This window comes from Andrographis paniculata, unplaced genomic scaffold (genome assembly GCF_009805555.1).
Source record: "Andrographis paniculata isolate CXL003 unplaced genomic scaffold, ASM980555v1 Contig10END, whole genome shotgun sequence".
Classification (NCBI taxonomy): domain Eukaryota; kingdom Viridiplantae; phylum Streptophyta; class Magnoliopsida; order Lamiales; family Acanthaceae; genus Andrographis; species Andrographis paniculata.
This window is the reverse complement of record NW_026137380.1, coordinates 603,396-879,101: the sequence shown is the minus strand read 5'-3', so window position 1 is coordinate 879,101 and position 275,706 is coordinate 603,396. Positions and strand designations below refer to the sequence as shown.

The 275,706-nt window shown below is 33.1% G+C and overlaps 45 protein-coding genes across 90 annotated transcripts in view; 23 read left to right on the top strand and 22 right to left on the bottom strand.

Moving 5' to 3' along the window:
* LOC127246011 (uncharacterized) overlaps window positions 1-686 on the top strand; it is a 1,999-nt gene extending 1,313 nt beyond the window's left edge. For both annotated transcript variants that reach the window (XM_051267173.1, XM_051267181.1), the window contains exon 3: window positions 1-686. This exon is cut by the window's left edge and continues 818 nt beyond it. In XM_051267173.1, the coding sequence (XP_051123130.1) occupies window positions 1-567 (567 nt within the window). In that variant the 3' untranslated portion in view covers window positions 568-686.
* Window positions 687-1,733: 1,047 nt separating this feature from the next.
* On the top strand, window positions 1,734-3,471 carry LOC127246019 (uncharacterized). The gene has a single exon (XM_051267192.1). The coding sequence runs from the start codon at window positions 2,250-2,252 to the stop codon at window positions 3,276-3,278; it is 1,029 nt and encodes a 342-aa protein (XP_051123149.1). The 5' UTR covers window positions 1,734-2,249; the 3' UTR covers window positions 3,279-3,471.
* A 188-nt stretch (window positions 3,472-3,659) lies between these two features.
* LOC127246003 (glycosyltransferase-like KOBITO 1) lies at window positions 3,660-9,180 on the bottom strand. The gene is made up of 11 exons (XM_051267160.1): window positions 8,780-9,180; window positions 7,880-8,029; window positions 7,328-7,380; window positions 6,973-7,081; window positions 6,762-6,896; window positions 6,565-6,609; window positions 6,056-6,243; window positions 5,735-5,876; window positions 4,683-4,729; window positions 4,478-4,565; window positions 3,660-4,394 (listed from the first exon to the last, which is right to left on the bottom strand). The coding sequence occupies exons 1-11, from the start codon at window positions 9,125-9,127 to the stop codon at window positions 4,092-4,094; spliced, it is 1,608 nt and encodes a 535-aa protein (XP_051123117.1). The 5' UTR covers window positions 9,128-9,180; the 3' UTR covers window positions 3,660-4,091.
* A 6,416-nt stretch (window positions 9,181-15,596) lies between these two features.
* LOC127245161 (protein JINGUBANG) lies at window positions 15,597-17,310 on the bottom strand. The gene has a single exon (XM_051265908.1). The coding sequence runs from the start codon at window positions 17,111-17,113 to the stop codon at window positions 15,782-15,784; it is 1,332 nt and encodes a 443-aa protein (XP_051121865.1). The 5' UTR covers window positions 17,114-17,310; the 3' UTR covers window positions 15,597-15,781.
* Window positions 17,311-20,891: 3,581 nt separating this feature from the next.
* On the top strand, window positions 20,892-22,331 carry LOC127246662 (ubiquinol oxidase 2, mitochondrial-like). Its single transcript, XM_051268165.1, has 4 exons — window positions 20,892-20,992; window positions 21,129-21,387; window positions 21,488-21,668; window positions 21,835-22,331. The coding sequence occupies exons 1-4, from the start codon at window positions 20,892-20,894 to the stop codon at window positions 22,329-22,331; spliced, it is 1,038 nt and encodes a 345-aa protein (XP_051124122.1).
* A 7,390-nt stretch (window positions 22,332-29,721) lies between these two features.
* On the top strand, window positions 29,722-33,209 carry LOC127240418 (protein kinase STUNTED-like). The gene is made up of 9 exons (XM_051259137.1): window positions 29,722-30,116; window positions 30,330-30,409; window positions 30,627-31,377; window positions 31,453-31,701; window positions 31,776-31,936; window positions 32,018-32,097; window positions 32,167-32,314; window positions 32,395-32,544; window positions 32,635-33,209. The coding sequence occupies exons 1-9, from the start codon at window positions 29,927-29,929 to the stop codon at window positions 32,872-32,874; spliced, it is 2,049 nt and encodes a 682-aa protein (XP_051115094.1). The 5' UTR covers window positions 29,722-29,926; the 3' UTR covers window positions 32,875-33,209.
* Window positions 33,210-34,684: 1,475 nt separating this feature from the next.
* On the top strand, window positions 34,685-35,044 carry LOC127246654 (uncharacterized). The gene has a single exon (XM_051268152.1). The coding sequence runs from the start codon at window positions 34,685-34,687 to the stop codon at window positions 35,042-35,044; it is 360 nt and encodes a 119-aa protein (XP_051124109.1).
* A 129-nt stretch (window positions 35,045-35,173) lies between these two features.
* Window positions 35,174-36,072, bottom strand: LOC127240498 (dirigent protein 22-like). Its single transcript, XM_051259248.1, has one exon. The coding sequence runs from the start codon at window positions 35,903-35,905 to the stop codon at window positions 35,366-35,368; it is 540 nt and encodes a 179-aa protein (XP_051115205.1). The 5' UTR covers window positions 35,906-36,072; the 3' UTR covers window positions 35,174-35,365.
* A 917-nt stretch (window positions 36,073-36,989) lies between these two features.
* LOC127259054 (uncharacterized) lies at window positions 36,990-39,913 on the top strand. 3 transcript variants are annotated; one of them, XM_051286286.1, is made up of 6 exons: window positions 36,990-37,097; window positions 37,792-37,897; window positions 38,306-38,403; window positions 38,663-38,784; window positions 38,887-39,146; window positions 39,793-39,913. In XM_051286286.1, exons 2-6 carry the CDS (start codon window positions 37,792-37,794, stop codon window positions 39,804-39,806), a joined length of 600 nt encoding a protein of 199 aa, XP_051142243.1. In that variant the 5' UTR covers window positions 36,990-37,097; the 3' UTR covers window positions 39,807-39,913. The 3 variants fall into 3 exon arrangements, with proteins under 3 accessions (XP_051142243.1, XP_051142320.1, XP_051142186.1); XM_051286363.1 differs by lacking the exon at window positions 39,793-39,913 and adding an exon at window positions 39,569-39,714; XM_051286229.1 differs by lacking the exon at window positions 39,793-39,913 and having other exon boundaries at window positions 38,887-39,495.
* LOC127258776 (uncharacterized) lies at window positions 39,205-42,322 on the bottom strand. The gene is made up of 7 exons (XM_051285802.1): window positions 41,846-42,322; window positions 41,003-41,337; window positions 40,488-40,640; window positions 40,248-40,340; window positions 39,848-39,906; window positions 39,588-39,681; window positions 39,205-39,492 (listed from the first exon to the last, which is right to left on the bottom strand). Exons 1-7 carry the CDS (start codon window positions 42,285-42,287, stop codon window positions 39,277-39,279), a joined length of 1,392 nt encoding a protein of 463 aa, XP_051141759.1. The 5' UTR covers window positions 42,288-42,322; the 3' UTR covers window positions 39,205-39,276.
* Window positions 42,323-42,799: 477 nt separating this feature from the next.
* Window positions 42,800-44,447, top strand: LOC127246646 (mitochondrial intermembrane space import and assembly protein 40 homolog). The gene is made up of 2 exons (XM_051268140.1): window positions 42,800-42,867; window positions 44,027-44,447. Exons 1-2 carry the CDS (start codon window positions 42,800-42,802, stop codon window positions 44,445-44,447), a joined length of 489 nt encoding a protein of 162 aa, XP_051124097.1.
* Window positions 44,448-45,511: 1,064 nt separating this feature from the next.
* Window positions 45,512-49,418, bottom strand: LOC127258852 (annexin D3-like). Of its 2 annotated transcripts, none has more exons than XM_051285926.1 (6): window positions 48,919-49,416; window positions 48,600-48,745; window positions 47,591-47,818; window positions 46,616-46,828; window positions 46,259-46,348; window positions 45,512-45,881 (listed from the first exon to the last, which is right to left on the bottom strand). In XM_051285926.1, exons 1-6 carry the CDS (start codon window positions 48,992-48,994, stop codon window positions 45,678-45,680), a joined length of 957 nt encoding a protein of 318 aa, XP_051141883.1. In that variant the 5' UTR covers window positions 48,995-49,416; the 3' UTR covers window positions 45,512-45,677. The 2 variants fall into 2 exon arrangements, with proteins under 2 accessions (XP_051141883.1, XP_051141956.1); XM_051285999.1 differs by having other exon boundaries at window positions 45,686-45,859; window positions 48,919-49,418.
* A 2,051-nt stretch (window positions 49,419-51,469) lies between these two features.
* Window positions 51,470-53,194, bottom strand: LOC127258975 (annexin-like protein RJ4). The gene is made up of 6 exons (XM_051286119.1): window positions 53,052-53,194; window positions 52,809-52,954; window positions 52,477-52,695; window positions 52,169-52,384; window positions 51,946-52,035; window positions 51,470-51,855 (listed from the first exon to the last, which is right to left on the bottom strand). Exons 1-6 carry the CDS (start codon window positions 53,122-53,124, stop codon window positions 51,652-51,654), a joined length of 948 nt encoding a protein of 315 aa, XP_051142076.1. The 5' UTR covers window positions 53,125-53,194; the 3' UTR covers window positions 51,470-51,651.
* A 5,326-nt stretch (window positions 53,195-58,520) lies between these two features.
* On the top strand, window positions 58,521-66,803 carry LOC127266134 (protein LNK2). Of its 4 annotated transcripts, none has more exons than XM_051296321.1 (9): window positions 58,521-58,877; window positions 61,798-62,161; window positions 62,251-62,380; window positions 63,176-63,437; window positions 63,644-63,763; window positions 64,856-65,578; window positions 65,661-65,812; window positions 65,980-66,325; window positions 66,424-66,803. In XM_051296321.1, the coding sequence occupies exons 1-8, from the start codon at window positions 58,854-58,856 to the stop codon at window positions 66,317-66,319; spliced, it is 2,115 nt and encodes a 704-aa protein (XP_051152278.1). In that variant the 5' UTR covers window positions 58,521-58,853; the 3' UTR covers window positions 66,320-66,325; window positions 66,424-66,803. The 4 variants fall into 4 exon arrangements, with proteins under 4 accessions (XP_051152278.1, XP_051152413.1, XP_051152345.1 ...); XM_051296456.1 differs by having other exon boundaries at window positions 58,522-58,877; window positions 63,644-63,730; window positions 64,874-65,578; XM_051296388.1 differs by having other exon boundaries at window positions 58,522-58,877; window positions 63,644-63,730.
* A 1,231-nt stretch (window positions 66,804-68,034) lies between these two features.
* On the top strand, window positions 68,035-76,184 carry LOC127242953 (kinesin-like protein KIN-1). 8 transcript variants are annotated; one of them, XR_007836914.1, is made up of 16 exons: window positions 68,035-68,480; window positions 69,176-69,284; window positions 69,395-69,438; window positions 70,070-70,099; window positions 70,197-70,319; window positions 70,402-70,427; window positions 70,537-70,618; window positions 70,736-70,777; window positions 70,855-70,888; window positions 71,018-71,093; window positions 71,171-71,384; window positions 71,465-71,556; window positions 71,621-71,735; window positions 71,827-72,006; window positions 72,119-72,220; window positions 76,054-76,184. XR_007836914.1 is itself a non-coding variant. In XM_051263006.1 (16 exons), the coding sequence occupies exons 2-16, from the start codon at window positions 68,367-68,369 to the stop codon at window positions 72,164-72,166; spliced, it is 1,329 nt and encodes a 442-aa protein (XP_051118963.1). In that variant the 5' UTR covers window positions 68,035-68,234; window positions 68,325-68,366; the 3' UTR covers window positions 72,167-72,498. The 8 variants fall into 8 exon arrangements, 6 of the variants coding, with proteins under 6 accessions (XP_051118963.1, XP_051118889.1, XP_051119112.1 ...); XR_007836918.1 differs by having other exon boundaries at window positions 76,048-76,184; XM_051263006.1 differs by lacking the exon at window positions 76,054-76,184 and having other exon boundaries at window positions 68,035-68,234; window positions 68,325-68,480; window positions 72,119-72,498.
* On the bottom strand, window positions 72,898-77,535 carry LOC127243346 (uncharacterized). The gene is made up of 10 exons (XM_051263351.1): window positions 77,327-77,535; window positions 77,070-77,224; window positions 76,208-76,492; window positions 75,833-75,962; window positions 74,564-74,671; window positions 74,365-74,467; window positions 74,165-74,290; window positions 73,891-74,084; window positions 73,523-73,655; window positions 72,898-73,229 (listed from the first exon to the last, which is right to left on the bottom strand). Exons 1-9 carry the CDS (start codon window positions 77,377-77,379, stop codon window positions 73,565-73,567), a joined length of 1,245 nt encoding a protein of 414 aa, XP_051119308.1. The 5' UTR covers window positions 77,380-77,535; the 3' UTR covers window positions 72,898-73,229; window positions 73,523-73,564.
* Window positions 77,536-80,293: 2,758 nt separating this feature from the next.
* On the top strand, window positions 80,294-84,218 carry LOC127245934 (E3 ubiquitin-protein ligase DIS1-like). Of its 4 annotated transcripts, XM_051267106.1 has the most exons (5): window positions 80,315-80,452; window positions 80,693-80,907; window positions 82,162-82,393; window positions 83,150-83,536; window positions 83,640-84,218. In XM_051267106.1, the coding sequence occupies exons 3-5, from the start codon at window positions 82,184-82,186 to the stop codon at window positions 83,958-83,960; spliced, it is 918 nt and encodes a 305-aa protein (XP_051123063.1). In that variant the 5' UTR covers window positions 80,315-80,452; window positions 80,693-80,907; window positions 82,162-82,183; the 3' UTR covers window positions 83,961-84,218. The 4 variants fall into 4 exon arrangements, with proteins under 4 accessions (XP_051123068.1, XP_051123063.1, XP_051123055.1 ...); XM_051267111.1 differs by lacking the exon at window positions 80,693-80,907 and having other exon boundaries at window positions 80,294-80,452; XM_051267098.1 differs by lacking the exon at window positions 80,315-80,452 and having other exon boundaries at window positions 80,485-80,907.
* A 1,092-nt stretch (window positions 84,219-85,310) lies between these two features.
* LOC127245919 (probable ADP-ribosylation factor GTPase-activating protein AGD11) lies at window positions 85,311-98,563 on the top strand. 2 transcript variants are annotated; one of them, XM_051267085.1, is made up of 10 exons: window positions 85,311-85,769; window positions 85,929-86,029; window positions 86,562-86,636; window positions 87,240-87,324; window positions 87,625-87,700; window positions 88,279-88,442; window positions 88,532-88,751; window positions 97,393-97,509; window positions 97,594-97,689; window positions 98,141-98,563. In XM_051267085.1, the coding sequence occupies exons 2-10, from the start codon at window positions 85,981-85,983 to the stop codon at window positions 98,423-98,425; spliced, it is 1,167 nt and encodes a 388-aa protein (XP_051123042.1). In that variant the 5' UTR covers window positions 85,311-85,769; window positions 85,929-85,980; the 3' UTR covers window positions 98,426-98,563. The 2 variants fall into 2 exon arrangements, with proteins under 2 accessions (XP_051123042.1, XP_051123035.1); XM_051267078.1 differs by having other exon boundaries at window positions 85,312-85,837.
* Window positions 98,152-100,501, bottom strand: LOC127245951 (uncharacterized protein At3g28850). Of its 3 annotated transcripts, none has more exons than XM_051267139.1 (2): window positions 99,314-100,501; window positions 98,152-98,267 (listed from the first exon to the last, which is right to left on the bottom strand). In XM_051267139.1, exon 1 carries the CDS (start codon window positions 100,204-100,206, stop codon window positions 99,325-99,327), a length of 882 nt encoding a protein of 293 aa, XP_051123096.1. In that variant the 5' UTR covers window positions 100,207-100,501; the 3' UTR covers window positions 98,152-98,267; window positions 99,314-99,324. The 3 variants fall into 3 exon arrangements, with proteins under 3 accessions (XP_051123096.1, XP_051123087.1, XP_051123078.1); XM_051267130.1 differs by lacking the exon at window positions 98,152-98,267 and adding an exon at window positions 98,850-99,232 and having other exon boundaries at window positions 99,314-100,500; XM_051267121.1 differs by lacking the exon at window positions 98,152-98,267 and adding an exon at window positions 98,850-99,222 and having other exon boundaries at window positions 99,314-100,500.
* A 1,374-nt stretch (window positions 100,502-101,875) lies between these two features.
* LOC127245905 (protein SENSITIVITY TO RED LIGHT REDUCED 1) lies at window positions 101,876-104,374 on the bottom strand. 2 transcript variants are annotated; one of them, XM_051267058.1, is made up of 3 exons: window positions 103,958-104,374; window positions 102,665-103,530; window positions 101,876-102,126 (listed from the first exon to the last, which is right to left on the bottom strand). In XM_051267058.1, exons 2-3 carry the CDS (start codon window positions 103,498-103,500, stop codon window positions 101,886-101,888), a joined length of 1,077 nt encoding a protein of 358 aa, XP_051123015.1. In that variant the 5' UTR covers window positions 103,501-103,530; window positions 103,958-104,374; the 3' UTR covers window positions 101,876-101,885. The 2 variants fall into 2 exon arrangements, with proteins under 2 accessions (XP_051123015.1, XP_051123022.1); XM_051267065.1 differs by having other exon boundaries at window positions 102,028-102,164.
* Window positions 104,375-106,238: 1,864 nt separating this feature from the next.
* On the bottom strand, window positions 106,239-113,107 carry LOC127245895 (F-box protein At3g54460). 2 transcript variants are annotated; one of them, XM_051267037.1, is made up of 9 exons: window positions 112,570-113,107; window positions 108,960-111,575; window positions 108,662-108,875; window positions 107,809-108,090; window positions 107,653-107,712; window positions 107,448-107,578; window positions 107,056-107,170; window positions 106,667-106,816; window positions 106,239-106,491 (listed from the first exon to the last, which is right to left on the bottom strand). In XM_051267037.1, exons 1-9 carry the CDS (start codon window positions 113,043-113,045, stop codon window positions 106,459-106,461), a joined length of 4,077 nt encoding a protein of 1,358 aa, XP_051122994.1. In that variant the 5' UTR covers window positions 113,046-113,107; the 3' UTR covers window positions 106,239-106,458. The 2 variants fall into 2 exon arrangements, with proteins under 2 accessions (XP_051122994.1, XP_051123001.1); XM_051267044.1 differs by having other exon boundaries at window positions 108,960-111,595; window positions 112,570-112,762.
* A 2,658-nt stretch (window positions 113,108-115,765) lies between these two features.
* LOC127245887 (protein NRT1/ PTR FAMILY 5.4) lies at window positions 115,766-118,741 on the bottom strand. The gene is made up of 4 exons (XM_051267034.1): window positions 118,570-118,741; window positions 118,253-118,470; window positions 117,314-118,069; window positions 115,766-116,504 (listed from the first exon to the last, which is right to left on the bottom strand). The coding sequence occupies exons 1-4, from the start codon at window positions 118,631-118,633 to the stop codon at window positions 115,884-115,886; spliced, it is 1,659 nt and encodes a 552-aa protein (XP_051122991.1). The 5' UTR covers window positions 118,634-118,741; the 3' UTR covers window positions 115,766-115,883.
* A 2,435-nt stretch (window positions 118,742-121,176) lies between these two features.
* On the top strand, window positions 121,177-129,840 carry LOC127245866 (uncharacterized). Of its 2 annotated transcripts, none has more exons than XM_051266967.1 (18): window positions 121,177-121,344; window positions 122,044-122,173; window positions 122,372-122,611; window positions 123,204-123,350; window positions 123,704-123,782; window positions 123,884-124,067; window positions 124,516-124,581; window positions 125,154-125,435; window positions 126,088-126,294; window positions 126,388-126,691; window positions 126,818-126,977; window positions 127,068-127,176; window positions 127,479-127,614; window positions 127,692-127,747; window positions 127,838-128,137; window positions 128,208-128,330; window positions 128,438-129,100; window positions 129,513-129,840. In XM_051266967.1, the coding sequence occupies exons 2-18, from the start codon at window positions 122,044-122,046 to the stop codon at window positions 129,684-129,686; spliced, it is 3,360 nt and encodes a 1,119-aa protein (XP_051122924.1). In that variant the 5' UTR covers window positions 121,177-121,344; the 3' UTR covers window positions 129,687-129,840. The 2 variants fall into 2 exon arrangements, with proteins under 2 accessions (XP_051122924.1, XP_051122934.1); XM_051266977.1 differs by lacking the exon at window positions 121,177-121,344 and adding an exon at window positions 121,405-121,547.
* Window positions 129,841-130,141: 301 nt separating this feature from the next.
* LOC127245874 (U-box domain-containing protein 11) lies at window positions 130,142-131,259 on the top strand. The gene has a single exon (XM_051266993.1). The coding sequence runs from the start codon at window positions 130,314-130,316 to the stop codon at window positions 131,241-131,243; it is 930 nt and encodes a 309-aa protein (XP_051122950.1). The 5' UTR covers window positions 130,142-130,313; the 3' UTR covers window positions 131,244-131,259.
* An 843-nt stretch (window positions 131,260-132,102) lies between these two features.
* Window positions 132,103-135,019, bottom strand: LOC127245875 (uncharacterized). Of its 4 annotated transcripts, none has more exons than XM_051267021.1 (7): window positions 134,885-135,019; window positions 134,275-134,347; window positions 134,043-134,161; window positions 133,809-133,957; window positions 133,608-133,689; window positions 133,367-133,522; window positions 132,103-132,529 (listed from the first exon to the last, which is right to left on the bottom strand). In XM_051267021.1, exons 2-6 carry the CDS (start codon window positions 134,309-134,311, stop codon window positions 133,409-133,411), a joined length of 501 nt encoding a protein of 166 aa, XP_051122978.1. In that variant the 5' UTR covers window positions 134,312-134,347; window positions 134,885-135,019; the 3' UTR covers window positions 132,103-132,529; window positions 133,367-133,408. The 4 variants fall into 4 exon arrangements, with proteins under 4 accessions (XP_051122978.1, XP_051122976.1, XP_051122966.1 ...); XM_051267019.1 differs by having other exon boundaries at window positions 132,103-132,448; XM_051267009.1 differs by having other exon boundaries at window positions 132,103-133,522.
* A 185-nt stretch (window positions 135,020-135,204) lies between these two features.
* LOC127251337 (thioredoxin-like protein CITRX2, chloroplastic) lies at window positions 135,205-136,916 on the top strand. The gene is made up of 4 exons (XM_051275034.1): window positions 135,205-135,544; window positions 135,739-135,861; window positions 136,533-136,610; window positions 136,706-136,916. Exons 1-4 carry the CDS (start codon window positions 135,335-135,337, stop codon window positions 136,820-136,822), a joined length of 528 nt encoding a protein of 175 aa, XP_051130991.1. The 5' UTR covers window positions 135,205-135,334; the 3' UTR covers window positions 136,823-136,916.
* Window positions 136,833-137,343, bottom strand: LOC127251429 (uncharacterized). Its single transcript, XM_051275151.1, has one exon. The coding sequence runs from the start codon at window positions 137,325-137,327 to the stop codon at window positions 136,911-136,913; it is 417 nt and encodes a 138-aa protein (XP_051131108.1). The 5' UTR covers window positions 137,328-137,343; the 3' UTR covers window positions 136,833-136,910.
* A 3,639-nt stretch (window positions 137,344-140,982) lies between these two features.
* Window positions 140,983-142,476, bottom strand: LOC127246641 (stemmadenine O-acetyltransferase-like). The gene has a single exon (XM_051268128.1). It carries the CDS (start codon window positions 142,436-142,438, stop codon window positions 141,122-141,124), a length of 1,317 nt encoding a protein of 438 aa, XP_051124085.1. The 5' UTR covers window positions 142,439-142,476; the 3' UTR covers window positions 140,983-141,121.
* A 5,112-nt stretch (window positions 142,477-147,588) lies between these two features.
* On the top strand, window positions 147,589-150,574 carry LOC127263487 (peptidyl-prolyl cis-trans isomerase CYP22). The gene is made up of 7 exons (XM_051292572.1): window positions 147,589-147,796; window positions 148,391-148,414; window positions 149,249-149,336; window positions 149,655-149,747; window positions 149,946-149,978; window positions 150,119-150,175; window positions 150,278-150,574. Exons 1-7 carry the CDS (start codon window positions 147,633-147,635, stop codon window positions 150,386-150,388), a joined length of 570 nt encoding a protein of 189 aa, XP_051148529.1. The 5' UTR covers window positions 147,589-147,632; the 3' UTR covers window positions 150,389-150,574.
* A 198-nt stretch (window positions 150,575-150,772) lies between these two features.
* LOC127263406 (protein unc-13 homolog) lies at window positions 150,773-163,769 on the bottom strand. Its single transcript, XM_051292452.1, has 26 exons — window positions 163,406-163,769; window positions 162,946-163,121; window positions 162,777-162,841; window positions 162,221-162,560; window positions 161,881-161,947; window positions 161,632-161,785; window positions 160,934-161,101; window positions 160,520-160,630; window positions 159,871-160,080; window positions 159,504-159,605; window positions 158,412-158,642; window positions 157,643-157,714; window positions 157,304-157,384; window positions 156,957-157,142; window positions 156,730-156,885; window positions 156,067-156,159; window positions 155,596-155,667; window positions 154,614-154,731; window positions 153,953-154,131; window positions 152,423-152,501; window positions 152,006-152,110; window positions 151,821-151,927; window positions 151,510-151,587; window positions 151,333-151,428; window positions 151,146-151,241; window positions 150,773-150,962 (listed from the first exon to the last, which is right to left on the bottom strand). The coding sequence occupies exons 1-26, from the start codon at window positions 163,411-163,413 to the stop codon at window positions 150,789-150,791; spliced, it is 3,324 nt and encodes a 1,107-aa protein (XP_051148409.1). The 5' UTR covers window positions 163,414-163,769; the 3' UTR covers window positions 150,773-150,788.
* A 3,752-nt stretch (window positions 163,770-167,521) lies between these two features.
* On the top strand, window positions 167,522-172,904 carry LOC127263692 (uncharacterized). 2 transcript variants are annotated; one of them, XM_051292975.1, is made up of 8 exons: window positions 167,522-167,618; window positions 168,090-169,740; window positions 169,944-170,170; window positions 170,241-170,573; window positions 170,742-170,988; window positions 171,757-171,885; window positions 171,973-172,312; window positions 172,415-172,904. In XM_051292975.1, the coding sequence occupies exons 2-8, from the start codon at window positions 168,193-168,195 to the stop codon at window positions 172,645-172,647; spliced, it is 3,057 nt and encodes a 1,018-aa protein (XP_051148932.1). In that variant the 5' UTR covers window positions 167,522-167,618; window positions 168,090-168,192; the 3' UTR covers window positions 172,648-172,904. The 2 variants fall into 2 exon arrangements, with proteins under 2 accessions (XP_051148932.1, XP_051148848.1); XM_051292891.1 differs by having other exon boundaries at window positions 167,592-167,738.
* A 1,004-nt stretch (window positions 172,905-173,908) lies between these two features.
* Window positions 173,909-179,494, top strand: LOC127245129 (uncharacterized). 2 transcript variants are annotated; one of them, XM_051265845.1, is made up of 5 exons: window positions 173,909-174,059; window positions 174,256-174,342; window positions 177,152-177,744; window positions 178,371-178,546; window positions 178,659-179,494. In XM_051265845.1, the coding sequence occupies exons 2-5, from the start codon at window positions 174,318-174,320 to the stop codon at window positions 179,104-179,106; spliced, it is 1,242 nt and encodes a 413-aa protein (XP_051121802.1). In that variant the 5' UTR covers window positions 173,909-174,059; window positions 174,256-174,317; the 3' UTR covers window positions 179,107-179,494. The 2 variants fall into 2 exon arrangements, with proteins under 2 accessions (XP_051121802.1, XP_051121810.1); XM_051265853.1 differs by having other exon boundaries at window positions 174,004-174,115.
* Window positions 179,495-181,210: 1,716 nt separating this feature from the next.
* On the top strand, window positions 181,211-184,572 carry LOC127246212 (protein LNK3). Its single transcript, XM_051267465.1, has 6 exons — window positions 181,211-181,560; window positions 182,496-182,842; window positions 183,308-183,473; window positions 183,713-183,835; window positions 183,937-184,076; window positions 184,166-184,572. The coding sequence occupies exons 2-6, from the start codon at window positions 182,496-182,498 to the stop codon at window positions 184,413-184,415; spliced, it is 1,026 nt and encodes a 341-aa protein (XP_051123422.1). The 5' UTR covers window positions 181,211-181,560; the 3' UTR covers window positions 184,416-184,572.
* A 2,964-nt stretch (window positions 184,573-187,536) lies between these two features.
* Window positions 187,537-201,730, top strand: LOC127244923 (DNA-directed RNA polymerase III subunit 2). Of its 2 annotated transcripts, none has more exons than XM_051265523.1 (38): window positions 187,537-187,641; window positions 187,726-187,807; window positions 188,098-188,219; window positions 188,364-188,456; window positions 188,932-188,998; window positions 189,119-189,209; window positions 189,332-189,384; window positions 189,531-189,595; window positions 190,695-190,800; window positions 190,893-191,003; window positions 191,151-191,210; window positions 191,809-191,844; window positions 191,983-192,033; window positions 192,118-192,216; window positions 192,549-192,608; window positions 192,693-192,785; window positions 193,576-193,677; window positions 193,765-193,875; window positions 194,016-194,132; window positions 195,082-195,198; window positions 195,291-195,371; window positions 196,262-196,366; window positions 196,441-196,521; window positions 196,610-196,741; window positions 196,839-196,883; window positions 197,122-197,199; window positions 197,270-197,409; window positions 197,495-197,585; window positions 198,018-198,139; window positions 198,211-198,346; window positions 198,429-198,559; window positions 199,435-199,560; window positions 199,665-199,720; window positions 200,106-200,176; window positions 200,273-200,357; window positions 200,439-200,542; window positions 200,949-201,077; window positions 201,529-201,730. In XM_051265523.1, exons 1-38 carry the CDS (start codon window positions 187,586-187,588, stop codon window positions 201,580-201,582), a joined length of 3,459 nt encoding a protein of 1,152 aa, XP_051121480.1. In that variant the 5' UTR covers window positions 187,537-187,585; the 3' UTR covers window positions 201,583-201,730. The 2 variants fall into 2 exon arrangements, with proteins under 2 accessions (XP_051121480.1, XP_051121489.1); XM_051265532.1 differs by having other exon boundaries at window positions 187,623-187,641; window positions 188,041-188,219.
* A 693-nt stretch (window positions 201,731-202,423) lies between these two features.
* LOC127246222 (probable carboxylesterase 17) lies at window positions 202,424-203,736 on the bottom strand. The gene has a single exon (XM_051267476.1). The coding sequence runs from the start codon at window positions 203,578-203,580 to the stop codon at window positions 202,570-202,572; it is 1,011 nt and encodes a 336-aa protein (XP_051123433.1). The 5' UTR covers window positions 203,581-203,736; the 3' UTR covers window positions 202,424-202,569.
* An 11,378-nt stretch (window positions 203,737-215,114) lies between these two features.
* LOC127246268 (WAT1-related protein At5g07050-like) lies at window positions 215,115-217,735 on the top strand. Its single transcript, XM_051267533.1, has 6 exons — window positions 215,115-215,457; window positions 215,578-215,640; window positions 216,253-216,369; window positions 216,452-216,875; window positions 217,073-217,224; window positions 217,334-217,735. Exons 1-6 carry the CDS (start codon window positions 215,252-215,254, stop codon window positions 217,536-217,538), a joined length of 1,167 nt encoding a protein of 388 aa, XP_051123490.1. The 5' UTR covers window positions 215,115-215,251; the 3' UTR covers window positions 217,539-217,735.
* Window positions 217,736-220,938: 3,203 nt separating this feature from the next.
* LOC127246276 (WAT1-related protein At5g07050-like) lies at window positions 220,939-222,511 on the top strand. Its single transcript, XM_051267545.1, has 5 exons — window positions 220,939-221,323; window positions 221,398-221,514; window positions 221,593-222,007; window positions 222,092-222,243; window positions 222,348-222,511. The coding sequence occupies exons 1-5, from the start codon at window positions 221,046-221,048 to the stop codon at window positions 222,484-222,486; spliced, it is 1,101 nt and encodes a 366-aa protein (XP_051123502.1). The 5' UTR covers window positions 220,939-221,045; the 3' UTR covers window positions 222,487-222,511.
* An 81-nt stretch (window positions 222,512-222,592) lies between these two features.
* Window positions 222,593-227,212, bottom strand: LOC127246259 (65-kDa microtubule-associated protein 5). Its single transcript, XM_051267522.1, has 11 exons — window positions 226,902-227,212; window positions 226,357-226,560; window positions 225,857-226,111; window positions 225,561-225,776; window positions 225,097-225,252; window positions 224,838-224,997; window positions 223,948-224,099; window positions 223,573-223,660; window positions 223,406-223,479; window positions 223,240-223,314; window positions 222,593-223,118 (listed from the first exon to the last, which is right to left on the bottom strand). The coding sequence occupies exons 1-11, from the start codon at window positions 226,989-226,991 to the stop codon at window positions 222,870-222,872; spliced, it is 1,719 nt and encodes a 572-aa protein (XP_051123479.1). The 5' UTR covers window positions 226,992-227,212; the 3' UTR covers window positions 222,593-222,869.
* A 205-nt stretch (window positions 227,213-227,417) lies between these two features.
* Window positions 227,418-230,851, bottom strand: LOC127246414 (uncharacterized). Its single transcript, XM_051267798.1, has 6 exons — window positions 230,502-230,851; window positions 228,967-229,039; window positions 228,786-228,879; window positions 228,419-228,523; window positions 228,290-228,347; window positions 227,418-228,201 (listed from the first exon to the last, which is right to left on the bottom strand). Exons 1-6 carry the CDS (start codon window positions 230,532-230,534, stop codon window positions 227,761-227,763), a joined length of 804 nt encoding a protein of 267 aa, XP_051123755.1. The 5' UTR covers window positions 230,535-230,851; the 3' UTR covers window positions 227,418-227,760.
* A 2,095-nt stretch (window positions 230,852-232,946) lies between these two features.
* LOC127246151 (DNA-directed RNA polymerase II subunit RPB7) lies at window positions 232,947-235,723 on the top strand. Of its 5 annotated transcripts, none has more exons than XM_051267407.1 (7): window positions 232,947-233,503; window positions 234,183-234,351; window positions 234,449-234,614; window positions 234,694-234,744; window positions 234,893-234,958; window positions 235,063-235,131; window positions 235,408-235,723. In XM_051267407.1, the coding sequence occupies exons 2-7, from the start codon at window positions 234,236-234,238 to the stop codon at window positions 235,471-235,473; spliced, it is 534 nt and encodes a 177-aa protein (XP_051123364.1). In that variant the 5' UTR covers window positions 232,947-233,503; window positions 234,183-234,235; the 3' UTR covers window positions 235,474-235,723. The 5 variants fall into 5 exon arrangements, with proteins under 5 accessions (XP_051123364.1, XP_051123358.1, XP_051123385.1 ...); XM_051267401.1 differs by lacking the exon at window positions 232,947-233,503 and adding an exon at window positions 233,542-233,709; XM_051267428.1 differs by lacking the exon at window positions 232,947-233,503 and adding an exon at window positions 233,550-233,709 and having other exon boundaries at window positions 234,224-234,351.
* Window positions 235,724-237,312: 1,589 nt separating this feature from the next.
* Window positions 237,313-238,103, bottom strand: LOC127239392 (zinc finger protein JAGGED-like). Its single transcript, XM_051257550.1, has 2 exons — window positions 237,448-238,103; window positions 237,313-237,385 (listed from the first exon to the last, which is right to left on the bottom strand). The coding sequence occupies exons 1-2, from the start codon at window positions 238,053-238,055 to the stop codon at window positions 237,352-237,354; spliced, it is 642 nt and encodes a 213-aa protein (XP_051113507.1). The 5' UTR covers window positions 238,056-238,103; the 3' UTR covers window positions 237,313-237,351.
* A 2,679-nt stretch (window positions 238,104-240,782) lies between these two features.
* On the bottom strand, window positions 240,783-243,027 carry LOC127239464 (uncharacterized). 3 transcript variants are annotated; one of them, XM_051257801.1, is made up of 8 exons: window positions 242,812-243,027; window positions 242,509-242,557; window positions 242,352-242,394; window positions 242,113-242,208; window positions 241,896-241,949; window positions 241,753-241,818; window positions 241,216-241,297; window positions 240,783-241,095 (listed from the first exon to the last, which is right to left on the bottom strand). In XM_051257801.1, exons 1-8 carry the CDS (start codon window positions 242,965-242,967, stop codon window positions 241,018-241,020), a joined length of 624 nt encoding a protein of 207 aa, XP_051113758.1. In that variant the 5' UTR covers window positions 242,968-243,027; the 3' UTR covers window positions 240,783-241,017. The 3 variants fall into 3 exon arrangements, with proteins under 3 accessions (XP_051113758.1, XP_051113629.1, XP_051113703.1); XM_051257672.1 differs by having other exon boundaries at window positions 240,785-241,095; window positions 242,352-242,400; window positions 242,812-243,020; XM_051257746.1 differs by having other exon boundaries at window positions 240,786-241,095; window positions 241,216-241,294; window positions 242,352-242,400; window positions 242,812-243,017.
* Window positions 243,028-243,637: 610 nt separating this feature from the next.
* On the bottom strand, window positions 243,638-248,033 carry LOC127239254 (transcription factor MYB33). Of its 2 annotated transcripts, none has more exons than XM_051257434.1 (4): window positions 247,938-248,033; window positions 246,524-247,003; window positions 245,180-246,137; window positions 243,638-244,225 (listed from the first exon to the last, which is right to left on the bottom strand). In XM_051257434.1, exons 2-4 carry the CDS (start codon window positions 246,881-246,883, stop codon window positions 243,906-243,908), a joined length of 1,638 nt encoding a protein of 545 aa, XP_051113391.1. In that variant the 5' UTR covers window positions 246,884-247,003; window positions 247,938-248,033; the 3' UTR covers window positions 243,638-243,905. The 2 variants fall into 2 exon arrangements, with proteins under 2 accessions (XP_051113391.1, XP_051113315.1); XM_051257358.1 differs by having other exon boundaries at window positions 247,784-248,018.
* A 7,354-nt stretch (window positions 248,034-255,387) lies between these two features.
* Window positions 255,388-267,890, bottom strand: LOC127242236 (uncharacterized). 10 transcript variants are annotated; one of them, XM_051261738.1, is made up of 30 exons: window positions 267,642-267,890; window positions 267,088-267,462; window positions 266,606-266,922; window positions 266,190-266,350; window positions 265,186-265,251; window positions 264,816-264,933; window positions 264,606-264,715; window positions 264,321-264,416; window positions 263,174-263,297; window positions 262,739-262,806; window positions 262,433-262,519; window positions 262,105-262,257; window positions 261,928-262,023; window positions 261,772-261,831; window positions 261,550-261,668; window positions 261,374-261,461; window positions 260,800-260,904; window positions 260,608-260,712; window positions 260,481-260,533; window positions 260,332-260,395; window positions 260,109-260,243; window positions 259,208-259,320; window positions 259,019-259,112; window positions 258,219-258,438; window positions 257,566-257,696; window positions 257,241-257,387; window positions 256,701-256,829; window positions 256,347-256,445; window positions 256,007-256,045; window positions 255,388-255,715 (listed from the first exon to the last, which is right to left on the bottom strand). In XM_051261738.1, the coding sequence occupies exons 3-30, from the start codon at window positions 266,844-266,846 to the stop codon at window positions 255,578-255,580; spliced, it is 3,159 nt and encodes a 1,052-aa protein (XP_051117695.1). In that variant the 5' UTR covers window positions 266,847-266,922; window positions 267,088-267,462; window positions 267,642-267,890; the 3' UTR covers window positions 255,388-255,577. The 10 variants fall into 10 exon arrangements, with proteins under 10 accessions (XP_051117695.1, XP_051118324.1, XP_051117902.1 ...); XM_051262367.1 differs by having other exon boundaries at window positions 260,608-260,709; XM_051261945.1 differs by having other exon boundaries at window positions 267,412-267,462.
* A 3,167-nt stretch (window positions 267,891-271,057) lies between these two features.
* On the top strand, window positions 271,058-274,587 carry LOC127245520 (SUN domain-containing protein 1-like). The gene is made up of 2 exons (XM_051266459.1): window positions 271,058-272,320; window positions 274,121-274,587. Exons 1-2 carry the CDS (start codon window positions 271,301-271,303, stop codon window positions 274,406-274,408), a joined length of 1,308 nt encoding a protein of 435 aa, XP_051122416.1. The 5' UTR covers window positions 271,058-271,300; the 3' UTR covers window positions 274,409-274,587.
* The last annotated feature ends 1,119 nt before the right edge of the window (window positions 274,588-275,706 follow it).

Below are 275,706 nucleotides of genomic sequence, written 5' to 3'. Positions count from 1 at the left end.
ATCCGAATCCGCGCCGGATTCAAAATCGCCGGCGGCGAAACCGTCAAGGTCGAGGCTCATCCGATCCCGGAGCACCCCCGGCGGCGGCGAGTCCGCGGCCGGGTGGCTCTGGTCGGCGACGCCGCCGGCTACGTCACGAAATGCTCCGGCGAGGGGATATATTTCGCGGCGAAGAGCGGGAGGATGTGCGGCGAGGCTATCGTGCGCGCGTCGGAGGGAGGGAAGAAGACGGTCGGCGAGGAGGATCTCCGGCGGGAGTATCTCCGGCGGTGGGACGACGAGTACTTGTGCACGTTCAAATTTCTGGACGTTCTGCAGCGTGTCTTCTACCGGAGCAACGCCGCGAAGGAGTCGCTGGTGGAGCTCTGCGGCGAGGAGTACGTGCAGAGGATGACGTTCGATAGCTATCTGTACAAGCGGCTGGCGAAGGGGAAGCCGTGGGAGGATCTGAAGATGGCGATGAAGACTGTAGGAAGCTTGATTAGGTGCAATATTCTGGGGAAGGAAATATTGGCCGCCATTGACGAATCCGCCATTGATGATCACAGAAACCTTCTTAGACTGTAGAGTGTTGACTAGAAGAATCCCTAATTCTCCCAAAATAAGAATGGGTAATTTTTATTAGAAGGGCGTGAATGGTTTCTTTTTTTTATTTTTTTCATGAAGGTTTGAATTTTTTATTTAAATAAATTTAAATATTTTATAAAAAGTATATATATATATATATTATAAATATAGGATGAAAATAGAAAAAAAAAAAAAGAAAAAAAGAAAAAGAAAAAAGAAGTAAGTTTGTAGAAACTAGAAAATACAAATCACTCATTTAAAAATGCTTTGGAGTTTTGATTGTAAATATGTCTAATTATGCAAGTGCAAATAAAATAGTGAAATGTTTTAAATAATTTTTTTGTAAATATATCTTTAATAGTAATTTTTATTTATTTGTTTTATTAAATATATTTAATATATTTCAATTTTTATTTGCATAACTGGGAGAATATAACACACAGAACCTATAGTCAATTTTTATCTGGTTGAATTTCTTAAATGGGTGAAATCAAGTAACTTTAATTCTATTATCTGTATTGGTTGATCTGTATACAAAATTAAATCAAAAAATTTTCTGTATCAAATTATCTTGTCATATTATATTAAATTTATTTTATATATAATAAATTAATATTAATATGTTATAATTGAATTTATTTTCGTATTTGATTTGTATTGATCATTATATAATTAGATCGAGATCCTTCATCCACACTTAATTATTTGGTTGTCGGATTTTAAAATCGGGTTACATTTTGCCAATTCTACATATAATCAATTATTATGCAGTTTACCTATAAAAAAAATTTATATTATTGAAATGTTCGGAGAACTAATATGAAATATTACCAAACTATAAGGGTGCAGTTGCAATTTCTCTATACTCAAATTGGGGGTATATATGTAATTTACTAGCACAAGAAGCATTGAAAGTTGTACTCTACTGTACAAGTGTCTGCGTATCTATATATAGGTCTTTCGAGTCTGAACTCTTCGAAGTGCGATCTGTTCGTGTTCGAGACTCACACATCTGCTCTGAGGTTTTCCCTCGTGTAATTGTGTTTGGATGGGGAGGTGGAATCGGAGATATTTTCCAAGAAGGAAGTGGAGGAACTACAATTACGCAGATCCTCCGCCCTCGCCGCCGGAAATATATGAGACACAGACGTATGTTTCGAGTACGTATTGGATTTCTTCCTTGCTTTTGAATTGATTTTAATTGCCATTGTTGTCCTTGATCATCTGAAATTATATAGATAGATAGATAGATAGATTTTCTGTATATCTGTGTGGAATCCATAAATCGGAATGGGGACGAAAATCCGATGACGAAATGAATGAATTGCAATCCTTTTTATCGGTTGCTTTGATATGTTAATTGCTTGTCCGTAGGTGGAAAGGAAAAAAAAAAAAAATTAAAATGTAAAATTAGAGTTTGTGTGGTTTTGGGTGAGGATGAAAGTCTGTGTTGTGTTTTCTCCGCCCAATCAATGGCTGTTGCTTTTGAATGAAATCTAAACAAAGTATAAATGTAATATAAGATGATATGTTGCAATTGTTGGATTGAGACACATCCTATTGTTGTTCAGTACAAAGCTAATGATTCCGAAACTAGGATAATTATTTTTTGTTAGAACCCTAATTTGTAGCTCATGGTGGAAGGCAATAGAAGTTTATTATTAGCTAATAACTTATAGAATATGAGTTTTGTTCCTTATGTTACATATTCTAATATCTTTTCTGTGCGAGTTTGTTTCAAAGAAGGCGAGACGAATGGGGTGCCGCCATGGGAATTAGATTACTGCCATTCCGTAAGAGTTTCATGGCGCAAGGTTTTGGCGTCGAAGAAGTCTTTTCACTGCCATCCCAATGTGCTCAGTTGGGATGATTCTGCCGGTAAAGAAGCATTACAGAACGCCAAGCAACAGTACTGGGCGACGATCAATGGCCTTTACTGCAACAACCCTTTATCCAATCCCGACACATACATAGATGAGATTGATTGGAACTCATACGTGGATCCGGAACTGATGGAAGATCTGGACCTCCAAGCATTTAACCTGGACGACGTCCAAGAATCTGACAAGTTGGAAACTATAAATGAAGAGGATGGCGATAACTCATGTGAAAGGCCTCTAATGCAACACACTGATGAACATTCGAAAAATGACGGGCAGCAAGGATGGGGTAAGTGGGAAGACTCTGCAAACACAACAAACGAGAACCCGTGGGAGCAAAGATACAGCAGCAATGCTCGGCAAAGTGGGAAAGAATCTTGGGGTAACACCTCGTGGGAAAAATGTCGAAGCCAAGCTGATGATCCCTGGAAGGGCGACGCTTGGAGAAGTGAGAACAGGTCGTCTGGTTGGCCTCAGGGGTTTTCTACTAGAGGAGAGGGGTGGGGGGGAGAGCTGCGAAATAGTAATAATAATTCAAATAATGATTCTTGGGGTTGGAATGGTGGTGGTGGGGAATATTCCGGTGGAATGAGAGGATGGAGGGACAACAGGGATAGTTATCGGGGCAGAAATGACTGCGCGATTCAATCTTCTTACGGGTGGAGGGGGAGGGCTTTGGGGGAGTATGTTGGGGATACTCAAGGATTTGAAAGAGGCGGGAGATCCTCATCTCGAGGGTATGGGTATAGGAAGAGGGAAAGTTCTATACAACACACTTCTAGATTTAAGAGCTCTAGGCACCAAGGCAGAAATAGTGGCAACTGGTTGTAAAGTGATTGGTTACATTATGCATTATTCATCGTGATTTAAGCTGCTTACAAATGCCTTTGGTTTGATTGTTTGCTTGTTTCTTGATCATTTTGATGAATATAGTGTAGTGTAGGTTAAAGGAAGTTGTGTGAGGCAGGCAGCTTTTGGTATGTGTATCTGAATACCAACGACAAGAGAGGTTTAAGTTTGTTAATTTTGCAATGCGATACATGTATTTCCTGGTAATTGTGGAAAAATGGCTCTTTCCAGCAATATTTGTTATTCTTCTACTTTGGGTTGTTCTTTGCACGGAAAGCAACTACTTCACAACATATTCTTGAATTAAATTCGTTAATATGTATTATGCAGGATAGAGTTCTTCCTTAAAAATAGACAATTCAATAATCTGAAAAATAGGACATAGCTGACATTAAGGTAAAGTGAAAGTAGTGTCTAAAATCACAAGGAAGCACCAAGAAAATGGTGGATTGAAGAAATAGTTATGCTCTACAAAAAACAAATTGGGGTGCCGGTTAGAGGTTGGTTTTCTATACACATTTTAATGTCAATGTCGAATTTATCTCTAATAAGATCTCACAAAAGTCATGGAGCTGCAGAAAAATCTCCCCAGCCCACACCCTCTCTCTCGGCTATACGATGCTATTATAATATACACCTGACCTCACGCTTGGGTAATTGATCGGGAATAGCCCGCCCTTGCTTGCTCAAATCTTCCCTATGCCTAAAGAGGAGGACACCTCTAGAATGTCCTCTTCTTCCATCCATTTATACGACAGAAAAGAAAAAAGCAGCAAATAATGCAGGTAAGGAGAATCACTCATTGACCTTAGAGGGGGGGTTACCTTCCATGTCCATGGCTGGAGGAGATAATGGCGGTACAGCAGCAGCTTCTTCTTGCAGTACAAGGTATGAAGTTGTTTCCAGAGTTTTTCTGGCTGTTGCCTGGGACTCTCGGTTTCTACCCATTTTTCTCGATTTGAGTACTGCAGATGCGCCATTCCTGGAGGAGTTGCTGCTCTCGATGGATGCTAAGAATTTGTCTTTGGATAGTGTTGCGTTGGCTGAAGAAATGATTGATTCGAATATGCCGGATTCCCTTAAAGCTTGGACGATTGTCTAGACAAACAAGGGTGAGGAAACAATTATGTATTGTGATTATCAAATGGATGTTTGTTCTTCAGAAACCGGTGATGGCTTACCATAGGAGCGTATATGCGTGCTAAAATTCCCTTCCTCAGCAATTTCAAGTTGAGGGCTCTGTCATTCCAGACGACATGCTCGTTATACCTGTTGCAGCAAAAAATAGATTGTCAACACAACCTGAAGTTGTTGCAAAAGCTATTAGATTGGAATTGGTGCGGATAGGTAAACAAATTGATTGTAATATAGGCTTCAAGATTATACCAGGACAGCATCTCCTCCTCTGTTGCAGTTGAAGCGATAATAAACGCCTGCAAATGAATAAGAAATATTTGTTCATGAATTAATTTCCTCTTAACTCCTATAAACATTAATTTCAAAACCTGAACTCCAAAGAAACATCACATCCAAACATATTTTCCTCTTAAAAAATTTCACATCCAAAACAATCAAAACACACCCTAAGGATACAATGGAAGGGAAAAATAATTTGAGAAGCATCATAAGGAACAAAACAATAATTAGAAAATGATAAACTTGATCACTCTTTGCAAATACTTGTTTCTCGGAAGTAAATAAACAACTTAATCGACACACCAGCACACTGAGCCTATCCTTTCATCTGTAAGGGAGCTCTTAAAATCTTCTAAAGATTAAAGAAAGTGATGAATGAGCACCACATTTAATATCCTATTACATGACACTACCAAATATTTCATTTTTTCCTAGCACTTGGCATATCAATGTTTAGTGAATCTCAACACATCCATATATGGGTAGCTGTATGATTAAACTGGAGCCCTCTTAAAATCATATTGAATTAGTTCATTAAAAAAACTCAAATATTAGAGTAAATATTGAGGCTTCAAATACATAGGCATAGAAAGGATAAACCTATTCAAGTAAACAATATTTATTCGATGAATGGACATTATTAGCAACAGGTGCCAGTTGTGAAAGGACAATTGACAATTTTTAGACTCTGAACTCAGCACTTTACCCCGTTGTAATATGCACTATAATAATGTAATCAGCCACAAATGCCAATATATAGCTGATTAGATGCTCAATCATTTGGTAAAACAGACATGAATATTAGGCAGATCTTTCCTAGACCTATACAGAATGAAGAAGTAGATAGGGTTTCCTTCATTAAGATCCTCTAACCATAAATAAAAACGTTTAAACATCCCTTAAAGTCCTAAAATATTCGTAAGACAGTTCTCACTGCATATCATATGGTACACATAAATAAATTATCAACCATATAGATGAATGAAATAATAAGTGAATATGCGCAAGAAAAAAGCACTCACAGATCTATCAAATTCCAACATAAAGCATCGCTTCACATCCTCCTTTGTAGGCTTACAACCACATCGATCCCTCCTAGATGTCAAATCAGAGAACTTGGCATATGTATAATGTAAGACTGCTGCCTCTTCTAATTTTATCTCACTGTCATCATTGAGCAAAATTCTACGTCAAGAACTTGCAAAGAGAATAGCTGTGTGGTTCCATAACCAAATAAGAGATGTGATAACAGAAGGATGAACACGTGGGTAGATAAATAATCAATGAATACCATCACAGTAAAAAAGTGTAAAGTAATAGTGAAGCTAAAAACAAAAACATACTTTGGAGTTTTCATGTAGTTGTGCCATCTGTGTGCTCCATTAGGGCGAAGATGATCTTGAATTCGAGCCATTGATTTCCCATTTCCATAGGTCAGGAAGTAGTTTGGATTGCCACGGGTTGATTCCTTATACATACCAAAATATGTGTCTTTTGTCAAGTGGTCATAATTTTTCTTGAACATAGAGACCTAGACAAGATAAAAATGAATCACATCAGCCAATTTCAACAAACCAAGGACTATAAAATGTCATGAAAGAGGTTGTTGGCTGACTTTCATCTGTAAAGGCAATTGTAGACAGAGGCTGAAACTGTGGAGAATATCTTGTAATTTTGGTGTAACTCTTATATGATAAAAAGAATAAAACCATATTGGAGTCCTAATTACAACTTTGGTATGATGTCTTTCCAGTACGAATTCACGTGGAACATCTCTTGTCCAAACAGATCAACAAGTGGATCATAGAAACTTAATACCATGACCAGTATATAAAAGATGCTTTTTTAATACCTCTATGAAAGGATCCTTGATGTCATCTCGTTCAACACTGCTCTCCTGAAAGGAAATATAGTTGTAAGATTAGGGAAGATAAATTCCGGACTGTGATCATTTCCCAGAAAAATAAAAAGAGAATGCTTAACCAACTATACTTATTCAACAGTAATAAAATCACAGAAAAGATGGTGATGTGGCATTGAACTACTTACATAGTTGGGGAATACGACCATGTCTACATTCCGAGGCACATCCAACAACAACTGCCTCAAAGAATACTCCCTAGCACCAGCCGGATGTATTAATTCATCAGTATCCAAATGAAGTATCCAGTCCACACCAGCATCCTGAAATCATACAACCAAATATAGAGCTTCTCTTGATTTTAAAAAATATGGTTTATGTACTAGTAATGATTCATACCCTTGCCATAACTATCGCCATCTCCATATTTAGGGATTGCTTCACAAAAAGTTCATAATTGCAAGGTTTGTAAAAGAAACTTGACAACCAAGTTTCATTCCAGATCCGGCTGAAGCATCAATTGAAAAGGTAAGTAAGAGAATTATCAAAGCAAGTACATGAGATCAAAACCCTACAAGAAAGAGACTAATGTAGAGGGTAGATCATTATCTATCTATAGGGTGAACAACGAAAATGTATCTACAGATTTATTATTTCGCTTTATTAGGTCCTAGTATCTACTTCATCTTCATTGCATTGATAAAATAAAATTAAGAAGTAATGTCACCACATACTCATAGTTGATGCACTTTACCTTTTAGCTTGTTGCTCCTCCAGCTCTTTGGTTCTGTATATTACTTTCACTCCCTGCAGAGTCAAAATGAGTACACAATTCTAACATTTGAAAAATATATTCAGACTAACATGGACTGGAAGCTAGCAAAGTAGATTTCAAAAGACGCTCATTAATATTACTATCCCTACATTCACATGGGGAATACTGCAATAGTGTAAGATAAATGCAGTGAGTGTAGGCAGAGAAACATCTAATAGAAGATGAAGAATGATCAAGCCTGCATATGTAGTGAAAATTCCCAATTTGATGCTAAGAAACAGTAGAAAAATAATCTCAGCTCCTAGTGAGACAGACCAAAAACCACCCAAGCATCTAAGACTAGGCAACAATTTATTAAGCTTCTCCTCTCATACGGTAGCATGCGTGATCAATCAAAATCATTTTTAGTTAAGCACTAAAACATTAAAGTCTTGGTGGTATTATTATATATCAGATCTATTTTAAAGTAAGGAGGCAACATTTTACATCACTACAAAAGTAAAAGAAAACAGTTAGCAATATAAAACTCACTGGAATGGATTCCAAAACTTTGGATACTGCAGGAGATGCAGCCTTCCCTTCAACAAAGAGGAAAAATGTTGAAACCCCAATAACTTTATGATAAAACATCCATGGGAGGATCTGCTCCAAGCCAGCAGATGTACTTGTTGTAATACAAATCTGCACGTAATAAGCAAAAATGATTGCACACGTCTTATTAAAAACCAAAAACGCTATAAAGAAATAACAAATGATAAACATATAAATCATGACATTTGTCAAAAAGTAGCTATTTAAATTCAAATCAATACATAAGTCTTGAATGTTAGATCCCAACATGAAATATCAATTAGTTCCACTAGGAAAAGAGCATTTTAACGTATGGGCACATACAAGTGATCAACATTGTAAAACCTGCATCCAACCTGCAATAAATCATGGATAATCACTATCAATTTGGTATTGCAAACTTCAAATATACCTCCAGCCCAAGCAATTTGTTATCTATTTATAGAAGCTCAAAGTCATGATACTGTGATGCTTAAGCCATCAGCACAAGATTAGTAAAGTAATCTTCTCAAATCTGCAAAATTTTCAGTCACGCATATCACGCCCTTTGTGCTCTTAAACTAAAGTTGAATCCAAAAGCAGTGGGTATTAAAGGAGAAACTATGAAGATTTCTACGATGAATTCCATCAACCGCCGCGTTTAAACATCTATGAGCCCTAACAATAGGAAAGCCAAACAAACAATACAATATACAATTTCGTTTTGAAATGAATGTTCGAAGATCAAAATATTAAAAGATCAACCGCATAAAACACAATTCCACACACAATACAAACGAAAATCCCTTCCGCATCGGTCCAAACGAGCTCCAGAAGCAGATCAACGCCAAAAAGTAAAAAAAAGCAGAGGAGAAGAAAAACCTTGGGTTTAAGATCGGCATCGAACTTGTACTTCCAGTCTCTGAAATAAGGAAACGCCGCCTTGTTGGAGTTTCCTACAAGCGAGGAGCAATCGGAAGAGTGCGAAGAATGGTGACCGACGGTGGCGAGAGGTGACGGATCCATGCCTGGGAACTTGTGCGATTCATCGGGAGACCAGCGCGCGATTGGATCATCGACGCCTCCGCCGCGCCACTGGAGGAGGAAAGCGAAAAGTGCGAGAGAGAGGGGCAGGACGGTGAGGAGCAGGAGAAGCTTGGCGGTGAAGGTATGGTGGTTGGAGGCGGAGGAGGGCGGTTGGGGGCGGAGGGAGGTATGCAGACCCGCCATTGGTGGAAAGGAAAGGAAAGAGACTGGTCCCCGACTGGAATCTTTGTAGTGGATTGTGCTGCTGCTGGGAATGCATATATACATTATACATACACACATATGCTAATTACGGTTCCTTTTTTTCTTTTCTTTTCTTTTCTTTTTTTTTTTTTAATTAATTATGAACCTAATTAACATTAATGTAAATTACATTAGTCTCATCAACTTTTATTTACTGCACCAAATTGATTGGATTGAAGAATTTATATATATATATATATATATAATATAAAAATTGATGTCTGATAACATAAAAAGTAAAATTTTTTATTGAATATTAATTTTTATAAAAAATAAAAAATATATATTAAAAATTGTAAAGAATAAAAAAATTCGAGCAAAAAAATAACAAAACCCCTATGTATTACCTCCTTAATAGTACTATAAAAGAGTAAAAATATATTTTTATCTTTAAATTTGTTTACTTTTTTAAGAGTGTTTGCTGTAATGATGCATAAAATGTAAGACTGTGGCCAGATGATTATTTAAAAAATAAAATAAAAAATTATTTTTAAATTTGTCTACACGATGATGATATGTCAACTGCGTTAGCGTGTTAGCAACAGTGAGCTAACATAGCTAATTCGATACCGAAAAATCATTTTAGTTAAAAAAATAATTTACTTACGATACTACTTTCATATATAATGTTCATTTAAAGTTCACATATTAGATTAAAAAAACAATAGTTTATCTTTTTTAAAAAAATATAAAGAGTAACTATTAAAAAGCAAAACGTATTAAAGTAGGCACCCAATGAGCTTGTCCATATATATAAATAAATTGTATTTGTTTATTTGCATAACACTTTAATTAATAGCATATTTATGTCATAGATAAAGTATTTTATACATGCTTTGATAAAATATAATTAAATTTTGAGGAATAAATAAAATATACATAATTTATTCTTTTATTATTTGTATTTCAAATTAATATTATTCACCATACATATTTACAGTAAAAATAAGTTATTTTATCTCGTAAAACATCATTTCAATATACTCTTACCCTCCCGTGTTAACGTATATATCTTTCTATTTTTGTCCGTCTTACATTATTATGTACATCTTTTTAGCTACTATTGACTCAATTTTTTATACAAATATTTTTATTTTACCATTATATTATTACTTTAATAGAAAAAAAAAAAACAAGACAAAAATTATTTTTACATTACTTCTAACGGCCTACTGCAATTAAAATACTAATCTCTCAGTTCCGACTACGGTGTTTTCTTTAATGTAGACAACAAAATTTATGAATGGTATAATTAGTAAGGCATGAAATCACTTGTTCAACATCCACTCTCTGTCCTTCCTGTCCATCCAATGAAGAGACCATACTTGGTTTATTATGTTTCTTTTTATTCTTTTTTAAAATTGAAATTTGAAGTCGAAGAGAAATTGCAAATCGGTCCGTGGAGCCCTCCCCAACATCATTTTCATCTTCCCCTGAAGCAGCAAAGCCCACATTCATCATCTTTCTTCATCGGCTTCAACTTTCGTCGGCCACCTTCTAGAACTGCAGCCATTTACCAAGAAACAATTTTGTCTCATCATTGTCTTCGCCGGTATCAGTCGATTTAGGGCTAAATGCTAGTTGTGTTTCTATGGGTGAAGCAACAGAAGAAGCTCGAGCACACAAATGCCACAACAAATAAGCAAATAAATCCGATTCTATAAAATACTACTATGTTGGTTACAAAAATTACAGAATAAAATTAATAATAGCTTCAAAATTATGCCCCACCACCTCCATCATTTTCAGGCACTGCAGCAACTTCGCATTTGGAATCATGACACCGCCTCTATTGTAAATCTTACACAATTCTAATTACTAAACTCAAGTCCAAAATTCAATCATACAAAATTTACAAAATAAAAATTCAAATTAGAATTTTTATTACACTCAATTCAACGTTTATTTTGCTTCTTGGTTGGCGGCGGCAGCTCAATTCAAATTTACTAAATTTACAAAATAAAAATTCAAATTTACTAAATTTTTGGCAAAGTCAACAAATCTAACATTTAATTATTACACTCAATTGAACGTTTATTTACAACAAATATCACTAACTTTATTATATTATCTCTCTTCGTTTACTTTATTTTTTATTTAAATTTTCAAAAATACCTTCAACTATCTATCACGTTTTCAATAAAATATTCATTTTTTTAATTCTCGTGCCGAGCCTAAATGGGCTAATTTTAATGGACGGATAGAGTAATTAAGAATGTATTAGTAAAAATAATTACCGTATAAAAAATAATCTTAAATTAAAATTAATATAACTATTTAGTATAATTAAATTTAAAATATTATAAATAAAAAAAATAAATGAGATTAAAGTGTATAGTTCTTTTATTAAAACAAACAAACAAATTAAATAGAACAAATCTAAATGAAAGATTAACACAGTGGAACGAAATAAATATTATTTTTTAAATTTTATATACAAAGTAAATTTATACCTTAACTTGGAATAGATGAAATATTATTTATACAAAAAAATCAAATAAACATATAGTTCCAAATCAAATTGAAACCACAATTAAACAAAGCCATAGTATTTCATGAATTTATAACAAAATAAGTAGCTATCATGCAATTTACAGTAATATTGATTACAAGCCAAAATTGGAAACGTATTGTTTGTTATTCTATTATTGGGAATTTTATTTTCATCAGCAACAAATTGAATTTAGGCTTGCAACTACAAAAAGTCTAGAGTTACTGGCTGTGTTTGCCTTTAATTTGAAATTAAAATTACAAATGTTCATCAGCATTTTTATTTATTTATTTTTATAAAATATCACGTGAAAATAATATTTCAAACCAAAATTAAATAAAACTTACAAATGTATTTGATTATAGTGTTTTTGGAGGGTTACTATTATTTAAAAAACAAAAAAATCTAAACAAATATTAATTTAAACATATTTTTATTATATTATATTCCTTCCGTCCCAAAAGTACAGCCTTATTGGGTTGAGTACGAAATTTAAGAAATATTGATATTATATAGATAGTTGGTAATTTTTTGCCTAGTATAAAAAGTAAGGGTAATTTTACAGAGATATGATTATTTATGAAAATTAAACTATTATTTTGGAACGAACAAAAATAGTAAATAAGACTATTGTATTGGGACGGAGGAAGTATTAAAATTTAATTTTTTTTATATTCAAAATATTATATCAAATTAATTATTACAATTCAAAATCTCATAATTCAAACACAAAATCAAAACCCAAACCTACCGTAACAAACACACCTGTAATTTTTTAAATAGAAAACAATTTCATTTATCTGATAATTTTATTCTCTCAATTATCAATATATTTATATCACCTTTTTATATATAAGAAACTATTTTACAAAAAATTAATAGTAAATAGGATTAATTTTTTTAGCATTTCAAAAATAAATAAATATTATTCATCGTCTACAATTTTTAATAAAAATATATTATTTCAATTTACAAAACGTCTTTAATATATAATTCAAATAAAAATTTAAATCAATTTCAAATTGAAAATATTTCCTTGATTTATTTATATATTTTACTTTTGAATATTCAAATTAATATAAAGTAATATAAAAATATTGAATTTATTCCGTCCGTACAATTTTATTTTAAACGCTGCCGCGGTGGTGTTTGTTTTGGCACATGCATTCGGTTGTGGCAAAATAAAAATATTATAGATGTCCTTTTCAACTGAGTTTCATTATTAGAGAAAGTATTAAAATGGTAGGGTTTGATTTTGTCAAATTGGGTTACAATACAATATACATTTAATTAAAATAATTTATTATACTATATAGTTATGAAAGCGTTTGTTTTTTTTATACATTATGTTATTTTTAATAAAAAATTATTCATATTTTCAAATACAAATATATGATTTTATTTGATAAAATATTTCAAAAAAAATTAATAAAAATTATTTCAGTCGAATAATATAACAATTTATAGACACATTTACAACTAATAACAGAAAAAAGTCTATTCCAAAGAAGGTATTTTTATCTACTTAATAGTAGATTTTTATGTTTTGAATGGGATATAGGGATTGTTTAATTTATATATATATATATATATATATAAATCTTCAATTATTTATTTTATTTACTTTATATATATATATATGTTATATCGGCATTAAATTTGCATCATTTTTATAATGGACCATTTGGGCCTGACGACTCAACGATAGGAGTAATATATTGTGCTGGACTTCGTCCTGACCCAAGATTTGTAGCCACTATTTATTTAACTAATAAGAACAATAATTAATTCATATTCAAAATTATTTAACACATGAATATTAAGAAAAACATTATTTTAATTTATATATATATTAAAAAATAGTAATGATATAATTGCAACTTATGTGATTAATTAAAATACTTCATCCGTCCAATTGAAAGGTTGTTATTTTCTATTTTTGTCCGTCCAAAATAAGGTTATCATTTCCAGTAATTGTACTACCTGCCTAAAATAATAAATACCCTTCAAACTTACAACTATATTACACAAATGTCATTACTTTTATATTACACAATAGTAATAGGGGTATTTTCGTCATTTTCACTACAATCCATTATAATACTAATATTCAAAAATTTATAATAATATGAGATTAACTTAATTAATATAATTAACTATATATGTTATTTATTTATTTTTTACAAATAAGGTAAAATAAAAAATAAAATCTTTTTTTCTTCTAAACTTTTTCTCACCAAAATTTTCATCCAAAAATTTTCTTACTCTTTTTTTTTTTTTTGTGTTTTAATAATATATTAAATTAGAAAATTATTTAAATCAAATACTCCATCCGTCCCGTTGGAAGGGTGACGTTTGCTTTTTGCACGTAAATTTTTTAATATTAGTATTATATTTTATTGTAGTAAAAAAGACAAAAATACCCATATTAGTATGGTGTAATATAAAAGTAATGACATTTGTGTAATATTTTGTAAGTTGAAAGGGTATTTATTATATTAAGTAGGAGTACAATTACTAAATTAAAAAATAGTAACCTTGTTTTGAGACAGACGAAAATAAAAAATAATAATTTTTCAATACGACAGAGAAAGTATCAAATTAAAATAAAAAATATATTTAATTTATTTTTTTTATTACGTGAAAACACGCGGCAGCTTAAAAAAAATAAAAAATAAAAAAAAAATAATGCAGCTTAATTTTATTTATTTTTTTTATTTATATTTAAAGAAGGTCAAAAAAGTTGCTCCAACAGCTGTTTTGTTGGTCTCTGGTGGAGGAGTAAATGTGAGTGCCCACATTGTACAGGAATTCCTGCACACAAAACAATAACCCTTGTTTTCAGGCTTCGCCTAGATTCTAATGATTTTTTGTCTTTTCCAGACAAGAGTACTTTAAATAACTGATTTTCATGAGAGATTAATAGCTAGATTCTATTCGTACATAAAAATAAATACTCCATGCCTCCTAAATAAGATGAATGTATTATTGTAAATACGGGAATATAAATAAAATATAATTAGTAAATAATATTAAAATAATTAAATTATTTAATTAAAATTAACAAAATTAAATTTTAAAATATGATTAAAATGTATAATTAATTTTTTGAAAAAAAAATGACAAATAATGTGAAATTTACGAAAATAAAAAATAAAAATAAATTATGTAGTACGGAAAGAGTAATTTTTCCGTGCACTCATAATATGTTTATTTATTTTTGGAATGTAAATTTGAGTAAATTAATATTTTATTAAAATAAATATAAAGAATATATATAAAAATAATTTTATTTTTGTTCTTTAATATAAAAATAATAAATGTGATGATAAGTTCAAGTTGAATTGAAAAATTATTAAGTATATCTATTTAGTATTTTTAAGTTTAATTATTTTTATATCAATATAAAGAAGTTACTTGATAATTTTTTAACAAATATTATTTTTAATTAAAATTTTGATTCTTTTTTACCTTTGAAATATATTATTTCGTCATATCTTATTTGTTCACTATTTTTATTTGTATTCATTCCATTTTATTTGTAATTTTATTTTTTTAAGAAAAATAATACTCTATTTGTCCTTTGTTTTTTTAAGGAGTGTTATGAATATTAGTATTATATTGGAGTATGGTATGAATAAAATAAAATAAAAATACTAAAATAATCTTAGTATTGTATGATATAAAAGTAATAGAAATTTGTGTAATATATTGTAAAATTTAGAAAATAGATAATTTATTAAAGACAGACCAAAATAGAAAAATGAATCAATTAAGTGATAGAACGAAGTAATAAAATTTAATTCTATTTCAAATTTTATAATTAATAATTTTTTTAAAAATTAATTAGTTATTTTCATCACTTCATTTACAAGGATTCGACATTCGATTAATCACAAAAAATATATACTCCAAAAATTCTCAAGAAAACATAAAATAAAATCGACTTCTCTGTGAAACACAACAACAATCCTTTCCTTTCCATCCTCTATAAAGACACAAAAACACATACACACCAAATCGAATTTATTTTTTCCAAATTCTAAAAAGAATGAATCCATCTATATATATATAACCAAAAAAAAAGCCTAAAAACACAATCACTATAGAGCCAGCAAAGAATCATTCTTTTTATCATTATCAAACAACAATTTGCCATTTTTGGCTTCCGCCGGCGATCCTTCTCCGGCGCCGTGACACGAATTCGGAACCCACCATACTCTAAGGCTCCGATCCAAACTCCCACTGTACAACATGAATCCGCCGCCCACCCTCACCGGCGACGCCTGCAGACACTTCACCGGCCCGCCGTGCCCTTTGATAATCACATGCTTGTACAGTCCATTCTTCCCCGGCGGCGCCGCCCCTCGCCGCCACACGCGGATGGTCTTGTCGGCGGAGCCGGTGCACAAAAACTCCCCCATCAAACACATACACAGCACCGCCATCGGATGGGCCCGGAACTCGCAAACGGCGCTCCAACGGTCGAATTCTTTATTGACGGACCAGCCCTTCACGTAGCCGTCGGAGCCGCCTGCGTAGACGCTCCGGCCGTCGTCGGAGACGACGACGGAATTTAATGAAATGTCTTTGTGACCTTCCAAAACGCCGCGGAGCAAATGTGATTTCCCCTTTTTGCCCCCGCCGGAGAGACTGTCCTTCGCCCAGGCCTTGACGGTGCCATCGGCGGAGGCGGTGTAGACGATGCCTCCCACGGCGGCGACGGCGTTGATGGCGTCGTCGTGGGCTTTGATCGATTCGAGGCACTTGAAATCGGAGGCGCGCCAGATTTTGAGGGTTTTGTCCCAGGAGGCGGAGTAGATGAGGCCGCCGGCGACGGCGAGGGCGGAGATGGCGTCGGCGTGCTCGATCCAGAGGCGGCGATGGTGGCGGCGCGTCTGGACGTAATTGCTCTGGTTAATGAAGCGTCCGAGGTAATCTTTTGTGGTGGGGAGAGTGTCGACGAGGCGGAAGACATTCTCGGAGCTTCTAGAAAGTTTCCAGGCGCGGACGCGGCTGTCCTGGTGGCCGGTGAACACGTGGTTGCCGGCGGTGGCGATCGCCTTGACGGCGCCGCCGCCGTTTCCGAATTTCGCGAACTGCCGGAGATCCGGCTGCTGCCATACGATGATGTCCTTACCTTGGGAGGCGCTGAGGATGAACTCGCCGCAGAGGGCGAGGGAGGAGACGGAGCCGACGTGGCCGGAGAGGACAGCCAGGGCTTTGCACGGCGGCGACGGCGACGGGGAGGGGGAAATCGGCGGCGGCGCGTGGGAGATTTTTATACAGAGATCTTGGAAATCGTATCGGAAGGAGCTATCAGAACTTTCGTCGGTATCGTCGCTGCTACTTCCGGCGCCTCCGCCGCCGCCGCCTCGGCTCTCCGGCGAGAATGGCGGCGGTTCTTGAGCAGGATGGACGGCAAAATCGAGCATTTTTATTTTTTATTTTTAATTTCGATCAAATGAAGAAAAGTATAAACTGGATTAAAGAAGAAGATCAAGAATCAAGAGAAATCGATCCAAATGGTAAGGGACGACCTCTGGCTCTGATATATATATATATGTATGTATGTATGTATATTTTGGAGGAGCGGGGGAGTTGGAGGAGGGAAGAATTTTGGGTTAGGAATAAAGTGGGGAGTGAATGAATGAATATTGAAGAAATAAAAATAAGTAAAAAAATAAATAAATAAAATTAAAAATAAAGAAAGTAAGAGGTGCAATGCAACGGCTACTTTGACGAAGCGGAACAAACCCACTCACCAAACTAACGAAAAATAAAAGCTAAAGCCAAAAGGTGGGTTTGTGGGGACTACACGCCTGTTCTTTTAAATAATAAATAATAATAATAATAATAAAATTGTGTATGTTTGTAAAATATGTTGTTTTTTTTTTTATATATTTTTACTGAGTTTGAAAAATTTTAGTTTGAATTTTATATTAAAATACTTTGTAAGAAAAAAAATTGTAACTTTAAAAAAATAAAATAAAATTCAAATAGTAAAAACCTAAAATTTGGAGTTAAAAGAAGCAAATTCATATTTTTTATTTATTATTTCATTAGTCAAATAAATTTATACAAATTTCTTTTGTTTATATGTTAAAAAAAAAAAATTACATCCTTAGATTACTTGTACTATATTATTTAAAATATTCAAAATTTATAATATAATCAATTAATATGATATTATATTAATTAAAATTCATATCAAATCTAAATTAACATGTATTTGGTGTAAGAAAAAGTATATTAAACTAAAATTTATCTTTACATTTTAAATACTTACAAAGTTACATTTCTCGTAATATTATTAAGCAAATATTATTTTCTTCATCTACTTATAATGTATCGTAGCATATAGTACTGTTTATTTTTTTACATGAATATTAAAAAATAATACTAATATTTAAATAATAGGTAGATAGTATTTTCTATATATCATATTTTTTGTCCTAGTTTTGTAAAATTATTAATCCAAATAATTGTAATTTTGAAGGTGTTAGAACGATGAAAATAATAAAATATACACGGAGGAGTATTATTTAAATTTTATAAAACAATTCAACTATTCAAATACTGGTAATATTATATGCAATAATATTGTCACAAATTTTCATATTTAAAAATAAACACAATTAAAATTATACATATTAAATAAACAAATAAACCCTTTTAAATTAGGGTTCTTTAATTAATTATTTATTTATTTATTTATTCGTCCATATTAAATAAACAAATAAACCCTTTTAAATTAGGGTTCTTTAATTATTTATTTATTTATTTATTTATTCGTCATACTTTAGTTCCCTCCTTGCTGGAAAGCATTGATGAATAATTCTGCTCCGTTTTTAATGGTATGCTTATTTGCTTTGATTTAATATTTTTAAGTAAAGAGTATTGATTGTGACGTTTAATAAAATAAAAAAGGGTATTTTTATATAAAATATTTTAAAAGTTCAAAGTAAACATAGGGTGGTGTTTTTTTATTTTATTTTATTTTTTAATCTGTCCAACTTCAACTATTCTCAATATAAATATAATTTTATTTATGAAAAAATAAGTTAAATATTAAATTTTAATCCAAAAAAATCCAAAATAAATGTAAGATAAATATTTGATATAATATAAGTGTATATTGAATGTGTTATTCTGCATAAAAATGTATTGTCAATACTATTAAAACTATTGTATTTAATTACTGAAAAAATTATTACAGCAAAATCCATTCTTTCATTCAAATTTCATGTTCAATGATGTCTATATGTGTGTGTGTTTTTTTAAAATTATTTAATTTGAATATTTTTTTGAGTGAAAAATCATAATTTGACACAAATGTTTTTTATAAAAAAAATTCATATGATTTTTTTTGAAATGGTAAATTAAACAATAGCAAATAAGTAACAAAATGAAAGTAAACAAACTATTTGGATTTGTTTGTTTAATTTTTTTATTTGAATTTTTTAATTTAGGGTATAAAATATCATCATCAATCATGTCAATAATATAAAATTAATATTTTATATTAAATATTTATTTTATAAAATGATAATATATATATATATATATGGTGAATTATGCCTAAAAATATTGTAGACAAACAAAACCCTTCATCTCAAGCATATACATATATATATATATATATATAAACTAATGTCTACTCCTGTCAAATACAATACAAATGTTTAAAAATTATTTAAGTTATTACACAGATTTGAAAGTTAATCAATTTTGAATTCAAACACTAAATGGAATTGTAACGAAATTAATGTGAAAAGTCCTCTTATTAATAATTAATATACCACAAAGCACATAGAAACAAATGAAACTGCAAATCTTCTAGGGCTTCACTGCTTAATTGAAAAATAAAAATAAAATAAAAAAATCCAAGTTTATTAATTTATTTATTATTTAAAATGTGACAAATAAACATGATTAATGTATTCCAGTATTTATATTTTTTCCGGTGAAATTACAAAACAATAATATTTGAATTAAAAAAAAAAGACCAATACATAACTTGAAGTTTGGTTCATGGACCACTGGTCCAGACTCACTTTCAGAACTGAAAGGAGTAACGTACAATGTACAGTAATGTCAATTTTATTTATTTATTATTATTATTTTTATATTAGTATTTGTTTGTATTTTTATTTATAGACTATTATTATTATTATTATTATTATTATTATTATTATTATTATTATTATTATATAATAGTATTTGTTGATTTGACTATTGTAGGCCAATTTCACCGACCTTTCAATAAATTATAGCGCTTTTTGGTATGGAATTGTTAAATAGTATCTTATTTGTTAAACTTATTTAACAATAAACTCTTGCAATCTTAAAACAATTAGTTGTTACAATGAATTTAGCCCAACATGTCTCACTCAGACAATACTTTTTATGTCACTCAAACTTGTATTCACATACGTAGGTATATATTTTTTTTAATGAAAATAAATAAGTATTTCCATAATTTTATATCATTCACGAATCTCAAATACACAACTTTGTCTGGTGTATTTTAACAACGTCACTATGTGTGTGTTTATTTTGTGTTTTTATTTGAATTTTTTTATATATGAATAATAGAGAATTATATAAATAATATAAATGTACGTAATATATTAATTTTTTTTAAAAAAAATATATATAATTTTTTATAACAGAGCAAAGCTTTTGTCATAAAAAATCACATTAGATGTATCATTCAGTATAATTACATCCAAATTTTATTAATAATTTGCAATATAATATTCCGTCCATTATCCTGCATAATTCTTATAGTAAATAATTTCATCTATTTTTATTTTAACAATAATAAATAATTTATTATTTTTAATAAATTTATCATATTACTCTTATTTTATCCTTTTACATATATACTCTATTTTTATATTAAAATATTATATTCAAATAAAATAATAAAGTATTATTTTTATCATTTTCATAGTTTAATTAAAAAATAATCACATATTAATATCAAAATATTTTAAATTTTTATATAAATTAAAAATATAGTACATAGCTATTTTCGCCCAAGAAGGGAGGGAGTATAAATATTCCAGAAATGAAGAGAGCACCAAATAGGCATTTTGCATATTCATCTTGTATTAAATAATTATTTAAATTTAAATTTTTTATTCCTCTAGCGCACTACTAATTCCAATTTCCACGTAAATATTCTCATGCAATAAATTGGGTTGCATGCGTAAGACATTCACGGCCGAAGATGGCTCTGCACTACTCAACTCATTCTACGCCTACGTCTACGACTACGCCTATGCCAACACAACACAACACCACCCGTACGGCATATCCCTACTCTCCAATTCGATTCAAATTCCTAATTTCAATCTGATCTCTTATTGCTTTAACTTAATGATCTGAATCGAAGAAGAAGGTTATGGTGTTAATGATGAATCGACTTACTCGTGCTGTTAGGCCGCCGGCGTATCAGTTTTTCACAGGCGGCGCCACCACCGCTTCCAATTGGTCGGCGGCGTGGATGACAATCTCCGGTGGTGCTGCAATGAATCGTCGGAACAACAGCACATTAGGTTCGGATAATAATAAGAACGAGGAAAACAAAAAGGACGACAGTAATGGCGCCGGCAAGGACGCCATAGTCAGTTATTGGGGAGTTCAGTCCTCTAAGTTCGTCAAAGACGACGGTTCCGAATGGAAGTGGTCCTGCTTCAGGGTAACAATATTCATACGAGCAATTACTCTCTGATGTTACAGTGATTTTGATTTGATTTGTAATTTTGGGGGGTGATTATATATATGAACGAACACGGCAGCCATGGGAGACTTACAGGGCGGATCTCTCAATAGATCTGAAAAAGCACCACTCGCCGGAGACGTTCCTCGACAAACTCGCCTTCTGGACGGTGAAGGCCATGCGATTACCGACCGACCTCTTCTTCCGCCGCCGCTACGGCTGCCGCGCAGTCATGCTCGAAACGGTCGCCGCCGTGCCAGGTATCACATTTTTTTCGCTGATTTTCAAATTTCAAATTGCATATCATTAACAATACAATCTCATATGATAGACTCAAATGATAATTTAATCTAGTAAATCTTACCAAATTATCTAACGAAATCTAGATAATATAAATTTAATCTAATATAAATTACCTCACCACAGGCATGGTCGGCGGAATGCTGCTCCACTGCAAATCGCTCCGCCGCTTCGAGCGCAGCGGCGGATGGATCAAATCTCTGCTGGAAGAGGCGGAGAACGAGCGGATGCACCTCATGACCTTCATGGAAGTCTCTCAGCCGCAATGGTACGAGCGCGCGCTCGTAATCGCCGTCCAGGGGATCTTCTTCAACGCCTATTTCATGGCGTACCTGATGTCGCCCAAACTTGCGCACAGAATCGTCGGCTATTTGGAGGAGGAGGCGATTTATTCGTACACGTCGTTTCTGGAGGAATTGGACAAGGGGAACATCGAGAACGTTCCGGCGCCGGCGATTGCCGTCGATTACTGGCGGCTGCCGCCGGGCGCGACGCTCCGGGACGTAGTGACGGCGGTTAGGGCTGACGAGGCGCACCACCGCGACGTCAATCATTTGGCGTCGGACATTCATGGCCAGGGACGGAACCTCAAGGACTACCCCGCGCCGATTGGGTATCACTGATGTATTGGGCTTTTATATTGCGAGTTTCTCGGCCCGCCCATTTTGGGTAGTTCTTATTTGTGGGATGGATTTCTCGGCCCGGAATAAATTGGGCCCTACTGGCAGTAATTTACTGGACTATATTTTTCTGTTTAGCCCACGCTTGGTGTATGTAAAGTTTCATTAACATATTTTTTTATTTACTTTTTGCATATATTTTTGATAATATGCAAGTTATAATTAAAAATAATAATTTCTTTACAAAAACATTTCAACATCTTTTCCAAAAAAAATTAACATACTACATATATTCATTATTTTTATACTCCATTTATCATTCAAATTTACTTTTTTTTTTTTCTTTAAGATGTCACAAATTTATTCATGTTTCTGTTTTTAAGTAAAAAATACCACTTTTTCTAATTTTTTCTTAGGTGTCATTCAAATTTATTTTTACTTATTTTTTCTTAAATCCGTGTCCGGTTAAATGAGCACACAATTGAATAATGGCATGAGTATTGTTTACACAATTCTCTTTCCTTTACATATATTTTTTTTTTTTTCAAAACAAAATAGTACTAAACAAACAATGTGAGGCTGAATATATATATATTTTTTCTTTCATTTATTTAAAAAATGTGTTGACTTGTTTTTATTTTTTTTATTCATTTTGTAGTGAATCTTGCTTTAATTAGTAATATTATTCCATTTGGGTCCTTTTTTTATGTCCTTTTAATTCCCAACACCAAACAATGTGAGGATGCACTACATACTGCACATGCAGTGGAGCGAATTCAATCGCACAAAAACGCAGCCAACAAAACGACATGCCTCACATGATTAAACGACATAGCACACATGCATTCTAATAAAATAAAAATAAATAAATTATATATATATATATATATGAATATGTAATAATGGACCATCATTTTCATCAACACTTACTGCACGGCAACATGTCCTCTCTGTTCAATAAAATATCTCTTTCCATTGATTATTAATATTTTTAATTAAATATAATGACGAATCCAATTGCATTTGGCTCATAATGTTTTTTCTTTTTCTTTTGTTTAATTTTGTTCTATTTGTTTGGTCTCTTTATGATTTTATAAATGATAGATATTTTAAAGTTAACTGTTCAATTTATTTTGTAATGAATACAACCTATTTTATAATATAAATTGTTTAATTTTGAAAATTAGTATTAAAAAAATGAAGAGTAGCAGTTGAAAAGAGTGCCACTTATCAGTTGTATGAAAAGGAGAGTGGGCCCCACTGAGCAGTAAAGGCATGTGGCGGGTCGATGGTTCGTTAAACCGACCCGCGTGGATGTATGGGACCCACTGTCCACATGCACCACCACCGCACAATCTCACCGTATACGTACTTATCTACAATATTTAAGGTATGTACCTTTAGAAATATTTTTTCAAATTTTACTATTTTGACTTTGCGTTTTTCGAAAAAATTATTTTTTTTTTTCACAAAATATTTTATCAAACATTATTTTCATATCAAACTCAAACCAAATTTTTTGCAAAAGAAACACACCTTTACTCTTTTGGAGTTTTATACTATTCCATCCCAATAGGTCGTCTTATTGTGTTGGATACAAGATTTAAAAAATATTAATATTATATTAATAGTTGGTAAAAAATATAAATAAATAACATTTTTGTTCTTGTGTGTATATTAGTGTAAAAAATAGTGACAATTGTGTAATAATAATGAAAAAGTAGAGATAGTTTTACGGTGATATGATTATTTATGGAAATGAAACTATTGTTTTGGGACGGACAAAAATGGTAAACAAGACTATTATATTCGGACGGAGGAAGTATTAGATTAAAAAATAATACTTCATCCGTCTCATTAAAATGTTGTCATTTTTCATTTCCTAAAACAAGGTTATCATTTCTTAATTTAGTAATTGTACTGCCTACCTAAAATAATAAATAACCTTTCAACTTACACTATATCACACAAATGTCATTACTTTTACATTACACAATACTAATAGGGGTATTTTCGTCTTTTTCACTACAACCCATTATAAGACTAATATTAAAAAATCTACGTGCAAAAAGTAAACGACAACCTTGCACCGGGACAGAGGGAGTACTATATTCGTCCGATTCTGAGGGTCTTATTTACTTTTTGCATGTTGATATTTGAATATTAATTATTATATCAAAACGTAATACAAGTTAAAAAAATGTAAAAATACTTCTATTAGTGTCTTATAATACTAATAGAATAACATTTGTACAAAATATTATACAAATATAATAATATTTTTAATATTAAGTACAATGACGCAAAAAGTAAATGTGATCATTAAAGACGGACGAAGTTAATAGTATATTATTAGTTAGTGGAAGTGCGTAAGAGGTTTTAATGTTTTTGCCCTTTAAGTTTATGTAAAAAATAATTGTATGTGTAATGATATATTTATAATTTAGGTAAAAGTTAACTGTATTTTGGTATTGCGTATGATTACTTTTACTAAAATATAAAATTGATAATTTGGAGTAGGATGAATGAAGTGTATGATAATATACTACTGCTTCTTTCTATCCCACTTAATTTGTCTACTTTGATTTAGGCACAGAGTGTTTTGTGTATTGCGTAATTATTAAATAATTAAAAAGTATATTAATAAAAACTATTATAATTTAATAAAATTAATTATAAATTAAGATTTATATGACTAAATAGTATAATTAAAATAAAAGAAAATTATAAATTATAAAATTTAAAATATTATTGAAGTGTATAATTATATTTCTAAATAAAGAAATAATGAATGATGTTTAAAATGTGTTGCTTTTGATTGGTTTAAAACAAATTTGATTTGAATTTGATATTAAAATAATTAATGATGTAATGTTTTATGAAATAAAAAAAATATATATTTTTTTTATTTTTTTAGTTCTAAGTTAAACTTATGTTTAACTCATTTATAATAAATAATTTTAGTTGTGTTCAAAATATATTTTTGAATGAATATAATTTTTATTTTTATTTTTAATATTAGATATGTGAAATTGTATAAAAAATATTAAACATGTTACCTTAAGCTTGTCGGTTTGTAATTATTTATTTATTTATTTATATTGTTTGGAACCTATTTACCGGGTGTGTTTCTTTTTGGCTAGTGTGAGGAATTTTAGTTTGAATTATGTATTAAATAATACTCTCTATGTCTCAGTTACTGTGCTTATTTTTCTCGCATGTTCTACTTATTTTGTCAATTTTATATTTTTTGGAAAAAAAATTTATACACTTTAATTTAAAATTTTAATGTATATTTTTTTATTATAATTAAATTAATTAGTTATCTTAATTGTGATATAAAATTATTTGTAGTATATGATAATTATTTTCACTAACACATTCTTAATTATTATTAATTATTTTACTTATAATAAGATCTTTTGTGAAATAAAAAATTATTTATATATATATTTGAAAAAAAAATATAATCCAAATAATAAAAATATTAAGAAAAACGACAAGAACACAGTAAAATTTTATTAGTATCATGATAAAAGCCTTTATAAATAGTGTTTTTGCTACACTAATTACCATAAAGTGAGATGGGATTTGATTGAACAAATCAGTATCCAATTAGATGAAAAATTAATAATAAGTAATACTTTTATTGATTAGAAATTTTTTTACCAGCTAATAAATTTATTACAAAAATAAAAACCATACAACGTTGAAAAATTTTATTTATTAATTTGATAAATTGATCATAATGATGACAGTATCATCATTTTTGTCTTAAAATATGGAGAAAGATGCCTTGCTTTGATTTTACTTATACCTTTATTGGGACTTTTGTATACTTCTTTCCATCCATTCACTGAAAGCATAAAGTCACACAAATTGAGTGCAAATACTGAATTATTTTATTTGATTTTTTATTCTTAAAATAGGCAAAAAGTGGAGAATGAGAATCACTTTAACTCTATGAACAAACATCCTCTAAAATAATAATAATAATAATAATAATAATACTCCTCCTGCCCGCCACGAAGGTGGCGTTTGCTTTTTGCACGTAGATTTTTTAATATTAATATTATATTGAATTGCAGTAAAAAGATAAAAATACCCCTATTAGTATACCGTAATATAAAAGTAATGATATTTGTATAATATATTGTAAGTTGAAAGAGTATTTATTATGTGAAGTAGGTAGTACAATTACTAAATTAAGAAATGGTAACATTGTTTTAGGATGAACAAAAATGGAAAATGGTAACCTTTCAATTGGACGAAGGGAGTAATAATTTGTTATTATTTTACCAAACAAATCATTGCAATTCCCTTTAGTTCGTTATTTTAGTAAGACTGTTGCTTTATTTATTTATATTTCTTGATTAAATATACATTGGATTTTTTTTAAAAAGAAAAACAATTTGAATATTATTAATTTAATATTATATATATTCTCCTTCCGTTCATGAACTAATATTCTATTTTTTTATTTAAAATGTCAAAAAATGATTGTCATTCTTTATATTTTTGTATATAGAATTTACCTTTTTATCTTTACTTTATTTATCTTTTTTTATATCTGTACACAAAATAAAGGATTATTTTGCCAATTTATAATCAAAAAATTAATTACCTAAAAAAACGTGTAAATATCACTTATGACGTTGGAAAATGGACGGAGAGAGTATAAAATAGTGCAAATTAAATAGTAAAAAGTTTAGAGAATTATGCAAACCAAACAAACAAGTACTAAGGGGTTTGTTTGGTTATCATGTGAAATAAATTTGATTTAAATTTTTGTTCAATTAATATTTTGATACAATATTTTATAAGAGTATTGATTTTGGTTGAAAATGATAAAATAACAAACTTCGTATTCGTTTGATGTATTTATTTTTATTATTTTATTTTATTATACTTTTTAAAAATCTCAAATTCATATTTTTTTTAATACAATATTACATCATTACTGCCTTTTTTTAAACAAAATTGATAGTAGTTCAATACTGTTTAAAATACATTTTACTATATATATATATATATATTTTATATGAATTAATAATTACATTTAACTTGTTTGTATATTAGAAACTAATTGTACAATATATATATATATTTTTTCTTAAATTACATCAGAATTCTTTGTGTTTTTCAAAATATTGTATCCCATCCTATATGTCATACTATTTTATAAAATTCTATGAAGCTTGTGAAATTTCTAAATCATGATAAATAATAATTTAAATTTTCAAACACCATATATCTTATATTTTATTTTTATTTTTATTTTTATTTAAGCTTTGATTTCTATGTATATTCCTCTATGCAATGTAACCTTAAAGAGGAACTCAATTAAATGCATTAATTTCAAGTTTGAAATATTTGAATTTTGAATTTTTAAACTAACAAAATTTCTTCACTATTTTTCTACTCATTTAATTTTATTCACGGATTCAGATTCAGATAATACTTGTATATTAAGAAAATAATAATAAAGTAGTGTGTGTGTTTTTTTTAGTTCAATTAATTATTGAATATAGTATTTTATATAAAAATCCAATATATATTTTAAATAATAATACAGTTATATACTGTATAAAAAAAATAAAATAAAATAAAATTGATAAAAGAAGATACACTAATTTAGAGATAAATATATAAGCGGTGAGAAGAATAAGTGTAAGGCTCTCTGTTTATATATTTTTCTTACATTTTTTTACATTATTTATTAGTATGTAATTTTTTTTCTTTAAAATATCATACTAAATATATATTTTTTATTTGAATTATTATATTTTTTTTTTTTTTTTTGTCTCTGAAGAAAATTATTGTTTGTATTTTGCAAGTAAATTTTTAAATATTAATTTTATTGGTATGTATACAAATTAATAGAAAAATAATAATAATAATCATATTAATAATGTATAATATAAAAATAATAATATTTGTATAATAAATTATAAATTGTAAATATATTTATTATGTTATATAGATAACACAATTACTAAATCAAAAATAATATTTTTGTTTTAGGATAAATAAAAAATAAAAAATAAAAAAATAACACTTTTTTTTATAGAGAGAGAAGGGTATTAATTTTTTGTCCATTCAAACTCACTTATTCACATCATCTATACTATATTATAATGGTAAATAATACTCCCTCCTTCCCATAAATACAAGAGTTAAGTAACATTGATATTACATGGATAGTGGATAAAAAGTATGAATAAAAGATTTTTTTGCCCTTATGAGTGTATCAGTGTAAAAAATAAGAATAATTGTGTAATAAAAATAAAAAAGTATAAATAATTTTTACGGTGATACGAGTTATTTATGGAAATAAGACTACTATTTTAGAATAGTAAAAAATGTTAAATCATGGAACGGAGAAAGTATTATTTACTTTTGTTCTCACAAATGACATGTCAAATATAGATAGATGTCACATAAAATGTAATTTAATTGTACAGAACTTATATTAATATAATATAAATATAATATATAAACTGAGTACATATAATATTATAATAGTCAATAGAATATATACTATAATTAATCTGTAGATAAATTTTAATAAAATTTGATTTTATGACTGAGAATTCAATGCAGTCAAAGAAATCGATCATCCAAGTTAGTGCCTGTGTTTTAAAGCAATATATTTACTCACTCAATTAATAGTAGCACTTCAATTACTCATTAAATATGCATTTCTTGAATTTAATCATATTTAACATTGAAAATATATAATGTTTAATTATATTTATATTCTATATATTTTGATATAGTTTTATAAAATACTTTTCACAATATTATTATTTATTATTATTATTATTTTTTTTTTAAAGTTTGACCAGTCTCTCATTTATTCTATTACTATAATATTTTATGTTCCTTTTATTATTATATACTATATATTTTATTTAATATGAATGATTTTAAATAAAAATATATTCAAAGAAAATCACATTATTTACATAAATATTTTTGAAATTTTTTATACTATTTGTCAATATTAATTTTTTTTTAAAAAAATCTTACATCAAATAATTTTATATCTTATAAAATACTTATTATATTACATATCAGTTCACTCATTATTTTTCAATAAAAATATTATTAAAAAATATAATGTATAATATAAACATTATTATATCTAAAAAGGCAAAGCATTAATTTTCTTACGGTCTAATTTTCGTAAAAATATCCACAAATTATATCTAAAAACGAGATACAAAACAAACAAGCCTATTATACCTCATACTGAATAATTGGGTACAAAGGTGGGGTCCACGTAGTCCGCGCCACACTGAATGACTACCGCGGCAGCGTAACTTAATTATCTATGAACGAATCTCTTTTATTAATCACCAGAAATTGCGATATGGATTTTATACAATAATTATATATTCGCTAAAAAAGGGAAGAAAGAAAAGAAGGAAGGAAACCGAGAGAGAGAGAGAGAGACGTTGAAGAGAGAGAATATAACGTCTGGTCTACGAACGCCGGAGGCAGACAATCCGCGACGAGTCGGGGACACAAGACGTAGTGGGGTTTTGCAGCGTGTGTGGCTGTTGCTTGTTGATTGATTTCTCTTCTACGCGACAATGACGGGCGGAGGCGAGAATTCTGCTGTTATTGACGGCGAGGGGTTGCCGGACGCCGGAGGAGGCGCAGTCGTGGTGGTCGGAATTACGCTCGATACGCGGAGTAAGGAATTGCTGACTTGGGCGCTAGTGAAGGTTGCGCAGAGCGGCGACCGCGTGATTGCTCTGCACATCATAGATCCCAAGGCTGGTGAGGAATTTTTTGGTGTTCATGTTCTTAATTTTGTTTATTTGTTTGGTGTTGTTGGAGTTTTGAAGGCGTGGTTTGCTGTGTTGAGTTAGTGTTTTGCTATTTAGGGGTTATGCGCGCTGTGGTTTGAGTTTGTAGATTATAATTCGCTAAATTTGTATGTTATTGTGGAAATTCAATTGAGATAAATTTTCTTCTGATTTTGTTGAGTAGATACATCGAATCTGCTTGAGTTGATGAAGACTTTCAATTCAATGTTGTCTGCATATGAAGGTTTCTGTAGCCTGAAACAGGTATTTTCTGCCATTCATAATTTCTGTACTGCATTATCCGATCTTCACTGTTTTCAATTGGATCGATTTGAACTGCAGACAATTTTGAGACATATTTGGTTTCAATCCTTGCATTTAATTTGTTTTTTAGCCTTGATTTGGTATCCTTTTTTTCCTGGTTTTTGAAGGCAATGTGGCTAATAATTTGAGTACCTACATTGTCCATCTCCTTCTGCAGATTGATTTAAAGCTTAAGGTCTGTAAAGGATCTCCGATTCGGAAACTCCTATCGCAGGAGGCAAAATCATGTGCTGCGACGAGCTTAATCCTCGGTACTTCAGAAATCCATCACAGAATTAAATCAAGGATCTCTGTGGCAAAGTATTGTGCCAAGAGTCTTCCAAAGAATGTATCTGTTCTATGTGTAGAAAATGGGAAGATCATATTCCACAGAGAATCAAATGATTCCAGTGGCTCATTACTCGGACATCACGGCAAGTTGGAATCGAGATTCGAGAGGAAGGCATTACCTAAAAGCCCATTGAGTCTGCCACCAAAGGATGATTTGTTAGCAGGGAATGAGAATCTTCCAATGGCTCTGGTGCCCATTAGAACACATTCGCCCCAATGTAAATCAGGATGGCCATTGTTGCGGAGGATGCTTCTACACAGCCGACGATCAGCTGAAGCTTCTTCACCAAAGACACCGTCTCTGGTTCAACGAATGTTAAAATGGCCTAGTCGACAATCCGTTGCAGCCATATACCCTGATCGAAAAAATATTCCTCCCCCTGAAAAGGATGAATGTCATTCAGATAAGGAACCAGATAAGGATGCTGCTATACTCCACTCTGCCGATTCGGATTCTCATCCGTGTTCGTCCAATGCTTTCTCAGAAGAACTCAAGGCTCTAGGACAGAAGTATTCGACAATATGCCGAGTTTTCAGCTACCAGGAACTCTCGTCGGCGACAAATAAGTTTATATCTGGTTTGTTCTCTTACATATATTAGTTCTGTATTATTTCGTGAGGTCTCGTTAGCTAATCTTCAGTTATAATCTCAGAAAATTTGATCGGAAGCGGAGGCAGCAGCTGTGTTTATAGAGGATCTTTACCGCGAGACAATCTTATAGCAGTGAAAGTTCTAAAGCCATCCGAAGATGTTCTGAAGCATTTTACCTCTGAAATTGAAATTATTACATCTTTGTGTCACAAGAACATTATATCGTTACTCGGATTCTGTTTCGAGGAAGATAAATTGCTTCTAGTTTACAATCTTTTCGCCAAAGGGAGCTTGGAAGAGAATCTCCATGGTACGCATTCTTCTTACTTCTGTGGAATGTCGAACATCGCTCATCACTCTTAGCAACGGCGCCTTTTGATGTAGGTACTGCGAATAACGAAATTTTGCTCGGCTGGGAGCATCGGTATAAAGTTGCTTTAGGAGTTGCGGCGGCACTCGACCATTTACACAAACAAGACAAACCAATTATGCACGGAGATGTAAAATCTTCGAATATCCTCCTTTCCGATGATTTTGAACCTCAGGTGTGTAATTTCAGCCATTCTCTTTCCAGTTTCGTTCATGTGCTGTATTTATACGAGCAAATTCTTGTTTTGGTAATTCAGTTGTGTGATTTTGGTCTCGCTACACGGGCTTCAAACTATTCGAGTCACGTTTGTGGCGCTGATGTTGCTGGCACATTCGGGTGAGTTTTATATCCTCATTTAAATTCGTAGTCATCGACGAATTTCTAATGAGAGTTCTTCCACGGCAGATACTTGGCTCCCGAGTATTTCATGCACGGAAAAGTAAACGAAAAAGTCGATTCCTTTGCCTTCGGCGTCGTGCTACTCGAGCTGTTGTCCGGAAGAAAGCCAATCGATAACGGGTTACCAAAGGGCCAACAAAGCTTGGTGATGTGGGTAAGTGTATATCCCTTCCCGACGACTAATCGTAAATCGTATTCGTTTCTTCGTCTAATATCCGAGAAAACGTATTTCAGGCGAAGAATATTTTCAAGGATAGCGCAGTTTCAGAGCTTCGCGATCCGAACTTGTCTGATTCTTACGACTGCAATCAGTTCGAGACGATGCTCCTCGCCGCAATGTTGTGTATCCGGAGCATACCCCTGTCTCGTCCCGAAATGAGCGTCGTAAGCCAATTATAATTTCATTTATTTTAACGAGCGACATCGACATGTAATGGACTGATGACGACGCGACTATCGTTTTTGCTCAAACAGGTTCTGAAACTCCTCGAGGGCGATCCGGAATTGATCGAATGGGCGAGACGGGAAACCAAGAATTACGACGACTTAAGCGTCGTCAGCGGTAAACAATCCGCGACAAATATCCAATCGTTCATCAATCTCGCACTCCTCGACCTGGAAGACGACTCAGCGTCGATTAGCAGCACTGAACAGAGCATCTCGGTCGAGGATTACTTGGGAGGCAGATGGAGCAGGTCATCGAGCTTCGACTGAAAAAACTTTGCTTCCGTGCATGCAATCTCGGTTAGAATCTGTACATGATAAAAATGAACCCCTTACAATACACGACACTTATTTCCACCGCGAATTGCGACAAATAAGGTTGCCTGGCGATTCTTGGAATGTCGCTCGTAGAAGTTATGTAAGAATGACGAGCTGCGAGCTGAAGTATCGTAAGAATGACGAGCTGCGAGCTGAAGTATCGATTTTAGTCGTAGTCGTTGTCTCGTCCTAGGCTGAGGTACATTAAGTTAGTCAAAAAACTGGAATGATGGATCGATTGATCGATCTTGTTAGAAATTTGAAGTTGTTTGATGGTCTTTTCTTCCTTCTATTTTGTTAAAAACTTGTCGCATGGCTTCGAGTGTACATAAGTATCGTGGTAACATCAATACAACAAATATAAGAGACTAATAAAAATATCTTTACAGTTACAGAGGGAGTATATTTTTTATAAGTTGGGAACTACCGGTACAAAATACTTTAAAAAGTGCATTTGATTGCAACCGTTCCCCTAAGCCGAGGTATCATATTTTAACTTCTGTTCAAATCAATAACAAAATAAAATCAAATTTTATTAGGGAATAAACTGAAATTTTAAAATATTTAATTAGAAAAATTGTGTGTATTTTAAATGAATTTGTAGCATGTTATTTTAAATATTTTATGTATTAATTTTTCGAAGTTTAAACTCAGATAAACAATTCTTTTTTCGGCCGGTTAAAAGAGTCTATAGCCAGTTAAGATTACAGTCAAATTTGGTTCATAAACCCGAGTTCGTCGATATGGGTTATAAATATCTAGCCCATTAGATAGTTGGTTTAAACGAAACTCACCCATAAGGGTTTTGGGTCGGGTGGGGCAGAAACCGGGCCAAGCTCATTTCCTATTTTTCTTAGCCCTAGCTTCGTCGTCGCTGTCTTCTTCTTCGGCACATCTGCGATCAGGACCGGCTTCTTCGTTATTATTGTCTTCTTCTTATTCAGCTTCGTCGGAGGATTTCTACAGGTACAATCCTTGCACTTACCTTGAATTGTTTGCTGTTATGAGCATCAGGATATGGCTGATTGTCTGTGTGTATTTTGTTGTGCTATTTCAATTTGGATTTACAGGCAATTGCTAGTATTTCTTTGTCGTGTTAATTCAATTATATTGTTCGAGTGTTTTCTGTTATGAAATTACCATATAAAGTGACGGAAATTTTGTGTGAGTGTTTGTTCACCGTATTTAATCATTTCAATGGATTTCAACAAGCGCTTGTCTTAAAAGCCTCGAATATTGCTGCATTATGTGTTGATTGATACATGGAGGTGCTATGGACTTGAGTTTTTATCATTGAGGAGATTATTATTTGTTACATAGAATCAAAAGAACACGAATGATCATATTGGAACCAAACAAGAATATCTTAAATTTATGGCAAGAATGGTAGGGAAATGATATGATAATGTAATTGGGGAATTAAATTTGGTGCAGTGTTGCCTTTGCCTGGTCCGATGTCGATCCAATGATCTCGATAACCAAAAGTGATATGACAATATTCTTCCCATCTTCTTTTCAAATCCAAAATTGAAGAAATTGCTCAGTTTTGATAGAAGTTTTGAAAACTTAGTATTGAATATGAGAGTCTGTTAAAAGGAAAAAAGTATTCCACTTGAATCTTTTTTTTTTAAAAGAAAAAGTTACTACGGATGAATGGTGACAAAAATTTTAAAATGTGCAAACAGGCTATGTGATACATTAATTTGAATTGCGTGTAATGTGATGATTTTATCAATTTATCAGGTAGACGGCTCAGTGAAGAATGGCGACTGAGCCAAAAGCAGAAGACAGCCCGCAAACTGCCGAAAACCCTCAGGAAAGAAGCTCTGCAACTGCTGGATGGGGAGGGAAAATAGACGAGCATTATCGCAGAATCAAAGAACACGCCGAAACTTATCCCTACGTGTGGGGTTCTTACATCCTAGTATATGGAGGGTTCGGGTTGTGGCTGACCTATAGATGGAGAAAGCTCCGCAGAACTGAAGACAGTGTACGAACTCTTCAAGCAAGACTGCACCAACTTATCGAAGAGGAAAATGCAACGAGCTCTGCTGCACTTCCGGAGAAGTCTGCAAAGTCTTCTTTGTCGACAGATAAGCCTCTTGCAGATAAAGCTACTTAATAAGTTTTGGTTATGCTGAAGCTTCTTGAGATTTATGTTTTACTTAAAATCTTATGCATATTCTGGAGGTTCGAATCGAAGCAATCGTAGTTATAAATTGAAAATATTTATATATACGAGTGACTTTTAGTTGTAGCGTAATTGTTTTGTTCGGTGCCAAATATCGTTGGAATTTGAATGATCAGTAAGTTTCGCGATTTGGTGTCTCTTGATTGTTGCATTTGATTTTGTTGTTGCAGTGGAATTATTGTTTAAATTTGAGCAGGTCGAAGAAAATCGAGGAACATCAAGAAACGGAACGACAAAACACGGGCTTGGAACTCAGACGTCGAAATGTTCCACAGTAACATTGTACTCGACGCAGGCGTTCCCGGTCTCGGGATCGAACCAAGCCGTGCTTGCCAGTGCATAGCCCCGGGCCATCCGGAACGCTCCGCTCCCGCCGACGATCGGCATCTCCCGGACGCGGTCAAACACGCGGTTTCTTCCGAGCATGCTGACGCTGCTCCCGTCGTACTTCCCCGACGTGAACACAAACGTGACAGCCATCAGCAGCGCCGAGTCGTTCCGAGCTGTGTTTGAATACATCCCCTGTGCTCGTCCGACGATGTCGGAATTGAGTTCCGGTCGTTCCGTCAGCGCATTGTCGACCGCGAACGTTGCGCCGAATCCGAGCCCCTTTCCGGTGATCTGCACTGCGGTGGCGTTCTTCCCCGACACCTCGTCCTGGAAGTAGAAGTGGAGTCGCGTGGTTTTTTCCGGTCGGCCGGCGGCGGCGGAATAAGGGATTGAGTTTGAGAGGAGGAGGAGGAAGATGGAGATGGAAGTTTGGGTGAAAGGAAGAGTGTAATGAGAAGACATTGTTGAAGGTTGAAGCTTTTGGGAGTGTCTGAAGTTAGGCACTTTAATTTGTAGGGATGGGATGAAATTATTGATCCCACACACAACACAAATGCAGGGCAGGTGTAATAAAATATACTTCCAACTTTGGTTTCTTTTACAGCATTATGATTGTTTATAAATGATAGTGGGGGTGCTTTTTGGGTTGCTTGGATTAAAATAAATACAAGTATCTATTACGATGTTCTTAAAAAAACAAGAAAAAAAAAGGGGTTTTGCGAGGATGGGTTAATATATATATTTTTAATTATTTTATGTTTTAATTATTTTTTATTTTAAATATCTCATTTTTTATTATTTAAAAAAAATTGAATGTATTTATAGGTTGTGTTTGTTTGAAGGATTTTGGTGGATTTTCATTATTCATCCAATTTTTTCCCCCAAAAATATCAAATCAAACACCTATTTTTTATTTTTTATATTATACTAAAAATCAATTTTACATTCAAAACATCACATCAAACCCTATTTATATCACATCATACAACTATTCAAATTCAAAACTTTTACTATTCAAATCCCAACTCAAAATCCAAATCCCCAAACAAACACACCCATAATAAACTGTGAGATTTATATATATTTACTAAAAAAAAATAAATATTTTCTATTTGAATAATAAAAAATAACAAAGAATTATCTTTTACCGAACTAATATCAAAATTTTGTTTTTATTTTATATTATTTATACTCCATCCGTCTACAAACTAAGTCCTGTTATGGTTTTTTTTTTTTAAATACAAATTTTATATTTTTACCCTTCATTAATATATTATTTTTAATTTCTACAATACAATTAAGGGTAAAATTGTCTGTTTATGACAAAAAGACAATCATCTTAAAAAAATCGGTACAAAATATACTTTTTAGAAATTGGACAGAGAGAGTATATTTTATTCATAAAAAATTAAATTTAAATATAATATATATGGGCTTCCCAACTAGTTGTTAACTGAAGCCCAAATTTTCTATTTTTGGGCCTAAACTTTTGGGGCTGCATATATATATACTAGTTGTTAACTGATGCCCAAAATTTTCTATGAAGCCCAAATAAAATACTCAATAAAACACACTCCCACCCACTCAATCGTTGCTCCTTTCCTTCTCTCCCGCAGAGGCACAAATCAATTTGATCGTGTTGCCTTGCTACAAGGTAAGCTACAGATGTGGTTTTATAATCCTCTGCTGGTGTATGTTATTTGAATATAAGATTTCTACTTTAGAACGCTGGAAATAGTTTGATTCATGGCTTTCACTTGCAAAACCCCAATCATTTAATCAGTAATGGAAGGAATACTATGGTAATTTTGTGTTAGGCGAGGTTTATGGGTAGCTTCGCGAAACAGGTCACCATCTGTTCGATGAAATGCTTATGAGTTTAGAATAACTTTCTTGATATATATATATTTTAATTTTATTTTTATCCAATGGCGTGTTTGGATGTGCTTTGTATGTTTGATGTTTTGGAATAGAAAATTTTCAGTAGAAATTGGTGGCTTTTTATTTGATGTTTCGAATGGAAGAAGTTTTTGTACCTGATGTGTGCTCGGAAACTAAGAATTGGATATAATACTTTTTATACTGAAAAAAATAAATTATAAGTAGTAGAGTATGTGTAAATTTCTTTTTGGACTTGTTCACATACTTCCATTTGTTCCTGGATAAAGTTTCAGGTTAATTGTGGCATTTCATTTTCTGCTGTTAGTAAATCAAACTGGCATTTCATTTGTGATATGTTGTCCATTTGTGTTTGTTCTTTCCAATTGTTATTATAGGTTGTCTGAACATTGTTACAGAATGTCAATTAGTTGTTCAATTCCATGAATGATTTTTCAAGTGATACACAGATGATTGGGAGCATTGGTAATGAGCTCTATTCAGAAATTATTCAGTCGGCGGCTGCAGAGATGAATAGAGAATCACATGAAGCCCAAGCAAATCACAATTTAGTGGGCAAGTTGTTCTATGCCATTTTTTTTTTTCTGCTTATACGATTGTCTTCTTTTCTGTGTTTCTGGTTCCGGTTTTATCCATTTATTAATATTACTATGAATTATGATGATCTACACCGAGCATTTTTTGAATAGTATAGTTGATGAGACATTTAGTAAATAGTGTTCCTAAGTTAGCCTGGTTCTATATCGTGTTATAGTGCCTTTGATTTCTATGCATTTTTTTCCCATACAAGGATGTATGTGAGGCCTCTCTTTTATCACAAACTTCCATATAGATAGAAAATTTGAAAGTCTTGAAAAAATATTAGGAATTGTAAAAAATTGGGTATTTGATGTATTAATATTTTTTTGAAAAAATTATTGGTGATTAAAAAACACCTAAATTTATTGATTTTCTTGTTCTCAGAAACTGATACAGACGATGCATGGTACGATGATGGAGATTCTATTGACAAAGCGAATGTCGATAGGGAGTGGGAGAAAAGGCGAAATCAATTCCATACGGTATCTTAAAATTGCATCTGGCTTTGCTGTTGCAATTCATCACTTTTTTAACCATAAAATCAAACGGCTATTTTTTCATTAATATATTACACTAAATATCATTTTTTTAATTCAAGATATCATATAAAATGCTATTTTAATTCAAATCTTATGTTCTCAAACCCCAAAACCAATTCACAATATAAAAGAAACACACCCTAATGCATCATTTCCTATATTCATTCTCATGCTATATATCCTGTCATTTCTGGTGAGCCAGATAGGATATCGCGACGGCCTCATTGCTGGACAAGAAGCTGCTGCTCAAGAGGGGTTCAACGTCGGCTTTAAGGAATTAGTTTTTTCCGGGTACAACTGGGGTCTTGTCAGAGGGATTACTAGGTAAATAAATTTCAATTCAATTAATTTTTTTAGATATCATCATTTCTTTCTGTTTTGATGTTTCCCACTCGTTACCTACATTGTTTTTGTTTTCGTTTCAAGTGCATTGGCATGCCTCCCGACTAGTTTAAAGGAAAAGTTGATCGAAACAGAGGAAACAAGGACCAAGTTCCAGTTTTTGCACGAATCTGTACAATCTGTTTCAACAACCGATGCATTGAAATATTCTTACGAAGAACATAAGAGGAAATTCGAAACCCCAGATGGGAGCGCCGATCCAAGTTCGACTACAACAGACAACATCCTCGGAAACTACCACAACCAACTTCAGTTACTTCTCGACGAATCTCCTCTACTCGAAGGTAATTTGAAATTAAACTAGTTAAATATTTTCCTTTGGGAGGGGCTGTTGTAAAAAAGTAAAAAATCCGGTATCATATTTCGACCTTATTTAAATGTAAGTATAAGCATTCGACACGAGGTTTAAATACTTTATTGGAACTTAGAAGCAACAATTAGCAACACCATAAGAATAGGTGAAGCCAGGAAAAGAACATATGGGAGGGCTTGGTTCAATCCATCTTCATCCACTTGAGCCTCTTTTAATAGATAATTCGGTTTCTCCTCGACAAATGCTTCGAAATAGTTTTGATAGCCAGTGCCGAGAGATGAACCGGTTGAGCTAGAAACCTTCATCATTTCCATTGCCTGTCAAAATATATGTACAATATGATACGCTAGATTGAAAATAAATATTTGATGTGATATTTTGAATGTACAATAGCTTATTGGGCGTGATGTACCTGAAAACCAAAGAAAAATTGCCTTGCCTTCTTGCTCACGCGAGGGCTTGGGTGTGATTGAAGTTTTTCGTACATCACACGTGCCTCGTCAGGTCTGTTGAATAAGTAGTAGTTATTCGTCACAATTGTTGTATCAAAATTCAATAAAGTTCAACTAGATTGTCCGAAAGGAACTATTCTATGACTGGTTTTGATCGGCACACAGGTTTTGAAGAATAAGAATGTCGAAAATAGTATATAATTGGCAAAGAAAGGATGACCTGCTGAGTGAGTCTTGGCATATAGACCATTGCAAGGCTGCTAATCCATGGAGCTCAGTCTGCAATAAGGTATGTAATACTGATTGATTACAAGTTGAATAAAATTTTGCATATTTGGGGATCGTTATATTGTGTGCATTTACATAGAATTACTAAACGAGCTGAACAAATTCGAGTATTATTGTTCGAGCTAGACTCAAATATGTTATACTCGACCCGTTTAGGATTCGAGCTAAAACAGTGGTTCGAGCTCGGCTCATTTATAAAAATAGTAATTGTAGTCCATCTCTATAAATGAGTCGAATTGTGTAGTTAACAAGTCAGGTTCAATTTGGCTCGCGAGCCATCCAGTTCGTTTAACAACTATTATTCATTCTACGGTAAAATATTTTCACGTTACCTGGAATGCTAATTTTCCCATGACTTGTTCGTAAATCGGCATCGCCTCCTTCAATCTTCCAAGATCCATTAATGTGTCGCCATCGCTCAATGCCTAAGTACGATATCGCTATAACTAAGAAGAGAATCTTGATCATAAATCTAACTATCGATGCAAATCGAGGCTGCATTCGCACTTTCATCGAACAATCTAGAGATAACATGTTCGTTACGAAAAAAAACAAAATTTGTTCAATAATACCTTCTCACATTCGAGTTTCAGCTTCCGGTCGATGTTTAGACCAATTTTGCTTTTGTAGGCAGCCACCAACTTCTTTGTTCGATCTTCTTTGATGACCTTCTCCTCAGCCGACTCAAGTGCTTCACCGGGGCGTATAGTTCTCCCGCCTCCGTACTTTCCACAAACAAAAACGATGAATTAGCCTTTAGACATTAACTACAACCAATACAAACTAAGAAAATGGAAAAATTGCAAAAAATATCTTTCATGTATACCTCAATATCACTTTTATCGTGTATTTATCTCGCTGACAAAATATATTTTACATGTTTGCAAAAGTCGCTATTTATATCCTTTGGCCGTGCGTAGTGTGAACATCACGCGTAGCTAAAAGATATAAATAACAAATTTTGTAAATATTTTACGAGCGAGATAAACACAGAACAAAAATGATAATGAGGTATACATAGGGATATGCTTTGCAATTTTCTCCAAAGAAAATCATAAGTTGGAGCATATTAAAGCGAATGCCTAACTGTTTTTGAAATGTCACTCGGTCTTGGAAAAACACCCCAAGTCGAAACCTTAGGCTTATAAAGATCAACATCCTCTTGTTTTGCCGGGATTGAATTCGATGCATCATCACCAAACTTACTTGCATCGCCGACGAGTATTTCCACTTCAGGCAACTTCCCTCTCGAAAAAGGGTCCGATTGTGGAACCAAACCCGGGGGCAAACCTCGGCCGGTCTTCTTGTCCGAGAAGCCGAGCCCCACAAAATCAATACTTGAAACGGAAAGTTCGCCCTTTTTACTGTTACTTTTTATAGATAGCTTATTAGCAAGATTTTCTTCGATCTTTTCTTCAAGTCCTTGAAGCAATATAAAGATCCAAATGATTATATGTAACAAACAATAGAAAATTAACCACAAAATATATTCAAAATCATACGAATGCAAGATGCATTGTTGTTCATAAGGGCAACAGCCCATTTTCAGTCATTTAATACTATTTATTTTTCAAAAAATATTACATCAAATACATTTTTTTTTTTCACAAAACATCAAATTAAATATTAATTTTTTATTTTTTCTAAACTTTCAAATTTCCAAAAATCTCCAAAAACTCCGATCTAAACAACTACTAAATAAAAATTAAAGTAAACGAATAATTTTATAACATAACGTTAGTAAATATTTACACAAAAAAAAGAATGCATTATATTGAAATATTCAATAATAACATAGTTGTATTATAAAAACAACGAGATATTTTTTTAAAAAAATTTATTTTGATTATATAAAATTTTATATAAGAAATTGTTTTTTATCCTGAAATATGATTGCACAAGCAAAGAGTATATTGAGGAAGAACAATACCTGAAGCTGAATCAAATGTTTGAGCTCCGACGCCATTGGCATCCTCCTCTTTGTTCTTCTTATACTCCTTTGCCTTTTCCATCGCAAGTTTAACAGCCAAAGGAACATCCTTCTTCCCTTCACCATCACCATCATCATCGTTTCCACCGGTAGTTTTCTTCTTCTTCTTCTCCTCAATAATCTCCAGGGGCGCGGATTGTGTCGAATCCTTGTATGCCTTTGCTCTCGCAAATGCAACTTTAATCGCCTCCTCCCCTTCCTCCTCCTTCGAAGATGAAATTTTCGAGTAGGAGCTCTTCTTCAAATTGAAATTGTTGTGCTGTGGTGTGTAGAAAACGCGAAACGTAAACCTAAAGCTTCTGTGATTGCGATTGTGATTTTTTACGGGAAGAACGGAAGAGAAGAAGGGAGGAGGAGCAATCTGTCTCTGTGCCATAACCATTTCACTGAACAAGAATGAATGGACGGACACAATAAATAACGACTCTGTTTTAATTTTTATTTTTATATTTTAATTTCAATACTATTATTTATTTTAATAATAATAATAATAAACTAAATTAAAAATAAAAAAATCATCGCAACCGTGTATAGAAAGCTCGAATCCATGGCCTGACCTGCTGCATACAGTTTACAATAATCTCTTCTACTCTCAAATTCTTAGTGAAATTTTGACATCGTGAAGTAAATTGATCGCGTTGCCGCAGGGTAAGCCGTAAGCCATATGTATGTAGTATTGATTATCTCTTTTGCTGGTATATTTGATTTGAATTTAGGGTTTATATTTCGAACGGTGAAAATAGTTTGATTCATGACTTCAACTGATGAAATCTCCGTAATCTAATTCATTTCTGAAATGCTGTTTGGTCGTTGTTGCTTTTGTTCGAAAGAGGCTAGTTTTATTAAACCACCATGGGTGCTATGTACGAAACAAGCTAGTTTGATTAAACCACCATGGCTGCTATGTACGAAACAGGCCACCACCTGTTCGATGAAATGCCTATAACAAGTTCTGGGAAGAAGTATATGTCAATACATATAGAAATGGCATTGATGATTTACATGGAATGAATTTGTTGCTTCCTGGATTAGGATTGAGTTTAGATATATTTTGCAATTGTGTGTTTTTGTAGTTTTGAAGAATTTTGTGTATGATAAAAAGTTACATAGGTAATTGATGCGATCGAAATCGGTGTTGCATGTGACATCTTAGATCCTAAATATGTTTTTGATGTAAGTTTTGTTGAGAAAATTCATGTTAATTGAATAGTGTTAAAAGTGATTTGAAAACATACGCCTTAAACAGAGTCTAGATTTCTCTTATGCTCCCCACACAAGATTGCCCTACATTTTGTTTTTAGTGTGAGAATACTACCTGAAGGCATGTCAAAGATTAAATAATACATCTGTTCATTATTCGATGATAATTTAGTAGTATATCAATAGAGAAAACAAAGAAAGTAAGTGTTCATATGGTTCATGTAGAGTAGCCTTGTGGTCACGAAAACAGGGAATCTTTATATATACAATCGATAGCTGTGGCTTCTGCATCAGTTTCTGCAGTTCTTGCATATAAAATTCTTCAGGAAGCTCTTAATTAGTTGGAAAATCCTACTGAATAATACATTCGACAAAGGAAGAAATTAATTCATCAGATATTTCCAAAGCTCGAGCTGCTACCTACAAGGTGTTTTATGGTAGCTTGCTTCGTCTTCGCTTGCTTTTCCTGGTTTTCTTTCAGTAACGACTTTATTTTTATGGCAGTTCATAGTAATTGCGTCTAAATTACAGCGTGAAGACTAATTGCGTCTTAATTTCTATGGAAGTTCACTTTGATATATTTTATTTTGAGTTTTTAATTTGTATTTTTGTTTAAATACTTTTTTGATGTGATGTTTTGTGAAAATTTGTTCACTTGTCAAATTCCAGCATTTAGTTCATTTTGGTGGAGATAAGCTACCGAAACTAGGGTAAGCAGTGAATCAAATTTGTAACATCAGGTGGAAAACTCATCTATATGTAGACGAATATTCTATCACGTACAATTGAGTATATGTTTTACACCAAAATTTTGCGATGATCTTTCTTTCTTCCTAGAATATGATTTGAGCCTTTTACCGAGTAGTGTAGCTTCAATGTGTATTTGCTCTTAAGCTGATTAATTAAGAAATTTTGTTTCAGGTTGGTTATGGGGCAAGCAGAGAGTGCTGAGGATCAGAGTGTCCGAGCGACCTCGAATTCCACTTCAACGGGAAATGCAGCCGAACCCTCGCTAGATTCTCTAATTGCTGAAGCTGCTGCATATGGAAATGAGGCTAATGACGAATCTCTCGAAGCAAAGGCTCAAAAGGCATTAGAATGTCCCTGCATTGATCACTTGCGAAGTGGTCCGTGTGGTTCCCAGTTTTCTAATGCTTTTGTCTGCTTTTTCAAGAGCACGGCTGAAGAAAAAGGGTCCGACTGTGTACACCCATTCGTCGCTCTACAGAATTGCATCAAAGCAAATCCTGGTGCATTTTCGGATGATGTTTTGGATGATAACGATGCCAAAGAGGAAAAACCGAGCCCACAAAAGAAAATCCGGCCTCCCCTTTGGTCATAAATCGGGAAGTTCATAAAAACTAGCATTCGAGTTGGGGAAATGCAAATGTCTTGTTGATTTGGCGCACGTTTACTACTTGCTGGATTTGTCGCGAGTTCTTTCGATCAAACTGCTACCAGGTAATCTAAATCTTCCCCCATTCATCCTTACTTGGTGATAGATTATTTGGGAAAATTGCAAAAAATATATTTTATGTATATCCCATTATCACATTTTGTCATGTATTTATTTTGGTTGCAAAATATATTTCATATATTTGCAAAAGTCGTTATTTCTATTATTTGGCCATTTGGCCGTGCGTAGCATGGTGTAAACATCATGCGCGGTCAAAGGACAAAAATAGCTACTTTTGCAAACATGTAGGATATATTTTGGGGTATATTGGGAGATATTTTTTGCAATTTTCTCTAGATTATTTGAAACCAAATATATTTTGCAGTCAATGGTTTTGAATATTTGCAGGATATTATGGAAGATATAGCTCCTGGCATATGGAAATAATGCAGATTTTATGACAATTTTATGCTTAAGATTTGTTGTTAGTTATAAGATCTGTCTTGGAAAATACAATGATAAAAGCTGCTGAAACCTTTTACCTTAGACACAAAATATAATTGGAAATTCTGTCATTTAAAATACGGAGTAAATCCTTTGCTAAATTTGTTTATAAATTGTGTTGCTAAACCCTAATCCCTCTATCTTGAATAATTATATATAATTTTTAATTTGCTATAAAAATATGCACAATCCATTTATAGTAAAAAAATTATCCACTAACAATTTGATTAACTCTACTTTAACAAATACTCCTTCTGTCCGAAAAAAATTATGTAACTTTGTTGAATATTTTGACAAAAATTTGTTGAATACTGACATGATTTTAGCGGACAGAGGAAGTTGAATACTTAAGTGTTAAATGATAGAAAATTGTTGGATTGCACCCAAGAAAATCGATAAATTTTGATATAAATTTGTTGCACCACGAGAAAATAATATGTTGAAAACTACGTACAAAGTATGTTGAACACTAGTATTTAGTATTACTGAATATTGTAGTTCAGAGAATCAAATTCAGATACAAAAACTCAGAACTTGATTATGTTTACCTAATAGTAAAAGCATTGTAAAGACTTATTAGAAGTTTGTATGAAGCAATTTCATCCTACTTGCCAAAGTGTACGTAAACTCGAGAAACTTACAAGGATGTGTATATATGTATATGCATCAGAGTCAGATATTTGCTCCAAGCAAAGTAATCAGAAAGTCCTTATAATCACCAGATGTGTCGCCAGCGACATCATCATCAAGATTTGAACCGTAAGCATTCGCATATTCTTCTCTGATATTCATCAGATCGATTTCAGCTCTAGAAATGATGACCCTAGTCAGTGAATATTCATCTGTCCCCATCCCTGCAATCGAATTTCTTAGAACCTACATGATAATAGCCAAAAATGGTTAATTCTATATGTGTGTCGATAGTTGAAGATGAAATGTGCCGGAAATTGTGACACTTAGAAAGGCTAAGAACATACTATAGTTGAGAACTTTTTTACGGCACATTTTCTAAAATCTGGTTTAGCAGTTCTTGGATATAAATATAGTATCCCGATCCAGAGGAACTGTAGAATTAATTCTGCACTAGGTCCCAAGATTAAATATAATGTCGTATATGTTGTTTAGAGCTTCTATAGCATTCATTAATCTTTCAGTACATTCAAATTTTGGCGATTAATTGAATGTTAGCTAATAGTATTCATTCTCACTAATTGCTATGAAAGTGAAGAAAAAAAAATCGAAATCTCAATTACCTCAGAAAAGTGTTTGAGTGGGGAGTCGATGCACAAAACTACCGCTCTTAGCAGAGACTCAAGAACGCCGTGTCCACAATCTGCGATATCCTGTGAAGTAAAATTTTAATTCGGTAAAATACCATATCAGAACTCGGAAATAGGGAATTTCTTAGGGTATGTTTCTTTAGCATAATTTTTCCAAATGTTACTATTTGGACTTTGCGTTTTAAAAAAAATATACATTTTTTTCTCACAAAACATCCCATCAAACATTATTTTCATATCAAACTCAAACTAATTTTTTTTCAAACTCATCAAAAGAAACACATCCGACCTGATCAAACATTAGTTCTTATGCAGATAAAATAACCTAACCTGATCTAGGGATCTTCCATAACTATCCCTGTAGAACTTGAAAGTTTCCCTGAGCTGAAACACATTTCTTGTGCTGAGCACCATTATGAGCTCATCATCGTCTAACTTCTTGGCTTCGATGGACTCATGCAGTTTAATAGCCTCTTCACTTGCTACGGTGGAATTCACCACTTCTTTGTCATGTCTGAAGGAACTCACCAAACTAACCAAGACCTGTTTGATACTCGTTAATTAGCAGGGTTGAATTGATATTTGTGATTGTTTGAGGGATTGGATTTTAAATAAACTATTCATCCCATTTTTTGTCCCTTAAAAACATCAAATCAAACACCTATATATATATATTTTTTATATTATACTAAAAATCAATTTTACATTCAAAATATCACATCAATATCTATTTATATCACATCATACAACTACTGTTCAAATTTAAAATTTTTACTAATCCAAACCTCCAAACAGACACACCCAAAATAAAAACTCATTTATCTTAATGTTGTTTAAGATCTATTGCTTTGAAATATATATATATATATATATACACATAATTTTTTTGAGTCTCTAGTTCATCATAAAGTATATAATATCATGCTAATGTAGAGTTACATCAATCCGAACAAATTGGTATCAGAAGTATAAGTTAACATCTAACTCCGCTAGAATTTGACCCAAATCGGACAATATTACACTACCATAGAGTTACACCAATCCCAACAAGTATGTTGTCCACCAAAAAAATAAAAACATTTAAGCCGAAAGGCTACTTTCATTCCCGACTAATTAAGCTATTTCAAAGAAACTCCTATTATCTTCCCGTCACTAGTGAATATAACTCTACTCATTCCGGGTAAATTCTTGTCATATTTCTAACAAATTAAAGCTGAAAGAAAATCTCCAAAACTGTAACTCAACAAAGGGAGTATTCGAGATTTTATATAATTTGGTAAAGAGTAAAAATATATATATATATACCTTTCGAACTGGAAGAGGAACTTCTGAAACAATGTCTTCTTCCAATGAACAATCGAAGAGAAAACAATAACATTGCCTTACAGCAAGCAGATACTGAGGTGATGCAACACAGGCTATCTCTACAATCACTTGTAACTCGGCTACGCCTTTCCTCATCGACTTTAGTGATGAATTTGCAAGCCTTGCATCTCTTTCAGGGGCATCGTATATCCACAAGACCACTGCTTTCTACATGAATAATATATCCCTATTAGGCGAGCGGACAAGAACATAGGGAGAAAAATTATACTACATTACAATTTATTCAGAATGAAACAACTCCTCACATAGATATATATATTTTTTTCCATCTGAAATTTTCTAGGAGTGTGTTTGATTGGGCTTTCGATCGTGTTTCTATAGAGTTTGTTTCGTGTTTATAGTTTTAAATGTTTTTGTTGTTATATATATGAAGAATTGTGATGGTGTTATAGGGAATAATAGTTTTGTATGTTTAAATTGATGCCTTTTATTGAATGATATTTATTCATTGGATAATATTTTAGATAATAGTGTTTACTTGTTTTATGCTTGGAAGAACACAATCATAATAGCCAAAAAGCTAGTAGGATTTGTTTGTGTGTATTCATCAAAATACTTTCCCTAAGAAATCTTTATTGGACACTAATACAAAATATTATATTCTACTATTATTTTTTGATCTATTTTTTTTTAAAAAAAAAAGAAGAAGAAGCTACATTGTATAAGACCTACAAAGAAAAAGCAATTGCTTAGGAAATATAAAAAAGAAAATGTGCTTGATAAATTAATATTTTTAGAAAAATATGTAAAATATAAAATAAAAAAATATTATCACAATGATTGTTAAATAAGAGTTATAATCTTTGAGAGGAAAAAGGCTTTGATCAACTCCTCAATCAAATGCTTAAACACAACTAAATATGTAAAAATGGAAAACAGGAAACATAAAATTCTAAACGAAAAATAGATTCTGGAAATGAAATTGTACCCCGAAATCACCAGATAGCTCAGAATGAAGATGATCGGCGAGGTACTTATCGTAAAGCAGCTCGTAAGTGTCTCGGATCTGCTTCCTCTGGTTCGCATTTCTGTGCCCCAAAGTCCGAATTATTGCCTTCTCATCTGTTCCCAACCCTATGCACCAACAAAAAACACCTCAACCACCGCCAGAAATTCCTTTCTACACCTCAATTATCACGAATCCATGGACAACATTGTACGATTTGGAATGAACTCATCGATTCCCCTCCGTGAGATCGAATGATAGCAAACATAGGCGCTTTAGAAAAAACAAAAAAAAGGCGTACCGGTGAAAGCAGCGTTGAGAGTTTCACAGTCGTCGACCGGCGACGGAACCGCTTCCGGAAATGTGAGTGTTGCCATTCCTCTAATCTTCAAATCTCGCCCTCTCCTATTTATAATTTTTCTTCCTCAGCAATATATTCATTTATTATTATTATTATTATTATTGGAAAAATAAAATAAAATAAACTTTTGATCTTGTTAAAAATCAAATGAATCAATTTTAGTGGCAATTAGAAAGGCAAGGATCACGACGAATTTTGCCACGTCTCTCTATAATCCTTTGCACAGGTGAGGATCGGATATCCATGGCCGCCGCATACATGCATTGTCGGAGACGATAATATATATATATATATACATATATATTTTGTCAAGGTCGAGAATGAGGGTTTGGATTTGGGAATGAGTGGCGAAGAATATATTAGGGTCTGCAGAAAGATGAAGATTAGGAATGGAAATGACGTGCGTGTTAGAGTTACCAACATGGCCGTGTTTAGATAACCACACGGCCATGTTTGTCCGGGTAAGATAACAGAGTAAGTTTTCCTTATATTCACGTCATTTACTGTTGTTCTCTTAGATTTTTTAACTTGTAGATCAAAATTAATTAAAAGTTTTTTAATTGAGATTTAAACTATTATTATTATTATTATTATTATTATTATTTAATGAAATGATAGTTGATTTTTCTTCCATTATTATTATTTTTAAACGAAGATTTTATTTATTTCATTGGCAAGACCTATTTATTATTATTTTTATTTTTTTCTGTTGCCTGTGTGTCAAGCAAAATCTAATAGCGTCCACTTTATCACGCCAGGCCGCCCCTTCCGCGTAAGTCTATTTATAAGACTCTCCGTCCCACACGTAATTTGTTCATATTTTTTATTTTTATCAGTCCCACGTAACTTGTCTTTTTATTTTTGAAAATATAATTATACATTTTAATCGCATTTTAAATTTTAAATTTTATAATTTTTTTAATTTTAATTAAACTATTTACTTATGTTAATTTTAATCTATAATTATTTTTACTAATACACTTTTTAATTATTTACTAATTATATTTTACCTAAATTTCCGTGTCTACGGTAATACGCCCATATTATATAGGACGGAGGGAGTATTATTTATTGTATTATACTGTTATTATGTATTATTCTATTGTTTTTTTAAATTTTTTTGTATTAGTATTATTGTATTATTTGAATTCATAAACTATGGTCCAAATCAAAGTAATATTTGAAAGTGTAATATTCCCTTCAAAAGAAAAGTACTTCATTTTTCTATTTACGTCAAAATATTTATTTTTTTATAATTGTATTATTCATTTAAAATTAAAAATATCTTTATAAATTATAATATTTTACACAAATATTATTATTTTTATATTATATAATACTAATGAGTATTTTTTAATTTTTTTTCTTAATTAGTATTATATATAAATATAATACTAATATAAAAAAAAAATCAACATATAAAAAAATAATCGAATACAGGTATTTGGGAAGGAGGGAGGATGAATTAATGTCACAAATTACAAAGTTTGGATAAACTTTGACCTAATTTCTTGTATGTATTTATTTAGTAGAGCAAATCAAGTCAAGTGTTATTAATTGAAAAGTAAAGCTATTTAAAAAAAAAAAAAAAAAAAGAAGTAAAGCTATTAAACTATATCATAAAACAATTTTGTAGTATTAGTGAAATTTTGGACATAAAAAATTTCAGTCAAAACCAAATAAAAGAAACTTTACGTACGTTAAAAAATTATGTACAATTAGCTCATACGAGAATCGATCATAAAACATTAGTATAAGAGCAATTATTTGGCTCAGTGAGCAGTATTAAATTGCATCGTAAAAAACTTATTTGAATTACAAACTAAAATAAAATAAATAAATTTTTATTTTTGTAATGCAATATAATAGGATAATGAGTGTTTAATTTTATTTTTTTTTAGTTTGTATTGAATTGTTGAATAAATAAAATATATTTATATAGTATTTTATTAAGATTGTATCGTTCAATTTATTTTTATTATATACAATTTATTTGTTAAATATGCTTAATACTACTACCTCCCTCCGTCCCACATACTCCGTCCCACATACATAACAGACGAGTGTAATTAGTAAAAAATTAAGAATATATTAGTGAAAATAATTATCTTATAATATGAATAATTATAAATTAAGATTACGATAACTAATTAGTTTAATTAAAATAAAAATAATAAATTAAAAAATTTTAAATGAAATTAAAGTGTGTAATCATTTTTATTTAAAAAAAAAGTGACATGGTAAGTGGGACGGACAGAAACGGGACATAATATGTAGGACGGAGGGAGGGAGTATTATTTTTTATACCTATTTTTTTAGGGTGTAAGAAATAAATTTTTTTTCAAATATTTTTATTATATACAATTTATTTGTTAAAAAAAAAATTATTCAAATATTAAATATAGCATATAATTTTATTTAAAATATAATTATGATAAGACATAATTAACTTGTGTTTAATTTATCCTTAATTAAAATATAAATAAGTCAATGGAAACAAGCATTACTAGTAATTCATAGAATCTCAGCAAAAACCGCATCAAATGACAAGCAGATAGAGAGCAGTCGACAGAGAGAAAGAGTTCTTCAGTATCATGACACTGACCGACTCGATTGGACACAAATTAAACTTCAAATTCTAAGACAGCAAATCATTCAGAAAGACATACTTGATTAATGTTGACCGCCGAGGAGGGTGAGGAGGAATGCCTTGTAGTCTCCAGAAGTTTCCTTAGCCACCGCCTGCTCCAATGCCACACTGTTCCTCTTGTAGTACAGATCCTTTATCTCCCTCAGGTCCTTCTCCGCCCGCGTCACCACCACGCGCGTCAGTGCATCCTCGTCCGTCCCCGCACGCTTCAGAGCATGACGGATCGTCTGCAAATCAGCATCATCAATTAGGTTAGATACGTAATTAGTGTAATTTGTAAGAACAGAGACAATGTTCATATATATATGCTTTATTACCTTTTCGAAGTACTTTTTGGGGTCGTCGATGCATTTTATAGCAGTGCGGAGGGCAGACAGGAACTCGCTGGAGAGATCCTCGCGCAAATGCTGCAGATATCAGTCGATCAGACAGAGAGACAATTAATGATTGTATCAAACTGGATCTGATTTGAGTAAGATTCTGCTGTAAGAAAGAGATCGATACAAATATATTATTAGTGTGTGATGATTCTATTACAACCTTAGTGATGGAAATGCCTTGCTCATCCTTGTAGCGGTTCAGCGTTGCGACAACCTGAGCTTTGCTCCTTGTGGTTACGATCCTAACAACTTCCTCGTGATTAAATGCCTTGTCCTTGATTATCGCGTTGTGCAGAACATCCGCCTCTTTGTCCGCAAGCTTCGCGTTCTTCTCCTCGGTATGGTACCTGTAAACACTCACCAATCCGACCAGGAGCTGTCCGAAGAAAAGAGGAAAACGAGTTTTACGCTAAATGATCCAACGGCCACGATTAAAAACTGATTTAAAGAGAAAAGCGCTATACTCGCCTGGCGTAGATCCCCTACAGTGTGCTCAGCTACGTCTTCCTCCAGTGAGTGCTTAAATCGCGCTTGGTAAGCACGCTTTATCCCTAAAAACTCCTCCGGTGACGTCACGCACGACAGCTCCACCACCACGCGGTGGTCCACCGGCTTCTTCTTAACCGCCACGTTCAGCAGCACGGCGTCGCGATCCTCCGGATCGAGGATCCAACGGTACACAGCTCTCTGCCAAAAAAATTAACAATCGTACGGTCGATATTCGATGAGCATTTTCTGAAATGCATATATATATAAAAAAAAAGGAAAATAAAAATAGAAATAATCGATTTATTTACAACCTCGAAATCTCCGTGGAGCTCCGACTCGAGAACCTTGACCAGATCCTCCTGGTACAGATCCTGGTACGCATGTCTGATCAGTTTCCTCTGAACAAAGTTTCTCCTCCCTAGAATCGCAATGATCGCCTTCTCATCGGTTCCAAACCCTAATCAATCCGTCCAGACAGCAACTAACTCATATTCCCCCCATTTACTGCAAATAAACAAAGACACGCTGATTTATTACAAACAGGTTTATCGTACCTTTGGTCGCCTTTCGGATGGCTTCAGCGTCGGCCACAGGGGAAGGATTTTCAGGGAAGACGATGGTCGCCATATCACTAGCTCACTGACTCTTTTCGAACTTTCAGAAAATATTCTACGCACGTCTCTTTCTCGTGATATTTGGGGGTATTTATAGTGCTGCTTACAACGTCGGTAGTAACGCCCGGGACCCACAGATATATGTAATAAAAAAATTGTTTCTATAATAGTAATAAATATCATTGAAACGGCAGTTAGGCATTAGAAACGCTTTCGTCGATAGACCGTACGTGTCCTGAAATAATAAGGGAAAGTCGTGTTTGGTGTGACGAGCTTTTGACAGCGATGCGTGACTTGGAATATTTTAAATTTAAAATATTACAGCTGGGACAGATGATGGAATAATCTAGATTATTTATTATATTTTTTATTTTAAATTATTCGATAAAAAAAGTAATTATTTTTTTTATATAAATATTTTTACTTTACATTAAAAAAATAAAAAATAAAATTATTTTATATTATTAATTATTACAACTAATATATTATTATTTTTTAAATTTTAAAAGAAATACTCCCTTCGTCTCGTTGGAAGGTGATATTTGTTTTTTGCACGTAAATTTTTGAATATTAGTATTATATTGGATTGTAGTTAAAAAGATAAAAATACCCCTATTGGTATGGTGTAATATAGAAGTAATGATATTTGTGTAATATATTATAAGTTGAAAGTGTATTTATTATGTTAAATAGATAGTACAGTTACTAAATTATGAAATAGTAATCTTGTTTTGAAACAGACGAAAATAATAACCTTTCAATGGGACGAAAAGAGTATATGCTTTTAAACCGAATAGAAGAAATATATACTTTATCATGTGGGACGAATAGAGTATATGCTTTCAAACCGAATAGAAGAAATATATACTTTATCATGCGGGTAAAATTAGCACACAAAAATAATTAGGGTACTTTTAAAGTTTTAATTAAAAAAATAAAAATAAAAAGATGTATTAAATAATTTTTATTGCAAATACATATTAAATACAATATTTTTTCCGTCCTATTGGAAGATTGTTATTTTTCATTTTCATCTGTCCCAAGACAAGTTTATTATTTCCTAATTTAGTAATTGTACTACCTACCTAACACAATAAATATCCTTTCAACTTACACTATATTACACAAATGTCATTACTTTTATATTATATAATATTAATAGGAATATTTTCGTCTTTTACTACAATTCATTATAATACTACAATTAAAAATTTTATATGCAAAAAATAAACGGCAACCTTGCACTGGGACGAAAGAAATATAATAATTAAATATTAATTTTATCAAAACTGATAATACAATATATTTAACAAATATTAAAACAATAGAAATATATTGGAATTATTTTATTATTATTATTATTATTATTATTATTTTAATGTACTATGGAATAATCTAGATTTGAGGACAAGAAAGAAAGTGAACTGTCGCACATTTCAAGATTTGAATTGCAGTCAGGGAAACAGCTGACTGCAGCCGAGGATTTTCCTTTTACGGTGGGCGGGTATTTTGCTAGATATGTTAATATACTTTTCTATTTGTTAAATTTATTCTCAATTGTTAAATTTAATTTTAATTTTTTTTATTGGTATATTAAATTTATTCTATTGTTATATTTGAAAAAGTTAATATTTAATTTTTATTTTTCATTTAATATTTATTTAAAATAAATTATTTATTTTAATTATATTTCTATTTTTTATTTAATTATTAATTAAATTTTTAAAAATATATTCAATTATTTCTTTAATTTTTTTTTATTATTTTAATAAAATATGCATTTTTCGCATCCTCTTGCTGATCCCAGGACTAATTATTTCGGACGAAAAAAAGTATATAACTCTATTTATTTTTAGTATATTTTTGCTGTTGATAAGAAATTTAAAAAAGTATCTCTTTTTACTTTGATAAATGTATGGTTTTGAAATTTCTAATAAATTAAAAAATAATATTGATATTTTTTACTAATTATTTTGATATTTTTGCTCATTCGTATAAAATAATTATATATGTAATAATAATATTTTTATAATTTAAATAAAAATTATTGGTGTTTTGATATTAATATATAATTATTTTTATTAAAATAAAAAATAAATATTTTTGCTGAAAGTATTTTTTTTACTATTTTAGTAATTTAAAAGTATACATATCTTTTTATTTTGGTAAAAAGTATTTTTTTATCATTTTCGTTCGTGTAATTAAAAAAGTTTTATATATATATATATTTTAGGAAAATTAATCGTACCACTAATACTAAAATATTTTTAACTTCTATTTAAATTATAAATATAGTATTACACATTATAATTAATATATACATTAATTCAAATAACAAAATTATCAAAATTTCTCTATACCATTCAAAAGTATTTTTTTTAAAAAATAATCATACATTAATACAAAATATTTTTATTGTCTTAACTATTAATACGAGCTGCATTCAAGCATGCATCCATAGACAAAGTGTGAAATCGGTTGGGAGTAATTATTTGTTAGAAATTTAATGATTTCTTGTTTTATCATTTCAAATATAAACTAATACTAACGTTATTTATTTGACACAATTTTTTTAAAAAATATATATTATTTTTCTCATAAAATATCATAGCAAAATATTATTTAAATAAAAATTTAAATCAAGACTAAATTTCAAATTACTTTCAAATCACAATAAACAAACTCGGAATGTTTTGTATTATTTAAATTCAGCACCTAACTTAACTCTTTTATTATAATATTGTTTGACTTAAAAAATAATTAATTAAGATAAACAAAATTATTTAATTTATATTTTTTTAAAAATGATAATCAATAAAAAATATTAATTTTATATTATCAATACAATTATCCATATTTAACATAAAATTTATATTCATAAAAAAAAAAACTGAATAAAAAATGATACATACAGCACCGAAAATTGGCAGCTTTTTTTTTTTTTTTTTTTTTTGTCATTTCATATATTATTTGTTTATACAAAGATTCAATACTTTATTATATTGAATTCTTATAAAAATAATTATTTTTATCATATAAAATACTATTTTTAAATTATTATTTAAATGCAAAATACAAAATAAAATTACAAACCAAACACAACATAAATGACATGTGAGTATTGATTTGGTGTACTACTTTGTAGTATTATTGCAAATTGCAAAGGCAACTGAAATACTCTGTTCATAATACGAAACAGAGAGCTGTTTGTCAATTCCCATGAAAGCGACTCCCAACTCGCTAATAACCACACAAATCAGATTACCCTCCAAACAAGCCTTTATGACTTCCATCTCCACTAATTTGCATTTAATTGAAATTGTACTCAACTCTACAATTCCAGATATACCCTTGCCTAATTAATTTTCTTATTCCCACGGACCACCTATTTCTTCCCCATCCACATCCTCAGTTATAATAATAATAATAATAATAATAATAATTATTATTATTATTATTATTATTGTTATAGTCCATCTGTTCAATAATTAAATATTTATTTATTATTTGCACTTAATTTAGAAAAATTAGTATTATATTTGGATGCAATAGGAATAAAGTAGAATTGACTAAAATAACTTTATTAGTACGTATGATATAAAGGTAATGATATTTGTGTAATATATTGTAAGTTGTAAGGATATTTGTAATATTAAATAGATAGTACAGTTACTGAAAAAAATTTGAATGGAGATAGTATAATTTTTTTTACCAATATATATATATATATTACATAAGAATCCTCAGCTATTACTATTCAAATGCATTCGAGTTAAACTTTCGGTTCAATCTAATAATCTACAAATTAGATTCGATAATATAAATTATACTAGAAAAACACACGTGACAGACAATACCGATGATTTGAATATATGATCTCGCGATCACAATTTCAACATCACATTACCAACAATCCTTATGAGACAATTTTTAAAAATATATAGATTTAGTTTATTTAGAGATGACAATTGGAAAGGATTTTGCCTCAACTTCGCCCCGACTCCAGTGCTAGTGGGGCGGATTCGAATTTGAAAATTAATATCAAGAGCGAATTATGAATTTTAAAAATTTAAATCCGATCGAGCTGGGACATATTGCTGAATTTGTTCAAAAATTCGTCCCGGAGACAGTTAGATTAATAAATTTAAAAATTAATATTTATTCCGTCCGCCTCTAAGGGTCACATTTATGTTTTGCGTCATTGTACTTAACATTAAAAATATCCTTATATTTGTACAATTTTTATATAAATATTTAACTATTAGTATATATTTGTACAATTTTTATATAAATATTTAACTATTAGTATTATAAGACACCAATGAAAGTATTTATGTAATTGTTTTTTAATTTGTACTACGTTTTGATATAATAATTAATATTTAAAGATCAACAAGCAAAAATTAAATGAGACCCTTAGAGGCGGACAAAGATAGTATTATATATTTATTCATATTATTTGAATTTATAATTTTATATCTCTCTCGTTATTATTATTGTTTTCATTTTTATTATTATTATTATTTTACGATTTTCAACATATTTATCTTTCAACTCAATTTAAGGTACATCAATTTTGAGATTTGAAACTATTTAATACTAAAAATTTTAATTATATAATTTTTTGTGCCTCAAAAAAAATATATTTTATAAAATTAAATGGGTTTTTCGAATTGGCTTCGAGCTGAGATCGGATTATTTGATTCAAACAATAAACTCAAAACTCTAGAAAGAAAAATTTTCTTATTTTTTTCAAAAGACTGTAATTAATATAGTATATGTTTTTACTTAAAATATAAAATAAAGTAAAAATACTTCACAAAATACAAAGATATAATACATTGCATATTTAAAAAAAAAAAAAACTACTCCATTCGTCCCATAACAAAGTATTCATTTTTCCATTTTAGTCCGTCTCATAACGTATGCATCTTCTTTTTTAGTAACTATACTTTCTATCTACAGTTATAAATACTCTTACACAAATGTCATTACCTTTATATCACACGTACTAATAAGATTATTTTAGTCATTTCTATCTTATTCCTACTTTATCTCAATATAATACTAATATTTTTAAAACTACGTGTAAAAAACAAATTGATACTTAATTTTGAAACAAAAGGAGTATAATAATGTCCATACCAACTTGAATAAATAGTAGTATCATATAATTATTTCTATTTACAAATATTTATTTATTTATTATTGTTATTCTTATTATTTTGGTGGAAGCCTCTTCCGCCCGACAGTGGGGGCATTGATGTCATTTTAGTACTCAAATGACCCCAACCAATGAGGAAACAGCTAAAGATCGGGTACGCCATAGCCACAAATTTAGATACGCTGTGTCACACGAGTCTGAATTACAGCCCTGAAAACTGAACACTTCACGTGATAGTGGGCCTCACGTCCCCCACTTGCCTCCTCACCCACCCCCCTGCCGCTGCGCCTCTCTCCCTCTCTGCCATTTCTCAGCTTCGCCATCCCTCCAATTTGCTGATCTTAATTTGTTTTCATCTGTTCCGTCGCCGGAGAAATTTTGCTTCATTGAAAATTTTACTCCTGATAGCAGTGAAATTGCAGGCGTGTTTTTACAGTTTTTGTTGATTGATGCTATCGTGTGTGGTTCTGCGGCGTGTTTTGGGAGATAACTTCAAGTGTTGGCGATGTTGAAGAAGTGCCTCGCGGAGCTGCGTTTTGTTCGATTTGAAGAATCGGTTTTCGCTTGGTTTTACAGCTATGTTTGATTGGAACGACGAAGAGGTGCGTGAGATTTGTTCTTTTTCTTTTTTTTTTTTTTTTAAGGCTGTTTTTTGTTTGACATTTTCTGAGTTCCACTGAAAATTTGAATCTTCCTTTCTTTTGCTTTGCTGTGCTGCCGCCAAGCAAATGATTTAGAAGAAGACTAAGTAATCGTTTGATTATAACTTTTTGCTCTTCATGCCCGGCAACAGATGCCATTTATTTATTTTAACCTTTATCAATTTCTATTAGTTATGTTGCCATATGAAGTGCTGATTTGAAAAGTAGTTAGGACTTAGGATGGATTCAGGACACAGTTGTGCAGATAAAAGGATTATCAATGTGCTTTTATTAATTTATTTATTTTTGGGAAATGAAAATTCATGGTCTTATACAAGCACAAAAATATAATTTTTCCAGGTAAGAACATTCCAGTAAGAAACTTATACATGTTTTTTTGTGGTACGTGATGGCCAGAGGCTACTTGTCTAAGTGCTATTCTGGGTGCTCTAGGTTGCTTGTGCCGGAATTACTGATAGTGGAGATGAATGCTTTGAAAATTAGTGATACATGAGATTTAGTCAACCCTGTCAAAGGAAAAGAGCTGTTGTTCGTTAATGGGGTTTGTACTTAAATTATGAAGCTAATGTACATTGGAAGTGTACGAGGTAAAATGTGTTTCAAAATGCAGCTATTCACTGCGACATATAAAATTCTCTATTAACTGAAGTTTCTTGCTGGTCACAAATTTAGTTCAATTGGGCTGCTTTTCTATTTAATCATCAGTTGCACCAGATCGAGCGAAATTGAATTCTCAGTATAACAAAGGTTTTTAGTACATCAGATTTTAAATATAAAATCAATATTGATGATAGCTACTTTTATACACGTCTTTTTCCCACTCAATTTGTTGGAAGTGATCATGAGTTTATCATCCTTGGAATGTTGAATTTTAGAAGATTCAATACTCAATTGAATGTGGAACTTATAGAGTTTTGATGGTAATGGGACTATTGTGAAGTCAAACCAAGTTCGAAACTCAAATTTGTTGGGAAGTTTCACAATATTGAATAAGACTTAAATGCACCTTCCTTGTCAATGTTTTGAGTTGAGAGTTCATGTCAAATAACCCATAGGAGTGAAAAAATGCCCTTAGAATTAAGAAGAAGAGCAGGAAAGAAGGTTGATTTCAGGAGGATAGCTCAGGGTGACAATAGGGAAGTGACCTTGAACTTGTAATGAAGTGGCAAATAATATTACAATACCTTCTACTTGGATTGAGAACGAGAAGATTGGCAATATACGTGGTGGTGTGGTATTTGCATTGTATATGACATAGAAGCAAATGAAGGGGGCGAAGATGATAAAATATACACTCAAGAAAGCTTTGGCTAGTGATTGCAATATCTAATGAAGACTTCTGGATGAAGAGAAAGTGTGAAGTTTTTAGTGAAGTTTGGTCAATATGAGAGGTACTCATCAAGAAACACGTGGAACAAATGATGTATTTTATTGAGTTTTATGTCTCAAATCCAAATTTGAGATGTTTAGAAGAGTTTGAAATTGTTCACTACCGTTGGAGGATTAAGGATCATATGAAAGACCTGTTTAGAGATCTTGCACAAGACCAAAGATAGTAGAATGAGAAATGGATGTTCGTTTGTCTTTTTCATCATGTTCAAGTTTAATTCATGTGTTTAATTTTTGTGCAAGCATGGGCCCCACAGTGTCTAAGGTTCTGAGAAAAATCGACGAGAGGATTTGTGATAGGTTAAAGAGGGAAATTTCTAAGAGGGGAGGTGGAATTGTGTGTTAGATCAGATGATGCCATTGATCTGGATTCTACAATTGATCTTTGTGAAAATTTTAAGGCTTCATTTCCAAGCAAGTTTTTGTGTTTTGGTTGTTCTACGAGTTTATATGACAGGGTTATATATAACCAACATAAAGCCTAGAACACATAGCATATATTGTAAAAGTAAGAAAGGCTTGGTAATAAGTTCTCATAAAATTCCTTTCAACTCTAGAGAACTGTGGACTAACGATATCCTAGCAACCCCTTGTTTTCCTAGAACCAAGCTGAAGAGGTTACTTAGGATTGACATTGGTGTGCTGCCCTTTTTGTAGTATGCCTGAGTATTTGTGATGCTCTTCATCTATTTGCTCAATCTATACCTCATGTAGGAGGAGGGAAATGCCCAATTTATAGGCTTAAAAGCAGACGTTTTAGGAAGGGGGAAGACAAGAAACTTTCTCTACTGCAAGTAAGAACTGGAATTTATTTTGCTATGTTGGATTCTAGAACTTGTTGCAATTTGTATGTTGCCTCTTGTTTATAACTTATAAATGACTTATTATATACTCTCTCTGTCCTAATGAATTTGCTAGTTTTACTTTTGGTATTATTTTTTGGTGGTATAATTTTGATAGTTTTTCTTGCCCTTGCTTTTTGGATCTCATGATTTTATAATTTGTATTTAGCAATAATGAAGAAAAGGTGTGTAAATAAAAAGAAGTTGCAAAATTTTTGGGACTTTCCAAATTAGAAATAATAGTAAAAGTTATGGGGGGATGGAGTATGATTCTTTTCTTTAAGTAGGTCGTCTTAAATAACTAATACATTCTATTGATGACATTATTTTCTTGCGTAATTTGTTGCCATTATTTGCTCTGGCTAACCATTCTTTTATAATTTTTGCAAAGTTGAAGATTTCAGTGCATTAGACTATCTTAAGTCTCCTGAATGACGTAGCTGTTTGTGACATTATTCGAATTGGTCATTGTTTGGCAGCATATGCTAAAAGATATGATGTTTGGTTTATTTTTTCTTAGAGTTTCTTGTCCTTTGGAATTCCAATTGCATGTTACAATCAGCTTGAACTACTTAGAAAAAATCCCTTAAGTTGTTACAACTCCGTTTCTTTTGCTATGTAATATTCAGTTAACAAACATCATATGGGGTGAAGCTGGAGAAAGTGATGACCACATTGTCCCGTACCCTGATCAAATTGAGGAGAAACAGCCTGCTTTATTTGGAGAACTCTCTAAGAAGGAAACAAATCAGCAGCTTTCTAATAACAGTCCTACAGAACTCAAGAAACCACTTGTAAAATCTGAACCTGGTGTTGAAGTTAATGAAAAGTCCAAGTATGACATTAGCAAGCCGGCAACAGGATTTGGTGTTGATTCATGGCCTGATGGTCCTGCTCCATCCTCATCAAATGCTACCAAAGGTGATCTGGAATCAACTGGCATGACTGTGTCGAGCAATATAATAAAGAGCTCGAAATATGGGTCATCGAGAGGTTATGCATCAATGTTGTAGCTCTAAAAATTTTGCCTTGTCTGATAATGGAAACATGTATTTTATATTTGTAAGCATTCATTTCAACAGATGAGACAGCTCAACTCAATAAGGATTCTGGAATATTTGATAATGCACCAGAAGATGGAGAACATGATGATTTTGTTGACTATGGCTGGGCAAACATTGGAAGCTTTGATGATCTGGACCGGATATTTAGGTAATTCAAATCTTCCTCTCATTACATGCTTTTGTATTGATGGAGCTCTCTGCATGATTGTAGGCTAGTAAGCTCTGCAGTTCTGGTGTTTTAAACATCTAGGATCGCTGGTTTATGTCACATTTAATGTAGTTTTATATAATCCGAATACCCTGTATTCAAGGGAATGCTTGGAAAAAGTAGAAGATGTCTTATTAGAGCAACTTCCTGAACCATGCTCAACAACATATCAATTTATTTCTTCAATCTCAACCTTGTTTGATCATATTCTTAAGCTACTTGGAATCTCCTTCTTTCCCTGTTCAAGATTGATGCTTTAAATCCTCCTCAAAAATTCACAAGCAATACTAGTTACGACTTCCTAATTTCTTATTTAGCTTTCTTGATTTCTAGCTGCATCTTCTCTATGCATGATTCTTACTACTATGTGAAATGTGAATTAAAAGAAAAAGGAAAAGAAATCACTAACTAGAGATGATATTGTGTTGTATGCTATTGTCTAAAACCATAATTAGCTTGAGCAGGAAACAACCTCAACCTGTCGAAATGATACTCTATATGTTTCCTGCCTCAACCCAGTGATTGAAGTCATAACTCTCAGTCTCCCCAAAAAGAAAATAGGGGAGGGGGTGATGTTTCTCTTTTCCTCTTTGACAATTTAACAATTACTTATATACACATATATTTGGTAGGGGGAACACTTTCTGTACCTGTTTGTCCCTCTCAAGCTCAGTTGACCAGTGTGTCATGTCTATGAATGTCTGACTTGATATCCTCACAAGTGACATTTTGCAGCAACAACGATGATCCAATCTTTGGAGATATAAGTGTTGGAAATACCGATGAACTGTGGTCATCATCTAAAGACATACCTGGCAGCCCCAGAGTTCCTACACCTTTATCAGGCGATTCAGCTGATTCTCCACTTGGTGCACTGAAGAACTCAGTCAATCAACCTGTGAGCAACACTCAATACACGCAAGATCCCAGCCAATCCTTCGCTTCTGGCTATGACAAACTGAATGAAATCACATACCATGCTCCGCAGGATGTACAGGCAAGCATAGATAATATTAAACATTCTCGAGGTAAAAATAACCTATTATGGGAAGAAAAGGTAAAATGGACTAAGCGTATCATAGTATTATTTATGAGTTCTTTTCTCTTTCTCTTGAAAACTTAAGAGTATGGTTCTGGTGTCTTCAGCTTTTTATGTGCAAGTAACTGAATATTCATGGCCTGCTTTTTGCTTTCTTTTTGCAGACTTTTGTGGCGGGTGGAAAGGTCCCGGAGGCTCAGGAACAACTTTATGATGGAACTTCTGCATCCTGTAATGAATTCCCAGACAAAGTAATTTTCTCTTCCCTTTGTTTGTGTAGCATTGTAAGTTCCATACTCAGGTACATCATTCTGCAACTCAAACCAAGAATCTTTGAGCATAATAGGTTATAAAATAAATTGATACAGAAGATAATATGCTAACCAGAATTTCTAGAACTGAGTGTGTCTATTGGCCATTTATTGTTCATTTAAGGGTAAAACTCTTGTTCGTGATGCGTGAAAATCCGCACTCTCTTCTTTTAAGTTCCAATCGTTTCTTTGTCCTGAATAAAGTTGAAGATATTCATTTGTTATCTTTGACATTACTATCTCATCAAAAATCTTGGGAGATACATCTGGCTGCACTTTGCATTCTCAATGTTGCATCTTGCTTTCAGGTTACAACCTCCTATTGTGTTTCCCCATATCATAGTTTACATTAGGTGTTGTTTACACTTTACGGCCAAGCCTTAAGAGCAATGAGATAATATTTCTGAACAAATACTTAGCTTGAGATCTTTTAATATCAAGTTTTATATTGATTTGTTTGTTGATAACCCTTCAGATTAATTATTGATTATCATCTAAAATTAGCAGTTTTGAATTCTTGAAAATTTGCAATAAGGTGAATGAAAAGTTTGAATTCCTTGCCAATAAGGAACTTCTGAATTCTCCCTCTGTTATTTTTTAGAGTTTAGAACTTCTCTAGTAAGAGCTAGAAGTCACCTAGAGAAGTTTGTGTGCTAAACCTTCCTCTCTCTTCTTATGATAGATATGTGGGTAAAATAAAAACACTCATTTTTTTATTTTAGAATCTTCTATGCAATTAAGAAATGTGTTTATATCAAGCGATTGAATTGATGCCGTCCCATATTATTCAATAGAACCACAATCTGTACACGAAACTCAATCCAATTCAACAGAAGGTTCTACTGGATAATTCTGGGATAAATGTATTTACGATTTTCAGCTTGTCACTTCCTTTCAAATTGGACAATTTGTATCTTGGATCTGTGTTAAAACCATGGCTTAAGGGTCTGAAATTGGTGTTGTCTGAGCAGCACTCATGCCAGCCAGCTCACAGATTTGGTCATTAGTCTTATTTCATTGATGACTGTTGACATATTTTTAGTTTGAATCAAATTGTTGCTCTAGTTGTTTTCGTGTGTTCAGGGTCACCGCCGAAAGAGACTCCCAAATTCCAAGGGTCAAAAGTTAGACAAGAAGAGTGACACAAAACAGGTGCATAACTTAACTGGCTCATGGACCTCCTCTGGGTTCCCCCCTCAACAAGTTAACAGTGCCCATGCACCATTGATGGTCAACCCCAGCAGCCCTTTTGTTCTCTCTCAGCAGAGGCCACTTCAGAGACTGGATTCTTTTCAGCCAAAGCTCTTCTCCGGTGCTCCTATGGTGTCTCCATTATATGGAAATATTGCGAATCCCTATCCTGCCAGTCCTGTCTTGGCACAGATTCGCCCCGGGGAAAGAAATTGCGACTTAGTTCCTCCCCCTCCCTTCAGTTATGAAGTCCCTCCTCCCAATGTCAATCCTCTGAAGAATTTGGATGATACTCCGGTGAAGCCTCCATCAATGACGCCGAAAGAGAAAATTGAGAAGTTAAGGAGGCAACAGCAAATGCGAGCCATGCTTGCAATTCAGAAACAGCAGCTGCAGTTTGGTAATCAGGCGTCGGTTTCTGATCATTCAAGTTTGGAAGGAGGGAAAATAGAAGTGGATGACAGTCTCAACAGTTTTCCATCTCTCGAGATGAGCTCACCTGGAGAACACGATGATTCCAATACGATAGGCATGGCCCTTGATAATTGCTCCGTGGAGGAATCTGTTCTCTTTCGGCTTCAAGATACCATTGCAAAAGTGAGTCCAAAATAACTATTCCATGCTGTAAAATTATTAATTTTATCGATACAGCTTATTGATATTATTTACCCTTCTACAGCTTGACATACCAATGAGACTTTGCATCCGGGACAGTCTGTATCGACTAGCCCAAAGTGCCATGCAAAGGCAGCATCCTCACGACACAAGCAGCGCCAACACAAACAGCAGAGATGAAGCTCCAAGTAACAAAGACATTGGTAACAACGGAAGGTCCGTAGCCCATCTCTGCGCACTTTAGATATTTCAATCATTGTAAAAAGTCACAAGAATCTGCTAATGTTAGTACGACGAACTTGTATAGATGAGTTTCATTTTTGTCATCAAATTTTAATTCTGGCTATAATGCTGACATAGCTAATGAATCTGTTGGTTTCCAGGATGCCTGATGTGGAGACCGACACAAATCCGATAGATCGAACTGTGGCTCACTTACTCTTCCATAGGCCTCTCGATAACTCTGGAAAATCTGCTGACATGCCGGCGTCACCGTCATCTGCCAACGTCCCTTACGAGAGGAAAACGAACCTCCTGAAAAGCTTAGCAAAGGGATACTTTCCCGAAACTCTCAACAACACTCCGACCACATCTCCACAGGGATCGAAATCTACCGGCATATTTTCTGAAGGTCATCAGTCCAAACATGTCACATGCTTTGCCCCTTCTGAAAACACATCACAAACTGAAAATCCGGAGACGATGGCCGCTCCGTCCAAGTGACGAAAGGTAATCCCTTCCTGTATATTCCTTTTGTTGCACTCGTCTCAAATATCTACATATCCTTGCAACATGGATTCGAATTAATGACCATATCTTGCCTTCAGCCAATCGGATTATCTCGAGTGTCGTCACAATAAAGGAGTGTTCTTTCGCCGGTTTCGCAGTGTTTGCACATATGCATCCTCATTCCATCTCTCTGACAAACTCCTACCGGTAAGTCTATTTCCCTTTGTGTAAAGAGTTCACTAGCCATGTTTTAAGTCTCTTTAAGTTTATATGTCAACTTGATAAGGTTTTCGCAACCAAAACTTCGAATAAAGTCGTTGATATATTGTGCTATGACAACTTGTGTGTGATTTTGTATGCCGAAGCTTTTAGCCTTCCTTAACTTCTATGTGCAGCCAGGATTCAATAGATGTCTAATGGAACCATTGTTTATAATTATAGCATCATTACTTGTTAATCAAATCGTTGATTAATATTATTTTGTTTCTGAAATATGTTGTTAGACATGTAACTAATTATTCAACATGATATATCGTTTGCTTTTATTACATATGCTGTCAACATGATCGTTTGAATATGTTCTGAATGTTAATTGTGAATATACTCAACCTACATTGCTCCAACTCCTGGCCTTAATAGCACCACACCATTACCTTCTCCATCTAATTATCTTCAAGGCCGATGATTTTAAATGGAAATAAATATTATTAAAATTCTAAAATAAATTTAATTTAATAAAACAATTAAATATATAATTTCAAGAATTTATTTCCCCAATCATATTAAAAATAAAATAAAAACTTTGATATAATGCTTTAAGAATTTTGGGCCTATTATATGAATGATTTTGTATTACATAAAAAAAACTGACACGTAGCAAAATTAAATAGATAGTATGGATGCTTGTTATTCCAATCTAATCTAACATGTTAGAATGCATTTTGAATTTCAAAGATCATATGCACAGTTGACAAATATTTTATAAAAAATAACGAAAAATTTAAGTGCATTTTCAATAAAAGAGTGACATAGCTAAAATAAAATAAAATGTAAACAAAAAATAAGTTAAATTCACATCAAAGATCATCAGTGACCCTGAGAGTCTATTTTGGTTTGAGGAATTTGGAGGAGAAGGATGAGTAAGAATAAAAAAAATTACAATTGTCATGGTTTGGTTCAATTTTTTATTTTTATAAAGAAGAGTGTTTCTTCAAAATTGTGGGAATTTGGAAGAGAGGAAAAAATATTTATATTTTTAATTTATAAAATTACTATTATATCCTTAATATTATATATTATTCGTGTGTGTTTAATTATATATAAATGATATTGTGTATTTTATAATTAATAATTAGTTATAATATTTTACATTTTATAATATAATTAAATTATAAAACAAAATTTTATATAAATTAATTAAATCCTTAATAGTCACGTTTTAATAAATAAAATAATTTCATATCTATTATATTTATTTAACATTATAAACAATCTTTATCTTGTAATTTATTTTAAATAAATAAAATTTATGTTATAATAATTATTTTATTATTAAATAATTCAATATTTATTTATATTTTGACATAGAAATCTATTCGAAAATTCGTATCGGATAAACTCCGATTATATGTTCAATCCACACCTATCTCTTACTTTTATTTTTTTTTATTTATACAATATAAGGATAATTCCCATACTTCCCCACCCGCTGCCTTCCTCTCTTCCAATAAAATCCCTCCACTCCCAACTTTGTTTGAACCAAACAGACCCGACAAAATTATAATAAGTCAGTAATTTTCGGCCAAGGCCACGTCGACTATAAATACAGTGATGCAGACACATTTCGAAGGGAAAACTTGGCCGTAGCTTCCGGTGCACGGAAATTCATATTCAGGCGTTTCTGTTACAGGTTCTTTTTCGTTTCTACTCTTTGTTTTTCGAGGTTCCTACTGTGGAAATTGAACCTTGCGCCTGAAAGTGCACATGGAATCGATGATAGGCTTATTGTAAGACTGACATTTAACAAAGGTAGGTTGGAAATATGCCGAACATAAGAGTCTGTGCGCTATTCAGACCTCTAAATTCGAAGGAAAAGGCTGAACATGGTGACATTGTCAGCTATCGCATGCTTGATTCCGAAACTTTTGTGTTTAAGGTACATTTAGTATTTGTTGCCTACGCATTGGATTTTTATTTATGTTCATATTTATATGAAGTTATGCTCATAGGTAAGGTGTTGTATGAGAGTGTTAACTAGGCATCAGGTGCTTTGTATTCTTATGTATGTTGCAACGCATATAAGCATTTCTACATATTTATAAGTGTGTGATTTGACTGTTTGAGATGTAAATACACAGTGATGGTTATCATACTTGAGCTGTAAATTTAAGAATTGACTATGAAAGAAGAAGATAGCTCCAGCGTACAATAAAGAAATAATGAAAATGCAATGTACAAAGTTATGAATACAGCATGAATGACCTGATATTTTTAACTCGTTATGGTGTAGACTGGAGAGAACAATTAAAAATTTAAGGGAAAAATGCTAGTACGTGAACTTCCACTAGTTGCCTGTTGCCTGTGGTTTTCTTAATACTTAGGTTATATCCATTTTTAGTGAATTCTATTCTGCATGGTGCATACAGTAATGATCAGTATGTAATACACATTGCTTGTTGCTTGTAAAAAAATATACGTTCATCATCATACATATGTAAGATTATTCTGAAATTTTTTTCACTAGAATAAATATCCATAAGGATTGATATAATATTTCTACATTTCAAGATGAAAGTGTAAAAACATAAAGGTTAATTATGAAGCTAATATGTTTGGAATGATCCGTGGTAGGATGAGAAGGAAGAGGAAATTCAATTTTGCTTTGACAGGGTGTTCTGCCAGGGATCAGAGCAAGGTGACATATATGAATTCCTTGGTTTGCCTATTGTCAAGGGTATTGGTAACTTTGTTTCAAAGATTTTCTTACTTTTGCTTTGCACTGTCTTTGTGGAGTATTGTTGTTCAATTCCCTCAATTGTGCTTTAACTTGGTATAGATTATGTGGAACAGGTGTTGCAAATGGAGTGAATGGGGCAATTATTACATATGGACAGGTATACCTTCCTAATGTATGGAAAATAGTTTTACATCCCTAAAAAATGGACAAAATGCTTACACTCACTTTTAAATAATATATTACTTTTCATTCATTCTCATGTAAATCCTTTTTTTGTTTTGTTTTGGAAGATATATGGATAGAGGTTTAATGATTCAGCACTAATCTGTCAATCCTTCTAGTTATAATTGGTGCTTCAACACCTTAGCCTCTCAAGACTTTGTTTGGCCAACTTATTGAGCTCTATCCTCTTTAGAAAAAGAAAAAAAAAAAAAAAATAGAACTTCTTATTGATTCTAGCAGTTGTCATTGGAAAATCCAACCAGTCATGTTGGTTTGTGAAACCTCCTTTTATACTGAAAATTATGGATGCATAATAAGTTACAGTACTTATTCTAGAAATCGTGCCTGCAATCTCTTTGTTTTGCTTTAAACTGTCAATCCCCATTAAAAATCAACCAGAGTCAAGTGTTCATTGAAAATTTATTACTGGTCAGTGTGTTCTTCCCTGTCAGTTACTATGTCAGTGCAATTGCTGTCACTAATCCATTCTATGCATTAGACTATTCAATATCTTGATGATAAGTTACCCATACATATACCTTGTGTGTGCACATATCTTTCACCAGACAGGAGCTGGGAAGACTTACAGTATGGAGGTAATATGTTTCAATGAATTCTGATCTCATTAATCAATACCATCACATAAACTACTAGCCCGATTTTTCATTTTTGCAATGTTGATTTTTGTTTTAGGGACCAAGCATTAGAGAGTGCAACGAGAAACAGAAAGGTCTACTACCAAGAGTTGTGGATGGGCTTTTCAAGGTTATTAAGCAGTCAGATGAGATATTGAAGTACACTATCAAACTATCAATGGTATAAAATCCTGATTAAGGACATCTCCTAGCAGGGGTCCCCCCAGTTAAAATGACATTTTCTTTTTGCATGATATGGACAGGTTGAAGTATATATGGAGAGAGTAAGGTTTGTATCTCGTGGATAACCAACACAAATTGCTTTCTGGGCTGTATTGACGTTGACTATATCATGAAACAATATCACTTTGAGTTAAAGGATACTAGACATTGCACAGGGATCTTTTTGATCTTTCAAAGGACAATTTACAGATCAAAGAGAGCAAAGTTCAAGGAATCTTTGTTGGTGGAGTTACAGAGGTATTAATTTCTCCTTCCACCCCAGATTTAGAGATTTTCATTAACTTATCCTTATTTCTCTTTGCAACATTTCTTCTCAACAGCATTATTTGTTAAACCTTTACTTTCAAATTTCAGGTTTCCATTTCAGATACTACGGAGGCATTGCAAAGTCTTTCTGTAAGTCCCGATTTCCTTCTACTCTCTACTATTCTTATCGATTTTGTTCCTTCTGCCAATCAGTTACCGTTATGCAGAGGGGAATAGCAAACAGGGCAGTAGGAGAAACCCGTATCTTCATCTATTTACCTCCATAAAAATCCTCTTACCTTTCCAAGGATTGTTTGTATTTCTATCCTCTTCATAGAATATATTTCCTCCTATTTACTTAAAGTCGATTGTTAAAATTAACACATATAGAAATGAATATGGCCAGCAGTAGAAGCCATTGCATATATATATTCTTGGTGCAGCAGGAGTTAAGGAAGGAGAGAAGGTAACATATTAACATGATCAACTGTTTTTAGCTAATAAAAGGGCTACAAGTTTCATTTCTGCTTGAAACTACACCAGGTCTGGAAAGCTGTTCCTTGTAGACTTAGCAGGATCCGAGAAAGCCGAGAAAACCGGAGCAGAAGGAAAAGTTCTTGAAGAAGCCAAAACCATCAACAAATCATTGTCAGCACTGGGGAATGTGATCAATGCATTAACCTGCGAAACAACAGGAAGGGCGAACCATATACCCTACCGAGATTCTAAACTTACCCGGATCCTTCAAGATGCTCTTGTTTGTTCCTCTTCTTAATCACATATTACACTAATCTCCCTTAGCTAATAATTTTGATCATATTAACTAGCAATTAACAGGGAGGAAAATCCCAGACTGCATTGCTTTGCTGCTGCTCGCCTAGCCCCGAAAATGCATCCGAAAGCCTTTCCACTCTCCGTTTTAGCGCAAGGTATTATTTTCAATCATATTTTATAATATCTATCGTCGTTTGATGCTTCTTTTTTCCCGAACAGAGCAAAGCATATTAAGGCATTGCCACACGCCAGCGCGAAGGAAGATGAAGACACCAAAGGTCTGCAAAATGTGTCCGAGACCAAAACTGATGCTTGCGAGAGAATATTGCAAAAGGTTGAAATGTTCTTAAACCAAACATCGACTTAACATTCGATATATTACTTACTTTTGTAGCTCACCATTTTTGCCTCATGGTCAAATTTAGTTGAGTCAGCAATTGAAGCCTGAAGATGTCCAGCTGCTTGAGCAGCTGTTCATTCTAGAAGGAATTTTCTTCGACCCTTATTCAGTTGAAGAAATTGAATCGGCCTACAACGATGTGACATTGAGGACTATTTCGTCCCTCCAGAAAACTGTGGAAGAGCTCGTTGCAACAGTCGACGGTGTAAGTCCCATGAATTTTGTCTGTATACTGCATTCACTGTGTGTTTTTTGAATTGCTGTATAGACAAAGGGCCTAGTTGATTTTCTAACCACCTTTCATTTTGCTTTCGTAGCTGAAGAAGGAGAATCAAATTCTTAAAAACCTGATGAGAAGGTGTTGACACATTGTTCCAGTCCCATATTGAGTATTTGAACGGAGTCTATCCCCATATAAGGTAATTCTATAAATGATTTTACTACAGCTCAGTTTCTTATGTTAAAATTTTTTAATCAACGTGAAATTTAGAGCCAGATATCAGCTGAATCTCCCCTCGTGCATACAAATAAATCATATACATATGCATGCATTAAATTTAATTCAGTCACCATCTAGTTCGTTGCATTTTAAAATTATTTGAAACAACATCAATACAAAACAAATTTGCATTTCAGGGTGGAGGGCTGAAAAATAGGACTTTGTTCCCATATATACTTTTTAAATGTAAAAATTTTGACACTAACATATTTCACCAAATAAATATTTTTGGTTAATTTTTTTTTTTTCTACTTAAAATATAATATTCAATATTTATTTATAATATCATTAAAAACTCAATTTATTTATTTTTTTCAGATTTCCAAAATTTTAATTTAAATAAAATCATATTTAACAAAAAAAAAAATTATAGAATTGTTTTAAAAAACTCCAGGCAACCGATTATGATATTAATCACAGGTTTGTTTAACTTTGAAATTTAATTTGTAAAAGTATCTCAAATGAAAATTTTATTTTTATTTAAAAAATATAACCCTGTTTCACACATGACAATTGCTTTGTAGCACATTTCCATGATCTTTCGAGGACAATTTCAACCATGTTATTTTCTACATGTTCGAGTAAATTAGATTAAAATTACAATCAACAACATCCGGATTATCCAAAAATATAGTCGTTTGAAACCAATCCCGTTTCATCGTGCCATCACATTGTTACCAGATCAGATCAGATCATCTATTCCTATTTGTCTTCCTGTTTTCTCACATGAGTCACGTCACACTCACGCTTGACCCCAACCAAAATAACATGCCACATCTTGCAAATTTTATATTTATACTGTATATGAAATCTTGCGCTTTCCATACACCGTCACCTTCCCACTCAGTATCCCATGTAAGATCGACCATTTACCCTCCCTCCCTGTTAGGACTTGATAACACCTCCCGTCGCTCAATTTTAGATTCCACCTGCAGATAGAAGAAAAATGGAAGAATTGGATTGTGTCCACATTATTATTTTATAATTTTTCGTAACTCACAACAAAAACACATAGAGCTATAAACACTTCATAAACACACTCTTAAATCTCATGGTCTTATTATACAAATTTCTGGCTAGAAAAAAAGGTTGAAATTACTGTGTGAAGCTTCCAAAATAACCATTAGATAGGTGATATTTTCTTCGTTTTGGTCCTGTACATAACTTACATCATGTGTGATATATATGATTAGATCGATTAGGCATATAGTGAAAGACTTACCACCATGACTTCGAAAGAAGCCAGTTAGAACTGAACTGAACTTCAAGAAGCTGATTTCGGCTGCACTACTAAGTCATCAGGCGAATAATAATCAGCGATTAGCCGGTAGATGTATGAAGGGTTGTGGCCGCCTCTGTTATAAACACATGACCATCATCAATAAGTTGTACAGTTAAATTTTCACATAAAACCATAATCCTTATCCGAGCGACTGATTTCACATCATAGTCGTGAATATAACCTCTAAATCTTTATAAATAAATAAACTTCTAAACCAGATTCAAACTCAACCAAGGCATGGTTGAGTTAAAGGTCAAAATCCAACATCCATATATTACTTAAAAAAACGTTTGATAACTTGAACTTACGTGTCCGTAATAAATAGGCTGACAAGATCTGGAGGCACATAGTCGAATGCAGGATTGACAACATGAAGAAGAGGCGAAGCATTGCCACTGCCAAAATCCAAACAATCCGAGAATTCCCCAAAGTCCAGCAGCTCAGACGGCGACTTCAATTCATTTAGTAAGACCTCAGGGTTGTGAGGGTATAGAGGACACAACTGTACCATCAGACAAACAAAATAAAGATCAACTAGATCGCAAATACACAGTTATACGTACTCAGGTGAGCCACACGTACCTTATGAACGCCAGCAAGTACAACAAAAGGGACGGCATGCCTTTTTGCAGCTAGGGCTACCATATTCATACCCACAGGTGCTATAACTCCGCCATTAGCCATGACAGCATGCGCCCCAACTATAACCTTTACAGAAACGATCCTACCAATAAGGTGTGAAGAATAAAGAAATTACAAGTTCGGCACTGAATATCACATACCATGTTCACCCTTGATATCATGGCGAAAACAGCAGAATCAGTGATAACTGTCGTTTGTAGCCCCTTTGCAGCCAGTTCTTTTGCAAGAGCATGTCCCTGATATCTGACGGAAACGAAAAACACATGGGAAGTTAAAGCGGAAAACCTTGTTTAATAGTATATATACCATGAATTCATATGGTACATTCACAAGTTCAACCTTGGAGCACCCTCAGCAACAAACACTCGGAAGGATCTGTTTTTCTCCTTTGCAGCGCATAAAAACTCCAACACGGTATTTGAACTGCCCAGCGTCAATATCACCTCGCTGAAACATGGCGGAAGCTATGGCATTAATTTGTATTAATATAGTATACATACAGGTACATATGCATATTAGTGACGGGTATGTTGGTATGTCAAAAAATTTAGTACGGAAGTTTAATCGTGCCAGCTTATTGCATAATTATATAGCACCCTGTTTGTGTGTAGGCAATAATTTTTTTTTCTATTAAAGCCTATAACACAAACTAGTAGCAGAAATCCAAACTTCGGACTTTTAATTTGGGTAAATCCGATGCCATGCCAATAATCAAATTATCTAAAAGAAAAAAATATATACATATTTAAGGAGGCTAGCACTACCAACACAAGATCAAGAAAGCAGCACCAAGAAGAAAGAAACAGAAAACAGATGTCTGGAGTGATCTTTGAAACTAAATACCAAAAGGAAACAAATTTTGCGCCCTTTCTCATACAAAAAGTATGTTATCAACAAATCGTAAGTTGCTCATACAACAAACTAATATACAATAGTAATACGATATGTGCTAAGGATTCTGACTTGAAACTACATATACTCCTAGTTATGTTGTCTGTGTTGATTTTTACAGTTGTTGAATTTGAAATTATTCTTACATAAACTAATATATATTTTTTAAAAAAGAAAATGCTAAGAATATGGAACTAGCTAATACATTGCTTGTACAAGCAAGCATAGCATGAACCAAAATCCATATCTTGCAGGGAAGGGTAGCTAAATTACTCCCAAAAACTTCTACATTATGAAATTAGCCTACTGCCGATAAACCTTGCAATTGAAGAATAGACAGGATGGCTTTACCCCAAACCTCAACTCTCATAAGAACTAAAGCCAAAACTGTGAGTGGTACAACATCAAGTTCCTAGTCACTATGTAATCATTTCCAAAGTACAGGCAGACGTACCAACTTAGTTACAGATTGTATCACTGTGCAGATTGATTTTCTAAAGGCAACTGCTGATTTTTGTTGGAGCACACCAAAAATATCACCACAGAACCCATTTTTATGTTAGTTAAAGAAAACTGCTAACCTAATATTATACAGACAAATTGAAGCACCAAGAGAATTCGCAACACCTACTGCAGCTAGATGTAGAAGCATGCAAAATTGATTGAGTTCAAGATAAAGAAAATAATAATGATTATATAAGGATGTCAAACCGTTACTTTTGGTGTATGTGTTCCACTGCTTGTTCGGCAATTTGTTCAGGGCAATTAGAAATTTCTAGGATCAGCTCATTAACTGCCTCTATGACATTGTGTTTCAGTCTCCGGGTCACTAGATTTTTATCAGCAGCTGAAAGAAAAGGATAAAGATCACTTATAAGAAACTGTTTACTCATGACAAACATTCATATGTACTATTGTTTCTTGAATCCAAGTTTCAGGTATAACTGGAAATGCTGCCTTAACTATTTGTTAGCAATGCACATCTGTCGATGGAATAAAAGACAGATGTACAAGGTAGCAAACACTATAATTGTACGAAAATCCATGAGAATCAAATATAGTCTAACTGACATTAGTTTATCGACAACTTACACTTGCTTCTTCCTTCAGAATCACCCCCAGAAGAAGAAGTCCGAGGTGCAGACGCTGAGTGAGGAATATCCTCAAGGAGCGTTTGCAAAGAAGGCGGCCTCAAAGCACTTCTTGCAGCAGCAGCTACTGCAGTAGCAGAAAGAACTGGATGATCATCATGCAAAACATGTTCGTCATCACTTTCAGCGCCCAAAGATAATTCCCCTATAGCAGCAGTAGCAAGAGAATGATCCTCTTCACGTATAATATGTAGAACACGCCGCACGACATTACCAACAGCCAATTCTGAAACAAAAGTCATGCAAGTATGCAACACCATCAGGATATTTAAAGTTGAAATGAAAAGCAGCAAATTAATAGGCTTTCATGAAGTCTGAGGGATAAATCATAATACAGATTCCATGTTCAGCTTCCAATCAACCACAAGAATCCGTTTGTATTATTGCCTTTGAAAACATGCTTTCGCACCAAACTTTCTTGGTCACAGAAACTAATCAATTGATTCTCAAAGTAATAACCTTAAGGATTTAAACATTCCCTGATTTTGGATGTAAACTCATAATGATCAGAAACGGTTCATAGAGCCACTAAATAGATTCTTTGTTTTTCAACCAAATTCGTTGACCGACGAAACAAACATACAGAAAATACATTTAACATTTTCATCACTTTCTTTGTTTTTGGAAAGCTAATTCATCACTGCAAAGGTATGACTATACAAGTGACGAATTAGCTTAAACAAAAGCATAGAGATCGATGATAGAAGTTCTAAAACGCAAGTAATAAAATGTAATATGCGCAAATAGTTAGCAAAAAGTTAATTTCAAACCGATTAATAAAAAGGAGTTCACAGTTAACCTACCGACAGGATTGGCAGCGATGAGCTTTTCTCCGACAGCTTTAACAGCATCAATTAGGGCACCAGCCTGGTTACTGTGCGGCAACCTCTGCTGAGATATGAATGAACGAAGCAACTCCACCGTTAGCTTCGCTGTGGCTTTAGAACCCTCGATTTTACTGCAATCAACAACACAAACAATCCAAACACCAAAAAATCAACCAGGTGAAATCTAGGTATTACGATAAACTAATCAAATTCGGTTCCACCGGCAAATTTACCGCTTCTTGAGCTTAATTACGAATTCATTGACGAGCGAGTGCACGTCCGGCATGATTTTCTTCAAACCAAAATCACAGCACCCTATTTTCAGGAAACCTACAGTACTGAGAGTGAGAAAAATCGTAAAATTGGAGCACGAGGCAGAGAAGTGGAAAACCAAAAGCTTTACGAAGGGATTTGATGGCTGGACGAGTGAACACAGCAGAAATTCCGTCCCAAAGGGTTTTTATTTCTTCAAGGTTAGCAGTTCGGGTCTCAAGTGTGGGTCGGGTCGGGTAGATTTACAAGTGGGAGAATCCACATTCATATAGTCTAATATGGGCCTGCGTAATGGTAGGGCTCATCTTTTATTTAAGGATCCATTTTTTGGGCCAATTGATCCGACCCAATATTATAGGCAACCCGATTAGATATGGATTAAATTATAGGCCTGATTATGTTACTTTGCAGGCGTATATCCTTTTAGGCCCAATTTAACAAAGGACATTTTTAACACTAATAAAGGGCCCGTAGGCCCGAGCAACAAATATATATATATATAATATAATTAACCTTAACACATTTAAAAAATAGAAGAAATTAATTGGGAAGTGTAAAATTAGTCTTATTATGATTTTCTGTGAAAAACTGGTTCCATTTCAAAATATATTTCGGCAAATTTAATATTACAAGAAATTAAATAAAAAAAAAAAAAATTGTATACTGCCACTGTGACAACACAAAATCGTCGGTAAATATAATATATATATGATACGATGTTACGTATTTTATTGACGTGATTGTTATAGGAACTTGCTCAATACATGCATTAACTAACATGTTTGTAAATATACGGCCCCATATAAAATAATAATATAATATATTTGTATTTTCTTATTGTAGTTTTGAGATACACTGACTTTTATACGAGAGAAAACATGTTTGATGCAACATAGACTATCGTATCTACATTAGCAAGTTTCATCAAAATTTATTTATTTATTTTTATTTTTAAATAAAATAAATATAAAAAAATTATGATTAAAATAAAATTGATCTACAATAATTTTATTTTATGCTACTACAATCATATTTTTTAAGTGAACTAGAAGTAATATATTATATTTGTGGTAGTTATGTTATTTAAGATATTCGAAGGATTCTTGTCGTATTTAAACGATTTGCATTCTTATGATTGAAATAGAGAATTTCAATTTCATATTCTAATATGGTATCAAAGTTAAATTCTCTATGTGTACCTCCATAACTCGTTATATCTCGTATATATTTTTTTATTTTATTGATACACATGTTTTTATCCACGATGATGTTGTTATTTTCATGTCGTATTTGTCTCTACTATTCCACTGACAAAGTCTATTTTCGACTCTAACGCCGTTGAGAGTCCTGGTTTTTACTCTAACTCTATTGAGAGCAAGTGAGTCATGTTTCCGACTCTAGCTCTGTTGTGAGCGAGCGGGTCTGTTTCTGACTCTAGCTCTATAGAGTAAGTGAGTCATGTTTTCAACTATAGTTCCATTGTGAGCGAGCGCGTCCTGTTTCCAACTCTATCCAGTAGACGACTATACAATTTTTAGTCAATCTTGGCGAATTCAAATCCGTACGTGGAAGACATCGACTATATCTTTTTTCGGTCACTTTTAACAAACTCAAGTTTGTTTAATCGTATCTTTAGTTTAAGGAGAGGTGTTAAAATATACTTAAAGCAATATATTATATTTATAGTAGTTATTTTATTTAAGATATTCATAGAATTTTTGTTTTATTTAAACGATTTGCATATCACTGTTAATATATACATGATGTTCTTAGTATAATTTCAATTTTATATTCTAACATGAATAATTGAAGATGATCTAATATGATTATTACCTCCATTTAGATAGATATTTCTCGGAGTTTAGAAGAAAAAATAAAATTGAAAGTATTAAATAGTATTGATGTAATATTTTGTAAATAATATATATATTAAACAAAATATTTTTAAAAAATAATTACTATTATATATAGTATAAAAAAATTTAAATAATATTTGTGTATATTATCTAATTTGTTTAGTATTTTAGTTTGAATTATTTTTTTATATAATTTATAAAAAATTGTGTTAGTAATATAAAAATACAATTTTAATTAATATATTAATTTTTGTGAAAGAATATGATATAATTTGATATATATATATTATAGGAATATATGTATATATGGTGTTTTTTTTTTATTAATATTCATAAATAAAATTGTCGAGTAAACAAATCCATCATAAAATTTTATGTGCTAGGCTAATAATACATATAAATTCAAATCAAAATTATACATATTTAATCAATACAGTTTCAAATTTAAACTTAAAATACAAATTCAAACGAAAACAATATTTGCTGTGCATTGTCGTGATTTGTAATTGATATAAAATATAACATTACTTTAAAATTTTATTTAAATAATATTTTTGATATAATATTTTATTAAAAGACAAAATAATACACTTTTATTAATAATGTTAATTTTAGTTTAGAACAAACCGAAAACAAACCTATTTTACAAATTAATTCAAAATTGCATATGTTTGGAGGTTTGAATTTTGAGTTATGATTTAAATAGTAAAAAAATTGAATTAGAATAGTCATATAATGTGATATAAATAGATGTTGATGTGATATTTTAAATGTAAAATTGAATTTTATAATATTATATAAAATAAAAAATAAATATTTAATTTAATATTTTTGAAGAAATTTTTTTAAATAAATAGTGGAACTTTTACGAAATCCCTGAACAAGCACACCCTTAAATCCGATCCCCATGGCAGTAGTTATTTATTTAACACCAAAGTCAAAATTTCAATTTTAATTTCAAATTCAATTTCAAAATTCAGGCACGCACGTCCTACTCGCAAAACGACGTCGTTTGGATTCACACGACAGAGGCTTCTCGAACAACGAGATAAAAAAAAAAAAAGGAAAAAGAATAAACAAATGATGTGCTCTCCCAGAGGATCCCTTCCGTTCCCTTCCTTCCATCTGCCAGTACCGCCATTAATGCCGTCCACTGCATTTCCAGCCCAACCTTCCTCGGCCGTATTCATTTCCTGAGCGCTTCCTTCTCTACTGGCGGGGCGCCCACAGGTATGCAGTTGCTTTTCTTCCTTGGGCACGCAATTATTGCATAAACTCTGGAACTTTTTTACCTTCCGCTCGGGAGATTTTTTACCTTCGGACCCACCGGACGCCTTTAATTTGAATCCAACTTGTGATTCTTTACCTTCCGCGTTTCGCTCTGTTTCCGTTTTCGAAAATTATATTTTTTATGGTTTTTTGTCGATTTCCAATTTGTCGCTTCACCGCCCTTTTGTATATCGAATCCAGGACAAAACTGGGAGACCGACTTCTCCTGATCTTGTTCTCTCTCTCTCTCTCTTGATATCCACTCTGCATCTTAATATCTTAGTTAATTGATTGACCTCGGCGGGCGGTGGGTGGGTGGACAGACCCTAACGACAAAGATCATTCTTAAGGGTTTCCGCCATTCGTTTGTTCTTCCGGATTTTGTGAATTGTAGACGGTTTTTTAATCGATTGCAGGTAACATCTGGATGTGTGTTGATTCCTTTGAAGATTTTCTCATGCTGCTTGTTTGAATCTCTCTCGGTTAAATTTCTTCGTTGTTCCCCTTCATCTCGTTCTTTTTCTTTCTTTTTTGTTTTCAATTTCTTTATTTGGCCTGTAAAGAGGGATAGCATGGGTTCGTTTGATTTCGTGGTTTCCTTGTGATGGAATGGTGTAGATCGGTGATTAATGTTTTCGTAATTTCTTAATTCATGTTTCCCGTTCAAATGCAGCCTTGATCTGTACGATTGTACTGGTAAATGTTCTTTCATCTCAATGTAGATTTATGGTTTTGTCTTTGGAATGAAAGATTTGTTATATTTTCATGTAATTGGAGCTGAGATACGATAGACTGATCATATTGTCCTGAACTTTGAATGAAATCTTGACGAATGTTCCCATTTTTTTTTTCTTGATATTACATTCGGGGCTGTAGCATATATGTTATTTGTTTCAATGGAAGAGTAGAGTATTCTGCTTGGATCTATATGCAGGGGCTAATACATACTAAATTGTTTGTTCCATTTTGCACATTGGCATTTTTTGATTAAATTTTTGAATTACTACTGTTATTGTCTTGTTGTTGGGTATGCATTTAATGTCACTGTTCCGAAGCTGGGGAAGGAATGGCAGCCCTTGTTTCAAATCTGTATGGCATGTATTCTGCTATATTTCGTAGGATCGGTATCTCTATGCTGTGCAGTTCTGTTTGTTTCAATTTTGAAGTGGCGCTATGTTATGCTGTTGACACATTAATTACGCTGCTGCTTACACGTTCGATTATCACAGCCCATACGATACTGAGCACCTAACCTTTTATAGTGGGTAGTTTGGGGTTTCAACAAGTGTAAGGTTTTATTTGTTTTTTTTTTGCTTCTCTGTGTTTGGTGGTTAGTGGTTGAATGAAGTGGATCACTTAAATATTTTTGTTAAAAGAATTGATTAGGACACTAATGGGATTGTGTGTTTTTAAATTTAACCGGATGCTTTTATTTATCGAGTATCTTGCTGGGGTGAGCATGAGTTGGATACGATCTAACCTAGATACGTCATGAAGTATGTTGCCAACCAAGTATGAGGATGTATCACATTAAAGTTTAGAATGAGTATGTGCTGTTCTTATGAGAATGATGAATTTCTATAAAAATTTTCTAAGTGCCCTCATTTTAATCGAACGTTATTTATTCTGTATGTTTTCTTGAAAGATTACATATAATTTGGCTTGAACAGGTTCTGGTTGTGCATCTGGTGAATGGCAAACGGGAATTCCTACTTTGACGAATTGCGAAATAAGCCTGAGATGATCGATCCTCCTCAAAATGAAGATACACTTGATGTTAGTGAACATGTCAGTGACCCTGCTCAAAGTGTTGTAAAGCCTAACACAACTGTCACGAGTAGTGTTCGCGACCTACTGGAATGTCCCGTATGCTTGAATGCAATGTACCCTCCCATTCACCAGGTATGAATGATGCTCGTATGTAGATAATAAGGATAAGCTACTTTCAACTGTTGTCATCTCTGATACTTCAAGTTAGAGTTATTTGATCTCTATATATGTATTCTTACTTTCACAATACATATTATTCTAGGAAGAACATCAAATTTTCAGATTCTCTTTTCAATAAAAAAAAAAAAAAAGAAAAAGATGAATTGTAATGATAATAATTTTTTCTTAAGAAAACGGGGTGAACATTTAGGTTGAAGGCAAGAATGGCTTGGGAAATTTCTTGGTTTATTTTTATCAGATTCTCTTACATTCAAGGATGTGAATGAATTGCTCAACAATCTGATACAGTCATCTTTGGCATTAATTTTGTTATATATCATCGATATACACATTGTCAAAAGTTCGTTCTTAGAATAATTTCTACTCAAATGCTCAAACAGACGACTTACTTCTTTTTCTTCACTCGCCCTCGATTTGATCATTAGCTTGTAATATATGTACTTACAATCTCCACAGCATTCTGGTGCTGATTTATTATTCTCTGTTTGTTTTCTAGTCAGTCATTATGTTTCCGACTATAAGCATTTATATTATGAGCTGGAGCGAAGGAAGCTGTCATCCCTAATACATAATTAAATTCAAATTCATATGTTTACTATCCGAAGTAGTATCTTCATGCCGTTTATTGCAATACGATTTGAATCTATTCAGTTATTATCGATTTTCCAAGCTTTGTTAACCCCATTTGTGCTCATTCGGCTACTGCAGTGTTCCAACGGTCATACATTGTGTTCGGGTTGCAAGCCTCGGGTGCACAACCGCTGTCCAACTTGCCGGCACGAACTCGGAAACATCAGATGCCTTGCATTAGAAAAGATCGCAGCATCCCTCGAGCTTCCATGTAAATACCAGAGCTTCGGGTGCTCCGGAATCTTCCCGTACTACAGCAAGCTCAAACATGAATCGCAATGCTCCTTCAGACCCTACACCTGCCCCTACGCCGGATCCGAGTGCTCGGTCACCGGCGACATCGCTTTTCTCGTCAACCACCTGAAAGAAGACCACAAAGTCGACATGCACAACGGGAGCACTTTCAACCACCGCTACGTCAAATCCAATCCCCACGAGGTCGAGAACGCTACTTGGATGCTCACGGTAACAAAACCATCCATACCTATCGAAATTCTTCTCTATCAAATTCGACACTTACATATACATATACATATACATATATATATATCCCGGGTCCATTGAACAGGTTTTCAGTTGTTTCGGGCAGTATTTCTGTCTCCACTTCGAAGCGTTCCAACTAGGGATGGCGCCCGTCTACATAGCATTTCTTCGGTTCATGGGAGACGACAACGAAGCGAAGAACTACAGCTACAGCCTGGAGGTCGGAGGGAGCGGTCGAAAGATGATCTGGCAAGGCGTGCCGAGAAGTATAAGAGACAGCCATAGAAAGGTAAGGGACAGCTTCGATGGCCTCATCATCCAACGCAACATGGCCCTCTTCTTCTCCGGTGGCGACAGGAAGGAGCTGAAGCTTCGGGTCACTGGAAGGATCTGGAAGGAGCAGTAGCCTCCCGCCCCGCCGCCCATCGGGACCGTCGTCGACTTTTTGGATGTAGTAATAAGCATAAATATATATATATATATATATATACAAAAATGGTGCAGTGAGGTTAGGAATGAACGGTGCTATGAAAGCTTAGGAAGCAAAACACTCTTTTGCTGCTCTACGCTGTTATGCTTCGGATTCAGATTCGGATTTGGATCAGCAGTCAAGTGTTTTGTTGGTAACTGACTTGAAATGAAAATTTCCTCTTTCATTTCTTTACTCGTTTTTACCATTCAAGTGAAAGATAAAAATTAAAATACTTCCAACACTTATAAATTCTGTATGTATTACTTACTACCTCTGAAAATTTACCATAAACCTAAATAGATGTTTTGAAGATAAATTTGATAACATAAAAAATAAGAATAGGTATTTAATCATGTTTTTAGTGGAAAAAAAAATGTATATACAGTAAATTTTTGCAAAATCCAATAAACAGACACACCCATATTTTTTCCTCTGCAGAATTCCACATATATTAAGTATCTGTAAGTGGTTTCGAACTTTATAAATGATCGTGTTAAATAAAAATTATTACTTATGTGCTTTGCCTCATTATTTTCGGTCCAAATGATCGGCAAAAGTAAGAAGATCATACGAATATCATGACTTAAGAGTTTGCACATGAAAGGGCCAACATTTTGCAAGCTTCATTTGCATAGCCGTGTTCTTTTGGAGCTTAGGGTCCGTTTTTTATTTTGTTTATTTAAATAATTATGATATGAAATAATATATTTTTATAAATAGTAGTAGAGATATTTTGCATAATAAAATAGTATTAATTTTTTATTTTTTATTTTTTAAGCCTTAATCTAGGATATGCTACACGTCTTCCATTTGGGTAGAAATTGCATTTAGTAGTAAGCAAATACCGTGTTCGAACATTTATTTTTGTACTTATTCTTCCTTTTCTTCTACCCATTGATTGTGACTATAATTGGTACGGATAATGGGTCCATTTTCCATTTTTCTTATTTTTTAAATATATTCTTATTTTCTTATCTAAGTATTATTTTTAAAATTTTTTATTATAGAAGATAAAAAGTAATAGAAAATATCAATAAAGTTATAAAATCCTCCATATATTGCCAGCCGAAAAAACCTTGAGAATATTTTTGTGAAACGCATTTATTAAAAATTTAAGTTATAGTTATAATTGTGAAACGACATTTGAGTTACTATAAATTTAAAAATAATTAACTAGAAAAGAATCATGGCATCTTCAGCGAACATTTTTTTTTTTAATTAAAAAAAAAAGCATACGTGAAATGGTTCGTGGTCATCCATGAAATACAGGCATTACGTGTATCCACGCGCTTGAGATGGCGCGTTTGGGAGAAAAGGAGTCTCAACGAATTCTTCTCCTCTCGTCTGTCCAGCGTGAGAAGATGGGCGACCAACCAGACGATGCATTTCCTCCGAAGCGACGATGCTGGTGTTGTCGTTATCCTTGATCCTCTCCATTTCTGTGTTATTAATGGATTATCCACCACGATTGACCTTTTGGTTTGGTGATTTGGCCATCCGAAAAAGGATGACCACGCTGTGCGATAATAATGCCATACATGCACAATTTTCTTTTTCAGATCAATTGCCAAACCCCAAACCGAAGCCGAAGCTGCTGCTGCCTGTTTGAATTCGTTTGTTTAGGATTTTGATTTTTGTTTTTTTTTTTTTCCGTATATTTATTGTATAATTGTTTGGCTGAATCATCAGCGTTGATAATTGCTTGCAAGTGGGGCATTTATTGGTTCCATGCAACTACTTCTGGTGAGCGAACGTGCCGATTTTCAATGATTTATTAATCTCTCCCACGCATTTGCGTCGGCAATCCATTCGTACGTCTTCGCGTCATTGTGAGATTGTCGTTTCTGAAGATCGGTCGGTTTATTGATTAATTTCGACGTTTGCTCCTGGATTGATGTATAGAGACGAGGCGATTAAGTGGTTCCCTGAGCATTTGAGTTGAAGTTAGGCAAAGATGTCGTCGATTGAACAAGGAACGGGAGGAACATCGGGGAACATACCAGGTAGCTTTTTCGGTTCTCTTTGGTGCTAAAAAACATGTTTCTGCTAATTTTTTTCCATTTGATTTATTGGATTTTGCGTTTCGGAATTCAGGATTTGCAAGCTTATAACATCTTCTGTATGTAATCAATGGGAAATAACACAAAATCATTAGCGCTTGATGAACTGATTTTTTTGCTTTGGTGCTTATCCTACAGCATCTGATGTCTCAAAATTGCAATGAGATTGAATTTGCAGTTGTTCTACAATAAAGAATGGAAAGATGTACATATCTTCCATCACGAGTTGGTGGTTTTTGTCTATTACTCTATTGTATTCAATTCTTTAGATTAAATGAAGGGCAGCTTGTGTGAATCCTCATACCTTCGCATTGTTTACTTGTTTTCCCGCTTTGGTTGCATATGATCATAAAATTTGCTTTTATTTTGATTTGTTCTTTTCCATGTTCATAGTTGAGTTCTGCAAAATTATGCTATTTTCTTCACAACTGGTTTTACATGGATCGCCCTAATACAGTTGCGTCAATTGGATCAGGTTACTGCTTGTTTGACCTACTGCAAATGGAAGCTTCCTCAAGCTGGAGCTGGACTGAGAATCCGCTAAAATTAAGTGAGTGAATGTAGATTATTTAATCTCACCTTTGTCAGCCATGGTTTCATCTCACTGTGTATGCATGTGTTCATCAAATAAAGAAAGTCTGCCCGGAATATGTCGGCGTTGATGATGTATCATTCATTAATAACAATTCCATGAAGGGTGAAGAGATAGGACTGTATATAGTAAAATAAACCAAAACTGGTGAATGGTAATAAAGATGGCATGCTAGCAGCCAGTAATTAATCCAAACCCTATAGTTGTAAATGTATGAATTGGTAGTTCTATTACAAGAAATTACGATCGGAACAAACAATAGCTAAAATGATTATTAGTTGATGATGTCTGGATTTAAAACCTTGCAGTCTACATGTCTGAAAGTTCATCCTGTTACTTCACTTTAAGCAAAAGCCAAAAATTCCTTTAGGTATAAAGAAAATCATTTTTATCGCTGCAGATTCAAACTTGGTCCTTCAAGTCTCCCATAGATCCTGTCTTTTTTCTGCCATGAAATTGTTTCAGAGCTTTTCTGGCCTCCCCACACCTATATTGTTCAATAGTATCCTTATGATGTCAATCTCCATTCATCACTTTTCTGAGAAACCTTAATGGTTCTAGGTCCCCAAACAAGGCTGAAGAGCCTGCTTTCTGAAGCTGGCAATGGGTTCTGCGCCGACTGCGGTTCTCCACATCCAAAATGGGTGTAAGTCTCTTATTTTGGGTTCCAACTCTAGCTGGAATGGGGTTGATGAGCATAAAATTTTTAGTGATTCTTTTGTCTTTGTACTTCTGATAAAATAGAGGCAGTTGGAGGATTCATACAATGTGATTTATTTTTACAACTCTTCATATGTTAGTTTGCCTGCCCTTTATTACACTCTGTTCTAGCTGCTTAACACAATCTTCTCATCTTTCATGTGGCCTTTCTGTTTCTCTGGCCATTTAACCTTTTTTTCTTTTTATTTTTTTTTTTTTTTATTATTATTTTTTTTCTGATGTCCAGATCTTTCAATATTGGAGCATTCATCTGTATAAAATGCTCTGGGATGCACAGAAGCCTTGGAGTGCATATATCAAAGGTGTTGTACCTCCCAACTCATGCTTTAGACTACCCCTGCTTTATCACCATCCATTCTTGGGTGGGGTTTGGCTTAAGTTTTATTAATTCAAAGTTCTGCCAAGTAGTGTTATGTTTTTATCGCTATATTGTTGGACATTTTTGAATATAACCTACCTAACAAGTAGTTTTACTGTGTTTTTGTTCTGGCATTTTAGTTTGATTTTTAAATATTTTGTATTTGAACTTACTACATTGCAAAGATGTTTAGCTTCTAGTGTGGGTGCTTTTCTTTTTCAGTTTTTAGTTAATGTTTTACTATTTGGAGACAACATATTTCATATCAAATACTATTTAAATAAAAAGATTCTAACCTCCAAATTCAAATTGATCTGAACAGAAGACACTAGAGACAAAACCAACAGCTTTATGACTCCTTTAGATATTTATAAGAACTTTGCACCCTCCAGACATTATTTTACTAGTTTTGAAACAAATATTTCTGATCTTTAATTTCCAAATGAACAAATATGCTGGTATAGCATTTTATAGCTTGACTCTTAGCATCTGGTTTTCCAACTCAATCTGCTGCCATTGCAGGTTTTTTCCCTCAAGCTAGATGAATGGACCAATGAGCAAGTCGATGCCTTAATTGAAATGGGAGGAAATAATGCAGTGAACTTGAAATATGAAGCAAACATGCCGGACAATTACAGTAAACCGAAGCCAGATGCCTCCGCTGAGGAGCGCGCTGATTTCATAAGGTATTTATTACAAGTTGGAATGCTTTTCCAAATTTGTTGCCGGTTATTTTATTTATTTTTCTTAATTAGAGATTATTTTGGACGTTTAGGAGAAAATATGAGATGAAACAGTTTATGAACAATGATCTCCCAGAGTTGTCTTGCCCCCTACCACCACAATTACCCAATTTTTCGAGCAGTCTTCAATCTGCGCCGGAGAAGAAGCGTTACGAAAAACAGTTCACTTATCGCTTCCAGAGCCTAGGATATGCATTTCATAATAGCAGGAGGAAACCCGAGCACAAGCCTGCAAAGAAGAGTAACTCTATGGTAATTTTTACTTCCTTAAACATCAGATAAGGTGCCATTTTGATTTACATGCTCTTTTTTTTAGATATTGCATACTTGGTTGTCTCCCCTTAGTACACGAACAATAGACATATTCTTATATTTAGTAAGTTTAGATTTCATAATATCTTATCAAATATGCTTTTGCATAAACATTCTTATTAGACGGAGACTGACATGGATACGAAAAGATCGGGACTTGCAATTCCACATATTCCAATCGGACCAGTCTCGAGAGCTCGAGCGAAAGCGTGCACTGAAAAATTGCAAGGCCTAATAAAGAAATTAGAGAATTGGAGCCCAACCAACGGACTATGTTACAACATGCGAGGACTTGATGGAAAGCCTAGGGCGAGTGCCGTGGTTGTAAAGGTTACATTGGAGCTTGCAACGCCTCAACCGGAAAACTAACGGAAAAGTTGTGCAAACCTAGGAGTTTGCTAAAATAGAGGGTTTAATAGGTAATTATATAAACCTAGGTTGCACATGCTTAAGTGGGGGGGACCATCTATTGGGACCACTTATACATATACATATACAATAAGCTCTCTCACATGCCTCTCACATGCAAGAGGGGACCATTAGCTAGGTGTCAATCAATAAGAGGTTACTTAGTTATACTAAACCTATCCCACATTGGAAAATCACTCCACTTGCCCCTTCCCCCACTCCTATAAATAGGACTCTTAAGGTGCTTTGTAAAACACACCAAGCAAGAATATTTGTTTATGAATATTTGATCATTATTGATCATTTCATTTTTATGGAAAGTTATGCTTGATAGCAATACTTTCTCTTTTAGTCTAATATTTCATGGAATGCAATTCCATTGCATGCTCCATGGGGTTTAGTTTAAAAATTCGGGTTTGAGTATAAAGCCTCAAGTTCGTGGCATTTGGGGAAGGTGGAAGAGCTCTCCAAAGTGTCGACCGAGGTGGTGCCTTCGTGGAGGATGGTTCGATGCTAGAAGGGTATCGGGTCGTGCTTACGTTAGTACTTACTTAGGTTTGCTTCTCTTTCGATTATCCTTTTTCTCGCTTTATTCATTTCCGCTTAGTTAATTGTTCTTTCTTGCTTAGTTAGTTCTGTTTAGTTGTTCGTTCTTTGTCATTGTTTATTAGTTAGTTCTGTTTTAGTTAGTTTATTCCGTGTCTTGTGTAGTTGATCAATTCGGTCCATGACATATATTTAATTTTGGTATCAGAGCAGTTTGATCAATTTACACTATCTTTATTCCGAAAATTCCGAAAAAAAAAAAAAAATTCCTTTGTTATCTTTTCTTTTTTATTCATTCCTCTAGTTGCGTAGTCGAGCTGTTTATTGCATATTCTTGACGTAGATTTGATCTCGAGTTTTGTCATTGTTTGGCCTTCTAGTGTAGACGATTTGATCCTCTATGCTTCCTAGTGTACAACATGCACCTTACATCCATATGCATTATATGAACTCAAGCTTGTGACTTTGTTGACGAGTGATTTTAATTGTACACTTCATGCTCTTGTTTGAGTTTTGCGAGTTTGTTCTTGTTTGAGTGTTGCAAGTTTGTTCTTGTTTGAGTTTTGCGATTTTGCTCTTGTTTGAGTTTTGCAAGTTTGCGGGTTGTTGAGTTCATTGTTGTTTAAAGTGAGGTTGAATTAATTTTGAGTTGGATGTTGTTGGGGAAGTGTAAGGAGTTATTGTTGATGTATTGTTTTGCCTAGGCCTCGTAATATTGCCGTGAAAAAAAAAAAAAAGTTGCGAAAAAAAAAAAAAAAAAAAATGTTGCAAAGAAAAGAAAAAGAAAACCAAAATATTTGAAAAAAAAGTGAAATACAAAAACAAAATCGAGCGGGAGGACTAGAGCAATTTTTTTTTGTCGATAATCTTGTTTGAGTTGTAGTTTTATCATACGAGCTCCATTTTTCGCGTATGATATGTCATTGGAAAGCTTGTGAAGTGGTGAGAAAGTTATATTAATCAGTTTTTGTGAATTTGTAATTGAAGTTGATTATTCAGTTTTGAGTTTTTGAGATTGGATCGATTTTGTACTTGTCATATTCGTTTGACACGTTTTAAAGGGAGTTGAGTATTGTGGTGATTCGGTGGTTGTTGAGATCATTCAGCTTGTGTTTGTTGTCGACTTGCTTAGTTCCGGCATTTGTGTGTTGTGTATGTTTGGTCATTTGTCCGTGAATGAATGAGCATGGTTCTTTGCATTGCATGATTGACACTATCTTGAGCTTTCTTTGATTGAGTCGTGTTTAAAGTTTCTTGTCCACTTTAAACGCGTACGTCACTCAGGTTCCACCTTTACGACTCCATCAAGGCACACTTTAAGAGCTTGGAAACTCTATCCATTTGTCGAGAGGTATACACGAGTGTGCGAGAGGGGGGGAATTGTGAGAACTAACTTTCAATATACATATATTAGTTTGTTTTGGTGCAGGTATGGCTTCGTTGGATGATATCTTGGCTGCGATAAATAAGCAAAGCAAAGATATGCGAGATATTAAAGACGAGTTAGGTGGAAAGATGGATAGCATGACATCTCGTGTGGATCAGCAAGGTCGAGAGATACATGACCTACGGAGTCAAGTTGATCATGTTCGAGATGACATAGATGATGTTGTGGATGCTCGGATGAAGGCTTATGCGGAGGCCTTGTTAAGGAAGGTTGATCAAAACATGGAAAAGAAACTCGATGAGGTTTTCGATAAGGTTGCTACTCTTGAAGAAAGGGGAAGTCATAGTGATGCTAGACGTGAAGAAATCCACCTTGGCAAGCAACCTATGGGCTCAACAAGTGTTTTCCCAAATCGATCTATCCAAGTTGATGATTTTGGCGAAAGGCGTCATACTAGTCCAAGGCCTACATCTATCCAAGGCCGACGAGGAAGACGGGATGCTACCAAAGAGTTACTTGATGAATTTGACTTGGAAGAAGATATCCATAACCGAAGGAGCCGAGTTCGAGTTAATGAGGTTGATGATAACATGCAGTCCATCAAGTTCTCCATACCACCTTTCGTAGGATCGGCTGAACCTAATGAGTTTCTTGAGTGGAAAAGCAAAGTGGAGATGATGTTTGCATGTCATAATTACTCGGAGCGCAAGAAAATTCAGCTTGCTGTTGTGGAGTTTAAGGAGTATGCTCTTGTTTGGTGGGAGAAGATACAAGCTGATATTGCAAGGTCCGGAATGCCTCCGATTGAGACATGGGCAGCCCTTACTCGAGCTATGCATGCACGTTTTGTGCCCCCGCATTATCGGATGGATCTTCTTCAGAAAATTCAGTTTTTAGTCCAAGGTAGCAAGACAGTTGAGCAGTACTACAAGGAAATGGAGATGCTTATGATGCGGGCTCAGCTTGTGGAAGATGATGGAGTCACCATGTATCGGTTTCTCAAGGGGCTGAGGCGTGATATTATGATTCAAGTGGATATGTATCCTTACAATTCTACTTTGGAACTTGTCCAACTTGCTACCAAGATTGAATCGCATGGAAAGGTAGGAGTAAGTGTGAGCTTTGGAAAGACGTCACCAAATTTCAACAAGTTTGGGGGTAATACGGGACCAACAAAATCTTGGCCCAAAGGAGATGATAAGCACACGACCAAGAATGAGCCGCTTAAGGTGGTTAAGCGTGATGAACCAAGGAAAGTCAGCAAGGATGGTTCACCAAACAAAGCAAAGGAAGTCACATGCTTTAAGTGTCAAAGGAAAGGTCATTATGCCAATACATGCCCTAATGTGCGAACTGTTGTGCTTTGTGACAATGGGGACTATGTACTTTTGTCGGATGATGAGGGTGAAGATTGGGAACATGAAGTTGAGGCGAGTGAGGATGAAGCAATCCAAGAGACGGAAGAGCACGTTGAAGAGGATTCATCCGGGGACTCTCTAGTGGTTTTGCGAATGCTTGGAGCAGTTCCCAAGGAGTCGGAAAATTTTGTTGATCGGGTTAAGGAGCAACGGGAGAATTTGTTCCATTGTCGGTGCAAGATTGGTGGGAAGCGAGCATCGATAATCATTGATAATGGAAGTTGCACCAATGTCGTAAGTTGGTATGTGGTAGACAAGCTTGGACTCCAAACTATCAAGCATCCAACTCCATACCATCTTCAATGGATGAACTCTAGTGGAGATATGAAGATCACTAGGCAAGCCAAAGTTCCTATTTCAATCGGCCCCTACAAAGAGGATGTCCTTTGTGATGTTACTCCGATGACCGCATGCCATGTGCTTCTTGGCCGACCATGGCAATCCGATAAAGGAATTATCTATGATGGCAAGACTAACAAAGTTAGATTTTATGACAAGGGCTACAAGGTAATGATTCCTTCTTTGCCATTGAAGGAGGTTCGAAAAGATCAAGAAAGCTTGCGAAAGAAGATGCAAGAGGCTGAAAGCCTTAAAAGAACTAAAGGAAAAGAAGTATCCACAGAGGAAAAGAGAGAGTCTACTGCTAAGGGTTCCAACATCCTTCTTTCACTTACCGATTTTCAGAGAGAAGTTGGTGACCTAGATCATCAAAAGGGGGGTTGTTTTATGTTGTTATGCAAAGATTTATTTCATTCTGATAAAGATAATCTACTCACTAATTTTCCCATTCCCTTTGCTAGGATGCTTGAAGAGATGAAGGATGTATACCCGGAGGAACTACCGCAAGGACTACCGCCCATTCGTGGGATAGAGCATCAAATTGACTTCGTACCCGGTGCTTCGATCCCAAATCGTCCTGCATATCGGTGCAACCCAAATGAGAATAAGGAGATTCAAAAACAAGTCCAAGAACTTCTTGAGAAGGGATGGGTTCGGGAGAGCTTATCACCATGTGCTGTTCCTGTTATCATTGTCCCCAAGAAGGATGGAACTTGGAGGATGTGTGTGGATTGCAGAGCGGTGAATGCGATTACAATTAAGTATCGACACCCAATCCCGCGCCTTGATGACTTGCTTGATGAGATCAATGGGGCGAGAATCTTCTCCAAGATTGACCTTCGGAGTGGATACCACCAGATTCGTATGCAACCCGGCGATGAGTGGAAGACGGCATTTAAAACAAAGCTAGGTTTGTACGAATGGTTGGTTATGCCATTCGGTCTAACTAATGCTCCTAGTACCTTCATGCGTTTAATGAATCATGTTCTACGTGCTTTCATTGGTAAATTTGTTGTAGTATACTTTGATGATATTCTTGTCTACAGTAAAAGTGAAAATGAACATGTGGAGCATGTGCGACTCGTCTTTCAACGGTTAAGGGAAGAACAACTCTATGCTAATTTTAAAAAGTGCATATTCCACACTAATGAAGTTGTTTTCCTTGGGTTTGTAGTTAGCGAGGATGGCTTGAAGGTTGATGAAACAAAAGTAAAGGCAATTAAAGAATGGACACCTCCAATGAATGTGGGAGAAATTAGGAGGTTTTTGGGAATGTGTGGATTTTTTCGGAGGTTCGTGCCTGGTTTTAGCTTGATCGCTGCTCCTCTCACGTCCTTGCTCAAGAAGGGAGTCCCATTTAAATGGGAGCAAGCACACCAAGAAGCGTTTGAGACATTGAAGGCAAAGCTTACTCAAGCACCAGTACTTGCGCTACCAAATTTTGAGAAGACCTTTGAGCTTGAGTGTGACGCTTCGGGCAAAGGCATGGGTGCAGTTTTGCTTCAAGAAGGTCGACCCATAGCCTATCATAGTGAGAAATTTGGAGGGGCTGCCTTGAATTACTCTACATATGACAAGGAGTTGTATGCGGTGGTACGGGCTTTAAAGACATGGCAACATTATTTGATGCCACGAGAGTTTGTGATACACACCGATCATGAGACCTTGAAGCACTTGAGGGGGCAACAACAGCTGAATCGAAGGCACGCACGATGGGTATCTTTTATTGAGTCATTTCCATACACCATCAAGTACAAAAAGGGTAAGGATAATATTGTCGCGGATGCACTCTCACGCAGGTATGCCTTAATTTCATACGCGTCCACGCATTTATTAGGATTTGAGCATGTTAAGGAATTATACCACACTGATGAGGATTTCAAAGATGTGTATGCTTTGTGTGAATTTCATGGGCATGATAAGTATTGCAGACATGAGGGATTTTTGTATTATGATAATCGACTTTGTATCCCAAAATGCTCCATTCGGGAGTTACTAATACAAGAAGTTCACGGTGGTGACATGATGGGCCACTTTGGGAAGAATGCTACAATGGAAGCTCTTGGAGAGAAATTTTATTGGCCTGGAATGCGCAAGCAAGTTGCAGATTATATTTCGCGATGCGTGACGTGCCTTAAGGCCAAGTCAACACTTAAGCCACATGGACTCTACATGCCTCTTCCACCCCCTGAGGGACCTTGGATTGATATTAGTATGGATTTTGTGTTGGGTTTACCTAGAACTGCACGTGCTAAAGATTCTATTTTCGTTGTGGTTGACAGGTTTTCCAAGATGGCGCATTTCATTCCTTGTGCAAAGACAAATGATGCCCATCACATCGCCAAACTATTTTTCAAGGAGATAGTACGCCTTCATGGAGTGCCAAGGTCTATTGTCTCAGATCGTGATGCAAAGTTCGTGAGTTACTTTTGGAAATCGTTGTGGCACGAAATTGGTACTAAGCTTCTTTTCTCCACATCCTATCACCCCCAAACTGACGGACAAACGGAGGCGGTAAACCGGGTGTTGGGTAATCTCCTTAGAGTTATTGTGAATTCACATAGTAAAAGTTGGGATGAATGTCTTCCTTACATTGAATTTGCATACAATAGACATATCCACACAGCCACACACATGTCACCGTTTGAAGTAGTTTATGGAATGAACCCACTAACGCCTACTGATCTTTTACCATTGCCTAGCAATGAGTTCTTAAATGTTAATGGTAGGGAACGAGCAAGACGCATAAAGGAACTTCATAAGGATGTCAAAGCAAGTCTAGAAAAATCTGCGGAGGTATATGCTAAGTACGCTAACCGCGGACGTAAAGCTGTAATATTGCATCCTGGCGATTGGGTTTGGGTTCACATGAGGAAGGAAAGGTTTCCAGCAAGACGACGTACAAAGCTATCACCCCGAGGAGATGGGCCATTTCGAGTGCTTGAAAGGATTAATGATAATGCATACCGTTTGGAACTTCCGGATGAATATGGTATTAATCCGACTTTTAATATTGCAGATTTATCACTCTATGACCGAGCCGATGAGGAAGCACAACGGTTGATGGATCAACCTTCTGAAGGGGGAGAGGATGACATGGATACGAAAAGATCGGGACTTGCAATTCCACATATTCCAATCGGACCAGTCTCGAGAGCTCGAGCGAAAGCGTGCACTGAAAAATTGCAAGGCCTAATAAAGAAATTAGAGAATTGGAGCCCAACCAACGGACTATGTTACAACATGCGAGGACTTGATGGAAAGCCTAGGGCGAGTGCCGTGGTTGTAAAGGTTACATTGGAGCTTGCAACGCCTCAACCGGAAAACTAACGGAAAAGTTGTGCAAACCTAGGAGTTTGCTAAAATAGAGGGTTTAATAGGTAATTATATAAACCTAGGTTGCACATGCTTAAGTGGGGGGGACCATCTATTGGGACCACTTATACATATACATATACAATAAGCTCTCTCACATGCCTCTCACATGCAAGAGGGGACCATTAGCTAGGTGTCAATCAATAAGAGGTTACTTAGTTATACTAAACCTATCCCACATTGGAAAATCACTCCACTTGCCCCTTCCCCCACTCCTATAAATAGGACTCTTAAGGTGCTTTGTAAAACACACCAAGCAAGAATATTTGTTTATGAATATTTGATCATTATTGATCATTTCATTTTTATGGAAAGTTATGCTTGATAGCAATACTTTCTCTTTTAGTCTAATATTTCATGGAATGCAATTCCATTGCATGCTCCATGGGGTTTAGTTTAAAAATTCGGGTTTGAGTATAAAGCCTCAAGTTCGTGGCATTTGGGGAAGGTGGAAGAGCTCTCCAAAGTGTCGACCGAGGTGGTGCCTTCGTGGAGGATGGTTCGATGCTAGAAGGGTATCGGGTCGTGCTTACGTTAGTACTTACTTAGGTTTGCTTCTCTTTCGATTATCCTTTTTCTCGCTTTATTCATTTCCGCTTAGTTAATTGTTCTTTCTTGCTTAGTTAGTTCTGTTTAGTTGTTCGTTCTTTGTCATTGTTTATTAGTTAGTTCTGTTTTAGTTAGTTTATTCCGTGTCTTGTGTAGTTGATCAATTCGGTCCATGACAGAGACCCTATTTTAATCTTTGCACGTTACACTCTATCTACTAAATATAAATTATAATTATTTCGTAATCAACATGCAAATAATAAATACTTCATCCATCCCCCAAACTTAGGAACATTTCATTTGTAAACTACAAAAGAAATATCCCTAATTTCGGAGGTCTTGGTAGCTTATATATATATATATATATATAACTTTTGGTAGTTGAAAAGTAGTGTGTGCATTGGATATGAATGGTAATAAGTTTTAGTATCATTTATAAAGTGGCTAATGAAATCTGTGTCTTCTTAAGTATTCGACAGTGGTTGAGTATCTCAATCATGTTTATGGTAGAGGAGGATGATGATTGTTGTCATATTTTCATTGTTTTACTTTTGTATAGGCAGGCATGGTTGAATTTGTAGGGCTAATCCACGTTACCATAGTAAGAGGCACCAACCTAGCTGTCCGAGACATGGTTTCTAGTGATCCATATGTCATTCTCTCACTTGGCAACCAGGTAAATAACAACATTTCCCATCCATTTTACTGTATTTATTAAAATAATATGAAAAGTTAACCAAAAATCATTCATTCATGGCAGTCGACCAAGACACGAGTGATAAAGAACAGCCTCAACCCAGTTTGGAACGAAAAGCTAATGCTGTCGATTCCTCAAGAAATTCCTCCTCTCAAGTTGGTAAGCTCTTCTATACCACATCACATCACACTCATGAAACCGGCTCTTGTTTGTATACTTATATTATACACCTGCCAAGTAAATGGTTTCAATTAACTCAACACATGATATATCCAGTTAGTTGAAATCATATGATGTCTTACTTATCTGCCCATTTTTCATGTGATAGATTAAGATAATCAACAACACCCAAACAATTCCCCTAAACCACAATAAGTGAATAAATAGGAAGAACATTGGTGCCATAGGCCCATTGTGCAAAATCACTTCATCATATCATTATTCTTCTTTCCTAAAGAAACATGGTCAAAAATCCTTTGTTATATATACTTTCGATTGCGCCAAAGAATGTTGCCCAACGGTGCTACGTGCCATGGCTGATGAGAGATGACAACCATTGTTTGTGTATGTGTAGAGTATTTTGCTAACAACTTGTACACTGTTCTGGCAGTATGTATACGACAAGGATACCTTCTCAACAGACGATTTTATGGGGAATGCAGACATCGACATCAACCCACTGCTCTCCGCAGCAAAAGTTTCGGAGGGCTCCTCAGATAACGGCCCGACACAGGCTACTGCGAATGTAGAAACAAATAAGGACACAACGATCATTCGGGAGGGTGAGATCTCTGTAGAAGATGGTAGGGCAAAACAGGAGATTTCTATTAAGTTGCAGAATGTGGAAAGGGGAGTTCTAGAGATTGAGATTGAATGCGTTCTACTCACACAATAGTGTCTCTGCAAAACCATAACTATCAAGTCCATTTTGTTGAGCTGTTTGGTGTTCATTTTCAGCCAAATCTTGATTCCATTTACTTAACACAATTGAAATTATCATTCCTAAACTGCCGAATAACGTGACACAACTAAATAAAAACAATGTTAAGTAACATAACTAAAGACCTCTTCAGCAATTGTATGATTAAATTACGATAACTGCGAAGCAAACAATAACAAGAATTTGAACATGTAAATGAAATAAATGGCCAAATAAACACTAGGAACATTCAACATTTTAAAAAAATTGCTCCAGTATATAACAAGCTTTATAGCAAAATAAGCTTACAGTAGATTTCACCTTATCAGCCTTCAGTATGACCATCCATCGATAACTAACATTTCCTGCTAGAGAGAAAGTTAAAACATAGACATAGAAGTTTCGAAAAAACGGGATGACAATGACGTATTGAGCATTCTTGATAAAAGCATTCAGTCCTCAGACCAAAGCGAAGTTGTCATGTCATGGACATTATTAACCAATACAACAAAGTCGATGTTAAAAAATATTATCACCGGCTGCATAATCATGCAACACATAAGCCGCTAGCACCTCCCTCGGCGCAATGGCCACCCGAATACATACACACACATATAGATATATATATATATATATGCAGTCAGCTTTACAACACCAGCAATGGGTGAACAACCGATGTTCACCCAACGCACAAAACAACTAATATATACAACTGCTGATTTCCTCAGCATTGAGTGAAGAGCTATCATGCTTTCATGTCATCTCCTGATGATCTGAAAAAAACTAATTGATCGATCATCATTATCATCATATCATATGATACGAAACACAATTTATTCCATATACAGATTAAAATCTACTCACATTTGGCTGCTTCATATGCAGCAGAGTGGACAGCGCTCCAGCCCGTTTTCATTACACTCTGTGCATCTCTTGGGCTGCTCGTCGTCCTCATCAAACACCTTCCGACTCCCGTTGCAGTAAGTGCACGGGATAAACCTCATATCGCCGCAGGCATCGCAGGGCATTGGAGGCTTTAATGGCAAGCCTTTGAGCAGCCTCCCGAGCTCGCCGGCCTCGAGCAGCTGCCTTATCACATCAGCTCCACCAATGTACTTCCCCTTGATGAACACCTGCGGTAATGCGATGTTGGTTTCTCCTAAGGCTCTCTGCAGTTCCTTTTTGTAAGCAATATCCATTGAGACGTCGCGCTCGTCCAGATTCACCCTAAAACCGCGAAAAATCATCCGTATGCTGTGGCCGTCCTGGAAGGTTTTACGGATTCCTCGGAGGCTGGTGAAGTAAATCACGACTCTATCTTCGGTTCCGGGAAGCCTGAAGAGCAAATCGGGGACGGGAGAGGGGATGCTTTTGAGTGAGAAACTGTTCGACGCCGGCAATAACAATTTTGAAGGTTTTATAGATGGAGTTGGGGATAATTGCGATTGCGAAGGGGAAATTTGGGGATTCGGAGGGTTTGGTGGTTGTTTTGGGGATTCGAAAATCGAACACAGTTTCCGTACTTTCCCTTTCAACGAATTCCCGGCGGAGACCATTGAGCCGAAGGGGGAGCTGTAGAGGCTTTTGAACGAACCGCCGCGCTGAAATGACGGCGTATTGTAGAGGTTGTACAGCGGTTTGTTGGTAATTTCCCCCTCCGCCGCCGAAGGAGAGTGGAAGGTCACCGACCGATTCAACGACGGCGACGGAGAAACGGTTTTGCCGCCGGAGCTCTTCGATTTATCGGAATATTCCATTCGCTGATTCTCGCGATTGATCGATCAATTGAACGGACGACTTATCTCCAGAATATAAAGCGTCGTGCGAGAAGGCGGTGACCTAATCGGCGGCGGCGGCGGCGGAGGACGGACGGAATTGTGTGATGAACAGCGACGGAGGCGTGAATCTGAAGAAATTCCGGGGAGAAAATGGGGTTGGAGAATGGGAGAGGAGACGGGAATCGATGTGGTTTGAGAGCTTTTTCAAAAAATGAAGGAAAGCAGAGGTGCAGTCCCTATCGAAGACGCCGACTAAAGGGGAAGGACGCGAGCGGGACTTGAAGGCCTTGGACTTTGGAAACAGGTATGTATATATAATTACATATATTAGTTTCATTGTGTCATGAATCTGGTGCGGAGATCCGGGACTTACCTTTTAATGTAAAAATTGATGCACACGCACAGCAAACGCGCTTACGGTGTGGACTCGGGACATGCTGGTTATGGGATAATGTGTGCCTTATGTAGTTTTTTTTTCTTACTTTTCTTTTGTACACGTGAAATTAGTGTGTTAATTACATTTGATGATTTTTGCTATTAAACATTAAAATTTGAACATGTTTATAGGAAATTGTGGTATTATTAATTAGTTAGACCTTAATAATTTTATTATTTTTAAATATTTATAAGATAATTTAATAAACATGTAGATAATTTTTTTTAATTAAAAATAAATTATTTATTTAGTATTTAGTTTAAAATATTCTTTAATATAAAATATTACACAAATTTTAAATTTTTTAAATACAAAAAAATATAACTAACTATCATTAAAATACATTATTATTTCAATTTTGCACTAAAAGGAAATAGGTTACGTGACAATTTATGAGTACAAAAATAGCAGTAATTTGATTTTTTCTATATAAGTTCAACTTCCAAATTTATTTACGTACATTTATCTAGCTTAGATATATAAATCAAGTATCAAGGATACAATTTGACATCAAACCAACAATAATCCTGTTTATATTGAAAATATGTAATTTAATTTAATTTAATCAATTTTGCTTTTGCTCAAAGCAAGAACATACAAAATAATTAAATTAATAATAATAATAATAATAATAATAATAATAATAATAATAATAATAAAAATAATAGAATAAAATCCAAAATATGCCTTTCTTGATGGTTAAGATTAGGTGAATGCCTAACTGTATTATAAACTACTCATTCTGGTGCCCAAACGTGCCTTCTCGCTCTATATGACAAATTTTGTTAATTAATTTGACAATGGATGGAAAGTACAGATTTCATTCATTAATTAAATTGAATAATGAATCAAATAAATTACACTATTATGTTTCTTATACTCCTATCTTCAATTAATTAAAAATATATAATTGGGCATGACCGTAAAATATATATTTATAAAGCCCATCAACTTGGGACTCACAATAACACCAAACATCTTTTACATTGGCGCAAAAAAAAATAAAAAAATACTGTATTAAAACCTAAATAAAAATAAATAAATAAAAACCAACAATAGTCCCAATCAAAACAAAAATAAATCCCATTTGATCCCACCCATTATAAAATTCTTGTACACTTTCAAATTTTTGGTTAGAATTGTTTATCTATTGTCGATAATAGTGATCATTTCTACCACAGTAGAATTGTGGAATTTTGGTAGATAATGGCGATACTTTTGGTTATAATTGTGGATTTGTTGTCGACTTTTGTTTTGAATTGTGGTCGATAATCGATTGATTTCTGCAACAATTACAGATAAGATGTCGCCGGAACCACCCTCCGATCCGTCGAGGCGGGCGGTTACTGCCACTGTTTACATCTCCGACAACATCTCCGACAGCAACAACCCCTGCAACCACAGCTGGTCGCTTCAACGGCGGTGGCAGCACTACGCTGTCCTCCCCCGTTCTCGAGTCGCGCCTGCAAATTCCCCCAAACATTCCTCAATTTACATGGCCCTGTTGTTTCAGTCTTGTCACATATGGGTTGGATCAAACAGGATTAAAAAAATTTATAATGGGGTCAAAATTGATTTTTTTTTTTTTTTTTATAATAGGATCAAAATCTGAGTATTTTTGTTTTCTTTGGGACTATTGTTGATTTTGTTCCGATAAACCTTTTTTTTAAATAAAAAAAGACCTTAATTTCTAAAACATTAATATAGTATTAAATAAAAAAATCCAATTTATTTGAGAAAATACACTATATTTAAAATATACTATCTCTCTGTCCGGTTCTAAAGTCTCGTTTACTTTTTTTAGTGTTGATATTTGAATATTAATTATTATATTAATATTAAATAAAATGACACAAAAGATAAATGGGACTTTTAGAGCCGGAGGAATGGAGTAAAATATTTCAAAGAAATATTTATTTTGATAAAAAAATTTCAAAGGAAATAATAATAATAGATAAATTACTGTAAAATCAAAACATAAGTATTAACCAGAAAACTTACAAATGCAATTCTGCCTCACTGGAAGGATTGAAAAAATGCCAACAAGAACTACTGAAGGCTCCATAAAACTCGTCATTCGAAGTTTCGATTCGAACCTCGTTGGCGAAGCGAACTGCGGCTATGATATGCTTCCGGTCGCTAGGAGTTTCTTGATTCCGGAAAAGCACCACGTGCTGCTCGTAGTGAAGAAAACTATTCCCCAAAAGTATAAGATTTTTCAATTGATCCACGCGCCAATTTGCTTCCAAGAGATTGTCATACAGATATGCGTCGCAATGTGGCATGAAGAACATAGTAGGCTTAAGAACTTGCCGGCGAGCTTGCTCATTTACAGTAAGAACAGTGCAGCCAAGAGATGTCAAGACTTTCAATTCTGTTAAAGAGATTTTTGGATCGAAGACTTCGATCTCTCCAATCCAATTGAACTTTTTCTTTAACAGCATTGCAAGACTAAGCTGTATACGGGAGTGTTCACATCTTTCGATGCTGCCAAGGCCGTATATGACCATCGTCATCTTTTTTTCGGAGTCCAAGATTTTCAGGATCTTAGGCAAAGTGCCGGAGCTCTTCATCTGATCGAAGAAAACACGGCAAAACTCGTGTTTAGTGACTTTCTGAATGCATGATTGCATTCTTTTCATCAGTTTAGATTCTCTTTCGGGATCGGTTTCTTTGTCTGTTGGAATCCATGCCTGCCCTTCTACCTGTTTCTCTTGAGGAACAAGCTTCCGGAAACTTGGCATCTTTAGCTTTTTACCTCGTCGTGGCAAGACTAGATTCCAGCCCTCGGCTAAAGTTGGATTGTCTGGAAATTGAGTGTTTTCGGAAGTAGACATGGTAATTGCAACTGGATGCTTCCAACGACTCTGGAATGTGAAAAGAAAATGTAGTTTAGTTTCAGTGCACCATTATTGATTCGTGTAATGGCAGAAAATAATTCATAAATTCAAATTAGTTGAACAGTTCTAATGAAGCCAGATTGAGAAGTATACTGAAAATCGAACAGACAATCATGCATCCTTGAAATCGAAATTGAATTTGATGAATTTGCAAGGGAAATACTACACCATTGAATAAAAAAGGGATAATTAAAATCAAAATCAATGAAACTCAACTCTTGATAGGGAATCATACATTCAATTCCATTACATAACTCAAAAATCATTATATACTCTCACGTGCTTTTCATACAAAATCGTTTTGAAGAACAGGCCATGATGTTGTATACAATCAATTTTGTGTTCACATTGCTTCGAGAATTCAACAATCACACACGAAAACACACTTACATACCTGATCGATAGCAAAAAGCAGTAATCCACTCCGACAATTCGTCCAAATGTCGTAAACAGATCTCCAAGGGTTGGAGAGTGCCAGAGAGAGCCGTGCTTCGCTGGAGATTCGAACTCGAAGCGGCCGTTGGAACTCAAATACGCTTGGGAGGTCTTACCACCGGTGCGAAGATATCGACAGGCGTCTAACCTTTGTCGACTTGCGGAGGAGTTCACGTTTGACGTGCTCGCTTTTCCGACCTCCTATTGCCGTCGTCGACCATTCCTTCTACACTGATAAGTATGTCGAAGAAGAGTTTCAGCGGGTAGACGGTGGGAGGAGAGGTCTCCGGCTCCTGCTCGTCGCCGGCGATGGCAATATTGTAAAACACGCCCGGCGGCGGCGGTTGTTGGAGCAGAGATCGATGTTAGGGCTTTCTGCGACTCTAATTTTGAATTTATATATACAAGTATATATTAATATATTTATAATATTAAATTAGGGCTGGGCTATGTAGCGAATAGCAAGTCCGTTCGATCAGATACGTGTATATTTTAAATTTTGGGTTTGGCACACGATTTATCTAATTGAGTATCGAATTTACTATATTTAATAATAAAAATATTTTGATAGCAAGTAACAGAACGGATAAAACGGGGTAGTGCTAGATTATACTATTATTATATTTATTTATAATATCTTATATTCCTTCGTCCCAAAAAGTTAAAATATTTGAGTTCGACAGATTAAAAAAATAAATATTTTTATTGAAAACGTGATAAAAAAAAAAAAAAAAAAGCAGTTGAAGGTATTTTAAAAAATAAATTAAAATTTTTAAAAATAAAAAAAGAAAATATAATAAAAGTAATGACTTTGTTATAAATAAGTATTCAACTGAGGTTAATAAATGTTGATTCGTCTTTGTCAAAATTAATAATGAGTTAAATTTAGCATACTAAAAAGAAAAAGAAGAGTAAATTTAATGGACGAAGAAAATATTTTTTTATAATAAACCAAAATCTCTTTTATTTATATGATCTTAGAAAGATTTGAAAGTTTTGATGTTAATAGAAATTAGTATTTAATATAGAATTTATAGTTATATATTTATTATTTAATTTGCATTATTTTTAATAAAAATACAATATTTTTTTAATAAAATATTATATAAATAAAAAAGTCAAATAATATTTATTTTGAATTAATTTTAAATTGCAGCAAAATAGATTCTAATCTTTTGTAAATAAATATAATAATGTTTTTAAAATTTATTATTAATAAATAATGTCTAAAATTTCAAAAATATATTATAATTTTATATATATATATATATATTAAAGCCTAGTACTAATATTGAAAATAGTAAAACCTATGTTATGATACATTTTATTATTATTATTTGATATGTGTCATATAAGTAACACTAAATTAGTTTAACACGTCATTTCCATAATAATTAATCTTTTTGTATTGCACCTACAAATATAGATGGTAGTTTCATAATTAATATACTTTCGATTTTATTTTTGTGTTTCTCTCTCTATTTGTTATAATACTACATATAAATATATTATTATTTTAAATATATTTTATATGACGTTAGGGTTACCGTAGACAATCTATATAATTAGTAAATAATTAATAATATATTAATAAAATTAATTAAAATAATATAATTCAAATAATTATAGATTAATATAGTATATAAGAAGAACCAAGAATAAAAGTATAACATAATATATGAGAAAGAATATTATATAATTAATAAATAATTAAAAAATATATTAATAAAAATAACTATGATATAATAAAATAATTATAAATTAAGATTAATACGATTAAATTGTATAATTAAAATAAAAAAATTAATTTTAAATTTTAAAATATGTAAATTATAAATGATAAATTATATAAGGAAGAAGTAATGATTAATACTATATCCGTCAGTGTCTTGGTCACTGTAGATGCAGAATTAGGAGAAGTATAATTATAACTAATAAATAATTAAAAATATATTGATAAAAATAATTAACTTATGTATATAAATCATTATAGATTAAAATAACTAGGTAATTATTTTTGTGTTTGAATCTGATTTGTGCTTTAGACTTCTAACTGAATTTTTAATAATAATAATAATAACACGACCTAATTACTCAGAAGATGCTTAAATTTGTAATAAATTAATTATAAACCATGAACCGTACAAAAAAGTGTTGTTTTTGTTTGTTTGTTTTTCAACCGTGGAACGATTAAAAACTACTACTACTACTACTACTAATGATAAGCTAAGCAAAAGATGGATATGAAGCATGAGATGGATTTCTTCTTCTACGCGAAGCTAAGGAAGAGTGTTGCCAACATTAGACCTATAAATCAAACAGATCCCACCGGCTAACCGAACCGAACCAAATCAAACCGAACAGACCCGATCATGGTCAACACCGCTGATCAAATACAGCGCAATTGAATCTAAAATACATAACAATGGGAACTAAAGCATTAAAAGGGATGAATTGTTGTTAGCTGCACAAAGCCATAAATGCCGCCGGCGCCTGCATTGAATACGAAACACAAAAAAGCCGATCTCAGTAACTTCACCCGTAAAATGAGTTTGTCAGGGCACATTTAGTCTGTCATCTCAAGTAAAATGCATAGTCGTCTACGACAATTAAATGATGAAAATTATTGAGATAAAGGGAAAAAGAAGAAAAATGTAAGTGAATCTACCTTCTCTGTCCTAGAATTAGTCCGCACAAAGCCGAGATGAGCCAGGTAGTTGCTCTCAGCAAAATCATGTAATGTGCGAAATGGTCGCGTTCCATCGTGATCATTCTCACCAATCTCTGCATTCAATAGTCGTCGGCATTCTTCCCCATCCTGTTAGGGGAACATATTGTTAATCAAACACATAATTATTAGGGAGGATAAAATGTTTCAAAAGATGGAAACGATTAAATAAGAGCCGTTTGTTAATAATTTACACGATACAATTCTTGCTTCTATTCCTAGATGCAATAGGGAAAGAAGTTTTGAAGTCGGAATATACCAATATAGCCTAATATAGCTCATCTTGCCTAATGTCTAATCACTAAAAGGAAATAATGAGATGGAGATACCTGCAAGAATTTCAACATTTGCTCTTCAATTGTGCCATTCATCGCTAGTGTCTCCACATGAATCGGGCGAATCGCACCCATTCGATGTGCACGACTAATAACCTGCTCCTCCATACTGAACAGTTGAATCACAAAAAACTAGTTAATAAGGTAAAATGCAATCATATGATATTTCTTTCTTCATTTTTTAATACTCTGAACTGAAATTACAACTGAACTCAAAAGTTGTCAACCTCGTAAAATCAGTAGTTCATGAGAATCAAGGATACAAAGATTTGATATAAGAAGATGGGATTTGCAGAAATGGCAGGCTCAAGAAAACCATCTTCAACTCTAAAGAATTTTCCATGCTTGTTATTTTTGTCAAGACAAATAATAATTTTCTATTTTACCTTCGATCCCATATAGGCTCCATCAGATAGACATGAGTCGCAAAGCTTAGATCAAGACCCAGTGCAGCACTTCCATCCATCAAAAGAGCCAAACAATTCGCATCATATTGAAAAGTTGCTAGTGATTTCATCTGAGAAACATAGAAGAAAATTAGCCGCCAGGCATTTATGCCACAAAAAGCAAAAAAGTAAAACAAGAACAAACCTTATTGATTGAGTGCATTGGACTGTACATTCCAACAAATTGAATGCCCGCAATTGTCAGCTGGGATTTTTTTGGAAATTATAAGTCATTAATTTGGATAGAATAAATAATGCAGTTACATATTTGATTAATTAAAAATAAAAAAGAAATAACTACCTGTTGTTCAATAACATGGATATGTTCAAGAAACTGAGAAAAAATAATAACTTTCTCCAATGGAATCTGGCACCTTTCATTTCCAGATTTGCTGCAAGCCCCTTGATCTAGAGATGTGTTAGAATAGCCCAGGTCAGATGAGAATTGCTCATTAGACGTAACCGCTCCAATCTCACTGGAGTACCCAATCTTTCTATTATTTTTCTGTAGTTCTTTTAATTGGTGTACTAGATATGAGACTTTGCTACTAGATGTCGACTGCCAATCAGGATTCCAGTCATCCTGCATCAAAACAGTGCATCTTTCAAAATGTTATCAGGACTCAGGAGAATCTTAAGGGCACAAAAAAGAGAAGTTGTGGAAGGAAGATGGAAATCTTCATTCCGATCGCCTTGCACTCAAACATAGCGAGCCACTCCTTTTCCTTCCATTTTCTTTTATCCAAAATAGTCATTAAACAACAGTATCACACTTGAGCAAGGGGAGCCATAGCTGCTGGAATTTAAAATTGGAAATCTAATTTGAACAACAAATGGACTCAAATGCCAATCAATAATACCTTATGTCCCATGAGTGATGTTTTTAAGCATCAATCAAAAAACAGAGAAAAAGAAATGATTTTACCAAAAATTTACAGAGATAACCAAGTTCTTGAGATTTCAATGACATTCCATCTTAATCTAAGATGCTGAGAAAAACATAACAGTAGATATTTTTGGACAATGACATGGATACTGAAGGTTCTTTGTTTCAACAGACTATTACAGCACATACATCTGTCCACAATGCACAATATATGTACACAAATTCAAATAATATTGGGATACAACAAAACAAACTAGTTCAAGCATACCTGTTTATAGGAAGGCTGCAGCTCAATTAAATCTTTTGGCACAGGCCACTTTGGCTTAGGATTTTCTGGACGAGCTAGTTCTTCAGGACTCTGCATTTCATATGAGTTACCACAGCCAGGAAATGTACACTTTTCACTGTCTAGAGAAACGCAATCAAGGCACAACAGGTGCCTACAAGGTGTAATGACAGGTAAACGACACCATTCTCCGCACCTAACAAAATGAATACCAAGAAAAAATAACTGTTACACTTTCCAATGTTATGAATCAGAAACAGAAAGACGAATCTAAACTCACCTCATGCAGTTGCCACCATACAAGAGATTGTATTTTATCAAAGCATGTTCCTGGGACATAGGATCCAGACCATCCTCTACTAAGATATCCATGGTGTCTTGAATATCTTGACCAGCCTCAGACATTCTGACATGTCCCGCAACACAGCAGGATAACCTCACATTTTTTATGGTAGCAGCACGAAATTTCCATTGTTTTGGGTTCAATAAACTTTCAACATGAGATGGGTCGTTCCAGTCAGCCATTAAAATATTACGACGGACAGTTTCCACCAGTTCATTATAACTTTTTGCATGCTCTTCAGAAAAATCCAAATATGTAATTTTCTTTATGCAAGGTGGAATTGCTTTCAGATCAGTTTTCCTTGCACTGATCATGCACCTGTTAAGCAACTGCAGCAAACGCAACCTGCCCTCTTCCATCTCTGCCTCAAATGGCCTAAGGATACCAGCATCCCATGACTTTTGGTTCAACCCGTATGTCTCTTCTTTGAGGAACTTTAGCATTGGTTGAAGATAAGATAGCTGACTGTTAGGTGTATTAGGAGTAGGAGTTCCTGTCAATAGCCAGCGGCTTGTGGCAGTTAGCGAAACCAACATTTGCAATTTGTTTGTCAGAGTGAGACTTGAACCAAGTGTATGCCCTTCATCCAGCATCACCCTCAGCCAATGAACTTGCATTAGCACACTTCTTTTACGAGGACTCCACTCAGCACTCAACCGATTGAAGGTAGTTATTACAATATCATAGTCCCAAGCCAAATTGTGGGGAGGAGGTTTTCTCTTTTGATCGCTCCATATGTAAACTCTCAGTTGACCTGGTCTCACATGCCGTTCAATTTGGGTTCTCCAGTGATCAACAAGATTTGATGGAACAACTATTAATGTTGCACTTGACAGATACAACCTCACTGAGTTTATTGGTTCACATAAGGCAATCCTAAGGGAATCCAGATCAAAAGTCAGGTTCAACAGATTTTTCGGATAATACCACCTCAAATCACCCCTTACAACTCTTTTTACAAGGCCAAAAGCTTGAAAGATTCTGTGATAATCACGAGGCACTCTAGTATCAAATAGAGAAGTTCCAATCATTGGGCTCACCAACCCAATTGTTTCCATTTCTGCAAGCTTATCAGGTGAAAGTTTAGCTAGCCAAGTCAAGGCTTTCTTTGTTTCAGAATTGATAAAAGCATAGTGTTCCTTTAGCACACTAATAAAGAAAGACACATTTTCATCTCGCCCTCCATTTGATCCCTTGGCATGAAATCCTGGTAAGTATGTGATAGACTCCCTAACATCCCAGGATTCTTCAGGAACATTACAACTCTGATATGTAGGGTCGCTGTTCATGCTACAAAACCATGCTGTAGAAACATTTGCTCCACATTCACCAGAAACTTTCCGCCACTTGCTACAAGAATCACACTGGACCCAAGATTCATTTAATTCCACATCATCTGTCACTTTCTCTTCATTTGTATTCTTACTGAACAAGGTCCCTTGGGAAAAACCCACTTGCTTTCCCAAACCCCTTTGTTTGCGACCCTTAGAGCCATGCTTTCTCTTTTTTGAGCATTTATTAGATGTAAGAGATGACTCATCATAAGCTTCCAGAAGATTTCTCTTTGCATTGCCCCAGCTCCTCCCACACCTTATAGCAAATGTTGCAGGTGTCGAAGACACAGATTCGATGAACCTTTTTGGTTTATGGGACCATGAAACAGTGGATGCCAATGGTTGCTCAGATGAACCAAGAAGCATTGGAGAAGTTGATGAATTCCTTGTAGAAGTCTTCATTGGGGTGAGTTCATCAAGGGTTAATTGCCCCCTGCGAGATTTCTTTCCCACATTATTCATCAACTTTGACATGTTACTGCTGGTAGTTTGCTCAGCGCTGACTTCATAGTAGCCACACCTGTTATTCCCATCATGCGTGCACCAGATCACTTGCGCTGCATCTGAAGGTTCTGCCACCGTTCCCTGAGTCTTTAAAATTAGCGAAAGAGCAGTAATAGTCTTACCCAGTCCAGGTTCATCACAAAACATTCCTCCATGGAAATCCCTTGCTATAGGAATTTCACCAGCAACAATCTCACCAGAAACCATATTGATATTAAAATCAAATCCATCTTCTGTTTTGAAATCCATGTATAGAGGGTGTTGTAGAACTTGCGATTCCCTTTCACGCTTTAACATCCACTTAACTGCAGCCTGCTGGTGGGGATAGAGTTTAAGTTTCATGCACGGCATGATGGATGCCGCCAAATACCTTAAATGATGGCATGTCAAAGAAATCTTAACAAGAGTAACTGGATTTAGTGTAGACAGGATTTTAATCAAAATATCATCTGACAGCATCCAGATACCAGAATCAGAAGAAGAGTCTTCTGGATTTATTCTTGAAAATTCACACTCTACTTTCTTTGTGACACAAGGCAAATTCTTAAAAATTTCCTGAAGTTCAAAAAGCTTTTTGGGCCTATGATTGTTTGGAGCAGAGCAATGCCATCGACAGCCAAGAACGTGGCAGTCCATTGCATGCCAAATGCTATGATAATCATCAACGCCAAATTTCACCGACTTGGATATCAAGCTTCTAGTTTCCCAATTGCAGCTGCCAGGAACATGTACAAACTACATGAGAATGAGCAGCAAGGTAAAACCATCTACTGCAAAAAAGAAATAAGAACAAAGAAAAGAAAATTATAAAGGTTCAGTACATATTAGAATTGAAGCTTGACTCTTAAGAAAAATGGCAGGCCAAGTCAACTTACCATCATCTAACACTCATGCAATGGCTGGTTGACAATATTTCACTAAAGCCCATAAAAATTTACAATTGGTACTTGAAGATATTACATATATCATTTTTTCTTGCCAATACCCAACAAAAAGCAATCCAACTAGTAGTTTCAAGACCATTTGAGAAATTCAACAAGCAAACTAGGAACAAATTCAGATGCTCAAATATGTTTATGTGATTTAAATTTAATATGATAGGATATATGTCTAATATATCTATTCTTAGTAAAAATAGATCCAGTAAGGGACACAAATCTGCTTTCCTCTGATACAATAACTAATGAATCCAACAGCAACCAGTACACTCGCCTACATCCCCTTCTAATGCCTTCAGCCAAAACAAGGAACCAACCTGAAGTATTTGTTTGACAAAAAATCACAAAAGTACTCAATCTATGGGCATATTGCAACCACCATCATCACAAGTCGCACAAGCAAAATGTATTATCCCAATGCATGCTACTCTAATTTCATTAGCAAAGTAAGGAAGCCACCCATTAATCAAACCCAAGGAAGAATCTTGGACACAGTCTTTTCTTTATCAAACTCATTCTTAAATAGTATATGATGCATAATAAAACTTAAAATGAAATAATCAGGGTCGCATAGTATATATATATATATAATTATATACGTTCACCTGCCAATATAAAAGCTTCAAACCATGAAATTCAGCCGCGCACAAAAAATACACCCAACTCTATGAACCAATGAAATCAAAACAGTAATGCAAAAGCCAAAAACTCAATTTTGACGAGAGTGACTGCAAATAAAGACTAAAGTGAAAATTATATGCAAAAACGAACCTCAAGTGTTTGAATAGGGCGGCTGCAGTGGCGCTCAACTTGGGAAACTGCCATCCATCCCACAAAGCAATCGGCAAGTATACATCCACTAACACGACAACCCTAATTTCCCTACTTCCACCATCCAATTCGTTGTCGCGCTGCGAAACATCCACAATTCTCGCCACGATTCTCAAGCACTTATGCGTGACGAGGGCGTGCAATTGGTGCACCACACTAATCGATCCGTGCACCATTCCAATTCTACTCCACCGCTTCTTCACAGACGGCGGCGGCGCTTTGGAATCCGAGGATTCTGGCCTCCCAATGGGGATCAAGCGTACGTCATTTTGCGCCGCGAAGTGAACGTTGGGCGGATCACCGGCTATGCGGCATGTCGAATTGAGGGGAAGATAGACGCCCGCAGGAGCCGCGACCACCGCGCAGAGGTAGCCACAGAGCTTGTGGTCGGACGGAGGCTCGCCGTCGATCTCCATTATCCCTGATTGGGGGGATTTTTGGGGAGGCTTCTATCGATTTCGGTGACTTGTTGAAATAAAATTTGTTTTCGTTTTTATTGTTCCTCCAAAATTTTTCCAAAACACATTTATTTTTTATATTATATTAAAAATTAATTTTATATTTAAAATATTATATCAATATCTATCACAACTATTTAAATTTAAAATTTTTACTATCCCAAAATCCAAACTCCCAGACAAACACACCCTTCGTCTATACTCACAAGTCGACATCGAGGAGGACATGGGTTTGGGTTGTGAAATTACCGTATTACATAATAAATTTTTTATTCTAAAATAGATATAGTAGTAAGATTTTATGCACGTCTTTTTACAATATTTATCGGAACAAACCCTAAAATAAAATTGATCAATAATGATTAAAGGGAATAAAATAAACAGCTAATTGGATTTTTTACAAATTCCTCTTACAAATTTTTTACACTTGATTCTTATTTTTTATGAATTTTGTCACTAGTTACATGTTTCACCAAGTTTATTTGAAGAGATATTAAAGTTGAATTTGGTTTGCAGAGTATTAAATTCGACCAAAAATTTAACTGTGCGTACTTTCGGATAATAGCGACAAATTTCTACGTCATATAAAATAAAAATAAAAAGGTTAGAAGTTATGATTCAACCTAAAGGTCAAGGGTTGGGTTGAAAGACTACACTCTCATTTCCAATTTCTGTTATATTATATTTTTTTCTCTTCTTATTTTTTTTTAATTTTTTTCTAAAAAAGTAGATGAACAATTATGCAATGTATATAACTTTTAAATAAAGTATGGTGGAAGATATAAATACTTTCTATAATTATATCAGTATTTTTAGTTATTATCTATACATAGTGTATTTATAATAAAAAAATACTTCTTCCGTCCTAAATATCTTGCAATATTTTTTTTTTTTTGTATATCCCAAAACACTTTACAATATTTTCAAAATATGAAATAATTAATTATATTTAATTTCTGTCTCACACTTTATCCCCTAACATCATCTAAATAAAAAAATAAAATATATATTTTTCTTTCCATCACATCACCTAATATCTAAATTATCCTATTTAATACTACCCACCTAAAAACTCGTGCCAAAAATAAATGTTGCATCTCGTTTGAGACGTAGGAAATATTGATTTATATGTTTATTATTTTTATTTTAATTAAGAATAAATAACTTGATATTATTTATTTAATTTATTTCTTTATTTAATTTTAAATAAAAGTCTTCAATAAACTATTATTTCGTTATGTAAGAGTGTGTTTGTTCGAGGATTAGATTTTAAGTTTACTATTCATTTTTTTTTTCAAAAAAAAATTAAATCAAACACATATTTTTCATTTTTTATATTATATTAAAAATTAATTTTACATTCAAAATATCACATCATACAATTACTCAAATTCAAAACTTTTACTATTCAATTCTCAACTCAAAATCAAAACCCAAAACCAATGAAATATTTATTTTTTAATTTCTATATTCAAGAGGTCAATATTATACCCTCTCTTTTATCGGGTTTATTTTTTCCACGAATTTAAGGTATTTTACTATAATAGTGATATATAGTAATAATAAAGTAAATAACTAAAATAATATTATTAGAATTGTGTGATATAAAGATAATAATATTTGTGTAATATATTATAAATTGTAAAGATATTTTTAACGTTAACTAATACATACCATTACTAAAAATAAATATAGATACAAACCGAAATAAAAAAATAGATAAGTTATCGGGGGTGGGGGGCATAGCACAATTCTTCTTGGAGGAGGGTTGTTTGCCCGGGTGACTGATCCTGTGGAAATTCAAAATAAAGAAAATAAAAGCGCGAAGGGAGGCACGAAGATTATACTACTGGTTAAATGTGAGGGCATATGCAATGGTACACTATTTAAAAATACCTCTTAAATATACTGTAAGGACATCCGCAACCGTACATCTCCTCCACCACATCATCATTTAAAAAAATATAAAAAATAAAAATTAACAGCTTCGCTTCTTACAAAGATGCTGGGAAGATGCAATTTTATTGCCATGTGTCCTAATTTAATTGGGACATATGACATTAGAATGTATATATATGTATATATATTATATATTATATATATTTTATTTTTGTAATTTATATTGAATTTATTGTTATATTTAAATTTTGTAGTATTTTTATAATTCATAATATTTTATATTTTATAAAATGATATTAATATTGAATATATTTTATTAATTTGAAATTTAATATATAAATACAAATATTAAATAAATATTTTTTTAATAAATCAAAATATTGACAAATAATAATATAATATAATATAGTATAATAATTAAATAAATAATTAATACTACAATTAAAACTATAATTAAAAAATATAATATATATAGATAATATGAAAATAAAAATTTATTAAAAAATTAGAATGAGTATTTTTGTTGTGAATATAAAATAGAAGAGAATATCTCCGCTGATATAATAGAGAGAGAATGTGACGTGAAAAAAAAAAAATAATGAAGATACTAAAAAAGAATTGGGTATCTTCATTGCGGATATCTAAAGATGACCTAGATGAGAGGTGTGCAGATAGACTAATTCCGACTTCTCTAGGTCATCTCTGCGGCATAGGATTTGACTAGTCCCAATAAAAAAAAGCTGGTTGCAAATAGGTAATCAACGAAATTATTCTGTGGGGAACTAAACATCAATAAATAAATAAGCATAATAAAAAGAACTTAAAACCAAGTTCCCCGAAACTAAACTAAACTAATCCTCATTTATTTTCTTCCACTTAATCAATCTAAATTACTATCTAATTATATATAGGATCTTCTAGAAGCCCCATCTCCTTCTTCTCCCCTTCAATTCTCTTGTACAAAAACTTGTTCGTCACAAAGAGATACCCACAGAAATTGGCGGCGCTCATCGCCGCCAAAAGCCAGTAGAAATTTTCGAGCTTTGCCCTGTTGAGGTTATCGCCCAGCCATGGCTGCCCTGCTTTTGAGCTAATCCACTTCACAATCGTTATCAAAATACTGCTCATAAAGTTTCCGACGCCGGTGACCGTAAGATACGCCGCCGCGCCGAGGCTCCTCATCCCCGGCGGCATTTGGTCGTAGAAGAGCTCCTGCAGTCCGATCACCGTGAAAACGTCGCAGAAACCCATCATTACGTACTGCGGGATCAGCCACCACGCCGCCATGGGGAGCACCGCCGTCGGCTGGTCAAGGAGGCCGTGCTGCCGGGCGACGCGGAGGCGGTTGGATTCGAGCAGGGCGGCGACGGACATGGTGAGGATGGAGAGGACTAGGCCGGTGCCGATTCGTTGGAGGATTGTTATGCCGGAGGGGTGGCCGGTGAGGCGGCGGAAGGAGGGGACGAGGAGGCGCTCGTAGAGGACGATGGAGATTAGGATGGTGAGGCCGGGGAATACCTGCAGTCATTAAATTAATAATAATAATAATAATAGTCGTGTAATATATTATAATTTTAAATAATATTTATTATGTTTAGTATTATAAATTAGTAAATTTATTTTGGAATGGATGAAAATAAATAATAATAACCTATTGATTGTACAGAAAGAGTATTATAATATTTTTTTGTTATTTAATAATCTATTTATAATTTTACTATATTTCAATGCAAAAAGTAAATAGATAAATATGGATCGAAGAAATAATAATAAAAAATATAACTATTGTAAATAGACTAAAAAATAGAAAGAATAAGTCAGGATAAAGTATATTTTATATAATGTATTATAAATATAATATAGTATTAAAATTTTAACATATAATCTCATAGTTATTAATTCACCATTCATCCAGGGTGTGTTTGTTTGAAGGATTTTGGAGGATTTTTACTATTCATCCAATTTTTTCCCCCCAAAAACATCACATCAAACACCTATTTTTTATTTTTTATATTATACTAAAAATCAATTTTACATTCAAAACATCACATCAAACCCTATTTATATCACATCATACAACTATTCAAATTCAAAATTTTTACTATTCAAATCCCAATCCAAAATCCAAACCCCCAAACAAACACACCCCCAGTGTATTAATATTTATCTATATTATATAATTATTAAATATAATATAAATATTAATATGTTGTTTTTAATATAATATTAATTTATATTATAATTTTAAAAAATATATATTTAATTTGGTATATATTAAAAAAAAAAGGAGGAATAATATAAATTCTCTGAAATTGCACAAATTATACCTGGAAGGAGGCCGGCGGGACCTGGAAGGTGGCGGTGAGGTGGAGCCGGAGAGTGCTGATTTGCTTGGTGAAGTAGGTGTTCACCTGCGCGAGGACGACGGCGAACATCAGGCAGGTCAGCCATATCGGAATTAGCTGGAGGACGAGTTTAGTTTCTTCGATTTGGTTGATTGAACAGAGTCGCCATGGATTTCTGACTTCGCGCAAAGCATCCTCGCCGTCGATCATGGCGGCTTTGTCTAGGAATCTGAATCTAGCCGTACTGGTGAGAATCCGACCGCCGTAGAGGTTACTATCTTCCTCTTCGTTGCAAACGCCGCGCGCTTCCTTCGCCGATAGTCGCTGCTTCCTTGCGGCGGCGACGGCCACCTGCGCGAGCCTCGTGAACGGACTCCCCACCGGAACCTCCCGCCGGTAGCTTCCGCTCCCAACCAAAAACACGATGAGCGCGGCGGCGACCGCCGCCGACAGGATAGCGTAACCTACGCTCCATCCGATGTGATCCTCGATGTAGACGACCACCAGAACCGCCATCGTTGCGCCGAAGACGATTCCGACGAACCACCAGTTGAAGAAGGAGCTCTTCGCCGCCTTCTCCTCGGCGTTACTGTCGTCGAATTGGTCGGCGGCGAAGGTTTGCACGCACGGTCTGTGACCGCCTTCGCCGACGGCGAGAATGTACAGAGATGTGAAGAAAACCGTGTGCCGGAATTGCAGCGGAACGACGGAGACGGCGATGGTTAGCGAGATAAGGCCCTGTTTGGCACGCCAACAAATCAATTGTCATAAAATTTATCATTCTAACATCACATTCCGCGTGACGGTGTGTCGTTATTCGTAGAATCAACAAATTCCATTTCCTAAATATAGTCATCAAACAAACACTGCAGAAAATTAAAAACGAAAAATATATAAATGTATATATGAATGGAAGCATACAAGGAGGTAGATACTGGTGGAGGCGAGGATCATCCTAAATCGACCGACGTACGAGTCGGCGAGGAAACCGCCGAGCACGGGGAACACGGCGGAGACGCCGATCCAATTATTAACATTTCTCGCGGCGGTCGCCATCGGCTGGTGGAACACCTTTGTCAGGTACATCATCAAATTTGCAGAAACTCCATAGTACGCAAATCGCTCTGCTACCTCCACAGCTGGCAGTAACGGAAACATCGAGCACAGCTCCTCAACCAACCACAATAAATAAACACGAAAACATAAATGAAGAAGAAGAGGAGTTTAGCTGCACATACCGATGATAAAAATGGCGGATTTCCAACCGCCGCGAGAGGAATTGCTCGGAGGCTCCATAGCCATAGGAGGTTGGGATGGATGGTGGAGTGAGTGATTTATTCATTCATTCCCTTCTCCCTTTTTATAACAAATATCAATAAATGAAATGAATGGGATTAATTGAACCTACTTGGCAACTTTTGTCTCTTCCTTTGGAGGTTGGGAGGTCAGAAAGCACTTTAGAGTTTGTTTTTAGAGTTTTGATTTGAAATTTGAATAATAAAAAGTAAAAAACATAAATTTTTATCTCAATATATATATATATATAATTTATCAATTTGATTTTAATATATATTAAACTGATTGAAATTATATAGAATGAAAGTTGATAAAAAAAAATTATATTTAAATTAAAATTAATAATTTTCTACTATATTAAAACCAAAAGTGATTATTTTTCTAAGATAGTATTAATATATATTAAATTTTTTAATAATAATATTTTGAAAATAATTTTAATAATAAAAATAAATATGTAATATAATATCTATAGTTGATAAAAACAAATAAAAATTTGAAAATAATACAAGGTTTGTTCATCCAACATTTTTTATTAACACAATTTTTTATGAATATTAATAAAAAATATAATATTCCATCCGTCCATTAAAAGATTATTATTTTTCATCTTCGTATGTCCCAAAATAAAATTATTATTTCCTAATTTAGTAATTATACTACCTATTTAACATAATAGATATCTTTTAACTTACGATATATTACACAAATATCATTTATTTTATATTACACCGTACTAATAGGGATATTTTTGTCTTTTAATATAATACTAATATTAAAAAAATTTATGTGCAAAACATAAACACCACCTTTCCAATGGGACAGAAAAAGTATATACATATATTCATATAATACAATATTTTCTTCATCTCATTTAGCATGTTCAAATTATGTAGATAGAAGAAGTTAGAATAAGTATATTTAATAATAATTAAAAATATATTAGTAAAAATAATATCTTTTATAATCTAAATAATTATAAATTATAGTTATAATTACTAATTATTTTAATTTAAATTAAAAAATAAAAATAACTTCGAAACTAAATATTCAACAAACAAAATAATATGTATATGTATAAAAAGCATGTTTAAAAATCAATAATCCTCCTTCCGTAGTTAATTTATCTATTTTATTATTAATTCATCATTGTTTAGTAGTTGTATTTTACACATAACTTTAAGAGATTATTTACAATTTATATATTATTATAAAAATATATTATCATTATTACTGTTATTTAACTAATTTATTTTTTATTTTTTAAAAAAATTATAATTTATAAATTATTACAAAAATGTCATTATTATTATTTAACTAATTTGTTGTTTTTAAAAATAAATTTGACTATAACTTTTATGTATGTATACATATCAAATAATAATATTTTTTTAAAAAATACAATGAGTAAAAAGTAGATGGATAAACACATATCTGTTATGAATATATCTCATGAATATATATATATTATATTGTAAAAATTTAGAATCAAAACACCATTGATATTAATATAATATAAATACATTGTTTGTGTCTTTGTTGTTCGCTAACTTATATATTTATTCACTCATAATTTTTTATTCTAATAAATAGTAATTAATTTGTCATAACATTTTATATTAATATTATTTTTAATAATTTTTCTATAATATAATTACTTTATCATTATTATTATTATTTTTACTTATTTGACTTTTATATTAAAATTATTATTTATTTTCTAAATGTATACTATAAAAAGTATACTAATATAATAGAAAATAATTAGGGTACTAAATGGATACTCATCACAATGTTTATTATAGCCTATTCAATATATTAAATAATCATCTTGCTAAAAGTTTAAATTTAAATCAAATGATCATTGTGTGTTTGTTTGGGGGATTGAACACTATTCATTCAATTTTTTTCCCAAAAAAACATCAAATTAAACACCTATTTTTTATTTTTTTATATTATATTAAAAATTAATTTTACATTCAAAACATCACATCAACACCTATTTATATCACATCATACAACTATTGAAATTTAAAATTTTTACTATTCAAATCTAACTCAAAATCCAAAACCCAAAACAAACACATCCTTAATTAATGTTGTGATAATATACATTAGAATATATGATGGTCTAATATAATGTAGAAGAAAAAAAATGTGACGTGGAGGTTGAAAAATATCTTTTATGGGAATATACTCTTGTATATTTTATTTTATCAATTTTTATAAAAAATAATTATACATTCGTATTAAAATATATTTAATTTTTATATAAATTATAAATAATTTTTACACATAAAATAATAAAGAATAATTATTAAAATAATTTTACACATTTTTATTAAACGAGGTGTAAATTAAGCATCAGAAATCAAACTCATAACTTCAATCATATACACTGTCCCACCATCACTTACGGGATTGATTATATAGAAGATGATTTAAACATTTTTATCTTTTCTACCCACTCACTCCATTTTCCTTGCCACGTGCAATGCGTGCTAAAATGAATCACATTTACAGTCAATTCTTTAAGTCAAGGGCCACAATCTACACTACACAACACTACAGTTTCAACAAACCTCCGGGCCGGGCCTCCCTACTACTAGTCCCACGACCATTGCTTTTCAATCAGTCGTGCGTCACTGGGGTTGATCCACTGCCGTTTTCCACTCCGACCAGACTAGACTAGACCGGACCACTACACTTGCTGTCTGGTAATACTCTCGACTCCATTTCTACTGATAGTTTGGGGATTTGTGTTTAATTTAGGGAAATAGTTTTGATGCCTGCGAATGCTAGAGTTTCGTGCTTTTTTGGCGTGGAATTCTAAATTGCTGGATTGCGTGTACGTATATCTATTCCGATTGCGCGGACTAATCTGGCATGTGTTGATTTGATTGGATTGTGAAAGTATTGGGTAGGTTTTCTGCCATTAAGTGGATGATTTGATGTTATTGGGAAACTGTTGGACTGTGTCTGCTGTCGTATGAGTTTCTGTATATGATGCGATGATAGTTCCGTGGGGAAGTGATATTAGAAGTGAGGTCTCGCCTTATTTGGATTAACATTTATTTGTTGGGATTGGAATGAACGGAAAGCTATTAGGACTAGATTAACTTTGATAGAAATGGTATCATTGAGTTAAAACTGAAATGTTATCTGATGTATTCAGCACTTTTGTTGTGTTGTATATAAGCTGAATGGATAATGTGTATGGGACTGTGATTTAAATCGTCATCTATTGCTTGATGCGGAGCTTCTTTTGGTTATATTTTTGGTCATAGTGTGTGGTTTACTTCGTGGATTGTTTTTTTATTGGTATGCGGCTAGGTTATTGCATTCTGGAAACAATTCTTTCGTCAGTTGGTTTGGATGTGGATTTCTATTTGTGAATGAGTTTCTTGTTCTTCTAGATGGGTTCATTGTCTGGTCAACTTGTTTTACCTGCGAGTAATGGTTACAAGATATGGGAGGATCCTTCTTTCATCAAATGGAGGAAGAGAGATGCTCATGTCCCTCTGCGCAGCCATGAATCTGTCGAAGGTTTCTGAAAGCTCTCACTGTGCTTTTTAAATTCTCTCAACTAATAGGTTATATAATTTCTTTCTGGAGTTGCATTATGCATGCACATTGCTCTAGTTATCAAAGACATTTAACAATCAAACTCGATTTACCTTTGTACTTCTGTAAGTTTTAATCTCGTTATGATCGTAATTGCACAAATTTACAATGAGTGCTTAGGATCTCTGAGGTACTGGCATGAGCGCAACAAAGTGGATTTCTTGGTGTCGCAAACAGCTGTTTGGGATGACGATGCTGTTGCTAAAGCACTGGATTGTGCTGCATTTTGGGTCAAGGATCTGCCTTTTGTTAGGTCTTTGTCTGGACATTGGAAATTCTTTCTGGCCTCCAGCCCTACTAGTGTTCCCTCTGAATATTATAATGGATCTTTTCAAGATTCTTCCTGGTCTACTATACCAGGTAAATATTATTTTTCCTTTGTAATAAATATGGTTAGTTGTATGCTCGAATAAATTTGTTGTGCTAGATTCTTTTGCTTCTTATTGTTGCCATGCCGCTATTACAACTTCAGTGGATTTTATGAAGACATAGGCTTAGAGTATTCTAAAGTATGAAATAATAGCTTCATCTATACTTATGTCAGGATCAATGGTAATCCATGATCTTTGAGAATCCTGTTATTTCTTTGAAATCTATAAGCACAAAACAACCAATTAAGTGCAAACTGCAAAGAGTTTTGTTTCATCCACTATTTGCAAGTTAGGTGAATCATATAGAGCTGCAACATTGCAACATTTTGAATTGTTTATTTTATGCTATTTTAAAAATGCCTTGGAAAATCACCTTGCTGCAATGCTACATCTTTTTGAAACAGTAATAGAAAAAGAGAACAATGTAAAATCTAAATTCACTTTCTGTTAGTAATTGTCCATCGCTTATTTCACAATACTAAGGTCCAATGTGTCAATGCTTTCAAGTTATTTAATACCTTTCTGCAATTAGAAGGTCGAATTGGTTAAGCTGTAAACTGTTTGCTTATCTGGTGAAACAGTTCCCTCAAATTGGCAGATGCATGGATTTGACAAGCCAATCTATACAAATGTTGTGTATCCATTTCCACTTAATCCACCTAAAGTTCCTGAAGAAAATCCCACTGGTTGCTACAGGACTTACTTTGATATTCCAAAAGAATGGGAAGGTATGCTATATTATGGAAATCGTGAATTCCTTATAAAATTTCTAGTGCCTAGATGTACCTCCATTTCCTTCCACTTGCTTGTGTATTTCACAAAATTTACTACAGTCATTGAGAAAGTATCTTAATGCCTTTTGAATTTCATGCTCTCAGGAGAATATGCTGCCTGATAGTTAGAACTGCCCATATTTATCCTTTTCTTTACATTGATTTGATGCAAGTACTTTGTGATAGATCAATTCAATATTCTATAATGGCTCTTGAGAAAATTGAGCAGAAGCACTGCCCATATTTATTTTAGAGTACTGTGATATGCTACACTTTGAACTTTGAAACACAATAAACTTTTATTACAGGTAGGAGGATATTTTTACATTTTGAAGGAGTGGATTCGGCTTTCTTTGCATGGGTAAATGGATGCCCCACTGGATATAGGTTTGTTGCCTCCTAACACTACATGCACAGACCAACCAGTGAATAGGCATGTTACTGTTCTGCATATGTTTAATATGAGAACACTTCTTTGAATTTGCCAGCCAAGATAGCAGATTACCAGCTGAATTTGAGATCACTGACTTTTGTCGTCCATGTGGATCTGAAGAGAAGAATTGTCTGGCTGTTCAGGTCATGCGATGGTCTGATGGTTCTTATCTTGAAGATCAGGATCACTGGTGGTTATCTGGCATCCATCGTGATGTTCTTCTTCTTTCTAAGCCTAAGGTTTCTAAATAGTTGTGGTTTATTTATTTATTTTTTAACTGGAGCCAGTAGTGCTAGAAACTGACCTTTGCTAACAATAAACTTCAAGTTGTGAATAATTGCTAGTTTCCATGCCATGAAAATTTTATCTTCTAGACATAATGTTTTGTTCATTTGATCAAACATCACTCCTAAACATATTGGGTTGCTGGCATACTGCTATAGCTTTGACAAAACTTGTTTTGATGTTTCAATTCCTCAAAAATAGAGAACTTAAAAATAGAAAAGAAGGCTAAATTCCTTTTCATGTGAATCTTGTATGACTCTATGGACTAGCTGCATTCTCTTGCATATTTCACTGTCCTTTGTTGATTGGTGGATCCTATCTGCAGTTTATCATTCTACGTCTTGTTCTGGTCATTATTGACTCTGTGAATTTATTGTGATCCAAGTTCACATTAATCTGCAGGTCTTTATTGCCGATTATTTTTTCAAATCAAGCTTGGCTGAAGATTTTTCATATGCAGATATTCAGGTATCATATTACTTGCATACAGGAAACTAAGCTTGTTTATCTGATCTTTTGTGGAGTGTAATTGATTTGGTGTATAGTTAACTTATTAAATGATGCAGCTAGTTTTTCAAGGGTTATGTTCTCTTACACTCTGGTGGATTAAAAGTGTGATAGTTCGACTAAGAATTGAAGTGTGGGTTATACGGGGGGCTACAGACTATAATGTTTGCGGGCTGGTGTTTAGTACTGCAGGATCTTTACTGCTAATTGTTTTAGAATTAGCAGAACCAAAACCTGCAGAATGATCTATTTTACCAATAAAATAGCTTTTTAGATCATCACATCTATTCTTTGAGAACATATCAATTAAAATGAGGATGATTCATCTAAAGTCCTTACCATCAGAACTTATTTTCGTAATTCATGCCTTTTTGGAGCAACAATATAGAAAGATGGAAAGGTAAATATTTGATGAAGAAGACATATGCCTTGATAGTTGAAATTAGTTTACTTTCAGAACTGTAAACAATTATGAAGTTCATACATAGCAACTCCATGAATTTGTTTGTTATTGGCTTTTACCAACTATTCAGGTTGAGGTAAAAATTGACAACTCCGCAACGAAGATGGACAACTCAACAACAGAACCTGGAAACTGGTTTAAGCCATCTGAAGACAAGTTTACTGCAAGCTTCACCATTGAAGCTGAAATTTTTGACAACGGGAGTTTGTACACCAGCAAAGGACATGGAAATCTGCAAGCTAAAAGTGTGGCTTGTCTGAAAATGACAAGTTGTGTGGATTATTATCTTGGTTTTCTAGGATATCATCTCAACGGGAAACTGGAGATTCCCAAGCTGTGGAGTGCTGAGCAAGTAAAAGCTTTCTGGCCTAAATTTAAATTTAGCATTCCCGGTATTATTGGTTTATTATGCAGTGCCTGATTACTTTCATTTAATGATGAGCTGTGCCAGTTAACTTCATCGTAAATCACAACAATTTATTGGATACAAAGTAATGTCCATAAATTTTTAGACTTGGGAAGCACACTATTTAGCTTTGTCAAAGCTACATTACTAAAATTTATGCATAGGGGCAAATTTTAAGATCGTATCAGTAATTTTTGTACCCGATTAATGGCTGATTGAATCAGCTCAGTATGATATGGTGGTCTGAAAGTTCCTATTCAGCTAGGATGTAATTTTTTGGCACACTCAACTTACCAATCAGAATCTACTTGTACAATAGGCAAGTCTTGAATAGGTAACTAGCATGGAAAGTTTGGATTCTCTTGCACTCTAATTTATATCATACAATGCTTTACATTCCATTTTTAAAGAAAGATTTCTTTGCAATAATATGTGGGCATGGAAGAGAAGGCTTCTAAAATATGGTTGCTATTAAGTAGATAAATGCATGGGATTATTTCTCTGGCAATACTATCTGAAGTCTTGGACTCATTGATTGTCCTATTATGATATATTTTATATCTTGAGTGTCTTATAGATCATCTGAATATTGTGACAGCCAAACCTTTATACTCTTGTTGTCACGCTCAAAGATACATCAGGGAATGTCGTTGATTGCGAATCATGTCAAGTTGGAATCCGACAAATATCAAAGGCCCCGAAGCAACTGCTTGTGAATGGACAACCTGTGATGATAAGAGGAGTAAACAGGCACGAACACCATCCGCGTCTTGGGAAAACAAACTTGGAGTCATGCATGGTTCAGGTTGGGTTTTTTCCTCCTAGTTTAATGTTCATTTCCAGGAGTTTCAAGTAGTTGTAATTTGCAAAAATTCTTGTGTTTGCTATGTTTGTCTAGGATCTGGTTTTGATGAAGCAAAGCAATATCAATGCTGTCAGAAACAGCCATTATCCTCAACATCCGCGGTGGTATGAGCTTTGCGATCTCTTTGGGGTTTATATGATCGACGAAGCCAATATCGAAACACATGGGTTTCACCTTTCTTCGCACCTAAAGCATCCTACGGGAGAACCAGTTTGGGCATCTTCCATGTTGGACAGGGTAATAGGAATGGTTGAGAGGGACAAAAATCATGCATCCATCATTTCTTGGTCTTTGGGAAATGAATCGAGCTATGGGCCTAATCATTCTGCACTAGCTGGTATGTGTCGCTGAGCTAGTGTCTTGCTTTTACTTTATTTGAAACAATGCTCTGCCCTATAATAAGTATGTCTTTTAGTGATTGAAAGTGAAAGCCAGCTAATGGAGTTGCGTCTGGCCATTTCAGGTTGGGTACGGGAAAAGGATTCTACTAGAGTCTTGCACTATGAAGGTGGTGGGGCGAGAACATCTTCAACAGATATTGTTTGTCCCATGTACATGCGTGTTTGGGACATGGTTAAGATAGCAAAAGATTCATCTGAATTGCGACCCCTAATATTGTGCGAGTATGTTAACAGTTTCTTAATGCTCACAATAGAAACTTTAATGAGCCTCCCAATATAATGTGGTATGCTGATCGAGCTGCTAATTGGCAGGTATTCACATTCGATGGGAAACAGTACTGGAAATATACATGAATACTGGGAAGCGATTGATAATACGCACGGTCTACAGGGAGGCTTCATCTGGGATTGGGTTGATCAGGTAAAAGAAGCAAGTGAAGTTTTACATGTCACAGTTTTATATTCTAGTGGCTTAACTAAACTATATACGAAAGTAAATATAAGATTTTATGCATAAAACTACATATCACAGTCAATTATGTTAGATTTTACTATTCTATGGTAAGTTTGGCACGTGCAAAATTTTAATTAGTGCACGGATTGAATGATGTCGAAGCTTGTCTAATTACATTTTCGTCTTTGTATAGCGAGTGTTTTAAAATAAAGTATATGAAGTTCATGAGTTGTAACATAACATTAGTTGATACGTCCCTCCTTGCTCAGGCTTTATTAAAGGAGGGTGGAGATGGCTGCAAGCATTGGGCATATGGAGGTGATTTTGGGGATACTCCGAATGATTTGAACTTTTGCCTCAACGGTCTTATATGGCCTGATCGAACCCCTCATCCCGCTCTACATGGTAATTTTAGTGATTGTAAATGATTATCACTTAGAATTGCCTTTGAAGATCATTTTATTTCGTCGCTGTAATTGCAGAGGTGAAGTATGTCTACCAGCCAATCAAAGTTTCACTCGAGGATGGGATATTCAAGGTTTTCTCCTAAACTAATCGAACCGATTTCCTTATTGAAAAATCTTCTTACCTTAGAATCTGATATATTATGTATATATATATACTGTAGATTACAAATACACACTTTTTTAGCACAACTGAAGGATTAGAATTCCACTGGGTGATGCATGGTGATGGTAGCGCCGTGGGTTGTGGAGTTCTAAACCTGCCCACGATAGCTCCTCAGAAAAGTCACGATATGGAATGGGATTCTGGCCCCTGGCATCACCTATGGGATAAATCAGATGCAGCAGAAATATTTTTAACTGTATCCGCACGGCTTTTAAGCTTGACGAGGTGGTCTGAAGCTGGACATATAGTTTCATCCACACAAGTTCTGCTACCTATGAAGACGGAAATTGTTCATCTTGTATGTATTCTTGTTGCAGTCAACTTTTGGTCATCAAATTCGAAATGTCTGATGAATTTTATGGTTTCAGATCTCAGAAGGCGAGCCTGAATCGTTCTCTATTGAAGATCTTGACCTTGCTATAAAAGTTAAGAACCAGAACCTGTGGGAGATCATATTCAACAAAGAAACCGGATCCATCGAGAGCTGGAAGGTAAGTGTCTCCATGCTTATCGCATACCGGATATGCTATTTTCCCACTCGAACATTTCTTGCGTAATTTTGTTAACTTTCTTACCGCTTATTATCATTAATGGTAAGGTCGATAATGTCTTGGTGATGAACAAAGGAGTTTTACCGTGTTTCTGGAGGGCGGCAATAGACAACGACAAGGGGGGCGAGGAAAAAAGTTACCTTTCAAGATGGAAAGCTGCGAAACTGCACACTTTGGCATTCAACAGCGACAGTTGCAAGGTTCTAAACGCAACGGATGATATGGTGCAAATCGCAGTCGACTATCTTGGCATTCCGGAAGGCTTAGAAACATCTCTTTTTGAAGTCAAAATGCTCTACTCGATTTATGGTTCCGGCGATGTCATACTGGATTGCCATGTAAACCCGAACTCAGACTTGCCGCCTCTCCCTCGCGTGGGGATTGAATTTCATGTCGACAAATCCATGGATCAGGTCCAGTTCTATGGAAGGGGACCCTTCGAATGTTACCCCGATCGCAAAGCTGCTGCACACGTCCGGACTTACGAGCAAGATGTGGGAAGCATGCATGTTCCCTACATTGCTCCCGGAGAATGCGGAGGCAGGGCCGACGTCAGATGGGTGACTCTACGAAACAAGGATGGCTGCGGCATCTTCGCCTCGGCGTACGGAGGATCTCCGCCGATGCAAATGAATGCAAGTCACTATGGCACCGTAGAGCTTGAGAGGGCAACACACCATCAAGAACTAGTAATGGGACAAGACATTGAGGTACCTATCGTATATATAGACATCATTCATTTTTACAATATAAAAATTTGCCGTCACTATTCTTTAAGTACACATTACATAAGTTGTGCGTAATAGTATGCAAATTATGCTAGCAAGGTAAGTCATAGTAAATAGCTCTTATGTGATAAACAACATAAAGAGGGATCTGATGCTTTGAATTCATAATCTCATGAGTATAAGTTCAGATCGTACACCAATTTGATCACCACTTATTAGTTGATAAATAGCTCTTATGTGATAAACAAGATAATAAGGGATCTGATATTTTGAACTCATGATTATAAGTATAGATTGCACACCAATTTGATTACCTCTTGTTAGGCGTACATAGAGATCATTCTTGAAATCGAACTTTATGTCCATTGTGAATCTTGTGTTCTTCTTTGTGCAGGTTCATCTCGACCACAAGCACATGGGAATAGGCGGAGACGATAGCTGGTCTCCATGCGTGCACGATAACTATCTCATTCCTCCGACACCGTACTTTTTCAGCGTCAGATTCTCGCCGGCGCCGGCCGGCGTCTCCGGTCATTCAATTTACACCGAGCAGCTTCAGAATAACTAGCTGAATCGTTTAATAGGCTGTTGATTGTATTCAATAAGGTTTAACTTTACTATAAACTCATGAGCGCATATGGAGAAGACAAGACGAAGATGTGGCCTTATTTATTTCCGTTGGATAAGAGCCTTATATATATATATATATGTATCTTCCATCATCGTTCAACCATGAATGGGTAAAACAGGGCAGGGGAGAATTGTTAGATCCCCACAAGCAAAATTCACCTTAGGGGTGTGTTTGTTTGGAAGATTGGATTTAAATCCAACTATTCATCCAATTTTTTTCTTTAAAAAATGTCAAATCAAACAATTATTTTTTATTTTTTATATAATATTAAAAATCAATTTTACATTCAAAATATCACATCAATACTATTTATATCACGTAATTATTCAAATTCAAAATTTTTACTATTCAAATTCCAATTCAAAATCTAACCCCCAAACAAACACACCCCTAATTTGACCAAACCCTAATTCCCCACATTATTTATTCAGAGTCAACATAAACCCACCCAACCGCAACGAGGAGTTAGTTCGATTCCTTCATCCTCAAATTCAGATCAGAGAAAGCTTAAAGCTACAGTCGAGCTAATCCAGGTCGTGATTTGTGGATCTGTAGGTATCCGCCATGGACGCCGTAAAGAGGAGAGCTATAAAAACGCTAGTTGGAAAACTGACCTCAGTATCGGAGCAGACGCGGACGGAGGCAATCTGCGAGCTGCGTCTCCTCTCGAAGAACGACGCCGACAGCCGGCCGCTGATCGCGGAAGCCAACGCCGTGCCGTTGATCGCCGAGTCGCTGTACGCGCCGGCGGTGATTCTGCAGGAGAACGCCGCCGCGACGCTGCTGAATCTCTCAATTTCTTCCAAGGATCACCTCATGTCGTCACACGGCGTGCTCGACGCGCTCTCCCACGCGCTCCGCCATCCGGCGACTCCATTCGTCGCGCAATGCGCTGCCGCCACCATTTTCAGCCTGTTGAGCTTCGAACCCTACCGCCCGATCATAGGCCACAAGAGAGACATAATCTTCGGCCTGGTGGAGATTGTGAGGAGCCAGGGCTCGGCCGCCCGGTCCATCAAGGATGCTCTGAGAGCTCTTTTCGGCGTGGCTCTGTATCCGCTGAACCGGGCTCAGATGGTGGAGCTCGGGGCGGTCCAGGCCCTGTTTACATTGGTGGTTAAGGATGGGAGGGTAGGGCTCATCGAGGACGCGACGGCGGTGATCGCGCAGGTCGCCGGATGTGAGGAGAGTTGGGAGGTTTTTAAGAAGGCGTTGGGGATGGAAGTGTTGATGGATATGCTGGATAATGCGACGGGGTCGAGTTTCAGGACAAAGGAGAATGTGATCTCGGCGCTGCTGAATTTGGTGCAATGTGGGGGTCAAGAGGTTGCGAATGATGTGAAGGGGAAGATGGAGTCGAGGGTTGTTGATGGGATTGTCGAGGTGGCTGAGAGCGGGAGCGAGAAGGGGAAGAGCAAGGCTGTCGCGCTTTTGAAAGCTCTCGACATTCGGGATAATGGGAGGCTCGAGTCTTATTCGAGCCTCACTTCTTGAGAAGAGGGCTTTTGAGGTAATGATTTTTTTCTTGTTCTGTGTTTGTAGATATGTTTGTTATGTGTATATTGTGTTTGTGAATTGTGATCAAGATGGAGATTTTAAGTGTGTTCATTTGAAGTTAATGGTAGAATGGAATCTCATATATATTGTCGAAAAGGTGCGAACAAGGTAAATATGATAGTTTGTGATTTTTTTGAAGAGTGAATGTTTTGGTTTGAAGAATGCGACCCTAATCGTTGTTTTTTTGGGTTGAGCCGCCTCTAGTTTTGGCAATTGTCTGTTAAGTTAGAAAGAACCTATGGTGCGAATGATTGTTTCGATTCAGTGTGATGTCCTAGGAAGGGCTTTCGATGAGGAACTTTATTACAAACAAGTTTTTGTTAAGATATTGATCTTGATGAACATTAGTGCAGCTATTACTTTTTTAGTCTCCTAACTTGTACAAACAGCTGAATCAATTTCATCAAAGGTTGCCTAATTTTTCAGTAGAAGAATGTGAGTTTCCGCAATGAGTAAATCTCGATTGAACCTAATATCCTGCAACCTAGGTCCGATAAGGTAAGTTGGGACCGCTCCCTACACCACCATATCATCCTTATGGGACCAAAAGAATGTGAGTTTAGATATATGATCAATGGCCAATCCAGAAGAGCGGTTCACTCAAGTTGGTTTCATTATAATGAATGTATGACTGACTACCCAAATGGGTTTGAATTACTTTTAGTTGTTGAGGATTTGGTCCTTAGTGGCCAAGTTGTGTTCATAGTTTTTTTTTTTTTGTTTTTGGTGTGGGTGGTAGTTAGGGTGCTTGTTACGGCCAATCAACACATGAAGTATAAATTAATAGGACATAATGTATAAATTAATATTGAACATATTATAATACAAATACAAGTTAAACAATACATCATAATTGGTTTACACAATATTTCAGTAACACATGCATACTATGAATTGACAATATATTCAGATTTAGGGGTATCTTCAATCTAGAGTACAAAATTTCATTGGGTTTTTAATTAGTTGCAATTGACAATCTCTGCCCGAACTTAATACCCAGCAAACTAAACCTAACACGACAAATCATACTAGAAGAATTATGTTTGGTGGGTGAACCTCGAAGCTCCGGAATTTGAACTCATGATCTCATGGTCAGAAGCTCACTTCCCGCACACCAGCCATCCCTTTAGGGACGTCTTAGTCTTGTATTTTAGTTGAACATCAGGTATGCTTTGATCAATCATTTATCACGGTAACAAATTTACTCTCCCCACACCACCAGACTGACCAATCATTTAATTATGTAGTATTTTTCAATAATAGAGATTTTTCTACCAAATTATTTTCATATAATATATTACCTTTTATGATGGAACTGAATGTGTTGTTTAAATAGCATTTTATGTTGCTTCTACAATTATGAGTGATTGTTGTATAAATTCATTATTATTAAAAACATTCATGTAACTATACCATACCAAAATGCACAATTGAATCAACAAGCAAGATATGAGCTATTAAACCTCAGTTTCAGACATGTAAATTTATGAAAATTACACTGGAAATCATTATTGTATATATATATATATATAACTTGAAAATCATTACAAATATTTGAGAAATTTAAATGAAAATGTTTTAAAGTAAAAATAATTTATATCTAGTATACAAAATAAATAAATAATTATTATTTAAATAAGAAAGTCAACACACTAATACATAAATGATAATAAAAATTCAAACTAAACAATGAATTTAAAGAATAATCTAATTTCACTAATAATATACTTTTTTTATTATTAAATACAATATTTAAAATCAAGTAGAGTTACATTAGCATCTATCTACCCAACTAACATAAAACGCGACTGTCTCTGTTCTAAAAGTTATATTTAAAAATTTTGAAAAAAAAAAGAAAAAAAAAATCGGTCAAGATTATGAAAATTTTGGATAAATTTTGAAAAATCAGGTTTTCCAGCAATAATTTATATCTTGCCAAAAACATTGCAAGGGAAATTTCACTTAGGCATATGATAAATACCCAAAATTTAATACCATGGATACGAGTGAAATGTTGTAACAAAATGCAATATTAGTAACCAATGAAAGTGTGTGCTAACCTGAAAATGGACTCTATCAGCAGCACAAATTGTTTTCTGAGGTTAAGCCTTTCTCCTCAGAAACAAAGCCAGCAGATACGACAAAGCCGAGTCGACCGACGACAGCGCGACAATGAGCAGAGCAACGATGACGAGGGTCAAGAGAGCAGTCCTCAGCTGCAGGAAACATAGAAACAGAAAGAATCGAAAAAACTACTTCCCGGGAAAGGTCGACAAACATTAATCAAATCAAAAGGCAAACCGTGCTGCGAAAGCTTGGCCATTCGATGTACTTCAGCTGGCCTGGTTGTTCGGCTAAGAACACAAGTAAACTTCGAGTGTTCCTGCAAGAAATTGCTTGCTTCAGTTTTTTACATTATTGAGAATCGAATCCTAAAGAATCAATGAAGTATTATCGAACTTCCTAATCTAAATAAACTATCTAACAAAGTTAAAGCTCTACCAGAGAGCCTCTCGGAAAGGATTTAGCCAAAATGGCTCTTTGCGAGAACTTTGGTGGCTCGGTTCATAATTTCTTTCAGCAGATAAAATACGAGCAGGGCGAGGGCGTGAATGCTGATGATGAAAAAAAGGGATCTCCAGACTTGGATTCTGCAAAATGTATTGGAAGAAAATTAACAGTCGAACATCGAGTGTCAAAATCTCTATATCGGAAGTAGAAATCAACTATGATTACCGTCCTTGAGATTAATCCAGCCCCATATCGAAACTTGTTAAATCCATATTTACTAAATCGACGATGATCCTGGAATGGCGGAAAAGGGTAATCTACACCCTTTGGCAGATTCCTGATTCCTAGAACATGAAAATTCAATAATGTAAAAACAAATTCAGATATTCAACAGCATAATCTATAAGATGAACACGATGAAAATTGAGTTAAATAAAGATGAATTGAACATTGCAACCTGAGAAATTTAACATCCATGCTGAAATGGTTGCCATAGATAGGGGAAGCAAACTAGAATCCAAGCAACAGTGCTGCAAAACGAGGTGGTGCATTCAACAATGTATCGATAACCACGTAAACATCACAGAGATCGTACTCGATTCGAAAGGGGAAGATCGCATATGAACAGCATGAGATGGATCGATAGAAACTGAACTAATTCATCCACAACATGTAATTGATTCAATCACACAGATATTCAGAATGCAATTTGGATTAAATTTTGCAGGTGCAGTTCACGAAAAGCATGTCCAGATTGTCTCCTAAACAAATTCTGCCACCACAAATTCCACTGGACACAGGAATGTTCGTTCAATCGTTGCCAAGAGAAAATTAATAATCCCTTAGGGTTTTTCGATTGGATAACATCAAACCATGGAAAAAACCACCAGAAATTTCAGCACGAATACAAATCCCTTCTTCAAGAGCAAAAGCTTTCTCTGAACATTAACGCCGTGAAATTTTCAATACACCCAATTATTTGTCCCCAAATTCGAAAAAAAATAAAATAAAAAAATAGGGAATGGTAATTCTTAACGGAGCTTAGATGTTGCCGCAAAGGAACTTACGCTGGTGCGCTTTGGGATTAACTGAAGTGGCCTCCGGCCGCGGCAATGGAAACACGGCGGGAGGCGGGCCGAGCAGCTTGGACGCAGGCTTCTCACGTTTTATGGGCAGTAAAGTAAACAGAACTTTTATACTGATACTTCTTTTATTCAGAATTATTAATTAATTATATTTTAAATATAAAATTAATTTTTAATATAATATAAAAAATAAATATTTAATTTAATATTTTTTAAAAAAATTTGAATGAAAAGTGAAATTGAAAAAAAAAAAAAACCTAACAAACACACCCATGTATGAAAAAACAAAATGGCAAAGAAATAAAAATACGTTTTTTCTCAAAACCTCTGCAATATCCCTCTTACTGTCGGCCCGAATCGAAACCCTTCTCTAACAAACCCTATCCAACCTTCACCATCGCCATAACTGCAGAGCTGTCGAGCTAATTCACAATGCAAAGCTCCGTTGTGACATTGAACATGGCGTCTCCACCGCTCCTCAATTCCAATTGTTCGTTGAAATTAAAGAAGCCGAACGCCTTGTTCTTCTCCTCGTCCACCCTAATCAGCTCCAGACCATCAACACTCTCGATTAAAATGCTCCCGAGAAAGCTTCTTTGCAGGCCTGCTGCTGGGAAATACATCCACGATGACTATCTCGTGGTATTTATTTGCTTTGGGTTTTGGCTGTTTCCTTGTAGTTGAATTTCTGAACTTCGTTATTTTGCTTCGGTTCTGAGCATTGATTTCTGAAAGTTATTGTAATTGGCTGGTTGATTATGCATCTTTTGGCATTGTTCGATTACAGTATGATGATCGCCTTTTATTTATGGATTCATTTAATCAAATTTCTACAGAAAAAGCTCTCTGCAAAAGAAGTTCAGGATTTGGTTAAGGGAGAGAGGAATGCACCTTTGGTTCTCGATTTTTATGCTACATGGTGTGGTCCTTGTATTTTGATGGCGCAGGAACTTGAAATGGTAGGAAATGTTACATTTCATTTATTCGAGATTTCGATGTTCTCTTCGATCTTTTTTCTGATGTAGTATAGATTGTGTTAACAATGGCTTCCAAATGGTAGGAAATGTTACATTTGTTCAGGATTTCAATGTTTTATTTTGGATTTGTTTCTGATGTGGTGTAGATTGTATTAAATTGCTTCGATAGAGTTTATTGTAGGTGCTCGAAAGAAAGAACACTTGTCACATTTCTGGATTAGAAGCAATGTAGTTATTGCCGTAGTGAGGTTCTAAGACTATTATTTACTGGGGTCGGGCTAATGATTGATGGTTTAGCTGTTGATAATCACGACTACGTGTAATGATAAAAAATTTGTCGAGGTAGGCGAAAATGAGTTGAATTTGAGTGTGTAATGATAATTGGCTGATTGTCGCCGTATTTCTGCCGGAAGCTTTTATGGGCAATTTTGGTACACTTTAGGCGTAGTTTTTAACAGTGATCTTTCGGTCGTGTGTAAAGTAGAGTGCTCTTTGAATACATTGATTCGAGTTCATCTCAACTCGGTTGCGCCTAAATTATGAAATGGTTTATTAGAAGCGAACGTTAAAAAGTTTGTGTTTATCGATTGAATTTTCTTTATGTATTTTGTGTTGTTCTTCGCTCGCTCTAATCTCGTTTTATCATACCACAGCTTGCGGTCGAGTATGAAAACGCTATAATTGTGAAGGTCGACACGGATGAAGAATACGAATTTGCTCGCGATATGCAGGTGATTCTCTTAAACACCGATGATTAATTATCGAAAATAACTATTTCTTACTTTTTACATCTTTTTACGATAACACGAAGTAATCGTGGCTGCAGGTTCGTGGACTACCGACGGTGTACTTCATCAGCCCCAACCCAAACAAAGAAGCCATCAGAACAGAAGGCCTCATCCCGATACAAATAATGCGCGATATAATCGAAAACCAAATGTGACGCATGATAGGACATTGAAACATTGTTCTTAACAAATTTCTTCGTAATACTCGAAAACTTCGAAAAAGAAGTTGAAAAAACAAGCTTATTACAAGTTTTGCATATGCTGATCATAGCTTTGCAGAAATTCCATCTGATAAGGATAATACATCCCCGGAGAAACCTCTGTCGGCGGCAATGTCGACGAAAAAACTCCGACCGGATAAAACCCGTCTCGACCGTGCCTCTCCATCGTCTCCGCATATGGCGTGCCTATGAAATCATCGGTAACCTCGTGAAACCTGTCATCGTAGTCAGCGGCGGCGATGCAGCGCTCGGCATCGGAGTTTTTTCCGGTGAGTTTCTGGACTATGGATCGGAACCGGGAGGGGCTTGTCTTGACCCTCATGGGGCTGGAGATGTACTTAACTTTGAGTGCATTGTTGCTGCTCTTTTTGGAGGTTTCTTTCTGGCCGTCGGATTTGGGTGATCGGCCTTGAATTCGACGGTGGCGATGAACGTCCATCGTTGATTTCGTGGAAGGATTGAGGTAAGGCGATTTGGTGGCGCAGGTTTCGGACGTATTTATATGCAGGAAATTAATAATAATAATAATTATTATTGTTAATGTTGATGGACTCCAATTCCATTGTGAATTTCTGGGAAGGAGAACGACGATGGAAAATCTAGATAAGAGATTTTGACGATGATATGAGTATCTGTGGGAAGGGCAGAGGAAGTTACGAGGAGCAGAAGCTTCTCTCAAAACCCACTTTCGTACTTCACTGCATGTCCAATGATAAATCAATGTGTTTCCTTTTTGAGTTGGAAAAAAATTTTGTTTGAGTTTGGTACGAAAATAATGTTCGATGAAGTATTTTGTAAGAGAAAAAATACAAGTCCAAATAGTAAAATTTGAAAAAAAAATATTGTTAAAAAAATATAATAATAATTCCTCAGTTCTGCAAGAAGAGCACCTAGACAGGCACGAGTTGCTTGGAGGAGATTGTCGGGATTTGAATTTATAACCTTACTATCACAAGTAATTATATTATATTATATATTGTTAGTTTATGTCTTTGTATACATTTATATATCTTTACGTTCATCTTAAAAACTATTTATTACATGAAAATACTAAATAAAAAAAAATATATATATATATATATATAAGCAACAATAATATTTGGTAAATTTAAAAAAGAAAGAAAATTAGAGTGGATGTGTAATATTAATTGAATTCTCTTATTTTTAGATCAGAAATTCAATTTTGATAATGGCTATATACGATTGTAGAATATATAAGATGTTGGTTGATTAATTAAACACGTGCAGCAGCCACAGGTGACCTTCATAACTAAATTAATTACTAAAATTTTAGTTATAGTAAATTAAAGTATCAAACGATTCAATAGCCAATAAAGTTTTGTGTGGAAAATCCTCGGCTAGTCAATCTGTACTTTTACGTCTCATCACATATTATTCAGTTAGTAATAAGATGCTCATTTCTTTCCGCTCTAAAATATTTTCGTAGCTTTTGCAATAAATTTAAAAGTTGGGAAAGAATTATTTTTAGTTTCAATATAATCAAAATTTGTCAATTTTAATTTTAATATAAAAATTTTATCAATTTTGGTTTTAATATAATCAAAACTCATCGTTTTTTGTCACAATATAACCAAAATTTATCAATTTTTATTCCAATATAAAAAATTTATCAATTTTAGTCCCAATATAACAAAAACTCATCATTTTTTGTTCTAATATAATCAAACTTTATCTTTTTTTGTTCTACCGTCAACAAACTGACGGAAAATATTGAAGTAAAAAGAAATCAAACCTTATATTTATATTTGAAGAAATTGCACAATCTTGCAATTCCACGTTAGCATTTTCCGTCGGTTTGTTAACGGTGGGACCAAAAAAAGATAATGTTTGATTATATTGGGACAAAAAAATTATGAGTTTTAGTTATATTTGGACTAAAATTGATAAAAATTTTATATTGGGACCAAGAATGATGACTTTTAGTTATATTGAGACCAAAAATGATGAGTTTTGATTATATTGAGACCAAAATTAATAAAAAAATTTATATTGAAACCAAAATTGATGAATTTTGATTATATTGGGACAAAAATAATTTTTTTTCTAGAAAAATAATATAAGAGATTTTAACATTTTTTTTATTTATTTATGTTATTGACACAATTTTATGTATTTTATATTAAAAAAATATTGATCCATATTGACACAATGTGACCATTCTTACCGTGAAACCCTTGTAGATCAAGCGGTGAGACATCCTTATATATAGTATACAATTAAATATTGATTGAATAAATATTTTTCAACAGATTATGTGCTTTTATGTAATATTATCACTGTGTCATTGTCCTTAGTGGCTATTACTTTTTGGACTATTATTATATGAAGTTTGGCTTATATATATATATATATATAAATATATATGTATGTAATTGAGGAAAGGGAATTTGAGTACGTTACTAAAGTCAGAAGATGAATCCACGGGAAATTTTGTGGTCATCATTAAATCAGAGTTAATTAGGAGTCAATTAATACCAATCAATTCATTAGGAAAAAGTAATAATAAAAATAAATAAATAAATTAAAGGTTGGTTGCGTGTTTGAGTCATGTCCTATTCGTAGTTAAAATAGTAACGTCCTCTTTATTTTTTTATTATTTTTTTTTAATATGAAAATTAAGTAATCGTTTACTTTTTGGGTGTATTACGAGTAAATATAAAAACTCAAAAGACTTTAAGTAAATATAAAACTCAAAAGACCTATAGGTAGGGATGGCATAGTACCGAAAATAACGGTTGATACCGATATCGTACTGAAAGTTTCAATATATCAAATTTTGGTATACCGAAATTTTTGACACGGTACCAGTATATACCGTTTATACCGAAAATTTCAATTTCGGTTCGATACCGGTATATACAGCTTATACCAAAAATTTTGATTTCGGTAAATACCTGTATATACCGATTATACCGAAAATATAATTTTAAATTTCAAAATAATTAAAAAAATTTATAAATACCACAATTCTCCACCACAAAAATATTATGAAAAAATCAATAAATTTTCAATAGTTTACATATTTTTTTTGTTATGATTTTTTTAAAAATTAATAATTATTATTTATATTAATAATTAAATTATTTAATAAAAATAATATCGGTACAGTATCATACCGAAATACCGAACTTTCTGAAAATTTATACCAATACCGTACCGAAAACTTCGGTACGATATCTATACTGTACCGAAATTTTCGGTATACTAAAATTTTCGATATTTTCGACACGATACGGTACAATAAGTCGATATCTAGGTATGTTTAGTAAAATTCTCCATCCCTAGTTATAGGTATTGAAGGTTTAAATATATAATTTTATGATTACAATTTTATTTTATTTTATTTTTATATTTTTACCCTTTGTATTTTATGTATATATGGAATGATATATTTGTAACTTATATTAAAGTTAAGTATATTTTGATTAGAATTAAAAATATATATATATTCTTTAATGAAATATGAAAAAAAAAAAAAAAATTCTTCGTACTCGTTCCAAATTCAAAGTACCATATGTAGAAATAAGAAATCTCATTTGTTATATCATTTCTTTTTCATATAGATAGATATAGGATTTGAGATAGAAATATATATATTTTTTTATGTTGAATTGTATAAATTGAATAATGAGTATTTGAATTTGAATTAAACCAAATACATATTATATATATATATATATAAAAAGATCCAACACATATTTTTAAATAACGACCGTGGATTCTCACGTTATAAAAAAAATAATAATAATAATATATTTTTATTGAAATAGTATGTATAAGTGAAATGAAAGCAAACACATTTTTATAAAAGAAAATAATCTCTTCTATCCTTAAAATGATTGTGATATATTTATAAATACGGCTGGCAGTTACTGTATTGAAGTAAAAAAAAATCAATAAAGTACTTCCAATATATAAATAAAGGAGGCTTGATAGTGTAGGGGTTTGACTGATGATCGGACTGGAATTTTTGCACATAAATTTGATATTTGTGTTATATATATTGTAAGTTAAAATGATTATTTATTATATTAGGTATATAATTAAAAAATATGCTATTGTTTTGAGATGAAATTAGAAAATAAATTGGGTGGGGAGAGAGAATATATTTTTATTAGTTAAAAACACTCATATGGAAGATTCATCAGTGAGAAAGGATGAGTATGGTGTTGAACTCCCCGGAGCTCCCAAGATCGTCCACTCCACCAAACCCTAATTTGCAGAGCCAATCCGCAGGAAATCTCCGGCGAACGAGTCCACCTCCGCCGGCGGCAGATTGATCCACAGCTCGATCTCCTCCCCGCTCCTGCTGTTCATCAGAATCGCCAGATTTCTCAGCAGCAGCACCGTCGTGCACACCCAATCGGGAATCCCCCAACCGTAGTCCACCTCGTACACCGGAAATCTGCACCAGCTGCTGAACAGAACCCCCTCCACCTCGCCGGACTCCACCGCCTGGCTCAGCTCCTCCATCTCCGCCAGAAACCTTGTCTCCGTCTCGCTCACATACTCCGCGTCCACTTTCCTTATCGCCCGCCGCAGCCTCGCCGCGAGATCGAAAAGCTGCGGCGGAGCATCGCCGTCGCCAGCGGCGGCGCCGCCGACCGCCTGCGTCAGGAAGCATGCGTTGCCGAAGGCTTCGTTGAATTGAAGCGACGGGTCGGCACGTGACCTTATGTTCACCACGTGCACGCCGTTGAACGCGGTTTCCCGGCCGCCGCAGTCCAGCGGCGGTGGGATCGATAATTTCTTATCGAGAAAATGTTTCCAGACAAACGCCGACAGGGATTCGACCCTCGTCGGATCTTTCACCGTTTCCGACCTCGCTGAGTTTCGAAGGAACGAAATCTTGTCCTTATCGAAGATGAATCTCTTTGTCACCAGGCTGTCGTCGGCGAGAAATAGCGCCGGTGAGATGTCATGATCGGAGAGGTCTCTCGCCGGGAAGTGCCGCGCGACGGCGCCGAATTTCCGGCGGGATTCCGGCGCCTCGCCGCCGCGACAGATCGCCGCCCACGTCGTGAGGAAATCCAACAACGAATCGTTGTCGACGACCTTGTGGGCGGCGCACGCCGCCACCGCCATTCCACCGCAGTCGAAGAAATTGACCTGCACCGCCACAATCGGGCCGTCGCCGGCGTAAACGCCGCCGAGTGGATCGATCGGGAGGAGCTTCTGCAGAATCTCCATTTGAGGATCTCGCAGCAGATCGGCGAGTCGAGCACCGGCGCGGGCTTCGACGAACTCGGCGCCGGTGTCGTCGCAATCGACGGCGAAGTTCTCCGGGTCGATTTTTCCGGCGAGGGGATAGAATACGGCGAGTGTCTTTGATAGGGACTGGCGGAGGCGGCGGCAGACGGCGGCCGGGTCGTGGTTGGAGGAATTCCGGTGGTAGAAGAAGACGAGAGAAATGTAAACAGGCGCAGCGAGCTGATCGAGAATGGATAGTTTGTGGGTTTTGAGGTGGTCGGGAGTCGGCGCCGACGGCCGAATAATATCCCTGGAAATGATCTGAACCGTACAATCCATGTTTCCGATGAGGTAATACAAGAATGTGTTTTGTCTTATTCGATTAGTGATAATGACTTAGTTGCTATTTATAAGCTTGTCACTACTTACCGTCTTCGTAACTAAATGGGTCATCATAGAATAGAGTATTCAATTGGTTACTCTTTATAAATAGATAAAATATACTCCCTTCGTACAAATGTATAGTTTATAAATAGGTAAAAATATAGATAAATGACTTTTTTGTCCTTAGTATAAAAAGTATGTGGCAATTATGTAATAATAATGAAAAAGTAGGGATAGTTTTACGATGATATGATTGTTTATGAAAATGAGACTATTGTTTTGGGACGGACAAAAATGGTAAACAAGATTATTGTATTAGGACGGAGGGAGTATTATTTCCGATCCTTTTGAAAATAAGTCTTTTGAAGTTTCGTAATAAATTACGAAAAATAATACTTCATCCGTCCAATTTCTATTGTCCTAAAGTATATTTGCACGGTTGTTTAGGTGATTGTCTTTTTATTATGAATAAACAAATTTGTCCTTAAATGTATGGTAGAGATTAAAAGTAATAAATGAATAAAAGATAAAAATATAAAATTTATATTTAAAAAATGAAATATGACAATAGTTGTTGAACTCCCAGACAGGGACATTAGTTTGTGTATGGAGAAAGTAGTATATCGTTGGCTACTTGAAAGTGTTAAAAGAGGTTTTTTACATTTTTGCCATCTCCCTTTTTTTTTTGTTTTTAATAAATGTAATTATATGTGTAATTGTATATTTGTAATTGAAGTATTTTGATATTAGTATAATTACTTTTTCTAAAATTAAAAAGAGATAATAGTTTGAAATAGAAAAGACTGTTCGGATCATATGCTAATATAATAAATTCAACAGTTTGCTATATAATTAGAAGTTAATCATTTTTAATTTATGATATTAAATAATATAATTAATATAAATATATAATTAATTTTAGACATTCAGAGCGTGATACTGAATTTAAATGATTCAGTTTATAATCTAAACTGAAAAAAAAATAATAATTTGAATTGTGACGAAGATGGTGTTAGTGTATATATATTATATTTTTTAATAATATTTATAGAAATTGATACGTCTGAAAATTAAGTGAACAAATCCTTACAATTTTGATACAGATCCATTAAAATAATAAATAAAAGCTTAGAATTCTAAATGCAAGGCTCTATTCTTTCTAAGTTTTTACAATATAATCATCCAATTTTATTTTTTTAAAATAGATTTTTATTTCTTTCTTCACAAAATATATAGTATAAATTATTATTTACAAAAATAAATTAAATTTAGAAGAACACACTCCAAATGTAACCAACAACTTTTGACTTTGTTTACTTTGATTATGTATTTATATTTATATTTAAATAATAATTATATATAATATTTTATTAACTATATTTTTTATTAAAAAAATTATGAAAATTGTATATTTTAAAAAAATTAAAGTAATAAAAAAGCTGCAATTTGTTTTATTTTGATATTGTATCAATAATGCTCTTAAAAAATATTATATTAAATATATTTTTTTATAAAATACTTATTATATTATCTCCCTCATCTAAAACTATGTTTATTCGATTGGATTAAAAAAATGTGGGCAAAATTATAATCTTTTTCTTTTATAATGAAAAAATAAAAAAAAAATGATTTTTAATAAAAATATATATATATATTTGGATAATAACAAGCAAAAAAACAATAGCATAAATTTAGATATAGGAGGAAAAAAGTATTATATATTCATTTTTGATAAATTTAAAAAGCTCAAAAAAAAATTATACTCAGTATTTAATTTAATTGGAGCCTGAGTTAGGTCCGGCGTTCAAGGGGAGGAGTAGAGTAGTTAGAGTTATACTAATCCAAAAAATAAAATCATTAAATGTAATTATCTTTCCTAACTACGAATTAAGGCCATGCATACGATCGTCCTATATCTATCTATATATTAGTATACTAGCGGGAGGCCCGTGCTATGCACGGTGCAGTCAAGGAAAAAAAAAATACAATGTAAATACTGTATATTAATTTTTACAATTTATTTTAAAATATATTATTAAAAATATTTTTATTAGATTTTATGTTTATTTTTCATGTATTTTAATATTTTGATAAGTTTAAGAATAATAAATTTTTATAAAAGATAATAATTAAATAAATAACAATGGCTAAAGATTTTTAAAAAGACAATATTAATTCAATTTTTTTTTCGGTTGTCATCTGAATTTATTTTGAGTCATTGTTTAATAAAAAAATAGCAATTTTTTTTTTTACTTTTTCTTTATCCTAAAAAGTATAAAATGTTATTTTTATATATATTTTAAAAAATTTGTACCTGGTCAAATGAACATACAATTGGATAAAACATAAAGTATTATTTAAACATAAATTATAAAAACTAAATATCTAATAATAAAAAATTATGATTTATTTTATATATTTGAAATAAAATATGTAATATAACTAAAATAATACTATAATATTATAATAATATTTTTAATATGGAATAAATAGATATTTAATATAATATTTTAAATTAAAATAAAAATTCTTCATTCTATTTAAATGATTCTATTTTTTATTCATTTAAATTTTTTACACCATTCTCAATATATTATTTTTTCACAAAAATTAATATTTAATATAAAATATTATTATTTATATTAATTATACAATTATTTATATCTCATATAAAATAATTTTAGATCAAAAAGACTAAACAAACAAACCAAATAATGATAAACAACTTATATAGATCAAATAAAATTATAAATTTATTTCATTTGGCTTCATACTTTAAAGGAACAAAACATTGTGTTAATACAATATCCAATTTAAAATTAATTTTTTATTTTTATGGAGTAATTTTAATAACTTATGGGACTTTGTCATTCAAAAAAAATTAAAAGTGTCTATTTTTTATTTTAGTAAAAATAATTATACCAATACCAAAATAAATGTCATTATAATTATTTACTAATTTTTATTTCCTCCTTTTTTTTATGAATTATAATTAGTAAATAGCTAAGAAGATTATTATTTTTAGATTATTATTAAAATAAATAATAATTTCATTAAAATTTAAAAATTATAAATTATTAAATTTAAAAATATAATTATATTTTTTTTAAAATGAAAAATTATATGTAATAGACGAAATAAAAAGTACGAACAATATATATGGAATGAAAAAATATATATTTTAATATAATGTCTATTAATAAAAAAAAATGATAATTTGATTATCAAATGTTATCTAAATAAAAAGTTACTTAAGGATAAAATAAATAATTACAATTTTTATTTTTATTTTAAATTCAAATTTCATGCATATGATTTTTTTTTTTTTTTCTCACACATATATATTAATACGATATATACATATACCTATAAACATATTCATTAAATAGGTAGAAATTTTTATTTTATATTGTAATAAAACTCATAATGAAGTTCAAACATATATATATATATATATAAAAGATATATAAGATTGCATAAATATATATATATATATATAAACTCTTAAAATTAAATAAGTCAATCAATGTATTAACCAATCAAAATTTTTATAAAGAAATGCAAAAATTCTTTTATTTCATGCTTTTTGTCAAAGTGGAGCCTACAATCAACTCAAATATATAGATATATATGATATAGGATATACATTTAAAAATAACCATTAAAATAAATATATATAACAATTATTATATATGATTCATATTTTTATAACCATAATCAAAAGTAATGGCCAATCAAATTATTTTAAAAGAAATACAAAATTGCTAAAAATTCAAGTTTTTTGCACGAGTGAACCCCACAATCAGTTCCTATAATATTATATATATGATATGATTCGATTCTTATATTCAATACAATCCAAAATAACGATTTGATATACTCTCATCCGTCCCATATCTATATATCCATTTATTTTTTTGCACGGAGTTTTAGAAATATTAGTATTATATTGGGATAAAATACAAATAAAGATAAAAAAATTAAATTAACCCTATTAGTATTGTATGATATAAAAGTAATAACATTTGTGTAATATATCAGATAGACAGTAATGAGAATGACCAAAATGAAAAAATGAATATATTATTAAAGGACTGAGGAAGAATATACTATTTTCTTTTAAAATAAATAATAATAATAAAAATTAATTAATTTTTTTATTCTTTTATAACTTGGGTTTAGGGTTTTTGTATTTTGGTGTTTTTAATGCAAATTTAATTATTTAATAGTATATGGTATTTTAAATTAGAGATGAATATTAAATGCAATATCAAAATTAAAAATACAACCCCCATCCGTGTATGATTATTTGTTTTGCCAAATCTTTAGCTATATGGGTATATTTAAATTTAATGATCTAAATCTTGTAGGAATTAAATACTCCACATAGCACAATCTACTACTAAAAATAATAATAAATAAAAAAAATGGTTAGAGCTATATAAAATACATTTTATTATTGACATATTTGTAGAATAATAAGATAATTTAAGGATAAACTTGTAGCCGTAAAGTCGTGAATTAGGATTATGGATTCAAAAGTATATGTATGGTTAAATATAAATTCTAATAAAAATAATAATATTATATTAGTTGATTGTAAGTATAAAATATAAGTATTTGAGTGAACTACTAAAAGAAAAATTACTACTTGATAAATTAAGGGTGTGTTTGTTTGGGGGTTTGGATTTTGAATTGGGATTTGAATAGTAAAAATTTTGAATTTGAATAGTTGTATGATGTGATATAAATAGGTGTTGATGTGATGTTTTGAATGTAAAATTGATTTTTAGTATAATATAAAAAATAAAAAATAGGTGTTTGATTTAATGTTTTTGGGGGGAAAAAATAGGATTAATAGTAGAAATCCAAACAAATCCCTCGAACAAACATACCCTAAATGTATAAATAATTATATTATAATATTTATAGATATAATATTAAAGAGTATAACTAGAGAGTGTAAACGAATTTTATTATAAATGAAAATTACAATTTTATTTTATTTATAACAAAAAAAAAAAAAGGAAAAAAGGCAGTGGTTTATGGATGATGCTTTGCGGGCCCATTAAGTTTGATCCAATTAATATAAGGAAATGTGTATTTTGTTAGCCCACTGATCACTGAACTGAGCAAGCTATTCTCGTCCATGGCGGCCGTAGGCGGCGGAGGCGGAGTGGAGTGGCACCAGAGGCCGCCAAACCCTAAAAATCCGATCGTATTCTTCGACATCACTATCGGAAACATTCCCGCCGGTCGCATTAAGATGGAGCTCTTTGCAGATATTGCCCCCAAAACTGCGGAAAATTTCAGGTATAAATCCTCTGGTTGTACGCACTATTGTTCCTATTTGTATTGTTTGCTGGAATGGCTTGGATAAGCGTATTTCGGAAAAATGTTATGAGCTTCGACGTTTTGGGAACACGTTCACGTTTGTGCAATAATCTTCGCTTAGTAGTTGCTTTAAATTTGTATATATATATAAATTTGTATATATATATATGTTTCAATTTATAGATGGAGTATGGTGTAACGAATATCTTTAATTAATTCTGGAGAATTTATGATTTCATTGTGTTTATGGAAATTGTCTGAGCAACTGTCTTGCATTATTCATTCTCTTGCAGTTCGAGACATCTGTTAGGGCTTTTAGCGAGCTTACAGCTTCAGTTTATTGTTATTAGGATCTGCCAAATAACTTTATAAGTTTATATATATATATATATATATATCGTAGTGTTGAACTGTTGATTAGAATACTGTGCAGAGTGAACTGGTTTTCTTGATTTCACTGTTTCTTCAACTCTTCTTCAAATGAAGGATTATGATGAAAGTTTCTGGTTTCTTTGGCAATTTGGTCGATACATGCAATTGCTAACACTTCTTTTTTTTTTTAATGTTTTTCAGGCAGTTCTGCACCGGCGAGTACAGGTGAGTCTACACCTAAAGTTTTGGTATTATGTTCATTCTTTTATTGCCTGTTGATTGAATTGCAACTCGTTTACTTTAGATAATTAAAGTCTGGGATTAAATCAAAGCTCAAGGATAATTAATCTCTCATATGAATGTGTGATTAATTCATCCCAGTAATTTTTGTACTAAATGTCTATGCTATCCTATATTTAATCAAGCAAAGTAAACATTGTATTAGTTAGAAGATTATATAACATATTGTAATAATATTAGGTCCCATTTGGTTGGACTGATAAGGGGTTAAAGTTATTTTAAATTGCTTTATCAAATTCATTCGTTTCGTTTGGCAATGCGGATTAGTTTCAAATCTCATTGGCCATGGATTTCAGATCCACACCCCCTTTAATACTTCAAATGCTTCCTTCCAAATAATGATTCTTAGTTATAAAATATTTTAAATTTGAAATAATTTAAATATATTCATTTAAAATTCAAGCTCGAATCCAAATTCAAACAATCAAATGTGGCTTTAGTGATAAATAGACCCTTAGAGGAAAAGGATTTCTAACAGTGCCATTCAAAAGTGTTTTCAAAATAACATTTTCATTTGTTTTCCAACTGGTCAACATACATCTTTATCCTTGTCATATTTTGATGTTCTGTTTATAGACAGAAAAAAAAAAAGAAAGGGGAAACGTTGTTACATTTCAATTGAATCGGCTGGATTCATGTCTTAAGGATTGGGTCTTGTGTCCTCTTCCATCATCCCATTTTTCTACAACCTGATCTATACAAAGTGGTTGCATTATATGCCAGTCTTTTTACAAGTGTTTGGCTGGTCTGAATTTGCAGGAAAGCTGGATTACCTGTTGGTTACAAAGGGTGCCAGTTTCACAGAGTGATCAAAGATTTTATGATTCAAGCTGGTGACTTTTTAAAGGTCTGTTTAGCTTCTTCATCTTCCTCCATTTTCTTCGAACTGTTCTAAGAACGTTACAATATAAGGCTATTCAAAAAAGAATCACACGGTGAGTAACATTACCCTAAATCATTTAAAGCCGTTCTCCAGGGTTAGTATAACCAAATTTTCACTGTTTTTAAAACACATCAAGGAGTTTTTAACACAACTACTGTATCATTCAGGTGTGGCTAATGAACTTTTTAATATATTGCGCTGTTATCAAATATTCAAGTAATAATGTTGCACAATCTGCATTCTGTAACGACATATTTGTAGCTAAAATGTATTTGTTTGCAGGGTGATGGTAGTGGCTGCGTGTCCATATATGGAAGTAAGTTCGATGATGAAAATTTTATTGCAAGACACACCGGGCCTGGTCTCTTATCAATGGTAAGTCTTGTCTATAATCTCTATATGGGGTTTGCATTGCGTTTTTAGTAGTTAAACTATTCCAAGTGATTAAACAAAGGTATTTTGAAGTTTGTTGTGATTATTAGTTACAACAAAGGTATACCTATATGGCTATACTTGTGTTAATGACATACTTACAATGGTGCACTATTACTGAATACTCGATTCTTTCGGCAGGCAAACAGTGGCCCGAATTCAAATGGTTGTCAGGTACAAGATCAAATTCTTGCCAATGGACAGTTAAATTATATAGGGAGTGCCGGGGATTCACAATCATTGGCGACTATATTTGTGTTGACAGACAGTTTTCGCTAATACTTCTAACAGAAAGCATATTTTGTGTGTGGCAGTTCTTCATCACTTGTGCTAAGTGTGACTGGCTTGACAATAAGCATGTTGTCTTCGGGGTATGATCGCTGGGTTCCTACACATTCTAAAATTTTGATCCTTGTACTGCTGACTAAAAACAGTCCTTTTCTTGCCCCCATTTTGTGTGATATCTGATGCAGAGAGTGCTCGGAGATGGACTCTTGGTCGCAAGGAAGATTGAGAATGTGGCCACCGGCCCCAACAATCGACCCAAACTAGCTTGTGTTATTGCCGAATGTGGTGAGATGTAGAACAACCCCTAATGACAAACAAAAGAACCATTTTCCACCATTTGGGATGATCAACATTCAGTAAGCTTAGTAAAAAGGCATATATGTTGCCGGCTTATCTATCGATCAGTGGCACAACCATAGTCTGCCATTTAATGTATGATTGAAGAAACCAAAAGCAGGTTATGCATTTTTTTTATGCATGGATGGGTTCCATTGTACCGAATCAAGCAAGGTCTAGATGGGGCTAGCAAATTTAATAGCAAAAATGCGAATTGGTAATTCTTACAATCACTGTATTGAACACAAATGCTTGACCTGATCACTGAGATTTCCAGATTGAATTACGCAGGCAAAAGCAATCTATATGAACCAGTGCGAGCTAATAAGAACAAGTGGTCGATATTGTTTGGTGCAAACATCAAGCAACAGATTTGGGGATTTTGTACTGTTTCTTGAGGAACTGAGAGGCCTCGGAATCGCATCTGTGACACAGAATTCTTATCAGTGTCTTTGTATCGGCGCCAAGTTTGCCCCTCCCGCCCTGCAATTCGAGCTCACTCGCAGACTTCAAGTCCTCGATAAGTTCGCGTGTCTGCATTGGACAGTACAAAGAAAAATGCACATTTATGTAAAGGGTTTAGGGTTATAATATGGGGTGCAAATTCTAACATATATTAGCCCTGTTGAGCCAAATCGAGTGTGGTGGAAAATGTTCACATTAAACTACGACTCGGACGAATATATAGGTTATCGATTGTCTCCAAAGGGGGCTTACCTCATAGCCGTGCAACTTGATCACCTGCCGAATGCGCGCTACCTGGTTCTCCACCACTCCACGAGGAAGTCCATCTCCTCCAGAAATGAAGAACTCCTACAACAAAGAAATTATTACATTTGGTATTCGAACAAAAGGACGGGATGAGTTGGGACATATATAAATATGTATATATATGTATATATACCTTCAGAGATTCCACATCTTCTTCGAGCAGCTTAGCATCAGCAGTAGTGAACAGACGCGAGGGGCCTCCATCTAACACTACACGGATCAAACCATCCTAGAAGATACAAAAAGACGGGCATCAAAAGGAAGTAACATTTACTTCTTCAGTAATTTAGACAGCATAATGGAGACGAACCAGCGATGCTTGAAGAAGTCCTGTTACAACACGATCCCGGAGTGGCTCCACAATGATATCACACAACTGACTGAGTACCTATAGCAATTTTATAACAAATAAATATATTAGCAGTGTAGGAGAGACATCCAAGGTTTGAAGAAGCCGTTGCTTGTGAGGTCAAGACAGGCTGTTAGCTAATAGTCAACAAATCTTTATAAAACTACTTTAAGATTCATGCAACTTCCTCGGACTGATCGATGAAGTTACAGCTTTCACGATTTCTCACCAAGTGATTCATTAATTTGAGTTCAAGCAGAAATAAATCATACCGCATCAAGAGGCTCAATCACAGCTTCCAACCTCGACAGAGAAACACTTGGCTTATATAGGCCATCTATGAATGGCTCTCTCAAATCCCAGAAAACTATTTTAGTTCCTGAAAGTAGAACCCTCATTAGAATATTGCATTGCATAAGCTGCAGAATTGAAAAGACAAATGCCGGGCAAAATGTACCTGTAAACTCACAGATCTGGTCAATGGCAGCATTAATGTCTTTCCGGCTTCCATCAAAACTGTCCTTTCGGATTGAATTTTTTGACTTAGCTTCTGTAGGTCTTTCTGTATGAACGCAATATAATCAAACAACCTCATTAATTGGGTTTGTTTAGTTGGGGTTTGGTTTTGTGTTTTGTTTGAATATGGCTTGGATGTTATGCTTTGTGAAAGAAAATAGTTTTATAGAGAATCGTAAAGCTGCATAGTTGATAGTACATATGAAACCAAATTCCAACATTGCGCTATAGCAGCTAGAATGTATTGCTTCAACATAATATCCTAAGTGTGATAATTAGACCTGAAGATAAATGTAAGTATAACTTAAGTAGAATGTAGATTGGCCATTTTCAATTTAAAAGTATACGTATTACTTACTTGCAGGTTGACCTTGACACTTTTTAGTCCATCGCTCCCAAATGCTATCCTCCAATTTATTTAGCTGGCTAATTGCATACTGACATGAAAAAGGGTTAAGTTAGAATAATTAGAAGATGTATATAGTATCAAGTGCAACAAACAATGGTGAAGTGAAAGAATGCAAATAAGCACCAACAAGTGACCCAACACATATTAATGCAGACTTTGATGCTTCATGAAAGTTTCAATATTCACAAACAGATAATAACTCCATCCTTAGCACGCACACATGTTTCTGTAAAATGCATACTTCATCTATTAAGGGCATCTTTTCTAACAATGGCCCACATAAACATATTTTAAAAATATTCAAATCCTAACATTTCTTCACAACCACAGCATTTTCTAAGGGAATTTAGGAACCATATTTTCTTATAATAAAGGCATCCAATATGAAAGGAACCAGAAACAAGAAAACAAATATATATGAAAATACATATAACTCAATTTTCATCCTTCTTATTTTCAACTTTTTGGGGAAGGGAATGGAAACGTAGTTGGGCAGTGTGACAACATAAACATATACAAAAATGTATTATAACTTGAACTCACATAAAGGGTATTCAATTGAATGCATAGCACTGGTGTCGTAGGAACCATATTTTCTTATAATAAAGGCATCCAATATGAAAGGAACCAGAAACAAGAAAACAAATATATATGAAAATACATATAACTCAATTTTCATCCTTCTTATTTTCAACTTTTTGGGGAAGGGAATGGAAACGTAGTTGGGCAGTGTGACAACATAAACATATACAAAAATGTATTATAACTTGAACTCACATAAAGGGTATTCAATTGAATGCATAGCACTGGTGTCGTAGGAACCATATTTTCTTATAATAAAGGCATCCAATATGAAAGGAACCAGAAACAAGAAAACAAATATATATGAAAATACATATAACTCAATTTTCATCCTTCTTATTTTCAACTTTTTGGGGAAGGGAATGGAAACGTAGTTGGGCAGTGTGACAACATAAACATATACAAAAATGTATTATAACTTGAACTCACATAAAGGGTATTCAATTGAATGCATAGCACTGGTGTCGTAGGAACCATATTTTCTTATAATAAAGGCATCCAATATGAAAGGAACCAGAAACAAGAAAACAAATATATATGAAAATACATATAACTCAATTTTCATCCTTCTTATTTTCAACTTTTTGGGGAAGGGAATGGAAACGTAGTTGGGCAGTGTGACAACATAAACATATACAAAAATGTATTATAACTTGAACTCACATAAAGGGTATTCAATTGAATGCATAGCACTGGTGTCGTAGGAACCATATTTTCTTATAATAAAGGCATCCAATATGAAAGGAACCAGAAACAAGAAAACAAATATATATGAAAATACATATAACTCAATTTTCATCCTTCTTATTTTCAACTTTTTGGGGAAGGGAATGGAAACGTAGTTGGGCAGTGTGACAACATAAACATATACAAAAATGTATTATAACTTGAACTCACATAAAGGGTATTCAATTGAATGCATAGCACTGGTGTCGTAGGAACATTTATTTCAATTGACTTTTTGACATCTGGGAACCTTGTATCTGTTAGTTCCTTCTTAACAAATGCTTTGATTCCACTTTCTTTCCTATAACGTGTAAGAGCAGGCACCGGCGGTATTATGTCTTCCTTGTCAGCTGCACGATACCAACGATTGAAATTGCACTAATAAGAGGCAACATCATAATGATGAAATTGAAATCACACATTCTAACAGAAATAGATAGTTATATGGTTAAATCATATAAAATCATCCAAAAAAGTAATCAAATTGGGACCGAAACCAACTTTGGAAATAAATTAAAAAACGCAAACCAATACGTTCTCAGGACAAGTTTTGATACCAATACCATCAGCCAGTAATCAGTAACTAAAAGAATACATCCTATAATAAGAAAAGGAAGTGCAAAATGTCAAGAAACTTAAATAATCATATCTGAGATTAAATCTGCTAGTAGCTGCGGTGACATATATTTCTATCCATTCCTTAATCTAAAATTAAAAAATTCTCTGAGATCAAATACAGTGGTGGCCGAATCAAATGAACCACACCAGGTCAAAAGTTCATATGTAGCAGCTGTTGGAACATATGGCATCCATTATGAGATCAAGACATTACCTATATTGTCAAGAATATGCTTCGTATACACTTGGAATGCATTGTCAACGCCACGAAAGAGGCTACTCAATTCAGTTGGCCTCATTGGGACTTTAAGAGCAAAGAACTGATCAACTGTCTGCCAATAGGAAAGAACATAAAAATTAAAGCCCCATCTGAGCGTTTATAATAGAATGGTTGGAATTACAGGTTTATAAGTGTCACCCAATGAAAAAAAATATAAATAATATCCGATTAGTTTCAGCTAATGAAGCAAGGGTATATGTATTTGCATCAGCACCTATACACAAACAACATTTATAGAGAGAATAAAACTTTAATGATCAACCAAATAAGAAACTAAAATGGAACAATCACATTTATAATCGACTCTCAATAGCTTGTAATAACTAAGAAAGAAATGAGTCAGGTTTGAACTTTGGGAACCATTTCAAACATAAATAAATGAATGAATAAGCTTAGAAAGAAAAACATAAAGGTGATTGTGCTGTGTGCGAGCATATTAGGATGTAGAGACAACCATACAAAGAAAATTTCACAACCATTTTCATGAGTGATGCTCCATGAGTGAGTAGATAAACAAACAAGACCAACCGATCAAAGCCTCAAAACAGAAAACAGGTATAATAAATCCAAATTCTGTAGCTTCACTTTATGTTCCCTGACACCTGATCAAGGTTGCAAAATAAAAAGGGCTCAAAAAAAGGGACACCTCACAGACACACAGATGGTTGCTTAAATGTGTATGTGATTTCCGAAAGAATCATTCAGTATCACCTTAGAAGGACTAAAAACCATGTAAGAGATATTAAACCATTTATTAGTGAGAAGCAATTTAAAAGAGAACTAGGATATCACAGAATCATTGAACTGGAAGGACACCAATAAGATCCAGGTTCACAGAAATATTGAACAAAAACAAAAATAATAAATAGAGCATGAAGCAAAATTGAAAGAAAAATAAGAGTATACTTGTCTTTACCTCCTCAACAATCCTGTAGACTTCAACAATTGAACTTCCATGCCTTTGCTGAGCTGAGACCAGGGCCCATTTCTGAAAAAGGCTGCAACTATTATTTGCCCACGAGAAGAAAAAATGCATAACTATCATAATCCAGACAGTACTAGTACTATATAAGACATGATATATCCCACAGTCAATATAAAGAGATTATCAGCACCAGGTGACGAACTAAAATTATTATCAATTGTCATCACAATTGCTAGGAGCAACAAAATTTATCTAGGCGACCTCATTACAGAGATATAGGATGCTCTTTATCACAGAAAACTGTCAGTCTTAATTTGTGTTCATAGTATACTGGCTGTTTCTCTTTTTCAATAAAAATGTTTAGAAAAAATATCATTGTTGTTATGAATTCAATCAAAGCACTGCTGCATGTGGAAAGGATGTCACAGAAGATTAGATACAAATGATAGCGTAAGTAATTACCTCCTGTTGAAACACACGTTCAACCCAATCTGAGATCCTTGAAAGTTGTGAATTGATCCACCGCAGAACCAAAGTTCCAGATATAGTATCAATCTAAATAAAACCAAACAAATGTAAAATAAACCAAGCAAACTTAATTATGAAGAAAAGTAAAATAAAATTCAATATTAAACTCTCTTATAATCTCTGTGATGTCTCCCACCCAATGAGAGAATGAACTACGAAGAAATTTTTCTGCTCGCAATTCAATTCAATCAAAACAAAATGTCACATTCTATCTTTTCCCACACTATAGACCATGGGACACCCTCATCCCTCTGTAATAAAAATCCATAGTGAGGGATTCGTACACTTGCCAATCTAAAAAGGCACCAACATCTACCTTGTCAATCGACCCCTGCATTAATGTAATAAGGATCTTTGGCAGCTATGGGTCCTAAAGGACAATATTCATTGTGCAGACACCATATTCTGTGTACAGAGCTCCAGTACCATAAGCTTGTATTCTGAACCCCAAATACAATATACTAACCATTCTCACAGTGTGAATATAATATAAGCTTTATTTATTAAGCAAATATTTGTGTCAGATACCTCGTATAATTGCAGATAATTATTAAATAGAAAAATATAAGAATAGCTTCAAACATTTTGAAGAGTCACCTTGTACACATTCAGTTTCTTGAGGTAAGAGTCAGAAGATCCCTCTTCACATGTAGATGTGATTACTGATTTGATACTTTGTTCAAGACTATCAGCAGCCGGGAACACAGACACAACATCTTCTGTAAGATGCTCCGCACTATCAAGGAATGGTTTCTGGAGGAATAAGAAAGTTAGGCTGCCAGTTTATACAGTATGGTGATGAACTATTAAAGATGTATACTCACCAGTTTGATGCCATAAAGCTTGTGGAGAAGAGATGATGAAACAGCACTGGCATTTCGATGACGGAGGGATAATATGGGTGCATATGTCGTTGTGTCTTTTCTTAGAAGCATCCTTATCTGGTCAGCAAGCAGTGCTAAGGGGTGCTCATGTGTCGTGTTGGACAATGCTTCAACTTCATGTAGAGTCTACAAGGAAGAAAAGCCAGATAAAATTCAGAACCTTCAGTAATTTCTCTGGAAGAAAAGAGTGCATATATAGCATATTCATTTATTGTTAAATGCAATAAAGAATTCAAAAGAATAATATAAAGTAAAACAAAATTGTACAATTAGATTATACCACCTACCTTGGCAAACGCATGTTTAATTGAGGATGATATATAGGCCTCAATTTGCTCAGCATCTGAGAGAGCTGTATCATTCATTGCCTGCATAAATTCTGAAAGGTAAGTTTCACCTCAGAAAGTTTCTTTCTATATACTTCATTTCCATGTAAAATAAATTGACTAAAGCAATAAGTATTTAGACATAGATGACGAGAATAACTTCGCACAAATTGTAGCAATTTCCAAAGTAAATAAAAATAAAAGGTTTGCTTCAAAATATGTAAATAAGAAAATTTGTAAAAATTGATACTTCAATGTACAGAGCTCAACATTGAAATAAACTAAGGCCAATGATAATACCAACTCCGATTCTTCCAGGAGAAGCCTCCGAACAACCATAGCAACAACTACTGTACTCTCCATTTTTGATCCCTAAAAGAGCAGGAAACAGATATGAGCATCAAACAACTTGGTTAATCACATAGCATGTAATCTCAGATCTTGATTGTGATCTATAAATAGCACCACCATAGTCCATACAAATGATCAAGGTATATGATAAAACAAATTTTCTGATTTAGAATAAGTAACAACTACATGAGAACCAGTTTGTACAATGTGCAGTGTAAGATGTTTTATGTATTTAAACACACTATATTTAGGTATGCTAGGGGATATTAGTTCATATATGATCGGTGCATCCTATTCCTATGGATGTTTACAATCGCTGTGTTTCAGAGATAGTCAAGAATAGCATATTTTGTTATGACGTGGTCTCACACCGGTCTCGCACTATTCATTATATTTTTATCCCATCAAAACTATTACATCAAGTACATATACTTCACTTAGAATTTTACATCAAATATACTATCTATTCAAAAGATCGCAACAAATACCTAGGTACATCGCATCAAAAACCTATTTCAATTCATTTTTCACTAAAATTTTGAATAACCGTGGTGATATTTTTTACAGATCAAATATGACAACAGAAATAAAAACTACACAGAAATAATGTTAAAGACTACCAACTAATCAAAATTCGGACAAGTGGCCATGTAAATTAGAAAAATAAAAAAGTTAAATTTGCTTAATAATTAATTTTGGAATCAAATTTCAGATATACCTCAGCAAAATGAAGATGATAATCTGACAGCCGAGTATCAGCCCATTTTTGAATAGGTAACAGGAATGACTGCAATAAAGTCAACTCCTGAGAACCATTCTCGCTCTGGATTCTGCATCTTAAGCTTTTCAAGTGCAACCTTTCTTGTGGGCCACGTTGCTCCTTTAAAGGTATTCTCTTTAACTGATCAATAGCATGTTGCAGGATTCCTTGCTCACCGGTGAGGACGAACTAAAAGTAATAAAGAGTTTGGTTAATTTAGTAAAAGCATCATTTAAAGAATGCATAATCTAAATGGTGCCAACATTAAATTCATCCTAGGAAGATTACATGGTATATGAAAAATGGAAACTTTTAGCACTACTAGATTGCTCATAATCCGATTTGCATGGTAGAAATAAGCAGAATTTAAGATTATTGAAAGTCGAATGTGACTATGCTTTTCTGCATACTTGATTGCAGGTTCTTGACACCCCCATACCAAATAATAAGTTTTGCTACAACAACAACAAGTAACAAAAAAAAAACAGAAGATTATTTTGGGTCTTTTACATTGTCTTCTTTCCTTTTCTGGGTATTTCTCACTGTAGGTGTTCAGAGTTCACTTTAGGTATTTCAACTCTGCATCATCACCAACATCATTCCTAAGTTCTGTCCCTTCTGCCTACACATTATTCTTCTCCTCTGGAATCTTACTAACCAAAATGTGACCAATATCATCATAATAACTATTACTATCTCACACCAGCACCCCACATTTTAATAATATAAATTATGGCCTATAGCCAACAATTAAACAATTTCAAACTCTCCCTATTTTGAATATTTTTTTTCAATATAAGTTATCATTCTCATTCTCAGAAATGTTCACAGTCGAATTGTCGAGCATAAAGGCATAGAAAGAGCCAAAAATAAAAATAAAAATCGTGGGGTGTGGGGGCATCAAAGAGCATTAGAATCATATTGGAGACGGAATGTAAATCATAAAAATGTGGTGCCTGTGGTGAGAAAAGAGAGTCAGGGAGTGTTTGCCATCATTCATCCAATCAATGTTATAAATCAACTTTCTAACAGAAAATAAAGGAGTAATACCTGCCGAAATAACACCCAAGCATAGCAAGTATAATGGATTGTTTCTGTTATTCCTAAGATACGCCAGGTTGACTTGAAAAGCTCCAACATTTCTTCCACTTCCTGGAACAAGAAAACTGTGTCATTTTCAAGGTTATTCTACAATCAGACCCACAGAACTATCCTTTCCTTCAAATAAATGCTCTTATAATATCTTTTGTGATGGCAAAGGTTGCAAGAACTCTGTTAAGTAAATTTCACCTTCGAAGAATTGACACAATCCAACATAGAGACTACGCAAGTCAATCTAAAAACCTTAAACTAAAGTTCCAGCACAATTCTACCACAAAAGCAGAAAATATCATAAATAAGAAACTATTTGACTCACTTCTGTGAGCTTGCCCTCATCCAAAACATCAAAAACGCTGAGCAGTAGTTTCTCATACAATCTGACATTGAGGTGATACCCATCCGCCCAGTGGCATATTTCACCAGTCAAATCACCTCTTGCAGGCCTTTCTGCAAGTGGAATAGCAATATCTCTAAGGGACCTCAAACCATCAGTCCTCTGAAGATCACCAGTAGCTGATGGAAGGGACTGAAAAGATATGTAACATTCAGCAATTGGTGCAAAAGGGCATCGAAACAGTCTATGCAGCGGATCAAGATTTAGAAGTAAATAAATACATCTAGTAAGAGAAGTCCACATGGCATGAGGTATCAAAATCAGATAAATAAATTCTGAGACTAAAAAGAATTCTTGTCAGTGCAATGTGTTTCAAAAGGAACAGGAAAGAATGAAGCTAACAAAACTGATGGATGAGTTAAACAGGAAAGAAGAGAACAAAGGAAGAAAAGCCTACATACATAACAGTTAAACAAGTCGTTGTTAAGCGAAGCAGGGTTGAAGAATGGCAGAGGGAGCGCATAAGCAGTGCTATATGGAGGCTAGAACTTTCAAATCGTCAATCATGCACTTATCTCAAAAACAAGAAGGCTATTTACTAATTAAAAAAGTTAAAAATGTTTCAACACACCTCAGATTCTTCAATCTTCGCCAGAAGAATCCTCAAATCGCTTGCTTTTCTCCCAGACTCACCAAATCCTACAACAGGGTGATTTACAAGTCCTTCTTCCAACATATTTAACTGGACTGACACCAAAGTAAGAGTATTAAGGTCATTGGAGTTTTAAGTATCAAGAAAATACAGCATCCATTGAATAAATATCTATACATTACAACTCAAACAAAATCAAATCTCGTGCTTAGTTGTGGTTTGTTAACTACACTACACCCTTCCAGAAGAAGATCAATTTCAAACCTCCAAATTTCCGAACTCAGAGACATTTATAATAATGGTCAGAAGAAATAAGAGAAAAAATAAAGGTAAGAAACAGAATTCAGTTCGGAGGGTGGGATGAGCAAAACAACAGAGAGAAAGAAAGCTCACTTGTCTTTTCTGCCATTTGATATAAGACTTCTTGTCTGAAAACTCCGAACGTGAGATGCAACATAGTAACTCCAAGGGAACCAATAGAGTATCCATTCTTTTTCCAACTTTTCCAACCATAGCACTTAGAAGTGCCCGTCTTGTTCTGATGTCCATTTCTTCTGAAATCTATGCACACTCATCCAAGTTTTACAATCAGTAAGTAAACGTAATTAGGACTTCAATAATCTCACATAGTCACATTGCAAGTTGCAAAGTAGCAAACAAAGAGAAGCTTTTTCTGTACACAAACTTCAGCCATCAGGGAGTTTCAGATCTAATCTGATCCAGGTATTGTATTGGAACTGACATACATGTAGAATACAAAGGAATCTCCTTTGTTTTTTTTAGTTTCTTCATAAGCCTTATCTATTGAGGGAGCAGCACAGAGTTGCAAAGGAAAAAAATTAGCCAATTATAATTTGATTTTCCTGTCATAAGTAGTTTCATCTGAATGTTAAATAACAAATTCAAGTGGTCAAGCAATGAGAACAAAAGTCAATTGTGAACACATTCATCTGATTCATTAAGAGGTCGCTACATGCCAAGATTTTTAGTTGTATAAGACCAGCACATGTCAGAACATACAATTTCCCATAACCTAGTGAATCAGAACAACAGATATTTGAACATGCATGCAACAAAAACATTTCATGTACCTCCATCTGAACACGCATGGTCTCCAACAACCCAACTAAACCATGTGAACTTTGAGGCTGCATTGCAGCATTTTCAGTTTTACTTCGCCCTAGTTTCCTCATCAATCTAGATTTCTTGTCTTTCTTTTTTTCCTTTGATGGAACAATCAGGCCACTGTTTTGGATGACAAAGCATGACATACCAAATGATCACTGATCAGTTATTCAAATAGAAACAAAAAATTTCGAAAAACAGAGGGATAATGATACCCTGAAGCTCCAGCAGCAGCAAGGAGGATTTCATACGCAGTTTCACGTAGATCATCATCTGTAATACCTATGATTGCAACCAAAAAAAAAGATTTTATGTTTTACAGATTCAGTTTTTGAATGCTGCAAGTAATGCTCATGAAAAATTAACCAACATAAATACATTGTTGAGACTAATATGGCTAAATCCATTCAAAGAATTCACACAGGCATTTGAAAGCAGACTAAGAGGGCATAAATATTATTGAACAGTTCAATAATATTTACCAGTGAATGCAATGAATGGTAAGAACCATGAAATCAGTGAGTATGTGAAATGAACACTAGAAGCAACATTTACCAGTAGCAAATGTAGGCAATCCCAGAACAACATCTGAGGCATCATTTAGAACTCTTCTAGAATATCTACGGCTCTCAATCTCATCCAGAATATCATCCTCGAAATCATCAATGTCATCCACGGTAAGATCTTTAGGCTGCGAAGAGCTAAGAGACTGGGACTTTGACAATTGAGGTGATTCATCAACTTGTTCGTTATCAAAAGGCTCTGAAATAGAAAGGTTGGACACAAGTGGAGTAGAAACAACGGCAGGTACAGGTGGAGGTGCTCTTCGGGGAGGAGAACCTGAATATTCAGGATTTGTGGCTAGAAAGAATTCATCTGTGGGACCTGCATTACTCTTTTTGAGGCAACAAAAAAAGTTAATAGCATATACAGCTTTAAGAAAGTGTAGGAGTTAAACCAAATTTATTGGAATAGATGTAAATTTTCCCATGAAATAAAGAGTATCCAATAACAAACCTGCATCAAAACTATAGCATTCAATGAAGGTAGACAAAGCATGCACCAATAAAGAAATTAAAGCAATTCTTGGATTCAACAAAAAAAAACTTACCATGCTGGGGAACAAAGTACCATCATGGTACTCTCGGATTGCTTCGGATAGTTCGAGCATGTCACCTATAAAATTTACAACCCAAAAAGAAAATCACAACGTGCATTTCAAAATTCAAATCCAAATCCATCCAAAATCAAGAAAAATACTATCCAAATTCAGCCAGCACCTTTCTTGGCACAGTTAATGACATAATCCACACTGACTTGATCCAGATCCACATCATCCAATGTGACTGCACCTGGAGGCATTACTACCCGCTTTATCAAGGTACCCGATAGCATGAAATCTAGGAGGACCCGCCTGTCCCGACGGTACCGTTGCAAAAGTTCGATCTCATTGTCCCTATGTTCAAGATCCACAACTCCTTGGTTACTCATAGAAAGTTCAATTTTACTCATCAAAGCTTATAATTCGTTAACAACTAAGAACAACATAAAAAAGCCAGATAAATCTCTTAAAACGAAGCTACAGACAAAGAATCTGCACTCGCAATCGGCAAAGTTTAAAAGTTGACCTAGTTCACCATAACTACTAAGAATGACAAAATCTGAGAATTCAATCTAAAAAATGCTCGACGAATGAGATACAAAAAAAACAAAGATCCAAAGCTAAGCGAGGGCACTTACTCATCCATATCGACTTCACCGCAAAAACGTCTCGGAAAATCAGCAATTGAACCTGTATTCTGACTGCCCCTACCAAGATTTCAGCAAAGCGGTTTCTTAAAGAACAAGTAAAAGCTTCACGAGTCCCAAAAAGGCAATGCCCTTTAGGATTGAAGATGAACAGCGAATACAGAGAGATCCTTGTAAATCCAAGTCGGCGTGTGAGGTGTAAACATGCAGGCGGTGAGAGGTGTCGAAATCAGAGAGGCATTGTGAAAGAGTGAGTGAGTTGATGGATGAATGGTGAGCGGTGAACTGTCCTCTCGTCTCTCCGGATTGAAAACTGGCGACCGTCAGCAACCAAAACCGTTTACTCATCCCAAACCATTTCTGTTATTTTTAATAAAACTTATCTACAAAAGGGTTTTTCACTTTAGGGTCAATTTGTTTGTTGGGGGATTGGATTTATCAAATACCCGTTTTTTGTTTTTTATTTTTTATATTATATAAAAAATTAATTTTATATTTAAAATATCACATCAATATCTATTTATATCACATTATACAATTATTCAAATTCAAAATTTTTAGTATTCAAATCTCAATTCAAAATCCAAATTCCAAACAAATTCAAAATTTTTACTATTTAAATTTCAACTAAAAACTATACTATTCATTCAAAAATATTTTAAAAAATATTAAATCAAATACTCCACCGTCAGTCTATCCATTTACTTTTTTTTATCTACGTTAATTTTTAAATATTAATTATTATATTAAAATACATTAAAAATAAAAAAAATGACAAAAATATTTCTATTGGTGTAATACAAATGCAATAACTTTTGTAAAAAAAAATATACAAATATAAAGATATTTTTAATATTAAAAACATTGACGCCAAATACAAACGGATAGATTGACAGTGAACGAAAATAATATTTATTTTTTATATTTTATATTGTACTAAAAATTAATTTTATATTAAAAAATCACATATATCTATTCATATCACATTATATAATTATTTTAATACAAAACTTTTATTATTCAAATTTTAGGTCAAAATACAAACCATCAAACAAACACACTATTGCTCTTCATTTCATTTTATTGTTTTTTAAGAAAAATAAATAAAATATAAATTTTTATTTTTAAATCCATTTAATTTTAAAGTAAAATTTTCACATGTACCAAATATTATTTCTTATTTTTAAAAAAATAATTATTACTTAAATTATAAATATATTATTACACATGTAATTATTTTATTAAAAAATTAAAATTAAATTTAGTGATAACAACAGATAAAAACAAATATATTGGATAAAAAATGATGATTTATATAATATATATTATTTTAAAATATATTTATTTTTTATCATGAATTTTAATAAAAATATGTAAATTTTATATTATCATCGTGTGGCTTTAAAGGTTACATTTACGGTTAATCTATTAATTATTATATAAAAAAATATAGCAAAAATTTTTTTTTAAAAAGAATTATAATAACTATTTTCATTAATGTCTTATAATATAATATAAGGACATTTGTAAAAACAATTATATAAATATAAAAATATTTAATACAATGACATAAAATATAGGACAAATGAAATATTTATTTTTTAATAAAAAAATATGTTTATTCATAGAAGTCAATTATGGTATTTATTTTTTTATTTTCGTCAATCTTATTTATGTTATTGCTTGTTTTTAGAAAATATATATATACTTTAATATTATTTTAAAATTTTAAATTTATAAAATTTCAATATAATTAATTAGTTTTAATTTATAATAATTACTTTGAATAATATCTTTTTAATTTACAGATTATACTTTTCTAAATTTTTGTCCTTTTTTGCAAGTAAATATGAATAAATAAGTTAAAATGATATTGTGGTGAAGCTGAAACACAACCGAAGTGTTTGGCAAATAGTTTTTTTAAGAGCTTTTAGCTTATTGAACAGATTTTAGTTGTTTGACCGGTCAAAAGGCTAATTTAGGTGTTTCGGTAAATTAGCTTTTTTGAACTAAAAAGTTAATTTCTGAAAAGCTAACTTACCCAGCATTTTGAAATAGTTTTTTCTGTTAAAAAAAATTATTTCTTATATGCCCTAAAAATCTATTATGCATTTTATACAAATAAATATATTTTGATTATTTATTAATTATATTATAATATTTTATTATAATATAATTTTACTTTTATAAATTTAAAATAATTAATTTTTACATAAAAATTATTTTAATTGTAAAATATATAAATTTATTAAAATCAACATAAAATAGAAACTATAAATATTAATAATTTATTTTTATATTAAAATTACATTATATAAAATTTTATACTAAAAATAAATTAAATAAATTAAATTGATTGAAAATTATAAATATAATGAACTAATCGATAACTAACATAATAAATATATATACGAAAAATTTATTATTTTATATATTACATTATTTTCAATAGAAAAAACTATTTATATATTTTAATAAAAATATATTATTTTTTAAAAATCTAATTGTAATAAAAATAAATACTTTTATAACACTTTTACAATTTTCAATAACTAATAACAAATTTTTTTGAACATAATTGAATATATTAGAAACAAAAATAAAATATAAATATCTTCAATTGTCATATTTTACGTATAAACAACTAATATCAAACAGTTGTTTTACCAAACATTTTAATACAAACATCTAATCGAATCAGTTAGTCAAACCAACTAATTAAATAAGTTAACATCTAACTTCTATCGGTTAATTGTCAAACACGCCTCATATGTCACATCACACATGTTAAATTCATGTTAGTGATTTTTATTGATTCTGTTTTTAACAATGAGATCAAATATAATTAAAATTATTTATAATGAAAATAAAATTAATATATATATATTTATATTAAGATCAAAATAAATTCTTTTATATTTCAAAGTGATTTTTTTTTACTCTATATTAATCAATAAGATAATATTCAATTATGTTTTAGTTTATTATAAAACTCTGAACGATTCATTTGAATTGGGACTAAAGGACTATATTTTTACTAAAATTTATAGGTTGTATTTGTTTGTTTTTTAATAGATCCGCATTAAGTAGACACAGATTTACTATTTCATATTTTCTCAAAAATATTAAATTACCTAATTATTTTTTATATATTATATTAAAAAAAAACACATTGATATACTATATTTATATAAAATAAAATAATTATTTCAATTCAAAATTTTATTATTCAAAATATTAAACCAAAACACATTTATCAAAACTAAATAAAAATATCAAAATAAATTCAAAGCACACCCTAACTTACAAATTAAACAATTGAAAAAAAGTAAAAACAAAATACTACTAGTACAATTATGTTTGCCTTTTGGTTTATTTGATTTACATCTGATGATTTGAACTAAATTCCTAATTTAAATAACAAATTAATTTAATATTTTATATATATAAAAAATAAAAGAAAAAGATCAAATCAAATTTTACTAATAAATTCCATACATGATTAACCCAAAGCAAACGAACCATATTCGCCCATACATTTGAATTATAGCCTATAATTGAGAATATAATATTTGACCAGTAAAATATTACTCCTCTGTCCCAGATACACTGTAGACACCATATTTTAATCAGTAGATAATTAAAAATATATTAGCAAAAATAATTATTCTATAATATAAATAATTATAAATTAAAATTAAGATAACTAATTAGTTTAATTAAAATTTTAAAAAAATTAAAATTAAAAAATTTAAAATAAAATTAAAATGTATAATTATTTTCCAAGTAGACACCATATTTTAGGAGGAGTGTAATCAGTAGATAATTAAAAATGTATTAGCAAAAATAATTATCCTATAATATAAATAATTATAAATTAAAATTAAGATAACTAATTAGTTTAATTAAAATTTTAAAAAAATTAAAATTAAAAAATTTAAAATGAAATTAAAATGTATAATTATTTTCCAAATAATGAAAATGACATGGTATGTATCACGGAACAAACTTCAATATGGACCTAGTATCCGGGACGGAAGACTAATATACTACACGAAATGTGGAAAAGTATTTTTTTTTTTTTTATTTTGTAGAAAACATTATCAAATTTGACTTTGATATAGTATTCTTATTATAATATGAACGCTCACCGCATAATAGGATTAGGGTTTTGTTTCTGACCCGAACTTCTCGCTGTTCTCAGGTATGAAAATGTTGATTGCTCTGCCCTTTCGTAATTTTATTCTAGTCGCCCGTCGATCTGTAGGAAAAGCCTTGCGATCGTAATATAGCTGCCGAATTTCATGATTGATTTGCTTTCGAGGTGCTTTTTGTATGATTGCTCGTTTTTTTTTTTTTCATGCTATTGTTGCTTAGGCACGCTTCATTTCTGGATTCGTTCATTTGTTAGAAGTATGTATCTATTGTATTTACTAAAATGTTGCAACTTTTCTGGAGATTCGTTACCTTCTTTTTTTTTTTTTTTTAAATTATCGTTTGCGTTTGCGAATTCGGTTATAGATCTGATTATGTTAATCGTTTCTGGGATTATTAGGTGTATGTCTATGTTCCATGTGTGCCTAATCATTTGTTTGCTTTAAAATTAAGCTGTATTAATTTATTTGGTTTGATCATTTGAAATTCAGCGCATTAATTGTTCTTTCTGTTTGGTTAGGGTGTTGTGAAGATTGAAATGACAGTTGGTAAAGCTTGATTTGTTTGGAAAAGTGTGAAGGCTCAGTCGGTATAGTTTTTCAGATTTAGTGAAGAACAGCAGTATGGTGTGGTTTCGAGCTGGATCTAATGCGGCAAGGCTTGCTGTCAGGCGATCTTTGTCGCAAACTAGTCATGTGTCACGAAAATTGATCAATCCTGTTCAAAAACATAACTTCCATAGCACAGTGTTTAGGTCGAAGGCTCAGTCTGCACCTGTGCCTCGTCCTGTTCCATTATCCAGGTTGACTGACAGCTTTTTGGATGGGACGAGCAGTGTGTATCTTGAAGAGCTGCAGAGAGCCTGGGAGCAAGACCCCAACAGTGTGGATGAATCATGGGACAATTTTTTCAGAAACTTTGTTGGGCAGGCTTCAACATCTCCTGGAATTTCTGGCCAGACAATTCAAGAGAGTATGAGGTTGATGTTGCTTGTGAGAGCTTATCAAGTTTATGGTCACATGAAAGCCAAGATAGATCCATTGGGTTTGGAACAGGGGCCCATTCCTGATGATCTTGATCCAGCAAATTATGGGTTTTCGGAAGCTGATCTGGATAGAGAATTTTTCATTGGTGTTTGGAGAATGTCTGGGTTCTTGTCTGAGAACCGTCCTGTGCAAACATTGAGGGCTATATTGACAAGATTAGAACAAGCTTATTGTGGAAATATTGGATATGAGTTCATGCATATAGCTGATCGTGAAAAGTGTAACTGGCTGCGAGACAAAATTGAAACACCCACGCCAACTCAATATAGTAGAGACCGACGTGAGGTTATCCTTGACAGGCTTATTTGGAGTACCCAGTTTGAGAACTTCTTGGCTGCCAAATGGACTGCTGCCAAAAGGTTTGGGCTTGAAGGCTGTGAGACATTGATACCTGGTATGAAGGAGATGTTTGATAGGTCAGCTGATCTTGGAGTAGAGAGTATAGTTATTGGGATGTCACACCGTGGAAGGCTGAATGTTTTGGGAAATGTTGTCCGGAAACCTCTGCGGCAGATATTTAGTGAGTTTAGTGGCGGTACAAAACCTGTAGATGAGGTCGGGCTTTACACTGGAACTGGTGATGTCAAATATCATCTTGGAACTTCTTATGATCGACCAACAAGGGGCGGCAAGAGAATTCATTTGTCATTGGTTGCGAATCCTAGTCACTTGGAAGCAGTTGACCCTGTTGTGGTTGGGAAAACTAGAGCCAAACAATATTACTCCAATGACATTGACCGAACAAAAAACATGGGTGTTCTAATTCATGGTGATGGTAGCTTTGCTGGTCAAGGTGTTGTTTACGAGACCCTGCATCTTAGTGCTCTACCAAATTACACTACTGGTGGAACCATTCACATAGTTGTGAATAATCAAGTGGCTTTCACTACTGACCCAAGATCTGGAAGATCGTCCCAATACTGTACTGATGTCGCTAAAGCTCTGAGCGCTCCTATTTTCCATGTCAACGGTGATGATGTGGAAGCAGTTGTTTATGCCTGTGAACTTGCAGCAGAGTGGCGTCAGATTTTCCATACTGATGTTGTGGTTGACATTGTCTGCTACCGCCGATTTGGACACAATGAAATTGATGAGCCATCCTTCACTCAACCCAAAATGTACAAGGTATTTGATGTGATGCTTGAATCTTTATTCTATTTATAACAGTTTCTGATATGGGTTTCCTCATTTTAGATTTCTTTTCGTCACTTAAAGCAATACAGTTATCAACTACCCTGATTTCAGTTCATACTATATTCCTTACTCACTTCTATGATTTATGTAAAGTTGCCTGATGAAGATTATACTTTTCTGACTGGCTTCCACAGGTCATTAAGAGTCATCCTTCAGCACTTGAAATTTACCAGAATAAACTTCAGGAATCCGGTGAGGTCAAGAAAGAAGAAATTGATAGGATGAACAAAAAAGTTTCTACTATTCTCAATGAAGAATTTGTGGGCAGCAAAGACTATGTACCTAAAAGAAGGGACTGGCTTTCAGCTTACTGGGCTGGTTTCAAGTCTCCCGAACAACTTTCACGAATTCGTAACACAGGGTAATTTTAGTTTGTTAGCAATTATTAGTACTTGTCACATACGAGATCATCAAATCATTCTGCATTTCAGGGTCAAACCAGAGATTTTGAAGAATGTTGGCAAGGCAATCACAACTCTTCCTGAAACGTTCAAGCCCCACAGAGCTGTCAAGAGAATTTTTGAAGACCGTGCAAAGATGATTGAGTCAGGGGAAGGAATTGACTGGGCATTGGGTGAAGCACTTGCCTTTGCAACGTTGCTTGTTGAGGGAAATCATGTGAGATTGAGTGGGCAGGATGTTGAGCGAGGTACTTTCAGCCACAGGCATGCTATTCTTCATGATCAAGAAAGTGGGGAAATATACTGCCCCTTGGATCATGTTATGCTCAACCAAAATGAAGAAATGTTTACCGTGAGCAACAGGTGATTATAATTGTTGGTTATTCCTCATGCTGTCTTGCATGAACTATACTTGAATCATGATGATTTTGTTTGCACTTCGATTCTCCTTTCTTCATATTTGTATAAAAGAATGCCATGCCCTTGTGTGTTTGTCTCTGATTATTATTATTATAATTTCGTCTTTTGCAGCTCCCTCTCGGAGTTTGGGGTTTTGGGATTTGAATTAGGTTATTCAATGGAAAACCCTAATTCTCTGGTTCTCTGGGAAGCTCAGTTTGGTGATTTTGCCAATGGAGCTCAGGTGATATTTGACCAGTTTCTGAGCAGTGGTGAATCCAAATGGCTCCGTCAAACTGGATTGGTTGTCCTCCTACCTCATGGATATGATGGTCAAGGCCCAGAGCACTCAAGTGCACGTTTGGAGCGTTACCTTCAGGTTCAGTTCCTTTTGCTACTCCTTATTTGGTTGAAAGCTTGAAATTATTTTTAATAATTCATAATTATACAACCCACCCATATGCCGAAAATGTGGTACATGTTAATTAGCATTTGTCTTTTCTTTTTGATTGGTTAATGTAAAACTGTTTTTCATATGCCGAAAATGTGGTACATGTTATTTTTCATGACCATAATTAAAAGTCCATTTTTATGCCTACATGGTGGGGTTTGAATAATAAATCTCAAGATTTGGAGCTTGAACTCCATTTCCAATATTGTTAAGACTGTATTGAATATCTCATCTGTAAGGTCCGAACTAAGAGGTGCTCGGCAATCGGCATTTCTGATGCTTGCCTTTTCCATCATAGTCGAAAAGCTTAATTGTAGGATCTCATTGATGCACTTTCATTTCTCACAATTCTCGACTTGTGAAGCCTTACTTAGGGTTTGTTTGGTTGTAGCTTGAAATTGTGTGTTATTTGAGTTTTTGTATAAATAGTATTTTGATGTGATATTTCGTGAGGGGAGATAATGTGTTTTTATTGAAAACTGTACGGAGTGAATACTGTTGATTTCAGTTTAAAATCACAAACTAACAAGCCCAAATTTTTAGTAATCACATACTAGAATGTTCACACTCTTCATATCACTTATGCTTCATCAGTCGTTTTTCAATTTCTTGCCATATTTGTTTACGAATACTTTTTGACTTAATCGTAAGCTTTATTTTCTGGATTATTCATTTCGACTACCATCTTTTTCACAGATGAGTGATGATAATCCATATCTTATCCCTGAGATGGAGCCAACCCTGAGGAAGCAGATTCAAGAATGCAACTGGCAAGTGGTGAATGTGACTACACCTGCAAACTATTTCCATGTCTTGCGACGTCAGGTAATTCGATCCAACTTGCCAAGCCGACCCCTGTGCTCGTAGAGACGCATCTAGTTTATGAAACCTCTTAACATTTCGAAATTCCAGTTGCATAGGGAATTCCGTAAACCTCTCATCGTGATGGCGCCAAAGAACTTGCTTCGCCACAAGGACTGCAAATCAAACTTATCTGAGTTTGACGACGTCGAAGGCCACCCAGGCTTCGACAAACAAGGAACCAGATTCAAACGCCTCATCAAGGATCAAAACTTTCACTCGGATCTCGAAGAGGGCATTCGACGACTCGTCCTATGCTCCGGAAAAGTTTATTACGAGCTCGACGATGAGAGGAAAAAAGCCGGCGCAAAGGATGTCGCAATTTGCAGGATGGAGCAGCTCTGCCCCTTCCCATACGACCTCGTCCAGCGCGAGCTGAAACGCTACCCAAGTACATTCGAATCACTAAATTCACATAGCGTTGCACCATCCCCGATCTATATATATATATATATATATCTAAACTGATCGTTCCTTGCAATGACTTTTGCAGATGCCGAGGTGGTCTGGTGCCAGGAGGAGCCGATGAACATGGGTGCGTACAGCTACATCCTACCCCGTCTCGGCACTGCAATGAAATCAGTGTCGAGAGGCTCTGTGGAGGACGTCAAGTACTCGGGACGACCTCCGTCTGCCGCCACTGCCACCGGATTCTACCAAGTTCACGTCAAAGAGCAAAACGAACTCGTCCAGAAAGCCCTGCAACCCGATCCGATCGTTCCGTGAGATCGAATCGACCTCGTAACGGTTAGTCTTTTCCTTTCTTGTCTTTGGAGCTGTCTTGAAGTGTTTTTGTGGTAATAAAGAGAATGTTTTGCATGACATTGAAGACATCGTATGGCTAAAATTTTGATGTCTCAAGAGTAATTTTTCTTTCCTTTCTGAGAAAAAACAGTGGTGTTTTTATTTCAATATTCATCTTGATTTTGTATAATCTCTCCATACCGATATGTACTCCCTTGTAATAAGAAAACAATTACTTAGCTGTGTTTTTTTTAATTAAATTTTTCTAAATTTTATTATTTTGATGATGAGGATTATTTTTATTTTTATTATTATTATTTATTATTTAAATATAGAACTTAGTTATTGTGCTGAATTTTTTTTGTTTAGAACAATTATACAAATAGAAAGGTCAAAGCTTAAAAAACCTCATTTTACATATTTTCAATGATTAATCAAATATCATTATTTTTTAATTTATTAAAAAATATAAAATATTACTTTGGAGTGAGACGAAAATATTATTTATACTAATATAATATTTGAACTGTTATTGTTATTATTATTATTATTATTATTATTATTATTTTAAATGATTTGAGTTGTTGACTAAGTAACCTTTCTATAAATAATATAAATTGTTTGGTTTCACATAAAGGGTGTGTTTGTTTGAAGAATTTTGGAGGATTTTCACTGTTCATCCAATTTTTTTCCCCCAAAAACATCAAATCAAACACCTATTTTTCATTTTTTATATTATACTAAAAATCAATTTTACATTCAAAACATCACATCAAACCCTATTTATATCAAATCATACGATTATTCAAATTCAAAATTTTTACTATTCAAATCCCAATCCAAAATCCAAACCCCCAAACAAACACACCAAAAAAGTATTTTTAAGGGTATTTTAAACTTTTCTATTTATGTAAATTGAATCGTCAATATAATCTTATTTAATATTGAGAGTATTGATCACATACATACATTCACTCACCAACCAGAAAATACGTACATACATACGTTATACATACCAGCACATGTGTATGAGCTGCGCTGATGATAATTTCGTCAAAACCACCAATCTCATAAATTAAAAAATAAGTGGTCCTATTTTCACGCCATGTGCGAAAATATCTCATTCAGAATCTTAAATTAAATCAATCTTAGTATTGTGATATTCACACCAATAATTAATTCACACACATTATTGATAATTGCGTCCCGTTACTATTTTCCTAATCCAAACTCCATTTTTTCTTGATAAGTCTGTCTGTATGAAAAAATAAAATAATTAATAAATTGAAAAGAAAAAGGCAAAGATGGCCCTGAATTCTTATAGCAGGTCGCAACAAAAAACGCTCCCTTCAGTTTCACTCCCTTCCTTCCTTCCATCTCGCAAGAGCAAGAAGGTACCCACCCGCCCACCCCCACGTCCTCCGCCCAAAATTCCCCACTGCGCTTAGATGTAACTGCTATATCTATATATTATATGCCTATATGTATGTATGTATCTATGTATGCACGCCTTCTTGAGGTGGGGTGTGCGCGCGTTTTTTGTGGACTGTGGATTTCGTGTTTTGATTTGATTTTGTTTTGAATGTGTAGAGAGGAAACTGAGGAGGGAGATCTGATGTACTTGCTGGTGGATTTTAACTTTATTCACAGGCATGATGATTGCTTTGGAGCATAAAGGTAATTTTGATCCTCTTTTTCATACCACTTCGCAATGTCTTGTTAATATTCACATATATTGATTGATTGGTTTCTCTGCCTCTGGGTTAGGCGAACGAGGAATTTGATTTTGGGGTTTTCGTTGTGGATCCTAGTTTCTTTCTGTTAATTTACGCATTTGAGTTTGCGATTTCGGGAATTCGCTGCCGATACTATACTCATTTTGTTAGAATGGCGACGATTCTATTCTATCGACTGGATCCTATCTTTTTTTTGTGAATTATTTATGTCGGTGGGAGGTTTCTTGATATTCCCATTGTGTAGTTAGTTGCACTTGGCGGATATCTCATTGCAAAGCGTTTATGTTTTGTGATGCATCTGTTATGGGTTTATCTCTAAAGCTGAAGCTCTACTTTGAGTTATAGAAACTATAGCATGGTTCCAAAAAGAAATGGGGGATGCTTGATGTCGATGTTTGGGGGAGGGGTGGGGGTGTCCGAGGATTGGTGTCTAGTAGTTCTTTTGTTGTTGTTAGTGTGTTAATTTTATTCGGTTGTGCATTTGAATATGGTCCATGGCTAAATTGTCTTACTTATGGAATAAAGCTAAGTTGGTGTGCCTAATTCATCAGCAGAAAGGAGCATCATCTCCTTCTTATTGCTAATGTAGAAGAAATATAATTGTCTAGGGTCATGGATAGATGTGATGTTTAGGGAAACTATTAGTTGTAAATACTTGGTGACTACATACTGTCGATAGAAAACATGGTCTTATTGTCCCATGAGAGAAACACATTAGAGAAGCCGTAGTTAAATAAAATTAAATGTGGTGCAGTGCATTGAATGAAGCTGTAAAAATTTGAGAAAGCTTCTGTTTGTGTGTGTGTGTGTGTCAATAAACAGCTATGAGATGTTTGAGCCTTGTGGTAGTGTTTTGGTAAAATGAGAATGAAGTCTTTGTACCGAGTGAAGGGAGCATTTTCAATTGCCCCTCTCCCTTTTTTTTGTCATGTTCCTGTATGCTATAGTTTGATTGGACATGCTTATTTGATTGTTGGTATGTGGTTTATGTGGATGGTTGACTAAGGAATCCGACACAACTTAAGTTGTTTTCGGTGGGGGTTTAGAGATTTCAATTTATATATTTTGTTTGCGGCGGGTTAGAGTTCCATGAACTCAAATCCTCCTACAGCTGGATTGAGTCATGTCACATCAAGTATATCTATTCATATCATATAATAAACATTTAAAATTCATGAACTCTACAGAACTCTTTAATTGTTACCTGTCCCATAATCTCCGGACCGTTGATTACGTATAAACTTCTAACTTCTGAGCCAGTTGGACTCTACTTGACCATAGACCTGAACTCCTGACCTGCTTATTTGAATGGCTTTTATTTGGACCTATTCCAAATTTAACATGTCCATCAGCTAATGTGATATGTGGAGTTGCCATAAGCTCATAACCCTTTTCAGATTCAATCCATGATTTGAAATCTATTTTTATTCAAAAAAAAAATTCCTTAATGGCATGTGGTTAGTCCGTCATCCCCTGATTTAAAGGAATTTATGCATATATTATATTTTTTCTTTAAAAAGTAAGCAATAATGATGAGTAATCAATTAAAATTTTATATAAAAATCGTTCCTATGCTGAAAAAATATTAAAAAACCAAAGAGCCCATGTTGCAGCATCAGCCCATGCAATCAGCCTCATATTTATAATCTATGGCATTTCTTTCTAGTATAATAAAATTCCGAACCTGAATCATGGATCAACCTGTGGCTGTCTACGAATATTAATTTATTTGAAGAAAAGGTTAAGATGAACTCATGAATTTAAAATATAGATTAGATGTACAGGTTTTTAGATTTCACTCTGAATGTAACACAATAAACCTTTGTAGTAAGATGCTAAGCAAGTCATTAGCTATGATTCTCTGTAGAGGATAGTTGTTTTTTTTGAAATAAACTTATCCGTGAAAACCATTTTTCACTTCAGGTCTGATAGGATAGTCATACAATCTCTTCCTTATTTTGATGGAATGGAGATGATGAAAAGTTTGTCATTTTTATTTCTCAGAATTTAGGTTGGATGGTTTTTTTTGTCACTCATAGTGTTACTAGGTTCAGGAGTAGGCTTACTACAAAGTATTTATGTCATTTGATTATAAACTTTCTGTTTGTGCAATTAATAAAATACCCTGTTAAGTAATCTGGTCATTATGTACAACCCGAGTCTTTTTTGAGATCCTTGTTATCCTTGTTCTAATCCTTGTTGTTTCTATTTCTGTATGCTGTTACTATGAAATGCAATGTACTGCAATAGTGTTCTCAACTTTTTTCCTGGCTTACAACTTATATGTTTAGTGTTTATTTTTTTTACCTCAGTACTCAATCTTTATATAATTTACTGAATTTTTCATGATGAAGAGCAACTTAATTAATGATGAATCATGGCTATTGAGATATTATTTAGGGATGGAGTAGCCTTTTTTTCTTTTAATCGACTCTTTGATGATAGTAATGCCAAAGATTATTAAGCATTGAAAACTAAAAGAAATAAGTAATTTGAGGATCCAACTTATGATAGGATTAGCCCCGTGTGAATGAAATCATGTGCTAATACCTCGGTGATCAACTCTATATCCAAGTGAAGAATGATATGGAATTGTTTGAGAATAATTTCTCTTATCTGTTTTTCTTTTACTTCTCCCCCTTGAAAATTTCAACTCATCTTTTACTATTTGAGAAAGTTGCTTCGTTTATATCAGCTAGCTTTCAAGATCTCCATGTTGAAATTTCTTCCTCCAATCTTTTGACACGCAGATGCTATGCAGAGGAGTTATGAGGCATCTATAAAGTGCCTCCAAAATAAGGGCCACCCTGGCCCTGTTCAATATAATAATAATTATCTTGAAAGCTCTCCAGAGCTCCCAGATGAACCGGGTGCTCAGTCAGGTGGTAGTGTCGTAGATTCAGACTCTTTATCAAGTGGCGAGGCTTCAGATTCTACTAAAGAATGTAAACAGCAGCCAATCTATCATCATGACTTTGGCTCATGGTCTGGCTACCCTGACTCTAACAGTGTTTCGCTCTGCCAACTGAATGCCTTTCAGGGCCAATTCCACCCTTTTGTGGTTAATCACAGATTGCATTATGCTCCAGTAAACATGTTCCCTCAAAACTATCCATATGAGTGCCAATTCCAAGATTTTCAGTATTTTGTTGTGATTGATTTTGAGGCCACATGCGACAAAGAAAGAAATCCTCATCCACAGGAGATCATTGAGTTCCCTTCTGTAATTGTGAGCAGCTTTTCTGGGCAGTTAGAAGCGTGTTTTCAGACCTATGTTCGACCAACATGCAACCAAGTCCTCAGTGATTTCTGCAAAGATCTGACGGGCATACAGCAAATTCAGGTTTGTATCTACTCCTCTATAGTCTTATTTTGGGTAATAGCTTCATCTTAATTTGCTTTTGGTAATAATAGTAATCCTAGTAGCCATGGGTTGAATTGCCACTCATTTCTTACCAAAACGACAATTCATAGCAGATTCTTGTATTTTAGGGCAGTCCCAGTCTTGTTGTGTGGCCTTTTTTATGTTCCTCACACTTGATAATATGCCCACTTCATCAGATGGGGAATCAGTACTATATAAAAAAGAAAGGAAAATCATCCCGTTTTTCCTCTCCTATACTATAAAACATCTTCACTGAAAAATTGCCTTGACTGCTTATTGCGACATCACTTAACATATGGACTTAAGAATGTATCGATTTCTCATAAGCTGGTTAAAATTGCTTTGAATTTTTCATTCTATGATCATGTAGAGATATATAGTTCTGGACTAATAGGGTAGCCTGTGAAAAGTGTTGAAATTATATAAAAGGTGATTGATATTAAATCTGGCAGTATCTGGATGTTTGAGATGCCCATTTACTTTGTAATAGGTTGCAAGTCATTGTCCTTCCTCTGGCTACTATTTTTCCACACTGATCCTTATCACTAATCTTTGACTAAGTTAGTAACATTTCGGCTTTCTAGGTGGACAGGGGAGTTACACTAAGCGAAGCTCTTCTTAGACATGACATATGGCTTGAGCAGAAGGGAATAAAGAATGCCAACTTCGCCGTTGTAACATGGTCTAACTGGGATTGCCGGGTGATGCTGGAATCTGAGTGTCGTTACAAAAAAATTAGAAAGCCACCATATTTCAACAGGTATATTTCGACTTACAAGATATTTCTCCTTGTTAAAATTCTTCGAACACTGTTTACTCTTTTATCTTTGGCCAAGTGAAACACTAACATAGTGTGGATTCTCTTTGGCTAGATGGATTAATTTGAGGGTTCCTTTTCATGAGGTTTTCGGCGGAGCCAGATGCAATTTGAAAGAGGCAGTGGAGAAGTCTGGTCTCGCTTGGCAGGGCCGTGCTCATTGTGGACTAGATGATGCCAAAAACACCGCCCGCCTACTTGCCTTAATTATGCACAAAGGCTTTAAACTCTCGATTACCAATTCCCTTAGTTACCAGGCCGGCGACAGTACCTTCTTGTGGAAGCCAGTACCGGAGAAACCTCTCTTTGTTTCTCCCCAACCCCAAAAGCTTCGGATACTGCGCCCTTCACTGACACAGTACAATCGCTATTGCTTCTGTGGGGTGACGAGCAGCAGAGGAATGATCCGTAAACCGGGTCCTAAGCAAGGGAGCCTTTTCTTTGGATGTGGATACTGGACTGCAGCTCGAGGTGCTCGCTGCAATTTCTTTGAATGGGCTTAGCCATGACTAGCGGGCGGGCGGGAGGGACGGATCCTATAATACTAGCGCGCATATGCATTTTTATCGTGTACAAAGAACCGTATTGAGTTTGCTGGGTTGATGTCCCGGAGGGAGGAAGCAAATATTGTATGCCTTAGTGTTGGCAAAACTGGTTTGTGCTTTTTTCTCTGTTGGGTTTGTTGTGTAGATAAAATGGTCTTCTGGAGTTTGAGCGAGCTGTTGCCCGCCCAGACTAGACTAGTCTAGACTAGTGAACCATGTTGTCGATGGAAAGGCCTTAACCATATATATTATGATGATGTGGGCGAGGAGATTGAATGATCGAACATGACGGTATCTCTTTCTCTCTCTCTTTATCTTATCTATCTATCTATCTATATTTGCATGCTATGGACATGTTTATTTTTAATTATTGTGCTCGGTATCCGGTGGTAGAGGACTTTGTTGAGTCCCTTGTATATGTTAGCTAGTTTTTATCTTGTGCTATATTTCTGCTTTGAGTAAATTTGAGTAAGTATCGATCTAGTTGGTTCGGGTATTAGGTGGTTAAGTTTCATTCGAGTGCTGAATATGATCTGATGAAAAACTGAAACTGAGGGTGGTGTTTGTGTCCTTGCTGTTTTTTAGCGCCTTTGATTGGATGAATCGTCTTTCTCGAATTTGTCTTGTTGTTTGATGATTGTGTTTTCCTTTCGCGCAATGTGCACATGAAATTTAATTAGTCTTGTGTCATTTTTGGAGCGTTTGGGTTTCAATGCTGCTATTCATTTATTTATAACGTGGGAATCTGCATCTGCGTGTATCAGACGAACTATATTTTATCTCCGTATTATTAGATCATTTATGGGACTCAATGTTATTATTCTTAGTAGATGCATTCTTGTGATCTTTTTGTCATTACAATTTAACTTGCCATAGGGGTTTAGAAGTAAGTAAGGAACACTAAAGATGATGGCCCATCACCACAGATTTTTTTTTCTTTAACGAGTGAACTTGTAGTTGGTATTTCGGCGGAATTTAATAATATGCAAATTACGATAAGACAATAAATTATGTATAAAAGATAAATTATATTGAGCGAATCATATATGACAGGCAAAATCTTGAGGCGTAGGAGTTTGAACCTATGACTTTACGGTCACGTTTATCTCTCACGAAATTCGCAATTGCTATTCGAAAGTGTGCACAATACCCTGCAAACTAGGTCTGATAGGTCTACAAAGCTCGTTATTTTGACCCAGTTACAACTTTCAATTTTGAAATATAGTCTACTTCATAGAATACACTACAAAAAGTTAATAAAAGTTATACTTTATTGATATAGTTTTCAATAAAATATTTTATTTTCTTTTAAAAAATTATTACATTAAAATACTTTATAAATATTATATTTTAATAATAATTAATGATAGTTTGTTATTAAAAATAATTTCTCTTATAATGTGTAAAAATTTTTTTACAAATATTAGTGTAAAAATATTATTCACTAAATTTTTTACTTTAAAAATATTAAATTGAATATTTATTTTTTATTTTTATATTATATCAAAACTATATTTATATTTAAATTATATCATATATTATTCTCATTTAAAATTTTATTATTTAAAACTCAAATTTAAACCCCAACAAATTTGTTTTAGACAATAGTATTAGTAATTCTGAAAATAAGAAAAAAAAAATTTATATGATGATATTGAAAGAAATGTTTTGTATAAAATACAAATATTTTACAAAAATATTATCAATAAATAATTATACTGCTAAAATTTTAAAAAATACTTAGGTAAAGATAAGATAAATATTTTAGTTAGATAACATATAGTCAGGATTTCACTTAAATGAGATAACATCAAATTTTAATTTTTTTTTTTTCAAAATTTATTTAATGCCAATTATAGGGATATAATATTTTTAATTATAACTATAATTTTATTTAATTACGCATGTCGTCACAAACTAACAGAACAGACGAAGGTAGGCGCCGTCCCGCTACAGCCTACAGCTAGAGCGTCTTAAAACGCGTGCAATGTCACGTGCCACCATAAAGGCAGCGGCGCAGTGGACCGCTTTTTATTTTGGTGGGGTCGTCACGAGCCATGTCGTGGTCGTGGATCGCATGTTTCATTGTCGCGGGTCCCACGGCTGCCTACGTGGACCAATGGGAGCTCTTTTTTAGATGGAGCATCGTGGACCGCGCATTCCCTGCTCTCATCTCTCCCCACTCCCTCCTCCTCAGCCACAAACGCACCACGCGAATTCCCCAAATTGCCCCTCCGAAAGGTCCTTCACAGAAAACCATATAAAGCTTCCTCTGCTTTTCATTTCATCCATTTCTCATTCTCAACGTCGCCGCTGCTGCTGCTGCTGCTTTCGAGGTTTTGCGTCTGCTGCTCTGAAATTGATGCTACTTTGCGTTCTGGTTGTGGATTTCTGCGCTGTTTTAAGATTGAGGTACTTGCTGCGGCGTTAATTCATCGATTTCTTATGCTTTCTGACTTTATTGGATGTGTGTGTGTGTGTGTTTTGGATGGAATATGTATATATATATATGCGAGGATGTAATTGTTGAAGCTATTGTGGAAAAGGTTGGAGTAGTTTGTGTTTTTTATTGGTTTTGGGGGTGTTCTGAGCTGAGTTATGGTAGTTTGATTTACATTTTGTAGAGATTGCTTGTTGTGGTGTTGGTGTGAGACGATAGAGTTGAGTTGAATTGTACGAAGCGGATGGGTTAGGATTTAGGAAATGCGAATTTTTCTGGTTGAGACTTTGCTTGAGAATGAAGCTAGACTTGGGAGAAGGTTTTGGTTGGAAAATGTAACTGTTGTTTGATGTTAAGGCAGTGTTTAAAGTTTTGAAGCGGTGAAGGAACTTTCTCAGGTTCGAGCTTGGAAACGAGTGTTTTATTTAGCTATTTTCCTTCTGAGTCGATTGTCATTAGCTTCGCATGTAGATACGATGGTGGCTTGTATGCCACGACATTCTTTTGCTGTGATAGTGTTTTAATTCCAGATCTTTTAGAAAGTATTGATTGTGTCGAAATAGTGGATAATTTGTCTAGCGGTTGAGAGGATTCAAAATTAGCTGTAATCTGTAATTTGGAACTTCACCTGATCATCGATTGAATCTAGAGAGTTTGTGGAGCATCTGCTTCACCTGAGTGAAAAATCTGAAGATACTTTCGTTAGTCTAAGTTCTAAAAGAAAATCATAGCAAGGTGTTGTCAAACGTTTGTATAGTGTATTTCAAAGAACAACATATTACCACAATGTCTTTTGTGAGTAAACCATCATCAGTTTCTTGTATGTATGTTCTATCTCTTGTTCTCTTGTTGATTATTTCATGGGGGTGCCAGTGCCATTGATAACTGTTTTTCTTATGTGGTGTAGATGAATCCTATGAGCATGGAGTGGCATTTCGGTAACAACTTCGGTGATTTTGCTGTGCCAAAAGATGAGGAAATATTCAACTGGTTTCCATCACCCAATAGTTGGTTAACACGGGGCAAAAAAGTTGGAAACTTCGACTACCCCGAGAATCTCACTGTATCGGAGATAGAAGAATTTCTTCACGCTGGCAGTGCATTCTCTAGAGAGGTTGAGCAACTAACTGCCCCGAATGTTGATCAAGATTCTCGTCATGCTTTTCTTGAATGGAATGCTTCTCCTCATGAACATTCAGATCCACAACTCAGTGATATTGCCTTGATCAACGAGGAGGCTGATGACATTTTCTTGTACAAGCGTACACTCTGGGCTTAAGATACTTGCTTTCATGCATGTGCATCCATATAGTTTAAATATTTCAAAGTTTCGGAATCGAGGTAACGGGTCAACTTTCCTTTGCACTTAGATACGCAGCATTTTGTTTCCAATAGATTTAAGCTCAAATGCCTGTAGAAACTATGAGATTGCACACACCCTTACTGCAGCATGTTCCTCACTTCCCGTTGACTCAATAAATCCTTGGTTCTTATAGATTTATAGATTATATTGAAGTTACTTTGAGTTGCAGTTAGGAATCAGAAGAAACTTATGACACTAGTATTTCGAACCTAGATACAAAAACTATTCTATTACTGCTTTACTTCTACAATCCCACGTTTCATTTACTTTTTGCACATCAATTTCATATCATGTTTTGTCATCTTGCTTGATTGACTTCCCATATTGAAATTCCTCCACCATCTATATGTATGCAGTCGCTCCCTATTTGAAGATCCCGCTGAAATAGATGGAGATGAAAGTTCATCGAAGTTCACCTGGGATTCAAGCAAAGATAATGTGATTTCAGTCAATCTATCAGGAGAGTGGAATCATATTCAAGACTCTGCTAATCCTGAAAGCTGTGGTCCTCCACCCGAAAAAGTGAGTACTCTGTCAATCCATAGTATCCGGAATGTCGAAAACAATGCCGCCCCCCATTTCAAATTGCTAAGAATATAAACCTTGTTACATATATCTTTTGGTTAGAAATCACTCCTATTAAGCTCAATTTGATTCCTACCACTGTATCCTGTGTTTTTGTAAAACTTTGCACCTAAGAAGGAACTTTTCTTCCTTAATTCGAGCATCTCTGTAACTGTAACTAATCTTCTATATCTTAGTTCGAAGAACCAGAATCCGGCACGCATATGGCCGAAGAACACTCCAATGAGCATGAGGATCGATTCGAAGATATATCCATGGAGGAGTCTGTGTTATTAGAGCTACAAAGATCAACCTTACAGGTATGTGATAAAAAAATCCTTACTAATCTGCACTTTTACCATTTTCCCTTCATCGCTACACATACTCAAACACTTTCTTTATTATCATCTACACCCCACAGTTGACGAAGAAAACCAGACTTTGCTTCCGGGATTCTCTCTACCGCCTTGCAGAAAACTCACGACAAAATACAAAACAAAATCGCAATGGTAAAGTAGCGACAAAGAACTGCAAACCACACTCAAAAGGCTCGTTTTCCAGGCAAGCTTTCACCAATTGTCGATTTTCTCATCTTTCGACACTCACATTGTAACTATAATCAAGCGATCCGCCTCTCTTTTAATCTTCAGGCTGCGACAACAATCCAAATTACAAGAACCAGGCACTAATGCAGTCGACAGAACTGTCGCCACTCTGTTATTTAACATCTTGGAGAGAGAGATTTATCAAACCAGCTCAGATTTGTTCCAGCCGGCATCATCTGTATCACCCTGCCCCGGCACCCTCTTCATGCACGATGCAGAAGCCCCGAATGTGGCATTCGCCCGACCAGGCCTACCATTCGGTTTTCATTACAATCACTCGTCGATGCAGTCATGAGGTATACTATAAGCTTCATCAAATATTTTTTGGTTTTGCTGCATTTTTAGAGGTGTTTATGTTTTTCTTGTGTTGAAATATGTTTTTGAATGTTCATATCATCGTCTGTCTCCTGTGAAATTCAATGGTTTTATAAGTAAATAAGTAGTTTGTGACCTCTAAGGCCATCCCTTATGGTCTGTTACTATATATCTTTGATAGTAAAATATTTGATACGACATATGTATATATTTAAGAAGAACCGTTGGTTTGACATCAATATATAATAAAAATAAATAATATATAATTTATATAACATTGTATGAAAAATTGTATCGATAAATTAAAAATAATATTTTGTATTGAAAAATATATATATTCAATATTGTGTTAATAAAATAATTAATTTGATGAACAAAGTCATTGTTTTGTAATTTAACCCTAAATTATTATAGTTTGTTATGTATCTATAGATCGATTATCCCTGTTTAAATTAATTCCACATTCGGCACTCACTCTTATACAACAATTATTATACGTACCATTGAACATGGGTTCCAACCGGGAGGGGATCGTCGGCCCCCTTACTTTCCACCCCCGACGCCCCCTCAAATACAACAGTGTGTATATTAATATTATATTGTCGGTTTCGAAAAATGAATTTTCGCTGTGGCTTCGAGTTCGATTGTTCGTGCGTCAAAATCAAGCAAAATAGATTCCGATAGCACTCCAAATAGCTTGTCCGTTGTCAAATTGGAAGCGTCTTCAACAATGTAGCTATTGTATGGCTTTCAGTCTAAACTATTGATTCTATGGATTTTATTTAAAATCTACTGAAAATTTAATAAAATATGCAAGAAATGTAAAATAACATAAAATAGACTTAAATTAACAATGAAACACGACAAATTTGGACATAATTTGATAAAGCTATTAAAATATATAAATAAACTATTGAAACTAAAAAGATAACATGTGTGTTATGTCTGTGAATTTTACTAAATATAACATAAAAGTACAATTAACTGTTAAATTTTAGAGAAATGGTAGTTATTTTTTCTAACCACTCTCTCCAGGTGGATATGACCTTCGAGTGTTCCTTCAAGGTCTCATGTCCTTTAATTACCTTCAACTTTTTAAGATTGGGAGTCTTTACTTTCGGAAGGCTCTAATTTGCTTTTAAACAACTTGACATCCTAGGAGGCTTTACTTTCGGACCTGTTGCGGGATTTAGGAGCCTCTTTCTTATTTATGTTTCTAGCGAAACCTCTTTCATCTTAAAGTATTTTTGGACTAATGTTCAACATACATATTTACAGTGTGTATAATAAATCATAACATTTATTTCAAATAATTTTTAATTTACACTCCGGAGCTTCTTCCTATTTACATATTACATAATACATACAGATAGTGTATATATCAAACCATAATATTTATTTCAACTAATTTTCAATCTAACACTTTGGTACTAAAATTAAGTTTTAATGTAAAGAAAAATTTGATTTGATATTTTGAAGAAAAACAATTTCTAAAAATTATATAATGACAAGTCAATTAATTATTTATCTATTTGATTAAAAAATATTTAATATTTTCTCGTATGCATAATTAGATTAGTATTTATATCCAAACATCAATTTTGGAGGAAACAAAATTTCATGCTGTTAAAATAAATTTCTCAACACGTGCAAACTTTAGTTTAATGCTCCCTCCGTCCCAGATACCATGTCCACGTTGCCGTTCCTGTCTGTCCCACGTACCATGTCACTTTTATTTTTTGGAAAATGATTACACACTTTAATCTCATTTTAAATTTTTTAATTTTATTTTTTTAATTTTAATTAAACTAATTAGTTATCTTAATTTTAATTTATAATTATCTATAATAATTTTTTTCACTAATATATTCTTAATCATCTACTAATTACACCCCTCCTAAAATATCGTGTCTACGGTGTAGCAGATACACTGGAACGGAGGGAGTATAATTTTATACAATAAATAAAATACAAATGCTATTATATACTTTACCCAAAATCATATATATATCAAATATTATAGATATAACCATAATATTAAAATATACTCCCTCCGTCCCAAAAGAAGTGTTTTATTGAGAGTTGACACGAAAATTAAGAAATAATAGTATTTAATTGAAAGTGGGTATAAAGTAGAATGTTGCTGCTGAATAGCATCCGCTGAGTAGGACGTGGATGATCCTGCTTCCTCTCTCAAGTGTTCCCCGCAAGGTCTTTCGTTTCGCTCGGAGAGGGTTCCCCAAGGGGGACTGGGGATTCCCACAGAGAATGGGCCAAAAAAAGAACGAAAATAACTAAAGAGTATGTTAGAGTAATAATTAGAGGTAGTATGAAAAAGTAGGAATAATTTTGTTATAAAGTGGTGACCACGACTACTAAATAAAAAAACAAGACAATTGTTTTGGACTGACGAAAATAGAAAAATAAGACAAATCTTTTGTGACGGAAGGAGTATAATATTTTTGTGTTTAAATTTGATCTTTTATTTGATTTTAATTTGAATATATTTTAATATAATATTTAAAAGAAAATCATATTATACTATTTTAATTTGGGATAAACTCAAATAAATTTTACAATATAATAAAAATTTATTATTTTTATATTATACTCCCTCCTTCCCATGTAACATGGGTCTATTGCAGTAGACACGAGAATTTAGGTAAAATATAATTAGTAAGCAATTAAGAAATGTATTAGTAAAAATAATTATAGATTAAGATTAAGATAACTAAATAGTTTAATTAAGATTAAAAAAATTTAAAATTTAAAATTTAAAATATGATTAAAGTGTATAATTAATTTTTCAAAAAAGAAAAGGACAAATTATGTGGGACTGACGAAAATAAAAAATAAGAACAAATTATATGGGACGGATGGAGTATATAAAATGCCTCAACTAATAAATAAGTATTTTTTTATTTTTTTTTTACAATTGTTTATATACTTCAAGCAATTTTATTAAACAAACACATCCTAATATAGTCCACTCTCGATTTCGGATCGGGTATTTGATCATCTTATCCAGCACTGAACCCGACCCATTTTCCCAATTTTTAACTACAAAAGGGTTTTGGGGTTTTAGGTATTTAAATATCGATTCAGAGTCCCGGCCTTAAACCTCCCTCCATACTCTCTGCAGAAGTTACGATGGTTGTGATGGAAGACGACGCTGCTTTGCCTGATGATTTTTTGAAGGAAAAGGGGTAAGACTTTGGATTGGCGTGTTGCCTTCATATATAAGTTAATTTTCTGCTATATCGGTAAAATATTGATTCTGCTGACTGCAGTTTGAATATGGACAAGCAAGCCCTTGCTGCACCCGTGAAGAAAGCTGTCGACAAGTTCCAATTGATTCCTGAATTCCTAAAGGTACAGTTTTACCGTTCATCAGCCATTCAATTTGAGAAAAATTAACAAGAGAGGGGAGCGAGTTCGATTGATTTAACTTGGAAGCTTTACCTTTTCGCGGACGTGGGATGTTTTGGTGATTATAGAGGAGAAAGTATTAATTTTGTTATTGCTGATGATTATCAGTTGTGTTTAGGACTATCGAATTTTGCTTTTCTTGCTTTGCACAAACTAACATGTATAATTCTGAACAGCTTTTTGCGTGGTCTATCTTGCTCTGAAGATTTGATGGTGGTTATGTGACAATGTAGGTGAGAGGTCTTGTAAGGCAGCATCTGGACTCCTACAATTACTTTGTGACGACGCATATAAAGAAGATAATTCAAGCCAATAATCTTATTACCTCTAGGATCGACCCTAGTATTTTTCTGAGGTGAAACCATTGTTCATGATCTGTAATGGTTTTGCTTTATGTTCATAGAAGTTATACTTGCTTGTATGTTATAGTCAACCAAATCGCTTGTTTTTCTCTACGTTGTATATTATTTTCTTGTCTTTGTAATGCTCATGTTTACAGGTATCGTGAAGTTCGCATTGGTGAACCAGTGGCAATGATTAATGGCGTCAATGAAAAACTTACTCCTCACAAGTGCCGGCTCTATGACTTGACGTGAGCTCTATTTTCATGTTACCGAGTATATGCGATAGGATCCTTGGACAATTTTATTTTGATTTGAAATATTTTTGAAGTACCAAGATGCTGTGTGAACTCCTGACATATTCCTTTTATATTACAATCTGTAATAACTGTTTCTTATGCTCTGGGCAACTGGGCTAAGGTCTTCTGCTTGGATAAAAAGGCATTTTGTCAGGAGTTTGTTGGTTGCAGCAAATTATAGAAGACTAAGCTAAATACAAACTAAGCTTATATCCTTGAAAATGATCAACAATTCTGATTGTTCATGTTGAATATTCTTTGCACCATTACATTGTTATTTAATGAATAGTTTAAATACAAACTAAGCTAATTTTATAACTATTTCGATTATTTTTTGCCTGGGAATGAGAAAGCTCATATTTATGGCCTATTGGTTTTTTATTGTGCTTCTAACTTATCTTTTTTTTTTTTTTGCCATTGGTTTTAGCTATACTGCTCCAATATTGGTGAACATAGAGTATTCAACAGGAAAGTCAAACGCTATCCAGAAGAAGGTTATTTGAATTTCTAGTTTGCTTCTATTTTGATGAATGCACAAATATGGAGATTATTTAGGCAGATATAGGAATAATCTGATGGTTGCACACACTTGTTCTTTGGGTTGTATGTTTCAGTCGGACATCATTATTGGGAGAATGCCCATCATGTTAAGAAGCAGTTCTTGCATCTTGCATGGGAAAGATGAAGAAGAACTTGCGAGATTGGGTATGCTATAGAATTCTATGTGCATTCAGGTGCACTTTATTGCAATCGTGGTGATCAGGAATTATTTGCATGGTGATTTTTTAATCTCTCATTTTCTATGAATGCCTTGTGTATCCTTGTAGGTGAATGTCCGCTTGACCCTGGAGGATATTTTATCATTAAAGGAACAGAGAAGGTGGTGCTTCCATCATTATATATTAGTTATTTTCCCTTGTTTATGACAATCTGAAAAAAGATTCTGAATAGATGAAGGATTTTTGTTCTCTTAACTGAAATATTTTGTAGACTCTACTGTTTCATTTAATTCCTCGTTTCTTGCAGGTGATTTTGATACAAGAACAACTTTCAAAGAACAGAATAATCATTGATACCGATAAGAAAGGCTTGTAAGTAGCATTCACTTAAAGTTTACTTTTTTTTTTTTATCGGAATCACTTATATATATATATTTTGAAAAAAAAGTGAGGGGAGGAGATAATTATAGGACATATATTTTTTATTTATCTGAACATATATGGTTCTTTTAAGCGTATGATATAGTTGCCCCTACATGAAAGTGCGCAGGTCAAGTTTACTTGCCACACCACCGGGCCATCCCTTACGGGATAAGTAAAATTTTCTTTTAAGCACATGATATGGTTCTAGTACATTATGTGAAGCTTATCCTGCAGAAATATATTGGAGTCAATGTAACTTAAGCTTCAAATAGCCAAAAAAAACCCCACTACAGGGTAAAAGTGAAGGGAGGAGATAATTGTAGGATAACTGACTTAAATACTATTTGGCAGGTTCTACATAGTCAACCCAATCAGTGAATAATAAAGCGTGTGTTTGCATGTGTTTTGGACTTGAAAATTTATGAATGGAAAATAAGTTTTGGATGTTATGCTTTCAATGGAAGATGGGTTTTGGATGTGATGTTTTATTACAGGATAACATATTTCACTTTGGATCATTGGATTGCATGGTTGGGAAATGGTAACATAAACACAAACAAACACACCTGAAGTTTCTTTTCTTTTTCAATTCGAATTGGGCATTGTGTAACCTGATAGTGATGTAGACAATTCAGAGAAATTTGAGTTCTTCTCAGTTGTCACACTGTACATCAATTATCTATCAGATGTATACTTTATACTAGTATACCTAAATCAAAAGGGAATAGAGCAACATCAATCACCTGGTGTTAAAGAGGAGCTGGTTTTATCTTGGCGTTTGCCAAGTAAGTGTGGATAATAAAAAAATATAAGACCTTAGTCCCTAGTTATACTGATTTGAAGTAAGTACGAGGTGGTTAATTAGGGAAGAATTCTGCGTTGAATGTCCTGAAATATGGTTGACTGTTGTCACGATGAGTTTGTGATGACATAGGTTTTAGAGATTTTGAATTTATTTCATTTTTATCAACATTTTATATTCCTTGACTATGTTTCTGAATGCATCATCTGTTTTTTGACTGAATCCTTTTTAACCTCATTCTCACAGTGTGCAAGCATCTGTTACAAGTAGTACAGAGGTAACGAAAAGTAAAACTGTTATAAAAATGGAGAAAGACAGGATATATTTATACCTGAATCAATTTACAAGCAAGGTGGTTTTCCTACTTATGAGCTTTCTTTTCCTGCTATGCTACTTTTAGATCTTATAGGGAATTATATTTCCTGGTGGTTTTTTGTTCTATAGGTTCCTATCATGGCAGTTCTAAAAGCAATGAACATGGAGAATGATCAAGAGGTCATCCAGATGATAGGAAGAGATCCTCGGTTCGGTGAATTTCTTTGGCCTTCAATTGAGGTACACAATCTAATGTTGGTTTAATTCAAGTTCTTCCAAACAAGCTAATGCAATTGCCATGTTAATATTATAGTGAACCGTGAATCTACTTTAATTGTAATCGTGTTGCTTCTTGTGAAGCTTATGTATGTGATACCTTGATTTCAGGATTGTATGAAGGAAGGTGTATACACACAACAGCAGGCCCTTGCGTTCCTTGAACAGAAGGTTTTTTTTATATCTGGAAAAAGTGTTATTTTGTTCTTTTAAAAACATATTAGTGAAAGTATGCATAGTTTTCGGGATAACAAAATTTTATATAATTAAAAATAGCAACTAAGTGATTAAATGTGCAATTGATGTTTTCATAACTTACTATGAGAATTTTAGATGGTATTCAGATTTAGTTAATTGCTTTAATCTTCAGCCGGAGGCAATATTAGATTAAGTGTTGATTGATATATAGCAAGAGAAATGTTAAGGTAGATGTTGGTGTGGCGGCAGACTTGTTTGTTGTTGAGTTCAAGAAGCACACTTAACTTATAGATAGGCCTTGAAGATGGACAATGGATTCAATTGATGTCCTTTATGCACACAACACACTCATACGTGTTTACTCATGCGCATGTTCTTAACAACACACACATTATTGATCACTTACATGGTGAAAGCATTTACAGTAGAATGGTTTTACATTTTTGCATAACAGAGGTTTTTGATTCCTATAAAAAAACACTCTACATTGCATAGCAAGTTACTTTACAGACATCCATATTTTCTTATGCCATTTGTTTACTTTTTAAGCTTGTATTTAAATGTATTCTAGGTTAAGAAGCTGCCGTTTTCTACGCCAAATGATAAGGTTGGGTTTTTTCATTTTTTATTTTTTGGTTTAAAGTCTAATGTAATATCCGGATATTTTATTTTATTTATTTATTTATTTTTGTTGTGGTTGTTGGTTTCCACAATTTCTTGTTTGTTATCTTCATTTTCTATTTAGGAAGGGCGTGCTCTCAGCATCCTACGGGATATATTTCTCGCCAACATACCAGTAAGCTCCATAACAAGTTATCCTGCATAGCTCATTTTACTTTTGCTAAGCACCCCAAGGTTCCCTAAAAATTTCTCCTTGCAGGTGCATCAAAATGATTTTCAACCTAAGTGCCTGTATGTAGCTGTAATGTTGAGACGCATGATGGAGGCTATCTTGAACAAGGATGCGATTGATGACAAGGTACACCACGCGATTGTTTTAGTTCTTTATATTTTTCTCATTAGTGAGCATGCATGGAAGCTCTTAATGAGAACTTGAACAAGAGAACTCAATCTGACAAAGGATGTTCCTTTGGCCGAGTCAGGGCTGTATAAATTAGTTTTGAACTTATCACAAAGTAATTTTTTTTTTAAAAAAATGCTCTCGGATAGTCATCTTGAAACAATTATGCAGCATCCAAGTTAAATCTTTGTAAGAGATCATTTTGATTTGGCATAATTTATTACTGTATTTATTGTTGCCTATTAAATTGATTTTTCATTTATTTATCCTTAACTTCCTTATTATTGTAGGATTATGTTGGAAACAAAAGGTTGGAGCTATCTGGCCAGTTAATATCTTTGCTTTTTGAGGTAATTTTTACTATTACCTTTCTATTCCAATAATTTCACACGCAATGGTCAGTACAAGTAAATCATTCTCTGAATCCTGTCTAGGACTTATTCAAAACAATGAATGATGAAGCTCGCAAAACTATTGATAACGTATTGGCTAAACCAAGTCGCTCCAGTAGGTTTGACATTTCTCAGGTTTGTCTTGATGTCTTCCAGAAAATTTTGGTACGCCTATATTGATAGAACAACATTCGTTGTGGGGGAATCCCCAATAATAGTTCGCAATAAATCTCGTGTACCATCTGTTGTGAAAACTGTGAAAAGAAATATTAGCGTGGAAGATGACCGAAACCTGCATGATACTCGTCCTCATCATTGCATCTAGTTTTCATTTTCATCAAACATTTCTTAGTGACATCGTGCAGCAATTCTTGAAAACGACATGTATGCATCCGTATATGCGGTCCAAGTATGTAATATAGTTGGGCTCCTGGAATATTATGCCCTTGCCTTCTTGTTTCCATCAAGATTGGTATATGGCCTCAGGTCTGGGGTTTACATCAGATTGGTACAATAAAGCCTGTCGTCTAGATTACAAAATTTTTTTGGGACAAAATTTTAGTTTTTTCTTCAGGTGTATCTCTCTTAGGAGGGAGAGATGATTATTTGATATTGGGCGGGGAAACTTTTGCAGCAATTGGCTTGCTCCCTAGATGCATGGACTCTTAGTTTGCTTGATGCTCTTTGCCAATAATTCTGCTCCTTACCTTTCCATTATGTTTCTATTTTATCTTTTGTCTGTTATTTTACTTTTATCTTTCAGTTTAAACCCCATGACCTACAATATTTGTGTTTCAGCATCTTCTAGATTAGGCAATTTGTTTCAAAGTGCTTCTACAATCCATCCTTGTTACTCCTGTTAAATAAAAATGCTGTTTATGCAGTTTTCATCTGTTGACATGTCATTTTTTATATTATGTTTCAGTATATAATGAAAGATAGCATTACTGTTGGTCTAGAACGAACTCTTTCTACTGGGAATTGGGATGTGAAAAGATTTAGGATGCACCGAAAAGGCATGACACAGGTGTAGAGAGCCCTGCCCACCTCAGGATTAATTTCATATTATTTTATGATCTTGCATGTGTCAGATTGAAATTGAAGTTTTTAACAGGTTGTAGCTCGATTGGCATATATCGCAGCATTAGGTTGTATGACAAAGATCTCCCCACAATTTGAGAAATCAAGAAAAGTTAGTGGACCTAGAGCTCTGCAACCCAGCCAGGTGAAGTGATACATTTATATTTGTTTATCATATTATTATAATAATAGTAATAATAAATTAATAATAATAATAATTATTATCATTATTATTATTTTCCTGTTTATCCAATGTTTACTTTAAATTGTGCATCTTTTCTGCAGTGGGGAATGTTATGCCCCTGTGATACTCCAGAAGGTGAAGCTTGTGGGTTGGTGAAAAATCTAGCGTTAATGACTCATGTCACAACTGATGAAGATGAAGAGACTCTCCTTAAAATTGTAAACTTCTCTCTTTGGCTGCTACATGTTTTAATTATCAGACTCTTTAAAAGTGTACTAATATCTCGTCTGTATAGGAAGCTCAGGTGGCTAAACATATTTATTAAAGTTATTAATGTGGACACTTCTACATGTTTTGTGCTTTGGGCAGCATAACTTGTTTTAATCCCTGTTGTAAAGTTTTTAATATGATACTTTTTTAATATAAACAGTCAGATTATGTGACTTCTTAACTATGGAATGTGGCTCATTATCATATAAACCTTTATCTACTATGTAGGGTTGACTATATGGCATGACTGTGTAAATACTTGGTGGTGTGCTGTAAAAACCAATTATTTTTACTCTTTATGTACTAGTACTGTCTATACCTTTGGCTTCTTGTAGAGTTTTATAATTTGGGTAAATTTCTAGAGGATGTGATGACAGGGTTTTTATTGATTGACTTACCTAACCATAGACACTAAAAAGCTGTAGTTATGGCCAATGATCCCAAAGCTACTGTTTACTGAATTAGTTTCAGTTTTTTGTACACATGGCACAATGAAATCAGGCAATTGAAGTCTACTATTTAGCCAAAATTTGCTCTTTAAGATCCTTCTGGTAGAACTGTTGTATATTTGACAATTTTTAGGTTAGCTTCCTCATGATATTATAAGAAAGTTGAGCTAGTTCTGAAGAATTATGTCTTGGTACCCTTTTCTTTGACAATGTTTCCACCTTAACTCATTCAAGCAATCGGATAAATATTTTTACCCAGAGCTACTACTATAGTTAATCCAACCCATGGCACCTCTGTATTTGTACATTTCTTTCCTGACTCGGGCTGAGGTTCCTACAATATGTTGACTTTCTTCCACTGTCAAAAATATGATTTGAGTTTGAAATAATTTGGTGCGCAAACTGTTCTTCTTTGTGAAACCGTAATTTTGCATGGTTTATGTGACAGATCCATTCTTTTGGAGTGGAAAAGTTGGAGACTGCTTCTTGTGAAGACCTTCACATGCCAAATACCTATCTGATCATTTTTAACGGTCTTATTCTTGGGAAGCATCGGAGACCACAAGTATTATATCTTCCAATACTTAAATCTTTCAATATTGTTAACTAGGCATTGTGTTTTGCTTGATTATTTGCTGTGGAACTCATATGTTTCAGAAATTTGCTAATGAAATGAGAAGATTGAGAAGGTCTGGAAAATTTGGAGAATTTGTGAGCATTTTTGTGAATGAAAAGCAGGTGACTCTATTTCTCCTTGTTTTTTGTACAATTGACTTGCAGTACAAGCTATCATCCTGATGCAGATACAAAGGTTTCATCTAATGTGTCATTGGTTGATTGGTATATATTTGTTTGACCAACCATGCTGTTTTGTTGCTAGTCTGCAGCTAATGAATTTACACTTATATCTACTTGAAATGGATTGTGAATGCTGAAAACTATATACCTTCATTGTAGGTTGCTTATATAGTTGTATGAGCACATGATGCATAGTAAAATATGAATCTTTATTAAATAGAAAAAATAGCAAACAACGGAATGTCTTCTGTTCAACCAAAAGGTTCCCAAAACTCTAGATGATCCCTAAGACTTGTGACTCTAACCTATTTAAAGACTTTTTTATCGGACCTTAATGGCCCAATAATTTTATTGTCAGACCCAACAATAAAATTGAATACAAAATCCAAAATACTCAAATAATTAAAGTGCCGCCAAATAATTGAAGTGCTACTATCAACCTAAAGTGGGTTGCTTTCCTCCGGACCCGCCGCGAGTAAACTACTGGCATCCTTCTGACATTGCCAAGATTCGTCGGTATCAGCACATCAAGTGGCGACTTGAGGCATTTGTGTATTTAGAATAATAGCTGAAAAAGCAATGTTCTATTATCATATCTATTTTCTTTAATTTTTCTAGCTTTTCACGGAGTTGAAAACTTTTTAATTTCCTTGAATCATTAGATAATTCATCATAAGAGAAGTTTGTTTGAGCTTATTTGTGGTCTGGATTCTTTATGTTGCAATAGATCTATTATCAGAGAATCTCTGAATCTTTGAACTTTGTTCTGCCTTAATGTTATTCAGATTCTTCAAGGTGAACTGATTTTCTTAGAATGAATTTTCTTGCAGCGCTGTGTTTATATTGCTTCTGATGGTGGTCGTGTATGTCGCCCCCTTGTAATAGCTGACAAAGGTGTATCAAGGATTAAAGAACACCACATGAAGGAGTTGCGGGTAAGAGTCACACAATCTCAAATATTTCTCTTCTTCATTTTGACCATGCTGTTGAAAAATTTGTTTGTTTGAAGGATGGGGTTCGCAACTTTGACAGTTTCCTGAAAGAAGGCTTGATAGAATATCTTGATGTCAATGAGGAGAACAATTCCTTGGTTTGCCTTCCTTTCTTGCATATATAATAATTATTTTAGTTTATATGGTCAGTTTCAAGTCCTGTTTCATGAAAGCAAACATTATCAGATTGCGTTGTATGAAGAGAACGCTAACGAAGAAACAACCCATATTGAAATAGAGCCACTTACCATACTGGGTGCATGTGCTGGATTGATCCCTTATCCTCATCATAACCAGTCACCAAGAAATACTTATCAGGTATGCTGCATTTTATCTTCTGGGAAACTTTTAGCTTTGATCTCCGATTGCCTCAAGTAATAGATCTGCTAATTGTTTCTGCATTTTCAATTTGAAGTGTGCTATGGGAAAACAAGCTATGGGTAACATCGCATATAATCAGGCAAGCTGTTTTTTGATTGAAAGATCATAAGTTGTTTTGAGTATATTTCAGGAAACCATCGTCTACAAAGATCCACTTGCGTTGGTTATGGGTGTCATTGAAAATTATTTTGCAGTACTGTTTTTGAACAATGAAGTTTTGTCTTATATTTTATTTTTTGATTTTGTTGTAGCAGCAGGTTATTTTTTATTTTATATTTGTTCTCTTTTTCTTATGTTAATAGTTGTTATCATTGCAGTTATGGAGAATGGACACTTTACTCTACCTGTTAGTCTATCCACAACGACCATTGTTGACAACCCGAACAATTGAGCTGGTTAGTGGATCCCATTGCTGCTTACATTGCGCAAGTTTAGATACAAACCTTGATGATTTTCTTTTTTCAGGTCAACTATGATAAACTTGGAGCTGGACAAAATGCAACTGTTGCAGTTATGAGTTATAGCGGATATGACATAGAGGATGCAATAGTAATGAATAAATCATCTTTGGACCGTGGCTTTGGTCGATGTATAGTTATCAAAAAGTAATATATCCCCAACTAATTGTAGAAATACCCTGTAAAAACTTTCCCTGTCTGATAGGTGCATTTTATGCTTTTCTGTGGACAGAATGTCAGCTATTAAGCAGAAGTATGAAAATGGCACATTTGATCGGTTAGGTCCACCAAAGAGAGAAGGCTATGAAGCTGAAAGAATGCAGGTAATTGGGTGAACTTCTTTCACTCTCAAATGATTGTTTTAGGGTTTTCGGTAAACTGAAGTTACAGAAAGTTGACATCAGTGATGTATGATTATACTTGTATAGTTACACAATTACATATGGTTCCTTTCGAGGTAATTGGCTTTATCATGTAGATATTATAGCATGAAAGTCATTCTTTTACACAAGGTTTACATGTGATTTTCTTCCTTATAAAAACTAAGAACATCATATAACGTTTCCCATGCCTTCTGCGATGCCGATAGAAATTTACTGTTATCAATGGAAGCACTTTATATCAATAACTACTAAAGTTCAAAAGTCTCTTTATTTTCTGTTCTTCAATCTTTGAATTGCCACTTCTTGCATCATGGCCTGTGATTGTAGGATCAGCATCCAGTGGTTGCCATTTTAATCATTTTCTGAATGCAGATTTTAGATGATGATGGATTAGCAGCCCCTGGGGAAATCATTCGACCTAATAACATTTTTATCAACATGGTGTCACCAATAAACACTAGGGGACATGTCACATCTCCGAACCTTCTTCCTAGGTAGAGCTTCTGTATAGTTTTATGTTTTCTTATATCAGTGATCATCTGATTGTGTATGTTGACACACCCAGTGAATACAAGCCAAGCACACAGAAATACAAAGGTCCTGAAGGAGAGACGCCTGTTGTAGATAGAGTGGCTCTCTGCTCTGACAAAAATAATAATTTAAGCATCAGATTCATGATTCGCCATACTAGAAGACCAGAGGTACACATTTTATTCAGCTTGAAAATGGAAACTCCACTAAAATTCCTTGCTAAATCTTGTGATGATAAATTTTTTGAATTAGCTTGGTGACAAGTTCAGCAGCCGCCATGGGCAAAAAGGAGTTTGTGGTACCATCATTCAACAGGAAGACTTCCCCTTTTCGGAACGTGGAATATGCCCTGATTTAATCATGAATCCCCATGGATTTCCAAGGTAATTAGTTTGATCTGCATGGCTTTCTGAATTTTGTTCTTAAGAGATCTTGAATTTCAAGTCTAACATTTGGTGTATGTGCTTCTCTCATCCAATATGGATGCTGGATGCTCTGTTTTATAGTCATTCTTTCTTTGTGTTCTGTTGGAAGTGAAGCTGGATATGGATTATGTGAATGGGTGGATCTTGGTCGCTGAACAAGTTTACTACTGTGATATAGACATGTAGGAAGGCTTTTTTGTATTAACATTCTCATTCAACTTACGGTTTAAGAATTTAGCTTTGTGTGAAGGCTCTGACTGGTATAGCTGCACTTGAAAGTGATCCAAGGTATACAAGTTAACGAGTGTCGGTTGGGTTAGTGTTTGCTATAAGCCCTCAGAATCTCATGAGCCTAACTCCAAAATTGTAACAAATGGCAAACATGCCACGTTGCATTCTTTTAATAATTTTAATAATGCGGGTGAATGAAAGAACTAACTTCATCTTTAGGAATCATACTGTTCCTTGTCATTATGGATACAGCTGTTAAATATTCAATCTATATATATTGTATTTGTTCATGTCTTCAAACGCCTTTTTCCAACAGCATCTCTATCTTCTGAATTATAGGCAGCTCAGTTGGAAGTAGCTTGAGATTTAATGCTTAGTAATTCCCTACGGTGCACTAATTTTATAAGCTTATTTTCATGTAGAGCATCATAGCATTGCTTTACCTTGAATTATTAAGATATTGACCATTTGGTCTTTTATGCGTCATCACAATATTAAAGCTACTACACAACTCTGTAGGTGTGGTTGGATAGTATTATAATGTTCATAGTAATTTAGCCTTGCACTGACCTTTTCTTAATTCATGAATGAATTATCTTCAGCCGAATGACTGTTGGAAAGATGATAGAACTTCTCGGTAGCAAAGCTGGAGTTTCCTGTGGTAGGTTTCATTATGGAAGTGCTTTTGGAGAGCCTAGTGGTCATGCGGATAGAGTTGAGGCTATAAGGTACAAATCCTACATTTGCATCCTCCCAACCCATGTCCCTGGATATCTGTCTTGCATTTCCTCAACTTAGACCTCACATTTTATTACGATTTTTAATGTTGCAGTGAAACCCTTGTGAAGCATGGTTTCAGCTACGATGGAAAAGACTTCCTCTACTCGGGTATTTTATTGCATTTAAATTATAAATGAGTAAAAGTTATCATTATGTAGTTTGTACGCAATGAGTATGTTTGCTAAATTTTCTGCATACTACACTTCCTAAGTGTTTTGATCACCTTGAACACTATATATTGTCACCTTCTTTGAAAACATGGCTGCGAATGGACAACTACCATTGTGGCTTGTCTGTTTGTATAGGTTATCTGTTATGATCAGTAGATTGTAATATGCATACATATTGTAATTCTGAGGAAAATGTGAGTAGTAGATAGGCAAATCATGTGCTTAAAAAGGAATTTGTGTTCAGGATCTTAGTTCAAAGTTTTTTATTGTGTTTGTGCATGAATACTTCGTTTGAATTATTATATATTTTATGTATATTGCAGGCATCACAGGGGAGCCTTTGCAAGCATATATATTCATGGGTCCAATTTATTACCAAAAGCTGAAGCACATGGTAAGAAAGGGTTTTACATATATGCAAACTTACGAATTCTCATGTGCCTTATTTGCATTTCTAATCATGATCATTGTACTTGTGTTTGAACCTCAGGTCTTAGACAAAATGCATGCTCGTGGAAATGGACCCCGTGCTATGATGACTAGACAACCTACAGAAGGGAGGAGTAAAAATGGAGGTTCGCAAATAGGATAATAAATATTTTACTTGATTTCTTTGATTTTTTCGTGGCATGTTCTGATTGTTTGGAAGTAACCAGGTTTGCGTGTGGGAGAGATGGAACGTGATTGCTTAATTGCGTATGGAGCCAGCATGCTGATATACGAACGTTTGATGATTTCTAGTGATCCTTTTGAAGTTCAGGTAAACATCAATCAATTTACGACAACGCATACATGCTAACAAGCATGCCGAATTTCTTACTCCTTTTCCAAGCAGTGATTACTGATAGTCAGCTGTATATGCACTCCCAAGAGGATTTATATTAGTAAAGATTTTAACATAGTTATAGCAGCATTAGCTTTCTTTGCAAATGGTTTTAAGAAGGTAGTCTGTTAGCTCAATGTTTATGGAACCTAATCAGTAAATCACATCCTACCATTTAGTCCTCATTTTATGACATATTTTTGGAGCCAACAACTCAGATCATTATAAGCTTCTAGTCGGTTATTCTGTGACCTCTTGCTTGTACACTGTACTGCCACTTTGCAAAAAACACATGAATTAAGATTGTTGAATAGTTTGTTTCCATTGACATTGGTGCTTGCAGGTTTGCCAGAAATGTGGTCTTTTGGGGTACTACGATTTTAAGCTAAAGAGAGGCATCTGCATGACATGCAAGAATGGACAGAATATGTCTACCATGAAGCTACCCTATGCTTGCAAGCTCCTATTCCAGGTAAATGTGATTCTTTGGAAAAGAACCTAGTCATAAATTGAATTAGCATCATGGTAGGCTAGTGTGTATCGAAAAACTTCCCCTTAAGTACATCTGAGCTACATCCAGCTGCGCCACCGAATAGATTGAACATTCTAAACTAAAGTTCAAAATAGTCCCTAAAGGCTATAGACCATACACTTCCACATATCTGTATATTTGTGCATTACATCTCGGAACACTCCTGTTATAGGATAACTGTTCTTCTTGCGACGCTTATCACTCTTAGGTTTACATTTGGTGTCGCTAGTCGATTCTTCTTGCTGGAAAATAGAAATATATAGGGAAGGAAAAAAGGGGGAGCGATAGGATAGGATAGGATAGGATTGCGATGTGTGTCGATGTTTGGTTGTGTGTACAGAATGTGTTAATTTTATGTGTTTCTTTGCTGCTTGTCGTGTTTGTTTCTCAGGAGCTCCAGTCAATGAATATCATTCCACGCCTAAAATTAACTGAGGCTTCTTGAAACAAGACTTTGTTGAAATAATTGGACGCCTGAGACTTTATGCCTACAATTTCTAGGTAAATACCATTTCTGTTTTAATCTTTTTTGTTTTGGTTTGGACCATGAATTTCAAACGATATACCATGAATATACATGACTTTTTAAGAAATTCACTTTGCTCTTTTCCTTTTCTATTCAATTTTTACCTATAGCTTGTTGAAATACAAAATACAGCACAGTTTACAATATAAGTACAAATACCAGAAGTTAGATACAAAGACGAATATATAAAATATATGTTAACCTAATATAAATAAACATATGAATTAACAATAATATTTGATAATGCACCAATGTAATACAAAATAATACGAGTCTAAATTTTAATGTGTTTTCGTAATATTATGTAATTTATAATATTAATATAATACTCCTACCTAATAGCATTTTTTTTGTAATTTTAAACAATATACTTCTTTCTTTTTCAGCTAATTTGTCTTTCTTAGTCGCGAACCAAAGTTTAATATTGTGTAATTATCAAATAATTTAAAAACATATTAGTAAAAATAATTATGAAATAATAAAAATAATTATAAATTAATATTAAGATAACTAAATAGTTTAATTAATAAAATAATTATAAATTATAAATTTTAAATATGATTAAAATATATAATTATATTTTATTATAAAAAAAGAATAAATTATGTAAGACGATTGAAATAGAAAAAATAGAGAGGCGAACCTATTAGCCTGAGAACCATTATTGATCTTTTAAAATGTGTGCGCCGAAAACATTAAGCATAACCACTTTGAGAAAGCGCATGTTTTTTTGTTTAACAATTGACTACTAATACTAGACTGACCAAACCACTTTGTTTATTTAATTAATAACCATACCAAACCAAACCAAACCGCACTCAACAAATATAACCCACTTATTATTATTATTATTATTTTATTAAACTAAAATTTATAATCAACGGCTGATACTACTCCGGCGACCCATCAACGGCTGTGGATAAACTCCTTTATCTTCTCAAACAACTTCTCCGTCTCCGCCGCGGTGGTGGCGTCCATGTCCACCGCGATCTTGTTCAAATAAAAGCTGTGCCCTACGCCGCCGCTGACAAAAAGCTCCACTTCCTTCCCCACCTTCTTCATCATCTCATAGAACTCCATTTCCGTGTCCTTTATCAGATCCTGCTCCGCCACGCAGAACAGGTACGGCGGCAGCTCCAGCTCCTCCATCGGCGGCGCCGCCTCCCCCATCGGACACGTTATCGGATGGTCCTTCGTCGCCCCCTCCGGCAAAGCCAGGGCGATGAATTTGTCCACCATATCCAGCGTCAGGAACGGCGTCTCCGGCTGCTCCAGCTCCGACTTGCTCCGCCGCGCCCGGCAGAATCCAGGGTGGATCGGAATCGCTCCGGCCACCGTCACCGGCGCCGTACCCTCCTTCCCCGCACGCGCCGCCACCTGGTGCACGATGTTCCCGCCGGAGCTGTCTCCGATCAGAAAAACCCGACCCAAATCCGCCCGCTCCTCCAGCCACGGCTCGCTCACCTCCCCGCCGGCGACGGCGCGTAGCCACATCAGAGCTCCGTATCCGTCCTCAATCGCCGCCGGGAGGCGGTGCTCCGGCGCCAGGCGCAGGTACACCGACACCACCACCACCCTCGCCACGCGCGCCAGGCGCGTGTACGGCGCGTAGTACATGTACCAGTCGGCCCGGCTGATGCAAAACCCGCCGCCGTGGAAGTGGAGGAGAACCGGCAGCTTCTCCGGTTCACCCTCCATCTTCTCCGGCGAGTAGATCCGCACTCTAAGCCCGGAGGCCTCGTCCGCCACCACATCCGCCGTGGCCACCCCGTCGACGAATTCCCGGTGGGCCGGCGTTGGCTCCGACATGAATTTGACCTCCGGCGGACCGGTCCACGTCCGGTCGACCGTACCGTCGTCGTAGACGGTGAGCCAGCCGGAGACGGCGTCGACGATATTCCTGCCCTCTTGACCCATAATCACAAATTCAATAAATTTATTTTCGAAAATGGTTCATGCAAATTCTTCAGCAATCCCTCCATCATATTTATAGATGCAATTTTCGAAATTCAAGAATAATACTAATGTAAATTTCACACTCAACATTTTCATTTCCAAGAAATTGGCCAGAAAGTGCCATAATATCATTTTTAAATAATTATATAGTTCTAAGACCAATAGCAACCAACTTATAAATGAATTAGTTTGTAACAGTGTGTGTTACTCTGTAGCAAATTTCAACTTATTGCATAAATCCAATGGATTTATTGAATTTGGGGGTTAGGGCTCTGACCCAGTCCTACTCTTTTCTTTATAAATGAAGTTTGTTACAGTATTAATCCATGACCATTAAATTGAATATTGTAATTTTGTTACTTTCAAGGGTGTATTGTGTAATTTATTTGATGCTGTTCATTTTTCAAAAGATATCACATCAAATATATTTTTTCTTTCACAAAATATCAAATCAAATACCAATTTTTTACTTATTTTTTATTTTAAAAATAATGTATAAATAGTATGGCTGAATTTCAATAATTACTAATGATGTATAGAATAATATAGGTATAAAATTGAGAAGAAAACAGAGGTAGGATTGTTGGGAGTTTCCAATGAAAAACATGTGTGGCCCCAAATGTCTAAGAAATTCAATTGACTACATTTTTTAATTTCCCAATATATAAATAAATAAATAAATAAATAAATAAATAGTGGATCACACCACATCACATGTTACATACATGGATATAGTCAACTCACGGGTCACCTATATTATATACTATTAAACCTAAGGAAATGTTTGTTAATTTTTATGTTATTAATAAATGATAGTATTACGCCTTAATGGTCTTACACTTGTTAGTAAATAATATTTTGTAAAAAATAATGTATTTTCATTTGAGATTATCCACAATTAAATTATATTGAAAACAATATATATTAACACAATATTTGCTTTGCTTTCGTTACTGTCAATTTACTATTTTCATAAAATATTATACTCCGTTCCAAAATAAGGTTATCATTTTCTAATTTAGTAATTGTACTACATATTTAACATAATAAAAACCCTTTCAACTTACAATATATCATATAAATGTCATTATTTTTATATTACACCATACTAATAAAGGTATGTTTGTCTCTTTTACTACAATCCAATATAATACTAATATTAAAAAATCTACGTGAAAAAAACAAACGATATCTTTATTGCGGGACGGAGGGAGTATTAAATATTAACTATTTTATTATTTTCAATATTTTAAAATCCTAAAATTTTTTAAATTTTTATATAAACGAACCCTATTTCTTTAAAATATAAAATTTATTTTCATAATATTTGTATTTAAAATATTATATAAGATTTTTTAAAAAAAATTTAAAACATACTCCCTCCCTCCCGTCCCATAACAAAGTATCCATTTTTTCATTTTAATCAATCCCATAACAAAGTATCAATTTCCTTTTTTAGTAACTGTACTATCTACCTAACATTATAAATACCCTTATAACTTACAATATATTACACAAATGTCATTACATTTATATCACACATACTAACAAAGTTATTTCAGTCATTTCATCTTTATTCCTACTAAATTCCAATATGATACTAATATACCTAAAACTACGCGTAAAAAGTAATTGGACACTTATTAATGAGACGGAGGAAGTATTTAAAGTTATACACAATTCATATAAACATAACTTTATTAGTCAAAGCCTTGTACAATTGATGAGACATCCTCGATTAGGGGTTAGGACCCGAGTTCGATCTCAGTCAAACCCTTATAAAGTTACTCTTTTGTAAATTTTATTTTTATTTTTATTTATTTTTATATATATAAAAAATTACATAAAAAATGGTATATTATTGACCCAAATAATTTTACCAAAAGTTCAAAATAATTTTGAAATATTACAAATACGGCCCAAACCCATTGTCCCTTGTTTGGGTGGAAATTAAGAGGCCGGAGGCCCAAATATAAAAATCATAGTTTAGTCCAACAATGTGGAAGTATTTCAAATTATAATTAAATTGAGAATATTATTTAATAATAATAATAATAATAATAATAATAAAATTTACAAGAATAAAAATATCATTAAAATAAAATCCTTCACAATTAAGATTCTTACAAAAAAAAAAAAAAAAAAAGGAGTATATTTATTTTCTTAATTTAAAAACAAAATATATATTAAAGTGGATAATGAATTATGCATATTGTTTGGTGGGAATATTGTGTGAATTCCACTATGGAATAGTAACATTTTTGATGCAAACATAATTGGATTCCCTATCCATTCATTATTGATTCTTTTATTTATTTTATGTAAATGTTTTGACATCATTTAAATTAAATTGGAATCGAATATTAACTTATTGATCAATTTAAAAATTTTCCCAGTTAATTTAAGATACTTTGAAAGTTCTCTTTTATTTTTTTTATATTTGGATAGTGCATGATAGAAAGAAAATTAGAGATTATGTTCCTTTGAAATTTAATTTAAATATAAGTATATAACCTCTAATTTTGTTCCTTCATACTACGTAATAATTTCTTATAAAAATATATGCTCATATTTTTTGGCATATGTTTAATATGGATGCCAATTTTTGTCTTTTTTTTAATATTTTATAGTAAAAAAAATATAAAAATACGCAATTTTTTTACTTAAATGAGAAATAAATTTTTTCTTTTTGTAATGGTCTAAAAAAAATCTAAAAGTAAAGTAAAAATAAATTTAGATAATAAAAATAAGATTATTTTCTTACACAAAAATTTATATTCAAATCACTATTCGCACTCAAAAAGAACAAAGATAGAATTATTTTAAAATTAATAATAATCAATTTCTTTTAAAATAATGTAAAGGATTACATTGTCACAAATAACAACAAATCATCTAATGAATTGATCTTCCCTAAAAAAAAATTCAATAATTGTGCAATAGAAAAGAATATATATATATATATATTTTTTTTTTTTTTTTGATGACGTACATAAGAATTAAATAAAATTTAGTAACCCTATACATATAATAAACCCACCAATGTAATTTAGTGCAAATATATATATAATCGAGCATTATAGAGATCAGGTCCCATTTAATAATTGGATTAATCTAAAAATTGATTGCATAACATTTAAAAATGATTTGTTGGACAAATAATTAACAAGGATTATGGGCACTCAACAAAATAAGCTAAATGTGTTGTTACTTGATATTTAATCGGGTTACAAAAAATTGAGTAAATTATTTATATCAAGAATTTTGAAATTACACTGTTATGAGAAAACATGAAAGAAAACAATTAAAGAACACATATATTTTACATGGTTCGGTGACGGTGTATCAGCTTACGTCCACGGGTAGGAACCGGAGATATTTTATTATACTGATTCATACGACTATGAACCATAACTATCTATTTATAAGCATACCAAAACATCCTATACCCTAAGCCTATTTGTTATTAATTAGGATAAATCCAAAAAGAAACCTGCCAATTGAAACAACTATTTCGCTTTTGTTTCGAGTCGGATAGACCACTAAATCCAAGTCACGTTTCAATATATATATATAATATATGTTTACAAAGGAGTCCTCTAGCTAGCAAGAAATTTGAAATTAAACATATTCTATTCCCGAATTGAAAGAATTTGTGTTAATTTATGGGATCAATTTACGCTGGGATAATACATGAAACTAGTAGTGAATAAGAGTTTTAAAAATTATTTCTTACATGAAGTTATTATTATTATTATTATTACTATATTATTATTGTTATGGATAAACTTTTAACTGAATAGTAACGACCGTAGTTCTTACGTTATTAAAATATTATCCTCGTCCGGCTCTAAGAGTCTCGCTTACTTTTTGCGTATTGATATTTGAATAGTAATTATTTTATCAAATGTTGTACAAATTAATAAAAAAATTACAAAAATACTTCTATCAGTGTCCTATAATACTAATAGAAAGACATTTATACAAAAAATTATATAAATATAAAGATATTTTTAAATAATAATAATAATAATATTATTATTATTATTATTGACCACTCACATGTATATATAATATTTATACATGAAATGAACCACTCGATCCCACCCCCAATATTGTGGACACTTTTATCACTAGCTATAGTATGTATTGCATTCGATAACTCTTATTATATTTTGTATATATATACTTCTAGTTTCTTTACTATTTTATTTTTTTTATTTTTTAACTATTATCGCAAACTATTTCATATTACAAAATATTACATTTAGATCACAATAAAAAAAAAAACTCCAAAATACATTCTTCATCGTTACTTTTTGATATTCGATTAAATTGTATCCTCGTGCATCTTATATTACAGTCTTCTTCAATATATCTAGTGGTATTAATGGGTTCGACGATTATATATATATATATATATATAAATATTATGTTTTTAGTAGTTCAGGTAATTTAGTCGCTTTGATGTCGAACCCTTCAATTCTAAGAAAGAATATATATTTAAAAAATATTTGTGTTAAAATATCAATAATTTTAATAAGATATAAGTAGCCAAAACAACCATTCATCATTAATTAAAATAGTCTCTCCTTAATTAACCTAATTGCTACTTTAGGAGGACCTTTTTGTAAAGGAAGCAATAGGGATATTATATAGTCATCGAACAATAATTTTGCATTTATTAAATATGGAAAATAAAATATAAAAACAAGCGTTTGTTTATATGAGGTTCGGTTTTATGTTTTGATTTTGAATTTTAGTTTGAACAGTGATTTGATATTAATGTGATATTTTATGAAACTAAACACTGTTTCTTTTGTTATAGCTAAATGTACATATTTTATTATTTTTGTAGGTTTATAGAAAAATATATTTTATATTATAGTAACAATATTTTTTATATTAATATCAAAATATTATTAATTTTTACATAAATTATAAATATATTGTTAGAAATATTATTATTATACATAAAATATAAAAGAGTACAAATATCAAAATATTATGACACTTCTACTATCTAATAAATAGTTTTATTTTGAAATTGATTTAAAATGAGCTTGTTGCTTGAAATTTTAAAACCGTGAATTTTATAGGGAATTTGTATTAAATAATAGTACTCTATCCGTCCGCCTCTAAAGATCACATTTACCCGTATTTAACATTAAAAATATCTTTATATTTGTATAAATTTCCTTCTATTAATATTTTAAGACACTAATTGAAGTATTTTTGTAATTTTTTCTTGCTTTATTTCATTTGATTACTCATGCTCGCAAAAAGTAAATGAAACCCTAAGAGCCGGACAAATGTAGTAATTCTTTTCAAAATTTACAGTAGGATTTCTATAAATTTATAAAATTTATTGCAATGGAAAGTGAGTAAGATCCCTTAGACTGAATGTAGAATTAAGTATTAAGCTACCTTTTGTATTTATAGATAAAAAGACTCAATTATTTGTAGTCAAATTAAGGTCTTGATTAATTAATTAAGAACCTTGATTAAATTATAAACTACAAAATAGATATAAATTTCTTAATTAAAATATTTATATAGATACACGTCCCGTTATTAGTTCATCCCCTGCAATACTATACCAATTTGACTATCACTTACAGGCCAATATATTTTTTTTTTCTTTTTTCTTTCGGTCATTTGAACAAAAGAGAAAAATATTGATTTTTGAAAATGTATCACTAAAATAAAATTGATGACACATAAAAGATAAAAATAATAATTGATCATAAATAAATATATCATTAAATATATATATATTTATATACTAATTGATATAAAGTAAATACATGATTAAATATATAATTGTCATTATATATATTTATAATGAAGTATGGTAAATAAAGTGGTGACAAGTTCATATATATGGTGATTCAAAAATTTTAAAATTTATTGAATCATGAATGAAGAAGCACTTTTTTTTTGTTCATCAGTCAAAAGACTTAATAAGAAAGCAAAAGCCCTTTAATTTTTATTTTTATTTTTGAATCAAGCAACAAGGTATGTCTTGGTTCATTGAAAAAAAAAAAAAAAAAAATTAATCCACATTATCTTTGATTTTTCACTTTTCAATGTGCATTCACAAAAAAAAAAAAAAAAAAAAAATACTAAATTTTTATAGACTATATATATACCCATAAAAATCTTTTAATTATATATATATATATATATATAAAGAATTGGAGTATTAGCAATGGTAATGTTAAATCACAATGATGACGGTGAAAATACCGATTTGAAATGGTTAATTCGCCAAAACACAATTATTTATTGCGATGGAAGGTAGAAGTTGTCGTCGAATTTTGCAATCAAATTTATGGGAGTTGATGAAATTGTAGATTATGTTATAAGATGATGCATTTGCTAATTTTGAATTATATATCAAGATATGTTTTTCTATTGTTTATATATATATATATATATTATTTGATGGACTTTAATTGTGTTTTAATTTATCTAATTAACATTAGTCTTTTTTTTCTTCACTTATTTATTTATTACTTTAATTTGAGATACACAGAAGAAAAGGAATTTCGTGATTGCTCGTGTGTTTGTATATATATATATATACATGCAATTTACAAAAAATAAATATATGATATTACATAATAAATATAAAAATTACTCTCTTCATCTCACGTTGCATGTCCGGGTTACCGTAGACACAAAAATTTAAAAAATAATTATTTTATAATATAAATAATTATAAATTTAAAATGAGATTAATGTGTGTAATTATTTTAAAGAAAAAAAGTGGCATGAAATATAGGACGGCAATATGAATATGATAAGTGAGACGAATGAATAAATAAATAATGCGAAAATAAAATTAAACTTACTTTTATAAAAGATCTATAGGAATATACCTACGATGGTTATGCAATTCGACTCTCTCTCTCTCTCTCTCTCTCTATATATATATATATATATATATATATATGTGTGTGATTGTGTGAGGAAATGAGGCAGAATCATGCATGTTACATGTAAGATTCACTTTTTATAGTATGTTTTCAAATTATTTTTTGTTACTATTTATTAAATAACATATTTTAAAAAAATTATATTAAATATTTATCTTTCAATTAAAATAAATTACATTAAAAATTTATTTATATATATATAAAACATCACATCAAATTTTTATTTTTACTCATTTGTTTTCTATTCTTAAAATACTTTCAAAATATATTTAAACACATCCTAAATTAGTCGATAGAAAATCGACACGATATATATACACAAACTACATTTATGCTTTAGTTTTATATAGTACATGTAGATACATTTCTATATATATATATATGGATAAATGTTGAGAATGTAATGAAGGATGATGATTAGATTTGCACATTAGAGCCTTGGTGCATCCTCCACTTACCTTATTCATACACACACTTTCTCTCTCAACTTTTTTTTTTTTTTTTTTTTTTTTTCTTCTTCCCTCTCTCTCTATGATATACTCTAATTTATAGTATTGATTATTTAACTATTGGTATTAATATTATATATATTTTTTAAATTTTTTTTATATTTTTTTTCAAACTACTGCTAAAAGAATTTAGAATTTATAGTATTAATTTAACTATTGGTAAAATAACAGACCAGCCCTAAAATTTCAAGGGGCAAAATATCATTTTATTTTTATCGATTCAATGTTATATTTTTTGATTTTTTTCAGCGCAGCTGGATAAAGAATTTTTTTTTTAAAAAAAAGATAAAAATTCAACAAAAAAATTACATAAAATTTAATATTTTTTACTAAAAAAAATAAAAGTATAAAACAAAATCACAAATATATATATATATATATTATTTTTAACATTGAAAAACCAAAAAAACCTAAAAGATGGGACAAATTAATTCAAAATACATAATTTCACCGGTACATACAACGCACTTGTAAAATAATAATAATCGAATATGATGCTTTGTGTTATATGTGGTATTATTATTATTTTTTTTTAAAGATTGAACGGTGAAAAAATAATTAACAAAATACAAATGTTATGTGGAGACTAAGAATCGTCGTCGTCATTGTTGTCGCGGTGGATTCCATTCTTGTTTTCGTGTCCAAAATGCATTATTCTTTACTTAGAACTTTTCTACGTATTGAATTATTGAGTAATCATGTCTAAAATTATATATATCATATGATGAAATTATTAAATAATAACATTAACAAAATGTATTCCATAATTATATTATTCATCAATGTATATTACCAATAAAAAAAAAATATCAATCTTTTCTTTTTTAATCAAACTTTGTCTAATTTAAATGAGAAAAATATGAAGTTGAGTATTAAAACCAAATTCGTAGAAGTTATTTTACGTTGTCCTGTAAAAGGCAACCGAGTTTATGCGATATGACATCGATTCGTATCTTACCAACATTTTCTCAATCCATTGTATTGAGATTATTATTTTTCAAATAAATTAAATAATAGACCATTTTAATACTAATCTCAAATTAAATTGGTTCATTTATTAACTAATATATATACTTATGTATTTTTTATTTTGATAAGACATTATGGATCTTACATGTGTATGTCAAAATAAATAATTAAATTTTTTATTATTTTATATTTTTAAAGTAATGATATATGGTTCTCAAAAGTTGAGTACAAAATGTGCAACTAAGTTCACAGTGGTTTGCCAGTCACCAGACATTGACATAATCCTTAATCTAATTAAATTAAATTAATTAATTACCAATCATTCATTTAATTTATAATTTATTCATAAACTAATGATCAAGCAATTGATAATTTTATTTAAAAAAAAAAAAGCACACGAATGCATTACAAACTTTATTTGAGGAAGGAGTCGGTGAATCGATAAAGCTTCATAATACTTTATTTATATCGTAAACAATTTTATGTTTACTTATACTTTTTTTATGCAATTTTTAATATTTTTCATTGAAATGGTATCATTTTTTTACAATATATCACATTTAATCGACCCTTTGAACTAAAAAAAAAACCATAAACTTATACTAAAATGACTAAGTTTTATTTTAATTTATAGAATAAGTGTACAATATAATCGACTATTTTCTTTATTTGAATAAATAATCTCACTCATTTTAAATTAATTTTCCAAAAAAATTGATCAATATAAGCATACAATATATGCATATATTGATAATTCGAAAGAATAGTAAAATATTAAGTTGAAATAAAATTCTAACATAATATGAATTGGTGTTTGATATAAATGGGTGGTTTGTTTGATGTGTTTGATGTATTTTTTTAATATAAAGTATAAAAAATCGTGTTAATAATATAAAAATAATATTTTACATTGAATATTGATTTCTCGTGAGATGATAGAATTATATTATATATATATATATATTAAATTTGTGTCACATAAAAAAAAATGATTGGGCAAACTATAAACCTAAAGTTCTGAATAAAAAAATAAATATTGATATAATATTATAAGCTATATTTTATAAGTTTCATTTAATAGTTTCGAGGAGAAAAAATATTATAAATACTACAAAATTCAGTCTAGTCTTCAAACAAACGCTCTATATTTCTTATATATATATAAAAAAAAAAATATATTAACTATGTTCAAAATATTTTAGTCATAATCATGTAATAACCAATATTTCATATCATATTATACAAAATATTACATATTACGGAATATATACTATAATATACACAAGAATAACGACTTAATAAATGCGTACATTTGTCATTTTGATCGTTTCAATATAGTCTATATAAAAATATTTTTATATCTAATTCATAATTGTCGAAAATATCATTTGATATCAAAATATATGTTAGACGTTATATTACTGTCATAATATTGACTAGTCTCATAACAATTTATAATATAAAATATGGATATGAATTTAATTTTTCAAAGAAATATACAAATACATATATATATTAATAAATATATTAAATTAAATCCACATTATCATTTGGTGATAAAAATTGTTATATAGCTATTCCATATCAATACATATAACATTTTCAACAATTACATATCAAATATAGGATTAATTTTATGCATATTTCAAAATGATAAAAAAAAAAAAAAAAAAAAAGAGAAAAATATATTATTATTATTATTATTATTATTATTATTGTTATTATTATTATTATTATTACTCACTATTTAATGAGCCTATACTTTGATTAGAAAAACAGCACTAATTTAATTGATCCTAGCATGGTAATCTAGAATTAAATAATTGTTTTGTTATATATATAAAATATATGTTATTATTATTATGTCATATTTAGAGATATATTATTTAAAATTTGTGGTAATATTTGATAGAATGTGAAAGCTTACGAGGGCATGCAATAACATTTGTTTTCATGACTCAGATGCCTAATTTGTTCCATTTGGTTTTGGACGTGTATTCCATCCAAATGTCCTTTTATTTAATTTATTTTAATTTTACATTCTTTAATAAATAAAATAATAATAATAAATAAAAAAAGATCCATAATCAATATGATAATTACGTGAAGATGGATAACACAATCATTTGATATTATTCCAATAGCTATACACATTTAAAATAATAATAATAATAATAATAATAATAATAATAATAATTTATTAGGGCCATCCACACCACCCCTCCATATATATATATATATTAAATAAACATAATAATAATGAATATGAATATGGAATATCTATTTTTTTTAATAACATAGAATATTGTAGTTGTTATTCTTCAAGAATGTATTGAGAAAACTTTTCATAAAAAATATAGAATATTATATATATATATTATTTCAATTATTTTTTTAAATATATCAAATTTAACAATATTTTTTATAATTCATCCGTTTGTTAAAATACTCATACTTATTTACTTTTTGATGCAAAATTTAATAAATATTATATTTTAGTAATATCTTGTAAATTGTAATATAGAAAAACTATTTTATCATTGTATTTTAAGTTACTATAATAAGAGTATTAATATAAATAATTATAAATTTGACCGTACAATAAAATTCATACTTATTTGAATAAATAAATATTTTAGAATATAATATATTAAAATTATAAAATTCTAATAGTAGAAAATTTTTGAAATAATTGCCAAAATAAAGTTATATTATAATTGGAGTCTTTTTTCCACTAAATTTTACTGATTCTTTTGGTATATATATATAACAAGTATTCTCACTCTCACTCTCATCGAAATTTATTTCTACTGTATTTTTTTTTTGTCATCTAAATTTATTTATTTTAAAAACTCAAATGAAACCGAGACAATATTTATTGTATCATTTTTTATCATTTAAATATCCCTCACACAAAACATCATATTCAAACAACTAAGTCACACAGACATAATAAAAAAAAAAAAGTAAAAAGTAAATAATTCCAAAAAACTCCAAGCAAACACACCAAAAATGCTTCATTGACGTAACACCTCTATAAATATGTCCCATCTTCACACACATTTTTTTTAAGGAAGAATCACAATTCATTCGTGATTCATCCATTTTCTCACTCACTCTCACATAAAACACACACATACATACATATAGAGAGAGAAAATATATACATATAGAGAGAGAAAGAGAGCGACTCCGGTGACTGGAAAATCAACAATGTCGCCGCCGGCAATGGATTGCTCGAGCTTCTTCAAAAGTAGCAAGCCGTATATCGCGATGACCGCCCTCCAATTCGGCTACGCCGGAATGAACATCATAACAAAGATCTCCCTTAACGGCGGGATGAGCCATTACGTGCTCGTCGTTTATCGCCACGCCATTGCCACCGCCGTCATCGCCCCTTTCGCCTTCTTCTTCGAAAGGTTTATATATATATATATACATTTTCTAATACTACGAGCAATGCAAGCTTACCATGTATTACTGACATTTTTAGTTTTATTCTTTTTTTTTTACTTATTCTTTTGTCGATTGATGTTTAGGAAAGCGCAGCCGAAAATTACATTCCGGGTGTTCATTCAAATCTTCGTCCTCGGCCTTCTCGGGTAATAAGTTTCGCCCTTTTTCGATCTTCTCGGGTGTGTTACTTTTGGGGGTTTTCATGAGTCTTTTAAATTTTTGTTTTTGATAATACAGTGATTTGAGGCCATATTTTTTAAGAAAATAAATACTTTTTTCGTCCATTAAAATTAGTCTATATTTTATAAAAATAAATATTCCCTTCTTCAATTAAAATTAATCCACTTGGGTTCGGCCTCGAGATTAAAATATATATATATATATTTTATAAAAAAATGTGATAGATAGTTGGAGATATTTTTGAAATTTTAATTAGAAATTAAAGTAAATAAAAAAAATATTATAAAATGAATAATATTTATTGTAAATAAGTCTTGAATTGAAGATAACAATTAAATGGTAATTTATTAATGAGATAAATTTAGCGAACTCATTAAAAAAGAAAAATTGAAACCTACAGACAAAAATCTAAAAAAGAAAATCACCAAAAGAAATACATCCTGTTTGGTTGCAAACTCTTCAAAACAAAGGCTAATGAAAAATCATTCTATATAATATATATATAACTAGATTCATTTATTTATTTATGTATAAATAATAATAACTAATTTTTTTTTTTTTTTTTTTGGGACATGAAGGCCTGTGATCGATCAAAACTTTTACTATGCTGGACTGAAGCTTACTTCCCCAACATTTTCATGTGCAATGAGCAATATGTTACCTGCCCTAACTTTTGTCATGGCCATTATATTCAGGTACATATATATATATATATATAAATCAATTAAATTGTATAAATCGATTTTGACAAAATCAATAATTTATTTAAATAATTAGGATGGAGAAAGTGGACATCAAGAAAGTGATTTACCAAGCAAAAGTGATAGGCACAGTCATAACTGTGGCTGGTGCAATGCTCATGACTTTGTACAAAGGCCCTCTTGTCGAAATGGTTTGGTCCAAGCACCGGAAAGCCCATTCCGGCGGCGGGGCCGCCACCTCCGGGCCCGCTAAAGAGACGAGCGACCGCGATTGGTTCGTCGGGTGCGTTTATTTGATCATAGCGACGCTGGCATGGGCGTCGCTTTTTATACTCCAAAAGGCGGCGCTTAAGACGTACGCGAAACATCAACTCTCTCTTACATCTTGGGTATGCTTCATGGGCACCCTCCAAGCCGTCGCCGTCACTTTTGCCGTTGAGCATAGCGCTTCGGCTTGGAAGATCGGGTGGGACATGAACCTCTTGGCCGCGGCCTATGCGGTGAGATTTTTTTTTTTTGTCGTTGAATTATTACCATTGTTAGATGATCTGAATGACTGCTTTATTTAAAAGTTTTTAAATAAGACAGTCATTCGGAATTTCAGATCATCTATTTATGACAGCTTAAATTTTTAGGTAACGCGGTGCTGATTTTATGTTAACATTTTTTATTTTTATTTTTGGATTGTATGATTTAGGGAATTGTGACGTCTAGCTTGTCCTACTATGTACAAGGCCTAGTGATGAAGACAAAAGGGCCGGTCTTCGCGACGGCTTTTAGCCCGTTGATGATGATCATTGTCGCCGTGATGGGCTCGTTCATTTTGGCTGAAAGAATCTATCTTGGAGGGTATGTATGCCAAAAAAAAAAAAAGAAAAATTCGAACTCGAATTCTTCTATCATCAACAATATCGATCGATTATATAGATTATGACCCTAATGAGCGAATTTTTTTTAGGGTGATCGGCTCCGGGATAATCGTCGTCGGGCTTTATTCGGTGTTATGGGGAAAGTATAAAGAAGAGAAAGAACATATGATGAGTGAAGAGATGGAAAATGATGATCAAATTCCAGAAGCCATTAAAGATGGGAATAACAATGGTGAAAAATGCTCCTCCATAGCCATTGATCAAGAACACAACCACCAAGTGATCAAGAACTAATATATCATGTCATATCTTGTTGGGATTTTGAAATGAAAAATGCCCTTTTAATTAATTTTTTTTTTAAATATGTATCTAATTAATTGAATTTTGGAATGGGCTGATTATATATATATATATATATATCTAATGTGAGGTATGGTTATGTGTTGATGAATATCAACCTAATGAAGGCTGTACATTTCTGTTTGTGCTAATTACTATCCATATATATATATATATATACATGGAATTATTGTGCTTCAATTTATTTATTTATTTTGGATATTTTGAATTTATGTTGAATGATATATTCCTCTAAAGTTTGATTTTGTTTTGATTTGAAGATAATATTTTGTGAGAAAAATAATAAATTTTATATTGAATAGTGAAATTTCTATAATTGAAAATTATAAATAAAAAATAAAAATAAAAATAAAAAGTCCACTGAATTATAAATATAAAATTCATTAAATGGGTAGAAATTTAACTATGATATAATATAAAATTATATAAATAGTCCAATATAGCCCACTATCACTAATTCATATAAGCCCAAGTATATATGTTGCTACAATGTTCGAACTAACTTTGGGCTATGTCTTTTTGTATTTATTTATTTTTTTATGTAAATAATAATTTAATATGATATTTTTATTAGAGAGAATAATACATTTTTATAAAAATAATATGAAGGTCAAATAGTAAGAGAAAAATAAAAAAGAAAACACGAATAAAAGAATAATTATTTATTACGTCGAATGGAATAGGATTTGATTTAAAAACTAATAACCAAAATGATTGTATTCCGTAAAATAAGAGTATGCGTCCGTTAAATTTAAAACATGTATTCTATAAAAATATATATATATATATGTCACGGTATTTTTAATTCTTGCATTGTATTTGTATTAAGTATATTAATATAAATAATATACTGTAACATCGTATTCTATTCAGCACTGTCGGCCAAAATTATATATCATCCGCGCATTGCTGAAAGTAAAAATAAACAAAAATATTAGATCGAACTCAGTATAATGTTACCAATAAATATAATTTTTAAATGTGAAAATAATCATTTAAGCTCCTAACAACATTGTAAATAATAAAAATAATAATAATAAAAAATTATTTTTAGAATTTAAATAGGTCAATTCCTCTTCATAACAAAATTATTAATGCGTGAACACAATTAAGTGCAATTCTAACAAAAAGATTCCGTACAAGCAATATGTTCAATTTATTGTGTCTTTTATTTATCTATTTATGTATAAAATTTAAATTGTTAACACGTATTATGTTAACCATATAACATATATATACATATCTCTAACTTTTTGAGATCTCTGAATTTTATTTTACTTCTTATGAATATTATTTCTTTATTTGTAATTATTATAAATGATTGTAATATTTTGTGTGTCTTTCAATAAATTTTATATATATATATATATAAATACGTATATGTACACATAAACGGATCGTACATAAATTATATTAATATAATACAGATATGTACATGACATATTCTTATAATTAAAAAATAATCTCTTATTTATTTATTATAACAAATATTTTATTTATTTATTATAACCCAATATTTTATATTATAATCTCTTATATTTGACATATTATAATATGTTGATACTTTACTAAACTATTTCATGACTTTTATTTTTTGTATATATATATAATTATGTGAATATATATATATATATCTACATATTTTCAGAATAATATTAAATTAATACATGTATAGTGTGATAAATAGACATATTTTTATTTTCACAATATGCATATTTTAATATTATATGTGTGCGTGTGTTTATTATATACGTATTAAATAAATAATAATACCACACTAATAAATATAAAAAGATATAAATTAATGAGAATTATTTAAATAACATTGTTACCTTTAATAGAATGGGTATGTTTGTTCATGTTTTTACACTATATTCAAAATATTACAATCAAACTCAAATTTATATTTAAAATACTATATTAATGTATATTTTTATTTAAAAATATCACTTTCAATATATATATATTTTTTTATTCAAAAATTTCAATTAAAAAACATAAAACACAACAAACAATTTTTGCAAGTATTTTGATTCTAAAATTGATTCTAAAATTTTACAATGTATATGAATATATTAACTAACAAACGATCGAAAAGTTTCATTCCGCGGAAATGGATATAAAGTAATTTAGCATTACATCATATCCGACAAACAAAAAAGTCAGATCAAATTGTTCTTTTTAACTCACACGATCAATTATCACTTATTTGTTTTTTTTTTTTTTATCGTCACAATTTGATCTCACGTATTCGAATGTCCAAGAATGTTGATCTCAATTAGTCCCACAATCCGTAAAAGTATAACGGTAAAAAAGAAACTACAACAAAATTAATAATATAGTACCATCTATACAATACAAAATTTACAAGGTGTTGTCTTGTTTGTATTTTTAAACGCTATTTATTCAAAATTAATAATAAAAAAATTAAGCTATAAATACATTATTGTAAATAAAAATAGATATTTGTACGGTGTTATTTGTTTATCATAAAACAAATAATGACAAATTAAGTTAAAAAAAAAGAAGCAAAACATACAAAAAAAACAAGTGAATTTGTTCACTTTATATTTTTTATACACAATTTTCTATAAATATTATAAAAAAATAAACTATATACACATATTTCACAATATATAAATATATATATCTTAATTACTTTAAAAAATCAATAATTCAATATAAAATATTATTTTTTATATTACTTATATAATTTTTATATTTAACATTTAAAAAAAAACTCACATTTCTCAATTCATATAATTTAATATTACACTTATTTATAAAGATCTCACAATTCATATATTCATATTATCAAAAAAAAAAAGTCCATCTTATTAATTCACTCATATATTATTCAAAATAATTCTATTACAATCAACTAATATAATACAATATTCATTAAAATTTGCAAAAAAAACTCATATAAGCATATTTTTGTGGACGGAGAGATTATTTTTTTTTTTTTGAGAATCGTGTATGAATAAACACTAAGGGTGTGTTTGTTTGTGGGTTTGGAGTTTTGAGTTTGAGTTATTAAATAATAAAAAGTTGAATTTGAATAGTAAAATAAAAATTTGATTTGATACTTTTAAAAAAAAAAAAAACTCTAAATAATAAAAATATATAGTAAAAATCCAAAAAAGAAATATTACAAGATGAGACAAAAATAGCAATAAGAAAATAACATACAAAAATATATATAGATAGATATGTATATAATATGTCAAAAGCTACCTTTAACTGGCATGCAGGAGGTATACGTAGTGTGAAACAAGTGAAGGCACAGCAAGTATCTGCCTATATAAATATGTATGTATCTATAGACCAAACACACAGCAGACATCCCTACCTCACCTCACCTCACCTCTCATTCTCATTCTCATTCTCACTCTAAATCTTGTACAACTAACTAACTAACTAATTCGTTAATCAATCAAGATGAGTGAGAAAGTAGTAGGAGGAGGAAGAGGAATGGGCCTAGTGAGGAAGATGGCACCATACCTGGCAATGGTGGCTTTGCAGCTGGGCTATGCTGGCATGAACATCATCACCAAGATCTCCCTCAATGGCGGCATGAGCCACTACGTCCTCGTCGTCTATCGCCACGCCTTTGCCACCGCTGCCATTGCCCCCTTCGCCCTCCTCTTCGAGAGGGCCGGCCAGCCCAAGATCACTTGCCGCGTCTTCCTTCAGATCTTCCTCCTCGGCCTTCTCGGGTTCTTTTCATTTCCAACTCTTCTCCTCCTCCATCTCTATCTCTTTGTCTCTGATGTTGGTGTTTTGGATGTAGGCCTGTTCTTGATCTCAACTTCTTGTACATGGGGCTGAAGCTCACTTCACCAACCTTCACCTGTGCCATGATCAACATCCTGCCTGCTGTCACTTTTGTCATGGCCGCTGTTTTCAGGTCTCTCTCTCTCCATATATATATATACATATATATAATGTGAATCTAACACAAACCAACAAATTGGTTTGGTTTAAGGATGGAGAAAGTGGACTTTAAGAAGGTGATGAGCCTAGCCAAAGTGATGGGGACACTGATAACTGTGGGGGGAGCAATGCTGATGGCCTTATACAAGGGTCCTCTTGTGGAGCTGCCCTGGTCTAAGCACCGTCACGCCGCCGCTGATGCGCAAGCCCCGGCTGCGCCTAAATCATCGGAAAAGGACTGGTTCATCGGTTGCATTTACCTCATCGCGGCGCAGGTCGCGTGGGCAGGACTCTTCATTCTGCAGAAGATCGCACTCAAGACGTACGCCAAGCACCAGCTCTCCCTCACGTCGTGGGTGTGTTTTCTCGGCACACTCGAGGCTACTGCTGTCACTTTTGTCTTCGAACACAATCTTGGCGCCTGGAATATCGGCTTCGACGCCAACCTTCTCACTGCCGCCTACTCTGTGAGTATAGATAGTAGATAGACTTACATTATTCAGCTCTTATATATATATATATATATATATATATGGTGTCCTCCTCGGCAGGGAATCGTGGCATCTGGGATCGCCTACTACGTCCAAGGGCTGGTGATGAAGTCGAAAGGGCCTGTTTTCACTACTGCTTTTAGCCCGATGATGATGATCTTCTCCGTGGTGATGGGCTCCTTCATCTTGGCTGAGAAGATCTATCTTGGAGGGTGAGTGGATTCGAGTATCTTTCCATCTGTGTATATGCACCTGCATATCTTAACCATTTTCGCGATGCTAACATATATAGACAACACAATGCATGATGATACAGGGTGATCGGCGCAGTTATAATCATCATCGGGCTTTACTCGTTCTTATGGGGAAAGTTAAAAGAGGAGCAGCATTATAAGCAGGAAATGAAACAACTTCCAGAAGTCACAAAGGAAGGCAACAATGACATTGCTGCATAGAATCGAATCAATAATGCGCCGGCATATTTCTTTCCTAAGCGTACTAAAAAAAAAAAAAGTCTATTCGCATTAAACTATTTTTGGTCATTTTCGTACCAATCGAGCATGAATGTATAAGAAAACCGAAACACATATGGACAAGAAGAAATGGTATCAGACAGATTGTGTTTCATATTTATTCTATGATCGTTGCATCGTCTCAAGCCTAAGAAATCATCCATTCGATTGTATGTAGACTCACTTTGCATATACTTGTGCTATATAAGGTTCATGACAAAGAATATCAGGTAGAGTTAGAATCGATTATCAGGGAATTAGGCATCAGGAGTCGCCAGCTATATACCACCAACATGAAGGGGAGCATGGTGAGCATTGCAGTTTACTTACTTGACTCTATCATCCTTGGGGAGAGCCACATAGTTAATGGGAATTACGCCTCCCGACTTACTGTTGTCTCGTCTGTCTTTTCCAGTAGAGATTGCAGGACGAGATGGTGTTCCCACACGACGACTGTTTGGAGTTCCTACTGAGTTGGGAAATGGGCTGTGTCCCAGTGGTTTCTTGAAAGCTGGCCTTGAGCCAAAGAGTGATTCTTGTTCTGCAGCTAATTGATCTTGTAGCTTCTTTTGTTCCTACAAAAATATGAATTGCTGAGTGTGTTACATTGATCATCTTTTGAATTTGTGCAGCTGCTAATTAGCTGGAGACTGGAGTCTAAAAGCACACAGAAATGGAGAAAACAATGGAGCATACTCGTGATCGTCGCTTCTCTTCTTCTTTCTCTTGCCTGGAAATGGTGAATTCCTCCAGCATCTGCAGCAAAGGAGCCTGGGATTCGAAAGATTTTGATGTGAGATTTTGTAAGAGCAAGATCAAATCGCAGTCTGAAATTTCGTAAGCAAACACAAAGTTGCATTACCTTATTGTATAGAAAAGGCATTCCTTTGTCATGTTCCCACGCCTTCACTTTTGCGGTTAGATTCTCGACAAGAGCTACACCATATTTTCAAAATCAATTCAGAGAACAATGTAGTAGAGACAATTGAGTAAATTTTAGTATTTAAGAACAAAGAATCAAAAGCTCACATGGTATTTTGCTGACTAAAATCCGAGCTTTCTCTGCACGTTTTAAATTCTTGTGCACTCCTCTTCCAGCACTGTATCGGTTTTCATCCTGGCAGAGACCAAAATCATCAACACAAGTCAATTCAAGTGGATAAATTTCTATCATCAAACAATTATAGAGGTAATTGGCCAAGATCGAACACATCAATGCCATCAGTGTCCCAATGTTTCAACGCTAACAAAAGAAGATGTGTCCGTGATAGGATGATTCATTACAATGTCTAGTAAAAATGTAAAGAACTAACGACTAAGAAGCAACAAACTGTTCGAAACAGGCAATCGAAAGGTTTTTTCAGATAGTAAGAATGAAGAAATGTACTAGACAGAAATTATTACTCTTTCATACTCCTCAAGCCAGCTTTCTTCTTCGGATGCATGCCTCCACTTCTCCACCTTATCCAATATATCCTTTCTACTTTGAGCCTGCTCTTTAGCCTTTGTAATTTGATCATCCATGCTCAATAACAGATCAGAAAGATCAATATTACCTGCAGTTGCACAACGAACCGATTAAATCACCACCAAGAAAATATCACAATGATTAACATACAAGTGTGGTTCCATTCCATTTTTAAGCTTCTTGAAAGGCTTTCACCTCATTAAAATCAAGATTATACAAATTGAGCTCCTACTCTCTTTGTATATACAATATTATTAGAAAGGTCACTTAGCCTAAATACATGCAGCATGAATGAAGTGACACAAGAAGTCTCAAAAACAAGGGGGGACTTTCACAATCCTTACATTGGTTTTGAGAACATTATACTTGCCATGTATATAGCTTGGACATAAACTCAATGATGACTCGGATACAAAAATTTGCACCAAATGGCTACGCTTAATCTACCACGTTATTAATGAAATGGAAACTTTCAGTTAGCTGCAAATCCATGTGCTTAAATTTGCTTGGCATGTCATGGATCTCTCTTATCACTTAATCATGAGAAACATCTAAAGCAACAATATTTCACTCGCCTTAGAGCATAAAAGGAAAAGAAGAATGAGGTGTCCAAAAAGTAGACCACGGTTTAAGATTATTATAAAAGAATGTATCAACAGAACACAAGATAATGAAAAAGCGTAAAACGATCCTGTAGCAAGTAGCATACACAGATGTATATAGAAATGTTAGCCTAGCTCCATCAAAATCGATTATGGAAGATGATGACAAACAAGTAATTATCATTGGCAGAGATGCATATGAAATAAAAGGAACCAAACCAGACCAGATTCTACTAGCGATGAGAGAATCTGCTGTGCTTTATCACTATCAACCTCCATATGAACCCCTTTATATATCCCTTCAAGTTCAGACTGTCTCTTAAATATAAGCTCCTTCATCTTACTTGCTTTCAAAGTATTCAAGCGCTCAACTTCAGCTTCAGTCTGCAACATATCAAAATTGCAGTGGGAAGAAATTAAAGCATGGCACTTAACATATAAAACACAATCACTTGCAACATTAAGTGCTACCGAAAGGTCTACCTGCTCAATGACATCAATAGATAGAGATCCAGGGCTCATTACTGAATCAGCATTAGACGCAATGAAGTGTGTGACATGATGAAATCTTCGTTGCTCGTCAACAGGCGTATCCAAGAGTGTCCAAAGATCTTGAAGAATCTGCCCAAGCTCTTTCACCTATGCAGGGCAGCAATATGGTAAGCAAGTAAACTCAAAATGGCAACAACCAACTGCAGTTACAGATTCCATTTCGCAGATGTTGATTGTGCAACTGCTATGTTTGAGCTTCAAACATTAAAAAAAGAGGACAGTCTGAGTTATCAAGATTAAAATACAGATAATCAAGCCATAATTGGTAAAATACATAAAACTAACATTGGCAATGTTGCCTACAAGATAACAAGAACATTAAGGCTAATGAGACTGCATCACATATTAAATTCCTTGTTATAAAATTTAATAATGAAGGAGATTAACAAGAGTACCTTCAATAATCGCTGCTGTTTCTCTTGCTTCAGTGAATTCATTTCACTAGTTAATCTAGCTAGTGTTTCATTGCTTATACTCTTTGAATGACCAGAGCAACTGTCAACAAAACTCGGGTGAATCTCACTAACTATCTTCTTAAAATCTAGTGACATGACAGCTGAGAGCTCATAGATTGCACTAATATGTCCGTTGACCTTCTGCAGTCGCAGATTCTGCAAAGGAAAAAGTTAATTGTTAGGCAAAAAGGTGAGAGCCGAAACGAGTCAAAGAAATACTATAGATATGATTATACCCTTTCGGACTGAAGTTCCAGAAGGTTCGATTTCATTTCCCCCAACTTCTTGGTTGTTAGGTCCGATTCATCCACATGAATATCATTGTGATCCAAAATGTGATCACTGCCTGCTATTTCTGATCGGATTCGTGCAATCTGGAATTCAATATCAGACATCTCCTTTACTCTCTGCTGTTTCTTTAGCCGCAGACTCTCCAAGGTAGGGCTTATTACAGATATTTGCTGCTTGATATTTCCTTTCACTCTGTCATACTGATATACAAAAGGAATAAATAAGAAGTCAACAAAATGACATCAAAATGCAGATATAAATTTCAAATGAGTTAAATTCTATACTGCTAAATATGTACAGAGGAAAAGCACTGTCTTTGAGTTGCAGAAACAAATGCAAGAAAAAGATGGATAGCAAACAACGACTTAAAAGCGCAGCAACAAATTTCTCGTAACGACAATGAGAATCAATACAATAACAACGAAAGGAGTAAAGATGAGCAAACCCGAGGCACAGAAACTCGCTCTCCAAGAGCCGAAGTAAGATGAGTGATTTCGGCTTCATACTCTGAGAATGATTGGTGCAACTCAGCTTTGTACCGTCTACTTCTTTCCACTTTCTTTCGATATATGTCAAGGCACTCCTGCTCCAACTGAAGAAGCATCTTATCCCTTTCAACATCAGTCTCTCCAATCTCGTCCCAGATTGCCTGTTGTAATAGATTTACTAACAAAAATGAATATCTATCCAATTGAAGAAATTAGACTTCCATAATCAAGGTGGTCTTTTTCCATCAAAGCACATATCTTCATTTATATGAACTCGAAAATATCAATAAGAAAGGTGAAAATGGTTGTGCCTACGGTGATAATCTTTTCACCCAATCTTTAAATACAAACATCGAATGGATTACGGCCGCATTTCACCGAATGAAAACGACAGCAAAACCTACTTCGCAAACACCTAATTCAATCGCAGCAACCATTCATACAAATCCATTCACAAAATAAAATAAAATAAAAATAAGATCATATACTCTTCGAAATTGACCTGGAGTTCGCGGAGAAGAGAACCGCAAGTGGTGGCGCCGGATTTCGACAGCGAGAGTGGCGACGAAGTGTTCGCACCGGCAACTGACATAGCTACGCAATCGAGGCGATTGGACAGAAAACCTCCCGCAATTCAACCAAAAAAAGAAAAACGTATCAAAACGGTTTCATATCAGGATTCGAAGTAATTATCGCCGATAAGAGCAATCATTGCCTCCGCCTGCACATTCCAAAACGGACGCCGGAGATCGACGGTGATTCGATTTCAATATTTTCGTTTGGCGGGAAACGGCAGTACTGAATTCATTTGCAAATCTGGCATGCGTTACACATTTTGAACCCACTATTTTTCAAAATATAGTATATAAAACATTATTGTAATAAATAAAAGCAATCAATTCAATTCTGTTACGTTGGATAACAACAAAATAAATTTCAATTTCATAAATAAGGTAAGGACCAAAATGATTTCTAAATTAGTATTTCACTAGCTTAATTTTCATTCTAATTTTAGAGATTTTCCTAAAAAATTGGATAATAATAAACGACGTATTATCAGTACAGTGCTGAATTCTGCCCGATGCTCGACTCTATAGTTTAACATATTTACTCAGACATATACGACGACAACAACAATCATATTGTACAATTCCACCGGGCACATCCGATAAGACGGCCGGGTGGAAATAAAAATTTTCCGAGGCTAAAACACACAATGTTGCGACAATCATACACAATCGACGAGTTCCCGGGCTCGGGCAACTACTCGTAATGCACAACAAACACAAACGGTAGCGGAGTTTAAGCTTAAGGCTATTCTAACATGTTTATAAGCAAACCTCGACCTATGGCCCGTCGAATCACTCTTCTTCTTCATCGTAGTTTTCCTCAATTTCATCTAAACTCGATCGAACCGGCGCCAAATGAACGGGGTCGATGGCCATCCCGTCGATTTCAGAGAGGCTCGGGCGGTCGTCGACTTTTGCGTCAGCTGACGGGGCTGGCGCTGTTTTCGCTGAAGTTTCGCCCGATCCAGAATTGAGATCGAGATTTGGTGTTTTGGGTTCTCCGATGGCGTTGTTATCTTTGTCATCTTTCGGAGGTTGGTGCGGCTCGGAGATGTCATTCGACGTCCTTTCTGGGTCGGGGTCTGGTTTGATTGCGGGCTCGACGGTGGTAGCGGCGGATTCAGCTTCGAGACGAGCGAATTCTCTTTCGGCTGCTCGGCTGGGTCGGCCGCGCCCTCTTCCTCGGCCTCTTCCCCTCCCCCTCGCACTGCTACTCGCCGGACCTGCTTCGTGCTGTAAGGGATAGGAAAAAAGATAATCGTCGAGTTGAATCACAGGTCATGACAAAGACAAGCTATAGATTTAGCGATGTGAGTCTTACGACGCTGTTTCTTTTGGACTCTTCGTCGCTGTCGTTCGATTCGTGGGCTGCGACTTTCCTGGAAAATCGAGAGTAGAGTGAATTTGTGAAAAACTATTAAATGGCAAAAAACCTCAGAAGATCGATCACCTTCTTTTCAAGTCGGCGGCTGAATCAGAATGACTGTAGTCGGGGACTTCGCTGACAACTTCTTTGAGAAAGTCGAACAATTTGTAGCTATGCACACAATGTTTTCTGCATAGAGAATGTCGAGAATTTTACATTAACATGAAGTGCAATTATCGGCTAAAGCATATTTTCATTTTCAGGCTTGTCGTACACAGAACAACTTGGATCAATCCTTATATTCGATCAACTTTTAGGCATTATTTGATACTATACAAGATCAACTAGTTTTTGACCTAAGATGGTCTCAATTGACAAATTCATCTTCTCAAACCATGATTTATATCCGGCGCCATTAACAAGTCGATGAAGTAAATAAACTTTCACTCACAAGTGCAGCGAATTAACAGTCTTTGCTCCTCTCTGCACAGTTATGTCGTAAGTACGGTCGCAAAGATCTTGAAGAAATAATTCCAAAGCCTTCGCTGCACAACCAGACGAGAGCAATTTCATTAAGATTCTATGGCACGTAATGAAAATTGATAGCCCGGTAAACTTTTTAATATACATACAGACTAAAACAGGCACTGCCATGGCGATCTTCCCGACATCTTCATCAGCCTGCATGATCTTTTTTATCCGTGCCTGGCAAAAAAGAAAAAAGCATGAAATCCAGTTGTCATGAGTGGATAATAGCCATTTCACAAAAGGCCTTCCTCGTCCGGATTAAGATTGCAAATTTATGTTGCTAAGATCAGCCTACACTCAAGAAGCTTCATTTGATAACAAAATATCATTACAGCTAACGACAAATTACTGATATTTTTTGCATTAAATTCAGAAAAAATTCAAATAGACAAAACCACAATCAGGTTTCATGCTGCCATCTAACTACTTTTTTGTTTTACTTCCACTATGATTGGCAAAGAATCGGGTGCATTTGCTCGTGTTTTCAATGCATTTGTTTTACTTCTTTGAGATTTTGTTTTTTCTTTTTTTTTTTCTTTACTATACAATCATTACGATTCGCTATAATAATAATACTCTATATCATCTCTCAAAACATCACATCCAACCTACTATTCAAACCAAAAAATTAAAAATCACAAAGTAAACACACCATTATTTTCCACTTAAAAAATGATCAAATCCAAAACAACTCAAAACATCAAAAACTTCAAAACACAAACAACATCACACCATAATTTTATCCCAAACTAACTTGTGAGCACATTTGTATAAGGAAACATTTTGGCGTAAACCGTTATAACTCATTCAAAGTCCCTTTCCATATTCCATATTCCGATGTTACTCTTAATATTCTTCAAACATACTCGTCGCTGATGTCTTGCCGACAGCACAAGCTACCAAAATGTGTGCCGACATCTAATAAATGTGATTTATGAACAAATACTTCTTTTTTTACCATACAACATAACTTACAATTTGAGACACCCCACTTCCTTTCATATAAAGCATACAAATTAGCTGTCACATTCCATTCCATTCCAGCTTCATCGACAATGTTCTAAATGTATAGAAATTTACAGAAATATAAAAGATAAGTCCTAGTAAAAAGATAGAACAGTTCTTTCCTTGAATCGCACTGCACCCCCAAAAGATTGGCACAAACCAATTCAAGAAACTTAAAAGAGTTCAATTTCGTAATTGTTTTTCCTCCATCCTCCACCAAAAGATTATAATTTACATCTAATTTTCATTTAACAGATTTTCTAGTCAAAACAATTCTCTGTTCAAATTGTAACATCTAAAGATTATTTTCATTCAAAAATTTCAAATCCAAAACATGTAACATCCAAAACCCTACAAAACGCAGACAAACACAGTTCATAGCAAATTTCTGAGCTTAAAAATAGTTGTTGAGTGAGATGTTTTATACACATAAAAAAGAACACACAGATCATCTCATACACGCAAAATTGAACACTATGAACACAAACAGCCCTAAAATTTTAAGAACGAGAGTTCAATTCATCGATTCAAGCTGTATGGCGGACTTAATGAAACCACAAAAAGAAGGGAAATTGGAAACAATCTTTACACAATCCAAGAAGCATAAAACTTTTTGTATAGAGATGAAACTTACTGCTGGGAAACGAGTGCCGAGCTTCTTCCTCATGGCGCAAAAAAGTATTCGCAGCGAAGCAGAAATCTGACGGAAACGAGCACCGGAAACCCTAACCCAGTTGAAATTTCTCTAACGATCAGACAGATGGATTCCTCGATTCAGATCCGGAACGCCGTGGAATTCCTTGAAATTTAGTCTCGAGGAGTCGTCGTGCGTGATTTAACCATGAGGGTTTCGAAACTGGCTCTTCAGTCTCCATTTTTTCTTTGAGTACAACTTATAAAGCATGGCGTGCAACTCTACGGACTCTGGTCTGGTCCTTTCTTCTCATTGGTCTGACCGTCGGAGAGATCAGCGGAGGCAATGTAATGTACGGACTCGCCGTGCCCTAAGTAATACGCATTTATTTAGGATTTGTTTGTATTTAGTTTGAAATTTGTGTTTTTTATTTGGAATTTAGTTTAAATAATAGTATAATGTTTTATGAGATAAATAATACAAATATATTTTTGTTAATCAAATATAATAAAAAATTTATATATATACAAATTCATTTTACACCACTAAATTATTTTTTACATAATAAAGCAAATAATTATTTGACTTCATATAAAGAGATATTAGAATATAAAAATTAAATATATATTTAATTTAATATTTTTAAAAGATTTGATGAAAAATAGAAAATCTAAAATATATATATATAAACATATACAATTAAAGTATATATATATATACACACGCGGTAGAAACTCAAAGTACATTTTTTTTAACTCTTATTTCAAAATATTTAGTAAAAGCAATTATACATTAATATCAAAAATATTTTTATCTTTTATCTGAATTACAAATATATTACTCCCTTCGTCCATGACAAATTATCCATTTTTCCATTTTAGTCCGTTCCATAACAAATTATCCATTTTTTTTAAGTAACTGTACTATCTATCTAACATTATAAATACCTCTACAACTTACAATGTATTACACAAATATCATTATATTTATATGACACATACTAATAAGAGTATTGCATATACTATATTATTTTAGTCATTTCTATTTTATTTATACTATATCTCAATATAATACTAATATTTCTAAAACTACGTGCAAAAAGTAAATGGATATTTACTTTTGGGACGAATGGAGTATTACATATACAATTATTTTATACGTAAAATTAAAAATAAAAATATCAAAAATTCTTACACAATTTCACTAATCAATAAAATATATAATGGGACAAAAGGAATACTAGTTTAGACAACTTTACTCTTTGCAATATTGGGTTTGTTCAACATAGTATTAATATAATATTCTTTTTGTCCCATATAATTTGTTTTTATTTTTTATTTTCGTCCGTCCTATATAACTTGTTATTATTATTTTTTTTTTGGGAACTATGATTATCTACTTTAATTATATTTTAAGTTTTGAATTTTATAATTTTTTAAATCTTAATTAAATTATTTATTTATCTTTATCTTTATCTATAATTATTTTTACTAAATAACAATTATTTCTACTAATACATTTCTTACCTAAATTATCGTATCTACAGTAACACACCCAAAATATATGGGACAGAGAGCATATATATTTATTTATTTATTGAAAATAGTTTAAATTATTCAATATAAAATATTGAAGTATTTTTTGATGTTGTTAACACAATTATATTAGTGACTTTCAAATAAATTCAACATGTATTAAATTCAATTTTCACCTTTAATTTCAAATTTAATCATTTTAATAATAAATAATTTAGTGATAGATGGCGATGAGAATTTGGAGTTTCTCTTTAAACCATCTTTAAGTATATATATATATATATATATTTCACTTAACGATCTATTTTTTATTTTTATTTTTTATATATCTATAATAAAGTATTTATTTTTTTAATTGTACTATCTATTTAATATTACAAATAATTTTTTAATTTACAATATATTATATTCAAATAAAATAAATGTGACCAGACATACAGAAAAAATATTAGTATATTGTTGCTTATAACATAAAATATGAGTATTTTGAAAAATATATATATTAGTTAATGAAATAAAATAAAAATTTTAATAAATTAAGTATGTAAATAGTTGTGTCTTTTTTTACTTAAAAAAAAAAATCATCTTAGTGTGTTTACTTCTCAGGTTTTAGTTTTGATTTTTGATTTTGAATAGTAAAATTTTAAATTAAAATAGTTGTTTAATGTGATATAAATATACAAATTGATGTATATTTTAAATTTAAAATTATATTTTAATGTAATAAAATAAATAAAAATTTAATATTTTTTTAAAAAATTAAAAATAATAAAATCACGCATAAAACCTGATCAGTAAACAATATTATATTAATTTATAATATACCATTAAAAAAAATTTGGAGTAATATGTTTAGAACTATGAGCACGAACAATGGCTCAATAATAGAAGCCCATCTCCTGTCTGTCCAAGCTTTCTCTCTCCTCTGTGACCTTCTTTTCGAATTAAAATTTCGACTAAAAATCGACGGGGGTGTGGTGCAGGTGACGGGCAATCCCAGCGCCTCGCTCACTTCTTCTCTCTCTTCTCTCAAATCCAGCATTGGCTCATTCCTTTTCTTCTCCAAATCCAGTTTCATCGCATTGCCGACGCTCTCCTTTCTCTTCTTCCACAAATCCAGTTGTTCTCCTACCTCTTCTTCCCCGAATCCAATTTCAATCGCCGACGACGCTTTTCTTTTTTTTCTTCTCCAAATCCAATCGCCGAAGCTCTCCTTCCTCTTCCCAAATCCAATTTCATCACCTCCGACGTCCTCCTTCCTCTTCTTCTCTAAAGCATAGCGACTGCCGGCCTGCCTGCCTCCACCATCCTAGGGTTTGCGGGAGAAGGTTTGCTGATGAGGGAATTGGAACGAAGTTCGGTGATGATCAATAGAGCATTTGAGCATCCTATTAAGCGGGCGGGTTAAATGGGCCCATAATTTGGGTCGCGGGTCAGAACGGCGGGCGGGTTAGCCCGTATTCAAGGGTAGGAGTATTTTAATTATATATATTTTCAATATTATATTTTATATAATCCTTTTATGTTTCCCCAAATCAATTTCTTGGCTTCCGCCAGAAATCCAACCTAGCCGTCCCGTTGTCTTCTTTCCGGTGACTTTCAAGTTCCCAAATTCCTTTCTTAACGTCGGTAGTCGTATCGTTTTCTTCTTCTACAAGTTAATCGGAGGCTTTGTAAGATCAATTCTTAACACTTTTTTTGAATTGTGAGTTGTTATCATATCTTTTTTCAATGGCAGCTGAGATGGTATTTAGGGTTTGAATTGGATGACGTTTTTGATTTTGTATTGATTCGAATGGTTGAAGTTTATTAGTTTAATTTTCTTGGATTTGTGCATTCTTATATATATATATATATATATATCTCAGTGGATTCACGTTCTTGTTCTTTTTCTTTTCTTTTCTTTTCTTTTTCTTGAATTTTTTTTTGTACTGATTCAAAACATTAGTGGTGAGTCGCTTGACCGATTTCTGTTTCTGCATTTTTCTTCGTGTGATCGGAATTGCAGAGAAGATGTAGAGAAAAATACATATACATATACATATTACCTCATGATTTTCTGAATTTCGGTCTTGCTATAGAGTTTGAAGAGTCTGGTTTTTCTGAAGACTTGTTCCCATGGCTTGATTTACTTTGGGTGTTTCAGGAATAATCATTTGTAAAATTAGGTGTTTCTGAAACTTGAAGGAAAGAGAAGCAATGTTTTTCCACATAGTATTGGAACGGAACATGCAGCTTCATCCACGTCACTTTGGCCGTGATCTTCGGGATAAGCTTGTGACCAAGCTCATGAAAGATGTTGAAGGCACTTGCAGGTTGATCATGCTAACACACTACTATTAACTCTTTTGGGGAAAGAAAGATCAGAGCTCTTACTCTTTGTTCATGTTTTGATTATTTAAATTGCTACAGCGGCCGGCATGGATTCATTGTGGCAATAACGGGAATTGAAAGTGTTGGGAAAGGTTTAATTCGAGATGGAACGGGTTTTGTTACCTTTCCAGTGAAGTATCAGTGTGTTGTGTTTCGGCCATTTAAGGGAGAGATTGTAGAAGGTCCTGTTTCAATGGTGAACAAGGTACCTTCTTCATTGGGTATAATATGAGCGATTCTTGTGTTCTTTTGTTAATTTTTCTATTGGTTTGGAAATGCTGCAGATGGGTTTTTTCGCTGAAATTGGACCCGTCCAAGTTTTTGTGTCGAATCATGTGAGTGGCCAAGTTCAAACAAATTTTAGAACACACCCTTTGGCTGTTACAATATCAAACCTCTCGAACAAGCCTTCCTCAGCAGAGGAAGTCAAAAGTGTTCAAATGTTCCTGACTAATTTCGATGTTCCTGTTTTTGGTTATTTAGTTGATACCAAATGACATGGAGTTTCAATCTGGAGACATACCGAATTACACAACTTCTGATGGATCTGTAAGAAAACTTTCCTGTTGTTCTATTTGCCCTGGTGATTGTGATTTTAGGTTTGAATATTGGAATAATAGTAACTGATAATTATGTTATCAAATCCTCAACAGGTCAAAATTCAGAAAGACACTGAAGTCCGGCTGAAGATAATCGGATGTAGAGTTGATGCTATAGAAATTGTAAGTCCTCAGTGTGTTCTCTATTCTCGATTATGAAGCCCCATAGAATAGTGTGTAAATGAAATCATTATAAGCACATATGTTCAGTTTAATAATCAACACATCCTCGCCTTCTTGTCAGATTATTATCCATCGACATATTCTATTGCATTTTGAACTCTTACCTCGAATGCTGCAGCATCAACGAGTGGATGAACATATCTTCGAAATCATATTCTAGCAATTTGTTTACTATTCAGACCGCCCTGCATATTCTGATTTCGATCTGTTTTCCAGTTCTGTATCGGCACAATAAAGGATGATTTTCTTGGGGTTATCAGTGATCCCGGCTCGACATCTTGATGCAATCTGCTGTTATTTAAGCTAGTTTTCTTTCGAGCTCCTAAGTCGCCAGGTACTTGCGACGATTTTCGATGTTGTGACATACTTGTCTGGACAACCTATTGCCAATTCTGAGCTGTCTGTTTTTATATGTTTAGTATGAGGTGATGAAAGAATAAGTCTCTACAATGACTTTGAAGAACGGCAAGTATATGTTCAAATTGTGTTAAACGGACAAGTAATGTTAAAATCTTTCAAATCTTTGCAGCAATTTTGAACTTTAATTTATTATTTTAAGAGAAATTATAGTATATTTCTTCGACTTGAATTTTATAGATATGATATATAGATTTTAATATATGAATTAAATAAATATAATTTTATTCATAGATTATTGTACTCCAATAAAGATAAGTTTTGACATAAAAATTTATTTATTATATTATTTTATAAAATAATACAAATATATTATTACTAATAATGAGTTCAATCATACCATTTTTGAGCTGAATTTGAGCTCAGCTAGTTATAGAAACAAAAAAGTTTTGAAATAAATTTAAAATAATTAATTAATCTAATTAAAATTTAAAAGATTTTACTTTGAGCTGTGAAACGAATAAAAAAATAAAAATGTAAGCGTAATATGTAAGATAGAAGAAATTGCACTTGATATTTTATTTTTTTCTCATCAAACAAGCAATCCAATAAAATGATTATGGTAAAATTTGAGAAGAGCACATTAACGAGATATTATAATTACAATGATTTTCATCATAATTATAATAATTACTACTATATGAGTTTTTGAAATTGAATTGAGTTTTTATTGAAATAAAATTTCAATGTGATATTTTGAGAGAAAATAATATTTTCTTCATCTTAAGTTAATATATATATTTTTATTTTCATCCTTTCCGCATGTAATTTTTAATTTGTTATAACCTTATTGATATAGATGTAAGTTGATGATATTTATGATATATATTGAGATCAAACTTACTAAAAAAAAATAAAACATAAATTTTTTATTTAGACATACGAAGATATAAAGTAAGCCTTTGGAGAGAATTGGAAATATATATATATATATATATTATAGTAAAGAATTTATTGTATAAAATATTTTTAGAAATTGAACAGTAAAAATATGGAATATAAATTCAAAGTCAAACACAACATTTAAAAAATCAAGATATGAATTTACCATATTGTTACGTATATTTATTTATTTCCATCCGTTATTTACTCACTAGTTAAATTATAAAATCATGGCTTTAATTTGCAAATAATTATAGCATTAAATCAAATATCGAGATGATTATTGCAATATCAAAATTCAATTTGAAAAAAATAAAAATAAAAATGGTTACAACTTACAACATTAAAAGTAACTGTGTATTGTCCCATGCATGATTTAAAAACGATAATAGATTTAATTGCTGAAATTAATTAAAAATGCTAATTTCAAATTTCAAAGGGAATAAATTAACTCAAGACAATCATGCAAATTAATTTCTTCAATTTAGTGACCTTATTAATAATTTAAGAGTAACATATACATATTTTATGAATAATTTTCTAAATATAGTGTATTTGTATGACAATGGATATGATCCAGGACTAAAATTTATTCAAATATAAATAAAATGGATTAACATTATTATTTAATAATATATGAACTAAAATTGTCAATATAAATAAAAAAAAGACAATATTTTTCCGATAATTTAAATGCAAAAATAAAACTGTGACATACAAGAAATTAAATAGCCTAAACCATAATTTAAAATCCATTCATATTAGAGGCTAAGATTCAAATCAAGACCCGAACCATCCTGGTCCGTCGGATCATCCCGATCATCCCCATCTTTCAATCTCAGCCCTTGATTTCTACTACCGTCATGGCCCTTCATCGTCGTCGTCGTCGTCTTCCCTGCATCAATGTCACTCGAATTAGGGTTAGGGTTTACTCCCAGTTTCAGAGTTCCTCCATACCTCTCAAGCCCTAATTGCGGAAAATTCTCCATCCTCAATCTATCGTACGTCGCCGGCGCCGTCACCGGCGCTGCATCAATCGAATTAGTACCCCTGAAAATTTTTCCCGGACCGTACCGGAATCCGTACGCCGGCGACGGCGGTGGAGACGACCATGGGAATGGTCTGTGAATCATAGAGTCTGCCCTGAAACCTAAGGAAGATCGGTAGTAAGGTGAGTAGGTCGAGTAGGGGTAGTAAGGGTACGGCGGCGGCGCGGCTATTTCCGCCGCCGCCATGGTGTGGCGGCTCTTCGCCAGCGCCCGCTCCTGTTTGTGAGCATTTTGGTGGCCGCCGAGCGCCTGAGACGTCGAAAATTCCCTTTTGCAGAAGCTACACACAAACGTCTTCGCCGCCTGATCGGTGGCGCCGCCGCCCGCCGCCTTACTACCGCCGTCATTATTCGACGAAGATTCCGCGGCGGCGGCGGCGGTGGAGGAATTGAATAAGTGAAGCTCCAGTTTTGGCTCGTCGCCGGGATCTTCCGGCGGATCGCCGCCGTGACTGGCGGCGAGCTGCAGATTCAATCCGACGGCGGCGGCGGTGGGGATTTGGGCGGCGGCCGCCATTGAAGAGAGCTTGGATTTTTGGGAGGCGGCGGAAATGCTGGAGGCTTGAGAAGGTTCGGCGGCGGCGGTGGTGGTGGCGGCCATGGAGGAATTTGGGGATTTAGAATGAGTAAGGAAGAGGAAGAAAATTGGGGTATAAATAAGAGGATAATTAGTAATCAATATATTAATAAGGAAATATTTTTTTGGAAGGATTAAGGAAAGGTTTTAATTAACAGAAAATCAACTGGACTTTATATGTAATAAATTAATTATGGATGTCCTCTCTCTCTCTCTCTCTCATCTCTTTCTCTCTCTATATGTATATATGTATGTATGTATGTATGTATATATATATGTGTATTTGCATGCAGATATTTATGTATCTATACCTTCTATATACGTCCGTACACATGTATCTCTGTGTCTGTGTGTTTATTGGATTTGATTAGGACATCTAATTAAGGTTTTAGGGTTCTTGAAATAAAATAATTGTTTTATTATGTGTTTCAATTTTTTGTTATTATTTTTAATTTACAATGTTTTAAATATATATATCTATATATTTTTTTTTTTCAATTATTACTTATTTTTATTTTTATAAAACTATTCCTAATAAAAATAAATTTATTTATCATCTTTCTATTGTTACTATTTCCGCTCTCTCTAGTCATTAGGGACATTTCGATTTGATAATTTTGAATCGTTTAATTATTTATATTTATTACATAGGAAAAATATCTATCTTTTTTTATAAAAATAAAAAAAAAATTATCGATCACTAGCAAATCATTAATTTTTATTTAATTTAGTAGTATATAAGTTGTTTGAGTTATTAATTTTGATTGGAAAATATATACTCCCTCCGTCCCATAACTATAGTCTGGGTTGTGTTCGGCACGAGAAGGTAAAAAGTACAGGTAAAAGACTTTTTTGCCCTTGTGAGTGTATTAGTGTAAAAAGGAGTGACAATTGTATAATAATAATGAAAAAGTAAGGGTAGTTTTACAGTGATATGATTATTTATGGAAATGAGACTATTATTTTGGGACGGACAAAAATAGTAAACAAGACTATGTATTGGGACGGAGGGAATATTATATTATATATATAATTTTAAAAGATAAATATGTTTTAGATGTGATTTATTTATTTTATATGTACAAAAACATAATTTAAATCATAGTTGAACATGTATTTCGAAGGTAAGTTTGAATTTCTTTTAAAAAAAAGAAAGAAAGAGCTTACTTAGCAATTAATTAAAGTAGTAACGATTATATTTATGCAATTAACTTAATAAATTTGTATTTATCTTTTTATATATATTTATATATATAAGTATTTATATAGAATTAAAATCATTGCCAATTTTGAAACATTAGGAAAAAAAATTGCAAATGGAGGAGATTATAGTGCAAGTATTGAATGGGAAATTTAATGTGAATTATTCCTAATTTGATTTAATTAGTAAATTGATTTATGCATAATTTACATACATAATTATGAAATAATATTTTCAAACAAAGAAAATTTGAGTTGGAAAGCCACTTATTATTAGTACTATAAGATTATTATGTATCTTACTTATTTGAAAGTTTAATTATTAATTAAAGACTTAATTTGGTCCCTTATTTGCACAATTAACAAATGCAATTTCTAAATTAATTTCTTAAACAGGTAAAGTAATTAAATTAATCTATTGTGGATATAATTCTTACAATTTTATTCCTAAATTATAAGATTCATTGTATTTCAAGTTTGAATTTTTATATATAGATGTTTAGATTAAATCATGAAAATGTAATGTAAAAATTATATTTCACATACCATGTTGGTAGTGTATTATAATTTTGATTATGTGAATTTCAAAATATTTTTGATTTTATAGCCTTGATTTTTTTTTAAAAAAATACTCAATAATTAGTGATTGTATGAAACAAATGGTATGTTGTATTGTAGTACTTAATTTCATCTTATTACTATTCAATGTTTTATTTTCTCTTCAAATTAATAAATCAAAAGTTTACTTTAAAATTTCTTTTAATTTATTCTATTTGGATCTTATGGGAGGTATTTTATTTTATTTTTTTTAAAAAAAAATTATTAAAAAATGATCAAAGTAAAAATATATTGAGAGTATTTTTTAAATTTTAATTAATAGCTAATGATAATATAATAAAAGTAGCGGTCATTATAGATTTTAAATAAGTAAAAGTTGAATAAAGAATAATAGTTAAATATTCAAAATTTAATTTTATTGAAATTAGTAATAGACTAAATTTAATAAAAAAATTAATTTTACCAAAATTAGTAGTGAATTAAATGTTGAAGGAAATATAGTATTATTTTATTTTTAAAAAAAATTACTAACATTTTATGTGTCATTCTACTGTCATTTTAAATTATCATGAAGAAAATATTCTCATTTAATCGGATATATTTGTTTGAAAGTTTTTATTTAAATTGTAAAAACTCAAATTTGAATCATTATTTAATATAATATGGATTGAAAGTGTTGATATTTTAAATATAAAATTAATTTTTAATATAATATAAAAAATAAAACATAAATATTGAGATTAATATTTTTCGAAAAAAATAATAATTACAAATAGTAAAAACAAATCAAATCACCCCAAGAAACAGTTGACTCCGTTTAATTTTTTTTAAATAAATTGATTTTTGGACATATTTTAAGTTTTTGTAAATATTTGAATTTTTTGACTTTTTTTACTTTTATAAAAAATATTTTAGATTGTTTATCATTATTTTTAGGAATTTGCAATTAAAAATGAAAATTAGTGTCGGGCTAACAAAGCCGTTATTCTTTGGATTCAAATCCAATTCTCTCACACAACCTACGAACAACAAAAACACATAAAACACTTTTTCAGAAACATTAGTCTCTCCGAAGCATTGCCGCAGCTTGCTCGGATCGGCTCGGCTGCTCCGGTGGACAGCAACGGCTGCATTCGCTGACGATTTACGCCGAGAGAATGGTCACCCCAAGAAACATCAAGAACGCCAATCCAAAACAAATCCCGGCAATCGCCATAAACGCCTGCATTGCATAACAAATCAATCGACTCTTAACAACCTCAAAGAACATATCAAGACAAACAAATTCATTGGATTTCAGCTGTCGGACGGTGGTGTGTCAATTCAATGCATTCTACGGTACCTTCCCTTGGGACTCAAACCCGAACTTGGCGCCGAACCACGACAATCCCCTGTCTACAAAAGGTGCAAGTGCCACCGCCCTGCTAGAAACACTCGTAATTTCTAAAGGTTACCCACAAATTTACAAGGCGCTACTTTGATATGACAAAATCATCGTGTTTCAAAACTAATACGGGCATAGCTTATTGCGACATTTCTAATATATGCACTCAATAATACAGATAAATATATGATAGTAATCTACACAGCACATGTTTTAATTTGAAATGTGTCGAAAAAATTACTATTAAAATACACAAGGTAGTTATACTTAAGGCAATGATTTTAAAGATGGCTATGAACTTATAAAGAGGGTGTGACAGAAAAGATTGCATCGGGCCAAGGAAATTGTCATAGCTTATTTTCTGCATCTTTGAACGCCGCCTAACCTACTAATGTTATGTTTATTGCAATCATGAATCGAAGAAAACTAAAAACTAAAACAAAAACCTGAAACTAACCCTATCTAGATGCCAAATGTATGGTTACAGCATCTCACCCTCCAGCCCGCACAAGCTTAGTCACTTGGCTTCCTGCCCACACCATAGCCATTATCTTAAGAAACCTGAAAATGAAAGACACCTGTTTCTTTTCCGGGAATACTTTTAACTCCAAACAAGTATATAAAAGGATATGTTTTACCTTTTGACAGCAGCCAAATAACCCACTCTCCCCGGTGCAGGCGCAACATAGAACCTATCAAGAACACGAGAAGAATAAATTAAGCAACATCTTGTACTCATCAACCGACTTGAAATTGATTGTCGGTGTTTTTCTATCAGATGCAATAGAAGAACTTTTAAACTTGGAAGAAAATCAATCAGTTTCATCAACAGGACAAGGAAAGAACATCACTCACCAAACGACTAAAAAAGTGGTAAGATAGTAAGCTGTGTTAAGTAAACCATAGGACAAAACTCCCGAGACACCGTATCTCTTCAATTTGTCCAATATCCTGTTAAGCTCCGAATACAAGAATCAGAAATTAGCTTCTGAACGAAAAGAGCGATCCATCACTAATGAAAATACTTTAATTATTCATATCAACACATTCAGAACACAGATTCAATAAAATGCTCGAAGAAATCGATTAAGTACTCATTCGATGAGTTTGAGTGAGAACTTTTGTCGTCCTTCCCAACTGAACCTAACAGGAAGAGAATGAAAATCTTTTAGGAAGAAGGAACTGCAAATTCAAGCGGCGCAAACATGATCAATCATCAGATGCATTTCCACCCCATAATCTAAAGAATACCTTGGTTTTCAGCCCTAGAACTGCTCCCAATACCCGACGGTTCCGGTATCTACCATTCAAGTGATTAAGTGTATTAGATAAGGGCGCATATTACTGAGGATTTGTCATGAACATGCAGCAGCATATATCAAACGATGGACCCTTGAGACAAATCAATTACAGCACACATTGTAACAACACAGGTAACAAAATCACAGCGAATCTAATGCAGCAACAGGTGAATATCCAAAATTAGGGTTTCGTAATTCGAAATTCGAAACAATTGCATACGAAACCTAAATTCAATAAAAACATAGAACTCACATCCGTGTGGCTGCAAGTAGCAGAGGCCAATCGAAGGTGATGATGCGGTTCCCCGGAGAATGGAATTCGAAAGAATCGAGGCGGCAGTGGAAGAGAGGGGCGATGGGCGATGATGAGCGGAGGAGCAGTGGCTCCCATGGAGAAGGAATGGCACATTGTCGTCGATCAAGACACAACACATCAATGAGGATTGAGGGATACTTCCATTTTTGTTTTCAATTTATAATAATAATAATAATAATTTATTCAATATATTAATAAAAATTTAAATTTTTATTTAAAATATTAAAATTTGTTTACCTGTAATTTGAAATTGATTTGATATAAAATATTAATTTATTATTATTTTTTTAATATTATTCTAATGAAATATTTTGTGAAAAAAAAAAAATATATTTTTATTAGAAATATGAATAGTATTGATTTTGATTTGAAAAATTAAAAAGAACAAATACTTATACATACGGGAGTGTTTGTTTTTACTTCATTCCCTTCGAGGGAGTATTATTCATCAAGTTTATTTCCCTAAAAAATATTAAATTTATTTTTTATATTATATTAAAAGTTAATTTTACATTCTAAATATCATCTTATTATTTGTATTAGATTATACTCAAATTCAAAATTTTTATTATTAAATTGAAATCTCCAAACTAGCACATCCATACTTATATCACAATTTATTTATTTTTCTAAATTAGAGATTTTCATGAAGCAATTCATACAAAATTATATGAAAATGCACTATTTTTACTATTTACCCTCTTAATATAACACCAAATTCACTAATCCAATAATAATAATAATAATCTAAAAGGCATCAGAATTTCAATAAGAATGCATGTAAACAAAATAATAGTCCAACATCCAGCCAGCCAGTGTAGGATGGAGTGCAAATACCAGAGCTGATAGAAATCCTCATCTTCAATCAAATACGCCTCCAGAACACTCTACTCTTTCTATGTCTCTCTCTCTCTCTCTCTCTCTCTCTCTCTCTCTCTCTCTGTGTTCTTCTCATCCAAAAACCAAAAACCAAAAAAAGAAGAAATAGTGGCAACAACCTGGGGATGATGATGATGATGATGCAACTTGAGTTACGACGTCGGGCGATCGGACATTTGGCAGACGGCGGGCATGTTATTCCAGGTGCAGGAGCCGAGGCCGAGGCCCCAGCTCGAAGAAGAGGTGGTCAAGGTGGAAGTGGACACAGAACAAGTTCCCCCACACATGTTTAGATCATTCCCAAAATCGTCGCTGATGAATGCTGCAATAGGATCCGGATCTTGCTTCGATGCAAGCCAGGACGATCCTAGTACGGCATCTGGTCTCGAACACACCAACTGGTTCAAATTTTCTTTATGTTTGCTGCTGCTGTCCAGGATCCATCCTTGATCACCAACTTCTGATTTCACAGCTGCAGGGGAGGGGACACAACCACAACAACAAAATAAATAAATAGATGAAATTCGATATAAAGCCCACGAGCAATCGGAAAGAATGAAATTCGAAACCATTAGTAAAAAGACCAAAAACATGGGGAAACATTATGCCTAACAGAACAATTTAGGAAGGCATGGAAAACTCGAATGAGACTAATGATCAATTCAATTTTCTTTAAGGCCATACGGTATTGTCTACCGCGTCGTTTAACTGAATGATTATTGCCCATCCAGTGATGTTCCCTACCCGGTAGTACCTACCCCTCCAACTAGTCTCAATCTCATATTCATGGGATCGGTATCCACGACTAACATATAAAGAGTTCTTTAGATTCAGTTCATGGTCGGACACACAAGCTGAAACAGCAAAAAGATGGACTTGATGACAGCTATAATGTCCGGCCAAGAACAGGGCAAACTAAGAATATCCAAGACCTTGCAAACAACACAATAATCACTGTAAATACATTGTAGAAAGCATGGATGACAAGTAATTTGGTAATTTAAATAAGTAATGAATGCATATATCTTTCAGGAATCGATAACAGAGAAAAAGGCACATAATTTCACACAAGAGATTTTGTATTCAATCAAAGAATGAAGAAAGTTAAATCTAGAGAATTTTGTAAATCCTTGGAGAGTGTCAATGCAGGTTAACATGAAGATAAGAAAGATAATAATGATGGTGATTGCTATCTTAATTTCCAAACAAATATTCTGTTCTACCACAATCTGCCTTTCTCATAAAAGAAATTTATCCGGTGATTTATGACCTGCATTAAGTGACTACCATCCCGGCATTTAATCTCCGCATGGTGGTGAGCCTATAAAAGGACACATCCACAAACCGGGCAAAGAGAGGTTTTATCCTCGATTTGACGTAATTATCTAACAGATGCTATTTGATATATAAATAATTTAACACTTACAGGGCATCTTTTCTTTTATTGTACTTCCAACTCCATGGGCAGGGATGCATTCGCCGAACATTGATCCGAATGAATTACACTGTGGGGAAGTAGGATCAAGATAACCTTTGAACACGGCGGCACAACTGTCTGCTGTACCAGCACCAATGGAAGAAGGAACCTTGTCGGAAACTTGATTCTGCGAATTACTTAGAGCCTTTGCCTCGTAAACTAAGTCTTCTAATAGGCCACTGGTTCGAGGAGAAGAACAATCTGTTGGGAGTTGCCCACCTATAGAAGACTGGATAAAGGAATCCACTGATTCTGGTGGAGGATCCCAGAAACCTAAACCAGTTTCTTGATATTGGAGTGAAGGGAGCTCAAACTTCTCGGCACTGGAAATGTGCTTAGAAGCAGAGAAAATACCATTTGACATAAACTGACCATCCTGATCTGCACCGAGAGGCAACAGCTTGTCAGTGTGATCAATATCATACAAGGAGTAAAGACCCAAGGGGGGTTGAGACACTTTATCCTCGTATTTCTCGTTGCACACGCTGTTAAACGACGGCGCTCTATTATTAGCAGCACCTTCCATGTAGTCTGGCATGGCTTCATCAGGGGGGTTTATGCATTTCTGTGACCTTAGTGTTTGGGGAACAAAACAGTGAAACTGAGGGCAACCAAAACCGTTTATCAGAGAATTGCTGCCGGGAGGAATATCTGCAAACTCTGGTGGGCATGGTAGCATGTTTAAGCCATCAAACATGAAATCGGACGCCTTATAACCATCACTTTGCAAGATGTCTTGACACCCTGTATCTCCACCGTACATTCCAGGGGAATCGCGGACTTGTTGGCTCTCGGGAAGGGTTTGCATGCATAGTTCAGGAGGATAAAGAGGTAAGCCAGCACGTTGACGTCTTTTTATTCTTGTATTCCAGTAGTTCTTGATCTCATTGTCTGTACGTCCCGGCAACTAAGATGAAGAAGATCATAGTGTGAGTAAATATTATGATGGCTAGACAAGAAGTAAAAGTGTAGCAATAATAAACTCCTACATCTCAAAAGGCAAATACCATTGGCTATCAAATGAAAAGGAGCATCTTTTTGTAATCAATTCAATGCAGCTAATAATCTGTTGAAGATTCTATCCTCACATAATAATAATTCAGCTCTATCTAGCCTGTATACTCGGAAAAGATTACTGAATTATATACACCATCTACGTACTTCAAATTATTCTAGCATGTACACTTACATCGTGAGGTATATATATATATATATATATAAAATTATTATAAGGCAAATGAACTTTAAGTAAATGAATCAACACAAGTGTGAGTATATGCAATTTTAACTTACATGTGCAGCCATTCGAGCCCATTTATTTCCCATCTTAGCATGAAGTTCAATTATCAGTCTTTCTTCTTCCGTTGTAAATGCTCCTTTCTTCAGATTTGGCCTTAAATGGTTAGCCCATCGCAGACGGCAGCTTTTACCACAACGCAACAACCCGGTGTGTTTCTGAACAGCATTCCAATTGCCTTCACCATGTTTCTTCACATATTCAACCAAGATCGCATCCTCAGCAGATGTCCATGGGCCTTTCTTTAAGACAATCCCACCATTAGAACTTCCACCGAAATTGTCACCATCATTACTCACAGGCGAATCAGCAGAGAGCACTCCATCTTCACTCTCATTAGCAACGCTGTGGCCCATTTTTCAAATTTGTGCTGTGTGTGCAGGTGCTGAGTCTCAGAGACAAGGAGCGCTTGAACTTACACTCCAGATGGCCAATGCTCACGATGCATCAAAGCGAACAGTAAGCCCTTAAAATAACTGCACGTTCAAGGAAAATAAACACAAATAAGTTTCTCTGAAGTAGCTAAAATAGGTTTTGATAAATCTATGATAGCATGAGCACAGAATACCATCATTGTTTGCAATCACTTGAATATATATACAGAAAGGTAATGGACAGAAAGTTCTCTACATATAATTTTCTCGAACTTGTTGTCCAGAATTCGTGAATTACATAAAACGACGAACAGTGAAGAACAGAAAATCTACGCTAAACCGATCTAATGTTTAATGAAGATTCTACAATCAACACACGACACACTCGTTCGTCTCCATCGTCAATACTCTGAACTAAAAGTTCTGTAGCTCGATAATGCAAATAATGTCTAAACCAATAATTAACAAACTCTTCTCTACCATAATTGAAATACATACAATTTTTGCGTAATCTATCATAAATCGGTTTGAGACCGAAATTCACAGAACTCTGTAATCATCGCAAAAAAAAATACATGAATAATAAACACAATAGAATACAGATCAAATTGAAACACAGAGATTTTTATAAGCGTATGCAAAACCAGAAACCTAAAACCGAAAACCAGGCATAAATTGCAAGGGAAAAACTCAAGAAACCATGTATGATCGTACAAAATCATCAGTGCAACACGGAAAAGTTACCAAATCGAGAAGCTAAGATACCCAATCGAGAATCTACAGCACTAAAACACCTCATTTAATGAAGCTAATAAATGTGAAGCTAATAAATACAGCTAGGGCCCAAACAATCAATCGCAAAACATTTCCAATAATACAAACCGGATCCACGCATGAGCTTCCATTTCCTCATGATGTTGACACTAAAACGGAAAACAAACAAACAGCTAGCTAGCTAGCGCAGCAGCAAGAGCTGAATCTGAATCCGAAATCCGAATGCGAATGCGAATGCGAACGCGAGCAATGGATCCCTTACCTGAAAATCGAAGGGCAAAGGCAAAGGGGTGGGGGGGCGCGGAGTGGGAACAATTGGGGAAAGCGAAAACCAGAAATCAGGGGAAAGAGGAAATGATGGTTGAAGCTATATATAGATGTATAAATGCGTACACATACTGAGTGTGTATTTTGGTGAGAGAGACGAATAAATAAATCAAAACCATCATCACAGAGTATAAATAAATATATATTAAATATTATTATATTCTTAATAAAATATTATTATTATTATTATTATATGTATATGTAAGATGTGTGTATAGATGGATAGATACAGATAGATAGAGATATGTGTATGTATGTATTTGTATAAATAAAGTACAAAATACCTAAACGATAGTAAAAGTCAGAAACAAAGAGTACAGCTCGCTATCTCTTTCGGGAAATGGGACTCGTGGTGGGACCCTTTTTTATTACTATTATTATATTTTTTATTTTAATTATTTACCACTATTATTTTATTATTATTATGATTTATATATGCTCATCTTCTTTTGAATTGGATGTAAATTTTAAATATATAGGTCCTCCCTCATTTGAAATACCGTGTAATATTTATATTTAGTACGAAAATTTAAATAGATAATATTAAATAAAATAATTTTTAAATTAAATGATATGACAAAGACAGAAAAATATATATTTATTTGAGTGATATAATATGATAAAGTGTAAAGTTGAAATTAAATATATTTAATTATTTTTTATTTTAGAATATTGACAGAAAGAAAGAAATGTTGCATGTATTTGAGACGGAATGATATTTCAAATATATCTGCTTCCTCTTACTTGTTCCAAATGAGTTATTTTGGATTTTATAGTAAATTTAAAAATAATAATATTTATTAATTAGCGGAAGTTTTGATATTTTCCTATTTGATTTTAGTTATAAATCAATTATATATTTAATTGTATGTTTGTAATTTATGTAAAAATTAAGGATATTTAGACATCAATGTATAATTATTTTTAGAAAATAATATTTTTTAGTGTGATTGTGAAAATAATAAAGAAAATAATTTGAGTTACAACAAATGAAGTATAAAATATGATATTTTGAAAAAATTAATAACTGTAGATGAATAATTAAAAAAAAAAATAGAGAACACAACCAAACAAATTCCTCTATTTTATTATAATATTGTGATTGCACATGAATATATATTAAAGTTAAGTTAATATAAATTACAACTATACAAATTCAATATTTTCATTTAAGTAATCATGCTACTATTTTTTATTAAAAAATATATATATTTTTACAAATATTATGTTCAAACTACCTTTTAAAAAATAAAATAATAAAAAAAAGAAGCAAAATCGAACTTTAGAAGAACACACCCTAATAATAGCATGCTTGATTGGTAATTTTTTTTTTAATAATAATTTAAACGTGATATTTTATGAACATGAATATAGTAATTTCATAGGAAAATATTAAACAATATAAAATTTTAAAATAATGGTAAATAAATATACACCAAGAATTTGTTATTTTAAATATTAAAAAATATAAATTGTTACTATAAACTACATCAGTGTTATTTTAATACTTTTTTTTTACTAAAAATATAATTAGTCTATAATTTTTAGCCATTCAAACATAATATTTATTACTTTTTAGTAAATATGAATTGCACTGTATATGACAATGTTTTTCAAAATTAAACTAATTTATATTAATATTGTTTGTTATTGTTTGATTTTTTTTGTCAGCAGAGATATTGTTTCTCATGAACAGCAGTTTCGATGTAATATGTACGTTGTTATCACTCCTCGATTGATAGTATGAGCAACAAGCAAAAAGTAAATAATACAACAATTTGTTGACTCGATTTGGAGTAAATATTTTATTTTTTGGATACTAATTCAGGTGAAATTCATTAACTAGATACTTTTATCTATAATTTAAATTTTTCTTTCAAATTTCACTTCAAATCTAACCGCGATCCCTGAAACCAAGATTCACAAACACCGTACAAGAATCATTGTTACAAATGGTTGTTTTAATTGGTTCATCGTAAGGTTATTCCTCGATACCTCAGCGCATGAATTTTTGTCTTCGAACGATACGACTTTTTTCTTCAATTTGAATGTTTTTAATTGAGTCTCCAATCACTTTGATTACAATATCAAATTCCTCTCAAGAACAGTCGGATGTCTCGAATACCAAGTTCTTGATTAATTATATTACTTTCTTGATTCTTTGATCTGTAAATTTAAATTCTTTCTTACTTAAAATCTCTGACATTTTTTATATTTCTATGGCCGCAGATCTTGCGCTAATCCGGTCAAATCAACGCCAATCTATGTTTATATTTCTATGGTATTGATTTGATCAGGCCAACCTATGTCATATGGATGACCAACCTATGTTTATACATAATTCACAGCATATGTTGTGTTATAAGATAGAATATGCTAAGTTGTAATATAATATATGTTGTATTATAAATACATTGAAATATATATAAATATATATTAGTTAACATATGTTGATCCGATCAAGTCAACACCAACAGCTGATCCATGCCCTATTTCTATATACGAGATGTCAGTGCTTTCAATTATTTATATTGAATTATACGAACTAAATATATGAACATATTTTAATGTATATATATAATATTTGTCAATGTTTTTATTGGAAAAATATCATTCAACATGACTTGACGTACCTAAACTTATTTCCTTGCATATTATACAATTTTCAATTTCAATAGGCAAACAAATGGCTTTAAAATGACAATATTGTTCAATCAAATGACATAATTAGTAATAATAATAATAATAATATAACACACCTGAATACATTCATTAAGTGAATGTTTCTCTTTTTACTTATATACTATTATATTTTTTTCATATTATTCATTATTTTAAAAAATTTTTAAAAAAAAAACATCACATTCATCCATTATTTGTTTTATTTATTTTTTAATATCATATTCAATATTTATTTTTCACTCATATTTTTACTATACCTATCACAATTCAAAACATCATAACATTTTAAAATTAATACTACAATAAATAATTTATTGGTGTCATGTCTATTTGTGACAATATAACTGTTGAAATTATCTAAATTATGAAATGAATTTAATTTTACAAAAGGGGTTTCAATATGTTTTTTTTTTTTTTTTGAATTAAAAAATAAATCCAAACACAATAAATTTTATTGGTGCAATAATATAAATACAAATGTATGTATGTATATATAAGATGTGTTAATTAATTACTATATTTATAATAATCCTACATCACCAAATAATTGAATATTAGAATCAAATTCTTTTCTCTTATTGAAAAAAATTAAAGAAATATTTTTCTAATATTAGAATCATCAAATTGAAAGGGGAACATGATGTAGCCCACCATCTCTATATTAAATAAATAAACATCTCCAAAAAATAATTTACAAACCAACAAATAATTATTCATATTTATTTAACATTATAGTAAATTCCAGTGAATGAGCCACAAAAATGTTATGCTGTCTATATATACATATTTATATATATCATTTTTTAAAAAATATAAATATAAATTAAAATTTAATTGGTTGGCAGTGCAGAAGATGACTTAAGACTTTGCTAAAAATTCAAAGTATGGGTTTGGCCTAACACAACTAAGCTCATGTTGTCATTAATTCTTTTATAATTTTCGAATTTTTTTTTTTTTTCGCGCAAAATAATCACTATTTTTACGTCAAAGATACAATTATTACAAAGAAAATAAATATAAATTTGACAGACGGAAAGTATATAATATTTTAGACAATGAAAAAATTAGGGTTTATTTATTTTTGTGTTATAGTTTTGATTTTTTTTAGTTTAAACAACAGTTAAACGTAATATTTTATGAGTTTTCGCAATAAGAGAGTTAAATAGAGCCTTAAAAAATCAATAATATAAGTTTAATTTGTCCATTTGAGATATATATATATATATATTGCATTTTTTTACAATTCAATCCTTCGATTTTTTCCAAAAATATCTTCTTCGAATTATTTCACCGAAAGAAATATTAAGAAAATTGAAGTAACCAAACCATTTATTACTTATTTTTACGACTAGGGTTTTAGACGAAAACAAATTCAACAAATATTAATAAAATTTAGACATTTAGTTCGTTACTCTTCGAATATACTCGTTCATTAGTCAGATAAAGTATAAAATTCGACGCGTGATATACGATAGCCATAAGGGCGATCGAGAGTCGTGGAGGGTATATTCGTCATTTCACAGTCGAGGATAGAGGAAATTTAATGGGGTGAAGTAAAGTGAATGGGCTGGCATGTTTGTCTAATTTTTGCTTGGAATTTTCTCAAAGTTAGTTCATTCATTGCTTGTTGCAATACAAAATGACATAAACAAATATATACATACATACATATATATATATATGTATATCACTTTTCCAAAATTCAATAATTTTAGGTATGGGCAATGTTTAGAAAGAATTGAATAAAAATTATTGCAAAGTTATGTAACACATTTTTATATTGATTTAAAACAGTTTACGCGACGCGGCGATGATCCCATAAAATTATTAATTAGTGTATATTCATGCACCTATTCAATGAATGTGGTAGAGATTGTACTTAAATTTCAAAATTGTTGATGTTTTTTTTTAAGCATCGATAGAATCGATTACAGTAAAAAGAAATTATTATTCTTACATCAAATCGATTTTTACTTTCATTTAAGTATGTATATATATAGAGATTAATATCGTAACTAGCAATTATATTTTTCATCATCTACTTCAATATTATTTATACTTCAATGTATACCAACAATCTATGACCTCACGGTCACAAATATACTTCCTACACCACCGGATCACCAGGATAATAAAAATATATTATTTGATTTTATAAAATATTGTATTAATCCAATCTATATGAACAAAAGATATTTAAATCTCCATACTATACAAATATATTTTTAGCAAGAGAAATTATTATTATTATTATTATTATTATTATTATTATTAAAATGTGGATAGGAATAGAGAGTTGCACAAAATGCATGTATCCTCAAGAGAAATTGCTTTTCATTATTATGTGTATTTTTTTTATTTCTATATTTAGTATGCAATGAAGGAACAATATTCATGTGTAGCCCTCAATCTTATCCATAAAAAAATATTATATACTACTTATATATTATTTATTATTATTATTAATTCTTATTATTATTTATTATTATTATTAATTCTTATTATCTAAGGTAGAGAATAATCCTCCCTCAGTCTCAAATATCGTACAATATTTGTGTTTGACACGAAAATTTAGATGGGGGAATATTAAGTATGGTAATTTGAGATAATTTGGATATCAAGTGCTGTGATTGAAGAGAGAAATGATTATTTTCTTTTTATTTGAGTGATGTGATATGATAAAGTGGAATGTATATTAATATGTGTATAAAAATATTACTCCATCCGTCTCAAACACCCTGCAACATTTCCTTTTTTTGTTTGTCCACTGCAACATTTCCAAATTTAGAAATAATTAATAATATTTTTATACATATATTAATATACACTTCACTTTATCCCATCACATCACTCAAATAAAAAAAAATAAAAAACAAATAATCATTTCTCTCTTCAATCACATCACTTAATATCCAAATTATTTCAAATTATTATAATTAATACTCCCCATCTAAATTCTCGTGCCAAACACAAATATTGCACGGTATTTGAAACGGATGGAGTATTAATTATTTTTAAATTTGGAAATATTGCAATAATTTTGGGACAAATAAAAAAAAATATTGCACAAAAAAATATATATATATTACAGGGTATTTGGGAGGAGGGAGTAATAAATATGTCTTGCATCCCATTAATGCACAACTGAAAGTGAAGCCAATGAATTAATGAATAAAGAATGAATGAATAAATGTCTTGTTTCCATTAGTAGAATGGATATGCATTAATTATTTTGGAAATTAAAAATAAAAATAAAAATAAAATTTGGTTGAATAAAAATGTCTTGCTTCTATAGTCTAGTCTATTCCTAGAAAAGGGAAACTATTTATTTATTCTATTTTTTTATAATTTTTTAAGTATTTTTAAATAATAATTGTTTAATATAATATAAATTCATAGTTGAAGGAATATATTGAAGTAGAAATAAATTAAACTTGTATATATATATATATATGTATGAAATGTTTTGAAAAAAATATATGTAATAAATTACGCAAAAGTAAAAAATAGAAAACATAGCCAAACCAATAAGGTGAAATGTTTTTATTTTTAAATAAGAAATGTATTTATATATATATATGGTGATCGGAAATATTGGCAATATAAATATAATTATATATTTTAAAACTTATGCAATTAAACTTTTTTTAAAAGCATTTATAATTGTTTGAAATTTTTATTATTAATTATTAAGAAATATAAATTAAAATTAATATATGCATTCTTATTTTTATTTTTTTTAGACATTTTGTAAAAGAAAGTAATACTTATGTTCTTATAAAAAGTTAAAAAAAAAAAAAAAAAATCTATTGCTAATGATGTAAATATTAAAAAACAAAAACAAAATTATTATTTGTATTACTCAATAATACTATTTAATAATATAGAGAGCTTTTCACTATTTTATTTTTACTTATTTTCTATGAAATAATTTTATAAATAGTACTAATAAAAAAAGGTAAGAAATTTAGAATGGCTGCTATTCAAATTCAATACACAAATATTTCCACCGTAATAACTCAAAACAATACATCAAAAAGTACATCCTCTGTAGCATAACATTCATGCTTTTGCAAAAACATTTGATTAAATCAATCAATCAATTAATCAAAAACCTCAGCTGATGAAATGCATAACACAAGAAGCTTAAAATGACCACAAATAATAATAAAAAATAATAAAAAAAAAAAAAACATGACTTCAAAACTGCTACTTATTTCTAACATATTTCGGCATCAAATGCTCGAAAAAAATCGCCATTTGTGCAGAAGACAGATACATCAAACCAAAGAATTAAGTTCCCAGTTATAAACATGTTCGGTACATTCGAAAACATAATCCCAAGCAATGTTCGAAAACCAAGTTATAGCAGCATTATCGACTAAACTGCAGAAACAAGAACTCAGTCATCGTCATCATTCGCCATAATGTACAGTCCAAATCCTGTCGGTTCTATATTCTTTTATCTTATCCACAAGATAAAGAATCGAATATGCGCTACCATCCTATACAAAGCATGGAATCATACCAAAACTTTGCACCCACCCCCAAGCCTTGCCCCAAAACCTAACATGCTTCGACTTTGATTCTGTTAAAGCTGCCTTTATCTAAGTTACAGGTGAAATTCGAACGCCAACACACAATTCACCCCATCATTTTGAAGAAAAGAAAAGAAAAGAAAAGGGGGAATGTACAATACATGCTAGAGTACACTTCTTTTCTTTCACCGAGCAAAACCAGTAATGTAAGTAGAAGTCATTTCCAGCATCATCATGAAAAATGCAGATATTAAACTTCTGATTAGGTAGGAGGGATTGGTGTCAGACATTTTGTTTTTCTATCCAAAGTATGCAACAGATTACCTAGGGCAAAGCGATTTCTTCATAGGTGATGTTACTTTACACGGAAGTCGTGCCTAAACACGGTCAGATTTTGAGTGAACTTGTCCCTGTTCTTTGAATCCAAGCTTCGGGTTATATCAGCCATGAGTTTTTCGAAGCAAGTAGCAAGGCGCTGATGCTGATCAGCTGGCTGCAAGATTAAAAAGATGTAATCAACATGGTTGTATACTATTACTAAAGCAACACTTTCGCCCTAAACGGTTTTCTTCAAGTGTTCTTTACACAAAAACTTGGTGAAATTTTTTGAGAATATATAAATGTGTACATTCAGAAGGTCTTCGGGATGAAAAATTAGTATGTGGCTAGTCACAGTGAATGGATTGTTTGGGGTTTCAGAAATTAGATACCGTAGATGAATGACAAGTTACACAGTGGAAGGACCAAAAACATCAACAATTCAATAAATGGTTTAGGGGGTTACCTGAGAAGCTAAAATTTGAGCTTTCAAATCCGTGAACATCTGCATACATGAGAAACTTCATTAGTTCAATCGCCACATACAGCATCCACTGGATGCCTATGCAATGGAATATTTGACGTTCAAAAACCAACGACTAGAGAAGTGGTAGTTAACATGATAATCCATACTTACCATCAAAGATAAATTAATTGATAAACAAGATTGTGCAATAGTAATTCCAGTTGATAACATATCTTTTTAATAATCAACATTTTACACCACATAGATGATGAAATTGCCATTTCAGATAGCTACTTACAATCAAGGAATGATGAAAAAGGAAATGGATAGAAATGACTACCTGCTCATTTATAAGTATCAAGCTCAACATTGGCCTACTAAGACTCCATTGGTTGCCGCAGTCTTCGAATAGCACAATCTCAAAGAGCGTTTTGAGAATCTGAGAGGAAAAAAAGCATTTAAAGTTAAAGACACAAATATAGAATACTAAACATTTTGCATCTGACATCCATATTAGGTACATTTAAATTCTAATATAATTTCATACAATCATGAAATTTCAAAAGACATCACAAGATTAGGCAGGTCGAGAGTCTGAGGCTAGAAAACATTTCCAGAGGTTTGATAATTGTTGATGGAGTTAAGAATGGCCAAGAAAATGTGAAATATCCGAAAGTATAAACCAAACACTTACTTCAGGTAGCAGCGCTGGGCATTCCGCAATATGCCTGGCAAGATTTGCAGCAGCTGGCGATGTACGCACCTCCCCCGAGGTTATGTTGTTGAAATAGAATGCAGCCAAATTATCAACCGCCGCTGCACACTGTTAACAAGAATATATTATGACATGTAGAATGGATGGTAGATAAGAAAATCCCAATAATCCACAATTTAGGGGGCACCCACTAAGCAAGCACATTAATTGTAATCATCGGCACAAAACAACTATCAAACAGCACCAGTAAAGCTATATTCATGTAGTCGTAGAGGTGGATACGGAGCCAAGAACAAATTAAGATAAGTAAATAATGGTCTTTTATCAAGTAACAAATATAGCAACAAAGAAATTATCAGCATATACAGAGCACTTTTAAGAGGAAAACATGAGAAATTGAAACTTCATCATATATAGGCAATTACACACGTGCAGATAATTATCATATATACATGACTATAATGAGATATATGCAATGGTAATGATCAAACAGAATCAGGAATGATTCAAAGAACGAACCTGTGAGGATATACCACCATCAAGACCTTTCAGACCGGACTCAAGCGAACCAACAATATGCATGAAGGTGCGCGTATCAAGACTTAATACAAAATTGAGATGGCTGTTAAATAGAACCTCCAGAAATGAAAAGTATGCCCTTGTTAACTGCAACAAAAATTGGAAAATTGTAAGATAAATACGTTGATAATGACCAGAGTAAGGGTGAATACCAACAAAAATAAATAAAGAAATAGTACAGGCACAAAGCTCTCTTAGGAGAACTAAACAGTCATTTATTAAGAAGAGTGTGAAGAGTATCAATGGTATGAGAATACTAACAGACCTTCCTGTACGCCAAAATGTCAGCCAGCGGAATTGAGAGTGTCATCTTAAGGGCAATGTCAAGTGCATCAGCAAGTGCTCTATCCCCATAGAGTTCAAACACACCAAAGTTGACATAATTTCCAGAAAGCGCTATATTTAGCAGAAAAGAAAAACATGTTAAAAAGTGTTGAATGAAAAAACACATTCATAGGTAAGAGAAACTCTAATCATTCACGGGCCATGTTGTAGGCTCCATCATTGAGTAGTTTGTCAAATAAGCATGTCAACAAGTATTAGGTCTCACAGGATGGTGGTCTAGCTCAGATACTATTTTGGATTAAAAAGAATATAGTAAACTGCTCAAATAGAAGTGACAGAAAATCAAAATTCATGAAGCACTAGACATGTTGAGTATGTTGACACAACTACCAACTAGTTGTCACTGAAATACCCAGCAACAGGAAATGAATATGACGTAGTATGATGGTCTAACTCAGTCAATTACCCTATATCCATAATTCCACAACATAATACTATGAAATCTTGAAGTTGTTATGCCAGAGACGCACATTAACTCATACGAGTGAAAAGTAAATGGTACTTCCTCAAGAATATGATATTTTGAAATTTTGATTTGTAATACCTCTAGAGTAGGAAGATGAGATTTCTTACCGCGTGCTAGAATATTCAAGGATATCCAAATTCCCTTGTATTTGAAGGCATAGATATCGGTAGCATTTGGAAGAGCTAAAATCCTTGAACCATAAGCCACAAGTAGTTTACTGACTTCTCGGAAAAGAAGTATGCCATTTGGGGATGAAATATCAAAAGTCAAACGTTGAGCTTTGTTTAACACGAATTCAGCCATAAATTTGAGCAATGGAGTTGTCACCTATACAAAACAGTTGCAAGGATTTTAATCCCAAGCCAAGACAGGATCACAACAGAAAAAGCAATACATAAAATTTTCAAGAGGCATCAAAAGATAGGAAAAGGATCAATAGGATTTGTGCTTCATTCAAATATTTCGATTTTTAGGGAGATAAAATAGCAATAGTCAAAAGTGGAGTAATCCATCAAAAGACTTCATTTTCGTATCTGCTTCTAGCATATTTACTGAGTGTTTTGATGGTTTTTCTCTCTATAACATATGCAGTTATTTTATTCACATTGGATCTACATTTCAAATCTCACCAAAGATATGCTGGTCCAGAAAATTACTACACGGTTATGCTAAATGTTGATCAGGAAATTCACTAAATTATTCATTTGTGGTCATCATCTTTCATTCCCAAACACTAAGAATAGGTTTGTTGAAGATATGCTGATAGATATTGTTAAGACTAGTATGCTGCAAAATGCCAGTACCTAAATGACTAGTTGCCTGGTATGGTGAACTAAAGTAACACCTATCAATCAATTTGATCTTCTCTTCCCCACTTAAAATGAGAGGAATAAACTTGAAAACTAACCTCTGGTGTATCAGCCCAATGTGAGATTCCCCTTAGCAGAATTGGCATGTGAGCAGGATAAATCCACTCAAATAGAAGCCCATAAGTTCTACGACTGAAAAAAAAAGTGAGAGAAGGTTGAACCAAGCTACAATAAACTGATGCAAGCCAAAAACTAATCAACATACTAATACAGTCATCAGTACAAACCTATTTGTAGCCATTGCTATACCCCTTAGATCTCTCATCAGCCCAATTAACGCATATTTCACGGAATCAGTTCGAAACATGTTATCGGGTGTTGATTCCAAGGTCATAAATACCTGTACCATCACATTTGTTAAAATTGCTACTTTGGAAAATCTAAAATATATAACCACCAACTTTATTAAGATTTCAAGTTGTCAGTTGATCACCATGTGTCTGCACGAGAGACCTAACAGATCCATTACATAATATTCTAAGACATGAAGTTGAACTGACCCATCTAAATGAGAAAATAAAGTTTATCAATATGAGCAAATCAGTCAGCTCACTTTACAATGTATCTTCTAACCAATCAAAGACCATGGGGCAGGAACATATCAGACATTGAAAACTACCAGTTCATTTCATTCACAAACATTTAAACTTGAGGAAAGCTTTTCACCAAATTATTTGTGTGCAAAAGAATTTACATTACTCCACTAAAATAACCGACATAATTCATAGTGAGTTCCTATTTAATTATTTATAGCCCATTTCAGACCAAAAAAGGAAAACCAACAGCGTCACATGGAAGGAACATAAAAGGACACAATGTATCAAAGCCTCTGGGATCTTCTTTTTACGTAGAATGACACTTTTTATTTAAACATGACGCAGCTTGTTTTAAACAAGGCTTCTGCAATAGCAATTTTTTTGGAAGCAATCAAACTAACTGTCCACCAGTGTCATCTTCTAACAAAATAGATGAAATGATCTAGTCTTAATTTATAATTCTAAATAGGATCAAATTCACAGTCAAATTATGAGGTAACACACACACATATATTCAGTGCTAAACTACATTAGTAAATACATATAGTAGGGTGGGCAAAGTAGGGGAAGAGGGAGGAGATAAGCAGTATACTTGCAACAGAGGATCCATTGAAGACTTAAAGAGAGGTGCACTGTCCTCCAGGAATATTAGCCAGCCAAGGGTGTAGTAGAACTTTGTTCTACATCGGGAACATCTATATTCTTCAAGAAAAGGAAAATGCTCCCTCTGAAACAATATATCCATGAGAAAGATCCAAAGTAAGTTAACTGGGATTTCAATATTCCACAACATTACAAATATAACGATGGCTTACAGTGTGATGGGCAATTATGAACTTCACGGTATCCAACTTAAGAAGCAATTTACCAGACATATATCTGCAAGAAAGTCAAGCGACTGCCTTAAAGGATACACAGAAGAAGATTAATTAAATCAGTAAATTCAGTAAGCTTGTATACAAACCCAGAGGCGAGTTCCAGGAACAGACTCAAAGTTTGGTCAATAACTTCCTCAACCTGCGATAAGAGATAACTGAGATACAGGAAATTTAGAAAAACAGATAAGATAAATCCAGCAAACAAAAGGTTACCTCAGTATAACATTTGAGATTTGTAGCGATTTTTAGGACAAAAAAATCCAACAGCAATAGATGATCATTTAGTCCAATAAGCTCAGACAGCCGGACATACAACTGCTGCAACAAAACAGATAATCTCCAACACTTGTACCAAGGAGGAAAAATCATAACCCTCACTATTAAAAAGAAGACTACTCGATTTACCTTTGACGAATGCATAGCTTGATCACCCACATAAGACTTCCTAAAATTTTGGAAAAAGGTGAGGATTGCTCGATCAAGTCTTTGTTTGCTCAACTCAGTGTATCTCTGCCAAAGATATGACAAGTATGTTTCACTATCACCGTGTGATGATTTTATATCTCAGAAGTAGCAAATGACATCATAATCTAGGCATCATGTCCCTTGCTTAATGCAACAGGTGTATAAATAATTGAAAATTGGAGAATTCCTAATCATTTGATCATTCTCATCCAAAATATATCGTTTCCATATTAATCCACCTCTGGATCACCTCCTCTAATACAACCCTATGGAGACACTTAAACATGGTGTATGGGCTATTGTTTTATCAATTCCACACGTGATTCAACAAAAAAGAAAAATGAATATTCAAACCACATTTTTCAACTTTCAGATCATTCACACTTAAAAATCATTTTCAACCAAACTTGTCACAACCACCGACCAGAATCACCAGTTTCTTCATGAACTATATAAGGATACAGTCTACAGATATATAGATGCAAAAGACAAATCTAGTGAACTTTTGGATTACCTGACTGTGCAACCCAGTATCAGCAACATTTACTAGCCGCAAAACACGAGCTGCAAGTTCAGCATCAATTAATTCTTGTGATTCAACACTGTGAGACAGACACAACAGAACAAGTTGTTAAGACAATTAGAAAGAATAGAAGTTGGACAAGAATATTATAATGGAAAATGTATTACCTGCAGCCAACAGATTGTTTTATTTTTAAAATAGAAGCAATTATATGCACAAGCCAAGCAAGCTTCGCTTCAACCACAGAAATTTCATTTTTATCACCAGTCTGAAGCTGTGCTCGTTCCTATTGAAAAAAAAAATAAAAAAGTATGTTGATGTATAGGCCCCACATGGCAACAAGAATTTCAACAGAGAAAAGGTCTCTCCTGAGGAAGATTTCAGCATACCATGTAAACTTGTAGAATAGGTTCCATGATATTGATGATGAACAAGCTAGTGTTTTCATACTGGGAAAAAAAAGAGAACATTTTATAAAACGAAACTATAACAGGTTAGCTAGTTAAAAACAAATGTTAGACGTCATAAGGAAATCAGCTATTAACCTGAAATCTGCAAAGATATGGAAAGCAATCAAGCTGATCTTGAAGTAGGTCAACATTGTCAAGAGGATGCTCTGAAATATCGTCTGGTTGACCAGCCTAAGACAAGAAGGAAAAAAGCTTTAAGGTAAGCGGCACCAGATAATTATTGGTCTCGAAGAAGTTCAAAAAGACCCATACCTGAGCAGAATCCAGTCTTGAAGTGATAAAACCCTCGGTGATTTTAGGTACAAATTCGTCAAGCAAACTCGGTGCATCACCCTTCAAGTAGGGTACAGAGCTCACCAACCTTGACCAAAGCCCTAAAAGATAATACACGCTGCTGCTGGCCCACTGCAAAAATTAGTATCTTCATAAGTTTCTTGCACTATGAAACTCAACATCCTACCATTAATGCAGGGGAAAGATAGAGCAGAAGCATTAAAGTACTAGCAGCCTAGCGCAAACAAGATCGCACATATAGCTACAGCAACTTCAAGATTATGCTCTCTTTTTCTGAACCACTTGCCTGCCAGGACAGTAAAGACTTTGATGTGAATTCAGCCACTAAGCGTATCCAATCACCATAGCCTTCCATGGTCACAAGTTCCGACAACTGCATGAGGACATAAAACACTAAGTTATAGATAAACAAATTTCAAAAAAATCCCTGCCAGAGAATACCACATGCCCAAAAAAAAAAGAAAAAAAAATCCTATAAAAGTAAATAACAATTTGATCCCTGCCCTACCCATTGGCTACAAAAGGGTACCAAATAAGTGCAAATTTCAATGACTAAACACAAATTGCATTAAGCCAAACTTAGAAATATTACCTGATAATTAACTCTGAATCGTCCAAGAAGGCGACAAAACTCATGGTAGTTCTCATGTTCAGCAAGACCTAATTATCCAGCTCAGCATATTATTCAAACATGAAATGGTAATGTGCAACAAAAATTAAAATGTATTTTGTTGAATAAAGAAAAGATAGACTTATTAGCTGGCATCATATATAATAATTAGCTTTTGAATGATTTTGTAATTAATAACTTCCTCAGAATAAAATATGTAACTTAAATGGGGATTATTTAGACAAAAATATCCACTTCCTTTAAGAAAATGACGAGTAAAATGAACAAAAAAGAACAATGTTAGAAAGAACCAGCAGTTAGAACAATAAAACAATATTCACTACAGTATCAAATAAAAGATGAAGTATCTTTGTGATTTTGCTAAGAAAGTTGTCGCAAATAACATGTTTGACATACCTTGCCCTGTTCGTAAAATTTCTTTGGTTCCTGACATAAGATGGTCCAAGAACTTGGAGCGTGCAGCATCATTGGTGAAAAGAGAGCGTCTTACTGAAGCTAAACGAACTAAGCACTCCAGTGACTGAAAATGTAAGAGCAGGTTATAAAATGCAAAGCACACATAAAATCAAGCACTGTGATACCCACAACCAGAATGGTAAAAAATGATATGGATCATGAATTGAAAATGCATTGGAAGCAAACATCTGAATAGAAAATTCTTTGTTTGTTGATACTACTATAAAAGGAAAAGTTTCACTTGCAGGAACTCAAACCATCGATGCAAATACTGACACATGCGCACACACATGAGTGTGTGTGTGTGTGTGAAAGAGAGAGAGAGAGAGAGAGAGAGAGATCTATTTGAGTTCTCAAATTCAAAATCAAAATAAACCAGTAGGAATGGTTTCAAATCTTTACTAGCTCACATACGCGTTGTGTGTGTGTGTGTGTGAAAGAGAGAGAGAGAAAAAAGATCTATTTGTGTTCTCAAATTCAAAATCAAAATAAACCAGTAGGAATGGTTTCAAATCTTTACTAGCTCACAAATAAGAAATCATAATGAATTAATCACTCCATCTATCAACTCACATAATGCTTCTTTCCTCTGGTCCTGAAATTAGAAAACTAAATCAAGCACATTCCATAAACCACTTTTGAATTATAATAATAGTAAGTTCAATTCACCAATGGATTGACATGGATTTATATCTAAAATATAGTACTTTCTCCCACGTCATCCTGTTTGATCGTATAATATTCAAAACAATTTTGTATTATCAGATTATGGACTTCTTATGACTCACGACTTGAGAATTTTATACCTACAAAATAAAAGACAAATTCCAATATTGCACCTAAACTCAATATCCATTGAGACCATTCACAATATTCAGTAAGTGGTTGGGTTAAAAGAATTCAATCATATAAATGCAAGAATATTAAAATGTTCAGCATTATGGAAAAGGTTGTTTTGGTAACCTGAAAGCCTTATTGGTCTAATTTGAACAGTCAGTTGTGCATCACAGAGATTCAGAAGAACATGAAGAACCATCTTAAGATCATAGCATGCATATCAAGAAACAATGCCATGGCATATGCTAACCTCCTTTGAGATTGGGGGGCTTGTGAGTGCATAGTAATCAAAAAATATCTGCAGCGTTGAAAATTCCTCAATTACATTTTTCCATGAAGATGGGATCTGCACAATAGAACAACTTTCAGCAAAAAACTTGCAGCAAGGATTCCTCAGGCAACATGTTTTATGATTTAACCGATAAACAAAAGACATATTCTAAGCAAATATCATTCTTTCACGAGTCACCAGAACATACTTGTCTTTAGAAACCTCGAGGTTCAAGCATATAAAGCTAGCTAGCAAGAATCATACCTGGACAGTCCCAAATTCTTCAGAGCTCTCATCAATTGATGTCCCAACAAAATCAAAAGACAAGCATTTCAGCGACAGTGATAAAGCCAATTCTTGCAATCGACCAATGGCTGCATGAGTCAAATAACGTGTACCCAAATTTTGTAACAATAACGATAATAATTGAATTAAATACCAATATAGGAATGAAAACAATAGCCAGCATTTTACCATCATTTTTAAGTTGATTTAATGAAGTTAAAGATATTTGAAAGATTTGGAATAGGCATTGATCCCTGAAGGAACAGGCCACCCTTCGATGATGTGATGATGGCATTCCTGGATTTGGCTGAGGAACAGATGAAGAGCATCCAAAAAAAAATCAGGAGAATGTCACTGAACAAAAATGACAAAGTAGTTTGTAGATTTAAATAATGAAATATAAAACAGGGAGCATAATTTATGCATGCATGCATGGAACCAAAGTACAACTTGATGAAATGAAACCGAAAGGAATCCAGCATATATCTTAAAATAAGGAAGCACTTCTACATAAGTAGAAATGCTTCCTTTCCCAAAAAAACAAATGGAAAAGACAAACCTGGTTCATCTCACAAACAAGCTGATTTAATATCTTTAAACCAATAGCATAGTGATCTGTCGTTGCCTGGCAAAAGAAAACCTCTTCAGAGATCAAACCCACAAGCAAACAAGTCCGTTAAAATTGAAAAGTTGTGTAAACATAAAGATACTCAAGAAATATCTTTACATTAATTTATTTATGTCTTTTAGAGAGGATGAATATCTAGCCTAAGACATGTAAATAGAATGATAAGTATTTATATTGGGGGGAAAAGTGCCGATCACAAGATAGAGGGAAGTAGTGTATCTTGTTTACATGGAATGAGGGATAAAATCCCAGATCAAGTAGATGAATTAATGCTAATTGTGATAACGCCCTTTAACGGAGTAGTATGCACATCATTTACTCCACTTCGCAAACCGTTTAGAAGTTCAACAAATAATATGAATCAAAACAAGCTCTTCATAACATAAACCCCCATGTACCGCAAGTTATTCTAACATTCCCACTGTTTTCTGAAGTATTTGTGATGCACTCTAATAGAAAAGTTTCAACCCCTGTTGACCTATCTTTAATAAAAATGATCATATTTTTTAAGGACAATACGACGTCGCTGGATATGCAACAACTAACTATAAATTACACTTCCGCATATCTGACGAAGCCAAATAATGCACATTCTATAAATATTGTAATACCAACGATTCTGGATTTATGCCATGATACAAGATTTAAAATAAATAGACAGCTCCATAACTAGATAGAATATGCGCAATCCATGACATATGGCAAAAGGCTGGAACTCATAATGTATATAGCTCCAAAAATATAGTACGAGCATACAATAAAGAAGGTTCTGGATTTATGCCATAATAAATATTTAAGAAATTACGTAGCTTCATGAACTAGACAGAATATACGCCATCCATGACAGATGGCAAAAGGCTGGAATGTCATGACGCAAATAGCTCCAAAAATATAGTAAGAACATACAGTAACTTTGTCGCATTAGGAAAGTTTACCTGGCTCAAAAAGTTTATAGATTCCTTGGCCACTTCTCTAAATCTATCATCATCTGACCACCCAAACTTCGTAAGCCGACATAAAAGCTGAATTAAAGAACCAATGACAAAGGGCTGCAGCTCAGGGCCTCTGTTCGCCAGATAGTTTATAAGGTAATTTCCTTCATTCACAGTAAAAGCCAACGAATTCAGATCAACATAAAAGGAAATACATAAATAAGTAATATTTATTCAATGAAGATGAGATTACGATTTTAGCTTTGTGGGACCAGTATTAGGTACTTTCTTTAAAAAGTTAGCGAAGTTGACGATATTTTTATGGTGTTACTCAAGTTTAAAGTCAAATCACATGCAGCATAAATAAACAGATTTTTAAGGTAGAATGCCCATCTAAACTTTAAGCTAAGTATATTTACGGATATCAAGCCGCAGCTGCAGGGAAAGGCTATGCTCCGTCACTTGCTTCAAGAGGCTTGAGCTTGCCAGCATCAATGCGTAAGGAGTCAAAGCATTGTCCAGAATAAACTGGCATTGAGAAATGTAATCAATGTTGGTTGAAAAGCATTTCAGTGTGTTCTCAGCGTGCATCCGTTCCGCTGTGTCTTGCGAATTATAAAGCCTCTCACACAACACTTCCAACTGCGCCAAGCTCTCCATTATTACTTACACCACACCAATCGCCCTGCTACAATTCCGAGAGGATCAAGGACCGCACTTGTAATCCAAATTCAGTCTACAAAAAATTATTCACATACAGAAATGCGTCAAAAAACATACGTATCCGTTAGTTGTTAGGTGGGTGAAAGACAAGATATATATACATATATATCCAATATCAGGCGAAAGACAAACAAACATGAGACAAGTGTCACAAAGCGTATAACAACAACACACATACATATCCCCGGGATAAATTCACAGCCACACAAAAGTAGAAGTTCAGAAAAACAGCATAACATGCATGCCCCCGCATTCGATGACAGTGGCACTGTAACCCCTTTGCATCAAATGGCACAACCTTTGCAGATTCAATCGACTTATGCTTGCAAAATTGGATAGACAGCAGAAGTAGGCCACATAAATCATTGAAACTTCATATATTACATATGGTTTTCATACAAGTAAACAGTCTCTCTCCCCTGATGAAAAAATAAAGATTCCCTCTAAAAATCATAACAATTAACCAACAGTTAAGCAATACAATAATTATTCATAGATATACATATACACAAGTGCTCCAGAAAATCAACCATTAGCTGTTCGGCACCAAACCCTGGCAACAAAACCAAGAAAAAACAGAATCCAAGTAAAAATCCAATCAATAAGAGTTCCATTAAGCAATACAAACCATCCAGCGTATGCACATTTCATGAATTTAATCTCCAATAAACAATCTTTTCGATTTCTACGCCCGTAAACCGAGAACAACCAAATTAAATCAAGAAAAATTACTTGAATAAGAACCTCGAACTTATCGGCTGATCAGAAATAGAATAAAACCAAGTGATTTGCGATCGGACCCGAATAGATTTTCGGTGCCCTATCAAGTTTATTCCAGATTTGTATTATCTTTCGGCGAAAATTAACGCGACCCAGGCAAGAAAAAAAATTAACTGCACTGTAATGATAGAGAGAACAAGGGGAGAGAGATATAGAGAGAGAGAGAGACAAGGTAGACGCATATATAGAGAGAGAAAGAGATTCTACAGTGGTGTGGTGTACGTATATATGTATATACAAGGCAGGTCAAATTATGCTGATTCAATGCCAATTTCCCATTTTGCCCTTTTCACCTTTTGTACGAATAAGCAGAAAATACGCAGGGTAATGTTGTCATTACGCTCTCTTGTCGCTTAAAACGTTCTTCCCTCATTTCCTTCACGAAACCTCTAAAATATTATAATATTCATTTTTAAAATATAATATATTATGATGTACTCACTCCGTCCCAAGTAAGATGCAATATTTGTTCTTAACACGGGTTTTTATGTGAGTAGTATTAAGTAGGATAATTTAGAAATTAAGTGATGTGATGAAGAGAGAAATAAATATTTTATTTTTTTATTTGGATGATAAAATGTGGGGTAGAGATTAAGTATAATTAATTATTTTATATTTTGAAAATATTGCAGATGTTTGAAACATAAAAAATGAAATGTTACCGGATGTTTGGGACGAAAGGAGTATTTTTTTACACAAACTTTTCAAATTATATTATTTGAATTTTGTTTTTTTTATAAAGTATTTAATCAAATAAATATAAAATTTAAATTAAATCTTCTTAGATCAAATATAAAAATATTGTTAAATTTTTATTACTATTTCATTTTAATAAAAAAAATTGTGAATTATACAACTGAATTTTACAAATTTTTTTTAAATATCAAATTAAAAAATTACTTTTATTTTTTATATTATATTACAAATTTATTTTACATTTAAAATATCACATCAATTTCTATTTATACTGCATCAAACAACTGTCTAAATTCAACTTTTACTATTTAAAAACTCAAAACCCCAAAATTTATATTATTACTGTCCCATAACAAAGTATCTATTTTTCCATTTTAGTTTGTCTCGTAACAAAGTATCTATTTTTTTTAGTAACTGTACTATCTATTTAACATTACAAATACTCTTACAATTTACAATATATTACACAAATTTCATTATCTTTATATCACACAATATTAATAAGGTTATTTTCGTAATTTCTACTTTATTCCTACTAAATTCCAATATAATACTAATATTTCTAAAACTCTGTAAAAAAACAAATGAATATCTAGTTATGAGAAGGATGGAATATTAAACATCCATTTTTTGTCAAATAAAAAATAAAAAAAATATTAAATGTTAGAAATCTTAATAATAAAATTATTTATATGAACAAAATCATAATCTTATTTATTTTTATATAATATTATATCAAATGTTTAGTTTTTTAACATTTTAAAAATTTTATATCTTAAAAACTTCTGTTAAATGGAATCTAAAATATTTATTAATATATTTAAATATTCGTTGGTTTAAGCATTTGTTCAATTCCGCAACTCTGGACAGCGATAACTATCAATAATTTAATATTAATTGAGATTATACTTTTAAAATATTGGATAAATTTTTATTATGTTTTCCTCTTATTACAGATATTTACTCCTCCGTCCCACATAATTTGTCTTTATTTTCTATTTTCGTCCATCCCACGTAACTTATTATTTTTATTTTTGGAAATATAATTATGCACTTTAATCGCATTTTAAATTTTAAATTTTATAATTTTTTTAATTTTAATTAAACTATTTACTTATCTTAATCTATAATTATTTTTACTAAATAATAATTATTTTTACTAATACACTTCTTAATTACTTACTAATTATCTTTTACCTAAATTCTAGTGTCTATGGTAATACACCTATATTATATGGGACGGAGAAAGTACTATACTTGCTTTTTTACTCTTTTTTTTTTATTTAATGTAATACTATTATTCTAAATTTAATTATTTTATATAATGTATTTGTTTTATTATTTGTCTCAGAAGAATTTTTGTTTTTTTCGCTTTCGTCTCTTTCAAAAAAACTGTCTTATTTATTTATTTAGTAATTGTGTTCCTCATTTTATAACAAAATTATTTATATTTTTTAAAATTATCCTTAACTATTACTTTAATTTATTTTTTAAATTTTTTTAAAAAATAAAGACATTTTAGTATTCACCAAACTAAACTTGTCCACAGGACGGTTAGACTCAAACTCGAGATCTAAGGCTCTGATGTTAGCTGACTTTCGTTTGTACAAAAGTATATAAATATTAGGTATCCTAACACAGTTTAAACTTTTAAAAATGACAATCTTTTATAACATGTAAGTTATGAAGCAAGTTCGTCACTTTTATATTGGTTAATATTATAAAAAAAATAAAATATATAATATATACTAAATTTTATTTTTATATTATCGAAAACATCTCCCCTAGTCTCATTTTATCATTTTTGTTTGTCAAATTCAAATGTGTATTTTCTCTTTTTAATAAAAATATTTTTTTAAAAAATAAAAATATCAATACACTTTAGGTAATATTACAAACAATATCACGAAAAAATACTCCATCCGTCCCATAACCGTAGTTCCATTGGGCATGAGATCTGAAAAATAACTATATTATATTGATAATTGGTAAAAAGTACGAGTAAAAAAGTTCTTTACCCTCACAAGTTTATTAGTGTAAAAAATAGTAGTATTTGTGTAATAATAATGAAAAAGTAGACATAGTTTTATAATATTATGAATATTTATGAAAATTAGACTATTGTTTTGAAACAAATAAAAATGATAAATAAAACTATTGTACTGTAATGAATTAAGCAGATGAATTTATACTTTTTATATTTCTACGATACTATTATTTATAAAATATTACTACACTCACGTTAAAATACAAGTGTCAAAACAAATACATATAGCGTGTATTTGTTTGAAGAATTTATACTAATTTATATTATTCATCAAAAAAAAATTCAAAAAATATTAAATTAAATAATTAATTTTTATTTTATATGTTATACTAAAAATTAATTTTATATTCAAATAATCATATCAATTTTTATTTATATCATATCATATAACTATTTAAATTCAAAATTTTTACATTTAAATTTCAATTCAAAATCCATACCCAAACAAAAATTCCATAGTTTTGTAAATATAGACTATTAATTGGGAGGATCTAATAAAAATTTTGCAAGGCCCAGCCCATTTAAGTTCGGCCGAATATATCTCGGAAGGGTAAAATGGGGTTTTCACGAAAGTGCAAAATGACAATTTGGACCCTTCTCTACATCTTACTGTGTTAGCGTAAATGGAAGGCGCAGGTCGTCACTGCAATCCCTAAAAATTCAAAATTTGTGACCGCCCTTCCCTTTCGCCGCGAGAACGACGCTCGATTCAGTTCGTAGATCCTTTTTCACCTAATCACTGGAGTTTCCATTCTAAATCCCATATGGTTTTAGGGTTTTTGCCTCAATCAATTCGGTGTTTGGATCAGATTTGACTTTGCTGCAGGAAGTTCGATTCAGTTTCGACGATCCAAAGATTTTTGCACGAATGTCGGCCTCGACGGTTTCCATTACGGCGAATCAAGGTCCGACCACGCGCCGCCGAGCGTACGAGAAAAATGTTTCGGCCGGCGGTTCGGATTTGGTCGCTGCCGCGACGGTAACCGCCGCTGAAAATGATAAAGACGTTAGGGTCACGGCGGCCGACACTGCGGCTGCTATATTGAGGGAGGCGAGGAGAGCGCCGGCGCAGGGGCAGGGGAAGAAGTCTGTTCCGGGGAGAAAGTCGACGAAGCCCCGTTGGCTTACTGTGGTTAGTATTCTTACTAAGAATATAGCGTTGCTGGTGGTTTTGGTAGGGTTCGTGCAGATGATTCGATGGGTGGTGATGTATTCCGGCCGTGAAGATGGGGATCCTTCGATAATTCGTGGGGATTTTGATGGGAAGTTGTCGGAGTTGAAGAGATTTGTCATGACAACAACGAAGGCGATGCAGGTTCAGATGGATGCAGTCGATCAGAAAATTGATGAAGGGATGAGTTCGGTGAGGAAGGATCTGGACGAGAAATTGGAAAAAATGACCGATTCAACGGATTTGAAATTAAAGGCATTGGATGCTAGGAGTGATATGTTCGAGAAGTTTATGGATGAGTTCAGAAGCAAGAGTTTACTGACAAAGGAAGAGTTTCGTGATTTCTTTGAGGAGTTTAAGAGGTCTGAAACTGGTAGTGATAGAACAGATGTTAGTTTGGATGAGATAAAAGATTTTGCAAGGAAGATTGTGGAGAAGGAAATTGAGAAACACGCTGCTGATGGTTTAGGGATGGTGGATTATGCCCTGGCATCTGGAGGGGGGAAGGTGGTGAGACATTCGGAGCCATACGGTGCTAAGAAAGTGGGTGGACTGCTGACTCGAAATGTGATTAGTGTGGATGCGGAGAAGTTGATTAAGCCGAGCTTCGGGGAGCCTGGGCAGTGCTTTCCTCTCAAGGGTAGTAGTGGTTTTGTCGAAATTAGACTGAGAGCAGCAATAGTGCCCGAAGCTGTCACCCTGGAACATGTTGCTAAGGTAATGATCTTTTGACTCTTACTTTGATTTGTTCTACAGAAGTTTAGTTTCATTTTTTGGGTCATGATTATGGCATGATGTTTACATTTAGCTTTTTTGCAAAAATTTCATGTGTTTTGTTGTATGAAGCAAGCCGTTATTAATATATATTTATATATATTGTGGAAATAGTAAACTTAAGGATTGTAAACCCAACTTTCTTTGTGTTACACGAGTAGGATGCTGTGTAGTTGACTGAATTTGAAGAAAATTTAGCCAAAATTATCATGGCATGTGGAAGCTAACAATCATTTTCATCTTTTAGGAGGCAACTGCAGAGGGAAAAGAGTAAGAAATGATAATACTCTTGACAAACCTGTCTTTAGTGAGTCGGTGTGCTGTAGGCAAGATTTCATCTTTTAGGAGGAACTTGTTTTCATGATTATTTCAAGTGATATTACATAGTTCATGTTAATGGGTGGGGTTTTCTCACACTGATGAGCAATATTCTAAATCCTGGGTTGCTGCTAAACAATTAAAAGGTTATGGATTAGCAACCTCTTTGATTTGTCATAGTTAAGTTCTCTTATGCTTGTTATGGCTCGAGGCTGTTGAGCTGTTAGGCTTGCTACTGTCATTTCGTATGCCTTAAGAGAATCAGTCGTCATTTTATATCTTTATCAGAAGGCAAATGTCAATAAATGAAAAAATGCAGGCCCTTTCCTTTCTGTCCATTGCGACCTGCTGAACCCTTTTGAGTTTCATAGGAAATGGTGCAATGGTCATGCGATGGCGCACCATTTACAACTATGAGATGGCATTTACATCATCTAGTCAGCCTCTAGTTTACTGTGTGCCATTAATAACTATATATTAGACCACATTGTACGTCTCACAAGTCCACTCGTTGGGGTTTTGGTTTTTTCTTATTTCTGTTTTGTCAGACAATTTTCTCTTTCTTACAAGTAATAACCTTCGGATCTCTTTTTTTCTTCATTGTCTCAATTTATAGTGAATGTGATTGTCATTTGGTAAATATTGCATTTGCATCATCTTATATGGCCTTTGGAATAGATCTAAAGTCTTGAATGTAGCCTTGCAAAGGATTGGTAACCAAAAACCATTTTGTATTTTCCTTTTTAAAAATAGGCACAAGCGTCTGGGACTTGCAATTTTGGCTGCAATATGCATGTCGTTGGTTTACCTGTTGTCACTAACATCAAATCCTTGACCTTTTATGTATTCCACTACACTTTCTTTATCCCACCAAAGTTCCTTTAAGTAGGATACAACTGCTGTAGTTTTCGTTGGTAATTAGTAAAAGGGTACGATGCCTTCACATGGAAAAGTTGCATCTTCTTGGCATTGGGCCTTGGCTCCATGCCTTAACATACTATGCGTAATCATAAATTGTTCATTTCAGTGATATGTAGGTATATTGTATGAGTTATAAACAAGTATTTTTTCATCTATTCTACCCCAAATCCTAAGATGCATAATGGAGATTCTAATATAATCAGATGTATGCAAGGCTGAGCACACATCTTCCCCGCACTTTTCGGATTGTGAATTTAGTTCGCTCCTTGAAACAAGATTCTCAAAGTGTATTATATATATTGTTAAATTACCTTCTTTGCTTGCTTGTGGCAATCAATTTCATTGTTCTGAAGAACAAAATGATAACTTACAGACTCCTAGAGTTCTTAGGCACCTAAATTCTGGCTTTGCTGTTCTCAACATTCTTGAATCCGAAACCACAAAACATGTTTCAGTCCTGCTATTAGGTTCTAACAAAGTTCCTTTGCTTTGGTGCAACTGCAGAGTGTAGCTTACAATCGATCCAGCGCTCCCAAGAACTGCAGAGTGTCTGGATGGCTGGATGGGCAAGATTCCTCTACGACAGAAAGCAACGAGAGGGAAGAGTTTGTTCTTACTGAATTTAGCTACGACCTGGAGAAGCCCAGTGTTCAAACGTTTAAGGTGCAATCAGGCACTAATGTGGTGAATACAGTTAGGTTCGATTTCAGGTCCAACCACGGGAGTGGTAGTCACACATGTATCTACCGAGTAAGGGTCCACGGTCGCGAACCACAACCCGGTGAGAAATGAGGTTGTAGTGATTTGTATGTGCCCCCGATGATGATGATGTTATGTTAGAGATAGATGATCGATCCGATCCTATATATGTATTATGTAAGATGACGTTCCCTTACTACTTACCTACGTTGTATCGGTTTCATATATTGTCTGCTCGATGATATTGTAATATTGTTATTGCTTGTGTAGTATACTCTTGTGTTGCATCTTTAATGTGTTTACTTTTCTTTGTTAATTTTGACATGTGTTTTTTTCACCTTTTTTTTTTTAACTGTACATAAAATAGCTATTTTTCTTTTTATAAATAAATTTCTAATTAAATATATCATTTTTCTTCCTAAGGTATACATAATTAGGATGTTAGTTCTTTTACATTAAATTAAGTATCTTTTTTATTAATATCATTATTATTATTATTATTATTATTATTATTATTCAATTGAATTGTTTGGATTGAAATTCAAAGTATTGGTAAGTTCATAGAGTTCTGGTAACACTATATCTGTGTATATATTTTAAATTTTTGTTTTTTTTAAAAAAAAAAAAAAATCCTTCACAAATATTAAATTCAAATATTTATGTTTTTATTTATTATTTTTATATTGTATTAAATTTAAATTTATATTAAAAATATTATATTAATATTATATCAAAAAATTATTTCAAATTCAAAATCTTATAATTTAAACAAAGACCTCACAAACAAACATTCATAATTAATAAAAGAGAAAAATATCAAAAACTTTAATATAATTTTTACTAATGAATAAAATATTAATATTACTTTTTAATTATTAAAAAAATAAAAGATTATATTGTATGAGAATGAAAGAAATATATTAAAATACCATATAAACTAAAATTTAAATGGCAAATCCACTAATAATAATTTATTTAAACTATAATGGATTTGTTTGCCCATAATAATTATTTTTTTTTTTTTCGGTATCATATGTTATATATATATTTTTTAATTATTTTTTCACAAAAATTTAATATTTAATGTAAAATATTACTATTTTCGTCTAGTCACATAAGTTATATTTATTTTTTGCGTCTTAATATTAAAATTATATTTATATTTGTATATATTTTTTATAAAAATATCATTATATTAATATTATAAAATACTAATAAAAATATTGTTATTTTTTTATGTTAATTTATACCGTACTTTAATATAATAATTAATATTCAAATATTAAAATATAAAAAATAAACGTAACTCTTGTATCAAGCGACAAAAATACTATTTTTTATTAAAATTAAAACGCTAAACAAACAAATCCACTAATTATCATTATACATAT

Bases quoted from the DNA above. Each gene is read 5' to 3' on its own strand.
- LOC127240418 (XM_051259137.1), top strand. From the start codon at position 29,927: ATGACGGGCGGAGGCGAGAATTCTGCTGTTATTGACGGCGAGGGGTTG. The intron at 31,937-32,017 runs GTGTGTAATTTC...TTGGTAATTCAG, and splicing joins CCGATGATTTTGAACCTCAG to TTGTGTGATTTTGGTCTCGC. The intron at 32,315-32,394 runs GTAAGTGTATAT...AACGTATTTCAG, and splicing joins AACAAAGCTTGGTGATGTGG to GCGAAGAATATTTTCAAGGA.
- LOC127239392 (XM_051257550.1), bottom strand. From the start codon at position 238,055: ATGGCGGCCGCCGCCCAAATCCCCACCGCCGCCGCCGTCGGATTGAAT. The intron at 237,386-237,447 runs GTATGGAGGAAC...ACATTGATGCAG, and splicing joins CCGCAATTAGGGCTTGAGAG to GGAAGACGACGACGACGACG.
- LOC127246268 (XM_051267533.1), top strand. From the start codon at position 215,252: ATGTCGCCGCCGGCAATGGATTGCTCGAGCTTCTTCAAAAGTAGCAAG. The intron at 215,458-215,577 runs GTTTATATATAT...ATTGATGTTTAG, and splicing joins TTCGCCTTCTTCTTCGAAAG to GAAAGCGCAGCCGAAAATTA. The intron at 217,225-217,333 runs GTATGTATGCCA...AATTTTTTTTAG, and splicing joins GAAAGAATCTATCTTGGAGG to GGTGATCGGCTCCGGGATAA.
- LOC127245905 (XM_051267058.1), bottom strand. From the start codon at position 103,500: ATGTCTACTTCCGAAAACACTCAATTTCCAGACAATCCAACTTTAGCC. The intron at 102,127-102,664 runs GTAAGTTTTCTG...GGGAATTTGCAG, and splicing joins AGTGAGGCAGAATTGCATTT to GCGCGACTCGAGAACGGGGG.
- LOC127258852 (XM_051285926.1), bottom strand. From the start codon at position 48,994: ATGGCAACACTCACATTTCCGGAAGCGGTTCCGTCGCCGGTCGACGAC. The intron at 48,746-48,918 runs GTACGCCTTTTT...GTTGGTGCATAG, and splicing joins TCTCAACGCTGCTTTCACCG to GGTTGGGAACAGATGAGAAG. The intron at 47,819-48,599 runs GTACAATTTCAT...TTATTCATGTAG, and splicing joins AGCTATCTGGTGATTTCGGG to AAAGCAGTGGTCTTGTGGAT.
- LOC127263406 (XM_051292452.1), bottom strand. The intron at 161,786-161,880 runs GTATCATTATCC...CATCCAAAACAG, and splicing joins GCTGCTGCTGGAGCTTCAGG to TGGCCTGATTGTTCCATCAA. The intron at 160,631-160,933 runs GTGAGCTTTCTT...GTGTCAGTCCAG, and splicing joins TCAAATGGCAGAAAAGACAA to TTAAATATGTTGGAAGAAGG.
- LOC127246212 (XM_051267465.1), top strand. From the start codon at position 182,496: ATGAATCCTATGAGCATGGAGTGGCATTTCGGTAACAACTTCGGTGAT. The intron at 183,474-183,712 runs GTGAGTACTCTG...TCTATATCTTAG, and splicing joins GTGGTCCTCCACCCGAAAAA to TTCGAAGAACCAGAATCCGG. The intron at 183,836-183,936 runs GTATGTGATAAA...TACACCCCACAG, and splicing joins TACAAAGATCAACCTTACAG to TTGACGAAGAAAACCAGACT.
- LOC127263487 (XM_051292572.1), top strand. From the start codon at position 147,633: ATGGCGGCCGTAGGCGGCGGAGGCGGAGTGGAGTGGCACCAGAGGCCG. The intron at 149,337-149,654 runs GTCTGTTTAGCT...ATTTGTTTGCAG, and splicing joins AAGCTGGTGACTTTTTAAAG to GGTGATGGTAGTGGCTGCGT. The intron at 149,979-150,118 runs GTACAAGATCAA...TGTGTGTGGCAG, and splicing joins CGAATTCAAATGGTTGTCAG to TTCTTCATCACTTGTGCTAA.
- LOC127245934 (XM_051267111.1), top strand. From the start codon at position 82,184: ATGGCAAACGGGAATTCCTACTTTGACGAATTGCGAAATAAGCCTGAG. The intron at 82,394-83,149 runs GTATGAATGATG...CGGCTACTGCAG, and splicing joins TGTACCCTCCCATTCACCAG to TGTTCCAACGGTCATACATT. The intron at 83,537-83,639 runs GTAACAAAACCA...TCCATTGAACAG, and splicing joins ACGCTACTTGGATGCTCACG to GTTTTCAGTTGTTTCGGGCA.
- LOC127259054 (XM_051286229.1), top strand. From the start codon at position 37,792: ATGATTGGGAGCATTGGTAATGAGCTCTATTCAGAAATTATTCAGTCG. The intron at 37,898-38,305 runs GCAAGTTGTTCT...TCTTGTTCTCAG, and splicing joins AGCAAATCACAATTTAGTGG to AAACTGATACAGACGATGCA. The intron at 38,785-38,886 runs GTAAATAAATTT...TTTCGTTTCAAG, and splicing joins CTTGTCAGAGGGATTACTAG to TGCATTGGCATGCCTCCCGA.
- LOC127245874 (XM_051266993.1), top strand. From the start codon at position 130,314: ATGGACGCCGTAAAGAGGAGAGCTATAAAAACGCTAGTTGGAAAACTG.
- LOC127251337 (XM_051275034.1), top strand. From the start codon at position 135,335: ATGCAAAGCTCCGTTGTGACATTGAACATGGCGTCTCCACCGCTCCTC. The intron at 135,545-135,738 runs GTATTTATTTGC...AAATTTCTACAG, and splicing joins TCCACGATGACTATCTCGTG to AAAAAGCTCTCTGCAAAAGA. The intron at 136,611-136,705 runs GTGATTCTCTTA...TCGTGGCTGCAG, and splicing joins AATTTGCTCGCGATATGCAG to GTTCGTGGACTACCGACGGT.
- LOC127245161 (XM_051265908.1), bottom strand. From the start codon at position 17,113: ATGCTCGATTTTGCCGTCCATCCTGCTCAAGAACCGCCGCCATTCTCG.
- LOC127245919 (XM_051267085.1), top strand. From the start codon at position 85,981: ATGTCGTCGATTGAACAAGGAACGGGAGGAACATCGGGGAACATACCA. The intron at 88,443-88,531 runs GTATTTATTACA...TTGGACGTTTAG, and splicing joins GAGCGCGCTGATTTCATAAG to GAGAAAATATGAGATGAAAC. The intron at 88,752-97,392 runs GTAATTTTTACT...ACTTTTGTATAG, and splicing joins CAAAGAAGAGTAACTCTATG to GCAGGCATGGTTGAATTTGT.
- LOC127242236 (XM_051261738.1), bottom strand. From the start codon at position 266,846: ATGGAGAGCTTGGCGCAGTTGGAAGTGTTGTGTGAGAGGCTTTATAAT. The intron at 260,905-261,373 runs GTAATCCAAAAG...TATCTTTGGCAG, and splicing joins ATACTGGGTTGCACAGTCAG to AGATACACTGAGTTGAGCAA. The intron at 260,713-260,799 runs GTAAATCGAGTA...GTTTTGTTGCAG, and splicing joins AAGCTATGCATTCGTCAAAG to CAGTTGTATGTCCGGCTGTC.
- LOC127246646 (XM_051268140.1), top strand. From the start codon at position 42,800: ATGGCTGCTATGTACGAAACAGGCCACCACCTGTTCGATGAAATGCCT. The intron at 42,868-44,026 runs GTATATGTCAAT...ATTTTGTTTCAG, and splicing joins ATAACAAGTTCTGGGAAGAA to GTTGGTTATGGGGCAAGCAG.
- LOC127246654 (XM_051268152.1), top strand. From the start codon at position 34,685: ATGGCGACTGAGCCAAAAGCAGAAGACAGCCCGCAAACTGCCGAAAAC.
- LOC127240498 (XM_051259248.1), bottom strand. From the start codon at position 35,905: ATGTCTTCTCATTACACTCTTCCTTTCACCCAAACTTCCATCTCCATC.
- LOC127245895 (XM_051267037.1), bottom strand. From the start codon at position 113,045: ATGGAGATCGACGGCGAGCCTCCGTCCGACCACAAGCTCTGTGGCTAC. The intron at 111,576-112,569 runs GTTCGTTTTTGC...TGTTCCTGGCAG, and splicing joins GCCCTATTCAAACACTTGAG to CTGCAATTGGGAAACTAGAA. The intron at 108,091-108,661 runs GTATGCTTGAAC...GTTTTGATGCAG, and splicing joins TGCAGCCTTCCTATAAACAG to GATGACTGGAATCCTGATTG.
- LOC127245887 (XM_051267034.1), bottom strand. From the start codon at position 118,633: ATGGCTATGGAGCCTCCGAGCAATTCCTCTCGCGGCGGTTGGAAATCC. The intron at 118,471-118,569 runs GTATGTGCAGCT...CGTTACTGCCAG, and splicing joins ATCCGCCATTTTTATCATCG to CTGTGGAGGTAGCAGAGCGA. The intron at 116,505-117,313 runs GTATAATTTGTG...TAATGACTGCAG, and splicing joins TCCCGCCGGCCTCCTTCCAG to GTATTCCCCGGCCTCACCAT.
- LOC127245129 (XM_051265845.1), top strand. From the start codon at position 174,318: ATGATGATTGCTTTGGAGCATAAAG. The intron at 177,745-178,370 runs GTTTGTATCTAC...TCGGCTTTCTAG, and splicing joins CGGGCATACAGCAAATTCAG to GTGGACAGGGGAGTTACACT. The intron at 178,547-178,658 runs GTATATTTCGAC...CTCTTTGGCTAG, and splicing joins AAGCCACCATATTTCAACAG to ATGGATTAATTTGAGGGTTC.
- LOC127263692 (XM_051292975.1), top strand. From the start codon at position 168,193: ATGGTGTGGTTTCGAGCTGGATCTAATGCGGCAAGGCTTGCTGTCAGG. The intron at 169,741-169,943 runs GTATTTGATGTG...TGGCTTCCACAG, and splicing joins CTCAACCCAAAATGTACAAG to GTCATTAAGAGTCATCCTTC. The intron at 171,886-171,972 runs GTAATTCGATCC...TCGAAATTCCAG, and splicing joins TCCATGTCTTGCGACGTCAG to TTGCATAGGGAATTCCGTAA.
- LOC127239464 (XM_051257672.1), bottom strand. From the start codon at position 242,967: ATGTGCCATTCCTTCTCCATGGGAGCCACTGCTCCTCCGCTCATCATC. The intron at 242,558-242,811 runs GTGAGTTCTATG...CTTGAATGGTAG, and splicing joins CTACTTGCAGCCACACGGAT to ATACCGGAACCGTCGGGTAT. The intron at 241,819-241,895 runs GTAAAACATATC...TTTCATTTTCAG, and splicing joins TATTTGGCTGCTGTCAAAAG to GTTTCTTAAGATAATGGCTA.
- LOC127246003 (XM_051267160.1), bottom strand. From the start codon at position 9,127: ATGGCGGGTCTGCATACCTCCCTCCGCCCCCAACCGCCCTCCTCCGCC. The intron at 6,897-6,972 runs GTATGAATCATT...GTATGATTTCAG, and splicing joins TGGCGATAGTTATGGCAAGG to GATGCTGGTGTGGACTGGAT. The intron at 4,730-5,734 runs GTGAGTGCTTTT...ATTCATTTGCAG, and splicing joins TGTTGGAATTTGATAGATCT to GCGTTTATTATCGCTTCAAC.
- LOC127245875 (XM_051267009.1), bottom strand. From the start codon at position 134,311: ATGGCAACCATTTCAGCATGGATGTTAAATTTCTCAG. The intron at 133,958-134,042 runs GTAATCATAGTT...TACATTTTGCAG, and splicing joins CTGGATTAATCTCAAGGACG to AATCCAAGTCTGGAGATCCC. The intron at 133,690-133,808 runs GTAGAGCTTTAA...AATTTCTTGCAG, and splicing joins CCTTTCCGAGAGGCTCTCTG to GAACACTCGAAGTTTACTTG.
- LOC127246276 (XM_051267545.1), top strand. From the start codon at position 221,046: ATGAGTGAGAAAGTAGTAGGAGGAGGAAGAGGAATGGGCCTAGTGAGG. The intron at 221,515-221,592 runs GTCTCTCTCTCT...GTTTGGTTTAAG, and splicing joins GTCATGGCCGCTGTTTTCAG to GATGGAGAAAGTGGACTTTA. The intron at 222,244-222,347 runs GTGAGTGGATTC...ATGATGATACAG, and splicing joins GAGAAGATCTATCTTGGAGG to GGTGATCGGCGCAGTTATAA.
- LOC127246019 (XM_051267192.1), top strand. From the start codon at position 2,250: ATGAGTTTTGTTCCTTATGTTACATATTCTAATATCTTTTCTGTGCGA.
- LOC127245866 (XM_051266967.1), top strand. From the start codon at position 122,044: ATGGGTTCATTGTCTGGTCAACTTGTTTTACCTGCGAGTAATGGTTAC. The intron at 122,612-123,203 runs GTAAATATTATT...CTGGTGAAACAG, and splicing joins TTCCTGGTCTACTATACCAG to TTCCCTCAAATTGGCAGATG. The intron at 125,436-126,087 runs GTAAAAGCTTTC...ATATTGTGACAG, and splicing joins AGCTGTGGAGTGCTGAGCAA to CCAAACCTTTATACTCTTGT.
- LOC127246662 (XM_051268165.1), top strand. From the start codon at position 20,892: ATGCGTAAGACATTCACGGCCGAAGATGGCTCTGCACTACTCAACTCA. The intron at 20,993-21,128 runs GTACGGCATATC...TCGTGCTGTTAG, and splicing joins AACACAACACAACACCACCC to GCCGCCGGCGTATCAGTTTT. The intron at 21,669-21,834 runs GTATCACATTTT...ACCTCACCACAG, and splicing joins AACGGTCGCCGCCGTGCCAG to GCATGGTCGGCGGAATGCTG.
- LOC127246151 (XM_051267407.1), top strand. From the start codon at position 234,236: ATGTTTTTCCACATAGTATTGGAACGGAACATGCAGCTTCATCCACGT. The intron at 234,352-234,448 runs GTTGATCATGCT...AAATTGCTACAG, and splicing joins GATGTTGAAGGCACTTGCAG to CGGCCGGCATGGATTCATTG. The intron at 235,132-235,407 runs GTAAGTCCTCAG...TCTGTTTTCCAG, and splicing joins GAGTTGATGCTATAGAAATT to TTCTGTATCGGCACAATAAA.
- LOC127251429 (XM_051275151.1), bottom strand. From the start codon at position 137,327: ATGGACGTTCATCGCCACCGTCGAATTCAAGGCCGATCACCCAAATCC.
- LOC127266134 (XM_051296321.1), top strand. From the start codon at position 58,854: ATGTTTGATTGGAACGACGAAGAG. The intron at 63,438-63,643 runs GCAAGCATAGAT...TTCTTTTTGCAG, and splicing joins ATGCTCCGCAGGATGTACAG to ACTTTTGTGGCGGGTGGAAA. The intron at 65,813-65,979 runs GTCCGTAGCCCA...GTTGGTTTCCAG, and splicing joins GACATTGGTAACAACGGAAG to GATGCCTGATGTGGAGACCG.
- LOC127242953 (XM_051263006.1), top strand. From the start codon at position 68,367: ATGCCGAACATAAGAGTCTGTGCGCTATTCAGACCTCTAAATTCGAAG. The intron at 70,619-70,735 runs GTATTAATTTCT...TTCAAATTTCAG, and splicing joins TTGTTGGTGGAGTTACAGAG to GTTTCCATTTCAGATACTAC. The intron at 71,557-71,620 runs GTATTATTTTCA...TTTCCCGAACAG, and splicing joins ACTCTCCGTTTTAGCGCAAG to AGCAAAGCATATTAAGGCAT.
- LOC127245951 (XM_051267139.1), bottom strand. From the start codon at position 100,206: ATGGAATATTCCGATAAATCGAAGAGCTCCGGCGGCAAAACCGTTTCT.
- LOC127239254 (XM_051257434.1), bottom strand. From the start codon at position 246,883: ATGGGCCACAGCGTTGCTAATGAGAGTGAAGATGGAGTGCTCTCTGCT. The intron at 246,138-246,523 runs GTAAGTTAAAAT...TCTTCATCTTAG, and splicing joins GGGCTCGAATGGCTGCACAT to TTGCCGGGACGTACAGACAA. The intron at 244,226-245,179 runs GTAAGTGTTAAA...CCTCCCCTGCAG, and splicing joins AATAAAAGAAAAGATGCCCT to CTGTGAAATCAGAAGTTGGT.
- LOC127244923 (XM_051265523.1), top strand. From the start codon at position 187,586: ATGGTTGTGATGGAAGACGACGCTGCTTTGCCTGATGATTTTTTGAAG. The intron at 188,999-189,118 runs GTTATTTGAATT...TGTATGTTTCAG, and splicing joins CAAACGCTATCCAGAAGAAG to TCGGACATCATTATTGGGAG. The intron at 197,200-197,269 runs GTTAGTGGATCC...TTCTTTTTTCAG, and splicing joins CAACCCGAACAATTGAGCTG to GTCAACTATGATAAACTTGG.
- LOC127246222 (XM_051267476.1), bottom strand. From the start codon at position 203,580: ATGGGTCAAGAGGGCAGGAATATCGTCGACGCCGTCTCCGGCTGGCTC.
- LOC127246641 (XM_051268128.1), bottom strand. From the start codon at position 142,438: ATGGATTGTACGGTTCAGATCATTTCCAGGGATATTATTCGGCCGTCG.
- LOC127246414 (XM_051267798.1), bottom strand. From the start codon at position 230,534: ATGAGGAAGAAGCTCGGCACTCGTTTCCCAGCA. The intron at 228,524-228,785 runs GTGAGTGAAAGT...TTCTCTATGCAG, and splicing joins ACTGTTAATTCGCTGCACTT to AAAACATTGTGTGCATAGCT. The intron at 228,202-228,289 runs GTAAGACTCACA...TATCCCTTACAG, and splicing joins AGTCCAAAAGAAACAGCGTC to CACGAAGCAGGTCCGGCGAG.
- LOC127258776 (XM_051285802.1), bottom strand. From the start codon at position 42,287: ATGGTTATGGCACAGAGACAGATTGCTCCTCCTCCCTTCTTCTCTTCC. The intron at 40,641-41,002 runs GTTAGGCATTCG...GTTTGTGGAAAG, and splicing joins CGAGTGACATTTCAAAAACA to TACGGAGGCGGGAGAACTAT. The intron at 40,341-40,487 runs GTATTATTGAAC...TATCGTACTTAG, and splicing joins TGAAACTCGAATGTGAGAAG to GCATTGAGCGATGGCGACAC.
- LOC127258975 (XM_051286119.1), bottom strand. From the start codon at position 53,124: ATGGCGACCATCGTCTTCCCTGAAAATCCTTCCCCTGTGGCCGACGCT. The intron at 52,696-52,808 runs GTTGTAAATAAA...TTTTTTTGGCAG, and splicing joins AGCTCCACGGAGATTTCGAG to AGAGCTGTGTACCGTTGGAT. The intron at 51,856-51,945 runs GTAATAAAGCAT...GCTGATTTGCAG, and splicing joins CCAAAAAGTACTTCGAAAAG to ACGATCCGTCATGCTCTGAA.
- LOC127246259 (XM_051267522.1), bottom strand. From the start codon at position 226,991: ATGTCAGTTGCCGGTGCGAACACTTCGTCGCCACTCTCGCTGTCGAAA. The intron at 226,112-226,356 runs GTTTGCTCATCT...TTTGTATATCAG, and splicing joins AGCGAGTTTCTGTGCCTCGG to TATGACAGAGTGAAAGGAAA. The intron at 223,480-223,572 runs GTGAGCTTTTGA...AATATGGTGTAG, and splicing joins TTTAGTCAGCAAAATACCAT to CTCTTGTCGAGAATCTAACC.
- LOC127245520 (XM_051266459.1), top strand. From the start codon at position 271,301: ATGTCGGCCTCGACGGTTTCCATTACGGCGAATCAAGGTCCGACCACG. The intron at 272,321-274,120 runs GTAATGATCTTT...GTGCAACTGCAG, and splicing joins CCCTGGAACATGTTGCTAAG to AGTGTAGCTTACAATCGATC.
- LOC127243346 (XM_051263351.1), bottom strand. From the start codon at position 77,379: ATGCCGGACGTGCACTCGCTCGTCAATGAATTCGTAATTAAGCTCAAG. The intron at 75,963-76,207 runs GTAAGTTGTCGA...CTTTTCTTTCAG, and splicing joins TTCTGAAGGAAGAAGCAAGT to CTGCTGATAAAAATCTAGTG. The intron at 74,672-75,832 runs GTAACGGTTTGA...GCCATGTTTCAG, and splicing joins GTGGAACACATACACCAAAA to CGAGGTGATATTGACGCTGG.